The sequence below is a fragment of the Ahaetulla prasina genome, chromosome 1, assembly GCF_028640845.1.
Source record: "Ahaetulla prasina isolate Xishuangbanna chromosome 1, ASM2864084v1, whole genome shotgun sequence".
Taxonomy (NCBI): Eukaryota; Metazoa; Chordata; class Lepidosauria; order Squamata; family Colubridae; genus Ahaetulla; species Ahaetulla prasina.
Genome location: NC_080539.1, coordinates 352,098,351 through 352,365,319, shown reverse-complemented (window position 1 = coordinate 352,365,319; position 266,969 = coordinate 352,098,351). Strand labels below are relative to the sequence as shown.

General features: G+C 39.6%; 6 protein-coding genes and 2 long non-coding RNA genes across 17 annotated transcripts; 2 read left to right on the top strand and 6 right to left on the bottom strand.

Annotated features, from left to right (window-relative positions):
* Positions 1–39,167: 39,167 nt before the first annotated feature.
* Positions 39,168–47,912, bottom strand: VCPKMT (valosin containing protein lysine methyltransferase). 2 transcript variants are annotated; one of them, XM_058163117.1, is made up of 6 exons: positions 47,317–47,910; positions 44,984–45,094; positions 43,789–43,861; positions 42,251–42,370; positions 41,924–42,028; positions 39,168–41,086 (listed from the first exon to the last, which is right to left on the bottom strand). In XM_058163117.1, the coding sequence occupies exons 1-6, from the start codon at positions 47,598–47,600 to the stop codon at positions 41,072–41,074; spliced, it is 708 nt and encodes a 235-aa protein (XP_058019100.1). In that variant the 5' UTR covers positions 47,601–47,910; the 3' UTR covers positions 39,168–41,071. The 2 variants fall into 2 exon arrangements, with proteins under 2 accessions (XP_058019100.1, XP_058019101.1); XM_058163118.1 differs by lacking the exon at positions 42,251–42,370 and having other exon boundaries at positions 47,317–47,912.
* A 2,114-nt stretch (positions 47,913–50,026) lies between these two features.
* On the bottom strand, positions 50,027–95,393 carry SOS2 (SOS Ras/Rho guanine nucleotide exchange factor 2). Its single transcript, XM_058163108.1, has 23 exons — positions 94,971–95,393; positions 90,272–90,397; positions 87,747–87,878; positions 86,914–87,078; positions 86,410–86,613; positions 85,045–85,188; positions 83,517–83,627; positions 79,210–79,308; positions 75,638–75,765; positions 74,732–75,387; positions 74,554–74,635; positions 71,604–71,726; positions 70,026–70,129; positions 67,955–68,171; positions 66,729–66,848; positions 66,114–66,276; positions 64,685–64,802; positions 63,201–63,373; positions 61,875–61,991; positions 59,694–59,955; positions 57,321–57,365; positions 55,769–55,878; positions 50,027–55,243 (listed from the first exon to the last, which is right to left on the bottom strand). Exons 1-23 carry the CDS (start codon positions 95,058–95,060, stop codon positions 54,743–54,745), a joined length of 3,990 nt encoding a protein of 1,329 aa, XP_058019091.1. The 5' UTR covers positions 95,061–95,393; the 3' UTR covers positions 50,027–54,742.
* On the top strand, positions 91,985–121,757 carry LOC131188116 (uncharacterized). Its single transcript, XR_009152722.1, has 3 exons — positions 91,985–94,749; positions 115,380–115,458; positions 121,113–121,757. It is a non-coding gene; the product is annotated as an uncharacterized LOC131188116 (long non-coding RNA).
* L2HGDH (L-2-hydroxyglutarate dehydrogenase) lies at positions 105,962–125,257 on the bottom strand. The gene is made up of 10 exons (XM_058163110.1): positions 125,066–125,257; positions 124,356–124,471; positions 123,342–123,493; positions 121,766–121,897; positions 119,727–119,889; positions 116,117–116,151; positions 114,058–114,225; positions 113,371–113,528; positions 112,242–112,373; positions 105,962–108,998 (listed from the first exon to the last, which is right to left on the bottom strand). Exons 1-10 carry the CDS (start codon positions 125,173–125,175, stop codon positions 108,803–108,805), a joined length of 1,362 nt encoding a protein of 453 aa, XP_058019093.1. The 5' UTR covers positions 125,176–125,257; the 3' UTR covers positions 105,962–108,802.
* Positions 125,123–134,702, top strand: DMAC2L (distal membrane arm assembly component 2 like). 5 transcript variants are annotated; one of them, XM_058163119.1, is made up of 5 exons: positions 125,123–125,257; positions 126,136–126,247; positions 130,809–131,017; positions 132,741–132,912; positions 134,574–134,702. In XM_058163119.1, exons 2-5 carry the CDS (start codon positions 126,144–126,146, stop codon positions 134,686–134,688), a joined length of 600 nt encoding a protein of 199 aa, XP_058019102.1. In that variant the 5' UTR covers positions 125,123–125,257; positions 126,136–126,143; the 3' UTR covers positions 134,689–134,702. The 5 variants fall into 5 exon arrangements, with proteins under 5 accessions (XP_058019102.1, XP_058019103.1, XP_058019104.1 ...); XM_058163120.1 differs by having other exon boundaries at positions 125,138–125,278; XM_058163121.1 differs by having other exon boundaries at positions 125,155–125,286.
* A 626-nt stretch (positions 134,703–135,328) lies between these two features.
* LOC131188115 (uncharacterized) lies at positions 135,329–136,736 on the bottom strand. Its single transcript, XR_009152721.1, has 2 exons — positions 136,620–136,736; positions 135,329–136,115 (listed from the first exon to the last, which is right to left on the bottom strand). It is a non-coding gene; the product is annotated as an uncharacterized LOC131188115 (long non-coding RNA).
* A 693-nt stretch (positions 136,737–137,429) lies between these two features.
* CDKL1 (cyclin dependent kinase like 1) lies at positions 137,430–159,512 on the bottom strand. Of its 3 annotated transcripts, XM_058163115.1 has the most exons (11): positions 159,294–159,512; positions 155,867–155,936; positions 155,091–155,377; positions 148,234–148,355; positions 143,991–144,063; positions 142,415–142,505; positions 141,341–141,541; positions 140,332–140,414; positions 139,632–139,688; positions 138,719–138,874; positions 137,430–138,214 (listed from the first exon to the last, which is right to left on the bottom strand). In XM_058163115.1, exons 3-11 carry the CDS (start codon positions 155,256–155,258, stop codon positions 138,107–138,109), a joined length of 1,059 nt encoding a protein of 352 aa, XP_058019098.1. In that variant the 5' UTR covers positions 155,259–155,377; positions 155,867–155,936; positions 159,294–159,512; the 3' UTR covers positions 137,430–138,106. The 3 variants fall into 3 exon arrangements, with proteins under 3 accessions (XP_058019098.1, XP_058019099.1, XP_058019097.1); XM_058163116.1 differs by lacking the exon at positions 155,867–155,936 and having other exon boundaries at positions 159,278–159,512; XM_058163114.1 differs by lacking the exon at positions 155,867–155,936 and having other exon boundaries at positions 159,294–159,509.
* Positions 159,513–166,366: 6,854 nt separating this feature from the next.
* Positions 166,367–261,560, bottom strand: MAP4K5 (mitogen-activated protein kinase kinase kinase kinase 5). Of its 3 annotated transcripts, XM_058163101.1 has the most exons (34): positions 261,291–261,560; positions 256,368–256,635; positions 228,906–229,097; positions 225,587–225,644; positions 211,821–211,911; positions 211,235–211,299; positions 209,295–209,350; positions 207,380–207,427; positions 207,113–207,155; positions 204,071–204,143; positions 202,557–202,688; positions 202,386–202,448; positions 202,033–202,114; positions 200,945–201,061; positions 199,618–199,696; positions 198,390–198,448; positions 196,670–196,737; positions 193,697–193,741; positions 192,012–192,054; positions 190,901–191,099; positions 189,643–189,740; positions 188,775–188,816; positions 187,820–187,904; positions 187,637–187,716; positions 182,512–182,572; positions 182,105–182,219; positions 179,174–179,232; positions 177,282–177,385; positions 176,585–176,762; positions 174,325–174,393; positions 171,678–171,770; positions 170,577–170,647; positions 168,910–168,965; positions 166,367–167,082 (listed from the first exon to the last, which is right to left on the bottom strand). In XM_058163101.1, exons 3-34 carry the CDS (start codon positions 228,987–228,989, stop codon positions 166,995–166,997), a joined length of 2,604 nt encoding a protein of 867 aa, XP_058019084.1. In that variant the 5' UTR covers positions 228,990–229,097; positions 256,368–256,635; positions 261,291–261,560; the 3' UTR covers positions 166,367–166,994. The 3 variants fall into 3 exon arrangements, with proteins under 3 accessions (XP_058019084.1, XP_058019082.1, XP_058019085.1); XM_058163099.1 differs by lacking the exon at positions 228,906–229,097; XM_058163102.1 differs by lacking the exons at positions 228,906–229,097; positions 256,368–256,635 and having other exon boundaries at positions 261,291–261,559.
* Positions 261,561–266,969: the final 5,409 nt, after the last annotated feature.

Here is a 266,969-nt window from a genome sequence, read left to right as displayed (position 1 = left end):
ACATTTGATCACATGACTTTAGATTCTCTAAAAACGTGGTTCACTATATGAACAAGAGTCTGTGAATAGAATTCCTCTGGTTCATTGTCATTTTTAGCTAATTCAACTGAACATCTTCATGGGGATTATTAGAATAGACCTTGCAGTAATTTCTTTTGTTTCATTTTTTCAGTGCTTGTTTATACTACAGACTTTCTTTTAACTACTGAATCAAAAATCTCTGATTCAGTATCCACTATACATCAGATTCTGATTTAGATACAGGGAAAAACTTTATCTAAGTAGTAGTTTTATGTCAGTCAGAGCAAGACAACAAAAAAAGGAAAGGTAGAATAAGCAAGTAGGTTCTTTCTTGGTGTTATAAATCAATTGTATCTGAATAGAGTATTTGTGTGAAACATTTTTGGCCTGAGAGATTCTGGAAAGAAATGCTGACTTTCCCCTCTATTTAACACCGAAAGGGATATAATTCTTACAAAGTAGATATTTTGCAAATGTTACAGACATAGTATATAGATTAGGCTCACACATTATATTAAGGAGGAATGTGGTTTGATTTCAGCATGATATGTTGTGTGTATCTGGCCATTTTTGTTAATTACAATGTACGGCTTAGAACATTGTATGATTATAGCCAGTTTTGCTTCTTTCAAACCATGATTAAAGAGGCAATTTATTATAAGGTAGCCATTGCATCTTAAAATACAATTTGTGTTTTGCTCAGAAATAGTATCACTTTCATTCAGTAAAAACTTTTCTTTGTTAAATGTACATGATTGTCACATAACTAAATTTCTTGTAAGGTTATATGTCTCTTGTAATAATGAACTGATATTTTTACTACATTATATTAGCCATTCTGAATCCTGTAATAGCATCTTAAAAGGATTTGAGTTCCCTGAAAATCAATACTAAAAATCTTATAGGTTTAACAGTGTATTCAACTAGTCTTCAATATTGTAGAGCAATTCACATTCTTTTGGCTTTAGAATGAAAGTACAATAAAATGGGTAGCCGACAGCTTCAGGTTTACTTTTCCTGAAAAGCAGGTTTGGGGTTTCTTGCATTAAAACTAAGTACAAGTATACAACCTGCAAATTAATAATATGCAATTAAATAATATGATACTTGCCCAGGCAAGAAAGAATTAAAACATTGGGTTCAAATTTAAATCGAAAGCAGTCAGTCAGATGGCTCCAAGTGTTCATGTACAAGGAATGAGTGAGTGAGTTTGGCTCATGCATTCTTATATGTTAGAATTACATTTAGCTGCCATTGTTAATAGTTCTTTTTAAAATCTAAAATGTAATGTAATATAAAATCCTTTGCATTACCCTTTCTTATTCCCAATTTAACATTTTCCAGATATGTTAAGGCCACAATTGCCTGAGATTCTAATCTGTATAGATGTTGTAAATTTTTGAGGGTTGCAGCCCTAGGATATCCAATTGCCAGTTGATGCAGAACGCATTTAATTTCCTGAGAGACTGCAGGTTGTTACTAAATCTATATTCTAAGAGAGAAAGATATCTAAATGTTTATAATGTCTGTGTGTATACGTGCTACTAAGCTTGGTGTTTGCTATGGATCTAGTGATAATGGTACTACCAGAAGCAAGAAGTCATTTGATAATTCATGATTCTAGATGAGACTCTTTTTGATTCTTGGAATAGAATCTTCCTCATAAGAATGGAAATGGAACTGGCAGAATTGCAGATAGAATTGCAATGCTATTCTACCTCTTAAGCCTATACTAATGTAAAATAATGCAGACATTATTATGAATAAAGAACAGGAGAATGTAAGCACTACAAATTCTAAAGGGTGTTATGTTCATTTCTTAATGAAAGGTGAACAGTAGTGAAAAGAAAATAGAAATTATTCTGTTGCTTACTTCTTCAGACTGGCACTGTTTCTTTCTTATTCTCCCAAGAGGATGAAACCTAATGATCGTTTTCTACTGTCAACAGACTCTTTTAATTAAACTGCTATAAATCTTACTCTGAGAAGAATTTCAGTCCTTGCATAGTATCTGGGGTCAGTGAGTTTATGAATCTTAATATTCCAAGTCAAAGCCTGAAGTACCCTTCCCACAGCAACCTTGTCTGGTCAGATATTTATGAAGAAATGGTTTAGAAACTCTTTGACTTTTAAGAAATAAAAACAAAAATAGTTACAAGCATTAAAATTGTGTTTCAATAGACTAGCCTAACTTTCTTGGGGATTATGTATAATTGGGATATAATTATTCAAACCCTGAATGAGCAATATACGACTGTAACGGACCCTCCCCATTACTATTGCATGGGATAACAATGGGGACAGACAATTTTGCCTAACGACCCCCACCCCCTGCTCTCTCTTGTCATTAAGTGGAGCACATGGGACCTTGGGTGGGGAGGCCATGGAAGGCCTAGCCTGCCCCGAGGTTCCCTGTGATATCTCGTGTTCTGCTTCCTGGGTCTTGGGATTCCCAGAGCTTGGGCCTACTTCCCCGACACCCCAGGTCCATGCAAGTTCCGCCCCTGTCAGGTCTCCACAAAACATCCCCCACCATGTCCCCATAGGGGTTGGGCCTCCTCTCCCTTCACTCATCATACACTTACCTTTTGAAGATCTCCACCGTTCTAGATTTATCCTCAGCGACTTGTAAGGATATAAAGGCCTTTTGGATAAAAATTTGGTGGATTTTACAAAATGTTTTGAAAAAGAAGATAAAGTTCCTGCCGCAATTTTTTTTGTTGGGAATTATTATGGACTGTACAGTAATTGAGACTAAATTGATTTTAAATCTAATAACAGCAGCAAGATTATTAATAGGACAATACTGGAAGAAAAAAGAAGTACCTACAATAGAAGAATAGATATTGAAAGTTGCCAATTTGGCTGAGATGGCGAAGATATCAGCCTTTTTGAAAGACAATACGCAAGAAAGATACTTAAAGGAATGGGAAAAATGGATTGACTATATTCAAAGTAGATATCAGACTAAGAGTTATCAGACTGTTTTTGAATGATTATGATGTATTATTTTTGATTGTTTTTGGGGGAAGTTAGGAATTGATGATTGTAGGGGTATAATTAAGTTGGGACGAAATTTTTTTAGCATATGTTTGTTTTATTTTTAACTATACCTTGTGCTCAATCCGGGAAGTCGGGGAGGGGTTGTGAAGGAGGGGAGGGAGGGGGAAAGGGAAAAATTTTCTGTAAAACTTTTTGAATAGATTTATCCTCAGCATTGTACAGACCACATTAGGGAAGCAGAACGGAGCTGTCCATTCCAAGGCTGGAAGTGGCTGCCATTTTGGCACAACTGCACCAAATTGTCTGTGGGCTGAAAATTACCACTTCCAGGAGGCAGCAATGCAGCCCAGGAAAAGTGTACAATGGGAGACGTGAGTAGGGAGCAAGCCAGAGGCCTCTAGGTACTCAGCAGGGGAAGAGGGGGGGGCGAGGAAAATATGGGGGGGTACAGCAGCCCTATGGTCAGTTGTAAGGGCAAAATGGGGTTGTACGTATCTTTTAGGGTCTCTGTCATAATTTTGAATTGCTGCTAAGTGAGCTCTACCCCCTGTAATACTTTGTGTCCTGCTTCCTGCCTGTTGGTGTCCCCACAGCCTTGGGCCTACTCTCCCACCCCCAGGCCCCTGCAAGCCTTCCCCCCTTCATCAGGTCCCCACAAGACTTCCCAATTAGTTTTTCATCAGGAATTTTAAATAATCTGAGTCGAATCCCTTTTGATGAACGCTTCTCAACTTTCAAGTCCAATCCATATTTTCATTACTGTGAACCCTATGAGACAGTATAGGTTGCTGAGAGGTCACTCAGCAGTGCATGAATTTGAACTAAATAAAAACTTGAAATTGATTCACTCATGCTCAAGACATCGAAGTTTGCCTTATGAATGGATGTTTTGACTGTCAGCATATTTTCTGAAACTCCTGGTGCCAATTCCTGTGGCCTGACTTATTTCCAATGGATTATAGTCAGATATGAAATCAGCTTCAGAGCAGATCTCCCTGTTTCAAAATGATGCAGCAATCCAAAGCAAATTCATGGCTCCTAATTTCTGAATATGCAGTGTTCACACTCCTTCTCAATCATTGTACTTGGATGATGTGGCATAGCTAAGAAGAGTTGTATCATGAATAGACGTGGAGATGATCTTCCACTTAGAATAGAATAATCCACAAGCTATCTTTGTGTGTTTCTAGGTTGCTGTTGTTTGAACATGATACAACGATTTCTATATCAAAAAAGAGGGAGAACATATTTTATTTTGTTTTAATGTTTCTCTTCATTTTCTTCCACCTGCAAAAGGCCATTGTATTATTTTCAATGACATGGGAACCCAAACTCACTACTTGAGCAGGAGATTTGACTAGAAGACTTTCCAACTCTATGATTCTACAAGTCTTTTCACAGTTAAACCATTGTTAGATGCCCTATAATCTGAATGCATTCCCTGTTTGACCTAGCACTACCAAATATTATTTAAGAAAGCAGGCAATTCTGTCAAGTACCTAACAGAAGACAAATCGTATTGTCCATAATGGCTAATAGTTTTGGTTACTCAGTGTTCATAATGATTAGATATCTAATTACTGTATTCCTGTATAAATGCAATGATTCCAGCTTCATAAAGGATGCCATATTATTTTGGAAGAGTCCATCACTACTTATAGTTTGAGCAAATGGAATAACTTGAACTATACTTGTTTTCTTAACCCTGCTTCCCTGAATTATCCAAGTAAACCCACCAGTTTCTGTTTGCATATTCTAATTACCAGCTGTTCAGACAAATAATTCTTACTATTACTAAATACTTCTTATAGTAACGTAAGCAAACTGGACTGACAATGAATTTTAATTGTTGCCATGGTTTAATTTTAATTGTTGCCACAGTGGTTGTGTTCATACAGCATGCTAATTCATAGTTAATCCATCCATCCCACTTATTTAAACCCATTTTCTGGATAGTTAGTATTGTATATCAAGCAAACTGGATAGTTATCATTTAAAATGGTAAGCTAAAATTAAGTTAGTCCTCATCAGTGAGATACTAGCAGACATACTGTTTAAAACTGATCAATTAGATATATCTCCTCCTTCCCTCCATTCCTTGTGTAGCAGAGTTCCTGAATATGTCATACTTTCCAGTGATCTGGGAAAATCATGAGACAAGTTAATTTACAGGTTGTCCTCGCTTATGACCATTCGTTCAGTGAAATGTTTCTGGGAGAGTAGGGTCATGTGATGTGAAAAGTAAGGTCCTACAGGTAGGAAAAATTAAATGCAAAAGTATAGACTAGGCGGTACCTAGCTCAACAGTAGTAACATTGAGAGGGATCTAGGTGTCTTGGTGGATCACCACCTAAGCCTGAGCCAGAAGTGTGCTGCAGTTGCCAAAAAAGCAAACACAATTGTAGGCTGCATTAACAAATAGATAGCATCAAAATTACCAGAAACAATATTACCACTTTATACTGCACTAGTGAGCCCATACCTAGGATATTGTGTCCAGTTCTGGTCACCACAATTCAAAAAAGATGCTGAGGCCCTAGAAAGAACTCAGAGAAGAGCAACAAAAATAAGGGAGCTGAAGGCTAAATCATACAATGAACTAAGGGAGTTAGGTATGTTTAGTCTAATGAAGAGAAGGCTCAGGGGAGACATGATAGCAGTCTTCCAATACTTTAAGGGCTGTCACAGGAAAGAGGGCATTGATTTATTCTCCATAGCATCTGAGGACAAGACAAGCTCTTCAGAGGAAAATTCAACCTGGAACTAAGGAGAAATTTTCTGACAGAGCAATAAAACAATGGAAGAGCTTGCTGCATCCCAGAATTATAGGTACTCCATCACTGGAGGTTTTCAAAAAAAGATTGGACAACCATTTGTCTAGGATGGTATAAGGACTTCTGCCTTGGACAGGGGGCTGGACTAGAAGTCCTCCAAGGTCCCTTCCAGCCCTGTGCTTCTGGGATTCCATGTGCCCAAGATACTGTTCATATATGGCAACCTTAAGGATTTTCATCCTTATGCAAATAACTACCGTATTTGAATTCTACCATACACTTTTTATCTGGAAATCATATACCTGCAGAACTAAGTATCTATATGTGAAGGTGGATTAAAAAAATATCTGTATGCATGTTCAGAGCAACTCAGGTAAAGACTGAAGGTATGGTGAATATGTCAGCCATCATCAAAGCCAAATGTGGATACCTGTACAGCACTAAGACTATGGCAATAATAGATACTTCCCTTGGTGTTGCCAGGCTCCATTGTCTCTTGCACCTAATTATTTAAAGTACATTTTAATTAAAAAGTAAGTGGCAAAGATGAATGCCGCCAAGCAAAGCAGAACACTCCAACCTCATCTTCATTTTGCAAGAATGGCCTCGGAGGCATTCTTAGAAAATAAAAATAGCAGGAGGCTGCAGACAGTGTTCTGCTTGGAAGTGTGCCCCCTTGCCCGGATCAAGTGAAACTAGTATACTAAATGATATCGTGAGGTGAGGAGAACAGAACAATTACATGATTTTGCCTTTTCGTAAATGAGGCTGGCCATTCTTACTGTAACAGTCATTTTGTGAATTGGCAAGAATGCACTATAAAGTCTTATGTGTTTCAGGCATTTAGGCATTTAAATCATGCTCCTATTATCCCTGGAGTCAAACCACTGGGAGTGTTTCAGCATATTTCATACCATCTAAATTTCCAAAAATATTCTCAGGCATGATATGCCTGAGTCTCAATATTAGTGCCATAGTTATACTGCATTTACCCACACGTCAGTTTTCAGACTGAGATAAGGTATGCAATATTCTTCCTCTGTTCCATTCTGGGCCCTGATAATCTGCCAAAACCAGAAGACCATTGCTTCACATTATATGATAGGCATAAATTTTGTATACAGGTGCTGTAAAGTATTTCAGATCTGCTATTCAAGATTGCGATAACGAAAACACCCTTGCTTCAGACTTTGAAAGGATACTATTAACCAAATAGATATTTCAAAGCTTGATAAATTAATTGCACTATATCTTTTGGGAAACTACAGGAAAACAAAAAAAAAAGACGGCTTGAGAAGAGTGAAGTAAATTCTTTAAATAATTCAGTCCTAAACCGTTTAATATAATTTCATCACACTGTTAAGTATAATTTTCACTGAATCAGCCATGTAATGAACATGTCCATAGTTATTTCAGGACTATTTAAAGCAAGATATGTAGTTCCAAAGAAAAATAAAATAATGCTTTTATCAACTGAGGCAGTGTGGAGCTGCAGCTAAATTCTGCAGCAAAAATCATTAAAAAGTGTAGTATTCTTTTTTAGGAAATGAGTACAGCTTCCTGAATGTGTTAAATGGTTTTGATTAAAAATACAGTAAATCTAGTCCTTTAGGGCTGCAAGGAGTTGCTAAACACTTGCTCGGAGCAAATGTCTTCTGAGTTTTTGAAACCTTATGAAGGGAGCTAAATAAGATATTCCTGTTGAAGATTTATCTGTCTTTTATTCTTCGTTGATTAGAAAAAGCTCATTTCCATGGAGTTATGTCAAACGTGGAAGTTGCAGGACTTGATTGCCTGCATTGAAAAACTTATTTGGCATGTTTGAACCACTGAGTCCTGAAGATCAAGGCAAAGACTTATTCAGGTTGAATTCAATTCTTGCTGATGCCATGGCTGCAAAGTTAACCCTTTACAATATATGTTTTTAAAATCTGCATTAATAATTTGATAGTGCAATAGCAGAAATAGGTAGTCATGTCTTCTTTACAAGTTCAGTTTTCAGTAATAGCTTTTTCTCTCTGTTTAATGAGCTAGAAGATAGAGTAATGAGGTTGAGCCTCCTGCTCCAAACAAAGGGTCTTTCTTCACAAGGGCAACAATCCTGTTGCATGTTACATTCCTTGTTATATTGACAGTTCTCTAAAGGGTTTAACAGTGAGAGCTGCTTTGTATCCAGTACTTTTTCATAGTTATGCCTCTACATATTCTATCTATGCTTGCTCTGCTAAGCATTCCAGCAAAAGTGCCATTATTGATAATTACCAATATGTTCCAGTTTTAGAGGATCGTTCTATCTGTACGGTAAGTGGGAGAGGCAGATATGGCGGAAGCAAGGGGCCATATCGTTCTCTGGGAGCACGTGCTCGCTATATAAAAGCGATCATGTGCTCCGGCCCCTTAGTCTTTACCCGTTCCCCGGACGGCCAAGATTCTCAGAGCTTGGGCCTTCGGTTGATGTTGTGCAATGCTCGGTCCGTGGTTAATAAAGTCCCCCTGATTTGCGACCTTATTCAGGGGGAGTCCGCGGACTTCATGGGCATTACTGAAACCTGGTTGGGCACGGAAGGGGGTGTTCCCCTTGTCGAGCTATGCCCTCTGGGTTTCAGAGCATTTCATCAACTGAGAGCCCAAGGTAGGGGTGGCGGGGTGGCGGTTGTTATTAGGGAAGGTCTAGAACCAAGGGAGTCCACTGTACCTCAGATAGCCGGTTGTGAATCCCTTTTTGTGAGGTGGGGCCATAGGAATCAGATGGGCTTGTTGATCACATACCTGGCTCCTTGCTGCGTGACTACAGCCCTGCCCGAGTTGTTGGAGGTGATTGCCGGAGTGGCGGTTGAGACCCCCAGACTTATGGTCATGGGGGATTTCCACCTGCCATCGACCGGCTTGTCATCGATGGCAGCCCGGGAGTTCCAGGCCTCCATGACGACCTTGGACCTGATTCAAGTAATTGATGGCCCTACGCACACGGGGGGAGGCACACTGGACTTGATTTATATCTCTAGTCAGTGGTTAAATGATCTGGAACTAGGAGATTTAGTAACAGAACCTGTGTCATGGTCAGATCATTTTCTCCTTCACCTGGACTTTCGGACCGCCACCCACCACTGCAGGGAGATGGAACCAATGCATTTGTTCCGTCCCAGGTGCCTGATGGACCCTGAGCGGTTCCTGACGGAGCTTGGGCCGTTCCCTGAGGATCTGGCCCACGGCACGGCTGAAGAACTAGTCGTGGCCTGGGAGCAGGCCGCGGCTGGGGCTTTGGACCGTGTCGCGCCTTTGCGGCCTCTGACCCGGCGTAGGTCTCAACCGGCCCCTTGGTTTTCCGAGGGGCTGAGGGAGATGAAACGCTGGCGAAGACGCCTAGAGAGTGCCTGGAGGTCCAGCTGTTCCGAAGCTGACCGGACACTAGTTAGGTCCTATTCTAAGACCTACCTAGTGGCAATGAGGGAGGCGAGGCGTTCTTATGTTTCCACCCTCATTGCGTCGGCAGATAACCGCCCAGCCGCCCTGTTTCGGGTGACCCGCTCCTCCTTCATCAGGAGGTGCGGGATGACCCCTTACAGGGACGTGCCGAGGAGTTTAGTGGTTATCTATACGATAAAATCGTTCAGCTCCGGGATGGTTTGGACCAAAATTGGGATGATCCAGGTGAGAGGGCGAAGACGCGTCTTGTCGAGATTGTTTGGGATGAGTTTGACCCTGTGGCTCTCGAGAACGTGGACAGATTTTTGGGGAGGCTGCATGCCACCACGTGTTTATTGGACCCGTGCCCTTCCTGGTTGGTGCTGGCCACACAGGAGGTGACACGAGGCTGGCTCCGGGGGATTATTAATGCTTCTTTGCAGGAAGGGGTCTTTCCTGCCTCCTTGAAAGGTGGTAGTGAGACCCCTCCTCAAGAAGCCTTCTCTGGACCCAGCTATTTTGGGAAATTATCGTCCAGTCTCCAACCTTCGCTTTGTTGCGAAGGTTGTAGAGAGTGTGGTGGCATGGCAACTACCCCAATACCTGGATGAAGCTGTCTATCTAGACCCGTTACAGTCCACTTCCAGCCCGGATATAGTACGGAGACAGCTTTGGTCGTGTTGGTGGATGATCTCTGGAGGGCCAGAGACAGGGGTTGTTCCTCTGCCCTGGTCTTATTAGATCTCTCAGCAGCTTTTGATACCATCGACCACGGTATCTTGCTGCACCGGTTGGAGGGGTTGGGAGTGGGAGGCACCGTTTATCGGTGGTTTTCCTCCTATCTCTCCGATCGGTTGCAGACGGTGTTGACGGGGGCAGAGGTCGGCCCCGAGGCGCCTCACTTGTGGGGTACCGCAGGGGTCGATTCTCTCGCCTCTCCTGTTCAACATCTATATGAAGCCGCTGGGCGAGATCATCAGTGGCTTTGGGGTGAGATACCAACTGTACGCTGGTGATACGCAGCTGTACTTCTCCACACCGGGCCACCCCAACAAAGCTGTTGAAGTGCTGTCCCGGTGCTTGGAAGCCGTACGGGTCTGGATGGGGAGAAACAGGCTCAAGCTCAATCCCTCCAAGACAGAGTGGCTGTGGATGCTGGCACCCCGGTACAGTCAGCTGCAGTTGCAGCTGACTGTTGGGGGCAAGTCATTGGCCCCAGTGGAAAGGGTGTGCAACTTGGGTGTTCTGGATGGACGGCTGTCGTTTGAAGATCATTTGACGGCCGTCTCCAGGAGAGCTTTTCACCAGATTCGCCTGGTTCGCCAGTTGCTCCCCTTCCTCGACCGGGATGCCCTATGCACGGTTACTCATGCTTTTGTTACCTCTCGCTTGGATTATTGCAATGCTCTCTACATGGGGCTCCCCTTGAAGTGCACTCGGAGGCTTCAGTTAGTCCAGAATGCAGCTGCGCGGGTTATAGAAGGAGCTGCACGCGGCGCCCGTGTAACACCACTCCTGCGCAGGCTGCACTGGCTGCCTGTGGCCTTTCGGGTGCACTTTAAGGTGTTGGTTACTACCTTTAAAGCGCTCCATGGCTTAGGGCCTGGGTACTTACGGGACCGCCTGCTGTTACCTCATGCCTCCCACCGACCCGTACGCTCACACAGAGAGGGACTTCTCAGGGTGCCGTCCGCCAAGCAATGCTGGCTAGCGGCCCCCAGGGGAAGAGCCTTCTCTGTGGGGGCTCCTACTCTCTGGAACGAATTTCCCCCTGGCTTGCGCCAATTGCCTGACCTTCAGACCTTTCGCCGCGAGCTGAAGACGTATTTATTTACTCGCGCGGGGTTGGCTTAAATTTTAAATTTTAAATTTTTGGATGTATTTTAATGGGTTTTAAATTTTAATATGTTTTTAAATTTTGGCCAATTTTATAATAAGTTTTTTAATTGTTTATTTTAATTGTATTTTGTTACTGTTTTTATTTTGGCTGTACACCGCCCTGAGTCCTTCGGGAGAAGGGCGGTATAAAAATCTAATAAATAATAATAAATAAAATAATAATATAAGAAAACAAAGGTTACCCACTTGTTTCTAGCAATGCATCAATCGTCTAGGAAGTCTACAAGCAAACACCTGAGTAGCAACTTCTAAAAATGCAGGCTTGGATTATGCCTTAGTAGTGATAACTCTGGAGGGCTTTGTGATGAATTGTGCAGCAATTCCTATTGTAAAAATAACTTCACAGATGCTAAGATGGATGCTAAGGCTGTTCAATCATTTTGTTGATTTCTTCAATAGTAAATTAGACCCTCGATTTGAATGGAGAACTTTGTCTAGTTTCCAGCAGCTACTAAATAGATTGAAGACAAATATTGTAAGTGTTGTGCCATATCTACAGTATTTTAAACATATTTCTAAACAGTATTTGGGGCAAAACTTTTTCTGTTCTCAATAATCTTTCTACAGGATAATTATACAAATTTTGCAAAGTGTTGCAAATTTTGCAATTATACAAAATTTCAGAGATTTTTTGTAGCTTTGGCGCTTGGGATACATATTCCTCAATTCACCTCCCTCTAGCTCATTCTCTCCCTGCTGCCCAGCTCAATTTTTGCCAGGTGTGTTGCTGTATAACTTTCAGGATTTGCAGGCAGGTTCAGCATATTTAGACAATGTTCTTTTAAAAGGTCTCCTTGACCGCAGGCACCTTCTGAACTCTTGAGCACTGCAAGAAGGGGAATGCTGTTTGTTTGGTTTCTTTGCCCAAAGCACCATAATATCTTAATTAACCTTTGCTTAATTCCCAGCCTGATGCAATGGTTTTTTTGCTGCAGGTGGGTCTGGCCTATTGTCACAGGCAGAAATGCCCTGTGGTATTTCTTGACTGAAATGAAATGCACTCTTTTTTTGGGGGGGGGGCGGTTTCCTTCTCGGAGTGCAGCCATTTGCACACACGCAGGCTAATCCTTAATAGGAATCAATGTACACCCTGATAATCTTGTTCAATGCAAGCAACCCAAAGGAAACTCGAGCCAGTGGGATTGGGCAATGCAAACTGAGTTGCTTTGCTTTACTTTGCTTTCTCTCGTGGAATCCCAGCATTGGCTCCAGTGTGATAAGAAGAAAGAATGCAGTTTTAGCAGTTTTAGCCACTGCTCTGTCAGTTAAAAGAAAGGCATTGATAGTACAGTAGAAGGATTCATATTTCCAGTTTTCTCTAGCTACAGATCTGAACTTCATAGCCACTGTCTGCTTAGCTTAAATGTCATGGTTTCATAGCTGATCTTGTTTTGGCAAGTGTGATGGTGGTTCAGTTTCACATTTTAATTTACCCCAATGTGTGCTATGTTCAGTGGAATAATCTGTGGTGATTTTAACCAGCCTGAGATCTTGTAAGAACTTTAATACTGAAGCTTCTATATTTACATACGTAATGTAAGTAATACAAAGCAGAGCATATATGCATTCGTTTGAATCGCCGCCTACTTCATGTGTATTTCCTTTTTGAGCAAAACCTGTTTTCCTAATCTGATATAAATTTGCTGTGGTTTATTTGTCCAAATTAGTTGTCTGCTTCTTCATGTATCATAACCAAAAGGTACAGCAGGAGTTGCACAGCTAAATCAATGTTGATATAAATTGCATAGCAGCACACCCTAATATATGAGTAGGAGGATAGTGGTACTGTTGCTATCCATTCAATTATATCCAATTCTCATCAATTCTATAGACCAGGGGTCTGCAAACTTGGCTCTTTTAAGACTTGTGGACTTCAGCAAAGCTGGCTGAGGAACTCTGAGAGTTGAAGTCCACAAGTCTTAAAAGAGCCAAGTTTGCAGACCCCTGGTCTATAGACTAATACTTTCCATATTTTCTGATCTTGTATGACTTATTTCAGTTGTCTTATGCTCTGACTGATATCGGTTTTGATATTGACTATCCATATGTTTTTTGGCAGACTCGTTTCCTTTTACTGTTGATCACTCCAAGCATAACTGCCTTTTCCAACGAGTCTGAATGCATGGCATGGCTGAAATCAGTAAGGCAGAATTTTGTGATTTTTGCCTTCCAGCAATATGTCTGGTTTTATGGTACTCCAGTACTTGCTTTTTGTAACCTCTGTTGCAACTGTTTGATGATACCCAATTTACCCTAGCTTATTCGTCAGACACTCCACACTGCTGTCTGATGTGTGTTCGTGCAGCACAGAACCTTACTTTCACCAGTAGCTGCTTCAGCAGTTGGTATTCCTGCTGGACTTGCCCCAGGCACATCATTAAAGCCTTGACTGCTCATCTCAAGTCCTTGCTCTTTCTCAGATGCTCTTTGGATACCTTCTAGCCTGGAGTGGGGTGTCCTACCACTGGGCACCATATCAGATTCATTTGAGAGTCTTTCCAGACAATTTCCTTGGTGAGGTTTTTAAAAGATATGTCACCAGCACTTACCTCAGTCCTTCCCATTTATCTAGGTTTATGATCGGCATATGCAAATGCATGGCTGGGTTTACTTCTAACTCGATTTAGGATAAGCATGCAATTATGCATCCCTTTCTACTCACTTCTAATTCAGTTTTGTATATTTAGCAATAGCACTTAGACTTATATATTGTTTCACAGTGGTTTACAGCCCCCTCTAAGCAGTTTACAGAGTCAGCATATTGCCCCCAACAATCTGGTCCTCATTTTATCCACCTCGGAAGGATGGAAGGCTGAGTCAACCTTGAGCCTGGTGAGATTTGAACTGCCAAATTGCAGGCAACCAGCAGTCAGCAGAAGTAGCCTGCCATTCTGCATTCTAACCACTATGCCACCACAGCTCATATTTACTTGCATCCAACAGTATATGCCTGAAATTTGAAATTGTCCTAGCACTTTAACTCATTTAATTACACTAAAAGAGTAATATGCAGAAGGATAAACACAATAGCAATCCTACTGGGATACTTTGCAGATTTAAGCCTTAATTTTTGTTTCAGTGTTTGAAAATGTGAATCTTATCCCAGTTAAGCAGCTTCAAACCAGTCAAGGGCAACACTTCTGTGGGGCTTCAGAGGGATGGTGTATAGCAATAACAATCCCAAATGGGTGTGACTGAAAATGTTGGACCAGTATATGTATTTTGAGGGGCTGAAAGAAACTCAAACAGGTGTCTAAAGGACTCAAAAATCCTGCCACCAAAATATGGTCAGTTTGGCAACAAATTTCAGCAGTGCCATCTGGGAACTGCAGATGGGCCAAAAATTGGGGCGGGGGGGGAGTTGAAAACAGCCCGTAATCTCAAGTAAGGAAACAAGAACTTCCTCTATCATAGGGTAGAGCTTTTTGGCTTTTGAAAGCTGCAATCCGCTGTCCCTATTACCTCTTCTGTCTCTTCTTCAAGTCCCTGAAGTCACTCAATTTTTCTTGGAGGCATTGGATGACACAGCAGAGTGGGTTTCAGCAGGTTCTGACCAGTTCTGGAGAACCGGTAGCGGAAATTTTGAGTAGTTTGGAGAACCAGTAATAAAAATTCTGACTGGTACCACCCCCATCTATTCCCTGCCTCCCAAGTCCCAGCTGATCGGGAGGAAATGGGAATTTTGCAGTAACCTTCCCCTGCCATGCCCACCAAGCATGCCACGCCCACCAAGCTACACCCACAGAAACGGTAGTAAAAAAATTTTAAACACACTATTGTGACACAGCCTAATACATTTTATAGGGATTGCCCTTGAGCCATGATAGAATAAGAAGATGGGACTACAACTAACTGGTGAAGTGAAGAATTATTTAAAATTTTATTTCCCAAGCTCAGGAGAAGGTGGACCAGTGTCAAGAGAAAAACAATGGGGGAAAAAAGATATCATGCTTGTGTCATGGTTGGATGCAAGTAAAAAAAAAGCCAAAGAAAAGGGGTTTGTAGTGACTTGTTCTATCCAAAGGAAACTACATATTTAGATTTCTAATCATGGGTAGCAAGCATGTGCCAAACTTGGTTTGCTTCCTTCTCTCCAGTTTTGCTCACTTGTTTACCTGCAATTGTATTCCATCCTCAGCATACTTGCTTTAGGATCAAATATTAAACTTGGATGGGGGAGCTTTTAACTCTCACTCCCTAACTGTTTATTACTTGGACTACAGGGCATGCTCAGCTCTGTGCTGGGTCTGGAGCTGTGCAAATTCCAAACTAAAAGTACCTCTCCTGCTTTCTTATTCAGAGCCTGCATAGAAAGCTTATCTGCTGCCTTGGAATGAAAAGCTGGAATCCCAGTGCTAATTAATGTCTGTTCAGCTCTTATCCCAGCTGGCACTGAAGGATGCTCATCTTGCAAACCAAGCAGGATAGTACAGCTCAGCTTCTTGCTGCCTCTTGCTTTTAATAGCATCAGCTTATTAGCATGACCTTGATAAGTGGCACATCTTGGGTGAATTCCGCAAGCAAGGAGCATGGAAAAAGAGATAGCCAATGCCTTTTCTAAACGTATGTAAGGATATTTGCCCATTCAAGAGTTGAGAAATAATGCAATCAATTAGGAAAACAAATGAGGAAGATAGCTCAGGTGTTCTGCAAAGGTTACCATTCTTCCACTCCAGTCCAGTTTTTTTTCTGCAGCAGATGAGAGCGATGCTTTTGATGCAAGTTTGCAGCTCCTCAAGGTAACGTTGAATATTTGAGAATGTGGTGGATGGAGAGAGGCTGTACTTCCAGGAAAGTTAGCCCCATAACTGACACTATGCTATCTTTCTATGTCCACCAATAATTTCAAAATGGTTGGATAGAAATGGGGGGAAACTGCCTGCCTCATAGTCTAAGTTGCCTAGATCTTTAAGAAAAAATGACTGTGTGTTCAAGCAACCCAGATCTGATGTCCTTCAGTTTTAATTCTGTGTCCTGTTTCAGAGTAAGCATGAGGTGGGGGAAGCACCACTGATTAGTTTCTCTTCCTCTATTCTGTACCTTGAATAACATAAGCAGGAAGGCAGGAGCTAAATAAAAATAAATCATATACCATATTCTCATTACTTAAATGTGCTTCACAAGGGGCCTCTAAGACAGCCCATATTGTACACAAAACAGCATAGACAAAGTAATAATGTACACAGAAGAAGCATAATATGAATTATGTCATTTTGGTGTGTTACTGGCCATTGTGTTAAGAAGCCACATAGGGGGGAGCATTGCCTTCACTGCGACTGTATTGGCCTCCTGTTGATTCTCTCATCCAATTCAAAACACTCAGTAGTTTTCAAAAGTTCCTTTAAATACAGTATACAATTTGGTACGTAGCTAAACTTAGTTTCTGAATTTCCTCCCAGAAAAAATACAGCAAAATAATATTTATTTTGTGTTTTGTAAATTGTTTTACAATAATTTTAATTGTTTGCCCCACCCAGAGTCACTTGTGAAGGTGAGTGGCTATAGAAATTAAATAAATAAAAACAAAAATATAAAAAAATAATTTTGCAGGATCCTGGGACATATATCTTCACCTTCAGTCGTGAAAATAACCTTTCCCAAATCAATAAAGACTTCCCTTGCTATATAAATTGCTTTGTTATTAAATGTGGCTGAGGTGAATGGGGTTGAACTGTTATTCACATGATACTAAGCATTTGTGACACATAGTTTGAGGGCACTATTGAATAATACATATTGATTATTGCTCTGAATTAGAAAGGAATATGAGGATTATAATATTGGTTCAAGCTTCAGTTGAGACACACATGCTTGCAAGTCATTGTTCTATACATTGTTTATTTGTTTAGGGCACTTTATCACATAAGTGACATTACCTAGATTAGAATGTTATTTTGAAATGAACGTTTTAAGTATTTTTCCTTGCTGGTTGCCTTCAATTCAAATTATCCTGCAAAAATCAGCCCAGATGGCTTGTGGAGAGTCATGAGCAAATATCATCCTTTTCTTGCATGGTGGATGTGGTATTATCTTGGTTTTCAAATCTAAATTATACAGTTTTTAAGCTTCTAGAAATCCATATAGATTATGGTGGTAATACAGCAAGATAAATACATACTTTTTTCGTTCAATTAAGCTGATTAGTATAAAATAGCCATGACTAAACCCTTTGAAGAAGAGTTTGAACAGTACCATTTTTCTCTCTTGTTGAATTTCGCTGGTAGCCTACATGTTTTTTTTCCAGTTGAAAATATGAGATGTCTAGCAGAATTCTCTGCAGAAAACTTTCTTTCTGGACTGGAGAGAATTTTTTTGATTCTTGATAGTTTACTGTTGCTTCTTCACAGTATAAACTGAATCTTCATATTTTTGTGGATTCTTCTTATATTTTTTACACCACTGCCACTTTCAACGATTTCTAGAGTTAAATTGCCAGATTTTCACTTTAATGTTAAGACCATTCCAGATACCCTTTACTAAGAGAGATGACATTTTATAGGGTTGTATTATGGCTAAGGAGGAGTACAATAGGACAGGCAAGAAGTTATGAGAAAAACTTCTTACCTGGTATTCTGCCTAATAAAGGTACTGGTCAGTGCTTCAAGCTTAGTTTTGAGATTGGCAAATGCCAAAAGTGAAATACTAAATATATTATCTGTGATTTAGAAATGAAATATGGCTACTATAGCTGAAAGATTGAACCTTTTGCCCATGTTTATTAAACCAGCAAAGAAGCCACTTCGATAGAAAACCTGCCTTGCATAGAGAATATCTCAATTTAAGCCTCAGGATTTTCCCCACAGAGCCAGGAAAATTCTTGCCTAAAATCCTGAAAAGTAATTGGCAATCACAAATGATACCAAAAAAAAAAAGTTTTATGACTCACTTTTGCTTGTCACAGGGAATATCATGTCTGATCTTTGTAAGTATAAGCGTATCACAGCATTTGAGTATCTTTTCCACAAACTGCCTTGGCTTCCCCACAATTGTCATCAATTAGCTAGAGGTACAAGACAGGCACAGAAATATTAGTAGTGTCTAGAAACTATGGCCCTATTTAAAAGTCTAGAGAGGTGGAATAAAATTTAGTTTAGCTTTGCTCGATTTAACACCTTCCAGTTCTACCAACACCTGGTACATGATTCAATTTGCATTATAAAGTCATGATGTAGACCCTAGCCTTTCATATTTGAATCACAAAGTCGGATGTAAATCTGTATTATAAATCATGGAACTTGTAACATGATGTCACAATGCATATTTTCAGTCTTCTCTCTCTCCAGTGGATAAGATTTATTGGAACACCATTGGGAATTATGAGTTGAAATCCTACACATCCTACACATGGAATACTTTATATTCCAGACCTTGGAACTCCAGGATATATTTTCAAGGGGGGTATTCACTTTGAGTTGTGCTTTGTAAAACAAGACTTCTAATGCATTTAGGAGCAATCTCAGCATTATCTACTAACAATGAAAATTGGCCAGCACCTCTGCTAATAGCATCTCCTAAGTTTTAAATCACAGCTGCTTCAGTGCAATTCTCCAAATCACTTTTCTGTGCAAATAACAGTTGAAGGGAATAGGTATATGTTACACAACTGAAATTCTATCCTGCAGCTCACTGTTTCATGTGCTAATCCTTCAAAAGTGCAGGAATTCAATTCTACTTTCCAATTCACCCTTGTATAGTTTGCTTTTGCTGCACAGAAATGAATTTGCCACAGGTGTTGTTGGCCTATAGTTCCAAGCATCTTTTGCCACTGGCCATTTGCCTATGATGGTGTGTAGCTGTAGTGCAGGAACATCTAAAGCAGGGGTGTCCAAACTTGGCCCCTTGAAGAGTGGTGGACTTCAACTCCCAGAATTCCCCAGCCAGCATGAGCTATAAATATGAGCAAGTTGCTGGCTGGGGAATTCTGGGAGTTGAAGTCCACCACTCTTCAAAGGGCCAAGTTTGGACATCCCTGATCTAAAGGAACACTGCTTATCCACTTCACTATGGCTCTTTCATGTAAATTGCATTTTGCAGCAGAAGTTTCATTAAGTGGCAGTGGGGGAAAAAGGACACTGCCTCAAGGAACCTTGAGACTAGATTTGCACAACATGGTAACCTTTAGTTAAATGAAGCATAGTTTATTGAAGGAACCCAATTGCCTGAAGTATAAACAGTTTGGATTTGCACAAATAAACCACAGCATAACCAATCACATTTGAACTTTGATGCTTTATGTAAATTCATCCATAGTCTTCAGTTTTAGTTGTGCTGGAACCAGTTGCCAGAGAAAAGAAGGACAAAGAATAAAAAGGGGTAAAACAAAAGCAAGCTGCAAGCTCAATTTATTTTAGTAGATTTCTGAGGACTGCATGGGGTGTAGTAGTGTTGATTTGATGACATATTAAAGGGATAAAGCTGAAATGTTTGACTTTGTGGAGAATGCTGGCCAAGTGTTAAATACTGGAGAGACTTTATATACTCGTTTTTATAATTCCTTCCACAAAACTGAAAAAAATCGCTTTAGAATATATCTCCAAATTTCAGTGAAGAGTATCAAGAGCTGGAGAAATAGATTGCTTCTCTCTGGCTCAAAAGGTTAATGAAATTATCGGACACAAATAATGGCAGTCTGAGACTAAAGATGCAGTTATGGTGAACACAATCCATGTTAAAAGAGTGAGGAATAGGAAGAAGACTTGTTTAATTTTGTATTTATGTAGTGAATATATTCCATGATCAGTTAGCTTTTCTAAAAGAAAAAGTGTATGTGTTTTAAGGTTGTCCAGTTCTGTTTTTCAGGACAGATGTGGGTAGGCAGATCACCTACTGAAATATTGATAGGCTTCTCCTTTCTCAGAATTAACTTTAGTGATCTCTGAAACCCCAATACTTTGTTCATCACCAACCTTCTATCTAGGCCAGGGGTCTCCAACCTTGGCAACTTTAAGACTTCAACTCCCAGTTGTGGACTTCAACTCCCAGAATTCCTCAGCAAAGCTGGCTGAGGAACTCTGAGAGTTGAAGTCCACAAGTCTTAAAGTTGCCAATGTTGGAGACCCCTGATCTAGGCCGCGGGTGTCAAACTCGCCACATGACGTTGTCATCACATGACATTTCATGATGTTTTTCCCATTCACAGAGCTGGGTCGGGTGTGACCTGCGCGTGACACATCCGGCCCATGGGCCACCAGTTTGACATCCCTGATTCTAGGCTGAGCTGTTCTGAGGCATGAAGTAATGCATGGTCATTACCTCTTCATTGCTGAAGCAAAGGCAATATTTAAATGCTCCCCTATATTAAAAAACACTAGAATACTAATAAAGATAGGAAAAAGTTACGAGTCTCAGGTATATGTGTTTTAAAAGATATATTTGTAGGGAGTTGCTTGTTTTGATTTTGTTTCATTTCAGAGAATGCTCAAAAGTGGGAAACCCCACCTTTAACCTGAATTTGTGCAATCCATGGCAGAACATCTGCACTTTATTACTCATTTCACTTTGACCTGTTTGAACAATTCCTCTCTCTAAATTTATCTGCTGCTTGGTGTGGCCCAGAGAGTTACCTTTGAGATCTCCCATCACCAGAACTCCTTCCATGGCCAAATATCTGTGTGTATTATGCTTTTCCATTCCTTTAGATTATTGACATAAAGCTTTAAGGCATTTCTGTGGGGAGATAGAAATGCTGAGCCAAGATTCTACGAGTAACTTAAAGACATATGAATGAAAGAGGAGATGCAGACACTGGCAAATCAAAGAAGTAATTTTCTTCAAGCTCATTGAGTCTTTGCTACTAGGCCTGGAATTATCATGGGATATATTAATTTTTTTAGATCTTCTAATCTCTTTTGTGAAATCTGACCTGATAAAATGCCCAAGATGTAAGGAGAAATTTGAGACTGTCTATTAAAGCAAGAATATAAAACCATCTGCTCCTTTTTCTAGGGGGAAATGTGATTCCAACTAAGCATTATTAGTTGAATTAATCGACTAAAAGTTTGCTTGATGCAGTTGGATCGAGGCCAGTTTGAGCTGGAAGGAAGAAAGTTAAGTTCCAAGATGTGAACGATAGCCACAAATGCCTTAGCAAACACACACACACATATTCCAAAAGGCAAAAGTATACCCCCCTCAGCACTTTTTCATCTCTGTTCCAGTATTTCTTTTTAAAGCATTGCTTGAATGTGTTATTGAAAGGGTTACTAGAAGGGAATGTATTCTTTAGAAGGTAAATAGCTGAATTCCTAAACAAGTGTGAAGTTTCACTGAAGTTTGGTAAAGTTCATTTGTAATTATTTTAAAGTACATGTGAGAGATATTTTTAATTTGCCAACTTCATTATCTTAAACTTAAAGCCTTTTACATAACTGAACAAATGTAGGGATTCGGAATACACAAATCTGTCATTTTGGGTTTTACTGAGTTTCTCTTGTTTTTGAAAATATTTGAGCCTGAATTATTAAGATCTGAAATGGGGGGTGTAGATACAGGCTGTCTCTGAAAGAAGCAAAGCTAGTGCCATTTGGCTGGCATTTCCAAGATGTTTGTTCATTTAGCAGCTTCAGTGAACAGACAATTTGCAATGTGCCTGGCAATTGCTGTCATGCTCAGATTGGCCCAATTGCTTGCTTAATGTCTGAAACCATCTGCAGCCCATATCAGAAAAGCAAAGAGCTTTAGCAGAGCAGGCAGCAAAGAAATAAAGGCAAAGGGCCTAAAATGAATCAACGCCCATCAGGAGACAACATACCTTCTTGTCATACAACTGTTTTGGAATGACTTAAGTCTAATTTATGTACTTTCCTCTGCAATTAGACAATTAGTGATGTCAGCCACTGAATTTCCCAGTGAGCTTTCAGGCACTAGCTGCACCCTTTAAAACTTATCTTTGGATTCATGAGGGTGGGACCCTTGTTTTAAAAATGCAGTAAAAGGTAAGTGTCACAGTTAGCTTAAAATGTTCTGTGTTTTTGTGAATGTTTGGGTAAAACCACCAAATGGGTGGAGGAAGTTTATTAAATAGGTAGCTTTTAAACCAAGGTGAACAATTTTTTGGTAGTTAATGATCACTCTCAACATTGGTAGGTAGTGAAGGTCACTGTGGGTGGAACAATTATGCAACTGTGTCATACATTTGGCCAATGCAGGGATTATTTGTACTTATGGGAAACTATTTTTCTTTCTTCAGCTCCCTTTAGCTATTTTAGAACTTTCATTATAGTTTGTGTGTGTTTCTCATTGGTACATGGTAGAAGCCCAGACCACTAATTTTTGGCTGTTGAGGTTAGGGGAGACTTTGGATCCAACAGAAAGCCACTGAAGCCCTGTATGCATCCTTGGTTATATATCTCTGTTTTAAGTTGATGATCGTATATTTTTTTATGTACACTGAGAGCATATGCACCGAGACAAATGCCTTGTGTGTCCAATCACACTTGGCCAATAAAAAATTCTATTCTATCTATTCTAAATTGCCCCTGTGCTTACTTTTTCTTTTCTTTCTTAATTGAAAAATGTAGGCAGACAAATGGAGGATATCAAGTCAGGAGAATCTAGATAGAACTTACCTATTATTCCTGCCTCCTCTTTTCTTCACAGCAAACTTTGAGCTGGGTTGGGTTGAGTGACTGGCCCAAATTCACCCGGGCTTTCCTGCCTGAGGCAGGTCTAGAAGTCAGTCTCCTAATCTCCCAGCCAGAACCCTAACCACCACACCAAACATTTTCTTCTATGGTCCTTAGCCACCATAGAAAACATATTTGTTAATATAATGCTTTCTAACTACTTAATCACAGTTAAAAAATGATGAATATATGTCGGGAAGCGAAACTGCATTTAATTATAAAACTGTACGAGGTCTACCTAGGTGGTTGCTAAGAGTCAACACCGATTTGATGGCACTTAATGAAAAGAACTGAAATGTGTGGTAGAAAGTATGAATTGAATAATGTAAGGGAATGTAGAGCTGACCTTGGGAACAGAGAAGTGATGAGAGAGCTGTGAAAGGAAAACTTTGAGAAAGTCTTTAGAAAAAGAAAGTTGAGAAAGAAACTCAGATTAATTTTTTAATCCTAAATTTTTAATCTTAGCCAATTTAATAAGTTTTTTAATTGTCTTTTAATTGTATTTATAATGTATTGTGTATTTTTTATCTGGCTGTGAACCGCCCTGAGTCCTTCGGGAGAAGGGCGGTATAAAAATTTAAATAATAATAATAATAAAAAATATAAAACGGGACAAACTTGGGTAGGCATTGTTTGTTATTCTATCATGCTACAATAAAGAACACTCATAGAATCCTTCATGTCCCTGGTTCTGAGTCTATCCTGAAGGGCTGACATAAAAGGTTTTTTCACACAATCATCTTTGTGCACTCGTCAGCCTTGAAAATACTGTCAAAATTGCAAACAATGTTTGGATGGCTTCGTAGAGTATTCTACTACGGTAGCATTATTATCAGGAAATGTGCCTTGCTATGTTTTGTCCAGATGGTAATTTACTCAGGCTTGTGGGCACCAGTTGGATGACTTTAAAAGCAGGTTGAGCCATTTCATGAAAGATAAGCCCAACCACCTTGATGACTATAAACTGCGTTCAAGTTAAGTTACTACAGTAAGTGTTGGAGATATAATTCTCATCTTCAGAATTATTACTGTAATGGTACAGAATAAAGGATAGTCCTGTTCTCCATCTCTGTCCTGCTGCCACTGGGTACAATGAAAAAGTTAAGCTGGAATAACCAAAGGGACTGTTTTTTCTAAATATCCACCTTGTTTCCAATGGCTCTGGAAAGTTGTATTTACATTTAGAAATATATATAAATTCTTGCTTGGTTTTTTTTTTTTTGTAACTCTGTTTTTCCCTGGGCTTTATCCTGTTTTGATAGTTAACTGTTTTTGATATTTGCTGATGGTTAATAAATAAACATCGATCTATATTTTTGCTAGCTGATAAAAACGGTTTGTGTGTGTGTGTGTGATTACTCTGATTTGGAGATAGGCAGTGTATTGGTGCAAGCTAAATATTAGCAGTGTATAGGTGCAAGCTAAACATTGCACCAATGGCGTGGCTTGGTGGGTGTGGTATGGCGTGGCTTGGTGGGCATGAGGGAAGGATACTGGAAAATCTTCATTCCCTCCCCACTCCAGGGGAAGGTTACTGCAAAATCCCCATTTCCTCCCGATCAGCTGGGACTTGGGAGGCAGAGAATAGATTGAGGGTGGGGCCAGTCAGAGCTGTTATTTACCGGTTCTCTGAACTACTCAAAATTTCCGCTACTGGTTCTCCAGAACTGCTCAGAACCTGCTGAATACCACCTCTGAAGCTAAACTAGAAATTGCCCAGTGTAATTTTCCAGTATTAGGATCCATGCATGATGCAGTCCTGTTTTGGTTTGTAGTGCTGTAGGGTTCCCAGAAGCCTCTGGTTTGCCATTGTGGGCATAGAATGATGCACTAGAGCAGCGGTTCTCAACCTGTGGGCCGGGACCCCGTTGGGGGTCGAATGACGATTTGCCAAGGGGTCACCTAAGACCATCGGAAATATGGGAAGTATACTTGCGAGTCGAAGAATCGCGCTACAATGGTTGACTCCACAAGCCAGCTGCAGGCTCTTCAAATCGCTAGCCGAATTCGGCTTCAGGCGCGATGAATTAAAAAAGAGAGAAATCTTTGCTCTGATGTCTCCCTCTCAAGCCAGCTGCAATCACTCCCAATCGCTAGCCTAATCTGGCTTCAGGCACGATAAACTTAATAGGGGAGGAGTCTCTGCTTTAATGTCTCCGTCCTCAAGCCAATCGCAAGCAGTTCAGATCGCTAGCCAATACGGCTTCAGGCGCGATAAATTCAAAACGAAAATAATTTTATGGTTGGGGTTGCCACATCGTGGGGAATTGTATTAAAGGGTGGCCACATCGTGGGGAATTGTATTAAAGGGGTCACAGCACTATAAAGGTTGAGAACCACTGCACTAGAGAGACCCTTGGTCTGATGCAGTGCACTATTTCTGCTGTTATCAAATTCTCTGAATTTTCAGGTTGAAGAGATGGTCATGTAAATGTTGCAAGAAAACAATTGGGCTTTTCCTCATCAGCTGGCTGTAGCATAGTGCAGATATTTTTCATGTTGCAATATGGTGTTGGAAGAAATGTCCATCTGGGTTCAGTTCCAAGTGGGGGGAAAGACACTGGAAACATGGAGGCTATTTGGAAAGATGGTTTAATGGTGGACAGGACCACATTGTTTGAAGTCCTGGATAGCTGACCACATGGAGTGGAAAGTGAGATATATTTATACCCTCTCTTGGGCTTTGAACTTGCTTCCTGTTCCTGTGAAAGAAATGTATTCTGATTGGTTGTCAGATTCCCATGGGGCCATGCAGGGGTAACTTTGTAGGTTGTCTTGAGTCCCAGGGTTGGTTGAATCTTGCTGGGTGATGTAATCTTCCCAGGTGCCATGTAGTGAGATGGGTAGAGGGCTAATCCTATTATGTCCCGAGGGTGACAGTCTTTTGTATTGTAGATAAGCTGGCCCAGCCTTTTCTCTTGTAGATAGGTTGGCACCAATCTTTCTGGGGGCTGCTTTCCAAGAGCATGTTTCTCCTTTTCTCATCCAGGGAAGTATAATATTTTGCCTTTTTAATATTTCCTAGAATATTTCATTCTTCTAGGAGAGGGGTGGGTGCTAACTTCCTACAATGGTTTTATTAACCCTTTTATAAATCCACTGAAATCACTGACGTTTCAAAAGTACTACTAATTTCCTTACCCATCGAGGCAGGAAAACAAATTTGCCAGGAAGGTTACAGCTGCTATCCTTAGTGAAAGCATTCTGCAGTGGTTGATAATGGCTGGCTTTCCAACAAATACGTTGGTCTTCTAATGTCTATAATTAATCTTTAAATTCATAGCCTGTTCAATCCTGAAGGCCCTGGGCAGGTTAACAGTACATTAATGCATCCATCAACCAGCCAATTTAAACTTACAAAGCAGAACAAAATGTTAAACTGCTGCCAGCAGCAGAAACAGCTCAGCAATCATTGCATGAATTCCGATTCTGGTAAAGATGAGCCAGTTACTCATTTACTCTCCCTACTATTACCCCAGAATTCAGGGTCTCACAGTTAACATTGAATAGGAGATGCAGGATGTCACATGGCTTCTTCAGAATTTGAGGCTATTCAGTTCATTGGCTTTGATGGCAGGTGAGTTCAATTTGGAAAATGGAAGCCTGTCAGACCAATCCCTTTCCTGATAGTTTTAAATCTGTCATTTTCAAGAACAGTATAGTCTCTGGCCCTAGTCATGTGTTCTTAAGTACACATATAAGAAGTTTTTAAAACTCACTTCTGGATTCCACTGAAGTTATTTTTCTTTGACATAGAAAGCATGGCCTTGCATAACTTTTGTTTCTTAGCTTGGAAGAGTTTATTATTCCCTCCAGAACTTTTGATGTCAAAAATATATCCTTTTCTAACTTGCTGGGTCTCCAATTTGTCACCTTTTACACAGAAATAAAGAGTCAAAAGATAGTCCTATGTTATTTCTTGATTCAAGTAAAGTTAATGTTGTGATAAAAGGCACCAGTAACAACTAAGAAACTGTGAGTTTCACACTGTGAGCTTTAGGTTGTTTAATTGCTGGCTGCCCTGCCCCTTCCAGGAGTCCTCACGCACCCCGTTTTGGCTCCCAGGTAAGTGCAAGGAGGCCTACTAGGCCCAAAATGGGTCACAGGGGTGCAGTGCACCCCACTTGTGGCCTGTTTTTGCTCCCAGGAGGCCCCAGGGATGCCTATTATGCCCAAAACAGGGCGTGTGGGGGTGCTGTGCCCCCCCATGGCCTGTTTTTGCTCCCTGAAGGCTACAGGGAGACTTACTAGGCCTAAAATGGGCCATGGGGGGGCGCACCGCACTCTCCGCAGCCCATTTTTGCTCCCAGGGGGGTGCAGGAGGCCAAGTACTCCCTGTCACACCCCTTGGCCATGCCCACCATGGCCATGCCACCCAGCCAGTCATTAGGACAAAAACCGGCTGTTAAATTATTTGAATCACACCAGCTGGTTACCTTTGGCTAATAGAATAGAATAGAATAGAATAGAATAGAATAGAATAGAATAGAACACATTTTTTTATTGGCCAAGTGTGATTGGACACACAAGGAATTTGTCTTGGTGCATACGCTCTCAGTGTCCATAAAAGAAAAGATACCTTCATCAAGGTAGAACCCTTACAACACTTAATGATAGCCATAGGGTACAAATTTAACACTTAATGATACAACACTTAATGATAGTCATAGGCTACAAATAAGCAATCAGGAAACAATATCAATACAAATCATAAGGATTACCAGCAACAAAGTTACAGTCATACAATCATAAGTGGAAGGAGATGGGTGATGGGAACAATGAGAAGATTAATAATGCAGATTTAGTCAATAGTTTGACAGTGTTGAGGGAATTATTTGTTTAGCAGAGTGATGGCGTTCGGGGAAAAACTGTTCTTGTGTCTAGTTGTTCTGGTGTGCAGTGCTCTATAGCGTCATTTTGAGGGTAGAAGTTGAAACAGTTTATGTTCAGGATGAGAGGGATCTGTAAATATTTTCACGGCCCTCTTCTTGATTCGTGCAGTATACAGGTCCTCAATGGAAGGCAGGTTGGTAGCAATTGTTTTTTCTGCAGTTCTAATGATCCTCTGAAGTCTGTGTCTCTCTTGCTGGGTTGCAGAAGCAAACTAGACAGTTATAGAAGTGCAGATGACAGACTCAAGAATTCCTCTCTAGAACTGGATCAGCAGCTCCTTGGGCAGTTTGAGCTTTCTGAGTTGGCGCAGAAAGAACATTCTTTGTTGTCCTTTTTTGATGACGCTTTTGATGTTAGCTGTCCACTTTAGATCCGCTTCTGAGATTATAGTCACAAAAACTATGTGGGCTTGTCCAGATAGTTGCCAGAAGGCACACACCCAAAAATGATTCAAGTTAAGGCTTAAGTTCTCTATTATTACAAAGACAGTTTTCTGTACAAACAACAAAAGGCTTTGCTAATAATTGTTACAAATAAGTTAAGGATGTATTAAAAACACATGGATAATGGCAAAGGAGAACTAGATTTTGCAAAAACCTTTTTCCATACAGTTCATACCACTTACCCTGATTGCCTATGACGCTCCTAGGTTTTGGCTAAACTATGCCAGGGATTGAACCTGGATGTTTTCACATATAAACGTGGTTTGTTTATTTTGCCATTGCACGACTATCCCTTTCTATCACTCCTGCAGCCTTCTTGTTTGTTTATTTTTTTGTTTGTAAAAATTTATTAGCTGTCCATCTTGCCACATGGCAACTCCAGGGGGCTTACAATATTAAAAGATGAAACTGTATAATTTATAATAATATCAATATAATACTATAAAATCAACCTAGCTAAAAAGATGGGCTGAGAAGGGGAGGGGTGAGAACTGTTGTTAATCTATCAGCAATCTCAATATAAAATCCCTCCGTTGAAGCCCCAAGCCAACCGGCAGAACCAAGTCTTTAAGTTCTTATGGAAGGTAAGAAGGGTTGGAGCCATCCTGGGGGCAGGATCAGTGGTGGGTTTCCATTTTTTTTACTACCGGTTCTGTGGGTGTGGCTTGGTGGGCGTGGCAGGGGAAGGATACTGTAAAATCTCCATTCCCACCCCACTCCAGGGAAAGATTACTGCAAAATCCTCATTTCCTACCGATCAGCTGGGACTTGGGAGGCAGAGAATAGATGGGGGCAGGGCCAGTCAGAATTTTTACTGCCGGTTCTTCAAACTACTCAAAATTTCCACTACCGATTCTCCAGAACTGGTCAGAACCTGCTGAAACCCACCTCTGGGCAGGATGTCTCAAAGGGCAGGCACAATAGCAGAAAAAGATCTCCTGGAGCCCACCAGCTGGACAACCCTGGCTGATGAGCCCGCAGCAAGCCTCCTCTGCCGGTACAGGTGGGGCTGGCTCTATTCTTTCTTAATTGAGGAAATTTCCAAATTGTGGGAGCAGCACTACCAGTTCCCCAGGGGTGGTGGACTGAACAGCTCATGCCAGCTCTATTATTTTAACGGGTGTTCATATACCCCTACTCTTAACTATTGCTATTACATCAAGCAGAACAAAAGAAGCAAATATCTAATCAGTTTTATAGCAGTTGGATTTTAAAGTGGAATGGAATTGCAAACTTAACTCAGAAAGTTGCTATTACACTTTTAATTTTATAGTGCAATGGTACAAGATGAGTGAAATTGTTGCATGCGGTTAATATTCTACTAGTAGCTTTTCCACACCTGGCCATTACCAAACTTCCTGCTGTGTTCCCTAAACTTTTATTAGAACAGCATATCCCACTTAATTCACTTTTCATCTCTGGGCAAATTCAGAGACATTACATCTTGTTGAATCATAGCAAGCTTTTCCATATACCCCATCCACTTGCCCTTGTTTGTCTTTATCAATACTCAGGCGACCTAATGCTGCCGTTTCTGACAGGGAACTGGAATAATATTGCACTGACAGCAAATTCCGGCTCAGACAGAATAGAATACTGTACCATTAAAAAAAAAGGCAACAAAATGCAAATGCCATAGGAAAAGAGCACCAGACTTAGCCCTGGCAGATCCAGGCCAATGATCCAGCTGTCTCAGCATCCTGTCAGCCAGACGCCAGCCAGATGCCTCAGACACAGTGAATACCTGCTGTTGATAGTACTACCACACTGACAGCTCATACTGAAAAAGAAAAGTTGTATTCTTGAATACAGCTCATCTGTCTGGAACCTGCACTGCATATCGGACATAAATACAATCGAGAGTCCAGAGATATTTTACAAGAAGAGTTCTCCATTTCTCTACCTGCAATAACATATCTTATGCCACCGGAGTCCAAATTTTGGGCTTAGACAACTTAGAACTATGTCTGACCTAAGCGTATTACATAAAATTATCTACCAATGTCCTACCTGTCAATGACTACTTCAGCTTCAACCACAGCAATACATGAGCAAATAATAGATACAAACTCAAGGTAAACCGTTCCAAACTCGATTGCAGAAAATATGACTTCAGTAACAGAGTGGTCAATGCCTGGAATGCACTACCTGACTCTGTAGTTTCTTCCCCAAACCCCCAAAACTTTAAGCTTAAACTGTCTACTGTTGACCTCACCCCATTCCTAAGAAGTCTGTAAGGGGCGTGCATAAGTGCACCTGCGTGCCTACCGTCCCTCCTAATATTTCTTTTTACGTACTCTTTTCATGTATCCAAATTATGTTTATACTTTTATCTGTTATCTTATATATGATTGACTAAATAAATAAATAGTTAGCAAGCTGCATTTGGGAGAATGTAGACAATAGCAATCAAGAGTTGTGTCTTCCACATTTTAACCCACTTCTCTTCTTCCTCCCCTCCTTATCCTATTCAATAAAGTATACGTGCTTTGGCCAAGATATTGTTTTAGCACTTTCATAGCCAGTTAGATTGTGTATGATCCCTCAAATGTAAGTGGCAGAGTATTTAGTTCAACTTTGCTAATTTTGGAAGCTATGCAGGATTGTTCCAGGTTAAAATCTGGAGAAGGATCACTTGGGAATTGTTGACTAAATCAGGCAAAACATCCAAGATGAAGTTAATGATAAACCTTTTCAATAACATGCCAGGAAATGGCATAAAGGGTGGATGTGAGTATAGTTTGTCAATACTGTTTGTCAAGTGAATTCATGGGATTCTCAGAAGTCCCTCCACATCAATCTCATGGTGACGGGTGCAGAGGTCAGGACACAGCTAATAAGCAGGCCTGATTTTCCAGGTCACCCTTAATGCCCAAATACAAGGGCCACCAAGGAAGGGGATCCTTGTGTGAAAATAGTGATTTTGGTAGAATTCCACTTATTTAACCTTAAGAAGTTCAGTTGTGTGAAAAGATAAATGGAAATGTTCAAATCTTTGGGTTAGAAATTTGCCTTGTAATGACCTTCACAGCTATCTAGAGTCCTGAATTCACACTAGATGCATCCCAGCATTAGCATTCCACATGCTAGATGCTTCCCAGCATTAAAATTCATGTCCATAGGAATGCTGTCTGTTGGGCTGTTTTGCTGATGTAACTAGATAAACGTGGGAAGAAGCTCTTTCTCATTTGCATCTTCACTGCAGCAGAAATCTGCCCATGTTTCTATCATGCCATGTTGCCTTCATCTGATTCCCCTGTCCTAGGTGGTCCTTAGGTGTACCAATACTGAAGGAATTGTCATTGTTGTTAGCCACTCAATCGTGTCCGACCCTCGGCCTCTCTATGGACCAGCGCTCTCCATGCCCCTCTCTCTCACACCACCTCTTTCAGATCTGCCATGGTCATCCTAGTGTCATCGTTTATAATGTCCAGCCAAGGGGTACTAGGATGACCCCTTCTCCTTTTTCTGTTGATCACTCCCAGCATAATTGACTTTTTGAGTGAGTCTGAAGGAATGTTTTCCTCCTTATTCCAATCTGTTGTGTCTGCGCCCCCCGAGCTGGGCCTGCTGCCAGAAAGTGACTTGGACAGTGAGAGGGAAGGGCCGTCAGGACTTACCTCGGGAGCACCGGCTTGCCTGGCTCAGCTCCAGGAGCCAGAAACAGGCCAGGTGGAAGAGATAACGAGGCCTCCATCCCCTGACTCTTCCCCCCACAGGCCACGCCTGCAGACCCAGCTGACGGCAACCAGGCTTGGTTTCGTAGGCAGGAGAGGAGGGAACAACAGAAGCAAGGGTGGAGCAGGCCTAAGAAGTGCTGAGTCATGGAGCCACACCCCACAGGATATAAAAGGCAGCCAGAGCTGTTGTGTCTCTTTGTAACAGGCACAGAACCACTGATTAAGAGCTGAAGTTTGTTTCTAGGTGACTCACCAGCGTCGTGGAAGATAACGGAGGTTCTTGGCAGACACTGGCTATTCTGCTGCCAGAGCTGATAGTGATGGCTAATTAAGCCATCATTCGGACAGAGGCGAGGGAGGACAGAACACAATCATGATCATGCAAAGGACCGGGGCAAGAGGAACAAATGACTGTGTAATTATATAAATGTTGAAATGTATGTTAAGATGTAAGTATATTTGTGTGATGATGTCACCGTGCATATATCATTTTGGTATTACTGCAGTTAGCTCTAGATGTGCTGATTCCAACACAGGTTTTAATGTGCATACAATGTGACATGCTTCACCAACCCTCTGTTGATGCCCCAGTTAGGGGACTTTTATAAGTGAGATTAGCCTATTAGCTAAACCCATTTTAGGATGATACGGGTCATTTTTCTGCTCTAACACTTCCAGTCCTGTTCTGTTCTGAGTAGCAAGGACAGGACAGCACAGCACAGCACAGCACAGCACAGCACAGCACAGCACAGCTTAATTTGGCCAAGTATGATTAGACACAGAAGGAATTTGTCTCTGGTGCAGAAGTTCTCAGTATGCATGCAAGCAAAAGGGTAGAATAAGCATAATAATACCAGTAAGAGGGGGTAGTAAAGAAGGTAAGAAGGATAATACTACTACAGCCAAACAATATGGGTAAATATACTTAGACTTAAGACAGTATTGTAAGAATTAGGGGTTCATCAGAGTGATGGCCCTGTGTCTAATTGTCTTGGCATGTAATGCCCTATATCAGCATCCCAAGGGGAGGAGTTGAAACAGTTTATGGCCAGGATGAGGGGTCTGCAGATACTTTCTCAGTCCTCCTTCTGACCTGAACAATATACAGGTCTTCTGTGGAAGGCAGGTTGGTTGCAATTGTTTCTGCAGTCTTAGCTATCCGTTGGAGTCTGTACCTCTCCTGTTTGGTTGCAGTACCAACCCAGACAGTCCATTTCTTTCAAGTCAGGCTGCCTCCTTATACCTGCCAGATCCCTATGCCAATTTCTCACTTGGTTATCAGGCTCAGCCTGAGAGTTGCAGCTGCCTAGCGGTGATGATAGCTACCTACAGAGTAACACCGAAGACAGAGTTTTATGCTGCTTTGTGTTGCAGTTCTCCCTGCCCCTGCCAACAGTTGTTCAAGTAGCTTTTGAAGATGAGTTTAGCCTTGTTTTGGAGTAGCACTAACCCCATCAGCTAATATCATGTAATAATTGAGCTCCAACTGTATCCATGCAAAACCTTTGCAAAAAAAAAAGAGTGAATTTTTAACATTGATCTAATGATCTGTCAAAACGCATCTCCTCTCACTTTACTGTGATTAGGCCTCGACATTACTCCGTCCTGTATATGCCTTGTTAACAAACCTAGAACAGAAAGGACAATTACACCATTCTCTTAGCATACAAATTCAGACAGACAAGGCTGACAGCGTTATCTCATGGGATCAGGAAGGAAATTGGGGTTGGGCTGGAGACAAGGAAACTTCTTTCATTTAAGTTGTACCTTAGAATCGCTTTTAATAACAAAGTTACCTTCCTTTCCTTTCTTTTCTTTTCTTTTTTAACCACTGACTCTAAATGCAAAGCATTTCAAGTTGCCAAAAAGAACTTGTGAACAAACGATGAAAGAAGTTCAGCCATTTACTGTTCCTTAATCCAGATGAGGCTACTGTTACTATTATTAATCTGCCTTTCATCTGGGAATTTAGTGGCGTATCCAAGAGTCTTTCATTTTATCCCCAAAATTATCCTGTGAGGCAGATTGGGACTGAAAATAGCAATACATCCAGAGTTTTGCTCCATGATTAAGGGAGGATTCAAATCTTAGACTCCCTGATCTCACTCTTATCACAGTGTTTCTTCTCAGCCTTGGCAATTTTAAGGTCTCTAGACAGAATTCCTCAGCCACTACTCTGGAGATTCTGCAAGTTGAAGTAAGGCCATCTTAAGGTTACCAAGGTTGAAAAACACTGGTCTAGCACGTTAATCATTGTGTCACATGGACCCTACCTGTTTAGAAGAGTTCCAGTCTCCCTTTCTAAGAGACCCTGGCAGGTGCAACAAATTGGTCGTTCTTTTTGAACCACAACATATAATTTTGCCTGGGGTAGCATGATTCAAAGAGCCAGGGAGAGGGAAAGGGGTTTAAGAGGCAAACACGTGTAAGGAAAAAATGGAAGCTTTGAAAATGTGATAAATGGACTATTTCTTGCAACCACATGCTTCTTTAACTTTACACAAAAACATACCCAAAGGTTGCATTCACGTTCTTCACTAAAACTGGGTTTCATAATGACTTGTAGAATAAGCTTGTTCACACAGAACAGTAAGTCATATACCGCAGTTTAAAAGCCAGAATAGCTGTTTACATATGTCCTGTTGAGCCAAAATCCAGCATTTCATATTATGGCTTAGCACGATGCCTGATTCCATCACTGGAATCTATGTTGGGAACAAAACTGGAGCAGACAAAGAGCTCATGCATAATTTCAGAGGTGGACTTAACTGGTAGCACTTAATGTAACATGTTGCTCCGTTTTCCTGATTCAATAAAGATCAGCAAGCTTGGGAGGGCACAGCATGGAAAGACTGATGTGTCATTTCTGTGTATTCGGATTTGCAGTGTCTTAACATTTTCCATTCAGTAAACCCTTGATATTTTCTTTGCTACTAATTGTTGATGGCCAAAAGCTAGCAAAGAGCCATTCATCTATGGCAGAAGATTGCAAACCTTTTGCCAGTTTGTCCGGCTTTGCCCAGCCAAATTTCTGCTAAAAATTGCACCCTGCTGAAGCCTTATTATGTTCCAGAGTTCGACCAGCATGCCTTGCTCCCAGAGAGGCGGCTTCTGTTGCTGCCTGCTACAAGGAGAATCAGGATTTGGGGGAAAAGAAAAAGCTACTCTGTCTCTGAAAAGATTATTGCAATTTGCTGCTGAAATTTATTCAGGATAAATTTCCTGAATACCTTCAGAAATCCTGCAAGCATTACTTGAAAACCATTGAACGACACGTAGACCTCGACTTACAACCATTTGTTTAGTGACTGTTCCAAATTACAATGGCATTGAAAAGGTGACTTATGACCGTTTTTCATGCTTATGACCATGGCAACATTCCCATGCTCACGTGATCAAAATTCAGACGCTTGACAAATGGTATGTTTATTGCATTGTCCTGGGGTCATGTGACAATAATTTGTAAGCTTCTCAGCTGATTTCTGATAAGCAAAGTCAATGGGGAAAGCCAGACTTGCTTAACAACCACATGATTCACTTAGCAACTGTTAGAAAAGATCATAAAATGGGGCAAAACTCACACAACAACTGCCTTGCTTAGCAGTGTAAATTTTGGGCTCAGTTGTGGTTATAAGTCAAGGACTTCCTGTATGATTTACCCACAATATTGAAAAATTGACCTCTGTTAAGAACCAAATTTCTCTTCACCAGGAACATAAGAATGAGAGGCTTTTGACACCCAAGTGCAGCAGACATTTTAAAAATCACATTCTTAAACCCAACAGACTTAATTTATTTCCAGATGGTTGTGTTAATTCTGTGCAAGAAAAACAGTAACACTTCTTGTAGCTTCTTGAAACCTAACGCATTTTGTACTAAAAAGGTCACACAGATTGTCCACTTCACAAGAGAATAATTATTTAAGGTGCTACAATAATCTAATTATAGATAATTATAGAAGGGGTAATGGGAGATATAAATCTGCCAAAAGGGTTGTCTACCCATCACATATGTCCTTTGATTTTTCAATTTAGTAGGAACAAAGAGCTGCAAGAATATACTCAAACTGGTTTAAAATCCTTGTGTCCACCAGGACAGCAGTCAAGCTTGGAAAAGCTGTCTTGTCTTTTGTCACATCAGTTCTGAATTCCTGGGAACATGTTTCCCTCGATCATCTGTCTAACAGTGCAAGGATACCAAGTGAGAATCTACACATTTTAGACCAGAGTTCTTCAGTGTGGTGTCCTTCAGATTAATTGCTTGAGACAAAGTTGAACAATATATAGTGCTAAGTGAAAATATTATGAGGACTTCGGGCAAGGTTTTCTGAGTAGACCCTTGCAATTCTTTCAGTTTTGCTTTTGTAAATACAGTGAATTTATTTCATATTATAAATTGAGGTTGATCTGCTAGACTTTTTCTATTATTCCTGATTTTGGATATTCTTTCCAAAACTGGCGTATTCTTTGCAGATAGCCTCTTCTCACTGGACCTGATTTGGAATATCAAATTATTATTTGTTTTCAGTGTTTGTATACTTTGGACAGGTAGGTAACTTTTCTTTCAGTAGTTCTGCAGCTGCTGGCCCTGGTTACTCAGCCAATGGGCCTGAGCTGTTTAGCTAAATTGTCACCAATTTCCAGGAACTCCAAGCTTTGCACAGTCCTTGTTGACTTGATGGTGACTGATCCAGTATATAGTTTCTGTAAGTTATGTCTCATCATATTATTTATTGCAGAGACACTCTTCATTCTCTGGTGAGACATGTCCATTATGATTGAACTTAGTTATTTTCCTTGTAGCCCCAAAACCACATCAAGGTAGTGCCTCGCTGGTGGATTATTATTTGATTGGCTGTGAGGCAATATCAAAATGCAAATTAAAGGCAATAATAAGACCATACATAACAAAATGGTGAAAAAGGAAAAACCTAAATAAAGTGCATTTCATATTTCACTCCTTTAATTTACTGTGATCAGATCTATATGTTATCTACATTATAGTTTAGTATGATTCTAGTCGTATTATTTTATGAATTTTAATAGGTCTATCTTCATCAGTCCCTTCCATGCTGTCATAATCACTTCTGCAGACCTGTAACAAGTTTGCGCAATGTTTTTTATTTTTATTTTCTAGTTGTCTTGAACTTGGCAACTATTGTTTCATAAACTATGATTCATGGTTTCCCCACTCTTTGAGTGAGTGTTGAGTCCAGGTAGCTGCCTGGACTAGGCTCTGCAGTTTTCTTGATAAGACTTTAGAAGCAGCTTGTCCTTGCCTCTTCCTTCCTAGGGCTGAGAGAGAGTGATGGTTCAAGGTCATCCACCTGCATTTGGACCTGAAGCATGACTAGAATCAGTCTCTCAGTTTCTAGCCCTATGTCTGAATCATTAAACCAAACTGGCTTTGTTGAACTTGGCAACTATTATCTTTTTTGAAGTGTTTCATGTCTTTAGATATGCCAGCTAAGACACTCTAGTTTGTTTAACAAACCATAGCTTAATGCAATTTGTGCATTTGGGTTTTATATAGACTATCAAAAAAAATCTAATACAGAAATAGACCTGACAATGGGTCTGAAAAAGATGCTTACGCCACAAGCTAGTTTTAATACTTATTCCTTCTTTGCCCAGTCTTGTGATTGTGAACATTGTTGACAGCTACATCAAACACAATTGCTAGAATGCTATTGAACATGTAATTTATTGTGGAAGTTGTGAACTGTAAAGGTTTGTAAAGCACTGGATATACACATTTTTTTGGAAAATTTATGTGCTAGTCTGAGAGAAGGCTAGAGTAAGTCTCTTATCTTATACTGCCTCCTTCTGGCTTTGGAGAAGTTGGCTATTCCAAAAATAAGTTAATTCTCACACCCTGCGTTGCAAGTTCTCAGCAGTGGCAGGCAATACCTGGATGCCTTTAGCTTTGGAGCAGAAAAGAGTCGGGTTATTTTTATTTCTTCAAGTATTGCCAACATCTTGCATGAAGATCTTCAGGGAATACCTGTGCCGTAGGAGTAGTTGAGAAATGGAAGAACCTCATGTGGTGAATCATTTCCATATTGTTGCCAAGAACACTACATTAATGTATTTTGAAGCTGAGCTTGACTTTACACTTTAACTTTTTCATCTTCTGGTCTCAGTATGACCTGGAACTGGAATTAAATCCAACAGGTTTAATTCTCAATCCAGTAGGGAAGAAAATCAAATATATAGGATTACCTAATCTCTGGTTAAACAGGTAGGTGACTGGTTCACTATGAACACCTCATCAGTTTTTTTGTAGATAGATTTGTTGACTATGAACATTGATACAAAACCAATGTTTGCATAACAGGCTGAAACTTATAAACCATCTTTACAAACTACAGTGATTAAGCCAAACCCAAAACTTTCACAGCATGGATGCGTAATTCATATTATGTACACATCCCACCACATTACAATAAGCAATAGGTCTCTTTTGGTGCATGTTACACAACCTTTTTACTTTGTTTCTCATGGATTAGTAGTGTGGTGTGCAGACAATCCTTGGGTGACAATGCAAACATTGTTATCAGTTTATCCCTTTCTCTACAAGGCTTCTGAACTGCTCTGTTTGCTGGCTGTGGACTTGCTCAAAGCAACAGAAGTTGCAAAGGAGTGTTTGGTAAGAGATCATTAACCCTCTTCAGGCATTATTATTGGAGCTCAGTATGCAAGCAGGCCAGTTAATTTTCACCTCTACAGCTATTGATTTCACTCAGATGATATTGGCTCCCCACTGAACCTGCACATTGGGTGCGACTGCTTGCACGGTAGAAGCTTATATGGGTTCATTGGATCCTGGTTTCTTGGAGAAGCCTACCTGGGCGGGCCTAGCTCATCCTGCAGGTCATTATGTTGACCTTGTGATGTCTTCAGGGAGCCATATGCAAGAAACATCAGCAAGACGTGTTGAAGATGTGAGAAGACCCAGGTGCTATTCTATCATAATCTAACAAAGATTTCTGGATAATTTAGAGCTAGTTACTCTCTCAGCCCCTACCTATCTCACAGGTTGTTTGCCTTGGGGAAGACTAAAAGAAGACTAAGTATATCGCTGCCTTGAGTTCCAGATTAAAATATTTTGCTAGTATATGATAGTATTGTGATTGGCCACATCAGTACAAGATAAGTATATAAATGTAACAAACAAACAAACAAATAATAAAATAAAATCATGTGGGATTGCACTGGGCAGTCTTAGCATTAATTTGAAGACTACCTGCCCCTTTGCACAAAAACAGCAACTCTGTTACCCAAAGGCAGACTTTGCCTTTTAACTTTTGTCTCTATATGTGACTATCATATTTTCAATATATTATTTTGAATAGATTAAAAAAGAAATAAAGACAAAAATCTGAAACTGTGCAGTAAGTTCAGCGAACATGTAAAGACACATTAGGATAAGAACAATAGTTTAATAAATCATTAAACAAGACAACCCATCTGGGTCATTCTTTACTAGAGACATTTTACTAAACAGAAAAACAGAATGACCACAGCTGGGCAAAAACACTATGGGAGCAGGAACAACTTCTACTTCCTGCCGTCTTCCCCATTGAATTTACATGAGGGGAAACTGGTAAAGAGCATCAGAAATGCTTCTCCCTCCCTTCTTGTCATTCTGTCGTTTTCTTCCTGGCTTCCCTCTTCCTTAGAATTTCTGCCAGCTTCCCCGTTTACTTTACTTGTGGAAAGCTTGCAGGAAAAAAATCAATTTATTTATTTATTTATTTATTTATTTTTCGCATTTTTATACCGCCCTATCTCCCTAGGGACTCAGGGTGGTTCACAGCCAGATAAAAATATACATATAAATACAAATAAAACATCCATTAAAAAACTTATTACAAATGGCCGAATAATTAAAAATGACAATAAAAATAATAAAATCCCCATTAAAACCAATTCGAATTTAAAATCTAGTCCAGTCCTGCGCAAATAAATAGATGTGTCTTAAGCTCGCGGCGAAAGGTTCGAAGGTCGGGAAATTGGCGAAGTCCTGGGGGAAGCTCGTTCCAGAGGGTGGGGGCCCCCACAGAGAAGGCCCTTCCCCTGGGTGTCGCCAGCCGGCACTGTCTGGCCGACGGCACCCTGAAGAGTCCCTCTCTGTGAGAGCGAACGGGTCGGTGAGAGGTATTCGGTAGCAGCAGACGGTCCCGTAAGTATCCCGGCCCTATGCCATGGAGCGCTTTGAAGATAGTCACCAGAACCTTGAAGTGCACCCCGAAGGCCACAGGTAGCCAGTGCAGTCTGCGCAGGAGAGGTGTCACATGGGAGCCACGAGGGGCTCCCTCTATCACCCGTGCAGCCGCATTCTAAACTAACTGGAGCCTCCGGGTGCTCCTCCTCCTTCTCCTGTAATGGGAAGTTACAGGTCCGAGGCTAGCAGACAGGTAAGTGGGGAGTCATGAGAGGTGCTGTGTGATTGGGGAAGCATCTCTGGATGTGTGGAAGAGATGCCATGCAGGTTGGGGAGGGTGCACAGGAGTTGGTGTAATTGAAGAACTGGGGCGGAGGTGTTCGCAGATGGTGCATGGGACTGCTTGGGAGCACATGAGAGGTGCCATGCAGGTCAGGAGTGGTGCAGGGAGGCAGTGTGGGTCAAGAAGGGTGTGTGGGGTGCCCAAGAGATGCTGCATGAGGGTGTGGTGCAGGTCAGAAAAGGAGAATGGAGATGTGCAAGAGGTGCTGTGTGGGTTAGGAAAGGCACACAGGGAGGGTGGCAGAGGCCAGGGAGGATGTGTGGGGGTCCACAAGTGCCACATGGTTTTGGGGAAGGTGCAGGGAGCAGTCTGGGGCAAAAAAGGTGCTAAGTTTTTTCCCTGCTGTTCCTTCCTCCCTCCCTCTCTCCCTCCCTCCCTATTCATTTCCTTCCTTTCCCAGCAGGATGGTAAGCCCATTTGTGATACCTTGGTTCAAAAATTGTTGTCCTATGATGCACCATTCTGCCCATTTAAATAGGAAAAAGAATTTTAATATATAAATTTTATAATAAAATATTAATATTAAAACAGGTTTTGCCCAAGAGATTGCATATTATGCATATATTCATACAAAACCATTCATCTGACATTCTCAGGTAAATGTTTCTCTTTTTCTTTCTTTTTTCTTTCTCCTTCAGCTTGCAGTTTTTTTTTCAAGAGAATTGATTTTTTTTCTGAAATCACTTTAGTATAAAACAATATGCTGATTTCCTTCTGGCTGTAGAGATGTTCTGCAGAAAATTTATTAAAAATTCTTTAATTTCCAATTTTCTTCAGAGTTTTTCTGTAAATTAGAGGTCAGAAAACAGCATCCAGGATTTCATGATGAAATATTCTGAAAAATGTAACAAACAATTTGGCTGAATCTAACAGCCAAAAGCAATTTCCTTCCATAATTACATACTACACACTTTCTTCCCTCAGCCATGTGTTAATTTGCTTGAAGCTATCACACCTAGTGAGCATTATATCTGCACAGGGACAACATTTTATCCATGGTGAGTCATCTATGACAGGGGTCTCCAACCTTGGTCACTTTAAGACTTGTGGACTTCAACTCCCAAAGTCCACAAGTCTTAAAGGGATCAAGGTTGGAGACCCCTGGTCTATGAGACAATGCCTGCCCTCTGGAATAAGATTTTCCCCCATAGATTCAAATGGCTTCCTCTCTACTTGTGTTTCAAAGAACCCTGAAAACTTGGCTTTTCACCTTGGCCTTTGTTCAGCATGTTTGGAAAAAAAACATCTTTTTTTTTTCATTTTTGTTTCTCATCTGATTTTATTTTATCGGTGTGTTTTTATTCTTTTTTGTTTTGTGGCATTTTCTTATTTTTAATAATTTCTAAACCGCCTAGAATCACTTGAAGTCAGGTGACATAAACTGAATATGTAAAGAAATGGAGGTCAAAAAAGATAAGAGATTTCAAATGTATGCTGTATGTAACTGGAATAAAGATGGATTTGATTTGAAGTGGATAACTATGAAACTAAATCAGTCTGTCCAATCATTTTTATTCAATCGGCTTGTAAGGCAAGAAGATGGGTTGGTTATAGGGTCTGCTGGTTGAAGAGGGGGGTTGGACTAGACCTCCAAGGTTTCTTCCAGCTCTATTCTGATTGATATCCAGAACACGTTTAACTCATTTGCAGAACCAGTAAGGCTAATACTTACCATTTTTTTCTTTTGCATGATAAAGATATGAATGTCTTCACTCCGATATTCTTCATCATGTTCACCCAAGGGAACCTTTTGCAACTCAAAGTCCCTTTGAAGAAGCTGTGATTTAAAATTATACCAGAATATGTTCTTAAAAACCACAGTATACTCAAAATACTATTTGTGCTTCTTATGACTGTTTTAGGAAATAATATAAAGCATGAAATCATTACTCAGTATTTTAGAATCCTGGTTTTGAAAAACTGCCCTTCTACTCGTGCAAACCCCCCTCCCCAGAGAATTTGATTCCTCCAGATCGAGAAACAGTTTAACATGACTCACCTCAAAGTATTTTTTCTCTATTTCTGGGTTTTGTCCCACAGTTCTTTCTTCATAACAGCAAAGGATGAAAGTATCCAAGCCAGCCAAGTCCCTCAGGGTCTTAACCAATGGTTCCAGTGACTAACCGTGAAAGTTAAATATTTGACATTTAGCCTCCACCCACTATTTATATATGGCTCAGTCCAATTTGTACTTTAAAAACTTGAATACAAGCAACTGGATCACTGTATTAGCAAGTATCATTATTTCTTTTGATGACCTCTCAAACTTTAAGTTATTTGGGATAATTACCAGGCAGATAGCAGTAATAAGTGCAAGTAGAATCAGTTCAGAGAAAGATCAGAATATAGACTTAGGATGACAATCATGAGGCACTGAAAGGCTGGGCTCGTTCCACAGTCATCACTCCATCTTATTCACAGACTGAAATAGGTGATGCCTGTTGAATATTCCTAAAGAGTTTGAACAATCCTGAAAAGGAAATCTCCCCAAGGATTTCTCAGGAAAAAATATGTTCTAAGCAATAATGCAAGCTACCACAAATGGAGACAGTTGGCTGAATGAGCCACAAGTTACTTTACCAGCAGTACCCAAGAAAACATAAATAAAATGAAAATAACAATCCAAAATATTTGAACATTATGTGATTCTATCAGATTGAGATATGGTGACGCAGGAGTTACAGGAGGAGAGAATTCTCAATTGCCTAGGTTCCAACTTTAAAAATCATGAATAAATTCTCATGCTGAGTGAGGTTTATGGGAATTGTAGTCTAAAACATAACCGGGACCCTTGGCTGTCTACCCTAAATGTATAGCATCTGAACAGAACTGGAAAATCTAGACTCAAAATCCTATTTAGTTATGAAGTTCACTGGATAACCTTGGACTACTCACTATCATTGCCTGTATGTATCTCACAGAAATGATGTGAGGACATGATGGGTGCAAGGACCTTAGCCCTTTAACAGAAGGGCAGTTTTTTGAAAAACCATAATAAATACTCAAAATCATTCAGAAATCTTATAGCAAAACGTAAGACTCAGATATTCAATTCATTGGTCAAAGGTGTTCATAGGCTTTGTACCAGTGGTGAAATCCATTTTTTTTTACTACCGGTTCTGTGGGCCTGGCTTGGGGGACGTGGTGTGGCTTGGGGTGTGTGGCAGGGGAAGGATACTGCAAAATCCCCATTCCCTCCCCACTCCTGGCGGAAGGATATTGCAAAATCTCCATTCCCACCCCACTCTGGGGCCAGCCAGAGCTGGTATTTGCTGGTTCTCCGAACTACTCAAAATTTCCACTACTGGTTCTCCAGAACCTGCTGGATTTTACCCCTGCTTTGTACACCCTACTGTACAAAGAAAAAATAGCCTACTGATTATCATTTTACTGTGGCATTTCTACTATGATCTCACAGCAGCAAAATCAGTTCAAAGGATGTCACAAGTTTAATCCCAATTACAAGGCTAGAGATTCTTTGCCTGCCCTCAACCCTATTCTTAGCCCACTGATATTAATTAATGGAATGAAGTTTACCTCTTCGTAGTAGATGCAGTCTGCCATCAATATGAAATCAGGCGCAGGAAGAAAATCTGTCACATCCTCCCCCCTAAACATGTGAATAAAAGGAGTAAAGACTTACGGAATACTTATTTAACTACCGTAGTTTATATGGCCGTCTATCTCACATGAATCTCAGGGGAGGGGGGGCTAACAGGTAAAAGCAGAATAAAAACAACCACAATTAAAAACAATATGGAAAAAAAAGATAACAGCTGAGACCATACACGACATCCCATATTTAATAGAACCATGACCCAGAAACAGGATCATCCACACTATCATGACCCCAGGCTTGAGGGCAAAAACAAGTTTGTAATGTCTTGCAAAAGACCAGCAAACTCAGGGCATAATTACTCTAAGGGAATGATGTTGCAGAGCGTGGGTGCCATGGCAAAAGAGGCTCTCTTCCTGGGTCCTGCCGGATGGTATCTCTTGCGGGTAACACCTGGAATAGGCCTTTCCTACCAAATCTAACAAAACACCACTTGGGAAATACAATAAGTAACTCAGCCTAAAGCCATGAAGGTTGATTGACGTAACACAAACAATATTGAGAATATTTGTTACTGATTGGTTTATCTTCAGTGGTCATTTTTCTTTTTGTTTCCTGATGTGTCTTATCTATAGAATTTAGTTATTTTACTAATGTTGTTCTTGTCATTATTAATAATTTAAACTTACTGGCCACCGAACTCCAATATTTTTATTGTATTAGTCACCCAGATTTGCTTTATATGAGGCAAATGGCCATATAAATCTAATCAATCTAATAAAAAAAATACAGAACATTTGATTCATTAATTATTTTATGTAGGCCCTGAATTTTAGCCAAGTTTCTTAAAGCAGTATAGTTAGATGCACAGCTGATATATCATTTATTTAAATTTTTAAATTTAAATAAATTTTAAAGTCCTATCAAACTTTATAGTGTAACTTTAAATATATTTAATTCACCCCAACAATTTATCAAGATCCTTTGTATTACAGACTGAAGTAGGTTAAAAATATTTCATCTTTCTTGTTAATCTTGTTATCTTCCCTCTGTGAGTTAGATGGTTTAAAAATATAATAAGATATATAAAAAAAATTAGCCTGTTAGCTTCTGTCTGATTAACCAAAATTGGTTTTCAATTTCTTAAAGTAAATAAAATAAAAAATTAATACAAACCATTTCAGTACCTTGGCTTCAATAGAACCTGACACTAGATGTTGATTATTCTCAATATTCACTTTTAATAAATCCTGAACTTCCTCCAGATCAGTAACAGTAACATTTGCTCTACAAAAAAAGGTGGAAGGAAAATATGTTAATATTCCTGGTCCCCCACTATTATAAAAGTAATACAAGACAGAAAACAGCATGAAAGCATAAAACCCACCATTTTCTTTGAAGGATGGCAGCACCTTTTATGATTAAACAGATTTACTGAATGGCATAAAATGTTGTGAGCTATAGCTCACTTCATCTGATGCAGAGTGGCTGGACCAGGGTTTCTCAAATTTGTCTATGCTTACTGGGGAATTCTGGGAGTTGAAGTTCACACATCTTCAAGCAGTCAAAGTTAAGAAACATTGGGCTAAAACCAATATGGGGTTTAGATTTGTGTGCATCTTGATAAAATGATCTGCTTTTTATTAAGATGGAAAAGTTGCTGTCAGAATCCATACTGATGATTTGCCACAGCAGACAAGCATGGCTGCCTTCCACAATGCCAATTTTTAAAGCACTTTGAATTGCCAAAGCAAATCATGTAGAGGAAATTCCTGCCAAAGCAAATCATGTACAGAACTAAATGTATTAAGGCAACACAGAGCCAGTTCTCCTGGCAAATAAATTAGATAAAGTTAAGATGGAAATTATTTACACATGAAATATGGCCTAGCTTACTTTCAAATAACTGCAACAACCCCTTTATAATAGCCCTAGAGAGAAAATAATCTTTCTCTCTCTTCCTCCAATGAAGCAGGCATAGAGAGAATTTTGCATCATCAGTGTTGTGCATATGATTAAATTCACCTGACGTGCTAAGGTGTAGTATGATTTATTGCTTCACTTTTTGAATGAATACAACCATTACAATTTGTAAGCAATTATTTCTGGCTTAGTGTGAGCCTACCCAAGTTGGATTTATTCAATAGCCATGGTGGGGACGGGGGGAAGGCTTTTTGCAATTTATGTAAAAAGTTTCTCTTTGAGGGAGATGGGTGGTTCAGAAACTTGAACAATCAATAAGTTAAGTAAGTTAGTAAGTAAGTAAGTAACCAGGTTACTTACCAGGTTTGCCTGGTTCACCAGTTGTGCCCCTTCCTAGACCGGGATGCCCTATGCACAGTCACTCATGCTCTCGTGACATCTCGCTTGGATTACTGCAATGCTCTCTACATGGGGCTCCCCTTGAAGACCATCTGGAGGCTCCAGTTAGTCCAGAATGCAGCTGCGCGGGTGATAGAGGGAGCCCCTCGTGGCTCCCGTGTGCCACCACTCCTGCGCAGGCTGCACTGGCTACCTGTAGCCTTTCGGGTGTGCTTCAAGGTTTTGGTAACTATCTTTAAAGCGCTACATGGCATAGGGCCGGGTTACTTACGGGACCGTCTACTGCCACTGATTGCCTCCCACCGACCCGTTCGCTCTCACAGGGAGGGACTACTTAGTGTGCCGTCCACCAGGCAGTGCCGACTGGTGACACCCAGGGGAAGGGCCTTCTCTGTGGGGGCTCCCACCCTCTGGAATGAACTTCCCCCAGGACTCCGTCAACTTCCTGACCTTCGAACTTTTCGCCGCGAGCTTAAAACACATCTATTTATCTGTGCAGGACTGGATTAGAATTTTAATTTTAAATTTAGTTTTTAATGGGGTTTTTTATTATTTTAATTATAATTTTAAATTTGGCCTAATTCAATAAGTTTTTTAATAGTGTTTTTATCTTGTATTTATTTTTGTGTTTTATCAGGCTGTAAACCGCCCTGAGTCCTTCGGGAGATAGGGCGGTATAAAAATTTGATTAAATAAATAAATAAATAAATAAATAAATAAATAAATCCCCAAAAGGGCTAAAGAAAAACTTTCTTGGTAATAATCTCTGATCAGGAAGGTCTTTAGATGGTAGCAGGGCTCTTGGGGCGGCCATCATCTTTCTGCTTCCATCAGAAGCCCGGGGTGGCTGGAAGAGCTGCTTTCCACACAGAAGCGCCACAGAGAAAGGTTTAGATCAGGGGTCTCCAACCTTGGCCACTTTAAGCCTGGAGGACTTCAACTCCCAGAATACCCCAGCCAGCAAAGCTGGCTGGGGAATTCTGGGAGTTGAAGTCCTCCAGGCTTAAAGTGGCCAAGGTTGGGGACCCCTGGTTTAGATCTCGTGGGGGTTGCCCTTTTCTCTGCCAGGGCCGAGAGGACATCCAGGGCAGGGGACCAAAACGGGGCAGCGATGCCCGGTGAAGGGCCGGCAGCCCAGGATCTCTCCCCACCCACCCCCCGCACCCCCGCCGCCCTCGCTCCCGTACCCGAGGCCGGCAGCCACGAGGCCGACGAGGCCGGTGCCGGCTCCCAATTCGAGCGCGGCCTTGTGGCGGAGGCGGCCCACCGGGCTTCCGCCGCTCTCCTCCGTGCCTTGCCCTGTTTGCGCCGCGCTCTTCTCCAGGAAGCGGGCCAGCACCAGCGCGGCGTCCCACACCACCGAGCCAGTCCCGCCGGCCGAACGCTGCGTCAGCCGGAGGATCCCGGAGCCGTCCCGCCGGGGCAGCTCCCGCTCGAAGAAGACCGCCGGTTGAGGCGGCGGCGGCGGCATGAAGGAAGGGCGGGAAGGGCCGGCCTTGTTTTCCGGCGGTGCCCTCTTGACCGACAGCTAGGAAGGAGGACCGGGCAGCCGCTCTGTCCTGCTCGCGGCTGCCCGCCGTTGCTCCGAAGGATCAGCGGAGAGACTTTCTTCCAGTCCCCGCTAAGGTTTCCCGACTCCGTGAATTCATACGCAAAGGGCGGGTCTCTCCGGCTAAGAACAGACGGGCGACGTGAGAATAGCAGCGGCGGGAGCGGCAGCAGAAGTCACGGCGCAGCCATGAATGAGGGCGGTTAGGCAAAAAGCGAAACAGCTGCTTTATGACAGGGGTCCCCAACCTTGGCAACTTTAAGCCTGGCGGACTTCAATTCCCAGAATGATATTCTGGGAGTTGAAGTCCGCCAGGCTTAAAGTTGCCAAGGTTGGAGACCCCAGCTTTTATGATGTAACTGAATCTGTGTGTGTCTGGGGGCCTTGGTCTCAGCCCTCGGGGAACAGTCTCCGATGGCCCCAATCCTGCTGGCCTTTTGCCAGGCCTTGAAAATCTGGTTTTGAGCATCTTGGTTGTATTGACCTGCATTTTTTTTCATCAGCTGATGTCACATTTATAAACATTGCTACACATTCTCTCTTGTCTGTTTCCCCCACAACAACAATCCCATGAAGTAGTTTGGACTGAGAAAGAATGACTAGCCCTGTAATGGTGTACTTGGTCTCAACTGATTTGATCGTTGGCTGCCCAGAGGAGAGGCAGTTATTGAAATTGAACAAATACATATAATTCATTGGTTGGTTTAAATATATAGGCGTGTCCGACTCTTGGCGACTTTATAGGCAAATGCTTCCCATGCTACCCTGTCAAGCACTGCTTCTTGGATGTTCAACTTTGTATCAAATTTGATGTTATCAAGCCAGCATGTTTGGTTGCTTGCCCTTCTTGTTCCACTAGCCATTCCTAGCATCATCGCCTTCTCCAATGAATTTGCATGCATGACATGGCCAAAGTAAATCAGACATAGTATTATGATTTTAGCTTCTAGTGTTGTGTCTGATTTTATACAATTTAACACCTCACTATTGCTCTGGTTGTTAGTGGTATATGTAATAATTTATGCCAGCACTACAGTTTAAAAGCATGAATTCTTCAATGAGCCATTCTTAGTGTCCAACTCTCATATCATTATAGGGAAGACTATTGCTCTACCTAGGCTGCCATTTGCATTTATATTAAGAGATTTGCTTTTCCAGATCTTATTCTTGTTAATCCTTGCAGTGTGGCCTAAGATTATTCTGCATTTGTTTTCAGGAGTAGAACTGCCATCATGAGCAATTTTCGGTCCAAGGAAGATGAATTCTCAAACTAATTCAATTTCCTTCTTGTTGATTTTAAACATCTCATATCCACCAACAGTTGTTATCATTATTTTTGTTCTCCTGATGTTAAGACTCAATCCTACTTTTTCATTTTCATTCGAGTTTCCAGATCATTTTTTCCATGTCTTCTTTATTTTCAGTCTATAGTGTTGTATCACCTGCGTACCTCAAATTATTTATGGTTCTTCCCTAATCTTCACTCCAATATCAGACAGTTGCAGATCTAATTTCTGCATAATCACGTCAGCATACAGTTTGAACAAAAAAGGTGATAAAATACATCCCTAATTCTCTTACTGATTCTGAATCAATCTGTATCACCATAAAGTGTTCTCACTATTGCCTCCTGATCAGTGTACAGTGATATGATGAGTCTGATCAGGTGGGATGGGACACCAAGATCATGCAAAGCCACCCATAGCCCATATCAAACACACACATAGTCCTGTTATTCTGAATATCTAATTCAGTATGTTTATATTTGCTGCCTCTTTTTAAGAGAAAGGTGATCATAGATCAGTGTTTATCAGAATGAAATTATCTGTGTAGAAAGTATTCTGTTCCTCATATTACATAATAGGAAAAGCTATTTTGTTACTTTCACACAGCAATGAGACCCATTCTCGCTGCATAAATACAACACTGTAGGTTTTGCCTGGTTATTGAACTATTGCATTCCTTGAGTTTGCACAGTACATTCAATTTTGTGCTATCCAAGCAGGTTACGCCAAGCCAAAAAAAATTGGACAAAGTTATCACAAACCCAGATTAGTATATAATGCAAATGCACCTGTTGTATCTTTACCCGACTTCATAAAGCATGTTAGGTGAGTGCAACCCTATTGTCTTAAGAACTGATGCCACAAATATTCCAAATCCCCTTTTATGTATCTTAGAAAGTCTTTTTTCATTCATTCCTGGCCTCGTTGGGGCAAACTTCCATGAAATTGTAAAGCACTATGGAAAGTTCTGATGTAGGTTCTATTGAGTTTAAAAATTGGGTATTATCAAATTATCAGAAGCAATCTTTACCTTTCTGATGCAAGAAGCTGAGTTTCCATGAGTTATCAAGACTTGGTTTTAATATTTGAAACTGTGAACATACAAAAACCTTTTATTAATTAATTCATATGAATAGAGCATCAACCTCTTATGTGCACATGGGACTCATTTCACATGACCTGTCTTCAAATATGTTGGGTGTTACAACAAACCATGTATTGTTTAACAACAGTTTCTTGAATAAGCCACTGTTGAATGGATTCCCTTGTAATATGAGTTAAGAATTGTTAATTGTATAACAAAATGGTTAGATGCACATGACATCTTAACTCAGAACAAACCATGCCATAATATGGTGTAATTTTCTTTACTACCAAGTACATTCTTCCCCCTCTTATCTGTTGCCATAATATTAGTTTTAACTTGCAAGCTATGCATATTTGATGTTTTCTGGCTCTAAGGGCATAATAAAGATTAAAATAAGACTTGCAAACTACTAATGGCTACATGCACCAGTAATAGAGCATACATAACAACTGGTACGTAGTAGTACACTTTTAGTTTTCTTTGTTGTTAGGGAAACCAGTGTGTATCTTATGCAATACCTAGTAAAAAGTATCCATAGTAAGATGTCCCAAAGATCCTTTCCTGAAAAAGCACCTTTGGGACAACCATGACTTAGATCAGGGCTGTCAAACTCACAGCCCACAGGCTGCATGCGTCACGCACTAACCACACCCATGCCCAGTTTAGCAAAGGGGGGAAAGGTTGTGAGATCACATGACGAGTTTGACACCCCTGACCTAGATGACCAAGAATCTCCATAGACATGTCCCAAAGGTACTTTTCAAAAGACAACTGGACTTCCGTGTTTTTTTCCTTGAAAATGTTTCACTTCTCATCCAAGAACAAAAAAAAGTCCAGTTGCCTTTTGAAAAGCACCTTTGTGTCCACCATGACGTCTTAGACGATTGAAAATCTCCATAGGCATCCATAGCCAGAGTACAGATACATTTTTAGTGAAATCTTTTGATTTCAAAACTTAGTTTCCTTGGGTTTTCTCTAGCATTAGTTTTTGTATTTATACAAATTTATAACCAATCACGTGCAGACTGTTTTGAACTGACACCACATATGAGCTTGAAACTTCCCATTTTGAAATAGAAGTAGATACTCCAATTTTCCAGAATGCTCTGGAAATGTTCCAAGTGGCCTTATTTCTAATTTGAAAAGTCCTGGTTTACTTGTGAGCACATTCTATTTTACACAGCTCTTTTAAGAATATTTTTTTCCAAAAAAGTAATGTAAGAGTTTCTTGTAATTCCCTTCCCTTGCATTTTTATAAATGTTTTAACTGTTTTATGAGCCATCACTACCTCTTGGAATTTTTGGCTTAAATATCACATAGGGTGAAACAGTTTACCACAGGGGTATCAAACTGTATTTCTTCGAGGGCCAGATCAGCACTATAGTTCTACGGGGACTGGTGGGGGGAGATGGGATAGATTCCTCCTGCAGCCCCCTGATGGCCAAAACAGGGTGCAGGGGCCTGCGTGCAGCCCCCTCTGTCCCTTTTTGGGCCTGAATGGTCTCCTGCAGCACTGTCAACAAAAAATGGGTCACATGGAAGCCCCGTGAGGCCCATTTTCGGCCTCCAGCAGCACTCTGCCGGCCAAAAACGAGCTGCGCAGAGGCCTCCACGTGGGCCATTTTTAGTCTGCAGAGGTCTGCTGAAGGCCGGAGAGGCCAAAAATGGGCCGTGGAGGAGTCACACGTGGCCCGTTTTGGCTGGCAGAGGTACTGTGGGCTGGTTCTTTGATATTTCTAGGTTGGCCCCGCAGCCGGATTTAAGCACCCCTGGTTTATTACAAGCAGGTGACATGAAAATTATTGGAAATTATTGGGCAAATAATCAACTTTTTTAATTTCTGTAATAGTGGAAAGGAGGAGTGCACCATTCTGGATTTTCTGCCTTCGGCACCAACTTGCCTAAAGCCATTTCTAAGGAATTTAATCTGTTTTTCTTAACGATAACCTTGCAAGAATAATATAACTGGAACAGGCTTTCTTAAAAATTAAGACCAGGTGATTTATTAGTCTGGTTAAGAACTCTGATACAAAGAACAGTAAAAAGCCACAGAGCAGTCCAGAGAAGGCTTTTGGATTCTACAGTACTTGAACATTGTGAAAGAGCCCAGTCACAAAAAAATCCAAAGGAATCCTGGTAGCACCTATTTCAACCAACCCATTTTAAAGTCACCACTGAGTAACAGATTGCTGAATGTGCATGCAGGTAGTTCTTGGTTTATGATAGGTTTTTTTTACAATTGTTCAAAAGTTATAATGACCTTGGAAAAAGCGACTTATGACCTGCACTTGCACTTACCACATCCCTATAGCCAAGTGATTGCAATTGTGTGGTCGGTAATTGATTCACATTTATGACTAGCTGTAGCATCCTGTGGTCACATGATTGTACTTTATGTTCTTTTTTGCCAATTTTTGGCAAAAAACACCCATTGGGGAAACTGGATTTGCTTAACAATTGTGTGATTTATTTAATGCCCGTTGTAAAAATAGTCATAAAATTAGGTTTGACTAGACTTATGCTCACAATGACTTATAACATACGTTCCAGTTGGTGGTGAAATCCTCTGTGAACTGCTACTGGTTCGCTGTGGTGCGCCTGCACCAAAAGCACGCTGCGCACGCATGCACACCATATACCAAACGCACACTTTGCACAGAAAAAGACGACCACTAGGTAAGTAGAACAGCGAGGGGGGGAGAACAATTGTGTCGCACAATTTAGCTTCTCTAGGAAGCAGGATTTCCTGCTTTCTAGCGAATATAAACTACGCGGCACAGCTGATCATCAAAAATACCGGTTCAGATGAACCAGTAGCTTTTCTTAACTACCAGTTCTCCCGAACCGTAGTGAACCAGTAGCATTTCATCCCTGGTTCCAGTCACAATTGTGGTCATTAGTCTATCTATTACCTATACATCAAAAGTTTTCAGGCAAGCTCAAGATATCAACAAATACAAAGGGGTTTTAACACAACAATTGTTTATCAATAAGATACTGTTAATCTGTCTCACAGGTGACCTGTATCTACAAAACCTATCATCCCCTTCTTTCCTATCATTCCTATTTAAATCCTATATCAATCTGTTTATCCACCTTAGCCATGGTTGTGTGGACTGGCTTATCCAGCATGCTGACTAGGATTCTGGAAGTTGAAGTCCACCCATCTTAAAGTGGGCAAAGTCTAGCCACTTTGCACATCTGATAAAGTGAGCTGTGGCTCATGAAAGCTTATGTTTTTTTAAAAAAAAGTTAACTGAAAAAGGTGCTACCAGACTCTTCAGATCTTTTTTAATATGTGAACCAGACTCATTTAATATGCCAACTTGAATGGAAAAAAAGAGTTCAACTGGCCAGAGGAAGGTCTCATTTAAGTTTCAAAGAGCCCAAAATAGCATTCTTCAATATCTGCTGGTTTAAACACTACATTTTCAGAAGGGACCCCATAATGACAGTAAAGGTCTAATTTGAAGAAAGAAGGGTAATTATAATATGGTTTTCATCACTAATATGTAGAGAAATGCTTACAATAGTATAATGCACAGAAAGAACAGATTGCAGAAGAAGCCTCAAGTCACATAAATGTATACAGGTTATTACTTTGTAAATTATACATTATAAACAACTGTACATAATATGGCGCAATAGCTCTGTTCGTCAAAACAGCAGGCAACTTTTTAGCTTAAGACACCTCCGCTTGTTTAAACAATGAAGGCACAACTGAATAGGACACACGTGCTAAATTCTCCTTGAACAGGTGGGTGAAGCAGACCCTTTTCCGCTTCTCACTTAACTGGGCCAATTGTAGTGCACTCTCTTAGTTTAGTCACTTCTCTTTTCCCAATTTCAGCAGCAAAACTACAAAAATTAAGACATGATGTCACCTAACATTTGAAAACAACAGTAATATAATGGTCTAGCACAAACCTCTTGATTTTAATTTTTTTCCTGAAAAGGAAGTATCCGAATAGGTTTATAAAAACAAAATTAGAAACATGACATAGGTCTTCATGTTTGGTGGGAAGTCCATTCATTATGGCGTCAATTGGGCACATCCACTTGAAAGTTCTCCCAGGTAAATCACATTGAAATGAATCTATTCACTGCAACTCGACTTGGGTGAGAAAGTTTCATGAGCACTTCTCAATGCATCTTACCTGGTGCTTTCTAGAAGGCCATAATGGCTAGGATTACAGTCCTGATACAGCTTAAAGACACCAGTTTGGAGAAGATTCTCCAATTAATTGCACCTTTAAACACACACACACACACACACACACACACATATTATGGAGAGAAAAGGCTGCTCATGCTCCAGTTTGGAAATAAAAATCCATGAGCAACCACTTTTGTTTTGGCTCAGTGCAATGAACTGATGTCAGTTTAAAATTAATGTAGTGTGTCATTTACAGTGCAAAATATGGTTTTCTTTGTCACAGCACTGAAGAGGAAGAGGAGAAGGCAGTGTTACTGATCCCCTGAGGAGAAGATTGATGGTGTGAATAAACAGGCTAGCGTGAGTCTGAAGGCTGTTGTTCCAATGCTTGAGGATGAGTCTTGCTCTGCAGCACTCTGGTGCATATGTTTGCCTGACAAAGGGCTCAAATACACCGTGTCATTGGAATAAATTAAGGAGAAACCGTAAAGTTAGGAGCTGCTATTCCAGTGTCAATGACTACCATAATGAAGGTCATTGAGGAGCTTCTGCATTTTCTAGCAAAGAGTGTCTGTGCAAAGGAGGGTGAGAAAGTTCCCTCTTGTAAGTCTTTGGTGGCAGTTTTGGTAGCTGAGGACTGGAATTCTGGCGAGGTGGGACTGGAGGTGCTGCAAGGCTATTAAGGTTTGGGCTAAGCATGCACCAGCGACGCAATATTCGAGGTGATGGGGTGCCAGGAGGAGTGTTGGGGGAGTTTGGGCATGTGCTAACTTCCCGGAGCCAGTCTGGCTCTCTGTGAAAGTGTCCCACAGGGGGTGGCTGAAGATTGAATGAGCAGTTTACAAAGTGCTCTGGAGGGCGAAGGGGCACTGGAGGAGGAGTGTCAGGCAGAGGGTCTCTTGGTGGAGGTGGTGGAGGGCTTTGCAGCGGCTGATCAAACAAACCAGTGTAAACTGGGACTCGTGGCTGTATCTTTGGAGGAGGTGGCTGTCTTGGGGGGACAGCAGGAGGATCATCATCAGACCTGGAACCACCCTGAAACACATATGAGCAGAATCATCCAAATTGTTCCCAATGTAAATTATTTTGAGCAAGAACCTGCATTAACCTTCATGTGTCTCCATCTTCAAATTTCCTGGATGAAAACACTGATATTCTCAAAATACAACATTCCATACCTCTTCTTCATCATTCTTGAACTTGAATATTAAATCCTCAGAGAGTAAAACAGTTTGATTTAAAGTTAATGGTTTAATGTTCCACCAAAATGAATGGATTTCAACCTCTAAAAACACGTATTTCAAAACGGCTGGAAATACCAACAAGCCATGTTTGAGACAATTAATGCAGCAGACATGAAATTGGCACATGAACTGATTAACAAGCAAGTGGGTATGTGTTGTTTTGAGAGGAGGCACTTGCAGATGCACAAACACAGAAGGAACTATAGGGAGACTGAGCGATGAGAAATAAAATCACAAACAGCTACAAGATCTCTGCTTTGCTCATAATCTACAAATATTGTATACATAAAGAAGTTTCTTTTAAATAGAAGATTACCTTTGAGTTGGAAAGCTCCTGATCAAATTTCTTACGAGGAGGCAGAGGAGGAGGAACCAGGGGTTCTTCACTTAATTTATGCAAACTTCCACATGAACTAAAGAATGATTCTGAAGAACAAAGCAGAGAGAATTAAGAGTGTGTGATTGCATACTGAATCTTTTGAGACCTTATTTGTTAAATGTATAAGCCCTAGCAATTATTTTTCTATTTTCCATACAGATAGTCCTTGAGTTACAACCACAATTGAGACCAGAATTTCAGTTCTAAACAAGGCGGTTGCTAAGTGAGTCATACCCAATTTTACAAAAGTTTGTGCCATGGGTAAGCAAATAACTGGAGTTAAGTCAATGATGCGGTCATTAAACGAATCAGGCTTCCATCATTGACTTTGCTTGTTGGAAGCTAACTGGGAGGGTTGCAGATGGCGATCACATGACTCCAGGATGCTCAACTGTCATAAATACTTCCTGGTTGCCAAGAGCCCAAATTTTGATCACATGATTGTGGGAATGCTATGACATTCTAAGTATGAAGAATGGTTGTAAGTTGCTTTTCTCAGTGCTGTTGTAACTTCGAATGGTCACTAAATAAATGGTTGTAAATTGAGGACTACCTGTATATCCTTGTTTATGTTTTGCTTTTTCCACCTGTCTTCTGTCTTTAGGACAGGATGAGAAAATCTATGGGCAGTTTTCTACAGTGAATGGAGCTGACATTTTTGGACTTTTTTTTTTAGTATTTTGGAGGTTTACATTCATGAGGTCAAGGGAAACAACTGCAAAGGTTTAGGGTACCTAACTGGCTTTTGGTCACAAGTCTGTAAGCCTTTAGAAAGACAGTTAAGAGTGGGGAATTTCCACAGGCACTGGATCAGAATGAGCAAAGTCCTGGTAGGTTAGGATGCATTTTAGTTCTGATAGCCATTTAATTGTTTCATTTTACTGCTGCTTTATATTTCTGTTTAATGATTTTGTATACCATCTAGTCTCATATGATTTGAGTTGGATGGTCATACACACACATGCACACAGACGTCAACTCAACACAGTGAACATACCTAATAGTCCTGCCTCTATTTTTCCCACAACAATCCTATGAGATGGGTTGGGCTGAGAGTGAGTGACTAGTTCACAGTCTGGCTTTCACGAAGGGAGGCCTAGAACTCAGTCTCCTTATTTCAAGGCCAGCACCTTAACCACTACACCAAACTGGCCAAATATAAATGTTATCAATAAATCTTTGTGCACATTAACCTTCAAAAACAGGAAGAAATTGCTCTAATGTTTTAGGAGGTTTGGCATTTTCTGAAGTCTCACCAAACTTTAAGGCACCCATATTTCCCCTTCAAAACTGCCCCCAAAGCCCCAACCTCCCCAAAAGAATCTGAAAATCATCCCCTCGAAATGTAAATTGGATCATTGGTTATTCCCCGTCAGCTTTAGACAAGGCCAAAGATCATACAATTTTAGGATTAGAGTGACTCTTGCTGTTCTTTTGCATACATATACAAAGAGAGAATGGAATTCTAAGGAACAGCCAAAGTACTTACTTGACTGTGGCAAAAGGACAGGAGCAAATATGCTGTTGTTGCTACCTGTGGAGAAAAGGCAGAAAGGACACAATCAAGAACTTTTCCCTGCCAAAAGATTGTTTAGAATTGAAAATACAGCTAAGCAAAAAAGTTAAGTGTAAGCGACACAACTTTTTTCACCTGAACTTGACAAAAGAGCATGAGGACTAGTCTTGGTCTTTTTACAGCCTTTCCCTATCTGCATCATCAAATGTGCTCCAGCAATCTCTTTTCCGTTATGTGCTTACTGCATTGCCTTTCTCTGACCCAGACTGTACCCGAGGCAGCCTTAAATTATCCTTAGGTAGTATTTTCTTTTTGTTATTGACAGAGTTTTTGCCACGTGCACTATTTGGCATACCTGACCAATTATCATTGGCATAATCAGGACACCTCTGTGAGGTGGGATCTGACTAGCTCTTATTGGTGCAGGTGTGCTTTCTCTCTTCAAGAGAGTCTAACTCTTTCAAACTCCAGTCTTCCTACTGGTACACCACCGAGGATAACAAACTGATCTTTGACTCAGGCATCGGGGTCTTCAAGAGGGGTTTTGAAGCTTTCAGGGGAAAGTAGAATGAATTTAGGAAGTCAGTAATGAAACACTGTGGGAAATAAAATATTTCATTACTAAAAAAGAAGAATAGTTATTTATAGTCAATTAACCCATAAGCATTCTGGTCTAAGCTCTTTGAAGCAGGGTTTATAATAAAAGGCATAGGCATTTTATTAGCATTTCTTTACAGGTAGCCCTTGGTTAATGATCACTCTTTCAACGACCATTTGAAGTTATGACAGTGTTGAATGAGCGGTACTTAACAAAGGCCCTCAAAATTCTGGCTGTCTCAGAATCCCTTTGGTCAATCCAAGGTCTTTGACACCCAGCATTTATGATGGTTGCAGAGTCCTGTACACATAATCACCATTTGCTTCTCGTAAGTAAAATTAATGGATAAGGTTGCAGGTAAGGTTGCAAATTGCTTTGGTTAAGTCACTTGTTCTCTGGTGACTTTTTTCTCCAAGGAGCTTGGTTATGGTACCTATAGTAACCCTCTGTCCACAGCGGCCACCCATCCACTTGCTGCACTCATACCTCAGTGGCCATCTACACAGCCTCATGCACCCTTGCACAGCCAGCAGTAACCACCCCTAGTCCCTCTATGCTTGTAATTCAGTGTCTACCTGCACAATCTCCCCCACCCAGCAGCAACCACTCCCAGCCCTACTGTACCTCAACAGCCCTTCACAAACCTGGCAACAGCCACCTCTGGCCCTAGAGCACTCATGCCTTGCCTCAAAAATGCACTCTCCACCACACAGTAGCAACCATCCTCAGTCCTTCTATGCTCACACTATGCAATGCTGGCCACTTATACTTATATTATGCCTTTGTGCATCCTCTCTCACCTGGGAGGAGCAACCCGTGGCCCTAATGTTCCCATCTCACACTGCGCAAGCCACTTGTGCACTCTCCCTCACCTTCTGCCACTGGCAAGTCACTCTATAACACCTGCTCTGCACAAGCCACTCATGCATCCTCCCGCAAATTGCAGCAGCCCACTTATCTGCCCATCTGCTGCTTGGGAGCTGTTTGGGACTTGCAATTTCCTGCCAGCATCCCTTTTGGTTTTTTTGGAAGTCACCAGGAAGTTGTGAGTAGATGCTTGCTTAATGACCTATGACCTTTGCTTAACAAGGGCAGCAGGGAGTGCCAGGACTGCCATCAGTAAGTGATGCAGCCACATGATGTCATGTTTTACAACCATACTATAAATGGAAATTCTGGTCCCAATCGTTATCATAATCCAAGGACTACCTGTCAGTGTTTTGCAAGACTCAAGTGGCTATGGCAGAAATGCCTGAATCTCTAGGCATGTGAAGAAAGTGACGCAAAAGGCTCTGCAGGCTCATTCATGACAGATGGGAACTGCTGAAGCCACATATGAGCTTTGAAAAACATGGAGTGGCTTTAATGATTCAAAGGGGGCTCTTTGTTTTAATGTTTTGCATGGGCCTAATAAAATGTTAAGGAATGGAAAAGAAATGGCGAGCATAAACATTTGGGGGTTAAATCATCGATCTCCATTGTGCCATTAACACTTGAGTTCAGTTATAAATGGCATAAAAAGAAATACATCTTGTTCCAGGTCTCAAAAGTTAAAAGACAAAAATGCTGCATTCAAAATACAATAACTCAGTGACTAGAATCTTTCAGAAGAAGTATTCCCATCTACCTCTCACCCTCTAAGACAGACTTATCATAATACGGTAGAGCAGTAAACCTGCAAATATCAGAGATAATTTTAGTTTAGTTTTATTGTAATTTGAGAATGTAAGGTCGTTCCGAATACTTACCATAGGAGCTATTGAGATCAATGTCTATGAATACACTGACTTCTGATGATGCAGACACTGGAGGAGTGGATGGTATGTTTGGTGAGGTTGGTGCTGATGCTGCGGACTCCTGTTCAGTTTCAGTGATTCTGCTAAAACTAATCTTATACGGCTCCTTTTCAAGAGGAGTTGGATGGCCTCTCAATGTGCCAGATGTGGAGCTATGCCTGCCAGCATTTGGCCTTATTCCAGGAGATTTTAGAGAGTAGCTGGTTTTTCTAGGCTAAAAGAGAGAGAAAAGAATCCTTTTGTTTCTTTGAGCTATTTTGCTTTATGTTTAGAAATACAAGGAAATAAATCTGCAAAAAAGACTAATCATGCTAAATTAGGAACGTTGCTTTTTTCCTTCCTAAACCATCTTTTGCTTTTAAGAATGAAATGTTAATTCCATTCTTTTGAAGGTAAAGGTAAAGGTTCCCTCGCACATATGTGCTAGTCGTTCCCGATTCTAGGGGGCGGTGCTCATCTCCGTTTCAAAGCCAAAGAGCCAGCGCTGTCCGAAGACATTTCCGTGGTCAAGTGGCCGGCATGACTCAATGCCAAAGGTGCATGGAACGCTGTTACCTTCCCACCAAAGGTGGTCCCTATATTTTCTACTTACATTTTTATGTGCTTTTGAAACTGCTAGGTTGGCAGAAGCTGGGACAAGTAACGGGAGCCATTACACGGCAGCACTAGGGATTCAAACCGCTGAGCTGCCGACCTTTCGATTGAAAGCTCAATGTCCTAGCCCCTGAGCCACTGCGTCCCTTAAATTCCAACTATAACTTAGTTCTTAATTCCAACTTAATTAAACTATAACTTAATTCCAACTATACCTCTCTTCAAACTACATTTGACTGCACGCCTTTGATATCTCCTCAGATAGAGAAGGAAGCAAAATTTTCATTTTGCTTTGAAATACAGTTCTTCATTGGAAACAAAAAAAAACATCTTTTAAGGGCTTAGATTAATGTAAGCAATAATTATGCTTACATTAATTATGTGGAATAATTCAGAACACTCCACAATGAAGTGCCATTTAAAACTACAAAGTAATTTTGTGGTGCCTGTCTTGTCAGCCATTGATATTATTATAGTTTTTCCTAGAAACCTTGCCAGGTTTGAGAAAAGAGCAGTATCTCTGCAAGCGGCACACATCTGCCAGCACAAACCATTATTTTTTCTATGAATTAAATATATACACTATCAAATGGAGTCCTATACAGGTAGTCTTCACTTATCAGCCAGTTGTTCAGTGACCGTTTGAAGTAATGATGGTGCTAAAACAGATTTATGACATTCTCAAAGTGCCAGCCTTCACAGTACTGCCACAGTCACGTAATTGCAATGTGGGCACTTGGCAACCAGTGCACAGTGATGTTGCAGCACTTGATAGTCACGTTTTATTATTTGCAACCTTCTCACAAGCCAAGTCAATAGGAAAGTCAGCAGGGAGAATCGCAAGTCGCTCCAGTAAGTTGCTTACCTGGCAGCAGGCAACCCCCAACCTTGCCATACTAGTGGGCCATTTGTACACTTTCTCCTGCCTGGCATTAGTTATTCTTGGCCCTGATGTGCTCACATGTGCCTCGTGGGCCATTCCCCCACCAGGTACTAGCCATCCCTGCCCTGTTGTCCTTGTACTACATCTTGCCTGCCTGCCATCCTGCTTGTGAGCTACCTAAAATTCAGTTGTTGTTTTTTTTTGTTTTGTTTACATTTATACCCCGCCCTTCTCCGAAGACTCAGGGCGGCTTACAGTGTATAAGGCAATAGTCTCATTCTATTTGTATATTTTTTTACAAAGTCAACTTATTGCCAACAATCTGGGTCCTCATTTTACCTACCTTATAAAGGATGGAAGGCTGAGTCAACCTTGGGCCGGGCTCGAACCTGCAGTAATTGCAGGCTTTGTGTTCTTAATAACAGGCTGTTCTTAATAACAGGCCTTACCAGCCTGCGCCATTCACCGGCCCAGTGATCCTTGATTATTGCTTAACAATGGCAATGGAAAGTTTTAGGACTGCTGTTGCTAAATGATGTAGTTAAATGAACTTGTGCATCACATCTGCATCACTTGGCAGCAGAAATTCCAATCTCAATTACTGTCACTAACTGAGAACTATCAGTAGTAAATCAGTACATTATTTGAATACTTACATATCTAGAGGGCTGTTTGCAATTTCGGGGCTCAATCTCCTGAGATTTGTTGAATAAATAGTCTGTGAATTCTTTTTCTGGGTAATTTCCCATGGGGTTCAAATTTTCAAAAAATCTCTGAAAAACAAAAAAGTATCATAACAAAAAGTTCCAGTAAGGGTCAGCATATGCCAACCTCCATACCCCACCCCCATCCCAGCAAGATTCTGGAAATCACATTTGTTCCTAGGCTCTCAATCAATTTACACTGTATCATATTTTATTTCCTCACATAGCCTTAGCAGTGTTGAGATTATTTATGGATGGGACTGCATGTGTACACAGTGTATGTGAAATGGACAAATAGCTCTACATGAAGCCCTCAACTTACAATCACAATTGAGATCAGAATTTTGGTCACTAAGTAGTGCATTCATTAAGCGAGTATCACATGACAAAACCCAAATCACTTTTTCTGAAGCCATCATAAATTTGAATTGCTATTAAACAAATGGTTGTAAGTCAAGGACTACCTATATTTCTATACATTTTAAACTGAAAGCAAACATTAAAGATGAAAGCTAGTTCAATTTAATGGTGGCTGCAGGGTACTCCCATCTAATTTTACAAGCTGGTATTTTCATAAAGAAAATCTAAGAACTTGGGACACTTTGTGAGTTACTGCTAAATCTAATCCTCACTGTTGTAGAAAACACTAATATGCAATCACATAATTGGAAGGGACTTTAGAAAGCTCTACAACTCTCCACTTAAACCGTCTGAAAAATTACTCTCCAACCTCCTTTGATGACGTCTAGCAAAGACAACCAACTTATTTATGTGGCAGTTTGTTCCACCGGCTGTTAGCTCTTACCATCAGGAAATTTCTTCTGAAATCTAGCCTGAATCAGCTTCCTCATATTTTTAACACATTGCTTTTAGTACTGCCTTTTAGACATTAGAAAATATGTCTACTTTTGCTTCAATGTGACAACCCTTCAGATATTTTGAAGGGCTAGCATATCTCTGTACGGTTTTATTTTCTGAGGGCTAAACATATCCAGATAATTTAACGGTTCCTCACAAGAATTTCCTGGTAGCCCTCCTCTGTATTTGCTCCTATTTGTTGCAGTCTGTTATGAAACATGGTGCTCTGAACGTGTGAGAGCAGTATGGAAATTTTTCAGTGATCTGCCCACTTTGTCTGCATTAATGCACCCTAGGATAGCATTTGTCTTTTTTGCAGCTGCATTATACTCATGGCTTAGTTATAAGCAAAGTACCCAAACACAATTTGTCATCTTATCAAATCCAGACGGAACTCTCTCTGCAGTGCTCTCCAATTACCCGGATGTCTGGTTCGACGCGTAAACAGTAAGGTTGGTTCTGATACTGTTGGATTTCTCCTGTGATTTCAGCCACCTTCCTCCTTTTACTAAAGTTGATCAGTCCTTTCCCTTGTCTTTTTAGGAAGTCAGGATTCCCTTCTTCTGTCTTTAGAATATTTGTTAAGTATATCCCTAAATAGAGAGAAAGGGCGAAAGGCTATTAACTTCGTCACATCCATGCCTTCTTTTTTGTTTATGATCATAAGAGAGCCGCTTCCTTTAGAAAAATTAGCCTTAAATGGTAACTATACATTAAGTATTGCATTACCTTTTTGAACTTTAGAACAAAGGGCCTCTGGTGGCTCAGACTGCTAAGACAGTCTGTTATTAACACAGCTGCTTACAGTTACTGCAGATTCAAGTCCCACCAGGCCCAAGGTTGACTCAGCCTTCCATCCTTTATAAAGTAGGTAAAATGACCCAGATTGTTGGGGGCAATAAATTGACTTTGTATGTAATATACAAATGGATGAAGACTATTAACATAGTGTAAGCCGCCCTGAGTCTTTGGAGAAGGGTGGGATATAAATGCAAATTAAAAAAAAAACATCTAGGAGAAGAAGTTGACATTTCAGATTATGAGAACTCAACAAGGAAATTTTAGGGAAGTTTTTTTTAAAATTTGCTGCATCTGGGTAATAACCCATTTTCATGGGTTGTTGCACTGTGTAATAAATTATCAAAACCAATCATAAATAAGGGGCAAGATTCCTCATAAGTCACATGCAACCTCTTTCAAGTAAGAATGTAAAATAACATGTTCTGAACACAGTTTATAGTACATTTCACAGTGAGACATACAGTTGTACCCATGCCTGTTCATTAGAAAGACACCAAGATTCCCCTTCTCCCCTGCAGACCCTACACACTTCCCCCAAGCCTGGGAGAACTTTTGATACATTTCTGAATGGTGAGAGGGAAGTGAAAGTTTTGCTGTCCAACTCCAAATAGCAGCAAATGAAAAAAAAACAAACTACTATCTTCTGTTGGATCAACTATAACTTAAGAATGACTCAATTTCCTGACAAAATTAACTCAGTGAAACCTAAGAAAAGCCACATCACTAAACCATTTTGGACCATTAAGTAATAAGCTTGCTAACTTCTAGTATGCCTTCCAGTTATGTGTTATGTTCTTAGATCCCCTTCCCCAAAGTGGGCTGAAAAATATATAGCATTCGATGGTATACTAAATAAATTTAGTTAGTATGGTACTTCTTTGGAATCATACTCTGAGGGCGTTTCAGCAATCATCTCAAATCTAAATACATTTTGGTTTTCATACAAACTTTAATCAAGGAGAGAAAAATATTCAGCAGAAAATCATGCTCTCAAAAGATACTACAAAATACCCTAAAAAGTATGTCATAATTTCCTTAACCATTTATAAATTAACAGGAATATAAGAAACAGCCATTTTTTCCATCTCAGTTGTGTAACTTACCAAAGAAAGGCACACATGGTGGATTAATTGATTTGAGTTTAGCAAGATATTTTTTAAAGTGATCTTGACTTAATTCTACTGCTTCATCTAAAATTTTCTTTTTTCTTTCTTGCAGTGCCTGATATTGGATAGAAAAAAATCCATTTTGATATTGTAGGATATATCTGTGTAATATTCAGTGCTGACCAATCTTCACAACTTCACATCTCTCTGTTTTATATCATTTCTCAATATTACTTGCCTTTGCTGTCCAAATGCCTTACACATAATTATCTTGGTTGCTATATATTCTCTTTTTTGTTATTAAAATACATGTTTTAAGGACAGAAATAAATGGCTGTAGTAAAATAAAATAGTAAAATGCACATTTTTTCTTTAAGTATAATGCAAAATAATTCAATAATTGGTAAACACAGAGTAAAATGAACAATGAACTTTGAGGTAGGATTTACTTTACATTATCACAGACTGGAAACCTTATTTAATCCCCCCACAAAATCTCATCATGATTTATTACACTATATTGTGATGCGACGTGATATGATATATGCATTGAGGTCCTGTACAAAAGGCAGGATGCAAAGTTGACAAACAAATAAAGTGTTATTTTATCCAGTGTCTTGTACATAGCTTGGCAGGTTTTTTCTATTTTCTTATTCCTTTCCTTTTCCTTGCAGAGGAGAGATTGCTTGGATAAGCTGTCTCTTCCTAAATTGCTTTTCTTTGTGTGCAGGCAAAGATGCTACTTGCAAGTTACCTCAGCTCTGCAACCTTGATTAGTTAATTAGCACCCAGACCCAGCTTGTACTGCTATTTGAAATGGGCATAATCCTAATCAATTTGATCCCAAAGGCTTCCTTTTGTATCCTTATAAGTGGTCTGTCCAGGAGCATGTCAAATCTGCTGGCACCAATACACATATTTGCAAAGTGTATTCCCCACTGTGTGCTTGCTTACTCTCTTGTAATCTCTACCTTTCCAATGAGTGTAAAAACAGACACTGATTTTTCCTTGCTAAATTATCCCAGAACTAAGGTAAGGATTCCAAAGGGGTGGGGGAGAGAAGGATTGTAAGATTTGCCCCTTTTCCCCAGCTTCTTTGTGAGAAATTAACCTTCCCTGAAGTTACGGTTCATCTGGCTGAATGAGGTCATAACCTGCTGACATTGTAAATATATATGGGCTGTTTCTTAATAAATCTTTTCTAAGCTTTATTAAAGACTTGGTGTCTTTCTGGGTCTTCTCCTGCTTTGATATCCATCCTGCAAATTCTAAATTAAGTGTAGACACACAGATTATCAGAAACAGTTGGGAAATAATTCTCACCATGTTATTCACATTTATACTGAACTGCAGCTGCCATTAGTATAAAACTGTAGTTTACAATCATTGGTCATACTCTGATTATTGATCAGTCACCAAGACTTACTTCAAAGGTGTGGTCTAGTCTGTACACGGAGACAGAATTCATTGCACTGACTATTTCAAGAACTCCATTGAAATTATTTAAGTCCTGGAAAACCTGCAAAATTTCTATAATCCTGCTTAACACAGCCACTCGCTCTTCAAAGTTTTCCATTTCTACTATACACCTAATTTAGAAAAGGAGAAAAAAAACACAGTAGAGAGGCTTGTTGGATAGTTAAAACTATTGTCATATTCTCATTTTGCCCCTCCCCCAACATTAATTCAGATGTACTGTATGAATAATACCATCATATATTCATTTATTAAGTATCTATTTCTGAAAGATTTTTTTTTGTTTAGCTTTCCTCAAACTTTCCACTACAAATCTGCCCCATCAGGCACAAGAAAATGCAGTCAACTAATAAATATTGTGTGGCCTTAACACCCCAATGCATTGGGTGATACAACAAAGTTGTTCCCTCCTTTTTTTTGCATGTTTACAGTTGGTGAATTTAATGGGCATTTCCTTTCAATCCCTGACAAACATGGTTCCTCCTCTATGTCACACCATTCTGTGCAAATTCTGGCTCTTGAGCTGATAAAAACTGCATATCTTGATATAAGTGGTTTTACTCACTTTTCAAACCAAAGTGTAAGATTTGTTGTATGCCGTATCATTTTCAGTAGGTTTGGGGAATTAATTTCTTTATCTTCTTTTGTCCACACACTCCCAACAAGTTCTGAAGGCTGGACAGCCCTGATACGGAAACAAAACAAAACGACAGTGTGTGTAGGAAGGTGCAGATATGCACAGTAGGAAGAGAAATACAGAAAATTCAGAAGGTGCTCCAGGCATTTCATTTAGTGAAATTGCAGTGTAATAACCTGTGTAGATACTATGGGCTCTTCCCTTTTTACTCGCTAAACACTATGATAGCATACAACTGTCACTCCAAGTGGTCATTTTTTTAAATGATAGTACATGTAGCTACCTTATTTGATTTTTGCATCACTCAAAGAAGAAAATAGTAAACATCAGTTGGATCCACAGCTTGAATATAAATTATTTTTACTTTCTTCTAGAAATAGCAACATATTGTTCAAATGCTCAGTTATAAATACATTTAGCACTGTATTGTACTTTAGGTGAATTAAAGTATATTGTCTTAGTACTTAATACTCTTACTTCTGAAAGTTACTTCAGTATCTTTCTTCACATTACTTGGAAGGACATGGACTGCAGATACAACTTCTGAGTTAGTGACCTACTGGATCGATTTCACATATAAACTGTCTTAAGATGAATCAAAACATTGTTCTCTTTGGTCCAGGATTATCAGATTTAGTCTTTTCTAATCTTATTCTCAAAATCTGATGGATTAAAACTCCCATCAGCCCAATAACATGTGTCAATGAAAGGGATAATGGAAGCTGTACTCAGGACACCCTTTATGAGGGTACTCCAATGGACAGAACTAAGACTTCAGATAGAATTCCTTTTAAAAGCTTCTATCTAAAATCCTTTTAACAGAAATTATCAATGATAAAATTTGCAGACATAAAATCTATGCTCTACTACCAAAAACTCTGCTTTATTCTGTTTACTTCAGGATTTACTATTATTGCTAACATACTTCAACCAGTATGTTACATTAGCTTATTACTGAAGGAGTACTTATAGTACTATAAATATCAAACCAGACAGCACTGGTATTGCAATCATGATATTGCTCTGTACTGCACTATAGTATACTGTACTTTTCAAATTGACTTTACACAATAAATTTGATTAACAAAGAAACACTTTTGCTATTTGACTTATGCAATGGAAGGAGTTGTCAACCCAACAAAGGAGTGGTCTACCTGTAGAGATCAGATTCCAAGAGAGTTAGCTGCCGAGCAATCTCTATAGGATGCAATGTCATGAGGTCAAATGTCTCAAACTGACGGCTGATATGCCACTCAATTGGAGGGGGAGGGCTCTCAAATGTTATATTATGGCTTATGCCATTTGCATGAGCTTGTTTTTTCCTCCTGATAATCTTTGCAATGGATTCCACCCACTTCTTCATGGATTTGCCTGGAAAACACATCAGACATTGCTGATAGATTGTATAAAGGCTTTCAATATCAGAGATACACAGAACAAATTCATTGCTATTTCATGCAGCAAGCGTGAAACAGGACAAACTTTCATTACATGTGGTCCTTAACTTACAACAATTCATTTAGAGATTGTTCAAAGTTACAACGGCCCTGAAAAAACTAATTTATGACAATTTTTCACACTTGCGACTATTGCAGCTTCCCCATAGTCACATGATCAAAAGTCCGATGTTTGCCAACCAAACCGATTCATATTTATAATGATTGCAGTGTTCTGCGGTCACGTGATCACCTTTTGTGACCTTCTGACAAGCAAAATCAATGGGGAAGCAAGATTCACTTAACAACTGTGTTACTAATTTAACAACTGCAATGATTCACTTAACAACTTTGGCAAGAAAGGTAGTAAAATGGGACAAAACTCACTTAACAAATGTCTTGATTAGCAACATAAATTTTGTGTTTAATTAAGTCGAGGACTACCTGCATTAATAATTAACATCAAATTTGGGGAAAATATTTTATAAATCAAATCTGAGATAATAAATTGTTTAGCAAATACATAGTATGCACTTCTTAAAATGTATTCTGCACTGAAAATGCAACGGAGACATCTGAGATAAATTATTAGGTTTTTCCCATTTTTAAGGAATGATAATTAGTTTTAATACGCTGTAGCAGAAAACAAATGATTTTTACAATCAGTCCAATAGCATTTAAATTGCAAAAATAAGGAAAACCTTCAAGGCTGGTCTTCTAATTCAGCATTATAGTGGGCAATGAAATATGCATGCTAATACCCAAACGCATCAGAAGAAATCACTACCAGAATTTAAATTTGTGCTAAAAAAATCCAGCATTCTGCCAGTTGTAGGCTATTGAAAGAAATATCCTATGCCTTATAAAGCCTACATTTTGCACATTTCATTCTGCTTTTTGTCTGCCTTCTCAACCATCATCATTAACCAAGGACTATAATTTGGAATAGCAGGCATTTAATCCACAAGGTCTTTAGCAGATGAATTTCTGAGCTAAGTAAAGATACCAGGGACATTCTACATTCAAAGTACATAATTTCTTATTTTATAAAACATCCCTCCCAAGGAAATCTTGTTCAACAACAACATTTTATCCAGGAATATTATGATAGAATTAAGACAAAAAATTAAAGAAAAGAAGAATTCTAATCCCAAACTGCATTTAATGGCCCTAGACATACCAGAAATTATAGCAAATACACGTAGTTATGGTACTACCTGACTACAGTTGTTCTCCAAATTAAACGTAATGGTATCTTTTTTATTCTGATGGAAACAACTTTAAATTTAAGGCTATAAGTAAAGCTCATTTAAACAATCTTTCAGCAAACATTCACATATCAGAACATTTTACTACAGTATTAGATATTCTACATAAAATGGCATGTGTGATTTTTATATTTATTTATCTATATGGAAGCATGAATGCTTTAGGCACGGCTCTTCTCATTTCATGTAATAATGAACACAGGTTTTCTAAAAATGCATGAAATTAGGATAAGAAATGTTATTCTTACTCTAATTTTTAATGGAAGAAGCAAGGCACAAAAGCAGAAGCATTCAGAACAGTTATGTAATGTAATGCTTATTTTTTGCAAACAGAAAAAGGCAATTGATATAATAGCATTGTCTCAGAATAACTGGAACTATCATTGTCTTCTGATCCATGAATAAGTGCAGATCAAAACACTCAGGATTTGTAAACAGCTAAAGCCTGGGATTTAGGAAATAACCATGAAATAATGCTGAGTGCTCACATTTAAAGAAAATTATCAACTAAAATTGTATACCTCTTACAGTGGAAATAAATGTCTCCAGTCTATCGAGTAACTCTTGGTCTCTCTCAAAGTCATAAAAATGATGTTCTACCCAGTGCCGAAACACATTTAATACCCTTAAGGGAAAAAAAGAGAGAAAAGAGATGGTGGTTTTTTTTTACTATTTTTAATTTTCACAAACTGAAGCTGAGATTTGCTAACTGATGGTAAAACAGATATACTTAAATGAGATGACATCTGAAACAGTTTCCTCAATTAAAAAAAAAAAAAGGACAAGGCTTACATTGATACATGGGGCTCTACATGGGGCTCCCCTTGAAGTGCGCTCGGAGGCTTCAGTTAGTCCAGAATGCAGCTGCGCGGGTTATAGAGGGAGCTACGCGTAGCTCCCATGTAACACCGCTCCTGCGCAGACTGCACTGGCTGCCTGTGGCCTTCCGGGTGCACTTTAAGGTGTTGGTTATGACCTTTAAATCGCTCCATGGCTTAGGACCTGGGTACTTACGGGACCGCCTGCTGTTACCACACGCCTCCCACCGACCCGTACGCTCCCATAGAGAGGGACTTCTCAGGGTGCCGTCCGCCAAACAATGTCGGCTGGCGGCCCCCAGGGGAAGGGCCTTCTCTGTGGGGGCTCCCACACTCTGGAACGAACTTCCCCCGGGTTTACGCCAAATACCCGACCTTCGGACATTTCGTCGCGAACTCAAGACTCATCTTTTTATCCGCGCAGGGCTGGCTTAAATTGGGATTTTAATGTTTAAATTTATTAATTTTAAACGGGGTTTTCTTAGTATGGTAAATTTTAATCATTGGGCTAATTTAAAATAAGTTTTTTAAATCGTATTTTAAACTTGTATATTGTATTGTCGGTTTTATTATGCCTGTACACCGCCCTGAGTCCTTCGGGAGAAGGGCGGTATAAAAATCAAATAAAATAAATAAATAAAATAAATAAATAACAAATAAAAGTTTTGTTCGAATTGTTGGAATTATAAAAATGCAACACTGCGAATTTCCCAGAATAAATCTATTCTGAGACATACTTAGGCACAGGGATAACTTACTACAACCACATCTTTGACAAAATAAATGAAAATAATACTACTGTGGTACAATTTGTGGTATAGTTCTTTTCTCCCTCATTATGCCTTCATAAATGTTCAATACCATGCAATGCCAGGTATTTATTTTTGAAATTTATGTAGCTGCCATTCTCTCAAAATAGGTGATTCTTTAGATATTTTATCTTAAAATATTTTACAGCTTTTTAAACTGGTTCTGTGCCTAAGGCAGGACTAGAATTCACAGTCTCACAGTTTAAAGCCTGGTGTCTTAACTACAACACCAAATTGGCTATCATATGTAATCTGAATTGTTTGAATTGTATTCACAACGTTCATATCTTTTTATTTTAATTTCAATCTTACCAATAAAAATTATATTTAAAAAGTCAGAATATAAACTCAAGGTAAGCTTTTATTTTCACATCAAGAACTTCTTTTTAAGGAAAGAGAACTTTATGTTTTTCATGTGAAGTGATCACCTTGATAATGCAGTTAAAAACATGAAGGAGATAAAAGCTCAAACCTGAGTTGTACTGGCTGGACATATTCCTTGCGAAATCGTTTAAGGTCTGCACTGATTGGTTGTTCTCCTTTCTCTATTGCCAACCTATCGGCTTCGGTTGGTTCAGGTTCAGGGATTTCAAATCTAATAAAGATAAAGAAATTGGAACATAGTCACAGGTGATCCAGAATACAAAGAAAAGAGAAAGATTTGGAAACACATTTGTGATAATAACTGGAACAAGGAATAAGAAGATTAATGTCTTCATTTATTTTTGTTATATATATTCAATAAGATTCAGTGATTTATAGTGTTCTAATTAATATAACAAAACAGATTTATTTATTTATTTATTTTGTATATATAAGCATCACACAAAAAGATTATATAGTATATAAACATATATATGAGGAAATATTAGGAGGTATAAGTATATATATATATATATATATATATATATATATATATATATATATATATATATATATATATATATATATATATATATATATATATATATATGAAGAAGAAAAAGAAAAACAATAGGACAGGAACAGTAGGCACGTTTGTACTCTTATGCACACCCCTTATGGTCCTCTTAGGAATGGGGTGAGGTAAATAGTAGAAAGTTTTTGGTTAAAGCTTTTGGGATTATGGGAAGAGACCACAGAGTCAGGTAAAGTGTTCCAAGCACTGATGATTCTGTTACAGAAGTCATATTTTCTGCAAAATGGGCCACTGGTGGCTCAACAGACTAATGCAGTCTGCTATTAACAGCAGCTGCTTGCAATTACTGCAGGTTCAAGTCCCACCAGGCCCAAGGTTGACTCAGCCTTCCATCCTTTATAAGGTAGATAAAATGAGGACCCAGATTGTTGGGGGCAATAAGTTGACTTTGTATATAATATACAAATGGATGAAGACTATTGCTTGACATAGTGTAAGCCGCCCTGAGTCTTTGGAGAAGGATGGGATATAAATGCAAATAAAATAAATAAAATAAATAAAAATAAAAATCTAGATTAAAGCAGTTAACATTAAGTTTAAATCTATTGGTTGCTCTTGTATTATTGCAATTAAAGCTGAAGTAGTCTTTAACAGGAAGGACATTACAATAGATGATTCTATGAGTTAAAGTTAGGTCTTGTCGAAGGCGACAGAGTTCTAAGTTTTCTAAGCCTAGATAAGGTATTTTGTTGTTTTCAGAGGAGTGAAGAACTCTTCTTGTAAAATATTTCTGGACACGTTCAATTGTATTGATATCAGAAATGTGGTGAGGGTTTCAGACAGGCGAGCTGTATTCTAGAATTGGTCTAGTTTTATATGCTCTGGTTAGTAGTGTAGTGTTTTTGGAAAAGAAGCTACGCAAGATTAGGTTTACAACTCTTAGAGCCTTTTTTGCTTCGTAGTTGCAGTGGGCTTTGGCACTTTGATATGAAAACTCCAAGATCTTTAACAGGGTGGGGGTCATCTGTAAGGTAATGTCAAGTATGTACTTAAGTATTTGGGTTCTTTTTTCCAATATGTAAGACTGAGCATTTGCTGGTTGAGATTTGGAGTTGCCAAGTTTTAGACCAAGCGGTTAGATGATCAAGGTCTTTTTGAATGGTAGATGTATTGTCGGTGGTGTTAAATAGTTTGACATCGTCAGCAAAGAGAACACAATTACTTGAGATATGGTCACAAAGATCATTTATATATAGTATGAAGAGTGTTGGTCCAAGAACGCTGCCTTGAGGAATGCCACTCTTGACAGGAACAGGGTTTGATAGAGCATTGCCAATTTTGACCACTTGTTGTCTGTTAGACAGAGATCTTAAATATCTGTAACAGCTAGTAGATCTGTAACTCCCTGGCATCCAGGATCTGATATCAAGATCTTAGTCATCAGGCTTAAAAATTCAGAATGCTTTTAAAAAGTTTGATATTAACTCTTTTAAAATATTGCATTCTTTGAGGATCTATGTATTCATTAATCCAATTCATTTTAATATTTCTGTATCAGCAACAAGTTCAAATAAAGTATTTCTATCTCTTTTCAAAAAGTTCAAATTATCTTCAATAATTTTGATTTGGGTCTCACTTTGTACATCAGCAACAGGATTCAGCTCTAAGACTCATAGTGGACATGCCATTTTCAGTCACTACTGATTTTTCTATGGGAGCCTAATCAGCCGTACAATATACAAATGGAATGCAGCTGACAATTTCTTTGTCATTGGACTGAGCTTGAATGTTGGCAATTCAATCATTTTTCTCAGAAACAGTTTTGTCATAAAACATAACAATTACTAAAATTTAGATTATTTCAGTTTCTTTTGACCTGTTTTTCTAGTCATTTCTTCATAGTCAGGAAGTTTGCAAACCAAATAAATGATCTAAAGGATTCTAAGAAAATCAAAATTTAGGTTATACAGGTCAATATTTGAACCTTCATCTTTCTAATGGGTTGTATGCAATACTGTAATTCTGAATTTGTACTGTTTCTGAAAATCCATTTTCATCTTTTCATCCTAGTATCAAATTCCAAACTTGTATTCTGCTTGGGCAAAGCACTATGAAAACTATTGTCACATTTTTACAACTTATGTTATGTGCTGCATGTAATATTTGCTCCAGTTGTTCCACCAGGACTTAAATAATTACTAGTAGTATGCCACCAATTATCCAAGCATTAATGCAATGAAAAAAAATCTTTGTCCAGCAGATTTTCTTCATGATCTCTTTTTAACTGAATCCAAACTGTTTCAGCTTTATATTGCCAAACCACATAAACCTTTCTAAAGCTTTATATAATTAAGTATGTAGTGAATTCTGGAAAATAGATAGGAAATGCCATTAAAATAGATTGCTCAAAAATAAATGTGCCAACATTTAAATTATTACAATGGCTTAACAATATGGTGATTTTCTTATTGTTACTATGAGATCAAAATTCATCAAAAAGGAATTGGGAAGATTTTTTATTTACCTTTCTATCAACAAACTTAGGAGCTCTTGCGGCTTACAGAAGGAGCGATATGTGGTAAGGAAAGTACGTACAAAATTAGGATCTAGAAAGGCAAACACAATTCCAAATTAAGTATTTCATAAGTCGTAACTCCCAAAAGTCAATAACGTAAAAAACATTATATTGGAAATTATGATACCTGCATACATGTGGTAAGTTAGTCTTTCAATTAGTTTCACCACAGTTCCACCTTTGATGATTGGAATCCCATTCCTGCTCTGAAGATTGTCCTCAAAAACCATGTTCTCCTCAGAGTCTTCCACTGCAAAACGATAGCTGCTTGGACTGGGGAGTCGCAGGGGCTGCTCATTCTCTTCTTGCAATAATACAGCATCCAACATTCGGTCCAGGGTGCTACGATACTGGAGGGAAATCAGGGCTGCCATCCAGTTGCTCTTCTCTTCAGCAGACTTGGCAGCAAAGATAAAGCTGTTCTCATCCTTAGGCACCAGCTCAAAGGCATTTTTGTATTCACAAGTGTCATCTTTATCAACTATATGGACTTTCCTCATAATAATTTTTTCTTTGAGTCGGTATTCTGCGTTGCTATAACCTGGAAGTCGTGACTGCCCATGGTTTGCTTTGCAGCTGATCATTAAACCATCAAAGAGAAATACATGTCGTTCATGCTTGGCTCCTACTCTTGCCAGTGTGCCTTCCATTATGAATTCATTACAACACTGACCAATATCTTTGCCTTCCCAACCATCAATGTTTTTCTGGATCTCATTCATTTTTTTAATGGCTAGATGCTTGCTTCTTATTTGGCGGTTGTAGAACCAAGACACAGGCTCCCTAAAAGCATAGTTTATCAGATTAAATTTGGCAGTTACCAGCTATAGTCTGTGCAAAGCAGATATGCTTACCTTTAAAACAAAATGTGTAAAAAAGCCTTAACAGAAGGAAAAGAAAGTGACAGGGTGCTGACTCACAGCATTAATTCCTGTGACATTATCTGCCTTTATCTTCAAATGTCAACATATTTGCTAATGTTTCTAAAGACTTTAAACCGCAGCTAGAACAATGCCATGACTAATTTTCTTACCCAGGCCGACGTCTAGGTGAATGTTTGTTATAAATGCGTTCCATACTACATTGGAGATTCAGGAGAGCTGTGATGGCTTGTTTTAAACATTCACAGTCTTCTTCATCTTCACTGCATTCTTGAAGTTGCTGAAAAGAACAAATATTTCTATTTTAAGGGGAGTTCATTTAGTAAAGAAGAATTTATAAAAATATCTGAGTAACCAAAATACAAATTGTAAACAACCTAAGAATACATTTCCATGCACACTGAACAAAACAATTATTTTAGCAATTCAAGTGAACAAAACAAAAATGATTAGTCCAAACATAAAAATCTGTGTTTATTTCAGGCAGTTGCACATACAAATAATTCATCCTGTTGATACTTACGTCTTAAAAATTTTCTAAAAGCATAATTTAAATAGCAGTCAGAATATATAACCAAACAAATCACTTGTTGGTTGCAAGTCACTTTTTGCTATGTTTTCATGGATAAGCATAAATTAAAAAGCACAGTGGTTGGATATCAGAGCAGGACATCTGACAAAAGACATATAATGGGTTTTTCTAATTCTATATTTAAATTTTGAGCAGCAGTGATAAAGAGTATTCTTTGAATATCAAATGTTGGACACTTTCTCCTGCACGCATTACAAGTTCATTTTCAATTACAATACTGAAAAGGAAATAAGATTTTAAGGTAGCTACAATAATGAGAAGTTAAGGATGTAGAAAATGTTTCACTTCAAATGTTTTCAACACACAAAAAAAGCTGATATAAACATTTTAGGAACATTTCAACCTTGAAACTATTTCAGAAATCTTGAAATATGGAAACATCATGAAGTTTCATTCTCCAAGCATTTCAGAACAAAACATTTTGCACACTTTTAATGAAAACAAATAGTTCTGAGTAATGCTAAATTTAACATTCTAATTATTAAAGCCTTGTTCGTATTTCTCTTAGACTTGACTGACATCGTGTACTAATTTATTCTTATTACATATCTGTATATATCTATTATATACTGATTTATTTTCTTTAAATCAGGAAGCAACAAGAAAGTGACCCTTCACTCCATTTGAGGGAATTTAAAATTCAGCCTGATTGGTGTAGACATGTTTTGAAATAGGAAGAGCAGTAGTCATAAATATTTTGCATTTAATATTGTTGTGAATCTGCTCTCTTACATCATGTATGACATATCATTCTGGATCATTTAGACAACATTCTTTGTAAAAATTGAAACAACTAAGAAGTGCCAGGTAGAGGATAGGATAGGATAGGATAGAATACTTTATTAGCCAAGTGTGATAAGACACACAAGGAATTTGTCTCTGGTACAATAGTTTTCCATGCAAAGCAATAGAATCTTCATCGTCGCAATACCAATAATAGGGTGGAGTAAAGAAGATAATAAGAAGGATAAATGATAATATTACAGCCATATTATATGGGTAAATATACATAGACATTAGATAACACTACGAGAATTAACTGTTTAGTAGACTGACAGCGTGAGGTAAATAACTAACCCACCAGACTTGAAATCCTAGGCTTAGAAAACTTGGAACTCCGTCGCCTTCGACAAGACCTAAGTTTAACTCATAGAATTATCTATTGTAATGTCCTTCCTGTTAAAGACTACTTCAGTTTTAACTGCAATAATACAAGAGCAACCAACAGATTTAAACTTAATGTTAACCGTTTTAATCTAGATTGCAGAAAATATGACTTCTGTAACAGAATCATCAGTGCTTGGAATACTTTACCTGACTCTGTGGTCTCTTCCCATAATCCTAAAAGCTTTAACCAAAAACTTTCCACTATTGATCTCACCCCATTCCTAAGAGGACCATAAGGGGCGTGCATAAGCGCACAAATGTGCCTACCGTTCCTGTCCTATTGTTTTTCTTTTCTTCTTCCTATATATATATATATAGATGTTTATACCTCCCAATATTTACTCATATTTTATTTATTTATTTATTTATTTATTTAACTTTTATACCGCCCTTCTCCCGAAGGACTCAGGGCGGTGTACAGCCAAGATAAAAAGCAATAAATATACAAAGTTAAAAATCAATTTAAAATACTTATTCAATGGTGGCCGAATTAAAACCGTCAAATTGACGAACCTAAAATACCCCATATAAAATTACAGAAGATTTAAAAATTTAAAATTAAAATTTAGAAATTTAAAAAGTCTAAAAAATCAGTCCAGTCCCGCTTGAATGAATAAGTGAGTTTTTAATTCCCGGCGAAAGGTCCGAAGGTCAGATATTTGGCGCAAACCGGGGGGAAGGTCGTTCCAGAGAGTAGGTGCTCCAACAGAGAAGGCCCTTCCCCTGGGGGCCGCCAGCCGGCATTGCTTGGCGGACGGCACCCTGAGGAGACCCTCTCTGTAGGAGCGTACGGGTCGATGGGAGGCACAGGGTAATAGCAGGCGGTCCCGTAAGTACCCGGGCCCTAAGCCATGGAGCGCTTTAAAGGTGGTAACCAAAACCTTGAAGCGCACCCGAAAGACCACAGGTAGACAGTGCAGACTGCGCAGGAGTGGTGTTACCCGGGAGCAACGTGGTGCTCCCTCAATCATCCGCGCAGCTGCATTCTGTATATATAGTATATATGCATATATATACTATAGTATATATATATATACATATATATAGTGCATATAGTATATATGTTTATATACTATAAAATCTTTTTATATGATGTTGTGACAAAATAAATAAATAAAAAATAAAAAAATAAAAAAAACTGTCCCTGTGATTAGTTGTTTTGGCATGCAGTGCACTGTAATGCAATCCTGAAGGGAGGAGTTGAAGCAATTTATGTCCAGGGAGGAGTTGAAGCAATTTATACCCCCAATTTATGAGGGGTCTGTAGATATCTTCTCAGTACTCCTCCTGACCCATGCAATAATACAGGTCTTCTATTTCCTTCAATATTGTCAAATGGCTATCAATGGACCACCAACTGCTTACCCACCCATGGTTGATTGCCTTAAATGTATTTACCCCTAACATTGTGCAAGTTGTGTATATCTATATTTTGATTAGGGAAGAATCTCTCTTAGCTGTTATACAAAATGGATAACTGTCCAAAGTCTATGAAATGTTCACCTTATTGTTTTTGCACGGGTTGCATTTTTTTCCAACGGGGTCTGTACACAGGATAGTCTAATGAGCCTTCAACACACCTGAATCTGGTGCTTCCAAGAGGTGTCTATCTTTAACTGATACAATCTAAGAACAACAGATTTGGAAAGCACTAAGCTGGGAAAAATTCATCTATCAGCTGGGTATATTATTAACTCATGCTAATAAAACTTAACTGTATTTTTAATGTATTGCTGGCAGATGCTGTAAATCCACATTTTATTTTTTAAATTCCAGTACAAACACTAGTCAAGCTAAAATGAAAAAAGTATACAAAACAAAAATAATAGTAAGTAGTTTACATGTTTAAATGACCAAATTAGGTATATGAAACAGATGCAACATTTTTATTTAATTCAGATTTAGTACATTTGCACATTCAACTTGCATATGGAATTTACTTTTATTTTAAACAGCATATCTCACCTGTAGCAATTCAAAATAGTGGAGACAGTGATAAACAGGAACTAACATGAGGCGTGGTAGGACATATTGTACTGCTTCTTTAAAGCCATCAGCAATTGACTGAAGGGAAAAAAAGTAAGTCTGATTTCAATGATTGTCAAAGGAAGAAGAGACAAGACATTCAAAATTATACTGTGAGCTGAATAGAAGCTATGAGAGGATGACATACCGTACATGTTTTGTGAAAAAGATAGATAGATAGATAGACAGACAGACAGACAGACAGACAGACAGACAGACAGATGATAGATAGATAAACATCCTCCGTATAGGCTATCCTAACATTAAAAGCCTTTAGGATAATTTATTGCATCTAGTAGGATGGAAGGAAAGTTTCATGAACATTTCAACAAACTAAACCTTTCAAACCACAGATTACCCAGATTTTATCATCTCTAAAGTCTCTTTAGAACAGGGGTCCCCAACCCCTAGGCCATGGCCCATTACCGGGCCATGGCCTATTTGGAACTGGGTCATGCAAGAGGCAGGCTGGTGTGCACACGCAGCTTCACTTGCGCATGCAGTGCCCAAAAGGCTTCTTTTCTCTCTTGTATGGATGGAGCTATACATGCGTCCATGTGTGCCAACCCGTTGCTCGTGCAGCCCAGTTCCCCTCTCATCCCTCAGTTCTGCTGTCAAGCTGCCTACTCCTGGTGCTCCAAAAGGAGAGTGATGACAGCAAAGGCTGAGTGGATGAGCACACCTGCTCAGCTTCGCTGACTCACCAAGGCTGCCTGTTCAGGACATTAAATACATTTTTGGGGCATTGGGCAGCCTCAATGAGTCTGAAGGAGCATGAGACCATGCCCCCAAAGGCTTTTTCTTCTTCTTTTGCTTACGGATGAAAGGCTTTGGGGGGGGAACGATCTCGTACTGCTTCAGACCTTCCATCCCTTTGCAAAAGCTTTTGGCATGGAGAAGCCTGTAAGAGGGCCGTGGCCTATTTGGAACTGGGCCATACAAGAGGCGGGCCGGTACGTGTGCACAGTTCCACTTGTGCAAGCAGTGCCCCAAAGGGCTTCCATCCTCTCTTGTGTGAGTGCCACAAAGCTTTGGGACTACTGCTGTAGAGATTCTATGGAATACTCATTGTCTGAGGAAAGAGTTTAGTTCAGTGACAGATATATAATTAAACTGTAAAGACCAATTCAAACATTGTGATCGTAACTAAAGAATCATGGTAAGTTATGGACAGCCAATGTTTGCTTGTCAGACAATACCAAAATTGAGAAAACAATATAGCCCATTGAAGACCATGAACTTTATAAATCATAGATATAATCTATATCCATAGCGAAAGCAGCTATATGGCAGAATAGGCAATCTTCAACTGAAGGAGGGGAAAAAATCTTTATTAGACCAATGAAAATTATTAATTGCAAGCTTTCAAAAATTCTTATGTCTTCATTAGACAGAAGAGCTGAAATCCAGAAAACAAGAGATGGAAAATTATACGGCTAATTTTTTGTATTATGTCTTTGTAAATGGTGATGCTTAAAAGTTTGTTAATCCTTTTGAATGTTCAATATTTCTGCATAAATATTCCTTAAAACGTGTATTTTCCACACTAGCTTTATCCTAGAACAAAGAGAACCCAATTAAGTTAATGAGTCAAAAATATTATACTTGTTTATTATTTATTGAGGAAAATGATCCAAAGCCATGCGTGTGGCAAGGTATATGAACCTCTAGGATTATGAGTTCATTTGAAGGGGAAATTAGAATCAGATGGTTCAATCAATAGAATGATAATCAGGTGTGAGTGTGGTCGGTCCTCCCTTAAAGAACAGAATTCTGGGAATTCACTATCAAATCCGATCTTTACAAAGCAGGTATGTGGAAGCGTGTCAAGGCTTGAACAAAGGAGGTTTCTGAGTACATCTGAAAAACAGTTGCTCGCAAGGCAGGAAAAGGTTATAAAACTATTTACAAAGTCTGCTGTCAGGCAGATTGTGTACATATGAGGGCAATTTAATGCTAAACCTTCCTAGAAGTGATTGAACAAGATCACACTGAAGAAGGTATTTAATACTACATGAGGTCTCAAAGAACCCAGGTAATATCTAAGGAACTAAAAACCTCTCTTCTAATGGCAAATGCCAGAGTTCATGAAATGCCAGGGTTCATCAGGACAACACTGAACAACAATGGTGTGCATGACACAGTTATAAGGAGAAAGCCACTACTCTCCAAAAAGAATACTTCTGTCCATCTACAGTTTTGACCTCCCAACTTCACAAATTTACAATCTGAGCAATACAGGTGGGTAATGATAAGGAATTTATCATGGAATTCAACAATAACCGGATTCTACAATTTAAATTATTCTATCAAGATTACTAACACATGAAATAAATATATATATTTATTTATTTATTATCAGAAAACAAATATATATATATATATTCAGGATCCAGCCGGGACGACAGAGACACGTCTTGTTGAGGTTATATGGGATGAGTTTGATTCTGTGGCTCCCGAGGACATGGACAGGTTGCTGGGGAGGTTACATGCAACTACATGTTTACTGGACCCGTGCCCTTCCTGGTTAGTGCTGGCTGCTCAGGAAGTGACACGAGGCTGGCTCCAGGGGATTATAAATGCTTCTTTGATGGAAGGGGTTTTCCCCGCCGCCTTGAAGGAGGCGGTGGTGAGACCTCTCCTCAAGAAGCCTTCCCTGGACCCAGCTATTTTGGGTAATTATCGTCCAGTCTCCAACCTTCGCTTTGTGGCGAAGGTTGTAGAGAGTGTGGTTGCATGGCAGCTCCCCCGGCACCTGGAGGAAACTGTCTATCTGGACCCGTTCCAGTCCGGCTTCCAACCCGGTTATAGCACGGAGACGGCTTTGGTCGCGTTGGTGGATGACCTCTGGAGGGACAGGGACAGGGGTTGCTCCTCTGCCTTGGTCCTATTAGATCTCTCAGCGGCTTCGATACCATCGACCATGGTATCCTGCTGCGCGGTTGGAGGGATTGGGAGTGGGGGGCACCGTTTATCGGTGGTTCTCCTCCTATCTCTCTGACCGGTCGCAGACGGTGTTGACAGGGGGCAGAGGTCGTCCTCGAGGCGCCTCACTTGTGGGGTGCCTCAGGGGTCGATTCTCTCGCCTACCCTGTTCAACATCTATATGAAGCCGCTGGGTGAGGTCATCAGTGGTTTCGGGGTGAGTTATCATCTGTACGCTGATGATACTCAGCTGTACTTCTCCACCCCGGACCACCCCAACGAAGCGGTCGAAGTGCTGTCCCGGTGCCTGGAAGCTGTACGGGTCTGGATGGGGAGAAACAGACTCAAGCTCAATCCTCCAAGACGGAGTGGCTGTGGATGCGGCATCCCGGTACAGTCAGCTGCATCCGCGGCTGACTGTTGAAGCAGTTAGTGGCCCCAAAGGAGGTGGTTCGCAACTTGGGCATCCTCCTGGATGGACGGCTGTCTTTAGATGAACACCTGGCGGCCGTCGCCAGGAGGGCCTTTTACCAGGTTCGCCTGGTTCGCCAGTTGCGTCCCTTCCTTGATCGGGATGCCTTATGCACGGTCACTCACGCTCTGGTTACGTCTAGGCTGGATTATTGCAATGCTCTCTACATGGGGCTGCCCTTGAGGTGCACCCGGAGGCTGCAGTTAGTCCAGAATGCGGCTGCGCGAGTAGTAACGGGAGCCGCTCGTGGCTCCCACGTGACATCGCTGCTCCGTAGCTTGCACTGGCTTCCTGTGGTCTTCGGTGCGCTTCAAGATTTTGGTAACTATCTTTAAAGCGCTCCATGGCTTAGGACCCGGGTACTTACGAGACTGCCTGCTGTTACCCTTTGCCTCCCACCGACCCGTACGCTCGCACAGAGAGGGTCTCCTCAGGGTGCCGTCCGCCAAACAATGTCGGCTGGCGGCCCCCAGGAGTAGGGCCTTCTCTGTGGGGGCAGTGACGCTCTGGAACGAACTTCCCCCCGGCCTGCGTCAAGTGCCTGATCTTCGGACCTTCCGTCGTGAGCTCAAAACATATTTATTCATTAAAGCGGGACTGGCATAATTAGGGATGTATTTTAATTGGGTTTTTTAATATTTTTTAACTTCTTAATTTAAATTTTAATAATCAGCCTTTAAATTTGCTCTTTTTAATTGTTGTTTTAAATTGTATACATTCTTGTTTTATTTTGGCTGTACACCGCCCTGAGTCCTTCGGGAGAAGGGCGGTATAAAAATTTAATAAATAAATAAATAAATAAATATTCTGTTTTATTTTTAAATTAGAACTTTCACATCTGCATATATACCTGGAAGTGTAAGGCCACAGCAGGTTTAGCCATTACATTATTAAAATGTTCTTGATATTGTGGTGAAAGGATTTCCTGCGATAAGGTTTCATATGGGTCAAAGGCTTGTTCCTAGAAAAATAGAATAAGCATTGTAAAATATGTGATTTAGAGAAATTACTAATTACATAAGAGAAGTTTTAATGGTTCTACTTTTACATATTTAATGGAATATCATCTATCCAACTTGGATAATGAAGTGCAATTTAAATTACCCAATATATAGCAATAGCAATTAGCAATATATAGCTAATGGACCAATATATAGCAAGGATAACTTTATCCAAACACATTTAAACACTATACAACTGTAAGTATAGTATATAGAACACAAATAACTAGAAATCTTTCATCTGAAAATGAATCCAGTGATAATTTCAAACACCCAGCACACATATCAGTTCATCTTAACAACATGCTATAGTTTAGAAATCAAAATGACTATGCAAGTGATGTACTTGATATACAACAATTACATAGTCTAACAGTTCTCCTATTTAGTTCCTGTTTTTCCATTAGCTAAGTGTGAATTGACAAATCACAGTTGGAAAATTCATCAAATTGTTTTTAGAGCAAGCCATTAAATATCAGAAAATTCCAGTTACTGAAAACTAGGAAATGCAGAAATGAATTTATGTGTTAAAGGGAAGAAAGAAGGGCAATGCAAGGACATTTCTATAAACAAACCATGTTTTAATATTATTCCAAAACTGAGTTACACCCAATTTTATCAAGCTCTGGTTGTTCTTAAAGATAATATTTATGTTTAATTGATCTTGTGTTTAATTAAGCCTGAAAAATATCAGTTAGGGGATATCAACAAGCTTTCCAAAAAACTGCTCTATATATCATAGGTTTAATAAAATGATTAAATCAGCAAAGACTTTTGAAGTAGAAAGGCAACCTATTAGTATCTTCTAATAAAATACAGAAAAGGAAGCTGTGACCACATACTGTATGATATATTCTGCAACAAACCAGTACTTCAGAAAGAGTACAAGCCATTTCATCATTGTTTTCTGCAAGAATATTTTGTTATCACGTGTGACAAAAGAAACCATTACAGTAACTTACCAATTATTAAAGCATTACTTTGGCATTCTTTAATTGCTAATAAGCTGAGAAAACATGATATCTGAATTAGTATTTTTCCCATTTAAGATATTGTATCATTAACTTTGTATTTTTAAATTCAGACAAACACTGGAGGAACTCATAATGAATAAGTAGGCTTTCAAAGAAAAAGACTTTTTAGGTTTGCCCACCATGTATCTTCTTCAAGTCTGTATTCCCAGTTATAAAAAAAGTTTTATAATAAATGTATTATATGCCAGCACTTTAACAGGCTAATTGTATATTTGGAGGTAGAGAGGGAAACAGAGTAATCCTCCATAGCAGAAGTAATTCATTCTTAAATACACACACATCTGAAAAATCTGAATTAGTCATGCCCCACTGAATAATAAATGGAATAGCACTGCTAACTCACTTCTGCTAGATCTTCAAAACAACTGCCAACCAGGGGATGAGGACTACTTTCATCAGTCATTTCAACTGTGTCCTCAATTAATCCCAAGAGCTTCACTGTCAATTCATGGATATCTGTGATGTTGCTGAATATGATGTCAATATCCTGAGGAAAAAAATCCATTCTGAATGTATATCTTTTTACATTTTTAAAAATATTCTGCTATTTGATTAAAAGTGATAAGGTAAAAGTAAAGGTTCCCCTCGCACATACGTGCTAGTCGTTGCCGATTCTAGGGGGCAGTGCTCATCTCCATTTCAAAGCCGAAGAGCCAGCGCTGTCCGAAGACGTCTCCGTGGTCATTTGGCTGGCATGACTCAATGCCAAAGGCGCACGGAACGCTGTTACCTTCCCACCAAGGGTGGTCCCTATTTTTTCTACTTGCATTTTTACGTGCTTTCGAAACTGCTAGGTTGGCAGAAGCTGGGACAAGTAACGGGAGCTCACCCTGTTACACGGCAGCACTAGAGATTCGAACCGCTGAACTGCCGACCTTTCGATTGACAAGCTCAACATCCTAGCCCTTGAGCCACCGCGTCCCCCTTAAAAGTGATCTATTGTATCACTTTTAAGGGGGACGTGGTGGCTCAAGGGCTAGGACGTTGAGCTTGTCGATCGAAAGGTCGGCAGCTCAGCAGTTCGAATTAAACCAAAAGATTAAGGAAGATTTTATATCATTTTAGACTAGTGTTTCTCAATTTTAGCAACATTTAAGATGTCTGAACTTCAACTCCCAGAATTGGCTGGAGAATTTTGGGAGCTGAAGTATAGGTATTTGAATGTTGCTAAGTAAAATCTAAAGAATTTTATACTTGATGAATTATTTTATATAGTCTCTTTTTCTACACAAACTTCTGATAAGTTATTTAAATGCTTGCCTCAGCTACTGTTCTTTAAACAGACGTTTATGGAAAAAGTGGCATTTTACATAAGAAGTCCTGCTCTTTTGAACGGAAAGCATTCACAGAGCTGAACTTCTCCATGTATTGTGCAAGTCTCGAAACACCTTTAAAAGATTTGCAGTTGTACAGTATATGGCAAGATTTCAACTGCAATTTTTATGCATTATTTATGATTTATTTTAATTGCTGATTCAAAATAAGGTAATTCATTTTGATTTCCTGAAGAAAGAATGTTTGCATTCTTGAAAAACACTTTTTTAAAAAGAGAAACTAGAAAACTAACATGCAATAAAGGAGATTTTTAGTTACCTGTTGCTCATTAAAATAAGATTTCAAGAGGGGGAAGTTTTTACCATAATTAAATTTATTTCAAAGAACACATTGTATCACAACAAAGGGCCAATTTGGCAAAGGACTGACTTACATTGGCCATAAACAGCTTTTTGTTAGATAGAAAAGCTTCTCGAAATACTTTTATGATCAAATTCAGCTCCCGAAGATACTGTCTTTCATCTGCAATTTCAGTCCTGACAAGATCATAGTAATTAAGTTCACCAGAAGAAGAAGGCTCTTCCTCACATAAGGAAATCAAACCAATGTCATCTTGATCAAACATATCCATTAACACCTAAATAGAGAAGATATATTTTACACATGAGCAAATATTTTATAACCCAATATGAAGTTATGGCCTTTTTGAAAAACTATTGAATTCAATATTTTATTGATTAATAAATTCATAATACAATTTTTTGAAAAAAGTGTCATAATTTCTTTGAGTACATGTTATTGACACAGAAATGTAATTTAAAGCTGCTCTATAACAAAGATATATTTATGGCAAGATGAAATAGCAAGGAGAATACCCAACAACTATATAATTGAGCTGAAATATTTACATATATTTGGGATTTCCATAGAACCTCACCTTATCAGCACACATGGATACTTTAATGTCCTGTTGGGAAATCTCAAAATGTCGTATGTTGAAAACATAATTGCCAGCCAATTTTAAGATATCAGCAGAGATGTATTCCAGGACAGCCACAATGTAAAGAGACATGTGATAATCTATTTTATAACCAAGAACCTCCTGAAAATTAACACAAAAGAATATGTATAAAATCCCATTTATTATGCTTTTATTTGAGCAAAGTCAGACAGCTGGGTACCACAAGGATATTTACATGCAAGGCTACACAACATAAGATACCTGAAAAAGATGTTTCTGATTCCCTCCTCAAAACCACCCAAATCCTTTGTAATTTTGGCACTTTTAAGAGAGATTTTACAAACTACTGATAATCTTTTTTGACATCACACAAATTCATTTGATTACACCTGGGTCCTCCAAAAATGTTACTTCATGATGGAAAGGGTGTAAAGTATACACACTTTAACTTGGAGTCAAAGATCCTGCAGAACATACACAAGCCTCCAAAAAGAGAAGCATAACCTCCATGGATAAGATTCTACATACTATTGTGAGGCTGGTGCCATTCTCGGTTTCTTTTTTACCCACAACTAGAAATGGTATTTCTTTCTCTGCTTGAACCTTTTCCCCTTTTCTAACCACAGGACATAAACTTTTCTTTCAAGAATGCATATTTTTTTCTGCATGTCTAATTATATTCTGCTACTTCACAATTACTTCATATTTTTCAGGGAAGAGTGTCTTAGTAAAGGATAGGAGAGAAAATTATTAAATTTAGCAGATTAAAAATGTCATATTACATCACCAATATTTTTGTCCCAGTATACCTTTAATAAAGGATGTATTTTGTCCACCGGCAGCAGGAGAGGATTTCTTCGTTTTCGCTTCTCAATAGCTGACTGTGCATCTGCAATTGCCCACTTGTCAATTGGATGAGGAAATGTCTTTTGAACACGTTCCTGTCCAAGTGCAAAAAACCCAGCTGTAAAATTCTCAATAAAAAAAGAGAAATCTTTAAATTTTGCTAGAGTATATCATTTATTTCTCTGAGTATTTGTTTCCCTTCCAAACAACAGCCATGCAGCACTGCATTGACTCAGAATACTTTTCAAAATATTATTTTAATTTTCTGATGGAGTGGAAAACAGCATAATGCATAGGAACTGAACACACCATTCGGAATTAAGAATAAAGATTCTCTGTCACAAACTTTCCATAAGTTTGTTTGCAATAACGATGCAATTTCTCTTGTATGTTTTAATGCAGAAGAGCATTATAGGTAGTCCTCGACTTAAAATCACAACTGGGACCGAACTCTTGATCGTTGAGTGAAGTGGTTGCTAAGCAAAATGTCCACCTGACCACTTTGCTCCATGACTGCAATTCCATTCTCTCTGTTCTGGCATTAAGCTATTGAGGTATTAACAGCCATTGTGGCACAGTAATTAGAATGCAATATTGCAGACTAATTCTGCTGACTGTCAACTGCTAGCAGTTCAGCAGTCCGAATCTCACCAGCTCAAGGTTGACTCAGCTTTCTATCCTTCTAGTAGAATGAGGACCAAGATTGTTGGAGGCAATATGCTGACTCTGTAAACCGCTTAGAGAGGCCGGTAAAGCACTGTGAAGCAGTATATAAGTAATAATAATAATAACAATAACAAGAGAGTTGGAAGGCCTTGGAGGCCTTCTAGTCCAACCCCCTGCCCAGCAGGAAACCCTACACCATCTCAGACAGTAAGTCCTATTGCTATTGTGCAGGTCATTAAGCAATTCTACAGCGTCCCTCAGGGGATGGGGCAGGCCCTGGGAGGTTCAGCACCCACTAGCACATTAAAGTTGCCAGAGCTTGGAGGGCCAGGCCCTCTTCTTGTCCCATCATGCCCAAGTCTACTTACCTTTGCCTTTTCTGTAATTAAGTAGATGGGCATAATGGGGGCAAGGAGAAGGCCTGGGTCTTCTGGCTGTGGTGGGCTGGGAGAGGGCCATGGGGTGGAGGAAAGAGAACCCTGGTGAGGTTGGGAGAAGTAATCAGTGAACAGGATGAGGCCATCAGGACCATAGCAGCTTTTTGTGAACTGGTGGGTAGCTGGAAGATTAAGAGATAGGTAGTGAGGGGAAGTTGCAGTGTCCCTGCAATTGTAAGGGCAGGCAAACTACTAAGTGCCAAATTTTATTCATGTGGCCAAGGGGACACTGTAACAGCTATAACTTGCCTTCCATTGAGGACCTGTATACTGCACGAATCAAGAAGAGGGCCGTGAAAATATTTGCAGATCCCTCGCATCCTGGACATAAACTGTTTCAACTCCTACCCTCAAAACGACGCTATAGAGCACTGCACACCAGAACAACTAGACACAAGAACGGTTTTTTCCCGAAGGCCATCACTCTGCTAAACAAATAATTCCCTCAACACTGTCAGACTATTTACTGAATCTGCACTACTATTAATCGTTTCATAGTTCCCATCACCAATCTCTTTCCACTTATGACTGTATGACTATAACTTGTTGCTGGCAATCCTATGATTTATATTGATATATTGATCATCAATTGTGTTGTAAATGTTGTACCTTGATGAACGTATCTTTTCTTTCTTTTATGTACACTGAGAGCATATGCACCAAGACAAATTCCTTGTGTGTCCAATCACACTTGGCCAATAAAATTCTATTCTATTCTATTCAGCATCAATTTTGAACACTCACAGAATGAACCATCCATTTAGTGACCATTCAATATTACAACAGCACTACAACTTACTTATAACCATTTTTCACATTTAAAACCCTTTCGGCACCTCTATGGTCAAATGATCAACATTCGGACACTTGGCAACCAGCATGTGTTTATGACAGTTGCAGTGTCCCAGGGTCATGTGATCATCTTTTTTCACCGACTGGCAAGCCAAGTCCATGGGAAAGCCAGATTCATTTAACTACTGTATTACTAACATGACAACTGCAATTATTCACTTAACAACTGTGGCAAGAAAAGTCATAAAATGAGGCAAAATTCACTTAACAACTGTCTTCAACTGTGGTCATAAGTCAAGGACTTCCTTTAAAGGTCTACTGTCAGTAACTAACTCTCTAAACTATCTCTCTAAAAATAACATTTTGCTGGTTTTATATTATGTACAATAGCTTATACAAGATAATATTGATCAGTATATCTATATACCAATTTTAAAATTCTCCATATTTCATGATCTACGTTGTTAGTTTAGAAAAGTAATACTCTATTGAATGATTTCATTTGTTGAATTTTTCGGTTCCTCTTTTCATACTAACATTGTTTTGTGAGGAAACACCTGTTTTTTTCTCCCTCACATGTACTGCATTCATACCTCCACATCTTGAAATGTCCGTGGCTGTGCAATGCATAACTTATTTAGCAGTTGAAGAATTAGTTCCTCGATGTAAAAGAGGGAATCTTCCTTGGCTGAAAGGTTGGGATGGACTTGCTGCTGAACCTGCAGAAAGATATATTTGTTATGTTCAATCAGAAGACAAATTAATGAGTATAGAGATACTGATAACCATACCGTATCTCTTATAATTTTAAAAGACTATTTTTTCCTAGTATTCCATAATAAAATGTCCAACAATGAATATTTATATAGAAGGATACAGGTAGGCTTTTATTTCATTAACTAATAACTTAGTGTTACCATTTTCTGTAATTGTTCAAAGGCTTGGTATGTGAAAGGGAATGGAAAAAATGCTTCTAAATTTAGAACTGTGAATCATGCAAAAATATTTTTACCCACTACTTTCTTGCAATTCCCTCATTCTGGAAAACACCCTCTTTTAGATGACTAAATTTCCTAAGATATAGGGCTTTCAGAAGTCTATCAACCAAACAAATGTGTGCATGCATACATATTCACCCTAGCTGAAGTAAGTTATTTTGAAACTTGTATTAAAATTAATTTAGCAGTTATTTATAACATTCCTCACAAATCCTGAGAAGTTGAAGTTATTTATAACATTCCTCACAAATCCTGAGAAGTTGAAGTTATTTATAACTTTCTTCACAACTTTGAAAAGCTGATTCAGGCACATAATCAGAAAGTAGAAATACAAAGTAGCCCTCCCTAGGAATAGCATGTCATACTTACAGAAGAGTACTAAAAAAAGCCATTCCTGAATTATTCATTATATTAGCCATATCAGCATATGAGAGTATTTAAGAATAGGACTCTGATGAAAAGGTTCCAATGCGAATATGAGAGAAAAAGGCACTCCTCTGACTCAAAGCCTTGGAAGATTTAACAGGTTATAATCCTGACATAATATGATTATCTCCCATAACTTGTCATAACCTTTGGCACCACGTTCTTTACCAGAATATGTTTCTGAATCTTCTTCAAGGAGAACCCCACATAAAATGTATTGCAATAATCAATTTCTCCCCCTGAATTTTCTACTGGTAACTTATTTCATTGTGTGGAAAATATACTTTGCTAAATATTTGCATGGGATTTTTTGATTACCTTTCTCTAACAATTTGCACCTCATAGCAATAAGGAGCTACAGGGCTTCAAGACTATAAAAGGCTCCTGTAAGGAGTAGAATGCTTGTATATAACCAGGTTCAAAAGACAACTCCTGATAGTTTACACCACAAAATACGTACACACAGAACAAATATAAAAACCTGTAAATATTAAAGACGAGCAGTTTCTAATAAATTATTTAAGTGATGAAAAGTTAAAAATAAATGAAAGCATAGTATTAAAAAGATGTCCTTTAGCTAATTTCAATTCCTGTTGATAGTCTCCAAATACTTTTCTTGGCTAAGTTAGGAAAGTGGCTTGCCACTGTCACCTTCTGGGATGTTATTTCCACTCGACCAAGAGAAAGCTATTTTCATTTTATTGCCAAGAAAACTGCTGGATGTTCTGCCACTTGGAGTTGAGACTAATTCAAACACTCCTTTACCTTTTTAATTTAGTGATATGTGTCCAATTCAATTACTTTTTCTCCCCCCAGTTAATTTTTTGAAATTACAGTAAAAAAAGTAAATTTTCTTACATACAAACTTATATTATAATTGAGGAAAAAAAATAGTAGACAGATGAAAGATAATCCAGGAAAAAAAGTTTTTGTCCGTTACATCAAATGATTTTTTCGGTACCATAAATCTTCATACAATTTATGAAAGGGTTAGGGTTTTGTATTTTTTTCATGGCGAGAAATAACATTTGTATAATACAAATTGTAATAAATTTAAAATGATCAGAATAGCAAGTAACTTCTCACTGAAATTATTGTTTTGGAATCTCTCACTTACTAAGCTAAGTCCAAAGTATTGCTCTTGGAGTAATAATATGTTCTTTGAAATCTGCCAGACTTGCCAATTTTTTTTAAATTCTTTTAATTAAAAAAATGAATGGAAAGCATGTTGCAAAGCAAAGTATCAGCCTCAAACATAACTTGTATTGTCATAATTTCTCTGAGTATTTGAAGACATCCTTAGGGGAAAAAGTGTGTGTATGTACATACATCAATACATACAAATGTATATATCCACCAGTAATAATAAAGCATTCAATTTATCTTCTTTGCAAAGAACCAAAATATCATGAAATTATTTTATGACAGTACCTATGACATGTTCTCAGCATTCCAAATATGCTCACTTGCCATTAAATATGAAAATAGGGGAAGAGGGATATATACCCAAAGTATAAATGATAGTTTACAAATTACAATACAATTACAATTTGTGGACAAAATAAATTAGGCCAAAATATATACCTGGGTTCACATACAGTGTTAAGCCAATTAACTTGATTTACTAAGGAATCCACAAATGATCGAGTACACAAAGTACACTAAGCCATAAAGTATGTGTTATAGACTCATGGATTCACGCAACATAATAAATCAAATAAATCTATTATTAGTTCAGCACATGAACTAGGTCAAAGAAAAATGCTTATATAGTTCTCCTGCTTATCTTTTTCTGAGTTTTGAAAACTATTCAAAAAAGAAATAGATACTGCTAATGGTACAATTAGAATCACATCATGACTTCTTAATACAGGAAAGTTCCATCTCAGTTCAAGCACAAAACTCTTGCGCTTTTCTTGAAATGTAATACTATGTTATAAAAATCAAACTATACTGAACAATACGAGACAATCAAGGCATTCCTCAGTTTCTTAGATGAAAGGCAGATTCTGTGACTAGATTTTTACTGGTAACAAATACTCTAGACTATGGAAGGATATAAAAATTGGTGTGTGCGCACAGATAAGACAATGACTCAGATTACTAATTCATTCACCATGCTAGGCTTACTATGAATCCATCAGAGCAAAAGGACTCATTCTTGTTGAGTCAAAAACAAATACACAAATCACATTACATTGTCTGGACCAGCATCGTACCTAGACTGAATTCTTTATCCAAACAATAGTCGTCATCATGCACTATAAACACCTCAAATTCTGCAGTTTGTGTCTTCCTTTCATATCTTTATAGTGTGTTTGAGTATGTGTACTATATTTGCAGTTTCCATATACACATACAAATCTAATTAACTTCCTTTCTTACATAAAAATTTACTGAACTATGAAGATCAATATGATCACAATATCAATGTGCATACAGAAGAGGTAAATACAAGGCAGGAAGTTTGTTTATACAAGGAGCCAACTAAAAAATCATATAGAATGATCTGTGTAATTGTACAGAACATCTGAATCACATGGTGACAGAAGATGCCTTTTTGCAGTTCCATGTAAAAAGAACATACAACATACAGTTAGTGTAATCTTCCTGAACAAGATGCCCAGATCATGGACTACAACTTATATTATGCCAGCAAAGAAGGGAGTGCTCGGTAAGATAATTTAATAATCTGAAAAAGATCTGAGTTAAGAGATGTTTAGTTACAAGATTAGTATATACAAAGGAAAAAAAATCATATTATTACAATTTATGAATTTATGTCAACTTTCTCTATTAATTCTGCCTGTCACAAACTGGTTGAGAAGCACCTCTATGGTGATCATGTGACTGCAGGATTCTGCAATGCTAGTTATTGTGAAGATTGACCACAAAGATGTTTTTACTCTCATCCTAATTTCAGTTACTCCATGAGGTAGTCAGTAAGCAAGGATTACCTGCATTATATTATTTGTTAATTGTTAGAAAGAAACAATGAACTCCAAGAGTTTTTAGTCAATGTGCAGAACAGTCTATTTTCCCCCCACAGCAATAATGCACATTAGTGGGAAACTCCACTGCAAGCAACTGAATTCAGTTGTTCCCAATTCACAATTACAAGATGGGCAGATCCTAGAAGTAAAAACTAGAGGGACCCTGCCGACATCAACCCAAAGTCCTTGGAAGTAAGGCAGCATACAAGTTTAATTATCAACAAGTAAGAAAGTTTCTCTTGGGAAAGCATGAGGGAATTTCCACACAGCCACAGCTTCCCTCTTCTAACCCTGCAGATAATAAGTCCTTGGCTTTTACTGACGTTGAACTCCAGGAACTCACAACGAATATTCTCACAAGAACCTTGTGAGGTACCGTTAAGCTGAGGTGAGGCGGCGACCGACCCCAAAGCCCCTCAATCCATTCGACGGATACAGAGCAGGCTCTGAAGCCCCGACAACCACACCTGCAACGCAATATACGTTGTGAGAAATAGGTGGCGGAAAAAGAAAGCTCCTCAGCAGGATCTCCTGGCGCCTGAGGGGCCACGGAGAGCACTTGGCTTAGGCAGGGCAGCCTTATGGAGAGGTTAAAGGGGGCGTGCCCTGACGGGGGCGGCTCCCTAAGGCTCGGAAAGGGACCCTTCGCATGAGGTAAACTGAAGCACGCCGAAGGGAGGGGGCAGGGAGGGAGTGAGAGCGTTTTGCCGACTGACAAGAGGAAAGATCCCGCTGTCCGGGAGACGCCTGGCAACGGAGGCAGGCGGGCGGACCGGGGGGGGGGTTGTTGCTCCGCAGCTCCCCACCTTGAAGGACCGCGTGCGAGAGACGGCGGCCGCATTGACAGGACGCCGCCGTCGCCAGGAGGGACTGACCTTACGCAGGGCCGGCACGAGGAGCCCCCGCCATTTCTGCCCGTTCTCCTCGCTGAGGAACTCGTAGGGGGGCGGCTGAGGCGGCTGCATAGCCCCTCTTCTTCCTCCCGCGCCTTGGGATGGGATGACGGGGGAGGGGGAGGGGCACCGAGCTGTTCCAAACTGCTTCCCCGGCCCTGCCCGCAGGCCCGGCCAACCGCGGTCACATCCGCGTCTTCCAAGCCGCCGGCCCCGCCGCAAGCCGCAGCAGGCGCCGCCGCCTCTCTACTTTCCCAAGCCTGGGCCGCGGCTGCCTCGGTCTCACGCGCACTGCGCAAACGCAGAGGCCGGCCTAAAGCAACCGGGCAGGGTCCAGTTGCGCACTCTAGCGGCCCGGGAAGAGGACCGGAGGAAGAGGGAGTCGGCCTGTCGGGCAAGTGCCAATGGGAAAAGAAGGCGGCCCCTTCGGATACTCGATGGAGGTGGGGCCGCCGGTTTGCCTTGCTTTTCCCTCAGGATGGCTTTTTGCTCGACAGTCGCTCAAGTGAAGTGCGGGCGGAGAGCGAGTATAGAACCAGGAAAGCCGAGGCTAGTAAGAAATAGGAGGCTTCGTGGTTAGGCGGCCCTTCACGCTTTGCTACCAGAAGCTGCCTCATCCTTTGCCGCACTAATCCTTCGACCGAACTTCTCCTAAAATCACCCTCAGGTACCTTCCAGAGATACTCCCCTAATCTGCTTCCCGTTAGTTATGTTGCCAGAGTATTTTGGAGAGTTGAAGCTCAACACATTTAGGGTTTGCGTTGCCAGTCCATATCTATTTCAAGACAAGGGGAGGAGGGGGATAGGAGTACTTCCAGACTTACAAGATTCTGTTTAATGTAACCTTACAATAACCTAGAATTAATTCATCAGGTTGTGTTTCTACCGGATTGCTCTACCCTACCCTGTAAGTCTGAAAGTACTTTCCCTTCCCCATCTAATTCTTTACAGACCCCAAACAAAGGAGGGAATATTCTGAGCCTCTTGCCCCAATCACATTCCTGCTGTTGGCTAAACTGCCTTTTAAACCCCTTTGCCCTGGCTTCCAAGGTCATTCCCACCTATCAGAAAATGGCTAGAGGTTGAGCCAGGATGGGAGCATCATCATCCATCCTGCCAGACATGATCCAAAAGTGTACCCAATGCTGTTTCTATCCCATGTCTAGGTCTGAATCCTGAATGAAAGGAGTCCAGCTAACTGCTTCATCCAGAGTCCACTAACGCTGCTGCATGACCACCTTCCCCACAACAGTCCCTAAAAAAATTTCCCAGTATGGTGGAATCTAGTGATTCTTGAGGGGAGGGTGAACCAATCCCTCTCTCAAGGATGCACTGAAATATTTTAATCTTTCTACAACAATTTTGATAAACGTAGACTCCAGGTGTAATTCTGATGGGCAGTGACACTAGGCTGGTGGAGTCCAGGAGGAGGGTGTTCTCCGTTGTGACTCCTGCCCTATGGAACATCTTACCCACTGAGGTGAGGTGGGCTCCCACCATTCTGTCCTTTCACAGGACCCTGAAGATCTGGCTCTGCCAGATGGCCTGGGTCCTTAATGGGGGAACATCACATTGGAGGCAATTGTTGAATTAACAGGCAATCCCATCTTTCTTGCTGAACTGCATCTTTCATAATTCCTAGGCAAGAAATGAAGTTGGTAAAGGCTGCCAGAAAATCTGGTGAAAGGAAATTATTAAACAATCAGTTTTGCACTCTACAAACCCATTGTTTTCAACAATTTTCTAAAATATTTCCTTAAAGGCAGTGCTTTTCAATTATTTTCTGTCATGCCCCCCTAGGAAGAAGAAAACATTTTTCGCGCCCCCCGCGCGACTGTAAACACGGGGCTTAGCTTGTTATGACAGTGTTTGCCGAGGTCAAACGCGCCCCCCTTTACGGAGCCTCGCGCCCCCCCTGGGGGGCGTGCCCCACTATTTGAGAAGCACTGCCTTAAGGCAACACTTAAGAATTCGTTAAGGGAAATTATTACTTACCTTTTTGTAAAATCACTTTCTTTAGAAGGCAGTAAGAAGAATAGTTGAAGCTTCAGTTGCTGCCCTTGAATGACAAAAGTGAATTCTATTCCTAGTTCCAAAGGATTGGATATAGAATCTTGCTTAACTATAAGATAAATGATTGGAGCACAGTGTGCAGTGATGTCACAGACCATTTTCTGATGCTTGTAGAACAAAGGCAGTTGGAGTAAGAACAGGAAACCATCATCAGACAAATTACTTGCTAACTCCTTAATCCAGAACTAGCATTTTAACATAAAAGGCCATGATTCCAACTGGCTGTAAATAAGAAATACGCACTCAACATAGATTTATCACTACCTAGAAAATGGTTCAACTTACATCCAAGTCACAGCCCTAATGAAAAGAATTAATCGTTATGAAGTGGGATCAGAAAAGGTAGCACTTATGTTTCTTTTACATGTAGCTTTTTAAAAGAAAACAGCTTGGTTCAGAAGGGAGATTTGGCTTGCTGATGCTGCAAAAGCTGGTACTTCAGGGCCTCAGAATTAATTTAGCAATTTTGCTAAAAGAAAAGCTGAGTGATTTTAAAATTGTACTTGCCCAGATAAATCCTGGGAATGAGGAAATACTCAATTTGGAGAATCTGGAACCTACTTCTAACACAAATGAGGATTATACTCAGATCAGTCACTATCAGAAAAGTGGATATTCTGTGCAAATAATGGAACAAGAACCTAGAAAGGTTTCTAAAAAAAATGTGGTAGACAAGACTTTGCAAACAGATAGCAAAGTGAGCATTTTTAGACGAAAAGAAATAATGGATGAAAGTGAGCAGACAAATATTTCTGCAAGGACAAGTAGTGTAACATCTCTTAAGAAACAATTACAGTCTAACAGCCCTCAACTCCAAGACCAAGAATCCTGTTGTAATCATCAGCAGCCTGTTGCTTGCCAGCCTTTACAAACCCCAAAGTCTTTTCAAGAGGGCTTTGAACAGGAGATTATTTTTCCTGAAGAGACAGAAATAAAAAAAACTTGCGTGCAAGATGGAACCGAACAAGTAGAAAAGTATAATAGTCAGCAAATAAAGACACAAGTCACACACCATGGTAGCCAAGATATAAATAGACTGGAATCTCACCACAGCAGCAAGCAAGCCATTTGTGTTCCAAATCTATCAAACAAAACATTTTCTCAGGGACAGCCTTTGAACAAAGAAAGGATTTGCATTTGTGAAAGAACAGAACAGAGGATATCTAGCCATCAGCAAACCAGTATTGTTTGGGGCCCAGAAACACTTGCAGAACTTTTACTACCTTTTCATCAATCCATAATAAGAAACAATTCAGAAAAAGAAACATTAAACACTGAAGCATTGTTAACATTTTCTGAGGCTTCTGAAATGAAACCTGCGTTACAAGAATCTCAACATAGTACGCAACAGCTACAGGGGCAAGAATTAGAACAAATTTCTCAAAGGCATAATATAGTACAAGAATCTTGTCACTGTATGCAGCAGCCAGAGGGACAAAAATCAGGCAGGGATAGTCAGTCTGTGGGTGTACAAGACCCTCAGTACAGTATTCAACAGCCAGAAGGGCAAGAATCAAGGCGAGGTAGTCAATCTGTTGCAGTACAAGAATCTTGGCATGATATTCAACAGCCAGAGGAGCAAGAATCCAGGCAAGATAGTCGATCTGTTGCAGTACAAGAATCTTGGCATGGTATTCAACAGCCAGAGGGGCAAGAATCAAGGCGAGGTAGTCGATCTGTTGCAGTACAAGAATCTCGGCACAGTATTCAACAGCCAGAGGAGCAAGAATCCAGACGAAGTAGTCGATCTGTTGCAGTACAAGAATCTTGGCATGGTATTCAAAAGCAACAGGGGCAAGAATCAAAGCGAGCTAGTCAACAAGGTACAGAACAAGAATTTCAGGACATTAATAAAAAGTCAGAGGGACAAGAATCAAAGCAAGATAGTCAACAGCCTGCAGTACCAGAATCCCAATATAATATCAAAGAGCCAAAACAAGTAGGAACAGAAAAAACAAAATCAGAGGGAAAAAAACCAAAGCGACGTAGAAAAATACGGAAAATTAAAATTGACCAAGCTCAGCAGACAGATAGTGTTCAGAGTCTGAAAAGAGAGTTGCTTGAAAAAAGTTTACAGACTGATACGGTTAGCATTGGAAACATTAGAACACAATTAGGAATGCAAGAATCTCGCCATGATAGTCATCAGTATGACTTGCAAAAAACAGGTAAGCCTGTTATTTCAGATCTTTGCATTGATAGTCTGCCACAAAAACAGCACGATTTTCTCCAAGGAAGCAAGCCAATCGACATTCAAGAACTTCGCACTTGCAGTCTACCAGCCAATTTACCAGACACTCTCCATGATAGCCAGCAAAGTGAAGTGCAAGAATTTCGACACAGTAGTCTCCCTATTGAAGATCGGCAAGTTCATCACAACAGACCATCAGCTGGGTTAAAAGAATTTGAACACGATAGCCATCAATTAAAAAAAAAAGATGATCAGAGTGATATGTTATTTGAACTAAAGCAAAAATCACACTATGGTAGCCTAGGGACAGAAAACAAGATTGATGATGCAAAGGAGCCCCATGGGACTATCACTTCTGAGAATAGGACAATGCCACTGAAACAAAAGATGTCATTTGGTCAACAGACATACAGCATCATTTCACTGGAGGAAACTACTTGGTTAAACCGAAGATCTGGCAAATTAATGCAAAACCAGAGTCAACAGACTAATGATAGTTGGCTTCAGAATTATAGAGAGAAAAAACAGAAACTTGCCAGTAAAGAAGCATTATCAAAAAGTAATGAGCCCAGGGTTCAAAAATCTCAAAGAATTAGTTCAGAGTCAGGGACTAATGAACAGTATACTGCACTTGAGACCAGAAGAAGTAGAGAACAGGCTGCTGTGCTTGAGTCCCATGAGCACAGCAAGCACTCCCCAAGTTTAGAATCCCAAAGAAGCAGCAAACAGCCTATAACCCTTGAAACTGAAAAAACAAGTGTACTGCCTGCTATATCAGACTCTTGGAAAGGTAAACAATCTTTTGTTCCAAAATCTCAAACAAATGGTGAACAGTTTGCCATGCTTTATTCCCAGAAGGATGGTGGCCAGGTCATCATTCCAGAATATCAAAGAGGTAGCAACAAATCCATGATCTCAGAGTTTGGGGAAAGTACAGAGGTGTCTGCTACCACAAAATTCCAAAAAGGCAATGAAGAGCCCACTTTAACTGAATCCCCAAAGGCCACTGATTACCCAACTCCTCCTAACTCCCAAAGGAGCAGCGAAGAAACTCTCTTTCCTGTATCTGAAAAATGTAGTGAAAAATATACAGTGTCTGAAATCTTGAGGACCAGTGAAGAAACTGAGTCCCAGATGATCAATGAGACACCTAACATCATGCAGCTTCACAGGACTAGTGAACAGCTTCTTGCAAGTAAATCAAAAACTAGTGAATTATTTCAGAAATGGGAGGCCAATGAACCATCCTTGCTTAAACCTCAGGGGGCCATGGAATTTTCCAACATGCCCCATTCTCGCAGGGTTAGTGCACCCCCCAATGTATTCCAGTCCCAGAATTCTAGTGAACCACCCAACTTGCCCCAGTCCAGGAGAGCTAGTGAAACACTTGTATCCCATAAGATTCCTGAACCACATCATGTATATGGGTTCCAAAAGGCAGATCTTCGTCCAGTTTCTGAGTCCCAGAGGGACAGTGAACAACCCATTTCTTCAGAGTTTGAAATGGGCAGTGAATATCCCCCTTTGCTTGACTTTCGGAAAGGCAGTGAACAGCCTGCTATTCCAGAATCATCAGAATGCAACAAGCAGCCCATCTGCCCTGAGTCCCAGAAGTTTGATGAACCTACTGTATCTGAATCCCAAAATAATAGTGAACAGCCTATTCCCGAATTCCAAAGAGACAGCGATCACCCATATGAACTTGAACCCCCAAAGAGCAGTGAACAACTTACTGTATCTGAGTCCCAAAAGGATAGCAAACAGCCTGCCATCCCTGAACCCCAAAGAAGCACTGAACCACTGATTGAATCCAAATGCAGGAGGGACAGTGTGAAGCCTGATATATCAGAATCTCAAAGGTGTAGTGAATCACTCATCATGTCCAAATCCCAGACAAATAGTGAACAAGCCATCATGCCTGAGTCTTGGAGTGTAAGTCAGCAATCCACTACATTATTACCTCAATGGGAAAATAAACAACCTGTTGTGGTAGAGGCAGAACATCAGCTGGCTGCAGATAAAGTGAACAAAGTGGCTGAGGATAATACTCTTGAAAGTGACATAAATGATTCAAAACAAAAGTCTTCATGTGCTTCAAAGGCTCAGCAAACTTACAGCATTATTTCAGTTGGAATGAATACCTGGAAAAACAGAAGAACTGGTAAATTAATGATATGTAGTAGTCAACAAACTGAAAGAAGTTGGCTTCAGGAGCATAGAGCAAGAAAACTAAATCTCACACCTAAGGGAAGTTTTGCTAGGAATGCCACACCTAAAGAAAGAAAGACTGAACTTGATAAAATACATCGTGTTGAGGATGACAGAAAGGAAATTATAGCACAGCAAGATACTTGTAAGGACGAGTCTCTGCCTGGGAATCAGATGGAAGCAGCAGCAGCATTGATTAAAGAGAAAGAACTAATATCTTTTGAAAGTAATGAAAAAGAATTGCAGGAGTCCTGCAAAGATGAACCCATTGTGGGAAACCAACAAGAGAAGTTGCTGCAGTCCCAAAGAGGACATTTACAGGAGGATACTTTAATAGATGGAGTTCCAAAGCCTGCGTTATTAGCTTCACAGCTATCTGGCCAAGAGATGGTGATGGTGATATCCAAAGTGGCTGAGGTGGTGGAATATTGCCAACCTTGCCAGCATGCAGATTTGCCATTCCAACAGCCACAGGTGACAACATCCCAACCAGATAGCCAGCAGATAGAAATAGAAGCATCCAAGCAAGTTAGCCAGCAGGCAGTGTTAACAGTATCTCAACAGGCCAGCAAAGAGGCAGAAGTGCCAGAATCCCAACAAGCCACTCAGAAGACAGAAACATCTCAACAAGCTAGCAAACAGATAGAGGTACCAGCATCCCAACAAGCTAACCAGCAGATAGAAACATCTCGACAGGCCAGCAAAGAGACGGAGATGGTAGCAACTCAACAAGCTAGTCAGAAGAGAAAAACTTCTCAACAGGCAGAAGATATATCATCCCAGCAGACCAGTCAACAGCAAGAAATAATTGCCTTTGAACAGGAAGAAGGGATGGCTCTCCAAATAAGCAGCAAATTGGATGTGGAGCAGGAACTCCATCAAGGAAGTAAGCAGTCTGTGAAACATGAATTTCACTATAATGACATCCTTTGGAGCACACCCTCAAATGATACACAGCATTCTTATCAGTCTCCAAGCAGGAGTACCCTTGACAGTTCATCATCATATGTAGAGGGAGAAGATAAAGCTCTGCAGACATACAGCAGAATTTCTCTAGAAAATGGTGTCTGGCTAAACAGAAAAACTGGAAAAGTACTGATAAATCATAGCCAGCAGACACGTTTGAGCTTGCTTAGTAAAACAGCTTTGGAGAACAGTGGAAATTCTGCAGGTCGTCCCAAACCACCCATATCTGACATGAAATTGAGTGAAGCAAAATTTGATCAGAAAACCTCTAGTAGCAATAGACTATCTGAAACTACTATATCAAATCTCAGCATTCAGCAATCTTGGGATGAAATGCAGAGTATTGATGAAGTTGAGAAAGTGCTAGTTTCTCATATAAGTACAGATGTTTTCAGTACACATTCCTTAGCTTATGTAGAGATGGAATACGACACTGCGCTCACTTATGATTCATTATCCATGCCAAAAGGAAGCTGGATAAATCTTAAAACTGGGAAAGTGCTAGCATCTCATTATCAACAAACAGATGAATCGTCCTTTCAGAAATGTAAGGAAGACATTCAACCAGTTCGGCATCCTAGCTATTCACCTGAGCTGAGTTATTATGATCTGAATGATAGACCAGTAAATGAAGGATCACAACAAACCTGTAGTGATGCAGATAGGGAATCTGAAATGCCTGATGGATAAGATGATTGCTTTGAAGTAATTAAGACTGAGAGATAGACACTTGTGCTATGAAAAAGAAACCTGGAATTTTGGTGGATGGTAGTTGGAGCACACAAGAAAGGAAGATAGTGAAATAAAATAAAAAATGGGGAAAACTGCCTTTGTTGTGGTTCATCTGATTCAGGGATAAATAATTTTTATGGCTCCATACCTCTTCCTCACTATTTTACAGGAGACATGGTAGACTGAAGTTCAGCTCTGTTTACAAATATGCACTCATTATTTCCTAGTTGCAAAGGGATGACTGGCATATCTGAATGAGCCTTTAGTTAAATACCATGATAGAGTTGTTTATTATTATTATTGTTGTTGTTGTTGTATTATTCCATATCACTTCCTATATAAACTAAATTGAAATAAATGTGCCTATTATAAAAGCATGGTATAGAGGACTTTTTGAAGGAAGCTTGAGTATTTTAATATTTAACAAGCATACTATTAATTCTCAAAATTGTTTCCCTTAATTGAATGTGACTGCCTCCATTTAATCAATTAAAATACAATTGACAAATCTACTTACTGAAAACAAGCTCGACAGCCTTTTCTTTTAAATTTCCTATTGGAAATCTTTTATTTATTCTGTTGTAGATTATCAAGCAGAGCATACGACTGTGTAAAATAACTGACATGGCTTAGCTCAGAAATAACCCAAAAATAATGTGATTGGGTTTGTAATCATGATGCTAAGTATGATTGGGTTAATTATGCTTAGAATATTTTGTAAATCATGTTTTAAAACTTTGTGTATAGTGTGAATTCATCCAGCTATGGTTTATTAGATAATCATGATTATACATACCTTGGATTAGTTTGGTGCATCTTATGTCCTGGAAAATGAGCATGTGAGTGAGGCCTTAGCTTGCTTCTTGGCCATGGAAAAATGTGATACTTCTGTCCACTTGTCCTAGCAATGTATTAGTATTCCTTTTAGCTCAGGATTATTTTTAATGAAGAAAAAACTAACTTGTTTTATAAAACAATACTGAAGTTAGTTACTCAATCCGTATTTCTTATTTGTATGAATTTTTGAAATATAGTTTACTCAGTAAAAAACTTAAATTGTATTTTACAATTTGTTAAGTTACTTAGCTGTCAATAGATATTGTGTTATGCTAAAGTATTTTTTTCCCATCAGTTGTAGAAATGGGGTAATGTACAAAAAGCTTTGAGCCATCTGGAATAATGCAAACTTCTTGAAAATGCCCTCTAAATCATATAACTATTGCAGAGCTGTTTTTGCATTCAAAATACAAGCACATCTTTGTATTCAGTAGAAACAAAAATATAGAGAAGAAAATGTACACACTGTCTTAAGACATCCCAGTCAATGCCTCCATACTTCAGGAAAAATGAATCTAAATGAAGATACTGAATTAAAAGATGCACTCTGAATTAAAAGATGTGTCATTGCATTCTTCAGGTGGTGGAAGAATATTCTTTAATCCCATTCCTCATTTTTCTATGTATTTTGGCAATGTATGGCATCTGAACTACTCAAAATAAAGCTTTGGGCCAAAGTTAATTCAATGTAATTTGCTAAATAACATTGTCTTGCATCCAGTCACTGATCTGATACAAACTAATGTAATTACAGATTAAAGTGCCCTGTTCTTTTTGCTTTAGATTTGGGCCAAGTGCAAAAGCAATAATCCCAAAATAAAAAAATCATCACATCCCAAAATATATTTTAAAAAATAACATTCCTTTTGTGATGGGCCAAACTCATTAAGGGCTGTTTCTTGGGCAGCTGCATCCAGAATCCAGAGAATTTTTTGAACAGAAGCGCACAGTTCAATGCCATTTTACACTGAATTCTCTTGAATGTTGATATTTGATTTGCAGAACTTTACTATTAATGCATAGAAACATGCCTTTGAGAGTATCTTGCATGTAAAGGACACATTGGGCTGGATGTGTTTGTCATATCATGGAGGACAAAGAACTTGACTTTTAGATGTATAATTTCCTTCTTTGTATTTTATAAGGCATTATTCATGGAGACTCTGCTTGCCAGCATTGTATTTGATGAATGCCATTCAATATATTTCATAGGGAATATATGAGAGATATTCCAGACTTTACTGTGGAACAACGATGTATAAGAGTTTGTAAGTTTGTGTGTTTGATAAGTCAACGCTAATCACCATGCATAAATGGAAGTTTTCTCCGAGTTATTTTTCACTAATTTTTTCACTAAATTCTGGAACACATGTATCAGTGTAGTTTAATGGTAAGAATTTTATGAAATGATTTAATCCACTAAGATTACCTTTAATTTTCAAAATGAAGAAAATGCAGGTGAATTGTACACAAAACTAGTCTCAGTAGAAATAGTTCTGCTTGTTTTAAAATAAAAATACCCAATAACTTGTATACACCCTGTGATTTAAGAAGCAGTGATGATTATGTCTCTGAATCTTAATACAATCTTTTTTCCCTCTGAGATATACATTGGTGGTAGATTGTAGGTTTTGCTTGACCCAGTCAACAATTAGAAAAAGGATCCTAGGGAACCACTGGTTAGAATAGAAAATGCTGGGTAACAATAATCTGCGTATTGAAAAATTCCTGTATTCTGACATATTTTTGATCTGTATAACTATTTTTTCCTCTCTTCATTGGAATTAGAACCAAAGATGCAGTGAGATTTGCAGCTTGTTTTGTACCGTAGGGTCTCAAAACATTGTAGCTCCACTTTAATTTAAAACTGTAAGATGGGATATTGGGATATTGTTTCACCAATTCCTAAATATATTTTATTTGGACCTTAATTTCTTTAAAATTAAATTTTAAAATCTTGAAAAAGTCAGATAGTAAACTGTTTAATAGCTTAAAGAATTTATAAATATGCTATAAGTGGAATCCTATACATCAAAGAATCCTATAGATGACCAAGGTTCTAAACCACACACGTTTTCGGGAAAGACTATAAACTGCTAGGTTGTGGATTTTCTAATGTCAGAAGCAGGGGTGAAATCCAGCATGTTCTGGAAAACTGGTAGTGGAAATTTTGACCAGTTCAGAGAACTGGTAGTGGAAATTTTGCGTAGATCTGAGAACCGGCAAATACCAACTCTGGCTGGCCCCAGAGTGGGGTGGGAATGGCGATTTTGCAATATCCTTCTCCCAGGAGTGGGGAGGGAATGGTGATTTTGTAGTATCCTTCCCTTGGAGTGGAGTGGGAATGGAAATTTTGAAGAATCCTTCCCCTGTCACGCCCAGCAAGCCACACCCACAGAACCAGTAGTAAAAAAATTTTTGGATTTCACCACTGGTCAGAAGCTGTGTGTTCCATACTTAAAATGGAAATCTCTAGCATAGTGGCAGATAATAATGAAATATGAAATGACATGAAAATAAAATAACATTAAGAACATAAATATTTGCTTCAATTACAGAGACAAATATCACATTCTGAATACCTTCTCGTCTCATTTTATGTGGTGTTAGAGGGGCAGTAGAAAACATTTATTATTTGCTGCCTAACAAGATAACTAGTTTTTGCCAAATAAGCAAAGTAGTTTTCTGTTCATGTAAATCCAAATCTAGATCAAGAAGTCTAGAGTACAGAAATTCTGTTCAGGGCTGCTCAATGCAGAAAGCCTAATTGAAGTATCCCAACAGGTGATTCCACAGTTCCTACCAGAATAAAAACTACTACCCTATCTCATTAGGAATTTCATTACTGAAACATTATTGAAAATTTTTTCTTTATACTCCATCAAATGTGACTTTTGACAATTAACCATTTTTATTTGTTTTGCAGTCTGATGGGATCAAGACCCAGACCAAAAACTTATTGGCAAAAAATTGTACTACGTGAAAATGTTTTTAGAAATTTCTATCTACTTCTGTGTAGCAGGCATTTCGCCTTCTAGGTTTAACTTTCTTGCTTAATAACACACAGCCTCTCGATAATTGGGATGGGAGTGGAATGGTTAGAAAAGGGAAGTCAAGTCTCATGTTTATTACATATACAAGTACTTGACTTAAACAGTTCATTTAGTGACCGTTCAAAGTTGCGATGGTAGTGAAAAAAGTGATTTATGACCATTTTCACACTTGCCACTATTGCAACATCCCCATGGTCACATGTTCAAAATTCAGCCGCTTGGCAATTGGCTCATATTTATGATGGTTGCAGTGTCCCTGGGTCATGTGATCATCTTTTGCAGCCTTCTGACAAGCAAGGTCAATGGGAAAGCCAGATTCACTTAATAACTATGTTCCTAACTTAACAACTGCAGTGATTCACTTAAACAATTCTGGCAAGAAAGGTCATAAAATGGGGCAAAACTCATTTAACAACTACTTTACTTAGCAATGGAAATTTTGGGCTGAATTGTAGTCGTAAATCAAAGACTACCTGTATGGAGATTTTAGTGTTTCAGAAAAAGACGTTTGGAACTTCCAATGATTCTATTTGAAGATGAACAGAAAATAATGTACAGTAGATTAAAATCCAGTTAAAAAGAAACTCATTTAAAATTTCCTTGTTCATCACCCCCACATTTATGCATTGCTTTTTATATTTTATTATTGACTAAAATATAAAGTTCTATATGACTTCTAATTATGGTTTGGATCAATGCTTTTATCTCATCATATTCCATTAACTTTTATTTTAAAAGAATGTACTAAATTCAGTCACATAAATACTGACATGTTTGGGCCATCTAGAAAAGAAAGACTGTATGCATATCAAATCAGGAAATGATCTCTGATTCATTAGCTAGCAATTTAAAGAATGGCCTAATTTCTAGCAATGAGAAAGCAGAAGGAAAAAAAACAACCTAGAGACAAACCATAGAGGCAATATTTACACGGAAAGACAAAAGCCATGTTTTACTACCAGTATTTGGAACCTGCTGTCCTTTTCTTCAATGAGTTTGGTAAGGATAATGCAGTACTTTGCTTCTGGCCAACAGCTACTTGTATTTTTGTCAGCATTCCTTTGCTAAAAATAAAAACTGGAGACCAAAGACGCTTGACTGATACCTTTTTCCTGGAAGTTTACAGCATAACATCTGCTAAAGATGGCATCAGTTATCTTTATAATATCCACTACCTTTCATTAACCAATCAGGTAACATCATCAGTGCACAACTATTCTTTTCTATTGATACTGTGATCGATGGACAGTTTATTGACTCCACTTTTTTTCAGATGATTCTAAGGTTGAAGAAAAGTCTACAACCACATCTCTTGCTTGCTTGAGTATTTTTAAAATGCTAAGCCCATCATTGATTCTTTGTGTAAATAAGAAACAGAAGAACTAGGCAGAACTGGCTCTCTTGGTCTAGTATCCTCCTTATTACTCTAAACAGAACTTTATTCAGATACAAGCCTTAAGGAAGGCTTCCTCTTAAGGAAAAGGAGGAAGATTCTGATTTGCCAATTGCTCTAATGTATAAACACCATTTTCCTTTAACAAAGTAATATGACATTTAATGGATCTTCCTATCCTTTTAAATAGTTTCAGTGCTATGATACTGATCGTGGTCAAGTTTGATGCTTTTGTATAGCAAATTAGTAGGTGATCCCTTTTTCTAATCCTCTGTTTCCAAACAAGAAACAGCCCTTTTCTTTGCCTGTCAGAGTAGCTAAGAGGAAGAGGAGCAAAGAGGCCCAAGTCTCCACCATCAAGTCACAATTCGAATCTCTGCTCTACCTCATTGGCTATCATTTTTGCAATGGCAAGGGAGGAGGTAGCAGCAGGTGAAGGGGCATTCCTGACATGGAGTATTCGAGCAGCAATGTCTCCAGTTCCACTATCAAATACAAAATCATCAATCAAATTCCCACCACTGTCCAAGGCTTGAGCTCTGACTCCAGCAGGTCCTCTGCAAAAAGAAAGACATTAAACATTCAGTATTTAATTGATAAAGGCCCCCTAACCAAAGGGACTTAATATGAGATAACACAATTACTGGACTATCATGGCTGATTATAGAACAGAACAGAACAGAATAAAACTGAGTCATAGATCAATAAAAATTTACATTTTGTAAAACAAATGAAAGTATCCCTTGACATCAGTAACTGTGGCAATCATTTGTGGGCAAAACTTACATATAGCGTAGCACAACTTTGCTACTTTTAGAGAAATAAATTTATCCTGATTGTTTAACAGCTAATATGGTTAATTATATACACTTGATTTTAGCTAATAACTGAGAGACTTATCAAGTTTGTTTCTTTAAATTCAATTACACAAGGGTTCAGGGTTTGCATTTGGTATTTAAGTTGTAAACAAAGGGCTGTATTCCAAAAAAATAGATGGTGTCAGATTAAAAAAACAAAATGGAACCAGGACAAAAAATGATTTTGAGAACTTTGCATTATATTAAAGACATAAAGACCCTTCTTGAGGGAGATGGGTGGTCTAGAAACATGACATATAAATGAAATAAACATATATATAATCAGTGGGTTTGTGAATCGTTCAAGTTTGATTATACAAAATATATACAAATGTAATCGGTTATTACTAATAAATCAGGTTAATTCAAAGATTCAGTTCAAAGGATCAATTCAATTAAAATAATAAAATATACATGTGTGTGGAATGTTTGAATCAAGCAATTTATTTGATTTGATGCATTGATCTGCAAATTCAATCATTGTTTCAACTGGACCTTTGAAATAAAACGTCAGTCCTAATACAGGTAGTCCTCAACTTACAACCATTCATTTAGTGACCGTTCAACATTACCATACTGAAAAGAAGTGAATTATGACCTTGTTCACAAGACTGTTGCAGCATCCCCATGATCACTTGCTCAAACTTCGGATGTTTGGCAACCGGTTCATATTTATGATGGTTGTGGTGTCCTGGGGTCTAATGACCCCCTTTTGCAACTTTCTCACAAGCAAAGTAACTGTGAGGGATTTTGGAGTCCTAGTGGACAACCATTTAGATATGAGCCAGCAGTGTGCTACAGCTGCCAAAAAAGCCAACACATATCTGGGCTGCATAAATAGAATAGAATAGAATCAAGATCACATGAAGGGTTAATACCACTTTATAATGCCTTGGTAAGGCCGCACTGTAACTTTCTTCCTTTATTTAATATCCTCCCTTTATCACATTAAAAATTACCATTTAGCGGCACTTTTTGGAAAGGTTCTGGCAGCTGCGCCCAGGTGTATAGTACAGATAATGTATCCCTGCCTCAAGGTGTCTTCTTAAGTTTAAATTACAAACAAGCTCAACATGGCCAAATCCAGGATTTATTGCCACATAGCAATATGTTTTAGTGTTTTAGGATGGTTTAAAATCTACTTTGCCGTTTAGATGCATACTCTGAAAAAATGGCTCTGGCATATGTAGGCATATAGGCATATTTCTGTACCTGGTCATTAAGCCAAAGACCCAAGCCATTCCCAACCTCAAACCTCAGTAGGTAAGGCATTTCCTCCCCTTCAACTCCCTTCAACTGCCTAATCCCCCTTATTACTGCCCTTTTAGCTGCCCTACATCCTGTCTTGTGGGGCTGCTTGCCATGCTGTGGCTCAAGGGTTCCTTGGCATACTGTGGTTCTGGGCCTGCAAGAAATCTCTAAAATAGGGCCTCAGTGTGCAGCCTCAGTCACTCCATGAAACTGCAGTTTCCTTACCCCAGAGAGACGTGAAGCCACAGCTCAGCCTGGCCCTGCCAGTCACTTTTGCTACCCTGCACTCAGAGGCTCCTGACACCCCGCACTCCACCATCCCAGCTGCATTTCTCCATTTTCTTGCTCCCCCTGCTGACAAAGTATGCCTGGCCTGGATGCTCCACAAAGTGGCTGCCGGTCAAGTGGGGCTTTCTTCCACAAGTCTTGCAAAGAAACCAATGTGCTTGGTCAGCAGGAGCAAGAAAATGGTGAAGGTCAACTGGGGACAACTGTCAGGCACAAAGAACCAATTCCAAATGCAAAGGGTTAAAATTTGCTGATTTATTGCTCCAGCCTAAGCAATCTTCTGAACTAATGGTTTGCACCCTGGTTTCAACATTTCAACAATATTCAAAGGGAGGTTGGACTTTGTTCTCTTGTGACTGCCTAGAGAGTCTAAACCGGGGTAGTCAATCTTTTTATACCTACTGCCCACTTTTGTATCTCTGTTAGTAGTAAAATTTTCTAACCGGCCACCAGTTCCACAGTAATGGTGATTTATAAAGTAGGTTTGGGGGGAGGGGCACCGGCTACCAGCTCTGCTTGTCTGTTACAGCTGGGTGGTGTGGGGGGAGATGCGCCAGCTATTCTGGGAAGAGGCTCTTTTGTTTGCAGTTGCACTATAGCGCCATTTAGTTTTACTTACGTAACATGAACTAAACTTATGCATGGGCGATACAAATAGTATATTTTCAGAAATTTAAATTGTCACGGGGAATTTTATGAAAACCTAATGAAAATGTTTTTAAATAATGCTATGACAATTTTTTAAAAAGTCAATTAAGTTAAAAAAAAGGAAAGTGCTTCAGTATTGGACAAAACCCCAACCGCCCACCATGAAAGCTGGAATGCCCACTAGAGGGCGGTAGGGACCAGGTCGACTACCACTGGTCTAAACTGATTCCTCATTTGATTTCTTCCCTGGCTCTGCCAGTTTCTCTCTTACAATGATGGAGCACAGAATGGCAAGAAATGTGGAGTGCAGAGGACCAGAAGGACACAGATTGGGGAGAGGGGGAGATAAGTGGGAGGGAAATGAGTCATCCCTGTGGTCGTATGGGCAGGTGGGATGCCAAGTGACCAAACTTTAATCACATGACTGCAGGGTCAGTGCAACAGCCGTTAACTTCAAGGAATAAGAACCAGTCATTCTGTGCCACCATAACTTCAAACAGTTGCTGAACAAATGGTTATAACTCATGGAGTACATCTATTTGACTAAGAAACAGAGGGGAAATATGCACCATAATTTTGAATCTCATGGGAGTAGCAGAAAAGAGGAGAGGCAGCTATGTTGGACTAGTTTTCATCAAATGCCTTTTTCTGGTGTGACTTCTTTATCATGGAGCTGTTTCTTCAAAATTCTTAAACGTATTCAACCAAGGTGGGGGGGAAATCCATTCTAGACATCTCAGCAATTTTTTTTTTTACCTCTGAATATCATTGATGGTAACTTCAGGGATGATTCTTTGCAGCTGCTTCAATTGGGCATTTAGAAAACATGCTCTGTACATTTCACCCATCCCATATGAAAAATTCTTTAGCACTAGTTTCCATAAGCCACTGGGAGAAAAAAAGAGAGCAGTTTATTGCGAACTGGTTGGCTCAGGTTAAATTCTCTCATCGTCCATAATTGTATAAACTCTAAGGAGAGCTTGGAAAACATCAATATATAAATATAGTAAATAAATGTATATGTCTGTGTGTGTTGACAGATCAGATGCAAACAACTAAAAGTACAAACTAATAATCACATCCCAATTACACTGAAGGAATGAAATCAGTAGTAACAAAGTCATTTTAATGCTGTAGCTAAGAAATACTGCACTGGGATTAATATATGTCAACTTGATTTAAGTCTTTAATTATTCTGCTGGTTTTCACTTTACATATCTGATTAAGTACATTTTTACATTGTTGAGATGCCCTAAAATTGGTTATTTTTCTAATTGCTTTGAATAAAAATATGATTTTAGTTCATTTTTATCTAGTAAAACATTTTTATTTTTGTTAAATAAATAAGCAATCTTATCATTTTTTTTGTTTTTCGCCTGCCACTTATGTTTCTTCAGATGATAGAAATGGTTCTACTGAACTATCAGTTTTTATAGGGTCAATATTTGCATTTGCTTTTTCTCCCAACATTCCTAAACACAATATTACTTACAAAATGAATCTGCACTACTATTAATCGTTTCATAGTTCCCATCACCAATCTCTTTCCACTTATGACTGTATGACTATAACTTGTTGCTGGCAATCCTTATGATTTATATTGATATATTGATCATCAATTGTGTTGTAAATGTTGTACCTTGATGAACGTATCTTTTCTTTTATGTACACTGAGAGCATATGCACCAAGACAAATTCCTTGTGTGTCCAATCACACTTGGCCAATAAAATTCTATTCTATTCTATTCTATTCTAAATGAATTGAACCATACTCTCAGTCCTCTCCTACATTTCCCACTGCAAGCAATAGAAGGCTTCTTGCAATGCTCACGAATACTCAAGTAACAGAAAAACGAGAGTGGGCATACTAATTGGAAAAGATTACCTGTAAGCAGCTGCATCTATAAAATCTTGAATGCTAAAGTCATAAAATCTGTAGCCCTCTCGTTTAAATGCAAGGACTGCATTAGGCCCAAGCCAGACACTACCATCCATCCGTGGGGTAAAATGAATGCCCAAAAAGGGGAAACGGGGATCAGGTACCTGTCATATCAAAACACACGGAACATGTCCTAAATCAAAATTTATTTGAGGTAGGAAAGTACTGAATGTCTGTATCACCTATGCACAAACTATAAAGCAGTTAAACAAAACAGTTCCCATTTAATTGTATAGAGATATGGAGAATAAATGGAGTCTATTTTCCAAAGAGATAGTGGCTCTTTTTTCATTGGATATGTTTAAACAGAAGTGAGATGGCCACCTACCATTGTATAAACTCTAAGGAATGCTTGGAAAACATCAATATAGACTTGGATTCCTGCATGAATCAAGGTGTTGGAATCAAGGCCTAAGTGGCCCATTTCAATTACACATAACAATTTTTTTAAAAGGATTTTTTTAAAGAAAGGCAGAGTAAAGGAAAATATGTGGCAGTGATCTGGAAATGGAACTGAGACACTTTGCAGGCTATTAAAGTTTAAAGAACTTTTTGCAATAATAGTAATCCCTAAAATCCCTCAGGCTTTACTTCCTTCCGACCAATAAGTGAAAGTACTGAAAAATGATATACCGGATAAATGTTTCCTCTAACTAAATAGCACTTCTCTGGCTTCAGCACCAAATAATCTCCACGAAAAGGCACAATGCGGGGCTCTGGGTCACAGCCACTGATCTGGGAGAGTCTATCTGAGTAAAGTCCTGCACAGGACACAAGATGTCGGCATCGGATTTCTTTCCCCTGTGACAAAAGGAGCACAAATTTACCTCAGCTATAATATACCTAACACAATCTCAAAAGTAAATAATTCCCAAAGATATTTCCTCTGTGTTCCATTTCCTCCAATGCTGCTCCTTATGTCTGAACTGACCTAAAACCAGGACAGGAAGGGATTTTTTTTGCTCTGAAATAGAAGCTCAAATCAAAGATAGGTCTTTTGGGAATAGAAATAACTTTTGGAGAAAGCTAGTCTGGCCAAACAAATGATACCTTAGCCCTTGATGGCGAATCTATGGCATTTAGAGCCCTCTCTGTGGGCCTGTGCGCCGTCACCAGCTGTTCTTCTGGTTTCCGATGTGCCGGCTAGCTGGTCTTTGCGGGCACTGGAGTGCCAGAAAACAGCCTGAAAAATGGCCAAAATGGCTGTTTTTCTGGCCATTTTCCAGGGCCTTTTCTGGGCCTTTTCCAGGCAGTTTTCCAGGCCATTTTTTGGGCCAAAAATGTTTTTGGCCATTTTCTGGCCCGTTTTTTGGCCATTTTCCGGGCCAAAAACAGCCTCGAAAATGGCCAAGAAAACAGCCTGAAAATGGGCAAAAAACCAGCCAAAAATGTGCATGCTGGCTAGCTGGTCTTCAGGTTTCCGGTGCTCCTGTGCGCATGCATGCACATTCCGGTTTGGGTACTTGGTGCCTGAAAAGTTCACCATCACTGCCTTAGCCAATGGAAAAGGCCAGATGTCCAGCAACTCCACATGACATTTGATACTTGCATTTGAAGTCAGAGCTTTTCGGGGAATGAGAAGCTTTAAGCAATTAATGAACAGGCACAGTTAGAACTTTATATTTTTGTAAAAACTACTAGAACTGCCTTTGTAATGCTTTGTAATATGGTTATTATGTTTATCAAATATTTTCAGATATTAAAAATTATGTTTGCTTTTCTATATAGAAAGGTTAAGGAAAACCTCCATCAACTATTTTTTAGTATGTATTTGTCATTTAAGTAGAGGTCTCCAACCTTGGCAACTTTAAGCATCGCGGACTTCAACTCCCAGAATTCCCTTGAAGTCTGCCAGGCTTAAAATTGCCAAGGTTGGAGACCTCTGATTTAAGTAACCTAAACATTACACTCTTCTTTTCCCTCAACCTTGAATGCTCTTTTGTCTATTAATTCAGTTCACAGATTTCCTTACTGATGAACTTGGAAGATGTATTGAAAATGAAAGCACAGATGGCTGAAAAATAACATACACAGGTATAATAACCTTCATTTTTTTATATCAAAGTTATGTTCAAAGACCTTGGAATATATTTCTGTTATTATATAAAGCAGATGCTGATGGTGCTTTGTTAATAAATTATTAATCAATTCTGTATAGGCATCACTGTATATGTCATTTTTACCTTAATATTCTACATCTTCCTGGGTTTTTTTTGCTGCAAAAACTCTGTGAATTAAACTAATATACAAATCAGCATTCTAAGCTGAGTATAATATAAAAATAACTAAAGTATTAACTTACTAAAGCAGCAGTTAAGGTAAAAATCTTTTTTATGTTTATTTATTTATTTATTTATTTATTCAAATTTGTATACCGCCCTATCTCCCGAAGGACTCAGGGCGGTTCACAGGCACATAAAACATTTATATACAGTTAAAATAACTATTAAAAAACTTATTCTAATGCCAAATATTAAAAATAAAATCTTAAAACCAAATTTAAACCCCTGTAAATTTAAAAATCTATAAATTTAAAATCTAAATTTAAAATCTAAAATCTAAGCCAGTCCTGCACAGATGAATAAATGCGTCTTAAGCTCGCGACGGAAGGACAGAGGAAGGTTTAGTAAGTAAAAAAAATACCAGAAGTCCCAATATATGTATTCAAAAAATTGAAAGGAATGATTCTTACCTCTGAATTTCTAACAACAACTGGATATTTCATCCCTACAAATAATAAGATGAAATGAATTTAAATGGGTTATGAAGCAATTGTTTTATCTCTTGTGCAAAACTAAAACCCAAATGATAGTTTCTGAAGAAAAAGTGGGCTCATCTTAGAATAACTTTATTGTAACTTTAAATGTACACTAATCAGCGTACATTTAAATGAAATTTCATTGCTTACAACTCTCAAAGGGTCACCACCTCCAATATGCACTACATAAACATGACAAAAAACCCCTATGCATATAGACACACAGAAACTTCTATGATATGACACTTCTATGATATGACACAGAGAAACAACATAGTCTATTTTGGATGTACATGGTGAGAAAAATGAATCTTGCGAGTTTACCAGAAGGATGATGGCATAGGGAATAAAGCCGTTCCAGAATCTGATAGTCCTGCTAAAAATACTTTAAAAATACTCCCCAAAGGGGGAACAATAGAAACAGACCATGAACTGGGCATGTGGGGTCTCTAACAATGCTTCGAGCTCTAAGCACACAGTACTTACAAGCAGTATCCTGAATAATGGGAAGCGATGATCTTCTCAGCTGTTCTTACCACTCTCTGTATGGACCTTCTATCTGAAAGCCATTTTCTTTTTCTTATTGCAGAAGCATCTGTTCTGACCCAGCTCCTCAAACATGATAAACCCTCTGACGTGAATTCAAAATAATTCCATTATTAGGAATGTCAGCAGCCCCGGCAAAAAATTTCTCTTGCAGACTAACAAGTCTGGCTGGCCAGAAGATGAATAGTTGTCTGCCACACCTATTTATCTTTGCCCCCTGCCTTTTATCCCCAGAGCTATGGTGGGGTCTCGTTAGCAGTGGTGGCTCTTCCTTCTCCAGGATCGGCCCACGGCTTTCCACTGCTCTCCCTTTCTCTGCCTTCTGGCCACACGTCAGGCAGGCACTGGACCCAGCTGTTCCTCTTCTTCTTCATCAACCACCTCCAGACCTGGGGGCTGTTGACTCTCCATCTGAGGGCTGACAGATGGCCCAGGCTCTGCCCCATCTCTCTCGCTTTGCCAGCTCCATTCCCTCTTCCCCCTCGGAGCTTTCAGGTTGCCCTGATCCTGACCCTGACTCCCATGCCGCCTCCTCCTCCTCTGATTCGGCTGCTGGAGGGGCCGACAGGCCACAACAGCATCTTAAGATGCTAGCACAGGGGAAAAAAAACCTTGACTTCTTTGTAATACAGTATATATTTTTAAGCATGTTTAATGTCCATAAAAAACTTGTGTTTCTTTTCTCAGCCTTTGTTTAGTTTGAGTTCCATTCAGTCCTTCTCATAAAACACTGAGTGTATTTTGAACAGCATTTTAAAATTAAGTCATTTTAAATAGCATGCAATAGGTTGAAAAAAAGGATCTGACTACACAATTCCTAATAATCCAAAAATAGGGACTATAGGAATATAAATTATCAACTCTCCTTTGAATCAAACTTGAATCCAGATGACTTATGGACACATCCATGTAGTTTGCTTGGCAACCAGCTTGAAATGCTACCAGCTCACACCAATTCAGGTGAACCAGTAGTAATAAAAGCTACTGGTTCGGGTGAACTGGTAGTAAAAAAATGCTACCAGTTGATCTAAACTGGTATTTCTGATGATCAGCTGTACCACACGATTTAGATTCGCTTATTTAAATCCTGCTTTCTAGCAAATCTAAATCGCAAGGCACAGCTGATCACCCCCCTCGCGTTCTACTTACTTTCTTAAGCCTTTTTCCATATGAAGCATGCGTTTGTTGTGCAGTGTGCATGCTCAGTGTTTGGTGTGCAGTGCGCATGTGCGTGAGTTTGGTGTGCACCATGCATGCACGGGCAGTGAACGGGTGGCAAATCGCGGAGGATTTCACCATTTTGGCAACAATACCTTTGAAATACAGCTACCCTTCAAAAAGACCTTGACTTTGTATCTGAATGGTCTAAAACTTGGCAACTCCAAATCTCAACCAGCAAATGCTCAGTCTTATATATTGGAAAAAAGAACCCAAACACTAAGTACAAGCTTGATGGACATTACCTTACAGATGACCCCCACCCTGTTAAAGACCTTGGAGTTTTCATATCAAATGATCTAAGTGCCAAAGCCCACTGCAACTACATAGCAAAAAAGGCTTTAAGAGTTGTAAACCTAATCTTACGTAGCTTCTTCTCCAGAAACACTACACTACTAACCAGAGCTTATAAAACATTTGCTAGACCAATTCTTGAATACAGCTCACCTGTTTGGAACCCATACCACATTTCAGACATCAATACAATTGAACGTGTCCAGAAATATTTTACAAGAAGAGTTCTCCACTCCTCTAAATACAACAAAATACCTTATGCCACCAGACTTGAAATCCTGGGTTTAGAAAATTTAGAAATCCGCCGCCTTCGACATCACCTGAGTTTAACTCATAGAATCGTCCATTACAATGTCCTTCCTGTCGAAGACTACTTCAGCTTCAATTGCAACAATACACGAGCACACAATAGATTTAAACTTAATGTTAACCGCTCCAATCTTGATGGCATAAAATATGACTTCAGTAACAGAGTTGTTAATACTTGGAATACACTACCTGACTCTGTAGTCTCTTCCCAAAATCCCCAAAGCTTCAACCAAAAACTGTCTACTATTGACCTCACCGCCAACTGCATTTTGCTCTCCCCTTATTCTATCTCTCTTCCTGCCTGTTTACCCTAATAATATCTATATTACTAGGTATCTTTTGGCAAAAGTAGTCAGAAAATATTTTCTTCTGAATTCTGGGGGTGATGAAACATAAAACAACTTTTTCTTGCTAAATTCTATTTTAGTAAAAGGATTTAAAGTATAGATTTCAAACCAAGTAGCAGACTAATTGTAATGGCTTCTAAAATATATTTGTTATTCTTTATTAAATTACAAGGAAAAAAGTTCAATTGTCCTTTTTTCTAGGTATAACCCTTTAGGATATGAATGAGTCTTTAGGATATGAATGAGTTCTAAAGTAAAATTTAGTATCTATCAAATTTATAGCAATTTTTGAAAAAGTTCTGGAAAGGTATCCTATAATACAGTCATCTGAACCGTAACACTTATTCGAAGCAACTTAAGAGTTAAAGGCAATTTCAACCTGCAAGATCTTTAAATGCATAGAAAATTCAGTCTGTGTGCATGGACTCTGCTAAGCCAGGATTTTTTTAAACCTTGGTTTATTGCACATGGTATATTGGGCTGGTTCGTACACACTAAGGTCAAATGAAATAAACTTCGTTGTAGCTTAAATTTGTGTCTGCCTAAAGGCCATTCTGGATTTTGCATGGCATATCAAAGATGTATTCTAAAAATAGAAAAAGCCAACTTTTGCTTTTTGAAGAATTTTAGGAGATGAAATAGGTCCCTTAAGACAGGGGCTGGGGCTGCAAGGGGAATTGCTGGTGGACACACTCTTGGGAACACCATCTTAATACATGTTCAGTTTAAGGTCTGCATATTACAGTGAATCCTGAGAGGAAAATTCCAAAGAACACTGGGGAAGAGACAACTATAAAGGTGTCAGAAACGAATGATTTACTATAAATTACCTTCTTTACTTCCTTCAGCACTTTCCTTTGCCATATCCATGTGATCCACCTCAAACTCTGTCCATACAGTACCTCCAGCTGTCTGAAAATCTTCAGCATAGGCTAGGGCCACCTGCCTGTAGTTCACAATGCCGGTGTATGGGGAATCCAGAGCCATCAACCCCTGAAAAGGTGGACGCAGGGACAACACATCTGTTCACAGGGTCAATATTGAAAGAACAAAGAAGACACAAAGGGGCCATTTGAATCAATGGAACTTTCAGCAAGGCAGCCTACATGCTTATTAGGTCTACGTGCTTACTCAAGATAGTGCTGCTTATCGGCAAGGAATGACAGGAGGACAATTTCAAGCACATGGAAGTGATGCTTGACTAATATTTGCCAAAATGGATTGTTCAAGAAAACTTTAGAACAGGACCATCTGACATTCCCAGTGCAATTATTGATACCATTCCTACCTTTGGAACCAACAATTAGTAAAGAGATTTGGTGAGGTAAAATCCTGAAGAGTGACCATGTATGGATTGAAACTTATTTCTGGAAGTCAAGCATTGATTAGTAGCAGGGGTGGTATTCACTTACTTTCCCTACCGGTTTGCAAATGTGAGCGCTCTGCACATGCGTAGAACGTCAAAAATGGGATGTGACGATGTCCAGGTGGGTGGGCGGAGCCTCCCATAGCCACCGCTACTGGTTCGCCCGAACCGGATAGAACCGGCTGAATATCACCACTGATTAGTAGGTATTTGCAGTCTGAGAAAGCAAACTGGAGGATTTTGCCAGCAACTAGCAAGGATAAGATACAGATAAAGAAGAAAAGAGGATGGATTCTTGTTTCTGAACAGCTGACTGGGTATGATGGTTGGAGACTTTGAAGAGCAAACCTGCTTTTCTGTCTGAGGTAAAGGGGGCTTGATTAAAACTGCCATGAGCTACTGACTCTGGAACAGCCGTGCAGGGGGGGTGGGAATTTGGCCTCAGCTAGAGCTCTTCCAGAGAAACAATGCCTGGAAACATATAACCCAAATAAGTGAGCATGTTAGTTTTGCACGGGAAACTCCAAGCAACATGAATAGTGAGGAAGGCTTCGTGGTGATCTGTAAGGTATGAAGGTTTGTCCTTCAAACAGAGAACTCAAACCATGCCTGCTGGAAGTGGAAGCTTGTGTCATTAGAAGAGGAATAAAGAGTTTATATACTGTATCATCAGACATGAGGGAAGGTAAAATTTTGCTTACTATGATGGGTAAAGCAACTCAGTAGGGGCACTTGATGAAGGTATCTTTTCTTTTATGTACACTGAGAGCATATGCACCAAGACAAATTCCTTGTGTGTCCAATCACACTTAGCCAATAAAAATTCTATTCTATTCTATTCACATGATAGGAATGCCAAAGAACACAAGAAGGAACAAAAGCTTGTGACCCAGAGAAGCAAAGGAGGAAGTGCCAGTAGTAGGTCAGCACCACCTTACTAACCTCAGCTTCATGGAACAGGATGGAAGATACTCAGGCCCTGATAGGTCAAAGAATGCAGGATCCACTTTGAAGAAGAAGAGGTGCATTCTGGTAATGTGTAAATTCCAAAATGTGAAAAACTAAGGATAGAACATGCAGATTTTGATACGATGTCAGAGAATATGTATTATTTTCCAGGTCTGTTCAATGGGCTGCCAAAACTCTTCAAGTTTATAAATAACAGTTGTGCCATCTATTCAGGTGAAAATGGATAAAAATGCCAGAAAAGACCTCAAAAGATTTCTCCAGAGACAAACAATGGAAGAAAGGAAAACAATGTAGGAAATTGAAAAAATGGGAAATGCAAGTAGTGTACTTGAAAGCTCTTTCACAAAAAGAAAACGGGATCCTGGGAATCAAAAATCCTGTATTTAATTTTCTACATCAATTTTAATTTAATGTACTACTATTGTTAAACTGCATGGAGATATTGATTTCAGACTTTGCCCCTTTACCATCCCACATTTAACAAGTTATTTCCACAGAAAAGATTAGATACTGCACAGCAAGACAGCAGCTTACCCGACAGTAGGGTTCCTTGGCTTGTATTTCTTTGGGAGAGATTAGTTTCAGCCCCCGGACGTTATTCTGGGTCCCCCTTTCATAAAGTGCCTTGAGTCTCGGAATTTCTTCATGTTCAACTGCAACAATCAGCTGCCAAGGAAATAAGAAACTAGAGCAATCGCAGAACTAAAAAATACCATGGAGGAACAACATGAGATAACCACACTGCGAAGTGTGAAATAGAATTAATATTTGATTAAATTAGACTTCAATTAAAATTGCAATATAAATTAATAATTGTGCTTCATGACTTTATTTAGCTGGAGGGATCTTTCCTTGCTGATATTCTTTCTTGATAAAAAAAACTACTGACTACTTGAATCAGAGAACCATACAAGAAGCCAGAGTCTCTTGCTCTTTAAAGTAATTGTTAGTGAGAGCTGAACTGGCTACAAGTATTATATACCTGCTCCTCCTCTGGGTGATATAAGTATTAGGCTGATTTTTAGAATAGAATAGAATAAAATAACAGAATTGGAAGGAACCTTAGAGGTCTTCTAGTCCAACACCCTGCTCAGGCAGGAAACCTAAACCATTTCAGACAAATGGTTGTCCAATCTCTTCTTAAAAACTTCCAGTGTTGGAGTATTCACAACTTCTGGAAGCAAATTGTTCCACTGGTTAATTGTTCTAACTGTCAGGAAATTTCTCCTTAGTTCTAAATTGCTCCTCTCCTTGATTAGTTTCCATCCATTGCTTCTTGCCTTGCCTTCAGATGCTTTTCTCTTTTCATGAAAGAAAAAGGGTTGCATTATACCCAGTGTTGTTTCATCTGAACACTTAGAAAAAACAATAGTTTTATCTTATCTTGTTCACCATTAGGCCTCTACTAAACACCTTTGTTGACTCAGCAGGTGGCAGCAATTAGCTTGTCTGGGCTTCAAAGCTAAGCAAGGTGAGGTATTAGTATTTGGATCAGAACTCACCTTGAAATTTGAGGAATCTGCCAGTTGCATAGCCAACTCGGAAAAAAAATCTAATTCTAGTCCTTGGGCCCATCTTTCCCTCAGCCCTGGGAAGAAGGCAGTGGTAAACCATTTATGAAAAAGAATCATGCCAAGAAAACTGCAAGGACTTGCCAAGTGTCAAAAACTGACTCAAAGGTACAAAAAAAGAGACATTCAATTTAGAATTTATTTTGGGGACAGTTGGAAGAATTTAGTTACTATATAGCCTAGCTATAAAATCCTACAATCCCAAATTGGTGGGTATCTTATGATTCTTGGGCCAATTATCCTGTTTGAATAATAACAATAATCATAAATCAAGTGCATTAGAATTATAGTAGGATTAAGTCTGCTTCTCTTTAGAATCATTTAGAACAGGGGTCTCCAACCTTGGCAACTTTAAGACTTGTGGACTTCAACTCCCAGAAATCCTCAGCCAGCAAAGTCCACAAGTCTTAAAGTTGCCAAGGTTGGAGCCCCTGATTTAGAACACTCTAATATAGCCACCCCAAGAAAATTAAGTAATTTAATCAACTGTATTTGGAGTTGTATAAGATTAACAGCAAAAATTTCGGCACTTACCCTACCTTGCCACATTGTTTATATGGGATTCCTTTTTGGTCACAGTATTCATAGCAGAGAACAGCTCCTTCTACACACAACTTGGCTTTTAGGGATCCAGGTGTATAGTAGATTCCACTGTGAATAACACCACTGTTATGCCCACTTTGATGGAGAGCTAAATAGAAAGTTACATCTATGGTTTGATTGATCTAATACATAGAAATATTTTGTTAGTCAAAATATTATTGAATTATTTTATATAATTTCATGTTAGCTCAGGAAAAAATAGCAAGGTAAAATTGAAATAAGCATAAAAAGAGCCACATAGCATGCATAATATCAAAATATAAACATTTATGTTAAGCAGTAAAATTTAAGAAGCTCAAACTAAAATATCAAGCAAATAGAAAATAGACATTTTTTCTCATGATCTCTTCCTGATTTTTTTTCTGAGAAGCTATGAATGTCCTATGCAAAACTATGATACACAGGAAACTATATAGATATGATGAGCTTCCATCTGTCAGAAAACTATAGAAATCATACTATTCTATGTAGGCAACAAAATCCATATCCTAGAAATTACCAATTTTCCATTGAGTGGCCACAAGAAATTATAATGTAAGTTAGTAGGAATTTTAATGTTGTCTTATGACAAATGAGATGTAAAATTGGCCCATCAAAAAGATTTTTAATGGATTGTATCTACCTGAACTAGAGGTAATCCACATTCAGCAACCACAATTGAGACCAGGAACTTGATTATTAAGCTAAGTGGTCACTAAATGAAACCATAACTATGTTTATGCTTTTACTTCAGCTTTCCTTTGCTTTATAGACCTGTGAAGATTGTAAATCCAAGGACTGGTCACGAACCATCGTTAATTGCGAAATGTGGTTAAACAAGGCAGTCACTAAGCAAGGGCTACCTGTATATACCTTTTAATACTAAAGGAATACTGTACCTATAAGTTAAACATATGAGTGGAAATAATACAGAAGTCTGTCAACTGTTTTATCAATTTCAGATACCATACCTAATTCCTTCTCCTTTTCAAGTACTGCAAAAACAAGAGACGGATGCCGCAGGCTAAGCTCCCTGGCCGATGCTAGACCCACAAGTCCACCACCAATGATGACTACATCAAAGGTACTGTCAAAAAAATTGTAAAAATCACTTGCAAGACACATACTCGATTTTTTTTAAAAAAAAATCAAGATTACAATTTTTTTAAATTATGAACTATAATGGCTTATGCTTATTAGGAAACGATTCCCCGTATTATATTAAATCACATATTGAATAATCACGGTCTGCTGCATAATCACAACTGACTGGGGTTCATGCAGGCTAAACCTAAAACTGTGGCTTAAAATAGCAGGATCCACCCAACAACCTGTCAGCCAGACAAAGCTCATGAGTACTTAAAAGTGTCATCCGTAAAACCAGAACAACTTCTGAATTTCTATTTAGTGAGTACTCTCCTGTGCACTAGTTGTTCCTGGCATGGAAACGGAGAGGTGCCTAAGAGCAGGTGCAGTTACATCTCAGATTGCAACAAACTGAAATACTTAAGCTCAGGGCATTTAGTTTAAATTGTGCTGCTTCTCTTTCCCTTTGAGGATTTCCTCCGCAGAGGAAAAACTCCCCCGGTGGAATGTCTACCTAGCAGCGGCGGCTGCAGGCTGCTGCCTTGGGGAAGGCGGGCGCAGATCACGGGGCTCGCGACGCCACCCGCTTGCTCACCTCCTCCGTCGGCCGTTGTCGGCGCTGAGAGGCCGCGAGGGCATCGCCCGACCCCCGGACCAAGAAGGGCGCCAGGCCCCGCCGACGGCCCGAATCCACGCCGGGATCATTGCGAGCTCTTGGCGGGCGGGAGAGCGAGCCAGCCAGCCAGTCTGCCCGACTCCTCCTCCTCCTTCTCAGCCCGCTACAGAGGTCGGGCCCTGCGAGCGTGAGGTGGGCGGGTAAGGAGGGGGGGTGGGGGAGAAGCGGATCGGAGGCCGCGCAGGGCGGGCCCGCTACGACCGAAGGAATCCCGCGGAGGCACCGCGCCCTCCCGCCCGGGGTGCATTTCCCCCGCAGAGTGCCGCCATTCCGGGGCTTCGGAGAAGGAGGCAGGCCGGACTCGCTGGGCTTCCCCATGCAGGGAGGGAGGGGAGGATCGGAGCGGCCTTCTTTTCGGCGGCGGTCTCGTCCCGCTGATGGATGCGCTTGCAACATCCCTCGATCCTCTTTGCAGCAGCCCTGGTCGCTTTGCCAAGGCGGTGCCACTCCTCGGGGGCATCAGCCCTGGCAGCGGCTCTCCGGAGTTGGGCTGGGGAGGCTCTCCCGTCCTATTCAATTGCGGGCGGGCCTGGAGGTCTAAGTCAGAGCTCTTCAAACTTGGCAGCTTTAAGACTTGTGGACTTCAACTCTCAGAATTCTCCAGGAGTTGAAGTCCACAAGTCTTAAAGCTGCTAAATTTGAAGAGCTCTGGTCCAAGTTGTGAGGTGAAGGAGAGATGGCTTTGGCCTTCTATAATACAGTAGCCCCAAACATCTGAGCTCCCCCCCCCCCATCAGCCATTGTCCCTTTCTTTGCTTGCAAGTATGGAGAGAACTGCTCTCTAATTCGCCGCAATGTTGTAATAGAGATCTGGCAGAAATCATGGCTAGATTAAGGGGCTGCCCTGAGCCATAATGAACTTTTTTTTGTTTTTGTGCAAATCCACCCCATATGTGGCTCGTCGTCCTGGGTCAGAAGTTGCTGATGACAGTATAATGTGACTGATTTCTGGAAATCCACTGAGCTGTCATTACTATGATCTCTTTCAGACTTCACGATGTTGACGGAAGTGCTGATCCGCCAAACGAAATTGTTGAAGAGACAGCCGCCTGCTGGGCTGCGGAGGCATTTCTGGGGATGGTTAAACGCAGTGTTCAATCAGTAAGAACACAGGCAAGAAAAAGAAAGTTGTTTCCATAAGTTGCTTGTAAGATGCCAGCTGAAACTAGTTGCAGATATGATTGCCTTCTGAACCAGACTTGAGAATTGTAGCCCTCTTGAGTGATCTGGGGCTTGAATTTTCCTAGCTCTCATGAAAGTATGAACAATTCTCCAGGTTGACATGACTGTTAGGTTAAAGAAGGCAGCTGCCATAGGAGGCACTTGGAAAAGTTGTGAACCAGTGATGTATTTCAAAAAATTTTACTACTGGTTCTGTGGGTATGGCTTGGTGGGTGTGACTTGGTGAGTGTGGCAGGGGAAGGATAATATAAAATCTCCATTCCCTCCCCAATCCAGGGGAAGGTTACTGCAAAGTCCCCATTCCCTCCCGATCAGCTGGGACTTGGGATGCAGAGGAGAGATGGGGGCGGGGCCAGTCAGAATTTTTACTACCGGTTCTCCGAACTACTCAGAATTTCCACTACCAGTTCTCCAGAACTGGTCAGAACCTGCTGAAACCCACCTCTGTTGTGAACCCTAACACTTCTGAGCCCCTAAAGCTGGGCTCCTGCCTTTTGGCTTCATGGAAGATTTGTGGAAGGGAAAGACATGCTGTTTGTATCTCAGATAGCAAAATGTGAGTTGTAAGCTCATACCTACTTGGCAATCCTATCTCATATATAATAGTCCAGTGATGTTTTTCATATATTGTAATTAATTAGGGGTATATGCACTTGGTATGATTCAATACAAGTACTTTAAACCTCATGCAAGTGCAACACATCCCTGCTATAAAGGAACCTGACATTTGAAAATTTTTGAAGCTGTAGAATCCTACTGAACAGCATGCTTAGGGAAAACAAATGATAAGAGTGACTGCCGCTTAGGACTGCAGGAAAGATACTCAATGCTTCCTAGGAAGTAGGAACAGGAATCCTAGCATAATTTTTTGTGTCCAAGGAACTTTTTGGTTGAGTGAACGTATGAATAGTTTTTGATTTCTAATTTGAAATCTCTGAGGCTTTTTTCTAGTATATCCCTGAATACACAGATCATATGTGTACCAAACTTTGAGATTGCAATAGTGTTTAATATGTATAATATGTATAAATTCTCTGGGGATGAATTTTTTTGCTTCCTTAATGTGAGCTGAGTTGAATAATGTTGGAGTACTGTATAGAAGCTCTTTAAAGATGAGCAGGGCTATGATGAAAGCCATTTTTAATTTTTGCTTTCAATTGCATTGATTATATTCTTGGTAATTTTAATACCTTTAACACCTTGAGGTTACAGAAAAGTAGTGTAGAAATAAATATTCCTGTTTGATTACAGACTACAGTAAAATTAAGCAAGTTTTTGGTTTAGGATACATTTGATGAGTGCATTCACAACATGACTACTATAATAGCTCCACTAGTATATTTCCCTTGATATTCTGAGAGCTTAAGAATAGTCATTCAATGTTTAAAGGCTGGTGCTTTTTTTTTGCAACTAGTCAAGTGAGGGGCAGGGGGGACTCCTAGGCTAGAAGAAAGGCATTTGAGAGCACAAGGGCAGCCAAAGGACCCACATTGCTTATCCTGAAATGCAGGAACTTCATCTTAATAATAATAATAATAATAGTAATTAATTTTTAATTAATTAATTAATAATAATATTAATAAGTTCCAGTGGTACTTGGCACACTGGGAGCTGTGCCTAAAGACCTAGGCAAGCACTTAAAAGCAATTGGCGCTGACAAGATCACCATTGGTCAGCTGCAGAAGGCCACCTTACTGGGATCTGCTCGCATAATTCGCTGATACATCACGCAGTCCTAAATGCAAGTGTTCGATTAGTGATCTGTGATACGAAATCCAGCATAATTATCTCGTTTGCTGTGTATACTGTCATTTTGTGTAAATAAAATAATAATAATAATAATAACAGAGTTGGAAGGGACCTTGGAGGTCTTCTAGTCCAACTCCCTTGACCTTGACTGAGGTTGTAGTTTAAGATGAAACCAAAATGTTCGCCGCCAAAGTGAGGGCTCAGATGTTGCGATTTAATCAGAGCATAGTTTGTATCCATTGTATTTTATGAACGCCGGTACTGTGGTTTACAAACAGTATCTTATTTTAGCTTAAACCTATACAGTTGCGTTTATACAATAAACTATAGGTAAATCATGGTTTAAGGTTTGCTTAAACAATGTATGTATATATTCATCTTAAATGAGTGGTTAAATGTGTATTTATTTGAAAATTGCTTCTGTGCGCTTCCAAGATATATCTGTTCTATGTTATTCTTTATTGTTATTGAATATATTACCTTTATACCAAAGGACCCTCAAGACAGCTGATTAAGATTGAGATTATATGTTATGTAAATCATGGTTTGTTTATAATTGGATTTAGCTACAATGAACTTGGTTCTCATAACACATTAATCCAGAAACAAAGATTTTTAAAGCACAAGGGTTGGATTCATATGGCATATTAAGCCAAAAAACTAAAACAAATATCTTTTTATTGTGTGAATGAATCCCACACGTACTGGTGGAAATGATTTATAAATTACATATAATCTGCAGTATTTTTTTCAACTTTCTTTGGGCTGTGGGAGGAGTCTATTAATAGGAAAACTTTAACCTTCTTCCCCCAAGGCTATTTTCCACTCTGACCTACACAATGATTTACTTAGTGAATAATGTACCATATTTATTTTTTAAGCAGGTTTCTTCCACAGAAGTGCACAAATGTAAGGCTGATCCTAACATTAGATAAACTAATACAACTAATTTCTAAAATCATACCAGGAAAAGCAGCTGGTTGGGAGGTTGGGAGAGCCAAAGCCCAGAGATGTTTTTTATGTATGAGCCAGTCTAGTGGTGAAATCCAAATTTTTTTACTACCAGTTCTGTTGGCGTGGCTTGGTGGGCATGGTTTGGTGGGCATGGCAGGGGAAGGATACTGCAAAATCTCCATTCCCACCCCACTCCCGGGGAAGGATATGTCAAAATCCCCATTCCCTCCCCACTTTGGGGCCAGCCAGAAGTGGTATTTGCCGGTTCTCCAAACTACTCAATATTTCCGCTATCAGCTCTCCGAACTGCTCAAAACTTCCACTACTGATTCTCCAGAACCTGTCAGAACCTTCTGGATTTCACCCCTGGGCCAGCCCTCTGGAACAGCCTCCTGTGGGAAGTTTGATTGGCCCAACTTGAGGGACCTTCCAGAAACTGTTGAAAATGGAGCATTTCCAGAGGGTTGAAGGGGAATTGTCAGCAAATACTGTTTCAAGTTACATGTTTTTGTATTTTATAATAATGTATTTCTGCTATCTCTTGTGAGCCACTTAAGTTTTTGATTATTATGGTGGAATATTGGTGCAATATATAAGTAAACATCCCAGTGAACTGGTCAAACTAGTTTAAAAACCCTAAAGAATTGTAATTGGATTCTATTAATTGAGAGAAATCTTATTTAGGTCCAGTGTATTTCATCTGAATGCTCTAGCGCAGGGGTGTCAAACTTGTGTCATCACAGCATAGTCACATGACTCTGGACTCTGGTATCGGGACTTTTTTTCCCTTTGCTAAACTGGGCGGGGGCTGAGCCAGCGTGTGACGCATCCTGCCTGCGGGCCGCGAGTTTGACACCCCTGCTCTAGCGCTATGGAACAAAGGATATTAACAGATGTTATATAGGGGAAATAGTTTCTTCAGGATCACATCAGGAAAAAAATAAATTCCTTGTCTGCCATGATCCCCATAATTGTCAAATATCCCCAGGACTTTTATTCCAAGCCTGTCCATTAAATACAGATGCATACTGTAGTCAACTTACAACCACACTTAAGACAGGGATTTCTGTTGTTAGTTGATGCGGTTGTAAAGCAAGTCATGACCAGACCTGACTTTACAATCATTTTTATGGCAGTCATGTGGTTCTTAAGCAAATACAGCTTCTCCAATTGATGTCTTTTTTCAGAAACTGGCTGGGTAGGTAAAAAATCGCATTCATATGACTGTAGGATGTTACGATTGGTTGTAAATGCAAACCAATTGCCAAGAGCCTGAATTGCAGTGTGACCATGGGGGTGGGTGGTGGGGGTTGTGTATGTCATCACATAAGTGTGATGACAGGTCATAAATAACTTTTTCCTGTCATAACTTTGAACCATTTTTAAATGAATGGTCCTAAATCAAGAACTGTCTGTATTTAATGAATCTTTATTTAATTCAGTGTTTCTCACATTTGGCAACTTTTAGATGTGTGGACCATCCACTCCTGGAATTCTCCATCCAGCATGTTCACACACCTTAAAACTGCCAAGTTGCAAAACACTAGTTTAATCTGTGGTCCTTTACACCAGGGGTCTCCAACCTTGGCAACTTTAAGCCTGGAGGACTTCAACTCCCAGGATTCCCCAGCCAGCAAAGCTGGCTGGGGAATCCTGGGAGTTGAAGTCCTCCAGGCTTAAAGTTGCCAAGGTTGGAGACCCCTGCTTTACACCGTTTATGTTGATTTGAAAATACTGCATATAGTAGAAAGAACTCATTGTGATGCCTTCTTGGCAGGGTTGACCATGAACGAATCCAGGCTGTTGGTCCAGATAGAGCGGCTTCAGAGTGGCTCCTGCGGTGTGGTGCGTCGGTGCGCTACCATGGCTATGACAAATGGCAACAAGATTACAATGCAATCCCTATGGGGCCGCTGGAGAAATATAAGATCCAAGCAATCAATGCCACAGAATCTTGCATCATGAACAAGGGATTTGATTATTTTGGTATGTTACTGAGCCTAATATAACTAATATAATCTGTAAATATTCCCATACAATTTTTTTGATAAAGTTTGTTATTTGCCTGCTAGCCCATTCCTTTTGTGTTGCTTTGCTACAAGAAGCTTGCCTTTTTAAAGAATTGTGCAAAGGACATCATAGAAACTACATCCTATTTGGTGTATTGCTTTTGTACATGGTGAAGTCTGCCACTTCAATAATAGTGCATAGCGGTTATTTCATTTGCACCACTAGTATCTTGGTGGTATCTACTGAAATCAGGAAGACAATCCCCCTCTCCCCATAACACAATTTCCTTTTATCTATTTCATGCCAGCCTTTCACAGGATTACCAAAAGTGTAATTTTGAGACAATAGGCAACTTTCCCTGATCTGCTTCCTTGCAAATGAGTTGGGTTTCGATTCTTACAATGCCCAAACAACACACAATTGGTTCTTAGCCAGGTTAGGGAGGATTGTGTTTAGGAATATATTTGTCTTACAAGTAATGCAAAACAGAATACGATTTTATTTGGATTATAGCAGGGGCGTTAAACTCGAGGCCCATGGGCTGGCCGTGTCACGTGCTGGCCCTGCTCCCGCCTGGTTTAGCGAAGGGGGGGAAAAGTCCCGATAAGTCACATGATGCCACTGTGGTGACGCGAGTTTGACACCCCTGGATGATAGGATACATGATATTCTCCATTTAGATTTAAAGTTCTGTGCAAACCAGGAAATTGGACTTCTACCATGCCAAAATACTGATTAGTTTTGGGTTTTGTCATAATACTGGTCCAACTAAATCACTGACTGGCAATAGCTTATAAATCTATTGTATGTAGACAGATGCCCTGCCTAGAGATGTTAGAAATTGATCCAGGCCCTTTTCTCAAGTGTTTTAGTCCTTTCTTTAAGGAGGAATATCACTTTCACCAGAGGTTTCTAAAAAAAACCTTTTTAAAAATTTCTATAAGAAGTTAAAACTACTTTCTCCACAGTTGTGAAAATAAATTGTAAGGGAAGGGGACTTTGCCTGTTCAATTGCACCCCATATAATATGTAAGGCACAAATTCATTATTGTAATCCTGAATTATATGTGACCTCGCTGGATTGCAAACCATCAGAATGGTTTGATTTTATCTAATGCCAATAGAAAGTCTTCACTTACTGTGCTTAATGAAGCTTTGCTATTTTTATTGCTATTGCAATAATAGTGACTTAGCATGTTCCATATGATGGAATCGTTTTACATTCAGTTTTTAAATTCTTAATAACCAAGTTCATGCAACAAACTGAGCTAAAAGTAAGCAAAGCAAACTGTGACTTAAAACGACATGACTCAGTGGTGGGTTTCAAAAATTTTTACTACTGGTTCTGTGGGTGTGGCTTGGTGGGCATGGCTTGGTGGGCATGGCATGGGAAGGATATTTTAAAATCTCCATTCTCTCCCCACTCCAGGGGAAGGATACTGCAAAATCCCCATTTCTTCCCAATCAGCTGGGACTCAGGAGGCAGAGAATAGATGGGGGTGGGGCCAGCCAGAATTTTTACTATCGGTTCTCCGAACTACTCGAAATTTCCACTTCAGGTTCTCCAGAACTGGTCAGAACCTGCTGAAACCCACCTCTGATGTGAGTCCAGTCTAGTATATGGATAAGAGCAGAAGCCCTTCACATAACCATTTTGTAATAAGCCTTTGCCTTAGCAAATGACATTATGCTATTTCAGATGGTCTAAAGCATCTTGAAGAAATAAAGTTTTGCAAGTGCATGTACATTGAGGATGCATGCTTACAACGGATTAGTGAGACTCCAAGCCTGCAGAAGAGCTTGCTGCGTTTATTTCTCATTTCTTGTGGGAATGTTACAGACAAAGGCATCATTGCATTGCATAAGCTCAGGTATGTAACACAATTAATACACATCTGTATTTTATAAAGTAGTTATGATGACTGTATGGGATATTTTCCCTGCTACAGCCTAGATAAATTAGAGACAGTTAAGTCCTTGGTGTTCTCTGAGCTTGATTATTTTCCTTCATTACAGGTAGTCTTTAACTTACAAGCACAATTAGAACGGGAATTTCTGTCCTAAGTCATTGCAGTCCTAAGATCCGACAATTTTCATAGCAGTCATTAACTGAATCAGAGGGTCATTAATTAGATCACATAGTTGTTAAGCAGTTTCCCCAGTCAGCATTATTTGCAATGACCTGACTGTAGGATGCCGCAAACAGTTGTAAACACAAGCCAGTTCCAAATGCCTGAACTGTGATGATGTGACAACAGTGGTGGTGTGATGGTTGTAAGTGCAAGTACAGGTCACAAGTCATTTTTTCCAAGGCTGTCATAACTGAACCATTAAAAAGTTGTAAGTTGAGGACTTCCTATAGTAGAAAACTTGTTACGTATAAACAATCAGCAGTCTTCGCTCATCCATGCACTGATGATGATACTAGCCTACATTTGCAGATAAACAACCCAGCTTAGATGTCTATGGAGATTGTCAGTCATCCAGGTCATGGTTGACCCAAAGGTGCTTTTTTTTCAGGAGGCAACTGGACTTTCTGGTTTTTCTTTGAAGACGTTTCGCTTCTCATCCAGAGCTGAAGAAGCTTCTTGGTTGAGAAGCAAAACGTCTTCAAAGAAAAAACAGAAAGTCTTGAAAAAAAAGCACCTTTGGGACAAATCCAATTTAGAGAAAACTAAGAGCCCCGCAGTGCAACCTTGAGGTACAGATGTTCTGTATGGCTGAAATTAGAGACTGTTTACTATGTATGTACAGAACATCTGTAGCTCAAGGTTGCACTGCGGGGCTCTTCGTTTTCTCCCAGCTGGGTTGTCCCAAAGGTGCTTCTTCAAGAGGCCACCATCTCTAGATGTTTTTGCCTTTGTGTATGCTGGAAAGCTTACAGTATGTTAATTGCATCAGTTAATGTGCAGGTAGTCCTCGACTTACAACCATTTGTTTAGTGATTGTTCAAAGTTACAACAGCACTAAAAAAAAGTGACAACTCTTTTTCACACTTATGAACGTTGCAGTATCCCCATGATCATGTGATCAGAATTTGGATGATTGGCAACTGACTCATATTTATGACAGTTGCAGTGTCCCAGGGTCATGTGATCACCTTTTTCAACTTTTTGATTAGCAAATTCGATGGGGAAGCCAGATTCACTTAACAACCATATTACTAACATAGCAACTGCAGTGATTCAATTAACAACTGTGGCAAGAAAGGTCATAAAATGGGGCAAAACTCACTAACAACTGTCAATTGCTTAGCAGTAGAAATGTTGGATTCAATTGTGGGCGTAAGTCGAGGACAACATGCATCATGTTTTTTTGCTGGGCATATTGAAAACATGAGCAGGCCCTTAACTGTATAAACACTTGTAAATTTTTGGGGAGGGGAGGAGTGACATAGCATTTATTCTATTTAAAATAAGATATTGATGACACTAGTGAGTATTGTTAAATGGGTACCTTTTGCTTTCTGTGTCTCTGAGCAACTATTTTGCTAACAGTAATCTTTCTTCTCCTTTTATTTAATTTCTAACAGCAACCTGGAATATTTGTTCCTGAGTGATCTGCCAGGGATACGAGATAAGGAAAGAACTGTTCAGTCCCTTAAGAAATCAATGCCGGCACTTGAGCTGGAATTAGACTTGGAATAAAATCCTTGCCATTCTATGTGCCGTCATTTCCATTATTAAATCTGTGAAACAATCCTCTGAGCAGCCCATGGTTATTGGGGAAGACCTTGGCCTACTTAAGAGAAGAAGGCTGCAGACAGAAGCATGCAAGGCGCATAGAGCTCCTTAAGCTGTAATACTCCCCTTGCATGAGATACAGCATAACAGAATGTATGGAAAAGATGAGAAATAAGTCCCTGCTCTTTTATGTATTTATGAGGAAAGTTGAAATTATGGGATAGATATAGATATTGCTGGCCCATATAGTCATAATTAAAAGTATTGTGAATTAATTTTTGGAGGAAAATTCCTTTCCTATTATAAATAATGGGGGAATTTGAGGATGCTAACCCACAATAATAAATACTGCATAACTAATTATGATCAGAAGAAACTATTTCTTAAGCTGCACATCAAAGGCCATATCATTTCTCTGATTCTTGTTTTGATAGAAAGTGGCCTTTAAAACATTTTGGAGAGCATATTTAATAAATTAGAATCGAATAAAGAGTTGGAAAAGACCTTGGAAGTCTTCTAGTCCAACCCCCCAACCCCCCCCCCCCGGTTTTGGCAGGAACCCTATACCATTTCAGACAATTAAACGAATCCTGTGAAAAAAACATACATATTAAAATTTTATTTTATTTCTAGTTATTCTGGGTAAAAATAACATTGATTACAATTGAAAGAAACAAAATGTTTAATTAAAGAGCTTCTTTACATTTTATTTATTTTGTTGCGAAAACAGCGATAAAGAAAAAGTTCGAAGCCAGGCATTTCTGGTTCTCGTCTGTAACCCCCAAAGCCAACCTTCCACCCCCTTGTACAAAGAACCTGCAGGTTCAGCCTGCCAAGGAAACTAACTACATCTCCAGTATATGACCAAGAGTTCTCTCTTGCTTTGACACAAGGGGATTTTGTGAATGAAAGATATTTGGCATGTATGGATCCCCTCCATCAATTCCCTCTGCAGCAGAGGCAAGAATTCTTGCCCCACAAGTATAAATTACAAGTGCTTGATAATTAGACATACAATTTTCCAAGAGGCCCAAATACCATTTTCCTAATGAACTTTGATAAATTATTTCAAACCTTTCATTGACACATTTTGTGTGTGTGTATCTGTGCATTCGACAGCTATTTCCTTCCCAAGGTTTGTCATTTTTCAGCCAGAACATTGTGGTTTGCTTTAGCTGATGCCAGTGTAGATACTGTATTTGTCTTCCAAGTTTTTTTTTTCATAGTTAGGAGCACAAGAAGACACAGAATGGACTAGCTGTGACATCTGCTTTTTTGTTTTTTTAGATGTTTGGGAAACGGTAGTTGAGTTTTCTTGTTCCACAGTAGTACTTCTTGTTATCCAAAGCAGGTAAAATGTTGCTGCTGGTTAATTGGGGCAGATACTGTAGCTGAAAGATAAAGTATAAAATATAATTCACTGGAGGACATGTATATGCCCTTCATTTTAGCCTATTTCAATGCAAGATTCTCAGAAAAAGTGCATTTTTAAAAAAATCAGGGCAACCTGGTCTACCCAAATATGGGACACAGCATACTGCTTCCACTTTCGCCTTTCAGCCCCAATCCAGGAGCCTTCACAGGCAGTTGCTTTTGTGACAAACTATTTTTGTGTTAAATTTTATATTTACCGACAAAGAAAAGTTCTCAGAAAAGTTCAACACTGGAATCCTGAGGCTCCCTACTCCTCAAGTATTGTATTCAAGAAAACGGTAAAAGCATATGGCTTCTGAAAAGTTTTGTTAATGCTAATTATTCTAAACACAGATTTTCATTTTGGTTTTGATTTTTTAATGTCAAGTTGTCTTGAACATTGGAGTAAATAGGTGAGATAACAGTCACAAACAAGTAGGGGAGCTCATTTCCTGTAGTTTGCATTGCCTAGTGTGTCTTACCCCAGGCACATGCCTTCGAGGTGGCCGGTTTGGTTTCCGTGTAATGGATCTTTCTCGTTCCCTCCCAAGTTCTACCTCCCGAATGCTGTCAAAATAAGGATGCTGAAGGAGCTGTTCAGTCCCTTAAGAAATCAATGCCGGCACTTGAGCTGGAATTAGACTTGGAATAAAATCCTTGCCATTCTATGTGCCGTCATTTCCATTATTAAATCTGTGAAACAATCCTCTGAGCAGCCCATGGTTATTGGGGAAGACCTTGGCCTACTTAAGAGAAGAAGGCTGCAGACAGAAGCATGCAAGGCGCATAGAGCTCCTTAAGCTGTAATACTCCCCTTGCATGAGATACAGCATAACAGAATGTATGGAAAAGATGAGAAATAAGTCCCTGCTCTTTTATGTATTTATGAGGAAAGTTGAAATTATGGGATAGATATAGATATTGCTGGCCCATATAGTCATAATTAAAAGTATTGTGAATTAATTTTTGGAGGAAAATTCCTTTCCTATTATAAATAATGGGGGAATTTGAGGATGCTAACCCACAATAATAAATACTGCATAACTAATTATGATCAGAAGAAACTATTTCTTAAGCTGCACATCAAAGGCCATATCATTTCTCTGATTCTTGTTTTGATAGAAAGTGGCCTTTAAAACATTTTGGAGAGCATATTTAATAAATTAGAATCGAATAAAGAGTTGGAAAAGACCTTGGAAGTCTTCTAGTCCAACCCCCCAACCCCCCCCCCCCGGTTTTGGCAGGAACCCTATACCATTTCAGACAATTAAACGAATCCTGTGAAAAAAACATACATATTAAAATTTTATTTTATTTCTAGTTATTCTGGGTAAAAATAACATTGATTACAATTGAAAGAAACAAAATGTTTAATTAAAGAGCTTCTTTACATTTTATTTATTTTGTTGCGAAAACAGCGATAAAGAAAAAGTTCGAAGCCAGGCATTTCTGGTTCTCGTCTGTAACCCCCAAAGCCAACCTTCCACCCCCTTGTACAAAGAACCTGCAGGTTCAGCCTGCCAAGGAAACTAACTACATCTCCAGTATATGACCAAGAGTTCTCTCTTGCTTTGACACAAGGGGATTTTGTGAATGAAAGATATTTGGCATGTATGGATCCCCTCCATCAATTCCCTCTGCAGCAGAGGCAAGAATTCTTGCCCCACAAGTATAAATTACAAGTGCTTGATAATTAGACATACAATTTTCCAAGAGGCCCAAATACCATTTTCCTAATGAACTTTGATAAATTATTTCAAACCTTTCATTGACACATTTTGTGTGTGTACCTGTGCATTCGACAGCTATTTCCTTCCCAAGGTTTGTCATTTTTCAGCCAGAACATTGTGGTTTGCTTTAGCTGATGCCAGTGTAGATACTGTATTTGTCTTCCAAGTTTTTTTTTTCATAGTTAGGAGCACAAGAAGACACAGAATGGACTAGCTGTGACATCTGCTTTTTTGTTTTTTTAGATGTTTGGGAAACGGTAGTTGAGTTTTCTTGTTCCACAGTAGTACTTCTTGTTATCCAAAGCAGGTAAAATGTTGCTGCTGGTTAATTGGGGCAGATACTGTAGCTGAAAGATAAAGTATAAAATATAATTCACTGGAGGACATGTATATGCCCTTCATTTTAGCCTATTTCAATGCAAGATTCTCAGAAAAAGTGCATTTTTAAAAAAATCAGGGCAACCTGGTCTACCCAAATATGGGACACAGCATACTGCTTCCACTTTCGCCTTTCAGCCCCAATCCAGGAGCCTTCACAGGCAGTTGCTTTTGTGACAAACTATTTTTGTGTTAAATTTTATATTTACCGACAAAGAAAAGTTCTCAGAAAAGTTCAACACTGGAATCCTGAGGCTCCCTACTCCTCAAGTATTGTATTCAAGAAAACGGTAAAAGCATATGGCTTCTGAAAAGTTTTGTTAATGCTAATTATTCTAAACACAGATTTTCATTTTGGTTTTGATTTTTTAATGTCAAGTTGTCTTGAACATTGGAGTAAATAGGTGAGATAACAGTCACAAACAAGTAGGGGAGCTCATTTCCTGTAGTTTGCATTGCCTAGTGTGTCTTACCCCAGGCACATGCCTTCGAGGTGGCCGGTTTGGTTTCCGTGTAATGGATCTTTCTCGTTCCCTCCCAAGTTCTACCTCCCGAATGCTGTCAAAATAAGGATGCTGAAGGAGCTGTTCGCAGGTCAACCTTTCAGTGGGATCCATATGCAGACAGCCCTGAGACAATACAAGCAGGAGACTGAAATGCATACCGACTAACGTAATTATGGGTTCAAAAGAGTATTCAGGAAAACGAAATGCATTTCTCTCTGCAGAGAGTAAAAAACTTACTACATTTCAGATACAAGCATCAACAGAACCCATGTTATATAAAGAATGTTACCAATAACAACCAACAAGCAGGCAATTTATTTCCAAAGAGGAACACGTTCCAACAAACATTATTTTCACATTTTTACCCATGTTAGAAAAAAAATATTTTCAGGGCAATATAAGATTTCCATTCTCAAAGTCGCACACACTAAATTTGAAAATGGAAAAGACTCATTTCTTTGTGTCATGCTCCTCCTACCAATAGCTGACCAGCTTTTTTCTAGGTGTTTCAGAAATGGGTGCTTGTTTAGATTCGTCTTGCTTCTCCAAGTCTAATTGTACTTGTTGCTGAAGTACAACTGCCAAAACCCCATTCAGCACAAACGAGTGACCTGCATTTCAGCAACAATTTGAGATCACACTCAGTTTCTTTTTTTTTTTTTTCAGACCAAATGCATCACAGCTAAATATACCATTTGAAACCTTGCTTTTGATCCTTGCATTTTTCCCACCATCTTCCTTATTAACCATCTAACAGGGATTTTGGGAGGTAATTTGCAGTAAATTTGAAGATCACTCTGTAAGGGATGATACCTCATGAGGTGAGCCTGTATTTATGAGCCCTAATAAATGACTACAAACATCAAGATGTTTTCCTCACCTTCATTAGTGCCAGAGCAGCATAGGAAATAGTGGGAAATTTCATTTCTAGTGGCTCCTAGTTTAAAAAAAAAAAGGAAAATAAATACTAGCAGAATATTCTTCAGAGTTATTAAGGATTTCCCCAACCCCATTGTACTCCTATAACAACAAAGGGGGGGAAAAGCTTTTTTTTTTTAAGGGATGGGTTCCCAGGAGAGATGAGAGAATTAAAGAAATAAATAGGCTCTTCTGCTTTGCAGCTTTTTATCACAAGTCCTGCAGTCTGCGGCTTTCTTTTCTGTTTCCAATAGCAATCCTTCCTCCCCCCCCCCACTCCTAGAAACCAATTTGGGTGTTGATCTCCAGACTGCACCTAGTTACATGTCTCTCTAGAGTCCTATCCAAGAGTGAACCATTCTTTTTAGGCAACAATTGGTAACCAAGCAATGTCCTGGGTCCCTAAATAGCTAATCTGTAAAAGCAGTATTTTCTGGTTCTTCAAAAACACTGCTCCTTGCACTAAAAAGATGAGAAAACCCTTGCAAGCTAGCTCTGTTTTCTCAGGCTATTGCCTCCAGGCTGTCAGCTACAGTTTTTTTCCTCCCCTCTCTCTGCTGGGCATCTGCTGATCGTCCCCGTTTTTGCCACCCTGATAAGTCAGGTCCAGTGGTGATACCGTGCTGTGCTTGTGTAAGACCACTGAGGAGGGCAGCTCTCACCATGCTTTCTGGGTCGGGTATCCTCACCCCACTGAAGAACTGGTTTGTGCTGAAAACTTGCTGGTGCCTGGGAATGAGATCACCTTTGAACAAGAATCAAATAGTGCAGTCAGTTTAAACATTTGCATGACCAGGGCCTCATCCTGTGTAACGCTTGCAATAGAAGCAGATGGAAGAGAAGAATGGCTTGACTCAGAAACATGGGTGCCTAGGTAACCAGCCAAACATTCGTCCCTAGGACTGGCAAAAAAAAAAAAAAAAAGGTCTTTTCTTCAAATTTGCTGACCCTCCCGCCTCTCCCACTTTAAAATGGGCTGGATTTTGGCTTTGTTTTTCTTGCCTTTAAGGCCTCAGGTTGCTAAAGGCTACTTAAATGCAAACAATCCTTGGTGGGGGAGAGCAGGTGGGGGGAAATAAGTAGGACTTAGGAATAGTATTAGGTACTATTCAGTGGTGAAATCCAATTTTTTTTACTACTGGTTCTGTGGGCATGGCTTGGTGGGTGTGGTGTGGCTTGGTGGGCATGGCAGGGCAAGGATATTGCAAAATCTCAATTCCCACTCCACTCCAGGGAAAGGATACTGCAAAATCCCCATTCCCACCCTACTCTAGGGCCAGCCAAAGGTGATATTTACCAGTTCTCTGAACTACTCAAAATTTCCGCTACTGGTTCTTTAGAACCTGCCAGAACCTGCTGGATTTTACCCCTGGTACTATTACTTATTAAGTAGGAATAAGGAATAAGAATGCCTTATATAGTCTCTCTTCTTCCCCCTCTCCCAAGTATCATGATGAAGAAAGTTGATGAACATATACAAAAATCAACTTCAATTAACAAAATAGTCCCATGACTCAATGCAACACACATCATGCTTCTCCAGGGTGTTTACACAGGAGATGGTCAAACTTCACATGGACACCCCAGAGGTTGGGGGGGGGGAGATGAGGAGGAAGTAAGAAACAACAGACAACTTAGAGGTATGGCTGTTTCTCAATGACCTTCGCTTACCTAACGTCCTCCTGATCAAGTAAAGTTGATCCACATCAGACTTTCCAGGCCAGAGTGGGATGCCAGAAAGAAGTTCAGCAAAGACACAGCCGATAGCCCAGACATCTACAGGAGGGCCATATTGAGTATCGCCTACGAGGAGCTCAGGAGAACGATACCACCTGGTAGCCACATAATCTGTATAGTAGTCACAGGGCCCAGCTGAAAGGATTTGAAGAAAGCATTGCAGAAACTGAAGCACCATTTAGAGCAGAGATCTTCAAACTTGGCAGCTTTAAGACTTGTGGACCTCAACTCCCAGAATTCTCCAGCCGGCTGAAGAATTCTCCTGCTGGCTGGAGAATTCTGGGAGTCGAAGTCCACAAGTCTTAAAGCTGCCAAGTATGGGGACCCATGATTTAGAGTAAACGGGACTAAAGACACACTCTCTCTCTAGTCTAAATCTTCCTTTCAAGGGCAAAGGAAATAAAAGGATATTTATAAATAATAAATGAATTACAAACACTATATGGTAAGGTTCACTCTTGGCTGCTCACGGAAGAAGCAAATCTGCTCTTGTTTACCAACTCTGGTACTCATTTTTAGAAAGAGTAGCACTTCTTGTTTTGAGCATCTTATTTTGTCTTTGCATGAATATTGGAGTAATTCAGTTGGATTGCTTTTTTGTTCACATGGACTTAGTTGCAGAAATATAATTTATATAAATGACTTCCATAGAACTAGGAACAAACATTGTGCTGTCTCTGACATAGCGATCAAAGCTGCATTTGATTTTGTATATTTGTATGTTTTGGTGTTTCTATAGATTTCAATAACTCGTTTTCCAGTCCTCTTACATTTTTATTCTTTCTGAAATGAGTATCAAAGTAGTTATAAAGGATAAATAAAAGGGTAATTACTTTCTATTAATTAACTGCTTAACAAATTTTAAAAAGCAACTTTGTGGTTTTTATCCTTTTATCCATTAAGAGGAACATTATTAACAGGATTAAACAGAAAAAAATCATACATTCATGTATTGTTGCAGGATCTCTGCCTAGTGAAAGAGGACAGAACTTCATATAATAAACTTACTTAATATGCGAGCAAATCCAAAATCACAGAGCTTAATGACAAAATGCTTCGTTATGAGAATGTTCTCCGGTTTTACATCTCTGTGTATGCACTAGACATAGAAAGAGAGACATAATGATATGTTCGAGGAGAAAACACAATGCTTCCTTTTATTAATCTCAGGCACAGACATCTGGCAATCTAGTTTTTTAGAATAGAATTGAATTCTTTATTGGCCAAGTGTGACTGGACACACAAGGAATTTGTCTTTGGTGCATATGCTCTCAGTGTACATAAGAAGACAAGATACATTCATCAAGAATCATAAGGTTAATGCTTAATGCTAGTCACAGGGAACAAATAAGCAGTCGAATCATACTAGGAAACAATCAATATAAATCATAAGAATACAAGCAATAAGTTACAGTCATGCTGTCATATGTGGGAGAAGATGGGTGATAGAAATGATGAGAAAATTAATAGTAGTACAGATTTAGTAAATAGTTTGACAGTGTTGAGGGAATTATTTGTTTAGCAGAGTGATGGCGTTCGGGGAAAAACTGTCCTTGTGTCTAGTTGTTCTGGTGTGGCAGTGCTCTATAGCTTCGTTTTGAGAGTAGGAGTTGAAACAATTTATGTCCAGGATGCTAGAGGTCTGTAAATATTTTCACAGCTCACTTTTTGACTCATGCAGTATACAAGTCCTCAATGGATTTTTTTTTTTTTTGAGATCTAACACTTGAGACAATATGGTCCTCTCACTTTTTTATGAAGTATGATTGCTAAGAAATAAACATCTGCAATCCTGTTTAATTTGTGGAGAAAATAAAGATAAGAAATACATGCCAATCACAGTTGTCTTCCTTTGAAGTTTTGGTATATAACAAATGTTAAGAAACGTATTTATACATGAATTGCTATGCATGTTCTCCATAATTCTGGACTCTATGGAAAAGTCTTTTTCCAACCTGTAACTATAAAATTCTTAATCAGCATGGCTGGAAGTTGGGAATTCTGGAACAACAGTCCAGAATTACTAACTTGGGGAAGATACTTTAGGGTAAGAGGAAGCAATATGGTAGCTATTACTTCCCCAAAAGATTCAATCTAATCAAAATTACTATAATACATGTTCAAAAATTAAAATAACCAAAATAGTAGGAATGACCAAAACTTATGATCTTTTGCATTAAAATAAATTTTAAAAAATGCCAACCTGAAAAAGTTGCCAACCTCTCTTTTAAGGAATAGGAAATTTACCATGGAGGCAGGACACTTCTACCTCTTTTGGCAAAATGTCAAAAATGGAAACAAATCAGCCATCCCACCCCCCCATGAAAACATTTTTCTAAAAATGATTTACAAAAAACAGCTTTATATCTAGCTGAGCCATTCGAGATAATTATAGCAATTATATGTAAGAGGTGAAGATTTAGATCTTGTTCTGCAACATGGAGGTACAAGGAAATATAGCATACAACATGGAAATACAAACATTTCTCTGATTTAGTAAGCTCAAAGTCTGTAGCTCTGCAAAAACAAACTGGTACAGTGAGTGCAGAACAGAAAGTGGCAATGTTGGGATGGAATGACTTACATTGTGTTTGTGACAAAAATTCACTGCTTGGAGAGTCTGCCAAGTTATGCTTTTCACAAGATGTTCTGGGACCCTGGAGGGGAAAAAAATGGAAAAGGCTGCAAAAATAGGGTGTGTAGAATTCAACATCTTTCCTAGACCTAGATGATTCCTACATAAACACAACACATGCTGCAGTATTTTCATTTTAAAACTGAGTACTAATTACTTAGAATATTCAATGTGGGTTTTTTAAAATGAATTTATGATTAAAATAAGAGCAAGCAAGAAGCAAACTGGAGCGCAAATATGAAATGAAGGAAAAAAATTCCCAGATGCAGCTATTTAAATACTTTTATTCTGTTTGAAGCATTTAAAATAGTTAACAAATATTTAACACTAAAGTGACTGAAATTGACTCACCAGATATAGTTCACTGTTGAAAGGCATGGACCAATGATAAGACAAAGGACCATTTTCCCCTATTGTTCCCTAAAGGATGGTATTTCAGATTTACTACCAATGGTGGGTTGCCCCCGGTTCGGACTGGTTTGCAAGAACCGGCAATTGCCTTATACACTGTAAGCCGCCCTGAGTCTTCGGAGAAGGGCGGGATATAAATGTAAAAATAAATAAATAAATAAATAAAAGCGGCGGGAGGCTCCGCCCACCAACCCAGATGTCGTCAGGAAGCTTCTGCGCAGAAGTGCGCACGGTCCCGTTGCGAACCGGTAGTAAAAGTAAGTAGAACCCACCTCTGTATACTAACTTTCATTCCAAAAGTAACATGTAGCTTATTCCTCTAAGAATTTTTCCAGTGAATTTTCAAAACCGTAACTATTAATTACATAATGATTTATGTATGCAATCAATTTTAAAGACATGCCCTATTATATACCAATAAATCAGTACTTCCTTTTTAATATTCTGACTCTCCCTGCATTTATATTATCTAATTATTTATTTATATCCTGCCTTCAAGGTGGTAAATATACTCAACAAACTTTCCTCCTCCTATTTTCCCCACAAAAAAACCCTGTGAGGTGAGGTGAGTTGAGAGAGTGTGACCAGCCCAAGGTCACCCTGTTGGCTATCATGCTTGGGGTAGGACTGGAACTCATAGTCTCCTAGCCTGGAGCCTTAATCACTAGATTAAACTGGTTCTCATTTAGATTCAGTGGTTGACATCTCGTTTTCATACTATCGGACCAGAAAACATATTAGGTTCCCATTTCCTATGTCATATCTGATTTATACTTTTGTTATGTTGTCTTACCTACTTTCTGAACACAACACTCTAAATACTATATAGCCATGATGGCGAACCTCTGGACATATGCGCGCATGCCCATAGAGCCCTCTCTGTGGGCATGCGTGCCGTCACCAGCTGCTTTTCTGGTTTCTGGCATGCATGCGCACTGGTCAGCTGATCTTCGTGCATGCTGGAGCCCTGGGAACCTGAAGACCAGGTGGCCAGTGGGCACATACACACTGGCCAAGTGGTTTTTGAGTTTCCGGGGTCCAAGCGTGCGTGTACATGTGTACGCACATGCACGCACGTTCCAGTTTGGGCACTAGGTGCCAAAAAGGTTCACCATCATTGCTATATAAGCTTTCCTTGAGAGAGGAATTACCTTAATCCTCTAATTGTTTGATTGCCTTTTCTATTCTAGTGTAGAATCTACTAAAATCTGTCAGAAGGAGACCATCTTTTTCTTTGAATCTTCAGGGCTGCCATATTTAGTGCTGTAGAAAAGTAGGAGGGGGGATTACATGGAGTTGTAGAGTTATCTAGCCATAACAACATTCTTTTCTTTGGGAGTCAAGGACAGTCAGTTTGCACCTGGAGTGGTGTGACTAGGAGGCATTTCCAGTTGGGATGGTGGATTGATTGGACCATGTGGTGGACATGTGGGTGCAGGGGAAGAGACTTTGACTTTCCTTTGGGTGGAGCAAACCCAGAAGCTTTCAGATTCGGGTTTTCCCAGATGTGCCAATATGACATCTCTAATAAAGTGGAACTTTGAGGAACTTCTAGCCTTGGAGTCTTCTTTCATTGGGGGTGTTACTTGGAACCCTGACAAAATCTTATAGACCTACAGCAAATTGTAAACGTTTGTTTGTTTGTTTGTTTGTTTGTTTGTTTGTTTGAATGATTGATTGATTTTTATAGCTGCCCATCTCTGCAGATGACTCTGGGTGGCTCACAATTATCTATAAGAACAGCATTAATATGCCATTCCAGCATGAAGTAAAACTAAAACTATATAGTTACTTATTGGTATTTAAGAAATAGACTATTTACAAGAGCTAATGCACAGGGTTAATGCATTGTAACAACAAGCCTAGTGGTGCCTGGAGACTATTCTCAGATTGAGTTGCTGTAACTGTTATGAGCCTCTGGATCTCAGAATTTTTCACCTTTGGACAGGGTGGTGCTTCCCATTTGAGACCAGTGTGCAGCTTAGGGTTTCTCACAGGTTCACAACTACAGCTTGAAAACCAGTGTATTGGTTCCCAATTGGCTTCTGGGTCCACACTTGTCAGTTATAAAATCCTTTATAGGTCTCCAGTGGCTTTCACCCAAATAATAAATTGGGCATAATGAGAGTGCTCTGGATCCCCACCATTAAACAGTGCCATCTAGTGGCAACCTTGAAGCTTGCTTGGCACTGAGTGCCAAAACTGGAGCGTGCGTGCATGTGCACACATGCATGCACGCCAGGGTGCCGGAACCCGGAAGAGAGCAGCTAGCTGGTGTGCATGTGCGCGGCGGCCAACTGCTCTTCCAGGTTCCAGCGGGCTCATGCATGCCAGACAGTTGCTCTCTTTCTTCTGTGTTCCGGCACACGCATGTGTGCCAAACAGCTTGTCTTCGTGCGAAGACAAGTTGGCTGGCATGCATGCATGCAACAGAACCCCGAAGAGTAGCTAGCGACAGCATGCATGCCCACACGTGCCATTGGTTCACCATCACGGAGTTAGGCTGTTTGTGAGTCCCTGGCAGGTTTTATGCAGTATTTTAGGTCCTGAGTGATTTTTATAAAATTAAAAAAATATATTTTTTAATCTCACTTGGGTTTTTCTATTCTCTTTTAATTATTTAAGCTAATCAAAATAATTTTTGAATATAGTGGCCTTCTAAATCAAATTAATACATTTGTTGCCATTTCAAAGCCGAACAAGCTCAGCAGAGCAAGAGACGGAAATATAGTAGAGCAGCTTTCAAACATAGCTGATGACATATGAAGCGATCTCGAGCTGCTTTCAAACTGGCACAGAGATCTCACGTAGAAGTGCCTTAATGTTATCTCTTCTATGATTCTTAAATAGAAGACCAGGCTCTTCAAGAGCTGTTACAAAGTTGCCAGCAACATTTTCCAGATCAATCAATTTTCATGGCAGGAAAAATGACAATCTTTCCAAGGTCGGATCATACATTTAAAGCAGGGGTGAAATGCTCCCGGTTCGGACCGGATTGCCTGATCCGGTAACGATGGCAGCAGGTGGTTCGGAGAACTGGTAGCAAAAGTCTATGCCCCCCCACGTGCCCAGCTGAGTCGTACGATCATCAGAGGGTTTTTTAAAAAAGAACTTTTAAAAGCATTTTTTCTTTGGCTGAAAAAATGCTTTTAAAAGTAAAAAAAAGCCTCTGATGATCACGTGGCTCAGCTGGGATTGTTAGAGCCTTTTAAAAGCATTTTTTCTACAACCTCTTCAGCCGAAGAGGTTGTAAAAAATGCTTTTAAAAGTAAAAAAAAAAGTTGGCCATGCCCACCCAGTCACATTACCCACCACCACCAAGCCGGTAGTAACAAATTTTACATTTCACCACTGATTTAAAGCAAGACTTTAGTATCTGTGTCTATTGTACTAGGTTTCACACAAATATTAAAATTCAGGCTTTTTAAAATAAATTGACAAGGAATGGCTTTCTCAAAAATTGCACGATTTGCGATAGGCTTTGAGGTGGAAGAAGTCTTTTCAGCAATGATCAGTTTAAAGGTCTAAAGAGGAATTATATCCCTTCTTTAGCATACATGATCCCATCTCAGCCATATTATCTCCTTTGCAAGAGTCCACAGCAAGCTCTCAAACCATTCTTTTGCAAGCATGCCTTAATCCATGGTAACCACACAGAGGCCTTTTTTTAACCTTCAAGATTGATGGTTGCAGATCTGTTACATCTAGCAAGAAAAGTCTGCAGAGAGGTATGGACATTATAACTGCTCTGTTTCTATGACTTTCACGAGTCGACACTTACCCACGTGGATTCTTGTCAAGCTCGTGAAGGACGGTATGGTCACAATATTCAAAGACCAAGTGAAGCTTTCGTTTCCTCCGGAAGACCTCCAGAAGATTGACTAAATTGGGATGCTTCAGTTGCTAAAAATGCATAACAGAACATTTGTGAAGCAAGTTCAGTTGAAGAAAATAAAGATGTTGTATCAACATTCTAAAATGTGATCTAATTCTAACATAGAGTCACCATATTAAGCAAAAAGATTGGAGAGTCATTGCTCAGAATTTCATTTCTAGTTCATCTTTGCCTTATTACCGTGCCCCAAATGATCTCAAAAATACATACTGGTATGTTCTCCTCAGTTAAAGTTTGTGACTACGTGTGTGTGTGTGTGTGTGTGTGTGTGTATGTGTGTGTGTGTGTGTGTTTATTTATTACTAAACTCTTCCCATAACCTTTTAGCATAACCATTGGGCTCTGCTTTGCAATCCAAAGAAAGATAAAACATATTACAGGCCCAGTACTCTTCAACATCTTCATCAATGACTTGGACGAGGGGATAGGTGCGGAACTCATCAAATTTGCAGATGACACCAAGCTGGCAGGAATAGCCAACACTCCAGAAGATAGGCTCAAGATACAGAAAGATCTTGACAGACTTGAACATTGGGCATTATCTAACAAAATGAAATTCAACAGTGAAAAAAAGTAAGGTTCTACATTTAGGCAAAAAAACCCAAAATGCACAGGTACCGTATATGTGGTACCTTGCTCAGCAGTAGTAACTGTGAGAGGGATCTTGGAGTCCTAGTGGACAACCATTTAGATATGAGCCAGCAGTGTGCAGCAGCTGCCAAAAAAGGCAACACAGTTCTGGGCTACATAAACAGGGATAGAATCAAGATCACGTGAAGTGTTAATACCACTTTATAATGCCTTGGTAAGGCCACACTTGGAATATTGCATTCAGTTTTGGTCTCCACGATGTAAAAAGGATGTTGAGACTCTAGAAAGAGTGCAGAAAAGAGCAACAAAGATGATTAGGGGACTGGAGGCTAAAACATATGAAGAACGGTTGCAGGAACTGGGTATGTCTAGTTTAATGAAAAGAAGGACTAGGGGAGACATGATAGCAGTGTTCCAATATCTCAGGGGTTGCCACAAAGAAGAGGGAGTCAAACTATTCTTCAAAGCACCTGAGGGTAGAACAAGAAGCAATGGGTGGAAACTAATCAAGGAGAGAAACAACCTAGAACTAAGGAGAAATTTCCTGACAGTTAGAACAATTAATCAGTGGAACAACTTGCCTGCAGAAGTTGTAAATGCTCCAACACTGGAATTTTTTAAGAAAATGTTGGATAGCCATTTGTCTGAAATGGTGTAGGGTTTCCTGCCTGGGCAGGGGGTTGGACTAGAAGACCTCCAAGGTCCCTTCCAACTCTGATATTATTATTATTATATACCATAATTGCCATTAATACACAGCTGCAATTATCTTGCCTTTTGTCTCTAACAATACTATTCTCATTCTCCCTTTCCTATCTTCCCTAAATTTCACAAAGCATGAAACTTCTTCTTAAACTATCATAAAAAACAGATGTCCTGATGGTTGACCATAAATAAAATCCTACATATTGATTGAATACTTGCATTTTAATTTTATTGACATGCAACATGCAATATAATCTGAATGACAAGATAGGGGTTTGTTTAAGTGAGCCTGGAAGAGCTAAAATAGCCTGTGCTCATGACTCATTTTTAAGTGAATCTTGAAGGATCTGCCTCTTTCCCCACACCCTGGATTAGGGAGCATGTTAGGATTCTTTGGGATCAAAGTTTAGGATTACAATTTTCCTGTTCATTTCTTCTTAGGCATTTACATTTTTTTTTTGCTGATTACGATTATTTTCAATTGCTTTTAGTATTGTATACCAGTAGTGGATTTCAAATCCTGGTGCTACCGGTTCGCTATTGGGAGTGCGCAGGTGCGCTCGCTCGCTTTTAATGACGTCTGGGCGGCCTCCACCACCTCTGCTACCAGTTCACCCAAACCGAGGTAAACCGGTAGCAACCCACCACTGTTGTATACCACATTATGAAGTTGGCCAGCTTTAGAGATTTGGCAAATATGTTTAACAAATGACTTGATGGAAGCAGTATGAGGTCATGGGCTGCTCACGTCTGCTTCGGATGTCATACTAACTCAGCACAGAGTGATTTAACAACGACACACCAAAACAGCAATAAAAAGGTGATTTCAGATTTTTAAAATACCAAGAGATCACCCTGGGGTCTCCTGGCTTCAGTGTTCTTAAGAGTTTATAAAAAGTTGTGCTGGATTGGATGAAAGGCCTAAAAGGTGGCACTATGTTTCTCACAGAAGGAAAATCACAAGCAAGACATGTCTCCCAGCAACTAGGATCCAGATGCACCCTGCTTCTGATACAAAAGTTGATATACAACCACCAGTAGTCTTTTTTTCCATCAACAGCCTTATGTTCATATATTTCAAATCCAACACTTGTACCCTAAAGGAAGACAAGGTAAATGGCGCAGCTCATTTAATCTCTTAAATCTGAATGACTATGGGGTTGTTGAAGCCTTTGTTCTTTTTTTGTTTACACAACACAGAAAAATGATGGATTAAGAATCCTGTCTCCCCACACCGGCTGGATTAGATCTCAACCCACACTGTTCTCCAATTAGCAAACAAACAGTCTGTTACTATTGACTGAGAAAGTGTTTTTCAGAACTAGCGGCAGAGCAGGCCTGCACTTGTTCAATCAACACAATTCAGCACAGATCCATTTGCAAAGAACGGTGCAAATTGTTGAGATACTCTGCTTCCCCAGCTCTCTTTCTTGGTTCCTTCAACAGCCATTTATTACCTGTTTTCCTGACATAAGCTGCTGCCCCCACTATTGAATTTCTTCCTAAGCTTTAGAAATCTTTCCACAATAGCTTATCAGACTTCTGGATCTCTTCAGATAGCTATGGTAGATTTGAATGCTACTATGGATTTAAAGCATGCCCAAGGAGAAGTAAGCAACTTGATATTTTCATTGGCTTTGTGGTACAACATCCAATTGTGGCAGCAACATAGTCAAAGTTTTGGAATTGAGGAATCGTAACATAAAATGTCCACAGGATCCATGGTTACCTCCAGGGGTGGGCTACTGGGGGTTTGCAGGGGTTCAAGAGAACCTCTAGCTAAGATTCTGTGCAGTTCGGAGAACTCCCAAATCCCACTCCTGGCTGGCCCTGCCCACTCCACCCGACCCCTCCCAGGAGTCCCCACACAGCCTATTTTGGATACAGTAAGTGTAGGGCGCACGCAGAGACTTGGGGAGGATGAAAAACGGGTCTACTGGAAGTTCGGGAAGGCCGGAAACAGGCCTGTTTCCAGCCTCCAGAGGGCCTCCGGAGCCTGGGGAGCCCATTTTCACCCTCCCGGAGGCTCAAGGAAAGCCTCCAGAGCCTGGGGAGGGCAAAAACACGTCACCATACCATGGTACAGGAGGCCGACTAGGCAACGCCCACTATGGCCATACCCACGCCCACCCAGCAACCGGGCAGAGAACCCCTTGCTAAAACCACCTCTGGCTACCTTCTCTGGGCCCTAAAGGCTTAAGGCAATATCATCTGAATGGAGAGTTAGAACTGTTATCCCTCAGAATTGACCAGAAGACATTTTCTTCACACAAGGCTCATTTTATTTCAAGTGCATTGCTAATAAAATGGATGGATGATATTTTTAAAAAGATGAAATATACCTATGTGGGGGGAGGGAGGTGGACTATCAACAGGCCAAGTATTGATATTCAGACCACCCAACCCCATTTTACATAAGCAGGGAGAGCTCCTTCATGTATAGTGAGCCGGATCTGTTTGTCCTTTGCTTTTCCCAGTATGAAGGGCAAGAAGTGAATGAAATCTCAAGAAACTTCACTTCAAGTCATTAGAAACACCTTTTCCCAGTCAGGAAAGGTGAAAACTAAGGAAAACAGGGAGGAAAAAGTCCAAGGACATCAAGGCATTTCCAAACCACCTGTTTAAAGCAGGCTTGCAATCATCTGACTTTCTGCTGACCTCAAAACACAGAGAACGCATAGAGATTGCCATTATTTACTTACGTATTTATTAGATTTACATTTTGCCTCTCCTGTTCAATATCATTGAGTATGTAACTCATCTTTCTCCAATTTTATCTTCACAGCAACTATATCCTTATCCAAAATCATTCAGTGCAATTTTCTGCCTTGGGGGGAATAAACTGGGTTTCCAAATTTACTTGTTATTTAAATATATATGACTGACAATTCAACACCCAATACTGGGTGGCTAATAAATAGTAGAATAACCAATAATAATAATAATTTAAAAAGTTGAAAGCAATTGAAATGCCCCAATGCCCCTGAATTCAACACAAATATTAACAGAACACCCGAATGAGCTCATTCTACATCCTGGTTTAAGATTTGGATTGCAACCATCTTTTCAGCACTTAGTGAAATGCTGATAAACTCAAATCCATTTGAGTCTTCGCAATATTAATCCAACAATACTTTCTCCAACTGACCCAACATCCAGCTGCTACCTCCTTTTACTTTTCCATGTTGTTGGATGCATTTTGCAGGTGATAAACTTCTGATTGATAAATACCATTTTCTATTCCTCTTGTTTCACCTATAAGACAAATGGCCAGGTATAGACCAAAAGCCAAGACATCATGGTTCTTTTAAGGGACTTATCTTGGAAAAGAGCTAGTCAATGCCACTCCAACTTTAAACTTCTAAAACAATTTGATGTGGTTTATGAACTGCAATCAGATACTTTGGCCACCTAATGTGGAATACTGTATTCAGTTTTGGTCACTGCACTTCAAAAGGATATAGTGGATCTAGGAGAGGACAACCAAGATAATCAAAGGGCTGGAACAGCTTTTCTACAATGAAACATTGCAACATTTGGGGTGTTTTAGTCTAGAAAAGAAGCAAATGAGGGGAAGTAATTGAGGTGTACAAAATTATATCAGTATTTTGTGGTTGGTCTTTCCTATAACAACAGTAAGGGTGCCTGAAATACATTCTCAAAATTCTAAATATATGCATTGGCATAAAATACTGTATGATTAGTTCTAGAGCAGGAGTGTCAAAAACACATTGTCGCGGTGGCATCACATGATGTATCGGGACTTTTCCCCCCTTAGCTAAACTGGGCATGGGCGTGGCCAGCATGTGACACATCTGTCCCGCAGGGAGTTTGACAGCCCTGTTCTACAACAACCTTTGTCAAGCTAGAGCACTATAGTTGTGGCAGACTACAACTCCCACCATCCTCAAGCAACGTAATCATTATATTCTTAATATACATATATCAAATGATTCAGCCTGGCAAAGCTGATGTACAATAATTTACATTGTATAAAGTAATGCATGGATAATACTTTTCAGCTAGAAAAGATAATTCAGACCCATTAATTCCTAAAAACTCTTATTATTTTGTGCAAATCCTAATTAGAAAAAAGCTACTTCATAAGTTCCTATGAGAACAGAGGAGAGATTGTCCACTATCTGTTGGAAAAAACAAAAATATGCATCAAAATATCAGCAGGAAAACTACTGCAGAAATTGAGTCCCTGTTATTTTTACAGTGCCTTGTTCCTTGTATATCCTTTCTGTGCTAAAGATAATAATATAAGCTACAATACCAATGATTATAATAGTTAATACTAATGGTGGACAAGTTAAAGGTTTTCTTTTGTATGTTTTTTTACTGTAAATTTGTAATCATTTATATTTAGTGCTTTAAGTTGTGTTAGTTGCCCAGAGTTGTTGTAAAATGGGCGGCCATATAAATTGAATAAACCAACATGTAAATATAAATTATGTTAATATTAGGAACAGCAGGAGGATTGAACTGTGGCCATTGGTGCTAAGGTTTGCTCACAAATGACATATAACCAGCAGAACAAACCCCAGAATACTAAATCCTCAATCAATTGTCCATAATGATTTACATTAACTAAAAAGTGCAGTTTGTTTTTTCTCTTACAGAATTTAGGTTATCTTGACATGTTCTTTTGCTTCATTTGGAATGGAATATATTTAGGCCCAGTATCAGAAGGACCCCGTGTAAGAAGCTTTTCTAAAAAAAATCCCTGGACCTTATACCATCAGAAAATCTTTCAAGAGAGACAAACGGACAATTGTTTAATACATACATTGAAAGCCAAAAACTCTCTTCCTAAGTTAACTCTTAGGCTGTGAACCTCTGAGAGACATATATGATAAAAATTCATTGTAAACTGATTGGAACCTGAAAGAGAGTATATGAGGTAAAGAATTTACATGAATTGATCTAGGTACCACAAGAAGCTTGAAAGAAAGGAATAAAACAGCTTTCTACTATCCTAATCACAATTAATCATGTCTACATTAAGAGATTTATCAATCTTCTTATAGGATTAAAAGTACTCAAACAGAATGGAAAACAACAATGAAAATCACTATTGTTAAAATATGTTCATTCTAACTCTATAGTTCACATGTGATATTTAAATTGAAGAAATAAATAATCTTATTTATATCCACTCTTTCCACTGTTTCTCATGGCTTTTTATCAGAGCTATCTATCATCAAATGCATAGTCCATGTATAGTCAATGATCCATGAAATACATTTTAAAGATAAGTTTCCAAAAGCTGGATGACTCTTAGGCAGGCATCCAACAGTATGTTTGCCATATAAAAGGCATAGCGATGTTCAGATAAAAAGGGCTATTGCATTAGTTACAAGAAAGAAAAACAATAAGCTTATAGAAAAGCATATACAGCTTTAATCAAACAAGGTTCCGATAAGCAGATTCCAGTTCATTACCTTTAACATCCGAATCTCTCGAAGTGCAATTTTTTTAATAACAGGGTCATCCTCAGATTCCAGGAACTTTTTGATAGCAACAATTTGCCCTGTGTCTTTGTTTCGGCATTTGAAAACAACCCCATAGGAGCCTTCCCCAATCTTACTGATTTTTTCATATTTCTCCATTGCTAACAGAAAAGAATCTCTTAAGATGTTATCCGCTTTCAGCGAAACCTGGTAAGTAAGATGCTCTCTTGAGGATCTGAATAACTCAAAAGTTGCAAAAGACCACAATCATCTTAAACCTGTAAGACAAATGTAAAAATATGGTTGCAGCCACACTTAGCATCTATAGAATCCATGGAACATAACCACACCATATTGATTCTTTAATAGACCAAGCAATCCGAGCCTATATTTACGTTGTTTTAAAGAATGCACTAGTCTTTAGTACCCCCCATCCCTGATAATTCAGCAGGTGGTAAGGAGAGATTGGTTTTTTTTATTTTATTTTAAATAAGACCTCTTTTTAAGTGGCTTCATCACTGTGGCTTGAAATGCCTTGCTATTTACCCTACAGCACTGGGCAAGCTCCCAAAACTTCTTGCTAGAAAAAGTTAAATGGAACTTAATGAAGTTTTTCTCCATCAGTTCCACTGAAATGAACTGGAATGATTGAAATTACAGTGTGGTTTGTTGTGGAAAAGTTTCTATTTAACATGGCAGTGCCCACATTTCATTGGACTTCTAAAACCAGCAAACGTATTATGAATTAATGTGATGTATAAACTGACCCTTCACCTTTATTTTTTCACTCAGCTAATTAGTCATTGCCTTGATAGGACCTGTTCAATCTTGGATGTCCTTGAAAAAAATGAAGCAGAATCAGGTCTGCAGAAAAGCCTTGGGAAGCAAGCTGCACTGGGAAACTGAAGAAACCACCCAGGAGACATCAGTGGCAAACTATTTCTGTAGATGTTGCAGAGGACCTGGAGATACTAATGTAGACCCCATGCAGGGGTGAAATCCAGCAGGTTTTGACAGGTTCTGGAGAACCAGTAGCGGAAATTTTGAGTAGTTTGGAGAACCAGCAAATGCCACCTCTAGCTGGCCCCAGAATGGGGTGGGAATGGAGATTTTGTAATATCCTTCCCCTGCCACACCCATCAAGCCACGCCCACAGAACCAGTAGTAAAAAAAATTGGATTTCACCACTGACCCCATGGGTCAAGCATGAGTTGAGGAAGCCTTTATTTTTCTGTTTATCTCTACATACTTGCAATCTCACAGAGCATCTGATAAATTTAGGACCATGATACCTTTGGGATCTGGATACCTCCTTTCGTAGGTATCCATCAGCTACAAAAGATCTGCAAAAGATGTCTCCTTGAGGTTGCTCAATTCATAACACAATGACCTGAATGAAGGCATTTCCAGTACAAAAACCTCCATTGCAGAATCTATTCATGTTTAGTTAACAGTTGAAACTGAACTTCTTTTAAAGATGCACATTTTCAGACTTTCAGTTAAACTGGAACCACAGTACTTTTCTGTTCCATATTTAATAGTCATCAAAAGTTATTTACATTTATTAAGATGATGATAATTAATTAATTAAAAAGTGAAACAACTTGCCTGCAGAAGTTGTGAATGCTCCAATACTGGAAATGTTTAAGAAAATGTTGGATAACCATTTGTCTGAAATGGTGTAGGGTTTCCTGCCTGGGCAGGGGGTTGGACTAGAAGACCTCCAAGGTCCCTTCCAACTCTGTTGTTATTATTAATATAATTTAATTTTAATTGTTTGCAGTGACTTATAATCCATTTTGAGATTCTTTTTAATAATGAAAATGGTGGGATAGAAATTTAAGGATAAATGTCGGGATAAAGCTTCCTGGATCCGCCACAAAACATATCAAATAATTCTCGACTTTCAACCTTTCATTTAATGACTATTTGAAGTTACAATGGTGCTGAAAAAACTGACTTACAACCAGTCCTTGCACTTACAATTTACACTTACAGAAAAAGTGACCTACAACCAGTCCTTGCACTTACAGCATGTTTGGGCGCTTGGCAACTGGCATGTATTTATATTGGCTGCAGTGTCCCAGGGTCCCATGTTCACCATTGGTGACTTTCCTAGTTGGCTTCTAAGAAGCAAAATCAATAGGGAAGCCAGATTTACTTAACAACTGTGTATTTACTTAACTGTGGCGATTCATTTAATGACCACAGCAACAAGGTTATAAAATTGACCCTGTCTCACTTAATAGCTGCCCCGCTTAGCCGCAGAAATTTCAGTTGTGGTCATAAGTCAAGGACTAGTTGTGGTCATAAGTCAAGGAGTAACCATAGCCTTGGGAAAGTCATGAATATCTTTCTTAACACCATACATCTCTGTTTGTAATTCCTGCAGTCTTTGGCTCCATTTTTTTTTTCTTATTTATTCCTTCACACTGTCCTCAAGACCTGGAACTCCTGGAACTTCTGCTCAGCCCTTTTCTTTCCCCTTAATCACATTTCACCTCAAAAGCCAGTGCTTTTGCTTAATCTTTTGGATTTCTGTCACAGCAACCGCATAAAGCTATCTGACTGCATTTATGCATACTCTCCCCATCCTACTTTCTCTTTCCTCCTGTTCTTTCCCTCCACTCCTCTATTCAGATCTGATCATCTCTACATTCAGTTGAATTTAGACTTTAAGCTCCTTAGAACAAAACAAAAATATTTTCAAGTCTATGTTATTGTATAATGCTTCTGGGTCTCTAATATGATGGCTGAGGGCTCTCAGGTGCCCCTGGATGCCTGCCAGGCTCCCTGCCCGAACAAACAATTTTTATTAAAAAGTCTTTTAACTCAAACAGAGATGTGAGCATGCTGCAAAGCAAAGCACAAGTCTAGTGTTTTCTTCCTTTACCCATATATCTACCCAGAGGGGCCCCACACAGACATTGTAAGAAAATGAAAATGGTTGGGGGCTGCAGGCTAATATTTCGAGTAGTGCTTGCCTACTTCTCTCCCCTATCCTCAGGACAAAGATATGTTGAAGTGGGATCATTCTGAAGGATAAGAGAGGGTGAGCAGGACCAAGCTCCTCAGCTCCCTTCATGGCAAATTGACGTTTTGTGATGATTTGGACACCACTGTTGTATTGCAAGCACGCAAACCTCCTAACAAGAAATTGTATGAAGGCCCTATACTGAAAGGGCCCCCTTGTCTAAAAAAAAATGCACAGTCTGCACAGTGGTAGCATTACTCCGTGAATTTAGAAACACGGAGGAAAAAGGAGGGTGAGGATTGTAAGGTGCTCTCCTCACCAAAGTGATGGATACTAGCGCCTCTAGTGCAATCCGAAACCCGATTGCTGGAAGGCTCCAGTGGCCTCTGAGTCTTCAGACCACTTTCCCCATGCAAAAGGCCCATCCGTAAATTAAATTTTAATTCAGCACCTTTAGGCAAAGGCAGGTTGCCAGGGAGGTGCAGCCAGCTGGGCAAGCCCATCAGCAGCAACACACACACCTGCCTCTCTGCCTAAGGAAGGAAGGAAGGAAGGAAGGGACAGGAGGGAAGGCAAGGGACAAGGCCCAGCTTTGGCTTCCCCCTTTGTTGTCTTGCAAAAGAAAACTTGCTTGCAAAAGAAAACTCCCTGAAGGATAATGAAGGATAATGATGCCAGCAAGTGAGTGAGAAGGGCACAGTGGAGATGGTGGTCCCAGAGAGAGTCCTAAAGGGGACTTGGGGTTGTCCCCTCCACCCTCACCAGCCAGATAGCCTCTTGCTAGTGTTTCCCTCAGGCCTGCAAGCAGCCCGTTTGGGATAAAATATGAGGCTCCAGGTCGCACTGACAGGCATTGGGGGGGTGGGGGGGAGCTGCCCAAGCGAATGTTGCCGTCTCTGAGGCAATTCAGACATTTTTCTTTTCCCAGCAGGAAAGAAGCCCACTTGAGAGACCAAGTATGTCCCCCTCCTTCCCCTCCCCCCACTTAAAGTGCTCTCTGCATACCCTCAGAAACACCCTCCCTTCCATTAGCCCTGCAAAACCCTGCAGGGACTTCTCTAATTCTCCACAGAAAAGCGCGCGTTCCTCGCAACTCGCAGCCGAGAAGGAACTTCTCCGCCCGCGCAATCCTTGCTCGACCAAGGCGCACTTTGCCTGTGCTCAAGAGACCGTTGCCCTGCGCCGGGAGCGAGAGGATTCCCACCAGCAGTTCTTCTCACCCTCGGTGCGAGACTTCGCTTTCATGCCGCCCGGCGATGGCTGGTTCCCGGCAGCTGCCGCCCGCTTTTCTCGCCTGCTGCGCGGGCGGGCAAATGTGGCCGCAGACGCGACTCCTTCACGCACCACTCTGGGCCGTCGGCCGCAGACACTGAAGTGCCTGCCAGTCAGGGCGGCCCCTGGGCGAGAGGTGGGGGGGGTGGGGAAGGCGGTGTGGGGTGGCGACGATCTCTCGCCACTTCCCGCCTCCTGGAGGTGGACCGTAGGCAGGGAGAGGCTGAAGGCCGGCGTTTTCGGCGACTGAAGGTGGCAGCCCAGCCATCCGAACAGCAAGCTGGACGGTCTGCCGTGGCTCCGTCTGTCAGGAGAGAAGACAACGCAGAAGGGCGGGCATTGCTTAGTGGAGGCATTTAGAACAGGGATTTGCTCCATTTTGAAGCCTGCAACGTCCGATACATTTTGCTGCGGAGTGACGCATACCCCCCTTTTCTACTAAAACGCGCTGAACTTTTTTTCTTGGTTATCCAGAGAAGGCTAAAATACTGTGTGTGTGTGTGTGTGGTTGTTTTTTTTTACAAGCATTTCTTTGCGTTCCTTCCATTGCAAACTACTTGGTCTCAAACTTCAAAGATACTCCACTGCCCAAACCCGATCACAGGTGTAAAAGCAAGGGGAGAAGCCTGCGCTCACAAGCCTCCCCGTGGTTACTGTATTTTCTGTGTCCACTTTCGCACACATCCATCAACTAACCACAGGGATGAAATCACACAATATAGTTGACTAAATTAGGATCAAGTAGTTTGTGATTTCAAGTGTCTTGAAAACCTAATGGAAAGCAAAGTGAGATTAGGATTTTGGATTGATAGCTTCAAAACTATTAATAAAGAGCTTTGCTATGGAAGACATGAGACAGTAGTGAATAGAATAGAATAGAATAGAATAGAATAGAATAGAATAGAATAGAATAGAATTGAATTCTTATTGGCCAAGTGTGATTGGACACACAAGGAATTTGTCTTTGGTACATATGCTCTCAATGTACATAAATTGACTTTTACCACCCACTTATCAAGAAACAAGCCAATCATGGCTTAATGTAGCTTCCAGTGTGAATCCAGCCCATGTACTTTTTCAGCCAGTGAACCCAGAAAATTAGGTTGAGTAAATCATGAAACTACTAAGTCTTGCTTGCATTGTGTTAAATAATAGCATGCATAAATGTCTGAATCCCTGCTAACCACAAGTCTGGAATTTCCAGCAAATTTCCTAACTGAATAGGACTTTGAACATCGGTTGGGTTTAGTCATTTTAATCCTGCTTAAAATAGGAATAGGTAATTTGTAGTTCATCTTACTGAATCATCAGGCTATTATAGTCAGCCATAATGGAATGTGTTTTATTTGGGCACACTTATGTTTCTTAACACTTACAGGCTTTTTAAAAATTTTATACAGGCTTTATTATTTTATAAATAATTCAAGACAGCAATTATACCTAATACTCCTTTCTCTTATTTCCCCTCACAACCATCACCCTGTAAGGTGGATTGACCTGAGAAAGTGACTGACTTCTGTGAACCCAGCAAATGTCAGCAATCCAAATTCTTCATGGAGAGGATGCTTGACTATTTCACTGGGTACTACTCTCTCCTTTTAAAGCCCTCATCTTGCAGCCTAGAATCTTCTTGTTTCAAGTATATCCCCAAAGCCAAGTTTTAATATTGCAATTTTCGAGGTTGCCCAATTCCACAATGATACTGGGCAGCTGAGACAAATCAGAGGCTAATTTATGAAAAAGTTAATGTATCCATGAAAAGCCGTGACGAAATCACATAACATTCTTGTGCAAATGGTGTCACCTATGTTATTTGTGTGGTGATGTCATGTCCCCTCTAGCCCCTTTATATCCATGAAAGCAATTCATTTTTGCATGCAAGTATCTGGAGCAATGCAGATACTTCTGGGAAATTAGCTGTTGATTAGATCAACATGGGAACCATAACCATTGATCCGTCTAGTCTTGCAGTCTTGGTAAAAACAACAGCCCCCATTTCAATCCTGTTGAGAACTTTTCAAATATGAATTGAAAGTAGAGCCCCCCACTTTTAATTTCCCTCCTTTTACAACCCACCTTCTCTCCATAGATCACTTGTTACCCCTCAAAGTGGCAGCTTATAAACCTGCCCAATTCTTGCTGCAAACCCTGTTTACATTTGAGGGGTTCTTGGTGCTTTCTGAGCTTGGTTGTTTTCTTGGAGGCTCATTATCCAAACTAGGTAACACCATCAGTGCTAGTAAGGAGTGGGGTTTGCTCTCAGTTTATATTCTAATCTTACAGGATGGTCTTAGAAGTTCTTTGGGCTGTTTACTGCTTGTTTGGCAGTTCCTTGATTAGGGTATCCTTTGCTTGATTATTGGTCGGATGTTAATCTATGCTCATCTGGGTGCCAATTGCTGGTGAAGAGGTGTTTGGTCTTTTTGTTCCCTTTTTAGTTTGTAGATTGTCTCTTTTCCATCCTATGTATTGTTTTATGGCCGTGAAAATATTTGCAGATCCCTCGCATCCTGGACATAAACTGTTTCAACTCCTACCCTCAAAACGACGCTATAGAGCACTGCACACCAGAACAACTAGACACAAGAACAGTTTTTTCCCGAAGGCCATCACTCTGCTAAACAAATAATTCCCTCAACACTGTCAGACTATTTACTGAATCTGCACTACTATTAATCGTTTCATAGTTCCCATCACCAATCTCTTTCCACTTATGACTGTATGACTATAACTTGTTGCTGGCAATCCTTATGATTTATATTGATATATTGACCATCAATTGTGTTGTAAATGTTGTACCTTGATGAACGTATCTTTTCTTTTATGTACACTGAGAGCATATGCACCAAGACAAATTCCTTGTGTGCCCAATCACACTTGGCCAATAAAATTCTATTCTATTCTATTTTGTCTATGTGCCTATTGATGGCTAATATGTTAGAGTGCCGGGCTTCTAGAAATTTCCTAGTGTTTTTGGACTTGGCTTGGTCTAAGATGGTCACAATTTCCCAATTGAAACTATGGTTAAGCCTGCCCATATGTTGTGAAATTATGTCTTCCAACTACTAGTTAGTGCTCAAGGATGCGCTCTGCCAGTCTTGTCTGTATGTCCTATGTAATGGCTGTTGCAATCATTAATGAATACCATCATCCATGATGCATTCATTCACCCATCATACTTACTTTCCAGAGTGTACGATTAGCTACAAAGTAGCATAGAAATGTCTCTTGCCAAATTCAATCTGATAGTTATCAACCAATCCATCTGAATCCCATTCTCCCTCCTAATGATTCAGGAAGCATGTATGATTTTATGCTTACATCAGGGGTGAAATGCTCCCAGTTCAGACTGGCACACCCGATCCAGTAGCGATGGTGGTTTGGAGAACTGGTAGCCAAAATCCCTGGCCCCGCCCCCTGCCGAGACGCATCATCATCAGAGGGTTTTTTCTTTTAAAAGCAGTTTTTCTTCAGCTGAAAACATGCCTTTAAAAGTAAAAAAAAAGCCTTTGAGGATCCAGGGCTCAGCTGAGATCATAACCATTTAAAAGTGTTTTTTTAAATAACCTCTTTGGCCGAAGAGGTTGTAAAAATTTTTTTTTAAAAGGCTCCTCTGGTGATCCCAGCTGAGTTCCTCATCACTAGAACCTTAAAAAACATGTTTTCTACAAGCTCTTCAGCCAAAGAGCTTGTAGAAAACCTCCTTTTAAGAGATTCTGGGCTGCGATGAAGCACTTACCTTATACTCAGGGGAGAAATCTAAAAATTTTCCCTACCGGTTCTGTGGGCGTGGCTTAACTGGTGGGCGTGGCTTGGTGGTCAGATGGCTTGGTGGGCGTGGCCAATAACAATAAATAATAAAAATAATAAACAAAGTATAAAAAAACAATAAGAGGTACCAAGAACCAACTGTCACACTTTACACACACACAACACGACTCACACAATGTAAAAGCAGCTGCACTTCACACTTCACATAGCCACAAAAAGCTCAAAAACCAACTTTCACACTTTACACACACACAACACAACTGACTCACAATGTAAAAGCAGCTGCACTTCACACTTCACATAGCCACAAAAAACTCAAAAACCAACTTTCACACTTTACACACACAACTGACTCACACACAATGTAAAAGCAGCTCCACTTCACACTTCACATAGCCACAAAAAGCTCAAAAACTGACTTTCACACTTTACACACACACATACACACAAAATGCCACATACAGCTTTCTGAGATTTTGTGTGTTTGTGTAGTTAGAGTGAAACACTACAGAAACACACCAAATCTCAGAAAGCTGCACAAATATTTTATTTTATTTTATTTTATTGTGGACTTCAAATCCCAGAGTTCCTCAGCCAGCAAATCCAGCCAATTGATCACCGAGGAAATAGATTAGCTGAGCGATTGATTCTGTCTGGGCTGAAACTGAAACTGCTTTCGGGCTGTGGCCATGCGTTCATCAGTGATCAGGTAAGTGCCTTAGAATCTCTACTTTTACTTGTAGAAAACATGTTTTCTACAAGTAAGAGTACAAGTAAGGTTCTGCTGTTTTTTACTTTTAAAGGCCTGTTTCTGCTGAAGCAAAACCGGCTTTTAAAAGTAAAAAAAAAAAACCTCTGCTAATGGTGCGGCGGCAGAGGGGGGGGCCAGGGATTTTTGCTACCAGTCCTCCGAACCAGCAGCCGCCATCGCAACCGGATCACGCGATCCCGTCCGATCCGGGAGCATTTCACCCCTGCTTATACTGCTCCTTTCCGGCTGGGAAAGCCATGCTTTACATCAGTTGCATCAGCTAGCAACTGAAGCTGCCTGTCTGAAATCTATCTCAGTCAGCAACTCAATTTGCCTGCTTTGCTGGCTGTTGAACTCTGGGAATTGCAGTCCACAAATCTTAAAGTTACTAAGGTTGGAGACCCCTGATCTAAAAAATATAAATAAAATAAAATAATAAAATAAAATATTTGTGCAGCTTTCTGAGATTTGGTGTGTTTCTGTAGTGTTTCACTCTAACTACACAAACACACAAAATCTCACAAAGCTGTATGTGGCATATTGTGTGTGTGTCAATTGTGTTGTGTTGTGTGTGTGTGTGTGTGTGTGTAAAGTGTGAAAGTTGGCTTTTGAGCTTTTTGTGGCTGTGTGAGGTTCCCGCATGTTGCAGAGGCCATTTTGGGTGAAGTGCAGCTGCTTTTACATTGTGTGTATCAGTTGTGTTGTGTTGTGCTGTGTGTGTGTAAAGTGTGAAAGTTGGTTTTTGGTACCTCTTATTGTTTTGTATACTTCGTTTATTATTTTTATTATTTATTGTTATTGGCCACGCCCACCCAGTCATCTGACCACCAAGTCACGTCTACCAATTAAGCCACATCCACAGAACCGGTAGGGAAAATTTTTAGATTTCACCCCTGGCTTACATACCTAAAGGATATTAAAGATTGAAAGAGCCTGGCCTGAGATTAGATTCCTGAGATTCCAATAAAGCAGAGATTCAAATGTAAGCCAATACATGCAACTCATCCTGTTACAGATTGGATCTCCTGGGCTCTTCCTGAAATGTGAATTTGGAGCATGCTGTATCCAAAATTGAGAATTTTATCTATGTGGAAAGACATGGAAACACGCACCCCTTAATAAGAGTGGATAGGCTTCTGAGTGAAATGAAGTATCATTTGCTACAATTCAAATAGAAAATGTGAAGGCCCGAGATACATTGTATCCACAAGATGGACACTGTTTCAAATTGTGAGGGCTCTGCTAGTTGGGAAACAAACTGCATTTCAATCTGTTTTGTGATATAAACAAAAGGAGTTTTTTCTTAGGAAGAAAAATGAGGAGGACACATTAAATTAACTGTCGTTCAAACTCTTTCATATGCACAAATCCATGTTTGTCCCTTTAATAAAAACAGACATAGTTTAATGGGGATAGTTTAATTGGGAAAACAAAAAAAGGAAACAACATGGATGACAGCCTTGAACAAAGGATAATGGAGAAAATAAAATTTCCCAAGATTTATTAGACAATACTGCTTCTTATATATATATTTATACCATACCACCAAGAAATAAACCTACCACTCAAATGTGCCCAAGGTGAAATAAATATTTCATTTTTCCTAGGCACTGCATTTTATCCAACTTCATTCTGGCATAGTATAAATAAAATACGTGTCCATGAACAAATTAAAGCATTTAAAAACTCCTTGAAACATGCAGGGGCATTATGTTTAGAAAGGTTTGTCCAGTCCAGGGCATTCTGAATCTCTAGTTTGACACTGGGGCACATTAGGAGGGTTGCTGTGGGAAAAACCTGTTATCTTTTCCCAATAAGACGCACTTTGGGGGCAAAGCACAGGCACCCCTCGCAAATGGCTAGTCAACACCTAGAGGGACCCCAGTCTCTGTCAGTCATTGGTGACCAGTGCAGGACAAACCTGTGTCACATTTTGACAGCTGAGTCTGGACCACAAATGCTTGTAGTTCCGGATAAACCTCTATTCTTCCAACATGCTTATGAGAACTGACATATGGAATGTGGCTTCCCTCCTCAAACGCACACTCGCATACACACACATGTACTGCGTAACTCACCCTATATCTATTTTATACTTTTTGCCAATTTTCCAGACTGTTATTGATCCTCTCTAAAACTTATCTTGCATTTCATACATAATTTCAATCGATACCAAATGATCTTTAATGACCAATTCCATAAGCCAAACCCATACGAAATATTCTTGTACAAAACTGCTTTTATATAGCGAAAAAGGCTTTTTAAAATTTTAAAATTCCACTCTATATAAACACCTCCCTTCAACAATGTCCTATATCTAAAAAAAGTCAAGAAGAATGCTGTTTTTATTTTCACAATTGTTAAAACACCCCCCCCAAAAAAAACAAACCACCCACCCACCCACAACCAAAAGCTGCGCTGCAACCTTCGTGTGCTAGAAGTTAAAATGCATCACATCACCACCCTAGCAGCAGATTAATAAATAAAGATTAAATAGTGTTTCTTTACAAATCCATAGAGAATGGCTGCGTTAAAAAATAAAGACACAAACACAACTTCCTGGGAACCTCTGCTGAGGATGTTTTGGTGGCATATGAGAGAAAACCCATGAAGGCCTCACAGAGGAGAAATTCATTTCCACTGGGTCCTGCCCCATAGGCATCCCCCCTTTCCTTAGTTTGCTGTTGGCTTCAACTCCCAATATCCAAAAAGTAGGCATTGTCAGAAGATGATGAAATCAGGAGCCCAAGCCATGAACCTGAGCATGAAGAAATCCTGTCCCAAATCATTTTGACTGCGTTTTGAGATTTTCCAACATCCATGCTTCTGTAGGCCTAACAAATAGAAGGGACTGATGATCTCACAGCTTTTATTAAGCCAACAACGTAACGAACCACACAGTGGCAAGGAAGAGAACAGCTGCTTCCCAGCTGCAAGACACGTGCGACGTTTGGCTCTTGATCCTAAAAACAGGGTCCGTTCAGACATCAATCGGAGAATGTGAAGGCAGAGGAAGAAGAGGAGAAAAAAAGGTGCCACATAATATGCCTTGAACAGGAGATCCATAAAGAGCGGCTTCCTTAGGCAACATATTGCTGGCTCACAGTTCAAGTCGATTCACGGTTGCTTAGTAACTGTTCTCATGGCCTGCCAAAATGTAGAGATTGCTGTGTGCTGTTGGATTATCAGTCGGCCTGCTTTCCAGCACCACCACCCTGTGGGGCAAGCATAGAATGGGTAAGTCAGCAGTTGTTGCAGAAATCCCGGATGCTGTTCCTTGAGTATTTGCTACTGGGCCACTTCTAACCCGCCAATCGATCTTGGCACCCGTGTTTTCTTACACAATCATTCATGCACAGTAGATTTTTTTTTTTTTTTGAATTTATATCCGGCCCTTCTCCGAAGACTCAGGGCGGCTTACATTGTGTAAGGCAATAGTCTCATTCTATTTGTATATTTATATATAAAGTCAACTTATTGGCCCCCCCAACAATCTGGGTCCTCATTTTACCTACCTTATAAAGGATGGAAGGCTGAGTCAACCTTGGGCCTGGTGGGACTCGAGCCTGCAGTAATTTTAATTGCAGGCAGCTGTGTGTTAATAACAGGCTGAATTAGCCTGGTGAGCCACTTCCCAGCCCTGCATTAGCCTGGTGAGCCACTTCCCAGATATGCAGATATGATGCAGAAATGTTCCTTTAAGACAAGAGCTGGGCATTTTACAGCCCACAGGCCACATTCGGCCTTTTGGTTGTTCCCGTCTGGCTCATGAGAGGTTAACTGGAAATTAAATAGGGCGTTACTGCCAGAAGTACCAATGAGAGGGAAGGTTAATTGTCTTGGTGAATCCATCAGGCTGGCCCATTCTCCCTCTTTGCAAGGCAACTAGCCTTTCTCAGGCTGTCGAAGACTGGTGAGGACTGTTGCAGGTGCAGTAGACTGGTCCCTCTTACGCCATGCAGGCCATATAACTGTATTGCTTTCATTTTGAAGGCAACTGCCATTTTTAAAAATCTATATATCTGTGTGCGTGAATGCTTATGAGCCTTCACAGCCTGAATGATTCAGACCTCCACAACAGTCCCATTTTTCCATGTGACTCCTTGGGAAAATTAATTGCCCACCCCTGCTTTAGAAATGTGGGTGGCAGCCCCTGAAATGACAAGATTTTTAGCTTGTGCCTTTTCTCAATATTATAACCCTTCAAATAGTCTCAGAACAGGGTAGATGGAATTGAAGCCTACAGGATCCTCTCAGAATCTAGGATTCTTTAAACAAGAAGCCAACATTATAGTTGTTCAGAGTAGTAAGAAGTCTGATACTCAAGAAGTTTGAACACCATACTCCTACATAGTGTCTGGAGATCGTATATATTATATATCTATACATTTATTTGGGTGAGTGGATGTGGTTTTAGCATCTCTATGCAAATGTAAAATGTAAAGGAAACATTAAAAATCTTACTGCAGGAAGGTTAATATAATTTAACAGACAGTGAAATCTGTTCGGATGAAATTCGGGACTAGAATTTTAAGAGTTCATGGTTATATACCTTATTCAAACGGAAATGGACAGACCAAAGGTGAGGAGGAGAGCATTATATGTGAACTTAAAAAAAACATTAGATAGAAATAATCAGACCAAAGGGCAAAAAAAAAATCATACAATCTGAAGAGTGCTTTATGGAAGATAGCCTCTGGTTCTCAAACTACTTCTACACTGGGTGTATCTTCTCTCCCTTCTAGCTTCATCTTCTTGAAATTTTGGCTTTGGCCTTGAAACTACAGTGTCTGCTGTGTTTGTCAGAGCTTTACTTGAAAGTTGCAAGGGCTGAGATTATGTGAAAGGTTTGTGTATCAATCCGAAGGCGTGGTGCCTTGGACCTGCAATTGCCAGACCATCACACGGTGGTATAAAGGTTAGGGGAAGGCAGTGGCAGAAGAACCCCCTTAAGAAGAACACAGGGAGACAATGATTATTTCACTAAATGCACTATTTCTTTTTAAAGGAGAAAAGGCTGCAGGCTGCTCTTCTCAGCTCACCTGTCAGAGCCCAGTAAACGGAACACTCTCGTTTCATCAGAGATCTCCTGGGTAACCTGCAAAATACCCCAAAAAAGAACACAATGTGAGTAACAGACAGAACAGCATCTTTGCCCATTTGGAAAAGAATAAACCTAATTCAGATGGCAAATGAGAATTGTTTCAAATGGGCCATCAACTTTTAATAATAGTATATTCTGTACTAAACCCTAGTAATGCAATTCAGCCCAGAAAAGTCACATTTGTTTAAACAGGAGGAGAGATTTTTATATGAAGTGTTGCAGATTTGGAGCACAACTGCGCTCAACAGAAGATCAACCTTTTGAGAGTTTTCATTCAGTTTGGGAAGTTGCCATTCAATTAGATGGACCCCTAACTAACTTAGCTAGATCAATTTTCAGCCAGAGAAGGATCTCTCCTCTTTTTAAATGTTTTTTTCAAATGGAAGTTGACAAGGATTAAACTTAGGTCCTATGACAAGAAATAGGGCATCCTACTATGGTTTTACTCAAAACTGATCAAGGAAATAGGCCTGTTTTTAATCCAATAGCAGATTCTACCAGTGTCTGGGACAATACAAACATTTGATATTTTAATAGCATTTTACCAATATCTCTATAATCCCGACAAAAACATTATACGATACAGAATAACAGAGTTGGAAGGGACCTTGGAGGTCTTCTAGTCCAACCCCCTGCTCAGGCAGGAAACCCTACACCACTTCAGACAAATAGTTATTCAATCTCTTCCTAAAAACTTCCAGTGTTGGAGCAGTCACAGCTTCTGGAGGCAAGTTGTTCCATTGATTAATTGTTCTGTCAGGAATTTCTCCTTAGTTCTTAGCTGCTTCTCTCCTTGATTAGTTTCCACCCAATGCTTCTTGTCCTGCCCTCAGGTGCTCTAGAGAATAGCTTGACTCCCTCTTCTTTGTGGCAGCCCCTGAGATATTGGAACATTGCTATCATGTCTCCCCTAGTCCTTCTTTTCATTAAACTAAACATACCCAATTCCTGCACCTGTTCTTCATATGTTTTAGCCTTCAGTCCCCTAATCATCTTTGTTGCTCTTCTCTGCACTCTTTCTAGAGTCTCAACATCTTTTTTTACATCAGTATGATAGATCAGTAAGATTTCCATGCCACAAATTGGGAGAAATTGAAGTCAAAAGACTACCAGTACCAGTACCATAACAAAGTGGCTGAGCTATGATTTGAATGCAGAATTCCTAGCCAGTTCAACAGAATGCTAAGTACAAAGGAAACTGTATTAAAGGGGGCATGCATAAACGCACCAGCGTGCCTACTGTCCCTATTTATCTGTATTTACTTCCTTTGTTCATGTTTATGTTCATACTTATACTTGTTATCTTGTACATGTTTGACAAACAAACAAACAAATTAAATCAGGTCCATGAAATTCAATATTGGGTATTCCCATGAGCAGGAGGAAACAATGCCTACTTATCACTACCTAGTAAGCTTATTCTTTTTCCTTTTTGCATCTGCCTAAAATCTGTCTTCGAGCCAATAAAATTATTCAGGTACAGATTAGAAGCAACAAGGGGGATTATGTTGTTCAGGATTCCTTTGTTTGTGTCTGGCACCTTCCTAACTAAAGGGTAAAGAGGATCGCAAAACAATGATCAACAACACTCTTGCCCAAACTTACTTCATCAGACTTAAAACTTTTGCCTTGCATCCCATGTTTCCAGAAGGCCAACACACTGTCCTGGAGGCACACTGCAAGAAGAGACACAATGTAAGACTGACTGATCAGGAATGTTTAGGGATGAGCTTTCTGAACAAAGGGAAGCAAATCCAAGGGATACCATTTCATTAGCCAGACTTCATTGTGTTCCTACCATATGTGAGAAGTCCAAATGAAAGGTAGAAGTATGGACACAGATCTGTGGAATGAGTGAATCTTGGGTAACACTTCCAAACAAGACCAAACTCTGTTAAATTTCCACTGGCTAATGCTTAATCAACATAGAACAAGCACCCCATTTTATTGTTGAGACTCATTTTTCATTTGTCCCTGCTAAAGGACAATTCTAAAGCAACGGAGCACATTAAGTGATGTGTCACTCATATTACCACTTAACTGTCTCCAATCAGTGAAAATTTATAATTCCAAATGATCACACATTGAATATCAGAGGGATCTTAAAGGTTAGTCAGAAGAAATATTCCCACTGTAAAAATTGCAGCAACACTGGCCTGAAAACCTGAAGACTGGCCCTTGGTTAGAAAGGCGCAGGCATTTGAAGATATAGAGGGCTTCCTTAATGCTTTCTTTGCTTCTTTGAATCTGTGGTGATTTATAACTGTTTATCATCTATCAGTAATGTAGTCCCTACTCACATTCTATCTGCAAAACCTCTGAATAACATTTACCTCGCATAAAATAACTTTCATAATTTAAAAATGGACTGAGATCTTATGAGATTTTAATTAGGAATGCTGAAATCTGACAAAGTTTGGATAACAATCCATGACATGTCATACACAGAAGAGCTGAGAATGATATCACAGAAATCTCATGATATTTTAAAAATAGCCTTTAAAATGTTGTACCTTGATGAACGTATCTTTTCTTTTATGTACACTGAGAGCATATGCACCAAGACAAATTCCTTGTGTGCCCAATCACACTTGGCTAATAAAAAATTCTATTCTATTTTATTCTAAAAATGTTTTCAGTGCAATCCTCTTACATATGATATAGTCACATCTGGCACAATAAATGACAGGGAAAGCATTTGCTCACCTACAGATTCAATGCAGAAATCAAAACTTAGTTCTGATGCCAACTTCTTGCTTGACTTTAGTTTACCATGCAAATTCACAATCTTCACAAATCCTTGATTGAAAAAAAGCAAACAATATAATAGTAATAAAAGAATCTCAGTGCCAAATAGGCTGAAAGCCTGCCTTTAAAAGCAAAGAAGAACATAGAATTTTATTTTACTTTTTGTATTACGGCTCAGTCAGCCTCATAGTCAAACTTACGGCCTGGGGGCCAGATGCATCACATGCTGGCCCCGCCCGGTTTAGTGGAAGGGGAAAAAGTCCCAATATGTCACGTGATGTGAGTTTGACACCCCTGGTTTAAGGTCAAATCAACTGGACAGATTTTTCAAGAGACATGGTTTGAATTTTGCTGACATTAAAAAATATTTAAATTCACTATTTTAAGACTGTGATGAATTCAATGGAGATTATTTATAGAAATTCTTTAGACTTTTTCACTAACTTGAAAAACAAATGTGACTTTCCCCTCCAAATATTCAGCAGGTTTTCCATATTAGAGATAAGATCATCTGTCCCCAGATAAATAAATTTATCTTTCCTCCTCAGTAACTTTTCATTCACTGTTATGAAAATAGCAATAGCAATAGCACTTGGACTTATATACCGCTTCACAGTGCTTTTACAGCCCTCTCTACAGAGTCAACATATTGCCCCCAACAATCTGGGTTCTAACAAGTTTAATCTTTGTTGTTTAATCCTTTTTGAACCAAGGGCTACCATGGGCTCATGAGGACCAGCAAAGATGTCCAAGTAAGCTGGAAGCAAGACCAGGAGAAAACTTAAATTTGATTTTGTAATTAGAAGTAAATTGCACAGATGAAACAGAGATAATTAATTGCCGTGTGTCACATTAAAAAAAACTTTGGGAGCGTCTTGGTAGGTAGTGGATTGTATAACTCTGCCTTAATTTTGACATAATAATGCTGAAGGCACAACTGAGAATGATGGAGACATCTGTGATTAAGATATCTTTAGATTAATAGTTTCAGAACAGGTGGAGTTAATCAGCAGTTCACTATGTTACAATCTCTTTTTTTCTCCTTTCTTTACATGCTTCCTATTCATTAAAAATTGTAACAGTTACAATACTGTATTACTTTGTGTTGAGGGTCAGAAAAGAGTTATCAAATCTTGGAAAATGTTAACTTTTGCTGTAACAATGATCTAGGAGTCACTCCTGTTTCTCACCACTTGGGGGCTTTTGCTGAAGAAATATTCACCACAATGAAAGTGTCAAGTAATACATTTGGCTTTACTACATGTCTATGACTTTATTACATCCAATAGCAAATGTGTGCACTGGGCCTAGTTAGCATCCATTCTGCAGGACATCAAATGATGAAAGGAACACCCTGTACCAGGGGTGAAATGCTCCCGGTTCGGACCGGATTGCGCGATCCGGTAGCGATGGGGGCAGGTAGTTCGGAGAACCAGTAGCAAAAATCCCTGCCTCCCCCCCTGCCCACGCCTTGCTGTTCCTCTTCTCTGTCCCTGAAGCACTCGGTGGTGATATAGCTGCAAAGGGCCTTAAATGACTGCCGCAGCACTTCAAAGGGCCGCACTACAGCTGGTCAGCGCTGTAGGCAGCTTGTAGACCAGTGCCTCTATTTTTAAAGAAGGTAGACCGGTGCCTGCCAAAAAAAGGCACTTGGTAGACCAGTGTCTCTCAGTAAAAGGCAATTGGTATTCCGGGGCCTTTATTTTTAAAGAAGGTAGACCGGTGCCTCTTAATAAAAGGCAATTGGTAGACTGGGGCCTCTATTTTTAAAGAAGATAGACTGGTGCTTCCCAAGTTTTATTATTTTTATTGTTTATTATTATTGACCATGCCCATTCAGTCACCTGACCACCGAGCCACACCCACCAATTAAGCCACGCCCACAGAACCGGTAGGGAAAATTTTTAGATTTCACCCCTGCCCTGTACCCATGTAGTACTATAGAGACTGTCAAAAAGCTTAGTGGTTTGTGCTGTCATTCTAATATGTCACAAACACTGATTCAAATTTCTGAGGCTGGAAGGAGCAATATTGAAAGAGGCTAAAAGCACAGAATTGCACGAATCTATTTCAGCAATTTGAAAAATTCTGGTTTTGGTTTGCTCACATACACTGGCCAGAGTGAACAGACTGGGATATTGTATAAAAGCTATAACATAAATAAATCCATATAAATAAATTCAAAAGCCTCGTGAGAAATCTATGTGACAGCTTCCCTTGAAGTTGAAGCGATCCTTTTGTTAGTCTGGTTTACACAGAATGGCTTCTAATGCTAGAAGCACTGGAGAAGTGAAGCTTTCAGTTTTTCTTGAGAGTGAACCTTCCCTATCTGAAGACGATTTTTCAATTAGAATCATTGGAAAGAGATTTTCTCTGGAGGCCTCCATTTCTAGGATCAGACAAAACACTAAAAGAAAGGCCTTTTCAATGACGACACCAAAATGCCACATGTCTGAGGTCTACTGTGATAAATTTGTGCATCAGGTAAAACTGAATGCATTCTTAATAATATCTTATCTTCCTTTGAGGTATTTACTTCTCCTGTCATATATTATGCCCCACCTCCTATTTTCTTTTAGACAGGCTATGAATCCCATTCACTTACTGTCCATGCACACAAGAACTGTATCTCTTTCCAGCTGACTGACGTGGATGGCATCAAGTTGTTGACAACCTTTAGGGGAAACAAGCAATTAGTCTGTATACAAAATCTCAATGCACCAAAAACCTAATACACATTCAGCTTACTACATCAGAAGCCGATGAAGTTGCTTTGAAATAAAAAAGCAGTAAGAAAAAAAAATAAAGACGTTCAATTTCATGGAATCTTCAGCTCAGATTATTTTTAGAGCAGTATTTTAATCACTGCCATCTTCTTACCGATGTTTAGGACAGGGGTAAGGAATTATAAATTGTCTAAATGTTGTTGGATTGTAATGCCAAGTAGGGAGAGTTGATGGGAATTACAGTTTAGAAGCATTACCAATACCTAATACTGCAAGCAGGAATTATGCATGTTATGAGTATTTTAGAAGCAACCAATTGTGTATTATGTAGGTAATATGTGGCAGGCCAAGAGCCCTTGATCTTGGATTACAAGAGAAGCCTTAACAGGATGTTGCAAGTAATAGCATACTTTCCATTCATTCACTGAGGATGCGAGGAGAGAAGCAAGAAATTAAAAGGGAAACACTGTAAGAAGAAGCATTGTTCGGAAGAAAAGGGAAGGAAAGGAAAGGAAAGGAAAGGAAAGGCTTCCTTTATTAGTCTGTCACTTTTGAACACTAAGATAGCATAGTAACAAGTCACTTGAAAGGCAACAAATGCATTTAATAAATACATAATGGTACAAAAGCAATCTTTCTGCGACCATTGTATTCCCCATCATTTCTTTCTTCCATAAAAAATGTGCTTTTATTGTCCCAGAAATTTGTCCCTAATCGATCCTAAACCACAGACCTGTTAAACATTCATAGAACACTGTAAGGAGCGAACTGCCTATAAAGACAAACAAACAAAAAACAACAGAGGAAATTGGTAGCAGCTTTTCTGACTAAGGTTTCCTGAACTGCAGTTCAGTTCATTAGACACATCCTTCAGAACATCTGCTTCTATTATGAAGTTTCTTTGATTAGGGTTCATTGCTGGAACCCACATCTGTCCAAAAAAAATAAACCCTACTGTCCTTTTTTCACCTCAGAACACTAGGGATTCACCTTAGAAGAAAAGGCTTCTGCAGGTGGCTATCAATATATGACTTCTGTAGACAGATTTGCCTTCTGCTTGTGAAGGGTTCCAAATATAAATACATGGTCTTCTGCAGGCGGGGAAAGAGGTTAGGCAAATGACATGCATCTTGATGTCATCATACAAATGACATCTAGCTGCTTATAATTATAGAGTGATGACATTTGCACAATGATGTCGTATTGCATGGGTCATTAATTTTGATATGATCATGACTTGTAACAGATGTCTATGCCAGAGTATCTTATTTTTCAGAATAGTCTGAACAAGCCGGCTTCCTGCAGTCCTTCACTGCTAATATTTCAGGTTGAAATCTGGAATACCACTAAAACAGAACTTCTATACATTGAGGAGTCAAATAGTTCCAACTGTTTAATCTTCTTATCAGCCCTCTCCAATTAATTACCCTCTAAATGTAAGCTAGAGTGATGGGTTCTAACCTATATAGCAATAGCAATAGCACTTAAGACTACTGCTTTACAGTACTTTACAGCCCTCTCTAAGCCGTTTACAGAGTTGGCATATTGTCCCCAAAATCTGGGTCCTATTTTACCCACCTCGGAAGGATGGAAGACTGAGTCAATCTTGAGCCGGTGAGACCTAAACTGCCAAACTGCCGGCAGTCAGCAGTCGTAGCCTGCAGTACTGCATTCTAACCACTGCACCACCTTATGCATCTGCTGTTCTAAATGTACAGTACTACTGCTGACTGATTACCAATATAGGATTATTGTTTATTGAATTCTGGGTTATACTGTTTTCATGTTTTATCCTATCCCATTTTTGCCTTAGACAAATTGGATTTTAGCAAAAAGAAAGTGAGATAAAGTAGGTATGCACAAAATGTTGTATTGTATCTCTCGGAAAATCCAAAGTTCTGAAGAATTCTAGAATGCTCTAGTCTTCTTTTGCACCATGCTGATCTAGCCATTCTGAGAGCTGTCCAACAATTTTCTAGGTGAAAAATCTTCTGGGACAGGAAGTGTTTTGTGGTGGTCTGGCTCCAAAACAAATATAAAATGTCTCTGAAAACATTCCACATCCGAAAACAGAATATTTTGCACATATCAAATAAGAGACAGTAGTCAAAATCAAACTAAACATGGCCAAAGACTCACCTGTACCAATTTCTGTAAACCACGAGGAAGCGGAGTTCAAGTTGATTGTCTCAAACTGTACAACCTGATTTGATTCAGCCCCTTTGCTGATTGCAACACATATCATAGGGTATTCCTGTTCAGGGATCACCAGCAATTCAAATACTTTCAGTGGGGTTGGCAGAGGGAAATCGAAGTGCTGGAGGATGAAGAGAATTTTTTTTAAAAAAAGATCTAACTAAAGAACAACTTGTATATTTTAAGGTATGCATACTTAGAATATATCTATTCATTCCAGCATTATTTCATTTATTTTATGTCTAAAAAGTAACTTACATATAGTATTCAATTTAAATCTATATACAATATTACAACAAATATAGAGAGGTATACAAACTCCATGCACTTTCAAAACATTTCTATGAAAATGCTCTCAAATGAGCTTTTATGGATCAACTTCCCAAGGATTTTTATTTCATAGGCCCGTTTCCTGTCCTGTTTTATCTCCCAAAAATGAATTGCCAATTTATCCTTGATGTTTTAAAAATTTAAACATAGACCAACACTTTAAACTGAGCTCAAAAACTGCCTTAGAGCCAAACTCAGTTGAAATCTCAAATTACTTCAAAATTCTAACAGTGCCACTCTACTTTTGGCACATTCCTTAAAAGAAGTTGCAAAAATACAAGAGAGACGTAGGGATAATAATAAACCTTACCTTTATTAACATGAATTTTTGCATTGGTTCATACCACTGAAGCAAAACAATTCCCAACTGCAAAGCTCCACAGAGATATTTATGACCTGTATATGGGTTTCTTACTAATGAGGAAAAAAGAAAAGAATTCTGAAGTAATCATAATAGATTATTTTAAATTTTTTTTGTTTTGTTTTTGTTTACATTTATACCCCGCCCTTCTCCGAAGACTCAGGGCGGCTTACAATGTATAAGGCCAGCTGCTTGAATTCATGTTACGATTTATCACAAATGAATCGTTTATCACTATTCTCCTATGCCCGGAGCAGCATCCTAGAAGAGTCCTGGGGTGTTGTATCTCCACAGAGATGTAATTTTTGTTAACATTATTGATTCAATCAAGATCCCTCAGTCTACATCCACTGCAGTCCCTATGTATTTCAAAGATTGCAGAACCACCACACTCAACATGGCCAATTGTGAAGGATTGGGATGGGTATTGTAGTTCAGTCATACCTGAAATTTCCCTTTCCTGCCTCACTGAAAAATAAACCTAAGCATATACAGCTGAATTGGCCGACCCCTTTTCCATTCAATCTTGTTAATGCCACGTACACCAATGGTGAAATGTATACTGAAAGTAAGGGTACTCCCTGAGTGCTAGTCTGCACTAGGATTCATGATGTTACCTAGTTAGGGTAATGAAATGTCTGCAAGAAAACAACCAAACTTAGAGAGCACCAAGGACCCCTCATTTCAACCTTGAGCTACAAATATTCTCCTTCATTGGTACACTGAAAGTAAACATGATTCTGCCCCCTGGTGCTAAAGAATTAAGTTCAGCATTCATATTTTTCTGGGAAATCAGGAAAGACATTGTGATGTTCTATTGCTGGTCTGCCTGCAGGACAAGAGGGGAAGTTAACAAAAATAATTTGTGGTGGCGGTGAATGGGCCGCAGCGAACGGGTAGCGGCAAACAGGCCACGGCAGTGCCGAATGGGCTGTGCCGGCAGCGAACGGACTGCACTGTTGGTGAACGGGCCGTGCCGGCGGCAGTGAATGGGTAGAGGCGAACAGGCCGCAACGAACGAGCCCAGATGAAAGCGGCTGAATGCTGGGAGGCAGATTTTTTTTTTCTTATTTTCCTCCCAAAAAAAAGTTGGTGCATCTTATAGTCCGGAACGTCTTATACTCCGAAAAATATGGTAAGTGTTTTTAAGAAGCAATACTATATCTGAATTATCTGAACATCTAGTTTGTGATCAGTCCACATTATTCTATCCATATTTAGCCTGAGAAACTTCCCTCTACTATGTGCATGGCATAATTTGCTTTGTTGATACATGATGTTTCATGTTGTTAATCTGAAAAATTAAGCCTGAGCGATTTATATAGTACTTGCACTGAATCTCAACCTACTGTTCTCATCAATTACAGAACTATCCATGTAGTCTTCCTCAGAGAGAAGGAACTCTCTCTGCAATAGTCAGGAAAACTTTTGAAGAACATCTGCTCTATTTTAGCGAAGCCTTGACACTATGAGCTTAGAGCAAGAGCAAGAGGTGAGCGAAAGTAAGATCAGGCTTTTAGGCAACCTTCCACATAATAATGCAGGAGTGTCAAACTCGCGTTGTCATGTGACATATCATGACTTCTTTCCTTCGCTAAACTGAGTGTGGGTGAGGCCACCGCTTGACGCATTGACACTCCTGTTATAGTGCCTTTGAGTTATACTGGATTATCATTCTCATATTTCTAATCAGAACAGTCAGATAAGATGGAATTAAGACAATTATAGTCAAATATGTGAAAGTTATTACTCTAAGAAGGGTATTGTAAGTTGTAGGGTGGTAGAGCTGGAAGATTTCTTGTAAACTGAACTGAGGATAGCAACTCAAGATGAAGACTCACATATGCAACATTTGTGGCATCCTTTTGTATCTGGGATCTTTGTTGTTACGGCAAATTTTCTGGGGAAAAAAAGAGCCAACTGTTAAGAACAGGTCAGAGGCCTCATGGAAAAATAATTTGCAACAGAGTTTTCTTTAAGCCACTTTTGATTGAAACCCACAGAATAACAGTGACAGGAATGGAGTAACTGTTCTTGATGGCAATTGTATATATTTACAAAATAGAAAAATTATGGAGAAGGACACTGTTATCTCCAAATATCAGCTTTTGGAGACTGCTTTTATAGCATTTTGGTGGACTTTCCAAAAACAGAAAGTCTTTTTTGTGATCTTTCAGGGTTTTCTTCTTATGTCCACTCCTTTCTTCTATTAACAGAAAAGGAGTTTCATTTTTAATATATAATACTTCACTTATAGTAATAAAATCTAATAAAAACTAAACTTATAAAAAGAAGAGAATAGAAATGAGTAAAAAGTGCAAAGAAAAAGAATAAACGAGAGAAAAGGAAGAATAAAGAAAAAGAAATATATAAGGATTGACTTCTGATTGCCATCACAAGTAAAAACAAATCTAGTAACTCTTCACCCCCTCTAAAGTTACAAACATTTATCCCCTCATCTCATATCCTATCTCTTATCTATAAATATATCATAAAACATAGTATTTTCAGTCTTGGTATCAGCAGAAAGTCCATAAAGGGCAGTCAAAATAACCACACATCTTAGTTTTAACCATGTTTAAATTTGTTCTGAAGGTCTCTAGTAGCGTAGAAGTAGCAAATGAGTGGTTTTTGAAGGTGATTAGAAAGTGAGTTTTGCGAACTTCGTATCTTTTAAGAGGCTCTGTTACAGTTACGAGCAAGATGGCTGATCCCATTGTCTCCTGGTGCTCAAATGTCTGGAAAATCACTAAGCTGCAGTCTCCTTGCCAGGAGCAACTGTCTGGAATACATGTGGGTAATCTCCTAGCCTCTCCTTATCCAGAGAAATTCCAAGGAACCGATCTATTCATCAGTTCCTTGGTCTTTGCCCTAGCTATTTGTTCCACTTTTACAGAGCTGTTTTCAGTTCAATACTGCCCCCAGAAATTTCAGGAACTATTTTCCCTGAATTCCACTGACTAGAAATTCAAATCTTTATGTATAAAATATACAACACCAAATCATGGCACAAGAAAACTATATACTGTTTTAATAATTAACATTCCTCAGAAATATTGAATTCGAAAGAAATAAACTGATCACATTTGACATTTCAGAATATCATTCTTTTTCCTTCCCAAAATATATCTTTAGTCTTCTTTGCTTTCTCAAATTGTTTTTTCTGAAGCTCCAGATGTACAGGGAAAATTTCTCTAAGTTGGTATAAATTTAGTCATAATAAACAGTTCTGTCTTTCTTGTATCCATCCAATTGACCACTATTATAATATCCTTCTTACTGACTTTCACCTAGTGGCAATTTCTATTCTAGCAGTCATTCTAGAGGAACATAAAACCAATTTCCTTTTCCTTTACCTTTGCTGTAACAATAGCCTTTGTGTAACCCAACAAAGATCTTAACAGTTTTAATCACATTCTGTAATATCCTTTAACTGTTTTAATGGCTGTTTGCCATAATATTTAACTTTCAACAATGCTTTATCATCTGTGAATACCATCTGCTCCGTTATCTCCTACAGCATCAACACAGTAGAGTCCTGTACTTTATTTAAAGAACTGTATAATTATTTTCCTTAAGTAATTTGACAACAGAGAGTCAGTGTGGCATAGCAGTTAAATTGCTGGTCCAGACTCTGACTCTGGGTCAATGACTTCTCCTCAGCCCAACCTACCTTACATGATTGCTGTTGTGGGGAACATGCCTCTGCGCATGGAAAATCTTAAAGGTTTTTGTTTGAGACCTTTGTACTTAATTTGCCAACAATTACATTTTATTTTATCAAGTATTGTGTACTTTATACATTTAAGAAGGTATCATGCCATAGTGCAATGAATCATATAGATCAGGGATCTCCAACCTTGGCAACTTTAAGACTTGTGGACTTCAACTCCCAGAATTCCTCAGCCAGTTTTGCCAAAGTTGGAGAGAGTGTGACTGGCCCAGTCACCGAGATGGCTTTCATGGCTAAGGCAGAACTTGAACTCAGACTCCTGCTTTCTAGCCTGATGCCTTAACCATTTATTGTTGTTAGTTGCAAAATTGTGTCCAATCCATCATGACCCCATGGACAACATTCCTCCAGGCCTTTCTGTCCTCTACCATCCTCTGGTGTCCATTTAAGCTCACCCCGACTGCTTCAGTGACTCCATCCAGCCACCTCATTCTCTGTCATCTTCTTCTTCTTTTGCCCTCAATCGTTCCCAGCATTAGGCTCTTCTCCAGTGAGTCCTTCCTTCTCATTAGGTGGCCAAAGTATTTCAGTTTCATCTTCAGGATCTGGCCTTCTAAAGAGCAGTCAGGGTTGATCTCCTCTAGGACTGACCGGTTTTATTGCCTTGCAGTCCAAAGGACTCGCAGGAGTCTTCTCCAGCACCATAGTTCAAAGGCCTCAATTCTTTGGTGCCCAACCTTCCTTATGGTCCAACTTTCACAGCCATACATTGCAACTGCTATGGAAAACCACCATTGCCTTGATTATATGCACTTTTGTTGGCAGGGTGATGTCTCTGCTTTTTAGTATGCTATCTAGATTAACCACTAGCCTTAACCACTAGACTAGGCCAAACTGGTTCTCTATATTATAATATTATAGAATGTTACAGAAACCCTTCTGTATTTGCAAACCTTGAAGCAGCAAAAACAATTTTCTATGAACATTCACAAGAAGAGGCAACCACTTATGGAAAATATTGTCATGATCAGCAATAGCAAGCAAGCCGGATGAAGCCTGAAGCAAAATAGCAAAAACTTGTATCTCAAGATTACCATACCTTGGTAGTATTTTATCAGGAAATCGATGGGTCTGAATATGAGCAGCTATTCCTGTTTTTTTGGCTTGTTCAAACAAAGCTATTAGGTTATGGGAGTAGAGCTGGAATGTTTTCCCTATAACACAAGATGATATTTGATCTGGGTCAGACTCTTACATATCAAATTGACATTGCAAAAATAAATAAACAAATAAGTAAAATGAGAAGGAAACTTATAGAGCAGAAAATATTACCTTCTAAAAGGATAGCCCCCAAGTATCCATAGGTCCAAGCAAATTGCAGAATGAAAGGAAAAAAATTAAAGAGATATGATTTTTATAGATTTACCAAAAGTTAAATTCAGTACACTGAAATTTTCCACCCCATCTTTTAAACTTGATGAGACATTCCTTCAGCAATATACATACCTGAGAGTGACATTAAAGTGTTGTTGATAACATACAGCCATGTGCACCGCCGTGGGAACAACTAAGAAAAACGAGTAGAAAAAGTTTCAATGGGGAAATTGGGGAAAAATGCAATTTGATTCTAGAGCTCCGTGAATTCCAGGAAATGCAATTCTTGGGCAAACAAAATTATCCTTTATGGTTACTCAGAATGTAAACACACAAGGAGACCTTCAACTCTCTTCAACTTGATCTAATATCAATACCACTAACAGGATAATTTGAAGCAGTATTACTTGGAGGTAATCCCTTTGTATTCAACGACATTTATTACTAGATAAATAAAAGCATTTATCAAATATTTGCTCTGTCAATACTATTATCAAGCTTTTCAGAATTCCATGCCACTTTTCATCTACATGTTTCATCTCTAGCTACCTCCCTCCAGCACTTTTAAGATCACTCATAATTCATAGTGCAAAATTGAATACCAGGGAGCCCAAATCAAAGAGGCTGAAAAAGCAGGAAAAAATACAAGAAAACTGTGGTAGATTAAAAATATTAGGAACATTGAGGAATGTAAAGCAATCAAGAGTACTTTCCAATCGCCATATAGTAGGCTATACTGAGTGACACCACTCAGAGAAGAGACGATGCATTTTCTTTAGGGAAAGACACAGATTTAGGTCAATCATATGTAATCTTTTTCAGGCCTAGAATATTCTGGATCTTAAGTGGGGGCCCATTCTAAAAAGTGGAGGGATCCAGAAGAAATATGTAACTGTTTGCTTAATTTAATTAGAACTAAATATCAAATTGCATCAAATGCACTATGGCAGGGGTCTCCAACCTTAGCAACTTTAAGACTTTTTTTTTTAATTTTATTTTGTCACAACAGTATACACAAACAATTGTCATAGATAAAACAACATGTATTGAAGAAAATATATAAGTAAAAATATGCATCAATAATATTAATTTGATATAATGAAGGGAACAATAGGACAGGAACGGTAGGCACTATTGTGCTCTTATGCACGCCCCTTATAGTCCTCTTAGGAATGGGGTGAGGTCAATAGTAGACAGTTTTTGGTTGAAGATTTTGGGATTTTGAGTAGAGACTATGGAGTCAGGTAATGAGTTCCAAGCATTAACAACTCTGTTACAGAAGTCATATTTTCTGCAATCAAGTTTGAAGCGGTTGACATTTAGCTTGAATCTATTTTTTGCTCTTGTAATATTGCGATTGAAGCTGAAGTAGTCTTTTATAGGAAGGATATTGCTATAGATGATTTTGTGTGTTAAACACAGGTCATGTCGGAGTCGACGGAGTTGTAAGTTTTCTAATCCCAGGATTTCAAGTCTGTTGGTATAAGGTATTTTGTTGTTTTCGGAGGAGTGAAGAACTCTTCTAGTGAAATATTTCTGGACTCGTTCTATTGTATTTATGTCAGAGATGAGGTATGGGTTCCAGACGGATGAGCTGTATTCAAGAATAGGTCTGGCAAATGTTTTGTATGCTCTGGTTAGTAGTGTAGAGTTTTTAGAAAAGAAGCTGCGTAGAATTAGGTTTACAACTCTTAGGGCCTTTTTTGCTATGTAGTTGCAGTGGGCTTTGGCATTAAGGTCATTTGATATGAGAACTCCAAGCTTTGCTGGCTGAGGAATTCTGGCAGTTGAAGTCCCCAAGTCTTAAAGTTGCCAAGATTGGAGACCCCTGCACTATGCATTTCATATATTTTTCCTTTGGTCACAACTAACATCTTATTATTTATTTATGTATGTATGTATGTATGTATGTATGTATGTATGTATGTATGTATGTATGTATGTATGTATGTATTTATTTTTTATTTATTTATTTATTTATTTATTTATTTATTATTTATTTATTTATTTATTTATTCATTCGATTTTTATACCGCCCTTCTCCTGAAGGACTCAGGGCGGTGTACAGCCAAATAAAAAGCGCAATATATACATTAAAACAAGACTAAAACAAAACATATTACAAAATGGCCAAAAATTAAAAAAATTTAAAACATTTAAAATAGTTTAAAAACCCTAAAATATAAATAACCCCGGATTAAAATTTAATTAGGCCAGTCCCGCTTGAATAAATAGATGCGTTTTCAGCTCACGGCGAAAAGTCCGAAGATCAGGCACTTGACGTAAACCAGGGGGAAGTTCGTTCCAAAACGTAGGAGCTCCCACAGAGAAGGCCCTGCCCCTGGGGGCTGCCAGCCGACATTGTCTGGTGGACGGCACCCTGAGAAGGCCCTCTCTGTGAGAGCGTACGGGTCGGTGGGAGGCATAGGGTAACAGCAGGCAGTCGCGTAAGTACCCGGGCCCTAAGCCATGGAGCGCTTTAAAGGTGGTAACCAAAATCTTAAAGCGCACCCGAAAGACCACAGGAAGCCAGTGCAAACTGCGCAGGATTGGTGTTACATGGGAGCAATGGGTTGCTCCCACTATTACCCGAGCAGCTGCATTCTGGACTAGTTGCAGCCTCCGGGTGCACTTCAAGGGCAGTCCGATGTAGAGAGCATTGCAATAATCCAAACGGGAAGTGACAAGAGCATGAGTGACCGTGCATAAGGCATCCTGGTCAAGGAAGGGGCGCAACTGGCGAACCAAGCGTACTTGGTAAAAAGCCCTCTTGGAGACGGCCGCCAAGTGATCGTCAAACGACAGCCACCCATCCAAGAGGACGCCCAAGTTACGCACCCTTTCCATTGGGGCCAATAACTCGCCCCCCACAGTCAGCTGCGGCTGCAGCTGACTGTACCGGGGTGCCGGCATCCACAGCCACTCCGTCTTGGAGGGATTGAGCTTGAGTCTGTTTCTCCCCATCCAGACCCGTACAGCTTCCAGACACCGGGATAGCACTTTGACAGCTTCGTTGGGGTGGTCCGGGGTGGAGAAGTACAGCTGCGTATCGTCAGCATACAGATGGTAACTCACCCCGAAACCACTAATGACCTCACCCAGCGGCTTCATGTAGATGTTGAACAGGAGGGGCGAGAGAATCGACCCCTGAGGCACCCCAGAAGTAAGGCGCCTCGTGGTCGACCTCTGCCCCCCTGTCAACACCGTCTGCGACCGGTCGGAGAGATAGGAGGAGAACCACCGATAAACGGTGCCTCCCACTCCCAAGTTCTCCAACCGGTGCAGCAAGATATCATGATCGATGGTATCAAAGGCCGCTGAGAGATCTAATACGACCAGGGCAGAGGAGCAACCCCTATCCTGGCCCTCCAGAGGTCATCTACCAACGCGACCAAAGCTGTCTCCGTACTATGTCCGGGCTGGAAGCCGGACTGGAACGGGTCTAGACAGCTTCATCCAGGTACTGGGGAAGCTGCCATGCAACCACACTCTCTACAACCTTCGCCATAAAGCGAAGGTTGGAGACTGGACGATAATTTCCCAAAATAGCTGGGTCCAGGGAAGGCTTCTTGAGGAGGGGTCTCACCACCGCCTCTTTCAAGGCAGCGGGGAAAACCCCTTCCAACAATGAAGCATTTATAATTCCCTGGAGCCAGCCTCGTGTCACTTCCTGAGTAGCCAGCACCAGCCAGGAAGGACACAGGTACAGTAAACATGTGGTTGCATGCAACCTCCCCAGCAACCTGTCCACGTCCTCGAGAGCCACAGACTCAAACTCATCCCAAACAACCTCAACAAGACGTGTCTCCGTCATCCCACTTGGATCATCGCAATTTTGGTCTAAGCTATCCCGAATTCAATCTAATTCAGCAGCATCCACAAGGACGTGTCAAAGTCGTCAAGATGTCTGTATAACCAAACAAAGCCCCACATCTCTTTTTTTTTGGTTATTGTTTGTTTAAATTCATTGGCTACCTTACTCCAGTGGACTTAGGGTGTCACAGAAAACCAGGAAAAACATAAAAACAAGCTAAGGATATTGAATCACAAGCAGCCCAGACAAAAATAATAAATATGGAGCAAAAACAGCAAAACAAAACAGGGGCCACTGAACAAATTAACATCAACCCTGGGCCTGAGACCAGAACCACATAGGAGCAATCCGGGCCGGGTCACATGCCTATGTAGCCAAGGCCTCCGCCGAAGTGCCTGGTGGGTCCTCTGGAAAAATTCCAAGCCCCAACAGGGTCCACCAGTCACCTGGGACAAGCCAGCTGAATTCTATGTCTTGGATGTGTGTATGAAACACATATAAATATGGAGCGGAGCTTCCATCATGTACTCTCCTGACCTTTTGGGTTCTCCCCCTGCAGACATGCTATGACAACTTCTGAATTATCTTTGCCTATGTCATACTTTTTGGTTCAGATGACTGCAAAGCTGAAAAAGTGTCCCTGACCCTTTGCTAAATCTACAACAGTCTAGAGCAGGGGTGTCAAACTCAAGGCCCGGGGGCCGGATCCGCCCCGCGGGGTGCTTAGATCTGGCCTGTGGGGCCACCCTGGAAACAGCAAAGGACCAGCCCGTGGTGCCTCTGCCAGTGAAAATGGAGCGTGCAGGCCTCCCAAGCTCCATTTTCGCTGGCAGAGCGCTTGGGCCACCGCAGGTGCCCCCGACATGAGTGAAGTCAAGCTGGCCGTGCCTACCCTGGCCACACCCACCCAGGCTCCCCCAAGGTCAAACACAATCCTGATGCGGCCCTCAATGAAATCGATTTTGATACCCCGGTCTAGAGGATAGGAAAAAAAAAATTCTTCAATCCAAAACAAATCCCAAACTACCAGAGAAGTGATACAAAATATTACCCAGCCTGCTTGCCCACATCCATGACATTCTTAATTTCCCACCTGAGAAACCGGTGGGCCGGTGAATGGCGCAGGCTGGTAAGGCCTGTTATTAAGAACACAAAGCCTGCAATTACTGCAGGTTCGAGCCCGGCCCAAGGTTGACTCAGCCTTCCATCCTTTATAAGGTAGGTAAAATGAGGACCCAGATTGTTGGGGGGGCAATAAGTTGACTTTGTAAAAATATACAAATAGAATGAGACTATTGCCTTATACACTGTAAGCCGCCCTGAGTCTTCGGAGAAGGGCGGGGTATAAATGTAAACAAAAAAAAAACCAAGCATCACTTTTTACCTGAGCCTCCCCAGAGAATGACCAACTCCATTTGGGACCCAGAAAACATTCTCACTTACCTGCTCCATGGTAGCTTCATGCAGCTCATTGAGATTCAGTGTGTAAATCCCCTCTTCAGTCCCAAAGATAATATACTGATCTGTAATACAGTGGAAAGACAAACTGACTTAGCTACCCAAGTTGAAAAAAAATATGAAAGTAACAAAGGATCTCAAATTTGCACATATAAAGCCACTTTTTACCTTTGGTGTCCGGGTGTATCCATGATGTGGCACAATTGATCTTCAAAGGGCAACCATCAAACACTTTTGAAAAACATGCTCCCATCTAGAATAGCATTAGTAAACAAAATACATCCCAATTTAACAACATGAGAAGTTCCTATTCCTTCTGGACAATGGCAAAGGTTTTCCTGCTTGAGCAGGAGGTTGGACTAGAAGACATCCTAGGTCCCTTCCAACTCTGTTATTCTGTTCTTCTGACCATTATTATTACCTTTGACTGGTATAAACAATGAATCTCAAGGGTGAGAAGAATAAAAAATGGAATGAATTATGAAGTACTATGTGGAACTTCAATATCATACAGATATTTTGTATCTAACAATTCCTTTGTAATGGAAGGATGTCTGTTTCGATCTAAACCCCCCCCCCCTCCTTCCCCAAACTCTGTAATTTGGGAACAACGATGAGTTAGTTAGCTACTATTTTTAAATACTTGTTTCAGTGGCCCCATAAAAGACACGGAAAATTTATCTATATTAGTTCTAGTTTAAGAGATGGGTCTGTTCCATTGGCCAGTAAGATCTCACAGTAAGGCCAAAATCTCACAACCTTGACTCTTATGCATGATTCCCAATCACAAAAGTGAGCAGAGGTGAGGGCACACATCTGACTGAAAAATCCCATGCTCATTAAAGGATGGAGGCTAGGAGCCAAAGGAGGGCAAGAAAATCATTTGTATTGGGGTATGTGGAAAGGGTGTAGATCAGAGGTCTTCAAACTTGGCAGCTGTAAGACTTGTGAATTCCAACTCCCAGAATTCTCCAGCCAGCTGCTGGCTGGAGAATTCTGGGAGTTGAAGTCCACAAGTCTTAAAGCTGCCAAGTTTGAAGACCTCTGGTGTAGATGAAACCAAGTTAAAAAATTAACAGCAGAACAATATCAACACACCTTCATTTTAACTGAAAGAACTTACCAGTACTTTTGGCGTTGGTGGAAGGCCATTGATCGCTGGCTTCTGTCAACAATAATAGCAAAAGGCCAAATTTGAATTCAATCTGAAATATTTTCTAACATATTTTAGTAGGCGGAAAAAAATACTGTCAAGAATGAATCAGAGTGTTCTGTCCTTATTATTTATAGGATTGCTTAATAGTTAAATTTGCATGTGCATTAGGATATTCTGCCAAGATAGGCACTCTTAGGGTGCTTTTATGTTTGGTATATGTCAACAATCAAAGTGTTTTCTTGGCAGAATTCCTCATTACAGAGAGATTCTCGTGCCAGGCAAATTGCTTTTATCCTCCGGAAAAGTATCATCTGTGCATGTTTTTGAAGTGTTTAATTTGAGCCTTAGTGAACTGCAGCTTGCTAGAGCATGCTAAATGGAATATTCTTTTAAGGGTTTATTTAAAATATTTTCAATAAAGTAAATATGTGTTAGTAAATGGATTTTCTAAAAAAAATGACTTCTAGGATTTCTGGAATGTTGAGTTGCAACAATTGGAGAAAGAGATATGAAGATGCTATGTAAGCAGAAAAAGGTTCAATGCCTTCTTCTGCTTACATAGAAGGGGTGAAATGCCTGAACCAGTAACAAAAAATGTAAAAAAAAGTTCTGACGAACAGCTGAGCGACGTGTGATCATTGGAACTTTTTTTAAAAAAACCTTTTTAGCATTTTTTTACTACCAGTTTGGGCAAATTGGTAGTGAAAAATGCTTTTAAAAAGTAAAAAAAAGGCTCCGACGATCACAGATTGAGCCAGTGGTCAAGAGTGCTTTTTGGATGTATCAAACAGCAATTAAGTGTCCACGCCGCAGAATAAAAGATATAAATGCACACCAGGAATTCCCGCTTCTCCTTTTTCCGTGGCAGCTGCGGCATGTGGCCCAATCCCTCGGTGTTTTCCTCAAGATGCTTTTTTACAGTGTCCCCATTGCCTAAACAGCAGAATTGTAAATAGGAGTAAGCCCCACATGAAGAAAAAGAGAAAAAATAATCTGAATTGGGTAATGGGCAGAGGACAGTGATACCCTTCCCTTTGTCCCAGGACTGTAGAGTTAGGGTGAAACATTCACTAGTGTTCCAGGGGATTAAGGGCTACTGGGAATCCCTTTACTCAGGAAGATTTTCATGTCAATGGGGAGATTAACCCAATGCTAGTCATGAGCCCCAGAAGTGGCAGCTACTGCTCTGCAAAGCTACGTTTTCCCTCCTTGATAGTCCACTGCTCTGCTGGGACCAAGAGATACAAGGCAATGATATAAAGAGGGAAGAACCAGGTTTTTCCTTTTTCCTCGGACCTCCCTCCATTTTTTTACACATTATTCCTATTTTATAGGTTATGCTGTAGTTTTCGTGAGTCTCCAGCTTCTCAATGGCAAGTAATCATGCTGCCAATCATTTTTATCATGAACAAAAAGGACTCCAGGGGCACCAAAGAGGGGTTTCGAGGTTTCAGCCTGCAGGAAAAGTATTTTTTTTAAAAAAAAAATATTCTACTGTTCTCAGGAAATGAATAAAGGATTTTTAAGGGTTTATTTTTTATGCCATATACTGAAATTTGGGGTGGGTGACAGAAATTGTAGAAGACAAAATTTCCACTCAGTTCCTCTCCTAAAGTCTGCAAATTATCTAAAAACACGTGATTATGGCTGAATCAAGTGTTTTTATATTTAGTAATACTGTGAACTGACTGTCACATTTTAAAAGACCTCTGACTTAAAATTTAAGCTCTTCTGCATTCTGATGCAAACTCTTTTGGCCATTCCAATTTAAAGAAGGCATACTATATGGCGAAGTGAAGATATTCCTACTGGGCAATATTGCATTGAGATATTCATCCAAAAGTACCACAGAAAAGTTTATAGTACCATCTTTCCTCTCTTTTCATTCTGAATATTTTCAGGTTGTAGCCTGAATCTGAGCATACAGTGGTTGAATTTCAAGCTTTCTGCAAAGATCTCCTTTAGTATTTGTTTCATCTTACATATTTTGGGAGGTCCTGATGAAAATGAATGAACCATGAAGCTAAGAGATCTTTGCAGATACTCTTGAGCGTGGCAGAAGTAATCCTCATTCAAGGAACAATGTTAGTTACCTAAATCGGTGTATCTGGCTGTGAGTAGACCAGGGCTGCTGACACTGCTGCTCAGGCCAAATACAGAGGGTTCTGTCTGAGGTCCACAAACAGGTATGCTTTGCCTCCGGTGACCTGGTGCGGCTTGATTTTGGAAATCGGGACAATACTTGATCGTCTGGGACTTCTCATTATCCATGAAAATTTCTTCTAATCGAGGCTAAAGCAGAAACATAAAACATGAATATTGCTAACTATTCCTGAAAACGTGATCAGGCCTAACCTGTTCCCCCTCTCCCATACCTGCGCTTCCCTTTATGCCCGATGTTTTTTCCAAAATGGCCTTTCTGGCATATGAACAGAACCTCTATACCTGAGATGGCGAACCTATGGCACCTGTGCCACAGGTGGCACACAGAGCCATAACGGTGAGCACGTGGAAGTCAGCAAATGGGCCATTTCCGGCCTGCGGACGGCCTGCGGACGAGGCTGGGGAAGGCCGTTTTTGCCCTCCTAGAAAGATTCTGGAGCCTGGGCAGAGCAAAAAATGGGCCTTCTGGTCCCACCGGAAGTCAGCAAATGGGCCATTTCCGGCCTCCAGAGGGCCGCGGGGGGGGGCGGGGGGGGCGGGGGAGGCTGTTTTCGCCCTCCTCAGGTTCCTAGAAAGACTCTGGAACCTGGGGAGAAAAACAGGCCTGCCCACCGGGCTATAAGCAGGGGGAGCACGGGGTGGGGTGGGGGTGGGGTTTGCACGCGGATATGCGGGGTGCATAGAATTATGGGTGTGGGCATGCACACACACACCACTCCCCCAGAGCTCTCCCCCCTTTTGGCACACAATGGCAAAAAGGCTAGCCATCATTGCTCTATACCATATCTTTAAGTTACTAATCAACACCACAATTTTTAGCATTTTACCCAGAAAAAGAATAAGTAATATTAAATAGTGTGAAAACTAGATGTCTAGGTAGAAAACAAAAACTAGAGAAACAATCCTTGGAAATGTGTGATCAATTGCAATAAAATGAACAATGGATGATACATAAAATCTTACTACTTTTTAGGAAATCTTGTTCCTAAACAGCTGCCTTGGTGTGCAACTGTTGATTGATACTTAGGGATATGCAATTACCTTTGGAGGAAGAGGAGGGGGTACGGCTCTTTTCAATGTTGATCTAAAAAAGTCCAACAAAAGTGTTTATTCCCATCTAATAAGGTCGCAGCATTAGTATCAAGAAATCATTACTGCTTGCAATGTCAAAAAAACTGGTTAGTTGCCCAGCAAGGTTAGTTCCGCAATAGTAGCCTCTTTCTTTCAAATGGAATTATTTATAAGTAAGCAAGCACTGATGATTAGCAAAATAAAAATACACAAAGATTACCCCTCTGAGATTTTGTTCCCCTTCGTAAATGGGGATATACCATATATATGAGAATACTTCAATTCTATCCCCCTCCTGCACGAGGTCCCCAGACAAGAAAAGTTATCTCAAATTTCTCTGGTGTTCCTCAAACCTACATCCTACTATACATGTGTTGTTCTACTTTTAAAATTCACCTAGGTCAATATCTATGAGTGCAATCTATAGATACAACATCCCTGAGAAGTGGCTTCAGCTTAAGAAACTCCAAAGGAGGAATGCCAAGGTCAGTGCATCAGGTACAATACGAATTGGTCCCAAATAGATTTTTCATAGAACTATGCGGAAAATGAAAGAAATGGTTGTACACTACTGTAATCCTTACCTGCCTAGGCCAGGGGTCTACAAAGCTGGCTGAGGAACTCTGGGAGTTGAAGTCCACAAGTCTTAAAAGAGCCAAGTTTGCAGACCCCTGTCTTAGGCTGAATTAAGATTAATTTGGTCAACTGTTTCATTGATTTTAAAAAACTCCACTTGTAATAGTCTGAATTTATCATTTATTTTTTACCCCAGCAATTAGGAATTAAAAATTAAGAGCCACTTGAAGCTCACACAAGATTTGGGATGTTTTGTTTGCATCTTGATAGACAGTGCAATGTAATGTTGCAAAATGAGAGAGATCATTTTGGGAGGAAAAAAACTGTGCATGCTTTCTCAAACATGTCTATGGAGAGTCATCTAGGTCAGTGATTCCCAAACTGTGAGCCGCGGCTCCCCAGGGAGCCGCGCTATCGTCATGGGGGCGCCGCGGAATATCTGCGCCCGCTGGGTCCGGCGCTGATGCGCCATTTCTGGGGCGTCTGGTGCGCATGCGCAGTTGCAGGTCGGATTTCCGGGGAGCCGCGGGCGCGTCTGGTGCGCATGCGCAGTTGCAGGTCGGATTTCCGGGGGAGCCGCGGGCGAAAAAGATTGGGAACCTCTGATCTAGGTTATGGTTGTCCCACAGCTGCTTTTTCAAGAGGCAACTAGACTTTCTTTGCTACTCCTTCCTTCCTCATCCAAGAAGCAAAGAGGAGTGAAGAAGTTTCTTGGATGAGAAGCAAAACATCTTCAAGGAAAAACAAAGGAAGTCCAACTGCCCATTGAAGAAGCACCTTTGGGTTTCTCAAATATGATGGCTAAGCAAACTGAGAAGTTGTGATCTTAGAGAACAGCTAATTCCTTAATTGTCATTGCACTGAGTCTGCAATGAAAGTGGAACCCCCTTCCAGAACCATCTGTTCTTCTGAGTATCTTTATAAGTCCATGGTGCAAGAAGAGCAAGGTTGGGTTTCCCGTATCCAGCATGATTTCCATGATGTAGCTTTCTCAGTGTGGAACAAACATAAGCCCTTTTTGGTACAATGATTACAGTATCAGGCAGTAAAGATAAAAAGGTCAGTCAGAAAGCACTTACTCCTCAGCATCTTCATGGCCATCACCAAATTTGGTAAGATGTCCCCTAAAAGAAATGTTTATGAAATTAAAAAGGAAGAAAAACATTGTAAATCAAATAAAAGTTCAGTTTGAGCAAGTGCAGCTGAAAGGCATCTATTTCTGTGACAGCTGAAAAGGATGAGTGGCCAAGTTGGCAGAAATTTGCTCTATTGAAAAAGATAGCCCATAAAGGAAACCTGGACGGGGTATAGATTCTCTGGGACATCCAGGATCCACATAACAATTATATCTGAAAGGAAGTTTTGCTCAGAATTTATCTTCAAGCTTCAAAGGATGAGAAACAATGATCTCTGACAACCTTCCCCAGGGACTGACTCTCGCTGTGTGGGGTAGAAACTACAAGAATTGCATTTGGAGTGTTATCCGGCTGGAGCAAGCTTGTTTTCAAAACATTGAATTCTCTCAATTTAACACTTGTATTAAGCTTCCTCCACTGGAACTTCCCTAGGAGCATTTACAAGTTCATGATTTCCCTGGCCATCATAAGCTTTGCTCAATTAATAGCTGACTCTATACCTTTAGCAAGAAACATTATTGACCAAAGTTTTGCTCAGAATATCTGCGGACAGAAGAATTTGGGGGGGGGGGGGACCGCGGAATGTTAATAAGAGTTTGCTATGATTCCGATGATCCTCCCTCAGAGATGGTTTAACTAATTCAGAAGAGAAACATGTTTGCTGGAAATTGTATTCACTGAAACTCAGATTTAAAGTAAACTGTTTTCATCAGAATTCTAGCTAGTGAAATGACCTTTCCACATAGAGCCAAAGCCTAATAAAGTCATAAATCAAAGTTGTGTGTTTTCTAGTGAAGTCCAAGAGTGCAAAAAGTGCTCTGAAGCCAAAACTAAAAAGGCTCATTTTTTATTGCGTGGTGGTGACAATATTCAGGATTTCAGGCTTCCAAAACCCCAAGCATTTCCTGTTTATGCTGCCGGGCAGAACAAGATCTCCAAGGGAGTGGAAGTTACATTTGTCTGACTGGACATTAGGGGCACTCGTATTCTACTTTATCGCTGCAGCTGAGGAATGCGTTAACACCTGGCCTTTCTGTTTCTTTGAACAATTCATTCCATCCAAAGCAGTAATGAATGCTGGACATAAAGTAAGCCCAGAAGCTTCTGTTTCCCTCAAGTGTTTTCTTTATCAGTTGCCTGATCCTGGAAGTCACTGCAGAACATGCCAGCCCAAAGCAACTGAAAAGGCAAAAATACTCCTATGCAATCAGAGAAAGCCATCAGGCGCCACAAAAATATAATGAATATTTACAAACCAAAAGGGAAATTCAAAACCACTAGCACTACAAAACCCCTTTCCTTCCGTGGAAAAAAAAAGCTACACTATAAAGGAATGCATTTATGTACATGTATTCCTCTGTACCCCAGCTTTCCCTGTATTTTCTTTGGTATAAACCCTGTGTTAAAAGTAGTAAATTCCAAAGGCATTCCTCTTCAATTGTGATTTTACAATTAGTAAAGATTTATGGGGAAAAAATAGTAAAACTGTAATGTAATGGACTGGCCAAAGAGGAATGTACTTAAAGAAAGAATGACCACATAAATAGAGGTTATGCTGCAAGGCCCTATTCAAGGCTTTTTAAGGCAAAATTATTTTACTATGATGAGCTGCTTCTGCCATAGAATTAGTAGTTTTCTATTTGCATGGTGACATAAGAAACCTATGGTCCCCAAAGCTCCCCTTTTAACCTGTGAGATCTCAGATGATTTGACTAGGACCTATTCTAAAGAACAACTTTCCTAGGCTAGACCTTCTGGCTGTAGGAAAATACAGAAGTGCAATAAGTGCCTCCCCTAATTTGGTGCGATCTAGAAGTGTTGGACTTACTCTCATAAACCCCACTAGGCTGGGCTACCCAGGAGAATGGCAGCGAGTACCTAAACATCTCTTATGAATTGCTCAGAACGTTATGAAGAATTCAAAATGATTTCTCATTCTCTCAGGGCGATGTGCAAAGAGAACTGCTCTCTCATAAACAAGATGCCCATAGGGCTAATATACCTTAGCTGTGAACTAAAGAGACAGCTGCAGCTGTATTAAACATGCCTGAGGTTGAAAATGCAACCAAGACTGAAAAGCAATTTATACGCTCTCCCAGTAGATTCCACCCCATGTATCCAATGAGGTTTCTACAATCAGATGTAACACAGTGCTCTTATCTCTCAATCCATGATAGGAGAAGTAGCACAAGGCAATAAGGATATGTTTTAAAACTATTCATACTTCTGAAGTTCTTATCCTTTAGAATCCCCGATTGGGCAAACTGCACCAACAGCCGTAATAAACCAAGTGCTTCCTGGCCAATTAACCTCAGAGCAGAGAAATACAAGCTGAGGTAAACTTATGACAAATTGGCCATACTGAAAGCAAGGATACGAGCATCCTGTTGCTTAAAAGACTAGATCACAGATGGGTAACATCTGTAGGATGATGGACCACAACTGAGCCTCCCACCCTTGTGAAGGACACAGAACAGACAGGTTTTAATCCTCTCCCCCCTCTCTTTCTCTTTCCCTCCCCCTCTCTCTTATCCATCCATCCACCCACCCACCCACTTATCTATGACACAGAAAATTAATTGGCTTATTCCTTTCTTTCAATTTTGGTGCCACCAGATTCCAGAATGTCTCCAAATGGCACCAAAACCAAATTAAGTAAATAAATAATGCTGAAGATGGGGGCAGAAGAACTTCTGAATGGCAAACTATTCCCATTTTCAGGGGGGTCAAGAGTAAAGGAGAGACATGTCCCTCAAAAAGCTACCCTTATTACACTAAACTTGCCAGTCCTCTCAAACTCATACTGAACAACGTCTCCTATAGTCACAATATCTGCTCCCCCCACTTTGCTCTCAATAGCAAGATTAGCATGAAAATCCCCATTATTTATTCAGGACAAAGCCACGCAAAACTTACTTGGCACAACCTGCGCCATCAGTGAAAGGGCTCCAATGTGAAGCAAAGGGTGCTCCGGCTGGTATTCTCTGCCAATGCATAAAACCACAGATGAATGATTTTCCAAAATGACTCAATCCTCCAAAAACAAAGATTAGCACTGCTGCAACTGAAATGGAAGCTTTATAGACACAGTAACAGCCGAGCCAAAGCAATTCCCAAATTAGACACAGCACTGGTTTAGTTCTGGTCTGGAAAATTCAAGCAAGACAAGTATAGTAGGTATCAGGAAGAGAAGCCAAGCTTTGACCTCACATAGCTAAAAGCAGTTGCCATAATGGTGGAGACTAATGGTTTTGAAATACAGTAGTCCTCACTTTATGTTCATTCTTTCAGCAGCCATTTGAAGTTATGACAGCATTGAACAATGGGACTTGTTCCATTGTTCAGGCAGGGGACACAATACCTTACCTTACGGTAAGGCAGGCAGGGAGGGATAAACCAGGACTGGCTTGGACTGGAGTGGGTCCTTGCTTAATGACCAGTGAGATTCAGGTAAAAACAGCAATGGGAACCGATGGGATGGCTATTGTTAAATGATATAGGGTCTCCTGCTTGAGCAGGGGGTTGGACTAGACGACCTCCCTTCCAGCTCTATTCTGAATGAGATACAGGGGAAGGGGAAAGAAACTAATAACCCCATTAATGCTTTCCAATTCTGGATGCCTTAGCAGAGTAGCAATGAGATACACAATTAAGAGTCCAGCCACAATTATGGAATATATTTTAGAGCAGCCTTTCTTAACCTCAGCATCTTTAAAATATTTGGTTCAACTCCTAGAACTGTGATGGCGAACCTTTTCGACACTGAGTGCTGAAAAGTGGTGCGCTCACGTGCCTGGGCCACAACCCGGAAGAGGAGCTGCCCAGGGTGCATGTGCATGCCCGAAAATGAACTTCCGGTTTCAGCTACTGAACTTCTGGTTTCAGCCAGATGCTCTTTTGGGTTTCTGGCGCACATGCGCACACAACGATCAACTGGCCTGTGTGCATGCTCACGCAGGAAAACGGAAGACCAGATCTTTTAGTTTCCAGCACTGCCGCATGCAAAAAGGCCAGCTGATTGTTGCAAGTGCATGCACACTAGAAACCCAGAAGAGGAACGGGTGATGCCGCGCGTGCCAGGCGACATGGCTCCGTGTGCCACTTTGAACTTGCGTGCCATAGGTTCGCCATCAGGATCCTGGAATTTCCCAGCCAGGATTATTGCGACAACAAAACCGGGCCGGATAGCTCAGGCTGGTAAGGCCTGTTATTAAGAACTCAGAAGCCTGCAATTACTGCAGGTTCAAGCCCGGCCCAAGGTTGACTCAGCCTTCCATCCTTTATAAGGTAGGTAAAATGAGGACCCAGATTGTTGGGGGGACAATAAGTTGACTTTGTAAAAATATACAAATAGAATGAGACTATTGCCTTATACACTGTAAGCCGCCCTGAGTCTTCGGAGAAGGGCGGGGTATAAATGTAAACAAAAAAATAAAAATAAAAAAATAAAAAATAAAAAAATAAAAAAGAATATTAATTGTGCATCTTAAACTGATAAATCCTACTAACTCTTCTTTCTTTCCTTATTAAATGTAGTATGATACACTACTTATTAGAATCAAAAATATATGAAATGAGTTACTGCAAATTAAAATTACAGAGAGAGCAGAGGGAGGAAAAATTAGTCAGTTCATACCATTTCATCCCGGGCTTCTGTCTCTTTCCTTAAAGGTGGTTCAAACTGCAACTTGTCAACTACAAAACATGGATATTTGCAATTTTAAACATAACATTCTCCTTGCACACAAGTTCAAACGCTTGTGTGCACACATACACACACAAACACAGAGGAACTCAATCTATCAAAAGCTCAAGTATATCAGCATTAATTGAAACTCTCTCCTTTAAAATAATAATTAAAATATGATAATACTATGGACATTAGAATATACTGTTCCACATTAAAATATAAATCATTTTATATTAATTGATTTGTTAGCTTCCCCCTGAATATTTTTCCTTCTTTTTTTTATATCGAACAGTATGTTACAGAATAGTAAACCGGTGGACTGTGAGTTCCAGTCTTCTCTTAGGCATGATGCTACCAGACGATTTGAGGCTGGTCAGATTCTTTCAGCCCTAGAAAGAAGCAGTGGCAAAACACTACTGGAAATATTGCCAAGCAAATGGCTTGGAATTATCCAGGCAGCCACCTGACATCAAGACTTAAAAGTGCATCTCTGTGCATACACTCACAAATAATATTTATGTATAGTTAAATGATGTGGATTTTAATAATAGGGTGGTTTGTTGTTGTTTTTTGCAAATGTCAAAATACTAATTTTTTGAGCTAATAGTGATATTATGGTAAATATATGGGCAAAGAGGTTGTTCCTGTTGCATGAAGCCTTTTCAGTGGGCCTGCTTCCTCTTTCTCCTATGACAAACCAAGCATAAAGCACCAATTGAGAGCACCAAAGACAAATTCCTTATGTGTCCAATCACACTTGGCCAATAAAGAATCTATTCTATTCTATTCTATTCTATTCTATTCTATTCTATTCTATTCTATTCTATTCTATTCTATTCTATTCTATAAATGAATTTACTGTAAACAAATGTTGCTCGGCCTATTTTTCCAAGATTTTGCCCAACAGAAAGCCAGAATGATTAAGGAAGTTCAGCACCAGCTGGGGGACAGAATCTTTTCTCATTTTTTCTTGGAGTTCCTAGACAACAGGCCAAGGAGATACCCTCAATTCAGTGTATAAGTTCAGAATATTTTATTCCATTCCTCAGAACACCTTTCTCCAAGGATACTGAGAGTTGTAGATCATCCAATCTAGTGGGAAAGACTACTTCAAAGGTAAACATTTCTATTCAATTTAGTACATGACAGGGATGAAGACATATTGGAAACTCACAATTTATTTCAGATGCTGTCCTTTCGGCTCTGACATTTCTGTTGGTAGAGCGAATCGTGTGGCGAATAATAGGGTGTGGCTAGAGGATTCAGAAAAGCAGACATTCAGAGCACCTCCTAAAATTAAAAAGAATTTCCCCCACAATTGCAACACTCACATGTTTTTGCAGCTGGGATTTTTTTTTCTACCTGTGGTTTGTACTAAGTTTCCAAGAGTTCATTCAAGTTCTTGGCTTTATGATGCTTTACATAATAATTTTATTTATTTTTAATTAAAATGCCCTAAATAAATATTTTTAAAATAAAGACTTTTAAAAAGATTTTCGATTTATGACATTTTACTGTCTGTAATAGTCTGAGACTAATTTATATAAGGGATGTAAAGCAACATTTATATTTTTAAATGTTAATCTGCCAACAACACAAGGTGGCAGATTGACCAGGGATTAAAAAACAGGACAAGGGACAGGACAAAAATGCGATAAAAAAAAAAAGACCTTACAATTGGGTAATTTCATATCAGAGATTTTTAATAAATCCCTAATCTGATATTAATTAATAATGTTACATGGTAGAACATTCAAGAATCTATACTTTATGCACTCTTCTAAGTAACTAGAGGTAGCCTTTGACTTACTACCATTCATTCAGTGACCATTTGATATTAAAATAGGGCTGAAGGGACTCCGACCTGTGCCTGAGGTTATACCTGTTGCAGCAATCCTGTGGACACATGATGACTATTGGGGTGCTTGGCAGCCTGCCCATACTTATAACCACAGGGTGCTTCAACTCATAATGTTTCATTTAATGACCACTTCACTCAACCACCAAGATCCCAGTTCCAATTGTGGTTGTAAGTTGAAGACTACCTATAAAGAGTAGCTTTCTATATCAGTTCAAGTCTTCAAATCATCTTCAGGGACAGACCCACAAAGAGCACATCTTAATAGCCAGAGGTCCCTAACTTGTGGGCTGCGGGCCACTACCGGGCTGTGGCCTGTTGGCTACGAGGCCGCATGAGTGGCTGGCCAATGCGTGTGCACCCCTCCACTTGTACTAGCATCATTGCAAGTGACACAAGGATGCTAATGTTTTCATGAGTGTCACATGGGCAGTCATGGCACGGTTTGTGGCACGCGCACACTCATAGCCCAGTTTGCACTGCCTATGCAACCTTGTGCGTGTGCATGCGTGCTTAAAGGCACCTGCCCTCACCCCACAGGCTGCCAACCCAGAAAGGTTGGGGAACTCTGGCCTAGCTGACACACAGCTTTACCATTTCATCCAAAATAAGACAAGGAAATTGCTAGGAAGAAGCACCTCACCTCAAAATCATCATCATCCGTTTCAGTATAGTGGGGGTGGTTATCAGGATTGTTCACTTTGTCCAAGAGCTCAACAGCCAGAGAACGAGAAAGTCCAGGCTGCCCAACAAAGCTATGCTAAAAAAAATATTAGCATAAGAGAACAGATCTAAAATATTTGTAACGCAAGTTAAAGCAAGATATTTTTTTTAAAAAAAGCCTCTTTTCTTAAAAAGAATTAGCAGCAACTAAGACTCCTGGAGAGAACATTCCATGCTCAATGCAACCAGCAAACCATTCAGTCTAAACCAGAAAACCACTAGCAATCATTTGTATAATGTTTTTCCTTTAAGCATACATATGTCACTTGCTACACACATTCCATAACTGCTTTTTTCAAAAGGCAATTGGCCTTTGCTTTTCCTTGAAGACATTTCACTTCTCAAACAAGAAGCTTCTTCAGTTCTAACTGAACAGTGGAGGATGGAAGGATTTATATTCCTTGCAGTCATCTGGTCGTTGGCACTCTTTCAGAGAGTCGTTGAGCCCACTTGGAGGTTTATCTGTGCCCTCAGAGTCACCTGAATATTGCAAATGGGTGTGGAACTTTCTTGGAAATGCTGAAAGAACTAAACAGGAGATTGGCGCTGTCTGTTGAGAGAGGGCTGTTCAATCTTACTGCAGATGACCTCTTTGACTCCTCTTTCAAACCAGCGGTCCTCTCTGTCCAAAACGTGGACTTTGCTGTCTTCAAAAGAGTGGCCTTCGCATAATTCTAATTTACATCTTGTCCCTATTAATATAATAAGTCTGCTTCTTTCTGTGATTTCCAGGCAATTTTGTTACAAATCTAATTTCATCAACACTGCATGTAAAAAGCACAATTTAGGTATCAGGCTCGACATATAACTCAGTCTTAACTCAAAAGTATTTATTATAAAAACAAGAGGCTTCTGCATGCCTGACATTTTTTAATAGTTACATTTTACAGCCTTTTCAAAAACAGAGGGCCTCTTGATCTTCGGAAAGCTTGAATGTTTGCTCCATTAGTTGTGACAAGACTTTCATGTTAGCCCGCCCTCCCCTCAAGAAAAAAAAAACATACTTACTGTCAAAAGTCTGTCAGCAGTTGGCCTCTTCTTTGGATTTTTTGTAAGTGCTACTTTGACAAAATTATGGAATGTTGATGACCTGTAAAGCAAATGAAAGGTGTAATTTTTATAAAATTGGTAGTTAACACAGAACCAATGTATAATGGACTAAATAATAGTTTCAAACAGACATAAATGGAAGTAGCAAGTATGGTCTTCCCCAGCTGGTTAACCATTTTCAGCATTCCATTTCATATTCTTGCTCCAGTTATGTCTCATTCCTCAGGATAAAAGATTTTTCTTTGGTATTTTAACCCATCTCAATTTTCGGGTAGTCCACTCACAAAAAAGGAACACTACTCAAGACTCACCATTTTGTTTTTTCTTTTAGCTTTGGAGGTTGAAAGTTACTTTTGGACATTAGAAAGAGAGCCCTGAAAACAAGAAGTAGGCACGTTTAGAAAATAAATTTTTCCTGGTACAGTAATCCTCTTCCCTTGCACAGTTACAATGGAGAGGACTGTCCTGTCTTAACTACAGACCTCATGGGATGAAGGTCAAACATGGGTGGTTGCAACTCTCCAAGCTCAATTGCTGTTATGCCCACAGCCCAGATGTCACAGAGTTGGTTGTAGCCGCCGTTCTTTTCTACAGCTGCCACTTCTGGAGCCATCCTGAACAAGAGAAATAATACTACATATTAGAGAGCAAGAACAGGTCAATCCTTCTCTAATAATCTAGACCAGGGGTGTCAAACTCGATTTCACTGAGGATCACATCAGGGTTGTGTTTGACCCTGGGAGGCCCAGGGTGGGTGTGGCCAGCTCAATGTCACTCGTGTCAGGGGTGCCTGTAGGGGCCTGAGTGCTCTGTCAGTGAAAACAGGCTCCTGAGCTCCGTTTTTGGCTGCCACGCCTCCTGCAACCCTCTGCCAGCAAAAACAGAGCTTGGGAGGACCAATGTGACCCTCCCTACCTCCTTTTTCTCTGGCAGAAGCACCGTGAGCCAGTTCTTCACTGTTTCCAGGGCGGCCCCCATGTACCAACTCTAAGTACCCTGCAGGCCAGATCCGGGCCCTGAATTTGACACCCCTGACCTAGATTCACTGGGCAGCACATTATGAGTATATGTAGCCTGATACATATAAAACAGCCTACATTTTTCTTACAACCCATCAAAGCCAAATGAACCTGCCCTGCATCTTGGCTTGCCATTGTTATGTCCCTGGTTTCTTAAATCCAGCCAGCTAAAAGCAGGTTTCTCAAGTTCCGAGTGAGCTGATGTGAGACATTTTTTACTTCATGGGTCACAAGCTGTGCAGGCCTGAACTTAATGCTGTTTATATTGATTCAACACTCATGGAACTTGAGGAATGTACTGAAAGTTTTGACAGACATCATTCTGGAGACAATCTCAAGTTTCAAGATATGACAATCTGGCCCATTCAAAAGCACACAAGATCAGCTGTTCCATAAATAAAGACTTTCTGCAAGCAAATTCAAACTTACTTCTGTTATCATGAAGACTATATCAGATTTATATACTGTATGTATATACTGTTTATAGTAAGGTAGAATCCTCACATTCCACAAAACAGTATTACAACTTGTTCGCTAGACTGACTGTAAATCTATACATCGATGTTTGTATTCCAAAACTCATTTTTAGCTGTTTCTTTTGCTCTATCAGCAGCCTATGCATGTGAACAGTGCTGTGTATGAAATGAAATTCATAGCTCTCTGCTATACTAAAACGTATTTCCTGGATTGTGAAAATTATTGCACCTGAAATCCATGTGTTTTTGTTTCCATGTTACCCTGCTTGCATGACCAGAAACTCTTGGTGGACCCAAAGCTGTGTTTAGCAGAAGATACTCCACATAGAGACTGCCTATCCAACAATGATGTAGAAGGATATAATAGTCTACAAACTGCTGTTTTCAACATGGTGTAAACCTTAGCTGAACAATTCTATTTCAGATTCTTTATAGCACAGTCAGGAAACCCTGGTTCAAGGTCAGTGGCCCTAGTTTAAATAATCCCAAGGAATTTATTACCAGTAAGGGGTGCCAATAAATGACTTCCTCTTTGCGATGGTGGCTGTTATTTTTGCTGCTACGCCAAAGTCAGCTGCAGAAGGAAAAAATTGAAGACATTTTTAGATGTTGCCTTCCTTTTCATGCATATACCCAAGAAAATATTTAGATCTTTGTTCTCATCAGGGATATACGAATGTCAGATCCTTCAAGTAAATAGATATTATTTATGGGTTAATCTAGAGCTAATGCCAAAAATAAGAACTTAACTTTACTGATTCTGCTACAAAAATCAATCTTAGTAAGTAAATGAATGGAAATAGAGTTACAGACATTTAGTACTATGGGACATAGCAGAATTGAAGCAAGTTCTGCTAAAACAGTGTAGTGCCCATACAAGCACCTGCCACATTTTGTCACAACTTGGTGCAATGCTTAGTAAACAGGTATTAAGCATATTTGCTGCATTAAGGACAGTCTGTGAGCTCCAAGAAAAATAACAATGAGTCCCAATGCCTTAAATTTCTTAAGCCTTAGCTATACATGGAATATAGCTAAATTTCTCTCATCTTTTTTCTTACTTCCAGAACAGCACAACATCTCATACATAGTTTTCCATTACCACTACAAGCATTTTGGAGCTTGAATTCAGACTGTTGTGAGAGAAAGTCTTGGCATGGAAAAAAGATCATGTGGCTACTGAGAGTCAGTATTATTTAATTATGTTAATGGAACATAATCATCAATCAAAGCCTTGCTCATCACATGATTTTGCTGCAAGGTTCTCAATTATAAATTGAGAGGCAGGTCTTGACTTAAATTTACCATCCATCAAGGTTTCTAGATGGGTAACACTACCCTGTTACTGTATTTTGTTCTGCCTTGTAAAATGGAAAAAAGATATAAATTGGGGAACTGAACTAATATTCTAGGATTCCCCTTTACGACCAGAATTCATTACCAAGATTCATGGCAGCTATGAAGTAATAAAAAGGGTGATTCTGAATATATTCAAATATATATGTTTTCTTTTACTACTAAATAACAAAAGCCCTACTCCTATGCATCTGTGAGCAGGAGATGTAAACATCAGGTGGTTCAGCTAATACATGAAATGGAGATCTGCCACCTTCCTTTTTAAGGAAATAAACATCCTTAAGATTAAGGAGTATAATGAAACTATAGTTTCCCAAAATTCGGTCCCAATACAATTCTACAGATTTATAAATAGAAATAAGATTTTCTTTAAAACTTTATAAATCCCGTTATCTCATATATAAGAGAGTTCTAAAATTCTTCATTAAAGTAAAGAAGAAAACTACTAAACCAATGATTAAAAGCTTTTACAAGTCAAGAGCTTTTACAGTGATCGATATTTGGCTAGATTTAACCATTATTGCTTTTTATGAGGTTTTTATCTTCCTGCTATTGTATTTGAAGTTGTATTTATTATGCCCTGAATTTGTTATATTTCACTATTTTTATTGCAATGATCTACTTGTTTACCAAATTTTGTTTTTAAGGACTGTATATTTTATATTTTTATATTGTATATTGTAAGCCATTTTTGTTGATTAATTTTTTTTTCTGGATTATGATTATAATATTTCAATAGAAACTCTAGAACCGTGATGGTGAACCTATGGCATGCGTACCACAGATGGTATGTGGAACCATATCCATATGTGGAACCGTTGCCCTACTCAGCTCAAGCGCGCATGCATGCGCCGGCCAGTTGATTTTCGGCTGGCCCCGTCCACGATGCCCATCCCCTCCCAGGAGTCTCCATGCAGCCCATTTTGGATGCCAGATAAGTACAGGGCTCACGCAGAGGTTTGGGAGGGGTTTTTTGGCCAGGGGTGGGGGAGGCTGTTTTTGCCCTCCCCAGGCTCCAAGAAAGCCTCTAGAGCCCGGGTGTGTAAAAAACAAGCCTACTGGGCCCACCGGAAGTCAGGAAACTGTCTGTTTACGGCCTCCGGAGGGCCTCTGGTAGGGTGGGGGAGGTGATTTTCACCCTCACCAGGCTACAAGAAAGCCTCTGGAGCCTGGGAAGGGTGAAAAATGGGCCTACTGGGCCCACCGGAAGTTGGGAAATGGGCCATTTTTGGCCTCTGGAGGCTTCAGGTAGGGGCACAGAGTTGTGCATGCATGCGTGGGGAGCGCGGGAGGGGGGTCATATACACATGCGTGGGGAGCAGAGGGCATTGAATTATGGGTGTGAGCACGCACATGTGCGACCCCGTCTCTGTGCTCCCCTCATTTTTGGCACGCAACAGCAAAAAAGTTAGCCATCGCTGCTCTAGAAACATAAGATTTTCCTGTTTGCAAGACAGTCTTATACTCTACCATAAAAGGGTTGATTGTTCAGCAGCCTTGTTTTTCCTCCTTATCTTATGTAAGAGAGACTTACACAACTCACCTTCCTCCTTTTCTCTAATTAACTACATTCTTTAAACAAATGAAATCTTTAATAAGATTGTGGGACTGCCATTTTAAGGCTAGAGAAAGGTTGTGTCGGGCTCCAACGAATGCCCTAATTAATTGTTTTGAAGATGTCATAGGTATTAGCCAAATTGGTGTCCTCCAGAAACTTAAATTATCTCTTATAAGCCGATGTGGCCAATGGTCAGGAGTTGTAAGAGACATAGTAAAAAATATAGAGTTGCAATGCAACTCTATATGTAATATATGATAGAAGATTATGGAAGCCATTATGAAATTATATGCATTATTATGTATATATTATATATGCTTATATATGATATATTATGTATTTCATGAACTATGAATTATAATTATTATATTACAGAAAGCTATATGGGAGCCACTTTGGTGTAGTGGTTAAGGCATTAGGAGACCAAGAGTTCTACTCCCACCTTAGGCACAAAACCAGCAAAGTGACCTTGGACCAGTCTCTTTCTTCCAGCCCTAGGAAGGAGGCAATGGGAAACCACTTCTGAAAAACCTTGTCAAGAACACTATAGGAACTTGTCCAGGACGTCTCTAAGAATCAGACATGATTGAATGGAAGGAAAAGAAAGAAAGAAAAGCTAAGTCACCCACCTAGCTTGATGTCTCCGTGGTCAGTCAAGAGAATATTTGCACCCTAAAATACAAAAAAGTTTTCAAGAGTCTAGGTTATTTACTATCCTGAAGAAACTATGTTAGAATAAATGTAGGGAAATGGTGGTCATCTAGGTGTTGATAAACTACAATTCCTAACAATCTACAGGAGCAATAATAAAGGGTACTGGACACGTTCTCCAACATTTGAATCATAGATCTCTCACTACTGGGCCACAAGTAAAGATCTTTCCTAGAGTCACATACCTTAATGTCCCGATGCATTTTGCCTTTCATGTGTAAATAAGCAAGTCCCTGAAAAAAAAATCAGAAAAAGAAACAGTTAGTATAAGGATATAATTTCTATTCTATTAAAAAAAATATCTATACTATCTGTACAATAAGGCAGGATGATGATTTAAATATGTGTACTGCCAAATCTCTTGGCAACTTAAAACAAAATCTAAAGTATGAATTTTAATATTTAATAACCTTAGGAATAAACTGTAATTTCATGCCTTCAGATAATGGTGGTAGTATAATTGCTATCATTGCCAGTAATATGGACATTACTGGTAGGGTGTGCTGAAACTCTTTTTCAACATATGTAGAAGGCAGCAGGTTTACAGAATGCAGAATTACAGAGTTGGAACTGACTTTGGAGGTCATGTAGTCCAATCCCCTGCTCAAGTAGAAGACCATATACCATTCCAGACAAATGGCTGTCCAAACTCTTTTTAAAAGCTTCCAGTAATGAAGCACCCACAACACAAACAGTTCCACAGATTAATTGGTTTGATAAAGGGAAAAGACAAATTAAATAACTGTAAAGGTTAGTGAAAAAGGCTATAGAAGAAACTCAAGGAAAAGAGTTATCCTAAATTGGTATTAATAAAATATGCAATGCTTTTGATAAGAAAGAAAGGATTTGATGTTGAGAACAATCGCACTAATAACACTGGCCCCAAAATAAAAATAATTAAAACTTATTTGCTTAGAAAAATGTGGCACAGTATGATTATTTGGAAATTAGCCATTATAGATTCTTGGGTAGGAAGAAATTGTTCCAGCCAAGTGTTTTTGAGTAAGTGGTTGCTATCCCTGCTAATTATTAGCATAAGAAATGTCCACATGGTAACATAAAAGCTCCAGCTGTATATTTGTTGCAGATAACTTGTTACAATAAGTTCTGAATATTGTTTCACTAAGTGCCAAAACTTCATGTTAAATATAGTCCTTAATACAATTGATGTACAGGTAGTCTTTTGTCTACCTAAAATTCTCTCTGCCAAAATCCAAACAGGATTTTCAGCTCCTGAGCAGGGAGATACTTCTGCCCAACCTGCGCTGAGCTTGCCAGGGGCTTCCCTTTCCCCAGGTAAAGGTTCCCCTCACACATATGTGCTAGTCGTTCCCGACTCTAGGGGGCGTTGTTCATCTCTGTTTCAAAGCTGAAGAGCCAGCACTGTCCAAAGACATCTCTGTGGTCATGTGGCCGGCATGACTAAAGGCCAAAGGCGCACAGAAAGCTGTTACCTTCCCACAAAAGGTCATCCCTATTTTTTCTACTTGCATTTTTTACGTGCTTTTGAACTGCTAGGTTGGCAGAAACTGGGACAAGTTAACGGGAGCTCAAACCATTATGTGGCACTAGGGATTCGAACCACTGAACTGCCGACCTTTTGATTGACAAGCTCAGCGTCTTAGCCACTGAGCCACTGCATCCCCAAAGCACCTCCTAGTTCATAATGTACCTAACTATTCTGCCTCTCTGCCTTACCTATGGTAACATGGTTTCAACCATAAAATTTTCACATTCTTTTCAGATGAACGTCTTTTAACTGGAATTTCTAGAAACTGAAACTATACCAATCCTGTGTAGTTAATATGCAAAAAACACAGAAATATTAAGTCTTATCCTCGGTCTTATGACTTTATCTCTGTTGTTCCCTCATTTCGCTGTTAAGCAGCGATTACAGAATTAATTTAAGGTATCAGTTTAGAAGCTACTATTTGCTTTGAGATGCACAGAGATACTTTAATCGACATATGCAAAACATCTGTTTTGCTGTCAATAAACACAGAGCAATAGCTGACTGAGCATGAACTGTACTCCCCCACCCCAGTTTAAATCACAGCTTGGGCCAAAGAAGCGACTTTGTGACCTGAGGCAATTCATTACCTGCAATGTCTCTCTGCAAACATATGCAATCTGTAACTCTGACAGAGGGCCCGTTACTGAAAGGAAAAGCAAATTTACAAATGCTGAAATACGCAGCAGCAGATTCTTGATTAAATTAAATTTAACTAAAGCATCAAACAAGCCAAAGAACCAACCCCACATTACTGTAATGGATATGGTGCACTAAGAAATAAAAAAATTACAAAAGATTAGGCCACAAATTCATCTAAATATAGCACTCAAATTTTCAGAATGGCATGCCACATGAATTTGGATGCACATACAGCTGTAATAACATCCCTATTGTTTATCTCTGGTATCAAACAAATTGAAATGGACTGCTTTCATGATGATAAACTGTGTTCTCTTTGTTGTTGTTAGTTGTGAAGTCGTGTCCGACCCATCACGACCCCATGGACAATGTTCCTCCAGGCCTTCCTGTCCTCACCATCCTCTGGCGTCCATTTAAACTCACGCCTACTGCTTCAGTGACTCCATCCAGCCATCTCTGTCATCCCTTCTTCTTTTGCCCTCAATCTTTCCCAGCATTAAGCTCTTCTCCAGTCCTTCCTTCTCATTAGGTGCTTTCTCTAACCCTATCTGTACCCTGAGATCTTCCCACAGGCATTTTCATGTGCCAAGCAGATAACTGCTTTGGGTAGATTATTTTCTGTAATGCTATCCCAAATTATAGAAACCTTCCCCAGAAATACATGTTGTTATCTGCCTCTCTATGTTTAGGTCTCAAACTAGAATTACAGTGGCAAATAATAACTAATTTTTTGTCATTTGTTTGTTGGTTTTGCAGTTGCTGAGTCTGGCTATGTATAACTATTACTTAGGGTGACAGGTAAGCATCAGCTGGAAGCATTTCCAAACAATTGAGAGGGTTGCTGTTAAGACTGATGCAAATTGTGATTATTAAATAACTGTATTAAAAAAAACATCAATGCATTATCTATGATTCAGATCAATCCTCTGGTTAACACTGTCAGTTTGACCATGAGAAAGTGTGGTTAACTAAAAATAAAAACGGATGCCTCCATTCTCTGTCTTGTGATATTACCAGAGGATACAGTGTAATTATTACAAGAGTTTAAATCTAACACATCTGGAAGTAAAAATGAAAACTGAAAACTGAATTATGATTTTGTTTAGAACAAAACTTCTGTGCCTTGTTTTCTTTATCATAGCACAGATTGGCAGCCTGTGCCATATGGCTCAAGAGCACCAGGTAATCTATAGTACCAGCCTGTTATAATATAGTTTATATTAATTCCAGTCAACTGATGAAAAAAACCCAAATTACATCATATTAAAGCTTGCTTTTCCAATTGGATAACTATTTGTCACTTCTACAAGGATTCTACCTAAACACTTGTTTGCTTTTTTTGACTGATTCTTGAATCTATCAAGTTTTGAGGATGCCTCTGCCTTTCTTACATCGTTATTGCTCTGGAACTTGACTGCTGCATGTCTTATTCCCTGGCCACCAATTTCTCAGTCTTAATTGTCTGAACACAAATCTACAGCAGGCCTGGGATCAAATAATTAATTTGTTCAAAAGAAAACCAAATAAAAGCAATTTCTCTCAATTCAGAAAGGTTCTTGCCTGTTTGTCTAGATCAGTGTTTCTCAACCATGACAAATTTAAGACACAGGGATTTCAACTAATCTACGCTATCTATGCTGGCTGGGGAATTCTGGGAGTTGAAGTCCCCGTGTCTTAAGCTTGCCAAGATTGAGAAACACTGGTCTAGCAAACCTCTTGCTCACCACAGGGGCTTCATAATAGGCAACCACTTTCATGATCAATAGGAAATAACGTTGTTATATATTTTATTTTTTTACACTAAAATTGTCATGAATACAAAATGGAGGAAAATAGGGAAGAAGGAGGACACAATAAAGGTAACACAATAAATAAAATCCTCAGATACCATGGTAAATGTCTTGAAGGGACCCTCCTCCACAGTATTCCATACAAATCCATAGCTTCTCATGGCTAAAAAATAAAGCAGAAATGATCAGAATCAATATTCTAAAACAATCCAAACTGAACAACCTGCAGCTACCATTCAATTTATTGTTCAGACTGTAGGCCACAAGAATTTCCATTTACAAAACAACAGCAACTGAGCAGCTTTTAAATGTGGAATGCTGTTGTTTCTCACCTATCCTTAAAGCTAAGAGCAGACCGGGGCTTTTCAATTATCAGATGCCCTAAAAATGCGTGCTTGAAATGAGATCAACTCTAGTGAAGGATAAAGTTCAATGAAATGCTGCATTCCGGTGAACTGGAAAACAGATCACTTTTGAGTTCAGTGGAAAAGTTCATTGTTATGTCATCATAGACAAAGAAAAGCTTCCACACCTACCAATAAAGCTTTAGTAAACTGCATTTTGCAACTGAGAGCTAAATTCCCAAACCACAGCTTCCAGGTATATTTGCAGATGAATTTGGTTACCTCCAGGAAGTTAGCATGGAAAATAATTCAGGCCAAGATAAAAAGCAAGGGGTGTTACCTGAGATAGCTTCCGAAGTATGCTACTATGTTACAGTGTTTGCATTCTTTAACCATATAGATTTCTTGCTGTATCAATGAGAAATCATCTCCTGGGGGAAAAAAAGATTGTGCAAATTATTATGACAGGTTTTGCAATTTGGAAAGGGATCTTAGTTCATTACTTCAATGTGGTGATTAACTGAATCTGCATCAATTGCATGTAACAATAGTTTGGGGGTAAAAGGTAAAGTAAAGGTTTTACCTGTCCAGTCATTTCTAACTGTAAGGGGCTGTGCTCATCTCTGTTTCTTAGCCAAGGGAGCCGCATTGTCCAAAGACATTTCCATAGTCTTGTGGCCAGCATGACTATATGCCAAGCCACATGGAATGTTGTTACCTTCCCACCAAAGCAGTACCTATTTATCTACTCTCATTTGCATGCTTTTGAACTGCTGGGAGAGCAAGAGTTTTGGGGATATGGGATACACCAACACATTATTTGCTTTTAACTGTGGATACAATTTGTAGTGGCAACTGTCCTGGAAGATGCATTCTTTCTTCTCAATTGAGAAAAACTGAAACCTTAAAACACTTTACATCTAACTGTCTTAAAACTGGCAGGATTTACTAGTGATATGTCTACTATGTTTGCAAATTCCATTCAATCCTGCCTCCTCCACTCCCACCCTATTCCCAAATCTCATTTCAGACAGTTGAGGAAACATTAAAGAGATAGGAAAAGGAAACAGGGGATTTGAATCTGAAGAGAAACTTCAATCAGACTCAAGACTCGAGAGGAATATTTTTTCTGACCACAACACTATGCAAAGTTTTTTTTGACTGTACAGTACTGTAAAGCTGGTAAATGGTTTCAATATCAAATTAAATATGAGAGGAAATAAAAGATATTGCTGTCAAGTTCCAGGAGAGGCATAAAAGGTGAAGAAATTACTCAATTTGTAACCACTAAAAATGGATGAAGTATCACAGTTTAATTAAGTTGATTAAAAACACAAGGAAATTTTTACAGTACCACATCAAAACACCATGTTCCACAAATTAAAGAATTTTCCCCACATCAACAACCAATGATTTACTTTGTCTGAGTTTCTACTCTATAACTGACAGAAATCTTTTGAATTGGGTGGCCCATGAATGTGTGCAATCAATCACTCGATCAATCAGTATCAATCTGCAGTCTGTTACCTGACATTTGTCACCATGATGCCACATTATAGTATTTATGCCAGAGGTATATCCATATTTTAACATGTACATTTAGTCATAGTAATGAAATTGAATGATAGCTTATATATTACAAAGGTTCCTTACCATGTGTCATTATCTCATAACATAATAACAGAGTTGGAAGGGACCTTGGAGGTTTTCTAGTCCAACCCCCTGCCCAGGCAGGAAACCCTACACCATTTCAGACAAATCTCCATTATAGAAGCCTCATAAAAGAGGAAAGGAAAACTTTATTTGAAAAAAAAAACAAGTTATAGTAATCCCTCCAAAGATGCAGATGCAAGTAGCTGCACCAGCAGCTTTGCCCATTTTCATAAATTTAATAGTCTCAGCAATTTATTGGAACAATAATAGTGCCACAAATTCAACCATCTGACCTTAAGAAACTCTTTAAGAAATATTCAGAAGCTAATTTGTTCCTTAGAACAAATCATTAGAAGCTGTCGAATCAAGCTAATATTACTGAATATAAACATAGTTTTATCAAATTACACTCATTATACCCGTTGTCATGATGGTCCTGAACTGTACAAACAACACTATATTGTCACTCTAAAACCAATAGTTTCCCCATTTTTCTGCCCCTTTACTTCTTCATTGCAACATAATGACATTAAATAAAATGCACCCATGAATGACTAAGTTCCAGTCTAGCAGAAACAAAATGCAAAAAAAGACTAAATCAGTAGCTGTGATTGTTTACAGAACACTATCAGTGTACAAATTACCTTAGAATATTTACAACTGCAAGAACCTTCCCAGCAATTCTATGAAGCCAGAGCATTTACAGGCGCCAGAAAGGATTTCTGCCCATCTGGCTAGTTCAGCTAGATGAGTTTTAGTAGCACATTGAAGGTGTGTAGAACAGTGGTGGCTTTCAATTTTTTTTACTACCAGTTCTGTGGGCATGGCTTGGTGGGCGTGGCAGGGGAAGGATACTGTAAAATCTCCATTCCCACCCCACTCCAGGGGAAGGTTACTGCAAAATCCCCATTCCCTCCCTATCAGCTGGGACTTGGGAGGCAGGGAATAGATGGTGGCGGGGCCAGTCAGAATTTTACTACCGGTTCTCTGAACTACTCAAAATTTCTGCTACCGGTTCTCCAGAACTGGTCAGAACCTGCTGAAGCCCGCCTCTGCTGCAGAGGCAAGTATACACACTTCTCTGGGACCATGTGTCGCCTGGGGAGGAGGAATACTGCTGTAACCTGTCCCAGCAAAAGAAATAGGTCAGCTGGTGGGAAACACCATAGACAACAACATACATAAGTAAGAATATTAGAAGAACTAGAACCTATAAGCAAACAGAGATTGAAGCAGAGGGGCACCCCAGAACAAGGACACTCGTCCACGGTTATTGGGGGAAAGGTGAGGGGTTCAAAATGATCCCAGTGCAGGTATGTGAAAAGGAAACTGGCTCATGTGAAAAGAAGAGAAAGAAACAGCACAAAACAAGAGCCTGAAAAAGCAACAAAGCACACATGTAAGATCCTTAACCAAAAATTCCCAAAGCACATTGCCTAATCAATGTGAATTGTATTCCATTTTACATCAAAACATAACGCACTCCGTGCATCATTTTACTGCTTTTCCAATCTTCATCGTGACTGCTTTTCCTCTAACTGAGAGCAAAAAAGGCCAGCAACCCTGCATGCCTAAGTGACTGGAAAAATGCACACAAGCCCCAAAGGACTGGAAACATCTTATGAAGCCTGCTGGTTGCAATTCCTTTGGTCTTTTATGATAAAATAGCCTGGATATGCAGAACCATTCCAATTTTCAAACTGGTTGCATCCAGTGAACTTCCTCAGGGAAAGATTAAACGAGACTAGGAGGACTGGTGGAGGGAAGATATCTTTGATGATTTGCCATGCTGTGAAAGAGATCACTTCTAGCTTCCTTAAATTCCGTGATTCCTCTGGTATTCAAAGAAGACTCAAGAAAAGGCTTCACTCTCACTCTCACCCAGAGTTTTGAATAAGGCTGAAGTGCTGTCTCACAGGATAAGCTCTTGTGTCACAGCAGCAAAATATATGCCTTCAGTGGTGAAATCCTCTGTGGATCATCACCGGTTCGCTGCCCACAATGTGCTGTGCCAAATGTGCGCTGTGCGCACATGCATGGCACGCACCAAACACGCATTTCGCACAGAAAAAGAAGACTTCACTAGGTAAGTAGAACAGCGAGGGGGCGAACAGCTGTGCCGTACGATTTAGCTTCGCTAGAAAGCAGGATTTCCTGCTTTCTAGCGAATATAAATCGTGCGGCACAGCTGATTGTCGGAAATACCAGTTTGGACAAACCGGTAATTTTTTAACTACCGGTTCAATCGAACTGGTAGCTTTTTTAAACTACTGGTTTGCCTGAACCAGTAGCTTTTTAACTACTGGTTCGCCTGAATCAGTAGCTTTTTTAAACTACTGGTTCGCCTGAATCGGTAGCTTTTTAACTACCGATTTGACTGAATTGGTAGCTTTTCTTTTTTTTAACTACCGGTTTGCCCAAACCACTAGTTTTTATCACTACTGGTTTGCCCAAATGGGACTGAACCAGTAGCATTTCACCCCCTGTATGCCTTGCACAAAGAAAGTCCTAGGTTCAAATCCTGCTATTTTCAATTGAAAGAAATGGCACCATAACAAACATATTAGTACATAATGAGTCACTAGTACAGTTGGCTTTGAAAGGGAATTAGAAAATTAACAGAGAATGCAATTGTCAATGGCTGCTAATCATGATGTCTTGTATTTTTTGGCATTTTTTAAAAGCAAAATTTAAGAGAGGGCTTTTATTGTTCTGTTTGCTGGTCTCTCGTCTGACTAGCTACTGAAGAAACAGGAGTCTGGACCAAAAACGCCCTTGGTCTAACTTAGCATTAGTTCCTCTCATATTCTTAGGATGAGGTAATGGGACAATAAGATTTTCGCCTATGTTTGTGGTAGGCTGCTTTTAAGGATACATTAAAAGATTATACAGTTAAAAGATTATACAGTTTATGACAATCTCTTCTTTTAAGGCTTTTCAAAGCAAGCCATAGGCAATTTTTTCCAAGATAATCTTTAGAAAAAGATGCTTGGTTGGAGGTAAAGGTTTGTCCATATGAAATCTTGCAAAGAATGCTGAAATTTCACAACATTTTTGGATTCTCACTCAAGTTCTGAGTATCCCCTTCATTTTGCTTATTGGTTGTCTTGAGATGTGCTGGACTACACACATATCATTACCCATTTAAATTAGGGAAGACCATTGTACACAGTGGTGCACCAAACAATTTATGCAGTGTTGCAAGACATAGCTTCCCTCCATTCCTGGTTGCCTTAATTCAAAAAAGAAACAGATCCCTCTATCCAGCTGGCTGGCTGCCCCCATTAAGCTAACAGTCATGGGAAGCTGTCCCGACTTCTGTTTTTCACCCATTATAAATGCCTTCTCTAGCTAAATAGTTGGACAAATCAAGAACTCCAGAGAGCAAGTATTGAAAACAGCTTCTAAGCCTGTGCTAAGTGAGAACAGCAAATTATATTATTGGCTATCAACGTGCTTATCACCCCACAACAACACACAAGGATAGAGTGGGGGTAGCAATGGAGGAGCTCCTAGCTATTGTACACCACACAACCACAAGTTCATCAGTGGTCATAATAGGGTCTTGCCCAGGGCCACCCAAACAGTGTCCGTGCATATTTGCCAGGAAGGAATAAATAACAAATTCCAATCAGCATACACATCACTTTTTTTGAAGATAGAATTCAAAAGTCTAGAGCTCTCAAATGCAAAATAAACAGCTGATCCTTGAAAATTGGAATTGTTTGCTACTTCTGACTTTCCCAATTTATACTACTCTTTTTCCCCTGTTAAACAAAGCAAAGTGTACAGTGATAAGCAATGATCCTTAATTTTTCATATATACAGATAGGATCTGAGACATCTGTAATTAACCACGGAGAAGACCTTGGGGTCAACTTGGCAACTTTAACTTTAACTGTATGGACTTCAACTTCCATGCTGGTTAGGGAATTCTTGGAGATGGAAGTCCACATATCGTAAATTTGCCAAATTTAAAAAACAACGACATAGACTAAATGTACAGCAGCTGGGAGAAAAGCAAATGCTGTGCCAAAGAATATTACAAAAAGGGATTAAAAATGAAACTGGCAACAATGCCACCTTTATACATATTTGTGGTATGGTAGGTCTGCATGTAGAATACTGTATAAAGTTGTAATCTAACTGAAAAATGATATAATACCACAGAAGAGCAAACAGAAGAGAGCAACTAAAATAATCAGGGAGCTTGATCACTTTTCCCCATCAGAAAAGATTAGAATGTTTGAGATTTTTTTTTTTACAGGTAATCCTCGACTTACAACAGTTTATTTAGTGACTGTTCAAAGTTACAACGGCATTGAAAAAAGTGACATGATTGTTTTTCACACTTACGACAGTTGTAGCATCCCCGTAGTCACATGATCAAAATGCAAACACTTGACAACTGACTCATATGGTTGCAGTGTCATGGGATCGTGTGATCACTTTATGCAACCTTCTCACAAGTCAAGTGAATGGGGAAGCCAGATTTACTAAGCAACTGTGGCAAGAATGTTGTTAAAAAGAGGCAAAATTCACTTAACAACTGTCTTGCTTAGCAAAATAATTTTTCACGAATGTAGGTGAATATATGCGTCCCGGGATTCTGCAAAAACATTTTTTGGCCTCAACTGTGGTCGTAAGTCTAGGATGGGTGAACCGGTCGCAGCGGGGCGGGAGGCTCTGCCCACCCGCCCAGACATCATCAAAAATGCTCTGTGCGTCCACAGAAGCGCCATGTGCTTACGAAGCGAGCAAGCGCGCCCATGCGCTACCGATAGCGAACCAGTACCACCGGGATTTGAAACCCACTACTGCTCAAAATCATGCATTTCAAATAAATAAGTACTACTCTCTTTTTCAGCCCAAAGGTATGAAAAGTGGGAGCTCTGTTTAAACTATGGCTTCCTCCCTCACCTTTCTACAGTATGTGGTCTCTTCTTGTGTATGAAACTCTGTAAAATTCTGCATACTTTGACAGTACCTTATAAATAACCCAGAGGGGAAACGATACTACCATGTCAGCTTTGCTATTATGCAGACTTTCTTTTTAAAGTATGAGGTGCTGTGGGAGGATAGGAGGCCCAGGTCTGACTGGAAGCCACAAACCCTGAAGTGGAAGTTGTAAATCCCACATCTGTGCAAGAGAACAAGCTGTCGCTGATGGTTAATGCAGATAAGATGGCCCAACCACATGCATAGACTCCGTTGAGGCTCTCACCGCATTACATTTCCTACACTTGTATCTGAGGAACCTACCCTTTAGCTCAGTCCCAGCCAACAAATAAACTGGCTGAGAATCGGCTCTGGAAACTCATAAATGGCAGACATGGATCTAAAGCCAAACACAAAGCCCAACTATCAGATAGCAGGCTACTAAAATGACAGCAAGCCATTAAAATGAGTTGTTAGAGGGAAGACAGGACAGTATGGCAATCTCCAGGCCTTACTTTGATTTCACTCTTTATCACTGGAAAAAATTGCACAGCATTTTTGCTGTAAAACCAGCCTTATTCTCTAAGAAATGCAGCTTAAGATCTTGAGAATGTCTAAACAAAAAAGTGGGAAGATGCAACACTGCTCTTTTTTTATGGTGGAAAGACTGCTCATCACAATGTCTAGAGCAGGGGTCTCCAACCTTGGCCACTTTAAGACTTGTGAATTCTGAATTCCCAGAATTCCTCAGCCAGTTTTGTTGGGTGAAGAATTCTGGGAGTTGAAGTCCACAAGTCTTAAAGTGGCCAAGGTTGGAGACCCCTGGTCTAGAGGACAGGAGAGTAGGGCTTGCTTGAGCAGGATAGCACTCAAAAGGAGCTACCTTACTCAAATTTGTTTACTAGTGGCCGGCCTGTCCTCACATTTCTTGAGAAGAATCAATTATTCTTGGTTTTCCCCCCCTGTAGCATACATTATAAGATTCTGATAATGAATGTTACGATTGCTACTGATAAGTAGAAGGCATTAGGTGATTGGTCAGTGCCGCCTGTTGGTCAGTAGCAATGATAGCAACTTACAGAAGCTATAGGTATACCTTCCGTTTTGCTATATGCTCTCATACTAGATAAATTTTTGTGATATAGTACAAACAAACGATAGTAAAAAGGAAGGCATATTTATATAGATTCCTGCAGGAAGACCTCCCTTCCTACAAATTACTGACACAAAGGCCAAGACAACTCTATGCACTCTACAAGCATCACATGTGAGTTCAAATCCCATTAAAGGATCAAACATAGTATCTAATATGGAAGATATCGATCCCTGGAGACAACAGTTGTGTGATATTTCCTACTGGCCAATAGCTACTATAACAATATCTGTGAAACTATATAAAAGTTGTTATAAGGGAGGAAGTCTTGAGGCTTCCAGGGCAGCATCAGGCCCAGCAGCTTTATAGTCTGAGGGTTCATTAAGAAGAAGAAAAAATAACCACTGTTATTGTGCATGATATTAGTGGAAATGGAGTAGAACAGATTCTTGTACAATTCTTTTTGGAGAAAGAGCAATTAATCAAATGCAAGCTATCAAGGAGGCAGCCAAATCCCATCCCCCAGAGTCTGGAGATTAAACAGTGAGACTGGAGACACTTTCCTGCTTCTTTAGCAAAGAGAAGGAGGAAAGCAAAACTCCCTACCCCTCCATGCAGCCAGACCATTCAGAGAAAAGTTATTTTCATTATGATTGCAGCAGGGGTGGGGAAGAGTTATATTCCCTATTGCTGCAATCCCATTTCATATTGATTCCTCAATTATGACTCTTTACGATACTGGTAGACCTTGACTTATGACTGTAATGAATCCTGCTCATTACTGTCATAAGTCATGAGGTTCATAAAGCAGGGCACCGTATGACACGCCCTATTTTATAAACTTTTTTTGCAATGGTTGTTAACTGAAGGTAGCAGTTGTAAAGCAAGGCCATTGTTCGCTATAGACCATTATGCTGAAAACCAGAAGTAAATACCGGTTTTAGGCAAAATCATTGTAAAACATGATACTGTGAACCACAGGACACTGCAAACAGCTTAAATGCAAGCCAGTTGCAGGCCCGTTGCAATGGTGACAATCCGTTGTATATTTGCTGGTCCCTAGTGACCAGTTGTAAGTTGAGGGCTACATGTAGTTAAGAACATGCACTTCCTTGGTACATTAGATGCAAAGTGTCTTTACCACGTTCATGGCAGCCCTGAGATCTGAAACAAGCACTGCTGAATAGAATAGAATAGAATAGAATTTATTGGCCAAGTGTGATTGGACACACAAGGAATTTGTCTTGGTGCATATGCTCTCAGTGTACATAAAAGAAAAGATACGTTCATCAAGGTACAACATTTACAACACAATTGATGATCAATATATCAATATAAATCATAAAGCACTCAATGCTTTATGAAATGAGCACTCAAGTGATAGACAAAGAATGAAAGGCCACAGGCAGGTCAAGAGATGAAAACAACTTTCAGAAACAAACTTTACAGTAACATTGTTATGCATAAGTCATGCTCATCTCTGACAGCTGTGAATGATGTATGTCTTTCCTGAGCTCTGTAATCAAAATCTCAACCTGCATAATGCAAAAATTGAAAAAGAATTGGCTGACAGGTTTTTCAAAATGGGTATGTGTCACGCGTGGAATTTTGGCAACCTGACAGACACTAAGATGAAGCCTGAAGCTTTTGGAACAGAAAGAAGTGCTCCACTGTAGTTGTGTGTTGTGGTTATATGTATGTTCAGACACACATCGATATGCTGATAAAGAAGAAAAAAAATGTTTGCCTGACAAAATTATAAGAATGTATAGAATGTCTGAACAGAAAATAAAATGAGAGGGGATATAGCCACCAAATTACCTTACTGAGGAACACAAAAGATAACCTTCTGTACCAAATTCAACTTCAATTTGCTCAGAGAGATATATCTCAACTCTCGTTCAGTTTCTGATTTTTTCTCTCTGCTTCATGCATTTCTTAGATTTATACCCCAGCTTTCCTCCAAAAGCATAAGGCAAACACGCTATACATAACTCTATCTTGTTCAATCAATCTCTCTCACTCCCAATCACTCTCCTGAAATAGTGACTGGCTTAAAGCCATCCAGTGAACCTCTGTTGCTAATGGAAGATTTGAACTTGGGTCTCTCTGGTCCTCAGATATTATGCCAGTGGAAAACCACAGGTGGAAGAAACTACTTGGTAATGGTTACCAAAATATATTTTCAGTTCATATTTTAAGAAAATATTAGACAAACTCAAACTGGCTCTGCCTTAACTTCCTGGAGTATAAGAAGGGAAAGGAAAACACAATTAAGCTTTCCAGATTCTGCTGCTAGAGCCTACTTCAATAAAATAGATCTCTAGTCATTCTTGAGGAATCTGTTTCCTGAACTGGACTGCTTCAAACACCATCAGTTTTTTTAATAAGCACTTTTTATAAACTATGCTCATTTTTACATATGTATTTCCAATATGTTATACATTTGCACACCTTTACCCAATACACATTTTTTTAAGCACACGTTTTCCTCATATCCAAAAAGACATTTCAATTTCCTATTTCTGAGTTACAAACCACATCAGTAACGTTTAAAAAAACTTGTTGTCATACAGGTTTGAGGAGTTGAAATTATGTCAGATTAAAACGCAAGCTAAAAAGATCTGACTTTTCTAAAGTTAAACCAGTGGTTTGTCAGCACAATTCTGTGTTTACCTAACAACTAAACCACATTATGGTTGGTTTGGCTGTCTCCACTGAATCCAAACTGTGACTCAGAACATAGCTCTGAAGGAGTCCTTTGGCTGCATTCTGTAATCAAAGCTTGTTATAGGCTAGTTACTCGATCCACAGTCTGATGTAGCCTCCTAATTCAGTGATTAATATTCTACCTAACTGTTAAGCATTTATTAGTACCCCAGAAACACAATGTGGAATTAAGGAGAGGCTATAAAACAGAATCCTTCGTACTTAAACAATGGTTTTCGCTCATGTTGTTTGCTGATAAAAATAAACAGGAAGTCTCAAGCAATACAAAGATTGGTGGGCTATCTGGCCTTGACAGCAGAGGGAGCTGTTGCTAAGGTGATTAACTTGATCTTTTACCAGACTTTCATCAGATTTGTTTCCCAACTGTTGTAGGTTCAATGCTAAAATAATATGTCATACAAACACTGTCAGCGTCAACTCAGGCAGAACCTTTTCCATTCCCACTTTAGGGCATTTCAGGCAAATGCACAAAGGTTTCATCTAGTCCTTCTACATGTAATACCTGGGCCCATCTTCTAAACATTTATTTATTTTATTTATTTATTTATTTGATTTTTATACCGCCCTTCTCCCAAAGGACTCAGGGCGGTGTACAGGCAAAAATAAAACAGATAATACAATATACAATTTAAAAAGCAGATTAAAAAACTTATTTTAAAATTAGCCTGATAGGTTAAAATATACTAGACTAAAAAACCCCATTTAAAATTAATTAATAAAAATTTAAAATTAATAAAATTCAATTCAAGCCAGCCCCGCGCGAATAAAAAGATGTGTCTTCAGTTCGCGACGGAAAGTCTGAAGGTCAGGTATTTGGCGTAAACCCGGGGGAAGCTCGTTCCAGAGTGTGGGAGCCCCCACAGAGAAGGACCTTCCCCTGGGGGCCGCCAGCCGACATTGTTTGGCGGACGGCACCCTGAGAAGTCCCTCTCTGTGAGAGCGTACGGGTCGGTGGGAGGCATGTGGTAACAGCAGGCGGTCCCGTAAGTACCCAGGCCCTAAGCCATGGAGCACTTTAAAGGTCATAACCAACACTTTAAAGTGCACTCGAAAGGCCACAGGTAGCCAGTGCAGTCTGCGCAGGAGCGGTGTTACGTGGGAGCTACGCGTAGCTCCTCTATCACCCGCAGCTGCATTCTGGACTAGCTGAAGCCTCCGAGTGCACTTCAAGGGGAGCCCCATGTAGAGAGCATTACAATAATCCAAGCGAGAGGTAACGAGCGCATGAGTGACTGTGCACAAGGCATCCCGATCAAGGAAGGGGCGCAACTGCCGAACCAGGCGAACCTGGTGGAAGGCCCTCCTGGAGACGGCCGTCAAATGATCTTCAAACGACAGCCGATCATCCAGGAGGACACCTAAGTTGCGCACCCTATCCTTTGGGGCCAGTAACTCGCCTCCAACAGTCAGCCGCGGCTGCAGCTGACTGAATCGGGATGCCGGCATCCACAGCCACTCCGTCTTGGAGGGATTAAGCTTGAGCCTGTTTCTCCCCATCCAGACCCGTACGGCTTCCAAACACCGGGACAGCACTTCAACAACTTCATTGGGGTGGCAACATCAATTTTAATCAGCCGCAGCTACTTAAAATAATTTTTATTCCAGTCAGCAGATGGCAATTGATTGTGCATGCAGCCTGGCAGCTACCCAACCCGTGAAGAATAGAAGCTGCTAGCAGAAGGACAAATCAGCAGGCCTGTTTGACAGCCCAGGAGTGGGTGGTATTTGGATCTAAAGCATCTTTGCTCCAGTTCTGAATACTGAGCACTTCTACGAGAAACTGTTTGACTTATAAAATACCCTCATCAGTCTCTGCTCAGTTCAGAAATACTAATTCAAGCATCACAAACAGACTAGATCCTACACCTCTGACTTAATCAGGGTTGTTTCATTCTCAAATTATTCTTATCATTAGGAAGTTCCCCCCCCCCCAACATTTAATCATAATCTGCCTAAGCTTCTCCCTCTGACAGTTCCATTTCATCTGGGCATTGAAAGAACCATGTATACACGAGTGCTATTCTTACTTCCTCATTTTTCCCCCTTTAATGTTGTGGCTTTGGGACAGTAAGACTAGGTACAGAAACTATTTTTCTTGCAGTTATTCTTTTTTTCAAAAAGCAAGCTGTTTCTGTTAGCCCCTTTGGCTGAATAATGAAGTAAAATTTTAGAGACTAAATATATAACAAATAAAATTTTGCAGACTAAATATATATAACAACCGTAAGAATAATGAAGTAATTTATCTCCCATTCAATCAGAATGATGATCCAAAATACTTTCTGAATTAACTGAAGGAGTCTGTCATCCCACTCAATCGGCACAGCTGCACGACATGGTTAATTGATTGGCACTCCAGCAAAGCCAAAACCCCAGCTAGTCTGCAACCTTGGGAAACATTTTCCCCAATGCACCTCTACATCAGGTGACACTCTTCCCTATGGTCCCCCAACCACTGCAAAACACGGTTTGTCTACCACACCCCCAGTCTCCCAATTCAAGTTGCACACTAGTCAGCAGGCTGCAAAACTAAAATGCTTCCAATCAAGAGTTAGTAAGGACAAACCAAAGGAAAGTAGCCAGGATTTACAGACTATTGAGAATGGTTTGTAAATTAAACAGATTATGATGTCACAAGGCTCCATATAAAATCAATAAGTCTATATGAATATGCCCAGCATTTGCCCCTAAGTCCATGTCACTCAGGAAGCCTAGTCTTGGAAATGGTGAACTAAGGGCAATGTTCTCAATGAGTCATTTTATGCAAGCAATCTGAAAAGAAAAAGTGTGAATAAGAAATGTAATGAATGTCTAAAAATAGGATTTTAATGCATTCAAGCTTGACTCATCCATTCATTAAAAATAATTTTACTAGAAAGTTTGATTTTACTAGATATTGATTATGGCATGAGATATATAATTAAAATGATAAATTTGGGGTTCATGTTTTTGATATAGATTTTGGTTTTAAAATATCTTTAAAATGGGAAGAGATGGAAAGACATACACAAATACAACTGCTGTAAAATTGTTATTCATCAAAAAGTGAACTCTCATGTTCTTAAAAGCAAAAATATAGAGATTGTTGTTTGATTGGGTGGTTGTTGCAATTTCTGATTGTTTATTTAGTGGTCCATGCTTCTTGAAAATTGAAAAACATTAATCCAGGTCTTAACTCATATTAACATCCAGATGTTGTACCCCAAAAAAGGAAACAAACTGAAATTGTTAAGTGTTCTGTATTACATTGGAAAGACATCTGATTTCCTTAAACTTTTTAAAATGTGAATGCAATGGACTGCAACTAGTAAGCCATGTTTTTTAAAAAAATCAGTCTAATCCAGCCATAATAGGTAGACAAAATAGAAGATAGTATTAAACAGGAATAGGAGGAACATGGGGTTTGCTCTCTGTTTAGCAAGTATTCAAGATTAATACGTCTCCAAAAATGTGGCATAGAACACTAGAAATGAAGAGGGGAGGGGCACATTTAATTCCTGTTGAAGTATCCTTGAAGTTTTGGTATCTGACCTTTGTTCAAAGACTGGCTGTTATCCCAGGGTTACTGCTGAAAGGGATAAACTAAAGAAAAGAGAGAACAGCTCAGGAATAAGAATTTGAAATAAGAATTTGATGAGCAGTATGATTAAGAAAACCAATTCAGTACCATTAGAAAATAGAGAAAAGCTTACCTTGTTCTAGTTTGATAATTTTAACTGCAGCCAACTCGCCATTGTGCACATTTCTGGCCTAGAGAAACAAAAATGAGAATGAGATGTAAGCCAACTACAGGATAGGCTTTTCTAGTGCAAGCCATATTACATAGAAAGCAAATATAATTCTTTCCTATTGATGCAGATGAGCTGAAATAGTTGATAGTTAAATTATACTTACCCATAATAATTTGCTATAATATTGGTTTGGATTATATATAACCTGACTCGTTTGCCTGTATAAATCTACTCACTGTATGGTTTAATGTTATGGGTGAAGCAGACCATTGTGGCTTGATCAATAAACCGTAATTTAAAAATCCTAGCTTAGTATTATCTGAACCAAATCTGTGTTTCCATATTTGATACCTTTTGCGGTAGCTGCAATATACCGTATTTTTCGGACTATAAGACGCTCTGGACTATAAGACGCACCTAGCTTTTGGGGAGGAAAAGAAGGGGAAAAAAACTGCCTCTGTCTCCCAGCATCCATTCAGTATTCATCTGGCCTGTTTACCACAGCCCATTTGCCACCACCGCCACCACTTATTTGCCACCGCCCATTCGGTGAGGCCCATTCGCCGCTGCCGCCCATTTGCCAAGGCCCATTTGCCTCCTCCTCCTCCTCCTTTGCCTGTTCGCCATGGCTCATTCGTCACCTCGGCCCATTCTAGAACAGCTGATCAGCACCGCACCAACCCCCCACCGCACTATTCAGAGTATAAGAGGCACAGACATTTCCACCCACCTTTTTGGGGGGAGGGAAAGTGTGTCTTATACTCTGAAAAATACGGTATTAGATTTTTGCCTCATGGACCTTTTGTAAATCATGCCGATCTGCACATTCCTGACAGATCTGTTTACTCATTTATAAGCTTTATAAATCACTCCACAGAATAGTATGCAATGTGTCAATGTCCTTATCATAAGACGAGGTAGAAAATGAAAAGATAGCCACAAAAAAAAAATGCTAGTTTTTTTCTGTGATCATCTCCAATATTTAAACAAATACTGCTTTTAACAGAATAACAAAATAACAGAGTTGTAAGGGACCTTGGAAATATTCAAGATAATTATTCTTTATTATTCATGTTATTTCTTTAAACAGATACTAGCTACTGTTGAATTTTTTTATAAATAAATAAGAGAAGATTGAAAGACTACAGGGTCCCTTTTTCTATAGGTTTGCACTTATTTGTTCTGGAAAATATTAAAAAACTACTGTTAAAAAGCTACCTGTTTACAAAGTATGCAGCAATTCATATTATGTTTATGTCATGACCAATGCTGTAAAGGTGGAGTTGCAATTAAAACTATCTTTTAAATATGGTTGCAAAATGGAGGGTGAACCACAAGTTGATGCATTTCCTTTTCTCAGACTCTGTTGGGAATTCCCCTTTCACTAAAAGTTAAGTATTGCATTAGTGACTGTAATTAAGACTAAGAACAATTTCATATATAGAAACATAGAAAATTGATGGTAGAAAAAAACCAAGTGGACTATCAAGTCTGCTCTTTGAGTTTTTATTTTGTTGTCTTTTTAAATGTATTTTTTAATTTGTTATTTGTTTTATTTTTACAATTTTTGTCATTGGATGATGGACATGTTTTAATCCCAAGCATGTTTGAACTCATATCTCGCTAAAATTTACGAGTCTTTGGCTTTTACAGTACATATGAACTGAAGTATTTTTGTTTACAAAGTGTTATATCTTAATGTGTTGAGTAAATCCAGTCACTTGAGGCAGCCCTTTTAAAAAGCATGGTTAGCCAGGTTTTTCTTACAGCCAAACCATGGATGGTTAAGATGAATAACAGATCATGCCAGAAAAACAGATCATGCCAGACTAATCTCATTGCATTCTTTGACAAAGTGACAAAATTAATGGACCAGAGGAATGCTGTAGATATAATTTACTTGGACTTCAGCAAAGCATTTGATAAACTAGGCCATAAAGTACTACTAGATAAAGTAGAAAAATGTGGGTTAGACAGCACCACCAGCAGATGGATTCATAACTGGCTGACCAACCGCACTCAACGTGTAGTCCTCAATGGAACTACATCCACATGGAGGGAACTATGCAGTGGAGTACCCCAAGGCTCTGTTTTAGGCCCAGTACTCTTCAACATCTTCATCAATGACTTGGACGAGGGGATAGATGGGGAACTCATCAGATTTGCAGATGACACCAAGCTGGCAGGAATAGCCAACACTCCAGAAGATAGGCTGAAGATACAGAAGGATCTTGACAGACTTGAACATTGGGCGCTAACTAACAAAATGAAATTCAACAGTGGAAAAAGTAAAGTTCTACATTTAGGCCAAAAAAACAAAATGCACAGGTACCAGATATGTGGTACCTTGCTCAATAGCAGTAACTGTGAGAGGGATCTTGGAATCCTAGTGGACAACCATTTAGATATGAGCCAGCAGTGTGCAGCAGCTGCCAAAAAAGCCAACACAGTTCTGGGCTGCAAATACAGAAGGACAGAATCAAGATCACGTGAAGTGTTAATACCACTTTATAATGCCTTGGTAAGGCCACACTTGGAATACTGCATTCAGTTTTGATTGCCACAATGTAAAAAAGATATTGAGACTCTAGAAAGAGTGCAGAGAAGAGCAACAAAGATGATTAGGGGACTGGAGGCTAGAACATATGAAGAACGGTTGCAGGAACTGGGTATGTTTAGTTTAATGAAAAGAAGGACTAGGGGAGACATGATAGCAGTCACTTTTTTCAGTGCTGCTGTAACTTCAAATAGCCACTAAATGAATGTTGTAAGTCGAGGACTACCTATAAAGGAGCATAGAGAGGATTTCTCTTCAATTTTTTGTTTCCACAGCCACCCAGAAGAAGAGGCTGGGATGGAAAACTGGCCTTATACCACCTAATGAGTTTCCCCAACTAGGATAAACCTGGGCATAACTCGCTCTAGCCCAGCATCTTCACAACCCAAACAAATCTCATTATGGTTTAGCCATAAGACAACACATGAACCAGGCCCTTAAAATAACATGCATCAATCTCTGCAGATGTAGTTCTCATAAAAAATAAAGCTTGACCTTTGGAACAATAACATATCCAAAAAAAAATATCCAGGTGAACTCTTTTTAATTGTGCAAATTTTAGAAAAGCCAATGCAGATGTCTTCATAAGTGTTCAGAGACATTCAGATCTCTATGTCTAAAGGAATGCCCACATTCCACATTGTACTTTAAATTTTCCAATAAGTGCTTACAGCCTTGGTGTTCTCAATGCTACCAATGAAAGGATGAAGGTGCTTTTCTCACCTTCCTGCACTTGTCTTTCTTCTGCTTTATCCTAATCTTCTGGGTCACACAAGTCCCCATTCTGCTCTTCCGCCCTGACAGCATAATGGGGTAAAAGGACTAGGAGGGTCACCCTAAATCCAGGAAGACAGCTGCTTCCTTCTTTGGCTGCAGGAAGACATCTGTGCCAAAGCAGGGTACATTCAGTCCTCTCTGCATGTGATAAAGCAGAATTTTGAAAAATAAAAATGTCATTAAAAAAACACACACACCCCACCAGCCCCTATAAAGGATTATAAGGAAGTTGTTCCACAGCTATGGATATTTGGAGGCTTTGAGTGGTAGCTTAAAGTTCTAGCTCTCAAATATCCCATTTCCTCCTGGTATCATTTCTCCATAGATCTGCAGAAAACCATAGAACTACCAGAAGTGCACATGGAAGATTTTGAGGGAACTGAAGTAGCAGCTCCAAGCAGGCAGCAGACAACCGATAGATCAGGGGTGGGTTCTACTTACCTTTACTACTAGTTTGCAACGGGGCCACGTGTGCGCGCTCACTTGTTCTGCGCATGCGCAGAAACTTCCTGATGACATCTAGGTCAGTAGGCGGAGCCTCCCACCGGTTTTTACTACCGGTTCTTGTGAACCGGTCCGAACTGGGAGCAACCCACCGTTGCCATAGATATCTTAGAAAATACAGGTTAGTCTTGTTGCCTTGTTACTCATAGTTCATGATAGCACATGCAGAGTTAAGACTCGTAAGATTATACTTGAACTGGATTGGGCTGTTTATTCTATCCCTGGTAACCAATGACTGCATCTCTAATGATCCATCTTTAAACTACTGAAGTTCACAAATGACACAACAGTGATCAGTTCCATTCGAGACAATGATGAATCCGCATACAGACGGGAGGTTGAACAACTAGCCTCGTGGTGCAACCGGAACAATCTGGAACTGAACACACTCAAAACCGTTGAAATGGTGGTAGACTTTAGGAGAAACCCTTCCATACTTCCATCTCTTACAATACTAGACAACAAAGTATCAACAGTAGAGACCTTCAAATTTCTAGGTTCTACCATATCGCAAGATCTAAAATGGACAGCTAACATCAAACACATCATTAAAGCACAACAAAGAATGTTCTTTCTGCGCCAACTCAGAAAGCTCAAACTGCCCAAGAAGCTGCTGATACAGCTCTACAGAGGAATTATTAATTATGTCATCTGCACCTCTATAACTGTCTGGCTTGGTTCTGCAACCCAACAAGACAGATACAGACTTCAGAGGATAATTAGAACTGCAGCGAAAACAATTGCTACCAACCTGCCTTCCATTGAGGACCTGAATACTGCACAAGTCAAAAAGCGGGTTGTGAAAATATTTACAGACCCCTCATATCCTGGACATAAACTGTTTCAACTCCTAAAACGACGCTACAGAGCACTACACACCAGAACAACTAGACACAAGAACAGTTTCTTCCCGAAGGTCATCACTCTGCTAAACAAATAATCCCTCAACACTGTCAAACTATTGACTAAATCTACACTACTATTAATCTTCTTATCATTCCCATCACCCATCTCCTTTCACTTATGACTGTATGACTATAACTTTGTTGCTTGTATCCTTATGATTTATATTGATATTGATTGTTTCCTGATTGCTTATTTGTACCCTATGACTATCATTAAGTGTTGTATCTTGGAATTCTTTTCTTTTATGTACACTGAGAGCATATGCACCAAGACAAATTCCTTGCATGTCCAATCACACTTGGCCAATAAAAATTCTAGTCTCTTCCTTTTCCTCCTGGGTACGGCAGGAAGGTGAAACAGGTTGATCAAGGCCCTTAGCAAACTGCTAAGGCTGCTGGTCTTAATAAGCTAAATGTTTATGCAGGAGAACTGTGGGGAAACTATAGTAACCATATCAAGCAGGAAATTAACAATTCAATCTACCGCTCTCCTCTATTACTAGCAAGCAATTCCATGCAGATCCAAACACATAAACATCAGACAACGGATTAAATTAAACACAACTGGCACCAAGAACAATAATAGTTTTGCTACCGGCAAGGGATATTGAACAAAGCATTAAATCTTGCTTTGCTTGATCTTATTCTGTGTTTTTTTTTTAGTTTTTATGTTTTTAAATTGTTTTTTTTTAAATTTACATTTATATCCCGCCCTTCTCCGAAGACTCAGGGCGCTTACACTATGTTAGCAATAGTCTTCATCCATTTGTATATTATATACAAAGTCAACTTATTGCCCCCAACAATCTGGGTCCTCATTTTACCTACCTTATAAAGGATGGAAGGCTGAGTCAACCTTGGGCCTGGTGGGACTTGAACCTGCAGTAATTGCAAGCAGCTGTGTTAATAACAGACTGTCTTAGCAGTCTGAGCCACCAGAGGCCCCTTAATTCATCTTAATACATCAATTTTTTAAAAACAATAGCATTTTATAACCAGATGATCAATCAATCAGTTTATTACAGTCTTAGACCAGAGACCAGAGCAAATAAAAATGCTCAGTAAATATACAATTGAAAATTCTAGTATAAAATAATCCTGACCCTAATCCTATAACCAGATGTTCTCCAAAACAGTTGGACTATAATTCCAAACTAGCAAACCTAAGGACTAATCACAAGTCCTGCTGCTGGTTTGGGGAATATAATATTTACTTATTGCATGCATGTGCTGAAGATAACATCTCCTTTGAATTCAGCTTGATACCTGGTGAAATATCCATGCAGTTATCTTAACAGCAGTAGGAAAATGGCTTGTATTCCTCTTTTCTATGATGTTTTGAATGTCTTAGTCTAGCCTGCAGCCCTGGGAGTCTATTATACAAACACTAACCAAGCCTGAACCTGATTAACCTCTGAGACAAGAAGAGGTTAGCCAAGTGCTATCAAATCCCTTGGCATTTGTCTATTGCCCAATAACAATTAAAACATTACTCTCAGAACCTGAAATATCTAAATAAGAAATTAAAAAGCGACTATGAAATTACACATCAGCATAAATACAAAACTAAGTCTCAGTGAGTCCAGAATTACAATACAGATTATGAAAAATGGTACGATTTACTTAAAAGCTGAACTGGAAGTTTATAGGGAGGGAAACAAGTTGACTTCTTTGATTGAAACAGCCTTTTTGAATTTAATTCTCTCTTATGTGTTGATTAAAACTCCCCCACTATAACCAGGTAGCATTTAACTATGCTGAAAAGAATAGAAATTTATAATATAATATAATGTAACACAAACAATAGAATATAATCCAACCAGTGTCTTAAACTTTAAAAAAGCTGATTTTAACAAACTCCAAGACAGCTTTAGAAAAATTCCATGAATAAAAATCTTAAAAGGAAAAGCAACTCAAGAAGCATGGGAAACTCTGAAAAATGTAATAATAAAAGCCCAGTCCAACACAATACTGAAAAAGTATTACTTTTTACTGAAAAAGTAAAACAAGAAATCCAAAAAGAAACCAGCATGGTTGCACAAAGATCTCTCTGATAAACTGAAAAACAATAAGGATAAGTACCAAAAATGTAAAGAGGGACACATAACTAAGGCAGAATATCAGCAGATAGCCCAAATCTGCAAAGATGAAGTCAAGAAAGCAAAGGCTGAGAATGAACAAAGACTTGCAACAAAAGTTAAAGATAATTGAAAATATTTCTTTCAACATATAAATAAAAAGAAAAAAGTCCACTAAAGAGAGAAGATGACAAGGAAGTAACAGGCAGTAGAGAGAGAAAGCAGAGCTGGTTAACTCATTCCTTGCATCAATCTTCATGCAAAAAGAAACTATAGTCCAACCTACTAAAAATATAACTGTAAAAGACAGACTAGAAATAAAAATAAGCAAGAAAAAGGTAAGCTAACACCTGTCTGATCCTGATGAATATAAATCACTAGGACTTGATGGATTACATTCCAGAGTTCTGAAGGAGCTGGCAGATGTTATCTCTGAACCATTATACCATATCTTTAAAAAATCTTGGAGCACTGGGAAACTACCAGAGAATTGGAAAAGAGCTGCTGTGGTTCACATTTTCAAAAAAGGGGGAAAGAACAGACCCAGGAAACTACAGACCAATCAGCCTAAGATCAATACCTGGGAAGATACTTGAAAAAATAATCAAAAACAAATCTGTGAACATTTAGAAACAAAGTTATAACTAGTAACTTCTGCGGATTTGTTAAAAACCAATTATGCCAAACCAATCTTATTTCATTCTTTGATGAAGTGACTAATTTAGTAGACCAGCAAAATATTGTGGACATAGTATACTTAGACTTCAGCAAAGCATTTGACAAAGTACACCACAACCTACTTCTTGGTAGATAAATGTGGGATGGACAGCATCACCACCAGATGGATTTGTAACTGGCTGACAAACCATACTACCAATCTGAACCAAGTTCACGGAAGGCAGAAAGGCAAGATCGGGGCCATCTGCAAGGCACTTGAGAAATATATGGTAAACAAATGCATTTATAAGCCATCTTCTGGGATGACTTGTATACATCTAAGCCACAATATAATTAAGTATTCTACCAACCTAATTTAGGATAGAATGATGAAGTTTTGTTATGGCTTCTGTTAAAATAACCAAGAATTTAAAATATATCTAATTTAATAAACTCCAAACGCTTATTATTATTTATACCTGTAAGCATGTTGTGAGGCACCAGGTTAGGAAAGGTTGCGCTGTTAGACTGAGGCAATTACTGTCTAAACCTGGCCCAGAAAGTAGCTTACCTGTGTCTGGCCAGTCTCAATCCAGGCATTACTACCTGTCAATCTATTAATCTTCTGGTCTGCTAATTTTCTTATCTGCACATTTGTAGCATCTGACATTGTTTTTTTTCTATCACTCCATAAGGCTGCCTTTGAAGACACTCAGAAGAAGCAACTGGTGCAGAATATGGAAGCCAGACTGCTAAGCAGGAAACCATGTTTCTGCCAAATTACTGCTATCTTGGGGGTTGCCACAGTGGCAACCATAGGCATCTGGGCTGAATTCAAAGCACTGGTAATTACCCATTAAGTCCTAAATGGAGATGCACAGGGAAATAGCAGGCTCCACCATACCAAGAATGATTCTGCCTGTCTACTCCAAACATCTGGGGAACACACTGCCTGGTTAGTCCTTGGCTTGTTCATTTACAAGCCTCAGTGGGTTTTAGGATCTCAAGCTATTCAGGAGCTGGTGAACTGTTACTCTTATTATTATGGTTTGTCCCATAGACAGCCAGATGTTTAGACTGGATTTGGAATTTTTATCCCCCTATGAAGTCCCCATCGCCGCTCCCAGTGACCTGGGATAGGCAGATAGATGTTATTGTTGAATAGTATTAAAGATACTGTCACAGGATGTGAGCTGTTCCAAGTAAAGCTGCCTTTTGCAACTGACAGGTGGCAAGTTTGTTAAATGCTGATGGTGTTCAAGTGGTGCTCTAAATGTTTTGGGATTGCAGCCAAGGTGCCTAACACTATTGGTGCTATCTTTGCTTATTTTTGCCACAGTCGCTATGATAATTGCTATTCCCATTATCTCTATCTTTATCATATCAATTTAAAAGGTAAAGGTAAAGGATCCCCTCGCACATAACATGCTAGTTGTTCCCGACTCTAGGGGGCGGTGCTCATCTCCGTTTCAAAGCTGAAGAGCCATCGCTGTCCAAAGATGTCTCCGTGGCCAAAGGCGCATGGAACACTGTTATCTTCCCACCAAAGGTGGTCCCTATTTTTCTACTTGCATTTTTTACGTGCTTTCAAACTGCTGAAGCTGGGACAAGTAATGGGAACTCACCCCGTTACGCGGCACTAGGGATTCGAACCGCTAAATTGCTGACCTTTTGATCAACAAGCTCAGTGTCTTACCCACTAAGCCACCGTGTCCCTTATCAGTTTTACTGTACTCTAAATTGATGGAGGGAATTCTGCTACATCAGGCTGACTGAACACCCCCACCCCCACAGCTAGCAGGAAAACCACCTACTTGAATATACACACCATACCCTGGTCACAGCCACCTTCAAAACAATTTACAAGATAAAAACTATCTGGTATCCCTGGTATTTATTGCAGGTCCATCAGCAACAAGCTATTAAGCAAACAGGAAGCTGGTTTGAGCTGCCAGAGGGAGGGGGAAAAAAGGGAACCTAGCAGCCTTTTGTACCGTTCACAGCCTTTTCATTTTCCACACTGCTCGTAGCAATTATGGATTCTGTACAGTTACCCAGCTGGAGCGAAGAGAGAGAAAGCGGTGACAGGCTCCATTCTCGGAAAGGGTGTTTGGGAAAACATTGCCTAAACAGAGACTTCACAGACTTCAGCAGTTAAAACAGATCTGCCTCTCAGAACTGGCCTTGGCCCTCCTTTTCAAGACAAGACAAGACAAAACAAACCCCTCAAAAGGAAGGAAAATGGGGGAGAGGGAGAAAGAGAGAGAAATAAAGAAAAACAAGATAGGTTTGTACATATAATACACTAACTAGAAATTATCTTTCAATGTTACTAGAAACCTAAAGACATAAAGATATACAAGCTACTTGATTAAAAGAAGGGAGATGGAGTTGATATAGTTAAATGGACTTTGACTGGAACAGAAAGATGCATGCTTGTTGCTGGCATAGCATCCAAGACTCGTGTAGCTCCTGAATACCTTCAGGTCTAAGAATGATACAATGCATCCCAAGTTGAGTTATGGCATCTGTCTTTACCAACCGAGCACTAATGATACATGACCGCTCAAAAATTTCAGTCGGAAGTGAAGAATTATTTGTACTTTATCATGAAACCATGAGAGCTACCTGGAGGAATGACTAATGCTCATAATGTGACCCAAGGAAGGATTAAAGTTCATCCGTCTGAGAACAGTGATCCAGCTTTGCTGGCTGAGGAATTCTGGGAATTGAAGTCTACAAGTCTTAAAGTTGCCAAGGCTACCCTGTATGACACTGGTAGGCGAATCCCATATAAAAAGGCTGTGGTATGACTATGAATTAGAAGAGGACAGTGATGCTTAGCTAGCTCCTAGAAAGTGTTGATATATGCAGCTGTTGGAAAACATTTAAGTGCAAAGCTCCAACCGCTTGGATGGACCCACCTAAGCCAAAAACGAACAGTGCAGATAGTCCTCAACTCACGACCACAATTGAGGCCAGAATTTATGTTCCTAATTGAGAAATTTGTTAAGTGAGTTTTGTCCCATCTTACGACTTTTCTTGCCACATTTGTTAAGTGAATCACTGAAGTTGTTAAGTTAGTAACCCAGCTGTTAAGTGAATCTGGCTTCCCTGTTCACTTTGCTTGTAAGGTCACAAAAGATGATCACATGATCCCGGAACACGGCAACCATTATAAATATGAACCAGTTGTCAAGCATCTGAATGTAAATCACATAATCATGGGACGCTACAAGATTATAAGTGTGGAAAATGGTTTTAAGTCACTTTTTTCAGTGCCGTTATAACTTTGAACTGTCACTAAATGAACTGTTGTAGGTCGAGGACTACTTGTAATCTCTTTGAAATGACACAATTTGACAGAAATAGAAAGTGCGTGGATGGAGCAACTTAGGTCAGCATCAAATGGTTGGGAAAGTAGTTACTATATTGTCTTGAAAATGAAACAGAGATGGATTTGTGTAGAAAAGGAACCGGATGAAAAACTACTTATTCCTTCAAAAAAAAAAGAAAAGGGAAAAAAAACAGAGGAAAAAAAGGGTTCTAACATAATGCATGTAGGTCCTTAGCTTATTGAGCCAAAGTTACCACTAATAAGAATGCCATCTTTCACAATAAAGGATGAATGGGAATGGAAGCTGTTGATTCAACAGAAGTCAACATCAGCATGGAGAGAATTGGGGAATGGCTCCAATTGTGGCCTGGTGAGAATATTCATAAGAAACAGTGACTCATGTCCTCCATTGAATGATTTATGAGATTAGAAAAAAGGGACATATGCATTCACTTGAAAAAATATTAATGGGGGAAAGAAAGGACTCTCGCTTGCTATCTTCTGGAAGCATCCTATCAAGAAACAGGCTTGTTTCGGATTTTACAAATAATAATAATAATAATAATAATAATAATAATAATAATAATAATAATAATAATAATAATAATAATAATATCAGAGTTGGAAGGGACCTTGGAGGTCTTCTAGTCCAACCCCCTGCCCAGGCAGGAAACCCTACACCATTTCAGACAAATGGCTATCCAACATTTTCTTAAAAATTTCCAGTGTTGGAGCCTTTATGATACACATCTTAAAGTGTATCATAAAGTGTAACTTTATGATACACATGAGATGTAACAACATATGCTTGAAGATACTCTTCATGTATCCCCCACCTTTGAATGAAATTATATAACGTGTGTGTATGTGTGTGTGTTAAATCACACCACAGTAATAAACTGGACACACAACACATGAAACCAGATCAGTTACAAATCTAGTAGCCATATTAGCGTAATGCAGGAAGCTGGATTAGTTTTGTGCCTTACCATGTTATATTAATCTATCTGAAATATTTTTAAGGTTCAGTATATCATTTTAACACAAAAAGTGGGTTAACTCAGGAGCTGAATTAAATGTATTGTGTAAGTATAGCAAGTTATATGAAAGGCTCTGGACTGACAATCACCATCTTCAAAAAAAAAAAAAAGTCAGACCAAAGAAGATTTGTGTGTGTGTGTGACATGTTATCTTTGGTGCATATCACTTATGACAATAGAGATTACTATCCAGTGTTTATAGCAGAAGAAGGAAACAGGAATCAAATTCTTAAACTTCTGCAAGTTTCCAAAACTCCCCAAACAGGTTTGTCTACTTGAGCAAAGCAGAAGAATCAACAACAATAAAAAGTATAAAAGTTTCAGGGTGGTGCAAATACCACCAGAATATTTTTTTTAGAGACCTGTATCTGTTTTTCTGCCTGCCTAAGAATCTCTTGGAAGATGGCTTCAGTAAAAAAGAGTAACAAAATACCAGCGAATACCAGTCATCAAATTAAAATTAATCTAATAAATAAATAAATCAAATTAAAATGTAATCTAGTAAAATGCAATACTGATATTGTTTCCTGATTGCTTATCTGTAGCCTATGACAATCACTAAGTGTTGTATCATTAAGTGTTAAATTTATACCCTATGACTATCTTTAAGTGTTGTAAGTGTTGTATCTTGATGAAGGTATCTTTTCTTTTATGTACACTGAGAACATATGCACCAAGACAAATTCCTTGTGTGTCCAATCACACTTGGCCATTAAAAAATTCTATTCTATTCTATTCTATTCTATTCTATTCTATTCTATTCTATTCTATTCTATTCTATTCTATTCTATTCTAATCTATTCTAATCTAATCTAATCTGTACACCGCCCTGAGTCCTTCGGGAGAAGGGCGGTATAAAAATCTAATAAATAAAAATAATAAATAATAAATAAATCTAATCAAATCAAATCATAATACTTGAATAAAATTAATTCAGAGTGTATTAAGCAGAACCAGAATATCAAAAATGTAGCTTTGAAGCTTGGCAAAAGTGAATTGAATCAGCCCTGTGGGAAGAGGTTTAAGAACAGAACATGATCTGCTTCTGAGAATGATCAACAATCTATCTGGCAACTCTAGGAGCACAGATCTGTGGAACAGAAGCTTCAACGCGTCTAGACAAAATAAATTGTTCCTTTCAAATTATTTCTATACCATGACATTTTCCCCAGCTATTATGTCTTGCATATTTATAGAAGGCACAGAAAGTCTTTAAGGAAGGAAGGTCTTCTATAACATTCCACAGCTTCTTCCATATCTAATCTAGCTACTGCTCTATCAAGTGCAATATTGTCTAACATAAGAACAGGTGGTATGGTGCTACCGGCTTCCATTTGTGTATGGACATTTCAATTTGTGTCTGACAGACTGCAGGTTAAACCAGCACTGCTCTACCTGATCTTCTAAGGTGTAAAGGTACATGCAGTATACAGAAATATAATTTGCCAATCTGCAGAATGCGGACTTCCAAGTTGCAGATTTTTGCTCTTCTATGCAATTTCAACTTTTGCAAAACCCGCGCAGACTGCACTGTAAAACTGAGGGAGAGAAAGTGCCACACCTCCTAGACTGAACAGGGAATAAGATCAGGAAGGAAAAGGAAAGCTGCACAAATATCAACTGACTTCAGGCATCACATTTCACAGTGACAGGAAGTCTGTTGAAACCAACCAAATAGGGCAGTTGTAACAAAAGAGAAAACTTGAACTCTAACGTCTAAATCCTAGAAAATCCACCCCATTAATCTACCCGAAACTAAGGGATGGGACATATGCAATCCAGTCCTTGAAACCAGATTCCACCAGTCATTTCCTATTTTCCTATTTCCTATTGAATCAGCAAGCTATAGTTTGTACATTACCTTCAGACTGGAGTTGCAAATCATGATTGGGTTTGTTTATGAAAATCCAACGACGATTCACTCTAGTGAGGAAGCAGCTCTCTGGATCTGAATACAAAAAGCTTTAGCCGGTCCAGAATTCAGCAGCATAGGCAACAATGGGCATACTGAGGTATGCCCACATAACACCTCTGTTGCTGCACTGATTGCAAGTTTTGCTTCCAGGTGTAATTCATAAAACCCTGCATGGCATAGGGCCTGGTTACACAAGAGGGCCACCTGTCTCCCACAGTATCTGCCCAGCCAGTTTGATTTGGTAAGGTTGGTGCACTCTAGGTTTCATCAGTTAAATGATGCCATCATGCAGTGCCTACCCTCTGGAATGAGGGTTTCTCTCTCCCCCACTCACCTGAGATTGGAACAACCCCGACCCCACTGTTATTTCAAAGGGCCATGAAGATGTAACAATTTGCTTAGTCCTTTGACAAGGATGACTGATGCGCTTCTTCTTCTTTTACTTTGTTCTCATCCAAGTTTGTTTCCTCTGCCATCTCTTTTCATTCTTTTGTGTTGTTTTTGTATGTTTCCTTGTTTTGAAATGCTTTTAACAATTTATAAACTGCCCAGAATTGCTGGGCATTAAGTGGCATATACATTAAATATACACCGGTATTTATATACATAAACATTTATGTTTGTGCGTGTGTGTGTACACACACACTCACACACCTCACCAGTATGGCTATTATTGAAAAGGAAAGAAGAAAGGGAAGAAAACAATTCTGAGATAAATATGATGTGAAGGATTAGGAGTTTTGCATATGCCAATCAACAATCAGGCTCTAGCAAAAATACATTTTTCGTTCAAAGATGCTGAACTGGTTGTAAATGTGGAAAAGCCATCATAAATCACCTTTATCACCGCCTTTGCACAGTCACTAAATAAACTGTTGTAGGTCCCGAACTATCTTCTACCCAAACATATATGAATTCTTCCACGAAGAAATCTAATTTATCAGGAAGAAGTCTAGGCCCCCTGTTCCTACTGCCTGTAAGAGCAAGGCTGAAAGAGAGGTAGAGGGGAAAAATTCTTAGTAACTGGTGGAATACTTTAGCAAAGGAAAGTAGGTAGTCCTTAACTTATGACTATTCATTTAACAGTTCAAATTTACAATACCTTTGCAATTATAACCAGCATACCACCTCCATGGTCACAATTCACATGCTTGGCACCTCTTTCACATTTAGAGGTTGCAGCATCCCATAGTCACATGATTGCATTTTAGGACCTTTTTGCCAATTTCTGGCAAAAGAAATAGTTATTTTTATTTAGTACATTTAGAAACCAGCTTTCCCCATCGAAGAGCAGCTCTAGGTGGTGTACAAATAATATATACGGGAAGCTGGATTCACTTAATGGCCCCCTTAAAAACTGTCATAAAATCAGGTATGACTCAATTTACAGCCGCAACGACTTATTTTTTTTTATTTGCATTTATATCCCGCCCTTCTCCAAAGACTCAGGGCGGCTTACACTATGTCAAGCAATAGTCTTCATCCATTTGTATATTATATACAAAGTCAACTTATTGCCCCCAACAATCTGGGTCCTCATTTTACCTACCTTATAAAGCAGCGGTTCTCAACCTGTGGGTCGGGACCCCGTTGGGGGTTGAATGACGATTTGCCAGGGGTCGCCTAAAACCATCGGAAATATGGGAAGTATACTTGCGAGTCGAAGAATCGCGCTCCAATGGTTGACTCCACAAGCCAGCTGCAGGCTCTTCAAATTGCTAGCCGAATTTGGCTTAAGGCGCGATGAATTAAAAAAGAGAAATCTTTGCTCTGATGTCTCCCTCTCAAGCCAGCTGCAATCACTCCCAATCGCTAGCCTAATCTGGCTTCAGGTGCGATAAACTTAATAGGGGAGGAGTCTCCGCTTTAATGCCTCCGTCCTCAAGGCAATCACAAGTAGTTCAGATCGCTAGCCAATACGGCTTCAGGCATGATAAATTCAAAATGAAAATAATTTTATGGTTGCGTCGCCACATCGTGGGGAATTGTATTAAAGGGGTCGCAGCACTATAAAGGTTGAGAACCACTGTTATAAAGGATGGAAGGCTGAGTCAACCTTGGGCCTGGTGGGACTTGAACCTGCAGTAATTGCAAGCAGCTGCTATTAATAACAGACTGCATTAGTCTGTTGAGCCACCAGAGGCCCTATGAGCCACCAGAGGCCCTATATATTTTTTTTTAAATTTTATTTACATTTATATCCTGCCCTTCTCCGAAGACTCAGGGCGGCTTACAGTGTGTAAGGCAATAGTCTCATTCTATTTGTATATTTACAAAGTCAACTTATTGCCCCCCCAACAATCTGGGTCCTCATTTTACCTACCTTATAAAGGATGGAAGGCTGAGTCAACCTTGGGCCTGGTGGGATTCGAGCCTGCAGTAATTGCAGGCTGCTGTGTTTTAATAACAGGCTATCTTACAGCCTGAGCCACCACGGCCCTATATGATGGAAATTCTGCTCCCAACTGTGATTGTAAATTGACAACTATCTGTAGGTTTGGGAGAGCAAAAGCTATCATCTCTTAGTGTGAGAGCTGCACTTGATTTTTTAAAAATTATTATTTTATTCATCATCATCAATTAAATTTATATGCTGCGTAACTCCCAATGACTCTGGGCAAGTTGTTTACAAGTTGTTAAAAAACGTTTAAAACACGGAACAATACAAAAAGCACAAAAACAATACAAAACAAAGGAACAATGCTGAGAAAAAAACTGGATAGGAACAAAGAAAAGGCATCAATCGTCTTTGCCAAAGGTCTAGGCCTTTGTGCAATTCAAAGCAGCGTACGTGATGCTCTTGCTTCTATTTTCACCTGTGAGGTAAGGCTGAGCTAAAAGAAAGTAACTGGCCCCAAATCACCTAGCCACATTCTTAACTCTCCTATGATAAACCAAATAAGGGGAAAAGGAAGATATTCAGCAATATTCACTTGACTGCACTCCGACACTTTAAAAGAAACTAAGGGGGGGAATCACATTTTTTCACTCATTTGGCATGGAACTACCTGGAATACAACTTCAAGCCTTCAGCAGGCAGAGCATATACCGTATTTTTCAGAGTATAAGACTCTCTGGACTATAAGATGCACCTATCTTTTTTGGGGAGGAAAACAAGAAAGAAAATCTGCCTCTGCCTCCCAGTATCCATCCGGTATTCATCTGGCCCGTTTGCCGCCGCCCATTCACCTCTATGGCCCGTTCGGGGCAGCCCATTCGCCGCTGTCGCTGCCCGTTAACCACCACCCATTCTAGAACAGCTGATTGCTGCTGCACCAAGTCCCCTTCCTCCCATTGCAACATTCACTGTATAAAACACACCAAAATTTTCACCCACTTTTAGGGGGTAAAAAAGTGTGTCTTATACTCTGAAAAATACGGTACTTTGTCACTAAGCACAATCCTATGAAACTGACCTATTGCAGCCAAGCCTATCTCATCAAATGGTAGTTGTATGGGAAAATAAGGAAAGGGAGCACTATGTGCATCACCTTGGGCCTCCAGACTGATAGGCAGCATACAATAATCAATAAAATAAACTACAGGTGACGCTCGCAGCTTCTAAAAAATAAGCGAAAAAATTAAGATGGCCCTAACAATAGGCAAAAAGCAACAGGGATAATTAGGGGACTGGAGGCTAAAACATATAAAGAACTGGGCGTGCTTAGTCTAGGGAAGAAAAGGACCACGGATAGCAGTGTTCCAATATTTGAGGGGCTGTCACAGAGCGGAGGGAACTTATTTTCCAAAGTACCCGAAAGCAAGGAATAATGTATGGAAACTGATCAAGGAAAGATTCAACCTAGAAATAAGGAGAAATTTTCTGACAGAATAATCAACCAATGGAACAGCTTTGCCTTCGGAAGTTGTGGGAGTTTCATCACTGGAAGCTTTCAAGAAGAGACTGGACAGCCATCTGTCAGAAATGATGCAGGGTCTCCTGCTTGAGCAATTTGGACTAGATGACCTACAAGATCCCTTCCAACTCTGTTATTCTATTTATAGAATATCGACCATGGTATCCTGCTGCGGCGGTTGGAGGGATTGGGGGTGGGGGGCACTGTTTATCGGTGGTTCTCCTCCTATCTCTCGGACCGTTCGCAGACGGTGTTGGCAGGGGAGCAGAGATCGACCTCGAGGTGCCTCACTTGTGGGGTGCCACAGGGGTCGATTCTCTCGCCTCTCCTGTTCAACATCTACATGAAGCCGCTGTTGGCGAGGTTATCCGTGGTTTCGGGGTGGAATATCATCTGTACGCTGATGATACTCAGCTGTACATTTCCACCCCGAACCACCCCAACGAAGCTGTCGAGGTGAAGCCGTGCAGGTCCGGATAGGGAGGAACAGGCTCCAACTCAGCCCCTCCAAGACAGAGTGGCTGTGGGTTCCGGCATCCTGGTACAGTCAGCTTACGCCATCGCTGACTGTTGGGGGTGAAGTATTGGCCCCCAGGGGGAGGGTGCACAACTTGGGCGTTCTCCTGGACGATCGGCTGTCCGTAGAGGAACATTTGATGGTCGTCGCCAGGGGAGCATTCTATCAGGTTTGCCTGATTCGCCAGTTGCGCCCCTTCCTAGACCGGGACTCCTTGCACATGGTCACTCACGCCCTCATTACGTCCTGCCTGGACTATTGCAATGCTCTCTACATGGGGCTCCCCTTGAAAAGCACCAGGAGGCTCCAGCTAGTCCAGAATGTGGCTGCGCGGGTGATAGAGGGAGCACCTCATTGCTCCCATATAACACTTATCCTGCGCGGCCTGCACTGGCTGCTGGTAGCCTTCCAGGTGCAATTCAAGGTGCTGGTCATCACCTTTAAAGCGCTCCATGGCTTAGGACTGGGCTATTTACGAGACTGCTTTCTGCCACCGATAGCCTCCCAACGACCTGTGCGCTCCCACAGGGTGGGCCTTCTCAGGGTGCCATCGACCAAACAATGTTGGTTGGTGGCCACCAGGGGGAGAGCCTTCTCTGTGGCGGCACCGGCCCTTTGGAATGAGCTGCCTCCAGGGTTGCGCCAACTCCCCGACCTCCGGACCTTCAAACGTGAACTTAAGACTTTATTATTCCATCGTGCGGGACTGGCCTAAGGGTAATTTTAAATTGAAATTTTTAAATGGGTTTTACGTCGGTCTACGACCGTTTTAGTTTGATTCGGCCTATTAAATATTTGGTTTTAATTCTGTTTTAAATTTGCTGTTTGTATTTTGTGTTTTTAAATATGGCTGTAAACCGCCCTGAGTCCTTCGGGAGAAGGGCGGTATAGAAATTAAATTATAAATAAAAAAATAAAAAATAAAATAAAAATAAAATAAAGAAAATCTAGATGCCACAAGTAAAATTTATTCTAAGACCAGCACATTTCAGAACAAACTTTCCTTAGAGACCTTACTAAATATAATATATAAAGAAATGGTCTGAATAAGTCAGTGACTATAAAATAAAAAAACTGAACTAAAATGGGTGTATAATATTAAGTACAATCATATCTTTTTTCCTTAGATGAATAATCAGTTATCAAAATTTAACCCACACAGAATGAAAACTGGTTTTATTTTAACAGCTGGAATTTGTATTTCCAAAATGGGGGTGGAGTATAACTTTCAAACATTTGCTTGTTTTCCTCCCACCAAGCTTTGAGAGAGCATCTAATGCAATCTAACAACACTCCAGTTCAAATTACTCTGATTAATGTGGTTACGGTTCCCTGTAATTCCTTTGAGAAAAAAACAAACCATTAAAACCCAGAGGAAAAAAGAAAATAAGTGCATAAGTTTGACTTCTGGTGACTACATGAACAAATCATTTGCTTGGTATTTCCTTCTGGGTTGTTTTTCTGATTTTCCAAACTAACCTGGAGTCTTGAGATTTATTAGTGGTTTAATACAAATACAACTAAATCCACTATTGCTTAGTTTTAAAAAAAAGATCTAAGGTTATCTAGCTGCTGCCACCAGTTTTGGGGTTATAGGAATACCCACTTACAAGCAGCTTTTTAAAAAATCTACCCCCTCATCAATTAAAATATTCTCCAGAACATTTGACTCTTAGCTGGGCACAGGAAGTATTTGGACACTGGCACATCTGCTAAGAGAGGTATTGCAAATCATTGACTGAAAGAGTGTATAAATTTTTGAATCGGACATATTCAGTTTTTCTTATTTTGAATCATCTATGACTTTAAGAGACACTGAATATGTATTCAAATTTGCAGAAAGATGTGTTTAAGTTTGTACCACACAAAAGTTGTATCAGCCTCTGTGTACACAGGAATTCACTAAAATACACATCTGGCTAGAGTGCCTAAACTACATATATAATGGTACATCCTTTATCTGTAGTTCATTAGTACATAGAAAAATTATCTAACATGGCCAACTACATATATGTGGGTATACCAAATATATTAAAATCCATTTAAATGTGCTATATCCAAAGTGATACACAAAAACATGCTACTTGACTGAATTAGCTCTTTTTTACTCACAAAGGAAGATTAAAAAATGGTTTAAGTCTGTTTAAATAATGCTTTTGCATCCCCATTTATGTATTTAAGAGGATGAGGATGCAATTTACACAGATATGTATCTTCAGGAAAATGTAATTTAATTAAGACTTTTCATTTTCTGTCCCAAACATCACAGACTAATGCTATTTTTATCTTGAATAAGAATTTTCTCTTTCCCAAATCCTTTTGAACATATGCTATGATTGCTATGGAATGACTTTTTAAAGAAGAAAAGGATATGTGATATATTCCTCCTACAAGTATGTTCATTAACACACATGCTAACTTAAAAAGGTTACTCCAATCTACCGTTAAACCTAATGACTTAATTCATCTAATATGCTACCCAGCAAAGTCCAGCAAAACACAGGAAATCATAGTGTGCTGTGTGAACCCATTGCAGTTCTTCATGGCAGATACCTGAAGTGGTTTGTGTTATATGTGATATGTGGTTGTTTCCACAGCAATATCATGGCTACTACAACAAGCAACTTTCCTATTTGCTCATGAACATACTACTACTAATGTTCAATACACACTTGGGCAGCACTACAATGCATTCAAACCTAGTTGCTTGGCCAACGTATCTCTTTACTTAAGCCACTATTCTGCAGCATGAAAAATGTTATGAGGAATTAAGGTTTCTCTGTAAAATCCTAAGATCTAGAACTAGACACTAAGTTAGTACATCATAACAATTCCATCTAGTTAGAGGTCATTTTCCTCTAGCCATGCCCAGGGGCAGAGATGAAAAGTGAAAGGGGAGGGGGTGGGGAGAAGCACGTATAAAACTTGTTGGCCAGTTCCATGATCACAAGACTAAGCAATGCTGTTTGCAAGCCACAAAACACAAAAAGCTACCAAGAGAAAAGACGACAGCTTTATTATTAGCTTACACAACAGAAAGAATATTGTGCAATGGACAACACATTCAATCTTTCGGCATTTGTTTACTATATAGATGACTAATTGAGTTTCTGAGAAATTCATACCATTTAGCAAGCCAAGGGTAACCGCTCAACTCATGTGAAGTTCCAGCTTCCTGGATCAGCTTGATTCCCTCCCTGGGAAGAATTTATAGACAAATGATGACGTTCTAAATCTCTATATTGAATGAAGATCTACATTGAACAAAATTTGGTCACTATGCTCCAAGAAGAGCTAAAAACTATTACTAAAGTTCTCCAGAAGTATGTACCTGGCAGCACATCCCATACTCCATTATCCTGGATGCAGAAAAAATGCCTAATGCATTTCAATATCTAAACCAAGTTTAAAAAAAAATCTTTTTATTCTATAGTTAGACTCTGGATGCCATTTTGAACTTAAAAGAAGAGCTGGATATTAAAACAGCAATGCTGTTCTAGTTCATTAAAGTGACATACACTGCAGCAAAATGTACTAATTTCACATAGAAAATTGATGAGCTTTGAACTGACAATGATTAGGCAAGACATCCTGGGGCTATAATTTAATTGATGTGTCAACCCCTCCTGCACCAAATGTGAAAAACAGAAATTCTGCCAGGGAGATGATTAGGAAACAGGGGAAAAGTCAGTTATCAAAATATTTTACTTATTTATATAAGTAAATATTTATATCCCTCCACATGTTTGTGTATACACACCGAGAGAGACACACACAAACACACACCTACACATACTGCAATTACAGTTGGAGAACTATTTGAAACTTTGGCCAGCTCAAAGAGGATGCCATAGAGCTAGAAACAGGCAATCAGAGGAAAAAGTGTGGGGGGATGTAATAAAAATATAAACGGGTAAGTAACGCACAGTTCAGGTATCTTTCTTATGTACACACACAAGACCCTTCGCCAGGAATCATATGGATGGCCCTTCCACGTGACGATTCTGCAAAGCCTGAAAACATCTCTGGAGCTTTGTGTTCCTAGTGGTAATAAAGACTGAATTATTTCTGGCTCAATATACAGTACAACTCAAACTGCTACAGAGCTAGGGAGGGTTTTTTAAAAAAAGTGAGGGGGAGAAGAGTGATGTTAAAACTCTGCGGCTGTGGTTCCCCACTGAAGGGAACTTTTGTTCCATTATTCCTACCAGCTCCTAAGCTTCAGGTTGTCTCAGGAAAAAACAGCTGAATGGCTTTGCAGGTCTTCCTCCTTAACCAAACCAAAAGGGCAGAGATGAAAGTGACAATTATTTTGTCACTTTCCTCTGGAGTAGAGAGGTGAATGCAGGCAATGGTTCTCTTTTGTGTAGAATTGTGGAAAGGGAACAATGATTTTTGCTCCCAGTAGCAAACCAGAAGTAAATGCATCAGGTATGCATTTCAAACTACTCAGCATCTAGAATACAGGTGTCAAACTCGATCATGTCATGTGACGTATTGTGGCAATGTATTTTGCCTTTGCTGGGGTGGGCGTAGCCTGAGCGTGACAAATCCGGTCCACAGGCCACCAGTTGGACACACCTGATCTAGAAAATGAGAATGGTGACAATGTGGAAGTGCTAATAGATAACTGGTGACAGATTAATGACAAAAGCAATTCAGAAAAATCCACAAAGGCTATCAATGACTATTAATTATGACAACAGTTTGCCTCAGTACATATAGTTGCTACAGTACACGAGTGGAATTGTATTCATGTCCTGCTTGTGGGTTCCCAAAAATGTCTAAATGGTAAATTATTGTATGAAGATCCTTGCTTTGATAAAGCACAACTCTTTTCCTTTTATGTAATACTTTTCTGAAAATTACTTGATGTTGGTTGAATTCCTCAACTTACAACCATTCATTTAGCAACTGTTCGAAGTTACAATGGCACTGAAAATAGTGGCAACCGGTCCTTGCACTTATGATTGTCAGAGCATTCCCAGGGTCACGCGATCAAAATTCAGGAGCTTGGCAACTGGCATGTTTTATGAGTTGCCAACATCCTGTGGTCATGTGACTGCCCATTTCTGACCTTTCCAACTGGCTTCTGACAAGCAAAGTCAATGGGGAAGCCTGATTTGCTTAATGACCACATGATTCACATAACCACTGCAATAATTTGCTTAACAAAGGCAAAATGGTTATAAAATCAGGCACAACTCAACTGCCTTGCTTAGCAATCGTTACTCTGGTTCCAACTGTCATAAGTCAAGGATTACCTGTACTACTCAGAGTCAACTTGGGTGGGACATCAACCATTCAATGTTTTTCTCAGTTCAGAAGCAATGTAAGTGCCACTTACTATGGAGATCAGTCCAACATCTTTAAAGTGGAAGTAAAGGTAGAATCTGGCTGACTTTAGTTTTTTTTTTGAAAGGGAGAAATTTATTTAGAAAGAGATTCCCTTGCGGTAATTACTTTACTTCCCACTTCATCCTCCTATGTACAGGAAATAATCAAGATGGAACATGTGACATTTTTCTAGACCAGTGGTAGTCAACCTGGTCCCTACCGCCTACTAGTGGGCGTTCCAGCTTTCATGGAGGGCGGGAGGGGTTTTGTCTGATACTGAAGCACTTTCCTTTTTTTTTAATTTAATTGACTTTTTAAAAAATTGTCATAGCATTATTTAAAAACATTTTCATTATGTTTTCATAAAATTCCCCGTGACAATTTAAATTTCTGAAAATATACTATTTGTATCGCCCATGCATAAGTTTAGTTCACGTTACGTAAGTGAAACTAAATGGCGCTATAGTGTGACCGCAAACAAAAGAGCCTCGTCCCAGAATAGCTCGCGCATCTCCCCCCACACCACCCAGCTGTAAAAGACAAGCAGAACTGGTAGCCGGTGCCTGCCCCAACCCAATCCACGATGCGTGAGAGGCATGCGCAGACGACGATACACTTTATAAATCACCATTACTGTGGAACCGGTGGGCGGTTAGAAAATTTTACTACTAACAGAGATACAAAAGTGGGCGGTAGGTATAAAAAGGTTGACTACCCCTGTTCTAGACCATCTCACTAATAGCAGAGAAAGGGTAGCAGGCACATGGAAGGATGTCTAATTTATACTGTCTGCTTCACCATTTTTGTGGGAAATTATTCTTTCCTCTTTAAATACCAAACAATGAAAAAAAGACATGCAATTTTTCTTTAGTTAAGACCTCAGATTAGAACTGGTAGACGGTGAATTCTAATTCTGCCTTCGGTACAAAGCCAACTGGGTAAGCTTGGGCCAATCACTCTTTCTGTCCTCAGAAAGAGGCAGTGGCAAACCACTTCTTTTTTTCACTTCTGAAAAAAACTTGCTAAGAAAACTCAAGGATTTGTACAGGCAGTCTCCAAGAATCGGAGACAACTGAATGGAAGAAAAGATATTTTTTTTTACTTTGTACTAGGTAATTCTATGCCTCTAACATAGCAAGGATCACCCCATTTGCAGTATTTAAAAAAGTGACACCAGAAAATTGACAATGATAGAAGTGGAATGTTGCATATAATAGCAACTGCCCACTTACTCTCCTCACCCACCACATTCCTTCTTCCCCTCAACTCTGCAACGGCTTCAGTGATTCTCTGCCTTTTCCTCCTGCTCTGGGGATATCCCAGGAACATGGCCAGAAATGAAAGCAGATATAGGATATTAACAAAGAGGATAAGACTTTAGGCAGACATTCGTCCTATTCATGTGAGAAGTACTGTACAAGTATGAAGCTGGGAACAGGACAGCCTTGCCCTTTCTGAAGCTCTAATCCACATCTTTCATTAAGATTTATATTGGGCTAGTTCATGCCTGATTTTGCTCCATGCAGATTAGTGAAAAAAACAATTTTGATTTTTCACTTGGTCTAATTATTAGCCTCTTTAAGTTGTATTGCAGATATATTTAGCTGGGCTGGCATCAATAAATATCCTGGGTGATATACTGTCTGTATATCAACCAGGAAATCAAAAAATTCTAGATTGTCTGAACTCATAGATCAGGGCTGTCAAACTCCCGGCCCGCAGTCTGGATGCATCACACACTGGCCATGCCCACGCCCGGTTTAGCGAAGGTGGGGGGGAGTCCCGATATGTCACGTGATGCTGCTGTGACGACGTGAGTTTGACACCCCTGTCCTAGATTGTCCATGATATAATGCAGTTTTGTTTGCACTAGATATGACTTTAGAGAACTTCAGACAATTTATGGTTGGTAAAGAGTATTTCAGAAGCAGGCAGAAGAAACCCCTCTTGAAGAATATATGTATTTTGATTGTGTCCATGTGTATTTTATAATATATGTATTTTAATATATAATATATGTATAATATATGTATTTTAAAATATATGTATTTTGATTGTGTCCATATATTAGTATATAACTTCAGAATATTGATTAAGACTCAGTATTCTTTTAATTAGTAATCTTATTAGTTTGCTTGTACATTACTTCCGTTGATATCCAGCTGAGCTGTGAAATAGAGTGCAATTCTTGTGTAAAGCTCACAGTAGCTTTCAGTTACAAACTGGAATATCCCACAATACCATATTCTAGTTCCTCTGACATTCCATAGGGTTTTTTTTTAGAAAATTGTCCTACCAGTCAGTTTTGTAGAAACAGTGAAGTGATTCAACATTTATAGTTCTGTTTAAATGCCCTTAACTTTAGTTATTCAGTAAATATTCTATTCAGTTCTGTTTGAATTGAACACTTCTTTAACTACTGTGGAATTCCATGTTGTCAAAAATAAAACACTGGAATTTTCTTGTCATTAACGCCTGTTTATAATAAATTCACCTTTCAGTTCTGAAAGCATGAAGCAGATTGCTGTACTACCAGTATATAACAACATTTATTTGAAACCTTTCTTATCTGCTTTTAAAGGCATTTTTCTCAATATGAGGTTTAAAATAAAATTTAATTAAAAATAAAGCTTGAGTATTAAAAATATTAAACCCTGGAAAAGTTAAAACTGCCTTTAATACTAAAAATCATAATTCCACTTGGAACTCTGACAGACCTTGAAGTTGGTGTTGATTCTTAACGATCACATAGCTAGAATTTGTTTAGGACATTCTGAGGGAAATTTTAAAGAATAAATGGATTTCAAAGTTGATAGTGATGGGGTAGCCACTGTGTAAGGCATTCATCCCCTGGTGAATCCAGATGAGGAAAAGAAAGGAGGATCTGACCATAAAGAACAGGTAGATTGATACAGGTGAAACAACCTGACCCCTACAGTTTAAAACTTTAAAATTAGGAAACAGCACTTTGAACCAGTAGTAAAATGTAAAATTTGTTGCTACTGGTTCTGTGGGCGTGGCTTGTGATTGGGTGGGTGTGGCCAACTTTTTTTGTTTTTACTTTAAAAGCATTTTTTCTACTGAAGAGGTTGTAGAAAAAAATGCTTTTAAAAGGCTGACAATCCCAGCTGAGCCGTGCGATCATCAGAGGCTTTTTTTTTTTTTACTTTTAAAAAAGTATTACTTTTACTTTTAAAAGCATTTTTTCGGCCAAAAAATGCTTTTAAAAGTAAAAAAAAAAATCTCTGATCATTTGGGCATATGGGGAGGGCAGGGATTTTTGCTGCTAGTTCCCCGAACCACCTGCCGCCATCGCTATCGGATCAGGCGATCCAGTCCGAACTGGGAGCATTTCACCCCTGCTTTGAACGGGACTTAATAACGGTGTAACGTATTAGTTGTATTTCTGAACAGCTTGCCAGTGCTCAGTCTTCAAAGGATGCCCTAAGTACCACATTACAGAGCTGAATTTGGATGTCAGTACTTCATAAAATAGGAGAGCATGTTTTAAATGTTTTAGAAAGAAGAAGTGGGGAAATGATGGTGTGGCTAGTGAAATGACAATTCAGAACTTCCTCAGTGGAAGAGTGAGCAGCAAGAGTGAGACTGAATCTTAAAAGATACTTGGTGTGGAAGTCATTTCTGAATACATATTGCACCGTATGTATTGCATTAGCATTGGAAGTGAAAGAACTCACAGATATACAATAGGTTGTATTACATATGAACGGTAAAGTAGGAATGAGACTTTAGTGTTTGATGTAACCTGCTTCATAACCTCCTTCATAATGGTTAAAAAATACACTATCCCTAAATTAATTGCTTTCAGGAAGCAAAATCAGATAAAGACAGATGTAGAATTTGTGACATATTTTAATGTTCATAATTCAGTATAGTGTTGCTTCTTCTGACTTTCTGTCTTAGACCATTTGTGTGAAGACCCTAGGTTCTAATTAATCCTGTGCAACTGTAATAATATTGTAAAGACTCCATGCAGCTCATAATACAAATGAAAAACACTGTCTTAGAGTGAGTCAAGATACTGAGGCCCTTAGTTGGGTTCTCATGTACATTGCAAAACAATCCGGGAAGTCTTTTGAAGAGTGGAATTTAAAAAAACTAAAATAAACAAATGCAGATAAGACTGTCTGGGTTTTTGTTGTTGTTGTTGCTGCCTTCAACTAATGAGAATAGAGGAATAGTTAAAGGCCACAAAGGCCTCTGCTTGAATCTCCTCTTCACTCTGAATTCAACTGGCGGCCTTGAAACCAGTTGCTGCTAATGTACTGTAGTGTTTCTCTTGCTATATCTGCAATATGGATTTTACAGGTAATCCTTGCTTAGTGATGATAATTGGAACCAACACTTCCATGCTAAGTGATATTATACAGCATGTGACCATGTTTATCATGGCAGCCATGACAGTTGCTGCTGCTACTATTGTTAACTTAGAATCCTGTGTGATATCACATGATTGCTGACCTCCTGCTGGCAATGAAGGTTGCAAATAGTGATCACGTGACCGCAGGATACAGCAATCATCATTGTCAGCTGTTTAACAAGCACCCAAATTGTGATCATATGAGCATGGGGATGCTATGACAGCTGCACTACACAGACTGGTCATATCCAGTGGTGGGATTCAAATAATTTAAAAACTCGTTCTCTGCCCTAATGATTTCTTCCAACAACCAGTTCACCAAACTGCTCAGAAAGTTAACAACCGGTTCTCCCGAAGTGCGAACTGGCTGAATCCCACCACTGGTCACATCTCATTATTTGGTACCATCATAACTTTGGACAATTCTTAAACCAGTGGTCATTGAATGAGGACTACCTGTAATAGCTGTAATCTGCTTTATAATGCCAATATAAGCTTGACTGAAAATATTCAAAAGTCACCATTATGTACAGAGTATATATTTATCTGAGAGACCTGATCATCAAAGACCTTGCATCATATGTAGATACTATTTGAGGAGTGGTGTGGTTATGGACTAAAGAGAACCGAATTCCTTCCTCCATGCAGAAGTCATAATAGCCCATTCATGCATTTTGTTTCTAAAGAATCAGGCTAAGGTTTTGAAAATTAATGTAAATTGGTTTGTCATGCTGTCTCCTTGTGTGAAGGTTTGAAAGGAACTACAGTCTCTGTTAATGAGAAAGCCTTCCAGATGCTTTTTTTGAATAGATTTAACCGCAGGCATATTTTGGAGGAGTTGTCCCAGCATTCTTTTTAATCCATTGAGTATTGAATTGGAAGGAATGAAAGGTGACCTGGGTCTAATTTAGGGATTGGCTCCTATTCAAGCACTGCGGAGGGGGGAAAAAGAAGAAATATATTCATTTTAGTTGTCTAAATCTTGCATATTTATCAAACCTATCAAGATGTCAATGGTGTTGCCTATGAGGTTTTGTGAGAGCTCATGCAGGAATGTAGAGTTTTGCAATGTTTTTGCTATATTAATTTAATGTATTCGTGTTTTTTAAAATGGAGGTTGAGCAACTCAGAGCACCCAGCCTGTTGAGGCAAAGGGTAAAAATGTGAAGGGCGCAAAGTTGTCCATGGAAAAGACTCTCTAGTTTCACTTAGAAATAGACTCTCTCTTCTGAATCTCTCTCTCTCAGCATAGAAAAACTACTTGTCCCATGCATTATGCCTATTCTCTTTTTCCCCCCACTGCTGCTTCTTTAAAATTGGCCACTTCAATAATCCATTTTCCCTCAGGTCACAAAATAATTGTTTTTAAATACTTTCCTAAATCCTTTTGAACATATGCTATGATTGCTATCTACTTTAAAAATGACTTTTTAAAGTAGAAAAAATATATGATATATTTCTCTTACAAGTATGTTCATTAACACACATGCTAGCTTAAAAAGGTTACTCCAATCTACCGTTAAACCTAATGACTCAATTCATCTAATATGCTACCCCAAAGTCCAGCAAAACACAGGAAATCATAGTGTGCTGTGTGAACCCATTGTAGTTTATGAAACTTAGTATATTTCTGAGCAATGGATGAACCTGGCCAATTGTGATTCATTTAACAAAATGTGGATAAGTAAACCACAGCTTAGTCAGTGCAAACAAAGCGAAGCAGTTCTTCATCTGACTGAGATGGTGTAGGGTTTCCTGCCTGGGCAGGGGGTTGGACTAGAAGGCCTCCAAGGTCCCTTCCAACTCTGATGTTATGTTATGTTATGTTATGTTCATGGCAGAAATCTGAAGTGGTTTGTGTTTTGTGTGATAAATGTGGTTGTTTTCATAGCATCATCATGACTACTACAACAAGCAACTTTCTTATTTGCTCATGAATATACTACTACTAATGTTCAATACACACTTGGGCAGCACTACAATGCGTTCAAACCCAGTTGCTTGGCCAATGTATCTCTTTACTTAAGCCACTATTCTGCAGCATGAAAAATGTTATGAGGAATTAAGGTTTCTCTGTAAAATCCTAAGATCTAGAACTAGACACTAAGTTAGTACATCATAACAATTCCAACTAGTTAGAGGTCATTTTCATCTAGCCATGCCCAGGGGCATAGATGAAAAGTGAAAGGGAAGGGGATGGGGAGAAGCATACTTTAAATGCATTTAATATAGAGCAATGCAGTATCATATATAATCAAATCAAAAGTCCAAATGAGTTCACAAAGGATGGAGGCTAGAAACAGAAGGCAAATATAAAGTCAGTCAATCATGTTAATATGATGAAAGATAATTTGCTTTTTAATGAGACAAGTATATTGTGTGCATTCTTCCAAGTTCAGGGATGCTGCAAGTTTGTAGATGAACATGGATGAGTTTGGCTTCCATACAACCACGGCTAGTTCACACACTACACTATACTAAATCAAAAGGACTAGAAGACATCCATGGTCCCTTCCAGCTCTATTCTGATTTGATTTGAAAATAAGCCAATTGCTGGATGCAATCCATGCAAATCAGGGTTGGTATTCACTTACCTTTGCTACGGGTTTGCAAATGTGAGTGCAGAGCAGCAAAAATATGGATAAATGGGATGTGATTACGTCTGGGGGTGGTGAGTGGTGCCACCTGCAGCCACCGCTACCGGTTCATCCGAACCAGATAAAACCGGCTGAATACCACCACTGATGCGAATCCATCTAATAACTAATGGCGTATCATCTTGCAAGTTCCATGAACCAGTTCAAGATATTTTCAGAAAAGAAAGGGGCAGGAATTCAAACTTGCTCTCTTAGCTAGCCAAGAAGTATTTGCTGGCCTTACCTTATAGACATCTCCATAGGTGCCACTCCCCACTCTCTGGATGAGCTCGTAGTCTTGCTGTGGATTCCGCCGCATAATATCTCCACTTGGGCGGGTCATAGGATCCATAATCTGATAATACACTCTCTCCTTCCCCACAGGGGGGAATAGGAATAATGCACAGTTGCCTCTGCCTCAAGCACTGAAGCCAGGTAAATGGTGTCCTTAAAATCCTAGTGGAACTGTCTGCTGGCAGGAATACATGGCTTTGGTCCACTCTTTGTTGGGTCTAATATTTAAAAAGAAAGACGAAGCAGAAATTGGATGAGATTTTTTATTTCAAACAGAAGCAGAGACATTTGTGATTAAAAGAAGGAAAACCAAATGGATTCTTCTGGTTAATGAATAGAAAGTGGCATGGTTGCTCAGCAGTTAAGACACTGGGCTTGTCTGCTGGAAGCCCAGGTTTGAGATCCAAGCGCCATGTGACAGGATGAGCTCCCATCTTCGCCCCAGCTCCTGCCAACCTAGCAATTCGAAAGCATGCAAATGCAAGTGGATAAATAGGTACCAATTTGGTGGGATGGTAACAGCTTTCTGTGACATCATGCTGGCCACATGACTGTGGAAATGTCTTCACAGAGTGCTGGCTCTATGGCTTTGAAATGGAGATGAGCACCGGCCCCTATGGCAATGACTAGCGGAGTAAAATCCACAAGGATTCCTTTCACTTTTTGACTTTAATGAATAACTTTAATGAATAGGGGATACAAATGTGATACTGTTGTCAAATGCCCATTCAGTTCAATAAGCCTAAGATGGGAAATAGCCTGCCATCTTCAAACCTCATGCCCTAATGGTACCTATGGAGAATCCAACCTAGAAATAAGAAGAAATTATTTGACAGCGAGAACAATTAATCAATGGAATAGTTTGCCTCCTGGAGTTGTGGGGGCTCCATCATTAGGGGTTTTCAGAAATAGACTCGACACCCATTTGACCAAGATGGTATAAGGTTTCCTGCCTTGAGCAGGGAGTTGGACTAGAAGACCCTTCCTGCCCTATGATTCTATGTTGTATTTCCATCAGGCCACAAAAAAACAAAACAACCTCAGCAATACGGCTTAATCAGCCAAATATTAATATTTACCTTTTCAATTCTATAATTCTGGCATTATTGCCCCAAAGTGTAGGTATCAGGACTGATACTAAGAGAAAAGCTAAAATTAAGTTCTCAGTTCGTTGAACTCCCATTTTATTCTTGGTCAACTGATAGGAATAAGCAAGTTCGGCAGGTCTCTTTCTTCCTAGGCTTCCGAAACGCACTGAAAACCTGGCTTTTCTACCAAACACAGGATGAGGTAACTGCATGTTGGAAGCTTAACTTGGTAGCAGGCTGTTTTGTTTTGTTTTTTGCTTTGAATGTTTATCTGTTTTGAATGTTTTTCTATTTTAATATGTTTTTAATGTTATTTTATTAATGTTTTAATTTTGATCAGGAGCTGCCCAGAATTTGGCATAAGATGGGCAGCTGTAGCAATTTTTTAAATAAATACATAAAAATAAAATAAACTGGGTATTACAATTCCAAATCTATGTTTCCATCGCAACATTTGCCAAGATAAGAGACATGGCACAGACAGAAGGGATCTATGAAGGGACAACTGGTGGTAAGAGGAAGAGGAATATAATCCTGGCTTGCTGATTTCTCTTTCCAAAACCCATCAGTAATATTGAACCCAGATATATCAGTGCCATTCTGGAGCCCTAGCATGCTATTTTCATCAAAATGCAGCAATGGATGCATTTTTGGAACCTCATTTTTAGTATCATTTGAATAGGCAATCAACTGTATATGCCACTTAAGCATGGATTGGGAAATGTAGTTCTTTAAAGATTCAGAAGAAAATATAGACAACAAGAAAAAAACAGCCTTCAGGCATTTGTAAGGAAGAAATATAGTTTAAAACTGCCCAAGGAGAACAAATGATATGAATTCCTGCTGATCCTCCCTTACAAATATATCTCTCAATCTCTATATTAATAGCATAGGAAAAAAGCTAATAATGGAACTCCATTAATTCCGGTCTATTTTTTGTGGCTCCAAAGAAAAAAAAACATGTGCCATAAAGATAATCAGTGTCTGCACCACATAATCCAAATTCTGCACTTTATCAAAGTTGAAACAGGATCTTTTATAATTTGTGATTTAGGCACAATATTATACTATTTTTAACACTTTCAAGAAAAGCAAAAAGATTTTTTAGGGGAGAGGAAGCATTTTAACTCTCAATCACTATATAGCAAATAATATCCCCAACTAACTACACTTGATAATCTAGCAAGTATAGCTCAGGGTAAGAGAAGGCAAGTACTTGGCTAACACTTATCCCCAATATAAAAATAAACCTTAATTACAAGGCAGGGGGCTTCCATAGTGTTTTAGGACTATCTATTTCTTGTATCTATTCACACCGATTTTAACATTTGCAAGCTACAGCAGCATAACATTTTGTATTAGAATATTTTCAAAAGATGTAAAATTTTCAGTCTGATGGATATAATTATCTTCATTACCAATATCTGCCCACAACTCAAATGGAAAGGGGTGAAAGTAGACAGTCCAATCTAAAAATCACTTCTCAATATGACTTCTAGATCAAAACAGTAAAACTTGCATAAAAAACTCTAAGGAAAGCCCACCTGCTGTTCCACTCCTCAAAAGCCACCTTAATAGTGCACTTCTCCTTTGCAAATGCTCCAAGGCTGTTTTTTCCTCACCAGTTCTCTGCAGGTATCTTCTACTTATTTTTTTTTTGTAGAACTGGATATCATCATTACCATTTCCATATTTAAACTATGTATTTAAATGACTATCTATTCAAACAATACTAAACATGAGGTTTCAAAACCTATTTCAATTGTAGCATGCAAATATAAATTGCAATCCTACTTGGATATCTGGGGCATAAATATCTTTGATCCTGGCAAAGAGGAACATAAGGAGGAAGTATGCAAAGGGAAAAGAAGTAACAGTAATCAAGCTATCTATAACTTCAATATACAAACAGAAGGATAAGAAGCAAAGCTTACGAAGACAGATGTCTAAGACTGATACCCACAGAGTCCAACAGCCAACAGTTTTCAGAAACAAAAGAATTGGCAAGATGACAATGCACCAATAGCCTAAAAGCCATCCCCATAATATGCACCATTTATTTTTTTTTTGTTTACATTTATACCCCGCCCTTCTCCGAAGACTCAGGGCGGCTTACAGTATATAAGGCAATAGTCTCATTCTATTTGTATATTTTTACAAAGTCAACTTATTGCCCCCCCAACAATCTGGGTCCTCATTTTACCTACCTTATAAAGGATGGAAGGCTGAGTCAACCAGCCCATTAAATTTTAGTTTTTTCCTCTCCGTAAGTATTTGCCATGCTATTGAGACAAGTGAAATTGCAGTTCAGGAATCTATCAAATAAAACTTGCACACTATCCGGAGCTGTATTGGGCACAATAAGCTAATGTAAGCAACCTTGTTTGCTTAGCACATTTATGTATACTGCAGCATCCAGCTTTTCATGGAACAGCACGGATGTCCAGTATCAGTTTGTTTATAACAGGATCTGTTATCCAGCCTCTGTTAACAAGTCTGCAACAAACATTTCCCTGTCATTCCATAGTTAATTGATTTAGCATGAATCCCTTTAAAATGTTACTGTATTTTGTTAATTCTATGAAAGGGAGGCCAAATCAGGAAATTTGCATAAAAGGAGTTAGATCTTTTCAAAGCAAGCTTAAAGCTAAAGATGTTGTGAATGACTAGATTATATAGCAGCATCAGGACCAGTTTGAGGATCTTTCCTATGTACAAACCTATCCTGACAACATTTTTTTCTGTACCATTACTATGATACTACCTTCATAACCTTTCCATCTCATGAGTGCCACAGTCTTAAGTTATCCTCATCTGCACTAGTTTAAAACGGTATCCCTACCCACCCCCAATCCCAGCACTGCCTAAGCAAATATATAAAATCTGTCAAGCTTTGTCAGACATTGTCTGGGAGAGAAGTCAGATAACAGCAAACAGAAGCAACATAAGGACTGGAATTGAGGACAGCAAATTTCATATACGGTCCTACAGCATCCAAGATGTGGAAAAAGCACTTCTGCTGGCGAAAGGCCTCATGTCAGAAGCTGATGGACTTCTGGTTATTTTTCACTCTTTAAAATTAGCAATGGGTGCCAAAGGAAGCCACTGACCCCCTCCACTGTTTCCCTTAGACTTAGATAAGCAAGGGAGCTTTTCTGGTCACCAAGCCAAGCTGACAAATGCAATGGCTCAAGCCCGATGTCAGGCTTCCTTCAGCCCTAGCCACAAAGCAGAAGCATATCTTTCAGTCATGAACAAGTCTGAGAAAGAGGTGTGCATTTGTCCCAGGTCTGCAGCTCTGTCACCCATGCATATAGTGTCATGCAAACACGCTAGACTAAAATGCATTTGACTAGTTTCTGCTCCAGTCTATTGCACCAACCTGGTCAGCCAGTATAGTTACTTTACTGAACAGTTCTGCTCTGCAAAGTTGGGTAAACACCATGGCTCACTAAATCAAGGTTTTTTTCCTTGTGCAAGTACAGCCAGCATCTTACGCAGTAGAGAGATTTGTTCAGTCTCTGCACGGGAGACTTGGAGCTACTTCCCTGGATTTGCCCTCTACTTCCCTCCCTATCTCCCGATCCTGCAGCCTTCGGCTTCCCCAACAACCACGCATTCAACTTCCTGGGCTTCTTCGCCCAAAGGTCCACCACGGGGAGGCCTCTCTCACTCTCACCGGGACACCTCCCTTCTCCTCCGGCCGCGGCCGAAGCGATCGAAGAGGGTCCGCTTACCCAGCCCACAACCTCGTGTGCAGGCCCCGATCCCGCGGGGCGTCTCACCTCTTTCCAAGCGGAATCGGGCAGCTCCCTCGGTCGGAGTCGCAGAGGTGAAGGAGGAGGCCCCGCTTTGTCCCACTTGGTTCGGCCGGGCGGAGATCAGCGGGGGCCCGTCGAATTGCTCCGCGACCGGCCCGCCGCGCAAACACGGCCTGGTCGGCTTGGGCAGAGCTGCTCGGCCTCACCCGCTTCCTAGCGCGCCGCTCGAACCCGCGCCGGGCCGGGCCACACCAGACAGATGAGGAGCCGCCGCCGTGGCCACCTCCTCCCCGGAATCCCGCCCTCTCGGTCCCGCCTTCGCGGCGGCGGCGGCGGCGGCGCCAGCACCACACAGAAGGGCCGGGGCCGGGTTAAGCAGAGCGACAGCGCCCCGGCGTGGGTCTTTCGAATGGGTCTCTTTTCGAGGCAAAACGACCGTCCCAACCTCAGAGGCCCCGGTTCCAGCACGCCCGCCTGCCCTTCTTTTCCCTTCGGAAGAAACAGTGACTCACCGGCTCCCTGACGAAATTTCGGGCGGGCTGGATGAATGGAGGGATGTCCTTGCGCGGGCTTAATCCATGTTTATTCTCAGCTTCGACAAACCCCACAAAGGAACCGCGTCGCTTACATATTTCTAGATCAAATCATGCTGAGGAACAGTTGATCTCTCTCTTTCTCAGCGCGCGCCCGTTTTCGAGTACGCTGCCCGAACTGCCTGTGGCGATAAAGACATAACACAAGGGTTTTACTGCCATCGAGGTTTTTTTATAAATGTATGCATTTATAAATAATTTGAAAAGCTGGGCTTGACCGAGCAGAAATACATGCTCAGTAGCCCCCCCTCAGCCAGTCACCAATAGGTCCTACTCTATGTAACAAATATAAGGAAATGTATTTCCTTATATTGTATATTCCTGTATGTATACAGAGAGAAAGAGAGGGAAGGAAGGAGAGGTTGGATCAAATAATTCAAAAAAGGTTTGAGATCTTGTTTCAAAAGTATAATTAAATACAACCTTAAAAGAGTTAAAGCTTGTCAAAATCCATTCAGATTGACTTAGATCGATTCTTTCATGGATACATCCATTTAGATTTCCTTGGCAACAATATGGACGTGGTTTTATATTTCCTTTCTTGTTTTTTAATCCCATTTTTTTTTCCAGTCCGGCCTATAGCAGTGAGATTTTCAACTGGTATCTCATTGATACCAATATATGTTTATATATTATATAATTTTTGTGTGATGCTTGTGTATATTGTTATGACAAAATTAAATAAATAAATTAATTAAATTAAATAAAGAAGATGAAAGGCCACAAACCAGATTGCTTCAGTCATTCGTATAGGGAAGGTTTAGGTGAAATGATGCCTCTTCAATTAAACAATGTAGTGTAAGGGTATCCTCAAATACATCTGCAGATACAATATTATGAACCAACCAGGCCTAGCCAGAAAGATGCAAGATTTTTGCCATCTGAATATTACAATATGACTTTCTTACATCACCTAACTAACACATTGTATGAAAAGGCTTGTGCTTTTGAAGCTCAGCTCTCTTCATCACCTACACAGACCAATATAGGGTTTAAACTGGGATTAGGTGAGGAGGAAAAAAATATAGGTTGATTATGCAGATACAGGTTACCTATCAGACAAAATACCAGTACCTTATCACATAACATTTTTTTCTTTGCTAGAAAGCCTTTGTTTGTTGAGCTCTTCTGAGATTGCATGTAACCTTATCATGTGTGTGAATCCAACTATTTTTTTTATTAATGATCTATTAAGAGTTTTGCTTTTCCAAAACAGTGAGGTCTGCATCAATCTAGCCACTGCATGCAGCTGATGAAGTGGGCAGCATCTGTTGGGCAGATACCTGTGATGGTATGGGAGAATAGCCTTGGGAGACAAAGAGCTGCAGATTAGACTGTAATCAAATAAGAGACTCTGTAGAAGGAATGGGGGCATGGCAAAAGTCTCAGAATGAACCCCCACTCAATTTCTTGGAGTGTACAGGTGAGGGGAGGGTGAGATGTATTTTTAGTTTTGCCAGCTTCTATCAATGTAAACTTACAATAAAGTTTTTATTGTTTTGGGTCTAGAAGGCCTCCCTCCAGTCTCCTGGGAGCCAAAACGGGGTGTGTGGGGACTTCTGGAAGGGGTTGGGTGAGGAGGGGTGAGCCAGCCAGCAATTTAACCAGTTCGGCTACACACCAGTTCGGTGTGAACCAGTTGAATCCCACCATTGGCTACAACCCCATTCAGCTGCCTTGGTCTAATCTTTGGTTCTTCCTCTTGTTTTCCAAAGTTATTCTCATATATCATTAGACATTATAATATCTACCTCCTAATTTTTTGCCATCATAGATTAACAAAGCTGTGCTGGCTGGGGAATTCTGGGAGTTGAAGTCTATTCATCTTCAAGCTGCCAAGGTTGAGAAACACTGCTCTATTAATATCCTCATCCCATGTGGTTTAGGGATATATATTTCAACAATTAAGCTTTAAACCTTCTTAAAAGTTAATTAGAGACCAGTGCAATTTTTATAAACTAAGTGTTGAAGTAATTAATTGGAGCTTCAAGAAAACTAATTACTGCAGGACTCCCATCTCTGCCCTTTTAGCAATTTTCCACAAAAGAATTTGATCCCCTGTGATGCCTTTAAAATTTATATTTGTTTTATTGTAAATTATTCTTAACCTTAGTTGGTATTTGTATGTGAACATAAACAGAGGCCATTTTCATCTAAGGCCTTTTTTAGGTTTCCATTTACATTAGCACTAGAACTCCTTGGCAAGATAATGTTGCTCTTTGATCTTATGAGAAAGTATCTTCTTTCAAAAGATCAAAGAGTCAAGCATTAAAACACTTCACTCCTAAACAATCCAGAAAAATAACAAGTTTTCCTGTTGAAGCCACCAGAGAGTAGGATGAGTGGATCTTAACACTCTTCTGATCCAATTCTACAGAGGAATTATTGAGTCTGTCATTTGCACCTCTATAACTGTCTGGTTCGGTTCTGCAACCCAACAAGAAAAACACAGACTTCAGAGGATAATTAGAACTGCAGAAAAAATAATTGCTACCAACTTGCCTTCCATTGAGGACCTGTATACTGCACGAATCAAGAAGAGGGCCGTGAAAATATTTGCAGATCCCTCGCATCCTGGACATAAACTGTTTCAACTCCTACCCTCAAAGCAGCTATAGAGCACTGCACACCAGAACAACTAGACACAAGAACAGTTTTTCCCCGAAGGCCATCACTCTGCTAAACAAATAATTCCCTCAACACTGTCAGACTATTTACTGAATCTGCACTACTATTAATCGTTTCATAGTTCCCATCACCCATCTCTTTCCACTTATGACTGTATGACTATAACTTGTTGCTGGCAATCCTTATGATTTATATTGATATATTGATCATCAATTGTGTTGTAAATGTTGTACCTTGATGAACGTATCTTTTCTTTTATGTACACTGAGAGCATATGCACCAAGACAAATTCCTTGTGTGTCCAATCACACTTGGCCAATAAAAATAAAATTCTATTCTTCTTCCCACACGTTGGATATGATCATGTGATCTACTGTACTTAATCCATTATAGATTGTTCAGTAGTGAATGACCTATATGGTTTGTTTGATTAATAGAATAGAATAGAATAGAATTTTTATTGGCCAAGTGTGATTGGACACACAAGGAATTTGTCTTGGTGCATATGCTCTCAGTGTACATAAAAGAAAAGATACGTTCATCAAGGTACAACATTTACAACACAATTGATGGTCAATATGGTTAGGCAGAAAGGTAGGATAAAATGGGGAAATAAATAAAGCTCATTCTGACTTGCTGATCAATCAATTAATCAATCAATTAAACATAATAGTTACCTGAAATTGATTTGACCAGGGAAATAGAGATTGTAATTTCTTTGAAAGAGAATTATGGCTTACCTCCTCTTAAAACTATTTTGTGAGACTTCTTACATTTTCCATGAATTTCCACTCTATTATGACCAGGTTTATATATTGTGCTAAGCCATTGCTTACTCAACCACAGTTAACTGAATATATCACAAATATATGTTTATACACAGTATGCATAGCCATTAATTATAATTTGCAAAATGCAATGGTTGGGTTCATACAATCCAGCAAGACAAAGTGAAACAAACCACTGTTCACTTTGACATGTAGTATGAACCCAGCATTGGCAACCTTCCCTTTAAAATAAATGAAACTATACACCTGTAGATTTTCTTTAATTATAAACATTATTGAGATTTTTTCCACATCTGGATTCAGAGACTTTTGGGATGGAAAATAGCATTGATTGCCCTGGTTGATTACTTATGCCACAGAATTGCCTGGGGAAATTATTTCAATTGCTTATCCCCAATGATACTTTCTAGTATATATCATAGTATCCTTTTGGGACACATGATTAGCATTTGGAGAATTTGTCAGTGCTTTTGAATTTCGCTAACCCAAAAATCTTAAATGGGTACTTCAGGGGAATTGCTTGGTCATTGGCTTGTGAGTTTTCTCAGGGATCCGTAAGGTTTTTAAACATTTTATCATCTACACCAGTGTTTTTCAGTCTTAGCAACTTTAAGATGTGCAGATTTAACTCCCAAAATTCCCCAGCCAGCATGCTGGGGAGAGGAGTTCTGAGAGTTGAAGTGCACACATCTTTAAAAAGTTGCCAAGATTTAAAAACTCTGAACAACACGGATTGATGATTGGTGTTCTTCCAACAATATAGATCATCTTGCACTAAAACATGGGGCACAGAGATGGAAAGAACTTCTCTTAAAAAACTCTGCTTTTGTTTGTGGTCCTACTGCTATATTATGGTCTGTGATCTGAAAGTCCTTTGTGAAAGCTAAAGATGAAACTCCCTGCAACATTATCAATGAATTGGATCCTGCTTTTCAGACATGCATCATCTGTAATCCTGAGGAAGAAAAAATATTTTTATGGTCTGCCACCAACAGACTTATCCATGCCACTGGTGAACTACTATTACAATGTGTAAATGTATTTGTGTGTACACACTCTGTGTGTGTGTGTGTGTGTATCAATAATTATTTCTTCTGACAGGCAGGAGGGAATCAAAGCATTCCAAGTTATTTATTTTAAATTACTTAGTTATTAATCCCTTGATAAAGACTCCTGTCTTGTTTTCCTAATTTTCTTTGCTCAATTTACTGATTACTTTTTATTTCATCATCTAAATTAATGTAATTAAAATAATTTCTATTCTTCTCTTCCTCCCTCGGGATATTATGATTTTGTGTGTGTGCTTGTATGTGCCTTTGAATCAGTGTTGGGTCCTGGCAACTGCCTGGACAAGTCTCTGCAATTCAGAAGTGGTTTCCCATTGCCTCTTCCTAGGGCTGGGAAAGTGGTTGGCCCAGAGGTTCCCAATCTTTTTTGGTTTGCGGCTCCCATAACACTTCGGATTTTTTCCGCGGCTCCCTTAATAGGTACATCCGATTTTTTTTTTAATTTTTGTCTTTTTTTCTGAATTTTTTCTGAAAGCTGAAATCTTTTCTGTTAACTTTAAAATGTGCATATTGCCTCCTTGTAAAGAGATTCAACACATTCAACTTTTCAAAGATATCACATAGGTATGTGAGTTTAATCAAAAAGTCTGTTTCTACAAAGTGTTTGGCATACTCATGTTTTGCTGA

Coding starts and splice junctions, on each gene's coding strand:
- VCPKMT (XM_058163117.1), bottom strand. CDS start 47,600: ATGCCGCCGCCGCCGCCTCAACCGGCGGTCTTCTTCGAGCGGGAGCTG. Junction 43,862..44,983: donor GAAGCCAAGGTACTGAAATG/GTTTGTATTAAT, acceptor TCACATGTTTAG/GGGGGAGGATGTGACAGATT. Junction 42,371..43,788: donor ACTGCATCTACTACGAAGAG/GTAAACTTCATT, acceptor TTTCACGGTTAG/TCACTGGAACCATTGGTTAA.
- SOS2 (XM_058163108.1), bottom strand. CDS start 95,060: ATGCAGCCGCCTCAGCCGCCCCCCTACGAGTTCCTCAGCGAGGAGAAC. Junction 66,849..67,954: donor TTGGAATCTGATCTCTACAG/GTAGACCACTCC, acceptor TTTCCGTATCAG/GGCTGTCCAGCCTTCAGAAC. Junction 59,956..61,874: donor GCAAACAGCCCTCTAGATAT/GTAAGTATTCAA, acceptor TCTCTCTTTTAG/CCTAGAAAAACCAGCTACTC.
- L2HGDH (XM_058163110.1), bottom strand. CDS start 125,175: ATGATCCCGGCGTGGATTCGGGCCGTCGGCGGGGCCTGGCGCCCTTCT. Junction 113,529..114,057: donor TTAGAGGAAACATTTATCCG/GTATATCATTTT, acceptor TTGATATGACAG/GTACCTGATCCCCGTTTCCC. Junction 112,374..113,370: donor ATAGATGCAGCTGCTTACAG/GTAATCTTTTCC, acceptor TTTTTCTCCCAG/TGGCTTATGGAAACTAGTGC.
- DMAC2L (XM_058163119.1), top strand. CDS start 126,144: ATGTTGACGGAAGTGCTGATCCGCCAAACGAAATTGTTGAAGAGACAG. Junction 126,248..130,808: donor TTAAACGCAGTGTTCAATCA/GTAAGAACACAG, acceptor CCTTCTTGGCAG/GGTTGACCATGAACGAATCC. Junction 131,018..132,740: donor CAAGGGATTTGATTATTTTG/GTATGTTACTGA, acceptor ATGCTATTTCAG/ATGGTCTAAAGCATCTTGAA.
- CDKL1 (XM_058163116.1), bottom strand. CDS start 155,258: ATGGAGAAATATGAAAAAATCAGTAAGATTGGGGAAGGCTCCTATGGG. Junction 142,506..143,990: donor ATTTTTGTCACAAACACAAT/GTAAGTCATTCC, acceptor TTCTATGTCTAG/TGCATACACAGAGATGTAAA. Junction 138,215..138,718: donor CTCGAAGGCATGTGCCTGGG/GTAAGACACACT, acceptor TTTATCTTTCAG/CTACAGTATCTGCCCCAATT.
- MAP4K5 (XM_058163099.1), bottom strand. CDS start 256,475: ATGGATCCTATGACCCGCCCAAGTGGAGATATTATGCGGCGGAATCCA. Junction 202,115..202,385: donor CTAAAAGAAAAAACAAAATG/GTGAGTCTTGAG, acceptor TTTGCTTTACAG/GTCATCAACATTCCATAATT. Junction 199,697..200,944: donor CGGATGATGATGATTTTGAG/GTGAGGTGCTTC, acceptor TGAATCCTCTAG/CCACACCCTATTATTCGCCA.